Genomic DNA, 288,358 nt, shown 5'->3' on the forward strand with positions numbered 1-288,358 from the left:
CTAAAATCCAATTATTTTTACCATTTATATCTTTTGATAGCCAAATTAATATTTTCTCTCTATATATATTTTTTATTTTTAAGAGATCTTTTGTTGTATTTTCCCAGCACTAACTTGGAGATGAGCTAAAGAGTCATATGGTAATATTAATACAATTGTTGTTTCTACTACAATTTAATATTTTACTTGTAATTTAATAATTAATGCAGTTTTGTATGATATAGCACAATACCTTGATGCTGTCTGTACAATTCATTTGAATGAGCTCTCAAACTAGTCAGTTTATGTATCAGTCACAATTCTTTCCAAAAGATAGCAGATACCTTGACTAACTAAACAACTAAAGAGATTTTCCAAAGATATCAATTAGCTCACAAAAGCAATAGAAAGCTAGAAAATTGTGCTTGAAACTCAGGAAGAAAGAGAGAAAGAGAAAGAAGGAAGGAAGGAACTAAGGGGGAGGGAAGGAAAGCAGGGAGAAAGAAAGAAAGAAAGACAGCTAGACTTGGTCACAGACATAGTCTGAAACAGCCAAACTCGTGAGCTGAGTACAGTCTACTTAAACTATTGTTGACAACAGCAATGGGCTTTCAACACTGAAGATGACACTGTGGATAATTACTTGCTGTGCTAATCTTTGTGTCCCCTCTCAAAATTCAAAGTTCTTGAAAAGACATTCAAGTTTTAAAGACCACATCACGATTGAATGTCTTAGCTACAAGCACACCAAGACGCACACAATCAGGAATTGCCTTGAATCAGGACAGATATTCATATGATTGATAACATTTTGAAAAAAGAAAGGAAACCATAGCTTATATTTAAAAATATTTTCAATGACTCTGTAAATATGTCTTTCCATGTAGATACTGTCCACCATTTTCCAAAAACACCAATTTGTTTCCCAGTGTCACTGCGTTTAATATATACATGATTGCATGGAAAAGAGTTAATCATTAAAAGTTTTAATGTTCAACACATAAAAGCAACTATTATGTGTTGGCTTGGGGCATAAGAGTTTGCTATAGTCATGTAATGTGTAAGTATAAAGCTAGTTTTTTGTTTGTTTGTTTTTTTGAGATGGAGTCCAGCTCTGTTGCCCAGGCTGGAGTGCAGTGGTGCAATCTCGGCTCACTGCTGCCTCCACCTCCCAGGTTCAAGCAATTCTCCTGCGTCAGCCTCCTGAGTAGCTGGGATTACAGGTGCCCACCACCATGACCAGCTAATTTTTGTATTTTTAGTAGAGACGGGGTTTCACTGTGTTGGCCAGGCTGGTCTTGAACTCCTGACCTCATGATCCACCCACCTCGGCCTCCCAAAGTGCTGAGATTACAAGCGTGAGCCACCGTACCCACTAAAGCTAGTTATGTATAGTTAATTGTCACAATGTATGTTAAACTCCAACAAAAGCGGCAAATCTAATAAATATAAAGTGAATTCAGCCCAAAACATCCATTGATCCATTATAATTTGCTACATATCAAATTTTCATTAGACTTGAAGGTTTTTGTTTTAGATTCTCTCTTTTTGCCTGTTATATAACCTTATGTAAACTACCTTATAATTCTTATAGCTGTAGAACAAAGCTCATTATGTGATGAGTATGGATTTTCTTCTTTTTTTTCAGGTATATGATACCTATTCTTGTCTATTGAAAAAATTTTATTGATTGTTGAATTATTTAGTAGTGAGGGCATATCCAGGCCTTTTGTGAGAAAAACTATATGAGAAATGAAAGCCCTGGGTTATGCCGGTTGTGTGGAGTTAGACTGGCATACAATTAAGACACGTTAAAGCATGAGGATGCTGCATAATCTAGAAATAGTAAGAGTGGCTATAAACAGGTAAGCCATGTAATTTTCCTTTGATTCACAACATAGCAGAGGAAAATAAGGAATGAATCTTAAATTCTATATAGGAGAAGTAAAAGAAAGCCCTGCTAACTCAAGATAAAGCACAAACAGCCTTTGTAATTCCAGAAATTTATTCGGTTTGTAAAATTATAATTTTCTGAAGTTAAAATAATTGAATAATTTTCTGAATAACAGTTTTAAACAAGGAAGCTCAAGAGGAGCTACTTCTCATCATAATAATGCATATACTGTTTGCCACAAAACATGATTTTGTGCCGGAGTCCAACAAAATTATAAAATTCTAAGCTATTCCTAATAGCTGAGCTAACACACAGCATTACTCAGAGATGTTTAATGTCATTGCTTTGTTGTCTATTATGTCTAGTTATATGTAGCTTCTACAGAGAAATTTCTGCTATATGTTCCTCCCTTTCATGGTGTAATTAGTTCTGTGTTTTTAACCTTTTTCTTATACTGTGTCGTGCTTACTGAAGAGGTTGCTCTCTAAAAGCCAAGACCGTTTGCTTTTTGAGATTTTGATTTTTGTCCTGGTCCTTATCTCTATCGAGTATTTTCACTGAAAAGTCATGACTGGGATTGAAACTACAGGAAGCTGAAAACCCGAGATTAAAAAGCATGACTCTCAGCTTAAAATTTTTTACATATAAAAGTAGTTCTGGAAAAAAGATGACATGGAAACGTGCAATGGGCTGGGAGGAGAGACTAGATGATTGAAAGGCTTTTTATTTTAAAATTTCCATTTAGGGCACAAATCTCTAACGTGTGTGCCCAAACAGCAAAATTCAGAGCAACATGGTATAGTGAGTATATCAATATATAAAACAAGCAGTGGGTATTCTTTTGAAAAATCATGAGTTTTTAAATTGAAAGCCTATGCATTCATAATGAAAATAAATATACATTGACTCCTCTTGTCTCTTAAAGTCTATACACATATATATGTGTGTGTCCATGTATAAACTCCCCAAAATTATCATAACTCTTGTCTAAAAACACTTGTGATTATTGTAGCTGGTGGTGTTACTTCTGGTACTGCTGTTTTGTTCTTTTAAAAAAAAATCCCTCCTACCATCAATATTCAGGAGCCAATGCAGTCTCTCAATAGTTATTATTATTATTATTTTGGGTGTGCCTGAATTCCCCAGTAATTAAAATGTTGCCTTTTTCCAATATTATCATCTCTTCAAATATTTTCTCTAGAACCTCTCAGATAAAGACTGTGGCAGAGGATGATCCTATTTAGGGTTCTACATTATTTTTTCACTCCTTTATCAGCCCCCATTTATCACAGTTTGATGATTTACAAACATGTTCTACTTTATTCTCCACAAAAATAGTTCGAGGTGGTATTTTCCACTTTCATAATATGTGAAATTTTCACTGGTGAAGGAACTTCGTGAATACAGGTGTGTGAACATGACGGTGCTAGCAATAGATTGGAGATAGAGAATTTGTATATTTTTACCATTCTCTTAAATTGTATTTGAAAGTTCCCTTTACTTTATCGTGTGTACAATGTGTGCCTCTGTCAAAGTTTATCTCTTCTAATTTTACAATAGTGTAACATTCAGTCTGTAATTTTCTGTGATTACCCATTGATTTATATGAAACGATGTGGGTGAACAATATCAATAAAATAACTGAAATTAATAAATGGTTTCAAAGTTTTCTCCCATGGATATAGACAGACATTAAGGTAGGAATCATTTAGGTATTTTATCATTGTTATCATTTTATTTGGGCTTCCAAGTTCCCCTGTCCATTCTTGGAATGAAACATAATGATAATTCTTTCGAAACACAGGTGTGCAAGTATGAACAGAAAGTTCCTCTGAAAATAATGTACCAGAATTAATTTACTGAAAGAATTAGGGAATTTGAATTAAAGTGTAGCTCGCTGCCAGCATGGTATTCTTGGGGCAAATGGGAAATGGGTTAAAAGACCCAGTTACAATCCTTTTGCTACCAGAAACTTACTGGATATTTATGGATACTTGATCTAAACATGCTGAGCTTCGAGTTCTTCATCAGTCAAAACAGATTATAAAATGTTTGCATTTGTAGGTATATTTTAACACTTGTAGGGCTCATTAAAAAATGAAATGCATAATTATATCACCAAAATATTCTCCATTGTATCTAGAAAGCCTAGAAGATTTACAATTTCTTCCAAAGAAAATGTATAGGTGTTATTTTCCTCTGTATTAAATGCTGTGACTTGTGACACCAAAGGAATTTATTGATATAATTAATAATTTTCACCATTATTCTCTAGTCTCTATGGAATAGTATATATTGCATGTACTGATTACTTCTAGTCATTTTAGTGGTCAAATAAAAAAAATATATATATACTTACCATGCTAAGGCAGCACAAAAATTGAATATAAAATGGTCAACTAAAGCTAGAGAAGCCAGAAGAGGGAACGAGAATTAAAAAGTAACAAAGAACAAGCTCAACAAACAGAAAACAGCTGCAAGTATGGTAGATATTAGTCCAATGATATAAATAAGTACTCTAAATCTAAATATTAAGTAAGGGATAGTTATGTTCATATCAATAAACAATGTAAAAACCAATCCAACATACCAGATTTCCAATCACTGTATAAATAATATATGTTTAGCTTTTGAGGCATAGGACTCTGCTTATTAATTATTTAAGTTACATAATCAAACATTTATACTTATGTAACACTTATGTAATAATCCTCATTAGAAAAATTAGAAAAACAAGACTGATAGATGGATTTGCATTTTTGTGGTGGGTATATGGCTGGGTTACATTACTCAGGATCATCTTGAAACAAGTTTTCATTAGATATTAAGATTTCCGGTCGGGCATGGTGGCTCACGCCTGTAATCCCAGCACTTTGGGAGGCCGAAGCGGGCAGATCACTTGAGGTGGGGAGTTTGAGACGAGCCTGGCCAACATGGTGAAACCTCGTCTCTACTAAAAATACAAAAGTTAGCCAAGTGTGGTGGTGCATGTCTGTAATCCTAGCTACTCAGGAGGCCGAGGCACAAGAATTGCTTGAACCCGGAAGGCAGAGGTCACTGTGAGCTGAGATCGTGCCACTGCACTCCCAGCCTGGGTGACAGAGCGAGACTCCATCTCAAAAAACAAACAAACAAACAAAACAAAAAAAATTCCAATTTACTTCACTATTTGCCTTATTATAAAGATAGTATGACATAAAAAATTATCTTCTAACATGATCCTTAATCATTTTCCCTGCATACAATACTTCTTTAGCTGTTTATTTATTTAAATGTTGCATTTACATAATGCCAAATATCAAATGAATTGTTCTTATACACATGTGGCCTTCGTTTCTGTCCACAAGTATAAAGAAGCATGTATCTCCCTCTATTTCTCATCTATCTCATGCTAGTAGAATTTATGTTGGTATAATTTGAGAATATTAAATCATAATACTATCTTTTAAAAATTTTCCGTATGTGGTATATATGATTAAAGAAAATTTAAGTAAGAAAATACAGAACACAGGAGGATGGAAAGTCAATTTATGAGCTTGTGTTGTATTTGTATACATTTATGGGGTATAAGTGTAATTTTGTTACATACAGTGGTGAATTCCAAGCTATTGGGATATCCGTCACCTGAATAAGGTACATTTTAGCCATTAGGTAATTTTCATCTCTCACCCCTGCACCCTCCTCCCACCACCTCACCCTCCTGAGTCTCCACTGTCTATCATCCTACACTCTACATCCATGTATACACATTATGTAGCTCTCATTTTTAAGCAAGAATGTAGGGTATTTGTCTTTCTGTGTCTGACTTGCCTCACTTAAGATAATCGCAAAAACCTTTAGGAGACACCATACTGTAGACAAGTCAGGACTCAGGTATTAATTCTGCATTTTCACCTGTTGTCTATGGGCAGGAAAAAGGACAAAGATTTCTCGGCTGTCTGGTGTGACTGAATCTGCCTGCCCCAAGGTCTCTGGGTGGGAGAAGAGAGTCTCAGGCCCAGAGGCTAAATAAAGTATCTCTCCTGGCCACTTATTTTTGGCATAAGTTCCCTACTGATCTCTTACATTGGTGTCAGACTCTCCTGAGTTGTCCAAGGGAGGAATGTGCTTACCTGGGCCACATGCTGTTGCTGAGTTGTACTTAGACTCTATCAATCTGAGTGTCCTTCTTTTGCTGGGTGGGAGAGGTAAGATACCCTGCCATTGTGTTGTTTCTTCTGTCTTGGGATCCTAACCAATTTGTATTTTTCTCACTGCCTTTCAGAGTTCTTCTTAATGCCTCCTGCATCATTTCCAAGGGTTATACCTGTGCTCAGCAGGATGAGTATGGAGAAACAGATCTCAGGTAGGATTAAAGTCCATCATTTCTTTGTTTCTTTTATTCTTCTTCTAAAAAAAGGAAAAAAATCTCCATTATTTTTTGAATAGTACACAATTTATATGCATTTTTGTGTGTGTGTGTGTGCGCGTGCGCACATGCGTGCACATTTCTAAGAGGGCAGCCTATAAATCACCCATCACTACTGTCTTTATATATTTTACTCATGCTGTTTTCAGTAATTTTAGATCTTCATGTGTTGGTGAAATGCTGTGTGGACCATAAGGCTTATAGCATTTTATCTTTCTGTGAATGAAAACTTTATAACAAAATAAATTATTCCCTTTACCTGCTCAACACTTTAATTTTGAGAATCACTTTTTAAAAAATTACTCTGAGTTCAATTTCCAACAGTTTGTTATCCACGTGATTTGGACACGTTGCTCAATCTTTTGCTGCTTCAGTTTATAACATAATGAGTCCAGGCTTTGGAACCAGTGTCACGCGGGTAACAATGCTGTTGTCTTTTCGTATTGTGTAATTTTGCACAATGTGCTTTATCTCTCTTCGTATCTACCTGTCATATTTAAAGTAAAAATTGTAATAGTATCTATCACATTGTTTGTTTTGATGAGTTAGTATGTGAAATTACCTGTTACATGGTGAGCTTTTTATATATGTTACTGATTGCTAATAAAGCATGGTTACTACTTCTACTTTTCAGGGTCTTTTGCTTTGTTTTGTTTTAGTCAGCATCTATGATCTAATAACTATGCTTTTTGTTTACTATATTTGTTAATTTATTTGTATAAACTTACACAAGAATTCAAATAGATACTACTTAAAGAGAAGGTTACATTTTATTTCTAATCAGCTCTGATTTAATTTATTGCTAGTGTTTAGAATTCATAATCTACTCGTTCTTAATTTCCTTCTTTATTCTTTAATTAATTTTAGCAATAAAACCTTTGGCCTCTAAATTTAATACATCCAAGCTCTGTGAATATTTAAAAAAAAAGATATATCTACTCTGGTGGTTAATTGAAATCTAACATAAACAAGAACATGACCTTCAGTGGGGAGTTGAAGGGAAAAAAATGAACACATTTCACATTGTAATGCAGATAACTGAGTACTAAGTACGTGATAGGCATTGCGCTAACCCAGTCACATACATTATTTTATGTATTCTCCAGAAAACTTTGGTAGTACGTAATGTCACTACTAATAGGTTGAGCACTTACTCTCTTTTACCTTCTGTAAACTCCCAAAGAAGCTTGTGTAAAGCCCATTTTTCACATTAATAGTAATTATTTGCTTTCGTGATTTTCCCCCATTCGTGAGCTTCTCAAGAGCAGCATCCAGCCCATTTTAATTTTTCTGTCCTGGGCACATAGCACACTGCCTAGCACAGGTTTTGTTAAATGAGTAAATTAACCAATTGTCTGCCTTTTAAAAGTTAAGTAGTCTATCAGCAGCCTTCCTAGTGAGAATTCTTCACAGAGACTATATGTTCTATTGTATAGAATCAAAGCATTATTGCTGAGATTTAGCTTAAGAGGTGAGTCAAGTTGTATTTTAAAATCATAAACACTGGGCTGGGCTGCTAATTGTTGAGTGTTAATTCACTTAATTGTGATAGAAGCATAAGTGATTAATATATTTGCTTTTATTGCATTCACTATCAAGGAATAGTTACATGTTGAAAAAAGTGGGGAGAAAGTATGGACTTGGCTACAGAAAGAAATGAATTGTAATAATCACTCTACTATTTTATAACCATGTGACATAAGCTTTGGCAGGCTGCTAAAAGGAATGAACGTTAAATGAATTTGATGTTCTTTTGAATCTTCCATGTGTGTTTGGAAGAAGGGGTTGCTCAGAGCACCATGCTCACTTGGAAAAAGATGGGCTCATTAGGACTTCTTCACATTTTCTTTATTATAACTGTGTGCATTTGGGAGTGAATATATGTGTGTGGGTCTTGCTGTGACTTTCTCTTTTGGGGAAAGAATGAGGGATGATGTAGGATTTGTCTGAGAATGCAAGGAGAATTCACAGCAGTGACACTGTATGTGAGTAAACTTCATGCTTTGTATAGATGCCAAGTCTCCTATTATCTTGCCTCTAGATTAAGTTTTGCCTTTGAGATTCTGTCTTCTGACATCAGAATTGCATGAAAGTTTAACTAGGAAGCTAGTTTGTCATTAGTTCTTATTTTAGTTTTCTATATATATGTAGAAAACTTGAGAAAGTAGTATCAAATTCATCCAGACTGACATTTTTCGCAATTTTTTAGTGACATAAAAGAGCATATATGAACACTACGTTTGGTTATTTTCAATAACATTTCCTTACGTCTTTACCTTCCAAATGTCTTTGGCACATGTTTAAATACAGATACCACAAATTCTCCTAAAAGATGTGTTTCTGAAGCACAGAACTTGATGAACACATATTTTAGAAATCGGTATAAATTTGTGCTTAAATTTGAGGCAAGGAGTCCTCATATTAACAAGCTTTGTTCAAATGTATACAATAGTGCATTCTTTGAGAAATGATACATCTTTACATTTTCAAGTGTTTTTGGTTGTTCTTGAATTATCATTTTGGGAAAATTATTTTTTTTATCCAAAGTTGTATTTGCTGTTTAAAAAGCTCTCTATTTTGCATGAAAATTATAACTTTCGTGATGTATGAAAACTTGTAAAGCTGTCATTCTGAAAAATATAATGATCATGAGAAACTTGATGTTAAATATATACATTTGGGGAACATTGACAATTTGTTATGTTCTGTATATAATAAATCAGTCTATAGGTTTAAATATAAATCATATTTCATTTGCATTCACAAAACTAGAAAGCTATAATTTCTTTTATAAATTTTACAGTGGAATCATTTGCTGATTAATTTAATAAATATTGGTAAGCCCATTTCTAACGTTAGATTTGGCATAGTTTATATAGGAGAAAAATATTTTAAGCCATTTTATTAGCAATACACATTTAAATATCTCACTGGTACTTTTCTTATACTCCCATCTAAGTAATTAAAGTGCTTACAGAACATAGAAGGATAGTCTCCTATAGCTCTGGATTGATATAACTACAGATGCAAACTCAGTCATTTACTTGGGCAAACTATCCTCTGAAAAACTTAGGAAAAATTCATTTTCCATTTGAATATTATATAGCTGTGGAACATGTGTAAACAATACATTTGGTTCCAAATACAAGGTCACAAGGAGTGCGGTGATGTCCTCTTCTGTCCAGGTTTGTTTTTCACAGCAAGATAGAAAGAAGAAATGGCCAGGCTATTGGCAACATGAGAGCCCTTGGCAACAGCTCCATTGGAACGATAAAGTGGCATTTTCTATGATTGGTGACTGGGTCTTCAGCAATCACATGGGCATACCTGACAAAGGAGTCCTTGTGCAATGAATGCAAGATTCTGTCCACGTCTTCATGTTTCTACATCCTGCTCAGTTAGCAGAGATTGGCTGAGGCCACTTGAATGGAGAAAGTAACACAACAGGGACAAAGAAGGACATGTGGAGACAACCACAAGCTCTGGGTGGCGCTATGTCATCTGCTAAAAAACTCTTAGCTTTTCCTTAGGCTGCAGCATATCACAGAAACCTAACTATAGTGGCTTAGCTGAAAGAGAATTGATCTTTCCCACAAAGCAAACTGTCAACCCAGCAGTCTGAGATGTTCTTACCATACCAAGATCCATCGATAGTTTTGCTTTTGATAATTTGCTTGTGACTTTTATCATCTGTCTCAAGATGGTTTCGTATCTTCAGGTGAAAAGGTAAAAATGTATAAATAAAAAAATAAAGGAACAAAAACTTAAGTTTTTTGGAAGCTCTTCTAGGGTCTTGTTACTTTCTAACAGTGGGAACTGCTATCTCCAGGTGCAGGTGATTCTGGAAGTATTTTATATGAGAGATAGTGCCACCTAAAGCAAAACTTGGATTCAATTAAAAAGAAAAGAGAATGCAACCAGCACTGTCTGACTCAATCATATCAGAAGGCTGGAAGCCTTGTGGCTCTCATTAATCAGAAGTCAGGCCAGTCTAATCATATGCAATGAATTTGCATCTGTCTATATCCTAGACCACTGTATACTGAGGAAGTAAAATGTCCTTTATTATCCACATTGGAAATGGAGACTTTTGATGTAATAGAAAAAAGTCTCAACATTAACTGGTATTATATTTTCAGTAAAATAAAATGGTAATAGAAATTACTTTTCTATATTAGGCAATTATATTTAAAAATGTAATAATTGATTAGAATGACTATAAAACAAGGACCCATCATTAAAGACTTCGAAAAATATGATGCATTTAGGGACTTAATAATGTCCTGAGGTTTGAGAGAATTGCAATGTTCTTACTTGTTTTTCTTTCTCCCAATGATATAATATCAGTAGAATATGATTCACCCTACACTCAATGTCTGAATGTATAAAGGTGTCCTTTCACATTTAACACAACTGTGACAGCTGTCTGGCAATTGTGGGAAATAATGATGTAGAAGACTTTGAAAACTGGCTTGGGCATCAACCGAAGTCATTTGTCATCTCGAGATTTCATTCCTGCTAAAATGTCCATGAAAATTACAGGAATCAATTTATCTTGCTTAGAGTAATATATAGAAATAATTTCCTAGTTAGAAAAACTATGAAATTATTGAAAATGTGTCAGAAAAATAGATTTGATTAAGAAAACTGTTTGACAAAATTCACTTGATTGAGAAAACTATCATTTATGGAATATGGTGACCACTATAAAGTATCTTAGTTAATCTCTGAAAAAAATGTGTTAGCATGTAATGTATATGTATCGATATTGTATGCAAACAGTGCTAGGCACACTTTTTGCTATTCTCCTGTGTGAAAACTATGCTATCCTCCTACAGCCCTACTTCCAGGCACCAATAGTCCATAAGCTATCCAAGATTCCCAGTTACAGACAGCTAATTTTGAAAGTCAACAAGGAGAGCATTTGCTCATTAATTCTGCCAACTGCGATGTGGAAATAACCAAGGAAGCAAAAGAATTTGTATACACAGAAATACCCAAAAGGCTCCCCCTTCATGTCCCTTGTGGAGACACTCTTCCAATTTCAGTTAAGGAAGTGAGTACAGTTATAAACATGTTTATATGAATGACTTAACAGACCTTAGCACCTTGTTATTATAAACTAGGCCACATCCACTTCTATAGGCCCTTTCAGACCTTTTACACAGCCCAAATACAATGGGCATTCATTTACTGTACGCAGAGAAAAATAAATAAATACATGGATATACACACACGCCTATTCAGTAGTAATATATATCACTTGTTACTTTGTGCTTTAGTGTATAATACATCCCTTAGAGCTAGTTGTTTCTCTAAATAATTATTGACTCCATTGGAGTTACACGTACTGAAAATAAACTTTTTTTCTGAGATGTTCCTACTTGTGCTTGCCTGAGAAGCTCTGTGAAATCCTGTTCAATTGTCCTCTGTGCTCCAGTTCGTCCTGTGATTTTAAGTACTCATCCCCAGTTTACCACTTTTTTTTTGCCATTTAAATGTATAGTTGACATGACTATGTGGATGAGATTTTTTTTATGCAGCATACATGTACATTTAAAAGAGTACTTTATACAGCTTTCTGGAGAAAAATTAAGTCCTCTCCTTCACTTTCACACTTTTGATATGTAAAAAAGCAAATATATTCAAATGCATTGTTCTATAAAGCATCATTTCTTAAATTAGAAAAAAGTTTTTAGAGAAATGATTTCTTAAATTGCTTAAATCTACTTTTTTATATGAAGTAATAGCTAAAATTTAGTTCAGCAGCTTATGTACAAACAAATGGTAAGAAGATTTTAATCCAAGTTTGACAACACTGAAGAAAAAACAGAGGCTGTGAATTAGTCAGCCCAGTCGGCCATAGCAAAATAGTATAGCCTGAGTAGCTTAAACAACAGACATTTACAATGCACCCTTCTGGAGGCTGGGAAGTTCTGTTCATACTGAGGGCTCTTTCCTGGCTTGCAGACAGCCTCCTTCTTGCTGTGTTCTCACATGACCCACAGCAAGAGCGCTCTGACCTCTTTCTCTTCCTATATAAGGACACTAATCCTATCATGGGAGCCCCATTTTATAGCCTCTTTTAAACCTAACTACCTCCCAAAGGAGGCAACACCATGCAAACATACCTAACACGCTGGTGGTTAGGGCTTCAGCATATGCATTTGAGAGGAACACAACTATTCAGTTTATAACAGGCTGTTCACATATTTCTAAATCGATCCACCACTTTACTTCTTCAGGCACTCTATACATCAGTAACTTTGATTATTTAATGTTTCCCCCTTCAGAGAGATCATTCAAGTCTTCTTTCCCACCTTTGTCCATAGTCTCTTTATAATTTTATACCCCAAAATTGTATATAATCTCTCATGAGATACCCATCACAATCTTAGAAGGAATATAGGTCACTGTGTCGTGCAGACTTTAATATGACCCTCACAACAGCTGCCTCTCCGTGTTCAAACTATTGAATGATTCTCTATTCTCCAGTGTGGGTAGAATCTGTGACTTGCCTCTTGTTACTAGAATAGGGCAAAGGTGATGAGATGCCACTCTCATGATTAGAATACATTATATAGGACTCTATGCTAGCTGACACATTCTCTCTTCCTGGATGGCTTTGAAGGAGGAAGCTGCTATGAACCTGGCAACCACGTGGAAGTAAATTCTTTCAGCAACCTGAAGGTGCTTGGAAGGGAATCCTTCCCCAGTTGAGCTTCTCATCGAATCACAGCCCAGCCGCCCCTTGGATGCAGCCTAGTGAGAGCCCAGCTAAGCCGTGCCTGGATTCCTGACTCATGAAAACTGCTAGATGATAAATGTACATTTCCTTAAGATGCTAAATTTGGTTATTGGTTAACACTGCAATTGAAAACTAATACATGCATAGTTAATTATACCCATTTTCAGTAGAAGAAACTATCACCAAACAGCAGTCAGACCCTAGAAAAGGATGGCTAAGTTGATAGAGAGGGAAAAAAAAAAGATTTAAATCTTCATCTAACTCTAGAGTAAAACATTTTGTATGTCACCATCTCACCATCACATTTTTCCTTTAAATAGAATTTCTTCTAAGTGACAGAGAAGGCTGCTGTTTCTGGACAGTATATTCTTTAATTCTCTGTGGTGGGCATTAACAGTCTTATACTTGTAGCAACATAGATGTGTTTTCTGAGAAGAAGCCATAGAAACACTAATCCTACCTCCAGGACAAGGCATGACAGAGAAAAACTCAGCACACCCCAGGTGGCTCCTCAGTGTTGACATCATGCGGGTGTGGGAGCCCCCATGATGGGAATAGCTGGGAGACAGTAAGCACTACCCTCTTTCCCTCCTTAACCTCACCTCCTCCACCTCTACCCATAGTCACGCCCACTTCTCTAAAGAGAGAGCAGATGTCCAGTAATAATAATATTGCATAAATATTTGACAGTACAAATATATTTAGAAGGCACAGTAACCCAGGATATGTTTATAAACTTAAGATCAGAGTTTCATATTTGACCTCCTACAGAGGAGGGGAGGCCACTCATGGGACACCTTCCTGCTGCAAATGAAATGACAATCATACTGCAGTTTCAAGATGTCTGTGTTATTTGACGTTTCTTAGAAAAAGAGAAAAGAGTCTACGTGCAGGGAGGATAATCTGGCACTTGTTTTCCAACAAAATATTATAATGCAGCAAACGGGTCTCTAATATATATCTAGAAAGTTGTAATATATGATGTGCTTGAGAAGTCAAAAAATATTGTGTGTTTTTTTAATCTTTGTTAAGTTTCTTTACTATCACTTCTGAGTGAGGCTGTAAGACAGGGTATAGTGAGGGAAATTCTTCAGCTCCTGATTCTCTATACGTCAGGCAGGAACTCTAGAGAGAAGGGCATTTCAAAAAGCAATAGCTCTAGTAATTCAAGATATTTTACAACCTATTACATAATTATGTCTTCAAATATTTATAAAGACCAGAATCCTTGCTACGAAATAGATGGCGGAGATGATTTATGACTATCCTTTTACTTCACTGCTGAAGACTAAACAACAATCTTTTGCTGTGGATAGTCACTGTCCATTATCAATTTCACACACACACACTCTCACACACACACTGACACACAAGTTTATCAACTAAGCTGCAAGTAAGTCTAGAAAAGAAAGCAAAGGGAAGAGAAAAGGTTGTTCTACTTGCTTCTTCCCTGCCAGGTCCATATACTCTTTGAAAATCTGTTGTACTACATCAAAGATGGCTGGTGCAGTAGGAAATTAACCTGCATCTCTTTGGTTCATGTTGTGGAAGGCTGTGGTTCATTCCAGCAAAAATGTTACATCTTGCTGTTATTCCTGCTCTCCTAATCATCTGCCCAGGAATCTGTGCTGCATAATAACTTTATGTACAAATCAAGACATATGGTGCAGAAAACGAATTACTGTATCAATATTTCACTTTGTTGTCAGTGATGCAATCTTTGTGGCAGTTCTACAACTGTAGCTTAGTAGCGATGCCAGCATGTGAAATACTGTCAGTGGTGATATGCCCAATTTACAGGGCTTCAACCTATTGCCATGTTTTAGGGAATGGTGTTTCTGTTGTGCTTATGAAGTCCTCTAACCTCTAGATGGGTGCTAACTGACCTCTTAAACAGTCATTCTTCATCATGATCAAGCCTAATTAGGAGCCATATGCTCCCACGGTTTACAAACCATGGATATGCAACTTAATATAAAACCTACTAAAAACACAGGCTCTAAATGAAAATTATTGTTTAACAATGCAAACATATGCCTATAACTCAAAAAAAAGCTGTTGGCATGATTAGAGGGACAGTTGGGATATATATAGGTGGAAAGTGGATGGTGATGATGGTGGTAAGCTGTAAACATTTACTGGGGACTTACTATAATCTGGATAATGTTCTAATATTTTCTACAAAGATTATCTCATTAAATGTCTAAGATGATCTAAAGATAAGCATTATTATGAGCATCTATTTAACAGGTGAAGAGACTAAGGAAAGGGGTTTATATGTCTTGCCCCAAATCTACTGAATTGCAAAGGTGGGATTTAAATACAGTTTTTCTGAAACTAGAATTGATGTCATTAAGCAATGATATATCACTTTCATCTCTACTGAGGTTACATATTGTAGCAGTATGCCACATCTTATCAAATTATCAAATTGAAAAAACTTTTTGCAGTTTATCCAATTGAAAAAATGCATAATTAAAATAATTATAATGCACATAAATTTTGATCAAGAAATTCCTTTTGTGGACATTTAAAAAATATAGATGTGTGTAAATCCTTGCGCATGGTCATAGTAAGAGGCTGGAGACAACATAGAATTCTATCAGTATTTTAGCAGGTAAATAATTATGATAAATTAGTATAATAAAATAAGAGACATTCAGAAGATTAAGGTAAATTTATTCTGACAAGGTGAGGTTGCTATATTAATCAGTCAAAAATCAAGATGTAAAACAATGTTTATTTTATGTGCTTAAAGACAGATGCAAAAAATGCTGAATAAATAAGATCTTTGGATTAGAATTCGGGGTATTAGAGTCAGAATGGGAAGGAGATGGATTTTCATACCTACTCTGTGTGCTTTTGAGTTTCTTTCACAAGCAAAAGCCAACATAATGAAAATAAAGTACATGTGGTAATAGGTAAATGTGCAGAAAGGATAGCATGGCAGATATCATGTCCACTCACAGTGAATTATTTTTGCAGGTGTAGACTATACTTCCTCCTCTTGAAATTGTGACGTAGAGGCAAACATGGCAGGAGAGCGGATGGTATCATGTAAGAAGAGAGGACAGCAGGGAAATAGTTGATGCTAGTGGTTATAGGACAGCAACCTAGCAAGCTAGCTACGTTGAGGCCTACCAATGAACCAGTGTTTCATGAGAGAATTTATTATTCATTAATTTTCTGTAACTCTCAGGGCTCTCACCTCTATTTTATTTCAAGGACCGACATGCTTCATAATCACCTCAAGTGCAGAAAAATGAAGGAAATTGTCTAACGCGTGACGCCACAGGATAGTGGCTGAGACGGAAGTAAACTGCTGGGTTTCAGATTTCACATCTGTTTCTTTCTTGCACTGTATTGGGAGAATGCTTCACTTCCTTGAATAGGAAGAGAGAATGGGGAGGGAGATACCAAAGAACATACCACAAACAGAAATAAAGCTGTGTGCCAGACATGATGCTATGGCCCAAGTTCCCCATGGAATTTTCTAGGCATAAAACTGCTTTCAACAGAAAACACAACCCCGGTTAAAGGTGCCCCAGGCTTTTACTCATGCTTGGTTCACTTTGATGGTGCATGAATAAAATGTGCGAATAAGTTTCTGAGTGCACAGAGGCCATCTGCCACAATGACAGGTTTCAGCCTTTATTGTTTGAAACTTTCTTAGGCCTTAGCTCAGTGTAATATCAGGAAGGGAGCTTTCAGAAAGGGCCACATGCTTTGACTTTTATAATAAGCTTTCCAACCTGGATTGACAAGCTGCCGTTTGTGAATTTTAGGAGATCTGTAACAGGGAAATTATGCGTTAGAAAACAAGATCTGACTAAAATTGCCTCGTAGGGAAAACTGACTCTGCCTTTTCTCCCATTATCTTCAGCCAAACTGGAAAAGGAAGACTTATCACATGCAGATGTGTCTGCACACCCACATGTACATGCCATCATTCTGACTTTTTAAAAGGAGAGAAAGAAATAGAAAACCAAGATTTCAGGGGATGTCTAACCTGGAAATTAAAATGCCAGAAAATGATGACCTATCTACATGCTGACTTTCCCTTGGTCAAAAATATCTCCTCTGACACTGTTCAGCTTATATAACTTTTCTCTTACATTCATATCGCTCCATTGATTGGGGATGTCTTTTATAAAAAACATAATTTTAGATACTGTTTTATTTTAAAATATATAAATGTATACATGCATATAATTTATATAGATGCTGTAAATATATAGGTATATAATTCATACATAATTTAACATAATTCATATATATTATATAATTATGTGTGTGTGTGTATAATTATAGTCCTTCTTGTGGAGAGCTTAACAGCCATATAAGAGGTGATAATTATAATACAATGCAGTGAGTTGCTAGACTCTGCACATAATATGTCATGGAACTGGAGGAATAATTGATACTGCTTGTGATCACTGGATGGAACTCTAAAACTATGTCCACATATAATATTTGTAGTTAGAGAAACATCAAGTCTGGAGTCAGACAATCTTTGTTTTTAGTTTCTGCTATCTTCTTTCATCACAGAGAAGTTATTAAACTTCTAACCCTCAGTTTTAGTAAATCTGGCATAACAGATACAATAGGTATGGTAATTAACTCTGCATGTATGTGCTGTTGAGAGTTATTGCAAACCCGAACATTTTGCTACAACGTGCTGTTGAGGATGGCATTTATATAAATATTTTAAGAAATCTGGTAAATGAGGAATACAGAAAAAAATCACTGTGATTTCTGACACGTTATGAACAGAAAAGAAAGATAAAATTAAATACAAATTTTTAAAAGCTACTCTATTGCTTTTGTTTCTCCCTGTATTCCTGTTTTATACACCTCCTGCTTCCAGGGTCCAAAGTCAGACTAATAAAATTTGCACTTTCACATACATTATAGGTTAAATAGGCTGGCCTGGGAATATAGGTAACATTTGTAAAAATATTTCTTGAAGGAAGCGTGATCTAAATTCTAAGCAACAGAAGAGTTTTTTAAAGCAGAAACTGTTGGTCATTCAGGACTGTCTGCACTTATTTTTTTTTATTATTATTTTAACCATAAAGCCCATTGTGTAGGTTTTTGTTTGTTTTGAGACAGGGTCTTGCTCTGTCGCTCAGGCTGGATTGCAGTGGCCCAATCTCAGCTAACTGCAGCTTCAACCTCCTGGGGCTCAAGGGATCCTCCCACAAGAGCCTCCTGAGTAGCTGGGACTACAGGCATGCATCAACACACCTGGCTAATTTTTTATGTGTTTTTTGTTTGTTTTGTAGAGATGAGGTTTTGCCATGTTGCCCAGGCTGGTCTCAAACTCCTGGGCTCAAGTGGTCTGCCTACCTCCGCCTCCCAAAGTGTTGGGATTACATGCATGAGCGACTGCACCTGGTCCCACTTGGTAGTTTTATTATCTTTGGATACTTTGACATATTGTAGTATGAACAATATAGTATATAGAATCCTTATCCAGTTCAATCATAATATTTCGTTTCCAGGTACCTCCAATTAGTTGTTTCTCCTTTCCATCTCACAATATAGAAATATGAAGCTAATTTTTGGAGATTCTTAGGTTAAAATACTCTGTTATTACTTAATTTTACTTAAAAAATCTCATTTGCAGTAAAATAATTATGAATTTAAAAATATATTTATATAATTTATGATTAATATTTAATGTCTCAATAATATGCTATTATGACTATAAGAACCTTCCTAATATATTACTGGTTTTATTGTATTTGATAGAACTGCCAATTTTCAGCTATGTATACACCCACACATATATATGTATATATGATTAGGGAGATAACATTTTTTATTAAAATTGAGTCTGACAGTGGAAACATTCTGTTTTAATGAAATAATGATCAGAATAGCAGCCACTTCAAGTTAAATCAATATTAAATTCTTCAACAGAATCAGTTCAGTAACAATTTAAAGTTGCAGAATCTTTCTATGCTGGCAGAAACTAGAGCCATCAGTTATGTCTTATCAGGTAACTTTCTAAATCGTCCAGATCATGAGCTTAGGTTGAATGCACTTTTCCCCTTAAGTAGCCAAATCACTTCCTATCTGGTTTAATTACCACTGATAATCAATGCATAGCTGCTGCTTTGCTGAAGAATTTAGAGAAGTTATAAAGAGACAAGGATAGGCAAGCACAGGAGGTTTTTATAGTAGCTATACTAACATGATGGATAAATTTCATGATACATTTGACCAAACACATAGAATGTATACCACCAAGGGTGAATCTGAATGTAAACTATGGTCTTTGGGTGATTATGATGTTTCCATGTAGATTCATTGGTTGTAACAAATGTATCACTTTGGTAGGGGATATTGATAATGGCAGAGGCTGTGCATGAGTGGGAACAGGAAGTATATAGGAAATTTCTCGTACCTTTCTCTCAAATTTGCTGTGAACCTAGAAGTGCTCTACAAATAAAGTCTTCAGAAATACAAAAATAGTAAATTAATTAATAAATAATTTTTAACTGTTTTACTTGGCTATACAAGGGTTAGGTATTTAATAAGATTATCTGCACTTATTAACTGAGATATTTTTAGAACAATTAGTTTCTGAGTAAAGAGTAGTAATACTTTACCTAGGTGAATGTAGAAGTGTTTTGAATTTTACAAAGCACTTACATGAAGTTACAGTCATTTCGAAAACTGTTTCTGGTTGGGTGCCGTGGCTCACACCTGCAATCTCAGCACTTTGGGAGGCCGAGGCAGGAGGTACACATCAGCCCAGGAGTTCAAAATGGCAAGACCCCTATCTATACAAAATTAAAAAAAATAAAATTAGCCAGCTGTGGTGGCATGTGCCTATAGTCCCAGCTACTCGGAAGGCTGAGATGGGAAAATTTTTTGAGCCCAGGAGTTCGAGGCTGCAGTGAGCTATGAAAACGCCACTGTACTCAAGCCTGAGAGACAGAGTGAGAATTTGTCTCTTTAAAAAATAATGATAATAATAGTAAATAAAATGAATAATAAACACTTTTTTAAGTCTGATCTTGAAGACTGATGCTAATATAAGGAAAGTTATATATTGAGTCTGTAATTGTGCCTCAGCAAGTTCAGCTTAATAGGTCCTCAGTAAGGTCAGCTTATTAATATCGCTCAGGTGTAGATTTATGTTATTCACACTTGTAATTACAAGTATAACTAAAAAACGAAATGCAAATATATGTTAAATTGAGAAGTATTAGTGTTGTCAACATTGAATACTCATGTACCTGCCCTGCCTCTCTATCCCTGCAAAAAATCAAATTAAGTAAAAGTAAAATCGGAAATTTATTTGAGAACTTGTGATCACATCACATGTCTTAAATACCTGTTTTCTCACCTGCGAACACAGTCAGATAAACACGTCTCTACACAGACATCGGTTTCCTTGGGCCAGAATAGATTTCCCCTTGGGCTGTGCTTGGAAGTTGAAAACTTGTTCACATGACTTTTTTTCCTAACGTATTTCCTACATTATACACTCTTTGAATTTGTTAAGTTTGCAATGGCACATTTTTAGGTAAGTTGTAGAGATCTGCTAGGCTGTTTTCCACTGTGCTCCCCTACTTTCGTCTTTCAATCTACCATTCTCATTGCTTTTTCACAGTTTTACAGTTAAGCTTCTTGAAAAGTGTCTGAATTACCTCTGTTGACTGCTGGCAAGTTTTTATTGCTGGTAAAGTCATGGGATATTTTTCATGGTTCCATCCATAGGGCAGATTTTTTTTTCTTCTTTTTTTTTGAGACAGAGTCTCGCTCTGTTGCCCAGGCTGGAGTGCAGTGGTGCGATTTCGGCTCACTGCAAGCTCTGCCTCCCGGGTTCACACCATTCTCCTGCCTCAGTGTCCAGAGTAGCTGGGACTACAGGCACCCGCCACTACGCCCGGCGAATTTTTTGTATTTTTTAGTAGAGACGGGGTTTCACCATGTTAGCCAGGATAGTCTTGATCTCCTGACCTTGTGACCCACATAGGGCAGATTTTTGTCCTCGCTGTGCTTGAACTTGTAGATCCTTTGGTTTCTCTGAAGACCCCTGACCACTCTTTACTGCACCAAGGTGTCGGGGGCGTTCACTTTCATGTAGGAAAGAGGCTTCTTATTTACGTTACAGAAAACTAGCATAAGTGAAGAAAGACTTTGGAATGTGGGTATTCATTTTCAGGGGCTCACTAACATTTACAGGATGGTGAAGCAGAAGGAAATATAAGCAGACAGAAACAACAGAGGATAGTAAGGAAAAAAATAAGGAAAAGGAAGAATTAAGTGAGGAAGGGAAGAAGAAGGGAAGGAAGGAAGGAAAGGAAGGAAAGAAGGAAGGAAGGAAGGAAGAGAGAGCAAGAGAGAGACAGATTAATTCATGGAAGTCACATGAGAATATTCTACCTTGGTTTTTCCTGGGAAGTTAAACTAAATAAAAGGATTAGCTTTGGGATGGTGGCTGCAGAACTGATTATAAATGCTTTCTATAGACAGGTGTGGAGGAAAAATGTTGGAGGATTCAATAAGAAGGTTATTTTTAAGTGGAAGTGATAGGAAATCTAATGGGGTGTTTCAGAAACCCTGGAAGGCTAACTATGAAGAGTTATATTATTAAATAGTTGAACAATATTCAAACTTCCAAGCAGTGAGGGAAATCGAAATTAAAATAGTAATGAAATACCATTTCCACATATCTAATTGGCAACAATTTAAAAAGAACAATATTATTGTGGAGGATGGCGGCATTATGGTATTATCGTACTGTTGTCATTGGAAATGTAAACTGTTCCATTTTATAAATAGCTCTTCTGTTATACACATTAAAAATGAATTTATTTCTTTTTTTCTTTTTTAATTTTATTATTATTATACTTTAAGTTTTAGGGTGCATGTGCACAACGTGCAGGTTAGTTACATATGTATACATGTGCCATGTTGGTGTGCTGCACCCAGTAACTCGTCATTTAGCATTAGGTATATCTCCTAATGCAATCCCTCCCCCCTCCCCCCACCCCACAACAGGCCCCAGTGTGTGATGTTCCTCTTCCTGTGTCCATGTGTTCTTGTTGTTCAATTCCCACCTATGAGTGAGAACACGTGGTGTTTGGTTTTTTGTCCTTGTGATAGTTTGCTGAGGATGATGGTTTCCCAGCTTCATCCATGTCCCTACAAAGGACATGAACTCATCATTTTTTATGGCTGCATAGTATTCCATGGTGTATATGTGCCACATTTTCTTAATCCAGTCTATCATTGATGGACATTTGGGTTGGTTCCAAGTCTTTGCTATTGTGAATAGTGCTGCAATAAACATACGTGTGCATGTGTCTTTATAACAGCATGATTTATAATCCTTTGGGTATATACCCGGTAATGGGATGGCTGGGTCAAATGGTATTTCTAGTTCTAGATCCCTGAGGAATCACCACACTGACTTCCACAATGGTTGAACTGGTTTACAGTCCCACCAACAGTGTAAAAGTGTTCCTATTTCTCCACATCCTCTCCAGCATCTGTTGTTTCCTGACGTTTTAATGATTGCCATTCTAACTGGTGTGAGATGGTATCTCATTGTGGTTTTGATTTGCATTTCTCTGATGGCCAGTGATGGTGAGCATTTTTTCATGTGTTTTTCGGCTGCATAAATGTCTTCTTTTGAGAAGTTTCTGTTCATATCCTTCGCCCATTTTTTGATGGGGTTGTTTGTTTTTTTCTTGTAAATTTGTTTGAGTTCATTGTAGATTTTGTATATTAGCCCTTTGTCAGATGAGTAGGTTGCGAAAATGTTCTCCCATTCTGTAGGTTGCCTGTTCACTCTGATGGTAGTTTCTTTTGCTGTGCAGAAGCTCTTTAGTTTAATTAGATCCCATTTGTCAATTTTGGCTTTTGTTGTCATTGCTTTTGGTGTTTTAGACATGAAGTCCTTGCCCATGCCTATGTCCTGAATGGTATTGCCTAGGTTTTCTTCTAGGGTTTTTATTTCATTCCAACAATTCCACTTCTGATAATCTAATCCATATTAATATCAGCACATGTACTTAAGGATCTTTGCATCAACATGTTATTTATAAGCTAGTGCAGTGGCACACACCTGTAGGACAGTCAGTTGAGAGGCTGAGGTAAGAGGATTGTTTGAGCTCAAGAGTTCAAGGCCAGCCTGAGCAACATAGCAAGACCTCCTCTCTAATTAAAGAAACATAATTAGAGTCACAAATATATAACCAAATAATAGTCATCATGATGTTTTAGCTGGATAAATGATGATACATCTAGTGATGATATTCCAAATATAAAAACAAGTAAGGTAATATAAGTTTGTGTCAACATATAAAATTAAATGTCTGCATTTATTTATCAAGTAAGAAAGGCTATACAATGAAACTACTTATCAAGTGACATTAGTGCAAATTGTCTATCAAATCATTATAGTAATCTCTAAATTTGTTTAAAGTAAATTTTAATTGAATATTTATTTGAGGCAAATCTCTCTAATAATATACTGTCCTTTACTGAGCTACAGTTTAATATATGAAATACTACTAATTTTTAAATGCTTTGACAGTAAATTGATTGTCATTGGTCACATCAAATGATCTGTTTTAAGATCAATATATACTCTCTCATCTTCTCGTATTTTAATTGTAGTAAACCAGTTTTACCCCTTTGAAGACTTGACTCACATATTTTATGTCCATTATCAACCTTATTCAAGATTAATGGGAATGTCCTTCTGACTTCATATATCACTTATTAAGTGACCACATGGTGAAATGTAAGAGTGCGAACTCTGTTGTGGAGCCACACCTCTACGTTTAAACTGATAAACCCCTCCCTGCTTCTATTCATGTATTTCATTATACATAAAATGAAAATAATAACAACCTGCTTTTGTAGTTCTCAAATAATGTGATTTAACTTCATTATGAAGACTGCCTCAGAACAATGGCTGTATCTGCTCTAACTCAATATTATTGCTTGTTCCTGGTGACTATCCATAATTTTTAAATAAATGTATGAGACATAATAGATGTACATACTTCTGGGGTACATGTGATATTTTGATACAAGCATACAATGTGCAGTGATGAAATCAGGGCAATTTGGATATCCATCACTTCAAATATTTATCATTTATTCGTGTTGGGAACACTTCAAATCCACCTCTCTAGTTATTTTGAAATATACAAAAAATAATTGTTAACTACAGATTTCCCTATTGTGCTATGGGATACTAGATCTTATTCCTTCTTTCTAAATGTATTTTCATAACTGTGAATAAACCCTTCTTTATACTCCCTTGCCCAATACACTTCTCAGCCTCTAGTAACCATCATTCTACTCTCTACCTCCAAGAAACCAGTTTTTTTAGCTTTCACAAATGAGTGAGAGCATGCAATATTTGTCTTTCTGTGCTTGGCTTATTTCACTTAACATTATCCTTAGATTTTAATCATCTAGACCTCTTAAATGGAGAACAGAACTTAAGGACAAGGATTCTCTGTCTCCCATGGCAACCTCCAAATATAGGCAGAAGTGCCTGCTATGCAGAATAACCTGCAAAACCCCTCACTTGTTCCCCTTTCCTCTTCTGATCATCTCAGAGTTCAGCATGCATTTTCCATTAAGCACCCAAGCAACAGCAACCCTGAGGAGCACTGACCAATGGTGGGTGCCACCATCCAGGGGCTGCTCACTCTGATACCAGCATTACCGTCAGTCTCAATGGTCTCCAGACCTTGTGCCTGGACCTGTTCTTCCCAGGGGGATCTTGAGGACCTACGTGGATGTGTGGGTTATGTGAAAGGTTGATTGTCAGGTGCTAAATCTTGAAAGAGGGGCCAAGTGGCACTGAGTGTGTGAGGGAGAAAGACCAATCAGACCAAAAGTTTAAACATTCTAACTTTTCAGTTGCACTGAAAATCTGTGCTGCATAAATCCATAACATAGCAATAAAAAATTTGGAAATTACATTTCCATCTATGTATGTATGTATGTTATCTGTCTATCTATCTATCTATCTATCTATCTATCTATCTATCTATCTATCTATCTATCTACCTATCCATCCATCCAGTCTTTGTGTGTGTGTGTGTGTAATCTTACATAGTTGCATAAACAATACATATAAAAAGGGGACCATTAATTCAAGGTAGCAAAATTTCAAGTAATTTTTATTTTTGTCTTAATAAAATTGAGAACATTTATTTTTTAATGAATTTGGATCACATATATGATAGTAAAATATAAAGGAGCTGAATGGCTAGTGAGGGGAGTACAGAGATGGAAAGCCCAGTCCCCATTCTGGCCTGAAGAGAATGAAGCTGCCCATCTGCAGATGGACCTTGTGGGTTTATGTTGTGAGTGCCTCAAAGGCATAGTTAGAATTTATGAAGCAATTGCTATGTCCAGGCACTGTTGTAAGGGCCTCATGGGCATATTTGGTCATTTAATTCTTGCAGCATCCCTACTGCTCAGATCAAAGAAGGCTTTATGAGCACCACCTCCTATATCATGAAGAATTGTGCCAAGTTGTGTGCCTAACAGAATTGCAAGTGCTACCAAAATATTTTCATAGGAAGTAACAATTAAAAGAAAAAGCAGAAAAGATACTAAACATATTTTTTCAGAATCAAACACTCTATACAAATTGGACAGAGAATAAATAGACTTAAAATACCTGTAATTAAAAAGGCAAAGACATAATTTATAATCTACAAATAGGACTCAAAAAGAGAAAAAAATCAGTAATCTGATGGAAATAGAAACAAAATTCATAGAAAAAATTGTGTCTCTGGCTTTTGAATTCAGACTGTTCAAATTTTTGTTACACAAAATGCAGATTTTACCTTAGTTATTGTAATAAAAATTTTAAATCAAATAAAGTAACAATTTATTAGAATATTTTGAAAGTTAAAACAATCCTCAGTTTTAATGTGTTTTTTTTTCTTTTCAATTTTGCATTGCCAGAAGCATGGTAACTCATTAATAAAACTTGGAAGTTGATAATTTTGATGATTAGACTAATTTTATATATATATATATATTTATTTATTTATTTAAGATGGAGTCTCGTTCTTTTGCCTAGACTGGAGTGCAGTGGCACATTCTTGCCTCACTGCAACCTCTGCCTCCCAGGTTCAAGAGATTCTCCTGCCTCAGCCTCCTGAGTAGTTGAAAAGACAGGCACCTGCCACTACACCTGGCTAATTTTGGATTTTTTTTTTTTTTTTTTTTAAGCAGAGATGGGGTTTCACCATGTTGGCCAGGCTAGTCTCCAATTCCTGACCTCAGGCGATCTGCCTGCCTCTGCCTCCCAAGATGCCACAATTACAGGTGTGAGCCATCGTGCCTGGCCTAGGTTAAAATTTAAGCCAAAAATAACTAAAACACAGTGATCAAGTATATAAACAAATTAGGCGGATTTAAAATTTTAATTTTAGTATCAAATTGGCAAATAAAAATAATAGTAATGACTAGATTAATAATGTTTTGCTTGGCTAAATTTTAGTACTGAAATAATTTGATTCTTGTATTTTGTAACAAGTATGGATATAATACTATTTTTAATGAGTTATGATATATATATTCCAACTATCCCAGATATTCTATGTTGTTTCCTGTTTGTTCTAAAAGAAGTTGTAGCAGTGAGTTTTAACTTTGGCTTATATTTTTATAATTACTCCCAATTTTATTTAACTCAAGAGTGCATGATATAGTATGTATACTGTGTGAAATTTAAATGATTCATTTTTCTTGTAGAAAATATATGCTTATCTATATTTTTTATCTATGTCTATTCTATATCTATATATCTATATTTATGTGGATCTATCATTTATTGAACAAGAGATCAGAAAAAGGGTAGCACACACATATTCCCATGTGAAAAACTATACATTGGGTACAATGTAAACTACTCATTTGACAGATGCACTAAAATTTCAGAATTCACCGCTATGTAATTCATCCATGTAACAAAAATCCACTTGTACCCCAAAAGCTATTGAAATAAATAAAATTAAAAAGAATGCATAAATGTGCTCCATATCCTTGATAAAACTTTCTGACCGACTTGTGGATTTATTAGTTGCTGTTGTTTGTTTGCTTTAAATGTTTACCATTCTGATGAGTGTGGATAGAGACCACTTCACACCATCGCAGCTCATGAGGCTGAGTTAACAGTTTTCATCTATTCATTATTTTTTTCAAAGTTGTTTTTTCTGAACTGCTTGTCTAAGTTTCTGGTATATTTTTGGTGAGGATCTGTCTTTTCTGAAATTGGTGTTTAGCTCTCTATATAGTCTAGATTCAAGCCTTTTGTTGTTAATATGTATTGCAGATACATACCAACATGTGGCTGGATTTTTCACTCTTGGAATTATGATGAACTAAAATTTTAATATAGTCCAATTTATCTATTATTAATTTATGGTTAAAGCCTTTTATGTGGTGCTTAATTAGTGCTTAAGAAATTCTCTTGATGTTAATTTCATAAATTTTCCTTTGTTAACCACAAGAAGTATGGTTGTAAATTTCACAGTTAAATTGATTATCTACCTAGAAATGACTTTTGTGAATAATGTAACTTTCTGCTTTCTTTTCCTTTTATCTTCTCCTCTGTTTCTTCCATCTCCTCCTGTTTCTTCTTCTTTTTCTAATGAATAGAGTTATGCATTCATCAAGCAGCGTTTAGTGAAAACACCCTTATTTTCACATTGTTCTTCAGTGCCACATTTGTAACATATCATAAGACTATGTAATACGTGCCTGTGTCTGGAATCTCCTGTTCCACTTGACCCTTTGTCTATTCTTGTGCTGTTTCCTTAGAGTTTTAATTACTCTAGATGTATTATAGTCTGTTAACATTTGGTGAAGTGAGATCTGTTTGTTTTCACAATTGGCTTTGTTGTCCTTGGCTAGTATTGGGGGAGATGCCAGTGCTCCCCCAGTTCTCAGTTTTAAAGTTCTGTAGTGCTTAATAAAATATCGTATTCACAATTTTACAGGCTTAAGGGCAAAATTCCCCTGTACGTCCTTTACTAACAACTTGGCCGAAAATCTCTATTCGTAACTAAATGGATTAAGTAGCTGTCCAAGTCAGAACTTTTCTCCATATGTTTCTGTTAACAATTAATCTTTATGTCAAGTTGGCTTTTGCTTTTACTTGATAATTCCATTAATATTTTGGCAAAGTCATTACCTTTCTTTTATGTTATTAAATGTATTAAGGTTAAGACTTTACTGAAACATATATGGTGTTTTTCATTTGTGGTTTTTTATAAATATTGCCTTTTCTAATTTATCGGACAGATTTGTGGGGAGCTATGGTTTGTGAATGGTGTTTTTTTTATCGCTTCTCAGCCTTTTGGCTAAGATCAAGTGTAAATGGTGTTTTATTTCAGAGAACATAAACCATATCATAACTGTACTGTAAAAGAGAGAGGTTATTCTGGTGAAAATGTTTTAAGATGCAAAAATAAGAACATATGTAGACTCATATTACTATTTATCTCAAACTACATTTAATGTGCCAAAATACCCCAGCGTTCATTTAAGCATTCAGCTCTGCGTGTCGTATATGAGTGGCTCTGCCTAAGTGGAGAGTGAAGGGAGGGTTTCTAAATGAACAAGCTGGAAAATTTCTTCTCGTGAGTTTCTTGGTAATTAACACAAGCTATTCATCTCCTGTTTATGCTTACTCTTTACACAATTCCATGTTTCCCTTCAACATTTAATTCAGTAAAATAATAAACTCACTTCATTCTCTTAAAGAAACATAAATATATAAAAATAATATAAATAACAAATAATAAAATATAGTTAAAATAATAAAAATGAATAAATTGTAAACATCATAAAATGGTACAGAACAATGTGTTTTCAATATTGTGATTTCACTGAAATAGAATTGCAGAACTTATGCCTTAAAAACATTAGTTATCTAAACCTGTATGCAAATAAATAAATATTTACGTAATGCCAAATTTTCAGAATTATGTGTATAAAGTAAATAATGAGGATAGCGCTTTCCCTTAGCCCATTACTTAAAATGGAAACCTGTGCCCCTCCACACCTCTGCTTTCAGGTCTCTGAATCTTCCCTCACCTCTTCTATTACATCTCTCTCCATTGCTGTTTCCCACTTTAGTGTTCCACACAATTCCAAATTTACCTCCTGTTTGTGGCCTTCCCAAACCACTCTTCCTCCACCCCGTCGGACTGCCAAGAAAACTGGGATCATAGCAGTTTCACTCATTCAGATGCTGCAAATGCCTGGGAAAGCTTCTACACAGAGGGTCAGGATAGGCCTCATTGAGAAGGTGACATTTGGTCATTTTTTTGAAAGAAGTAAGAAGACGAGTTGGAGAGACAGTTGAATACCTGTAATGAGAACAACAACAACAACTCAGAGGCCTTAGGGGTGGGGAGTTGTCTGTTGAAATAACAGCAAAGATTCCAGTGACCCTGGGAAACACGCAGTGAGGGGTCCAGCAGGTGGAGAGGAGGCAGAGTGGTACCAGGTTCTGCCAGACTCATATAATGGTATAACTCTGCATAAGATGAGAAATACTGAAGATGTCTAACAGAGGAATGACATGAGCCAACTTATGCTTTATGGGAGGCACTCAATAAATATCAAATTAAATTGAACTGAGTTGGTTTTGAGAAAAAAGTAGCTGCAAACTGGACGGTTTAGCAACTTCTCAGACACTATACATACAAAAAATAAAAAAGGGATTATTGAGAAATATATTTAGGATGATGGGAATAAGGTTAATTAACATGAAATAGTGATTGGAGTTTAGGATGTTCACTTTTTTTGAGAATCTAAAAGTAATTTCTAAAGAGAACTTCAACTGAAAGTGCACACACACCCATACACTTGTGCACACATTTTTTAAAATTTTTATTTTATATTTTATTTGAGATGGGGTCTTGTTTTGCCCAGGCTGGAGTGCAGTGGGGCTGTCTGGAATCATCGCAGTCTCGTCCTCCCTGGCTCAAGTGATCCTCCCACCTCACCCGCCCAAGTAGCTGGGATTACCGGCACGAGCCACCATGCCCAGCTAATTATTATTGTATCTTTTGTAGAGATAGGGTTTCACCATATTGCCCAGGCTTGTCTGGAACTCCTGGGCTGAAGTGATCTGCCTGCCTTGGCCTCCCAAAGTGCTAGGATTATAGGTGTGAGCCACCATGCCTAGCCCACACAACTTTAATTTGAAAGTTAAGGTTGTCAATAGTTTACAAAATTTTTTTCAATTAGTAGTTGAACTATCTAAGAACAGACCCATGTTCACAGTGCCAATTGAGGGATTTTTTTTTAAAGAATATATTGCAGTGAATAATAGACACAAGCTGTTGATGACAATACCGCAAAGGTTTGAATATTTCAAGGATGGTTAAAAAAAGGCAAAATGAATAGTATAATATTTTTGCCAAATTCTTACCACAAGACATGATGTATCAGAATTATATGCATATGTTTAAATATTTAACAGATTTTATTTATTCACAGGATTTGTTGCTGATATAAATAAAAGACAATATTTTAATTAATTTGGATAGAAAGTTGAGAGTTTTCTATCATCAAAACTTGTCATTTGGTTTTTAATACCTACTTTTAATTCATTTCTAAGGGACAGATTTAAGATACCACAAGCACTCCTGCTGTCTGCCATAGCAGCTGCTAGTTATTTCCAGGAAATGACATTAGTATAGCATATGAACAAGAAAATAAACAAAAACAGAATCAGGCTTCTATAAGGAACACTAGGGAGAAAAATCAATGTTTCTTTAAAGGAAAAAAAAAAACCGTGAAATTTGAGAAAGAGTATTTTTCTTTTCAAGCTTCTCAGAGAGCATTTAGCCAGAAACGAAAACAAGACACAACAGTACAAAAACTTAAGCATTTTACCTATTATCTGTAAAATACCTGTGGAAGAAAGTAACAAAAAAGACATAGAAGAAATCTGAATTATCAGAGACAAGTGGATATATTGTCTTAAAAGTTATTTGAGGTCACTAGGAAATAATTTAGAAAAATAAAAAATACTGAGTTTCCTAATATGGGGGACTTGTAAAGTAACCTGGGACTAGCCTCTTTATGAGGACAGCTAGAGATGCTGAGATACACACACACACACACACACACACACACACACACACACAGAGCTAAAAGTCATCTTATTCTCTTTTATTGTATATTGTGTAATAGCAACATAAATTTTCTAATGCATCTAGCAACCTATGAGAATAAAGGTAAATTCTCTCTGGAAAAAAGTCTAACATCATAAATGAACTGAAATTATAAGCTGTACAATTTTTATAAGTTTATAATTTCTATTTATGTTTCTATGTATTTATAGATAGCACAATTTCTGATATGTGTGTATATATATATATATATATATTTGTGTTCATGTTATAAATACGTAGTGCCTATATATAGATACAAACAAAATGTAATTGAAAACCATGATAATTAATGAGTACTAAAAGTAGAACCACAGTACTCCCAGACAATATCCAGGTAGTGGCACCGTCTAACACAGACTTTAAATAAGCTATGAATAACAATGTTGATAACCTCAAGGCAAGATTGAGAAAAAAAAAACTATGAGGACACACATATTTAAATTTCTGTTGCCAGAGACAAAACAAATATGCAAAGAAAAATGAGAGAAAAAATAAAGATTACTTTCAAAAGAACATCAGTCAGAGTATCAATTGACAATTCAACAGTGACAATAAGAGACAAGAAAAGAAATAAAGTCAGTTTTTCATATGCTTAAATTGTTAAACCTTAACAATTAAGGTTCTGGAATTTAATATCCACTTAGTCAATAACTAAGGTGAAATGAAGACATTTTTGAACCAAGAAATCTGATATAATTCATCACCAGTGATCCCATATTAAGGGAAATTGTGGAGGTCCTGTTTCAGGTATGAGAAAAGTAATGTCATTTATAAGATTTATACATGCACATATATGCATAGATATAAGTGTGAAATATATGTTGATAATAGCATATGTTTTAGCATGGGGTAAATTTATTTAAAGAATTCTAAGGTGTTTTATTGTGCAGGGGATAGTTAAAAATAAGACTTATATTAGACTTCGACTTGTTAGAAAGGTATGTTGTAAATACTGGGTAACCATTAAAATTATTGTAAATATATGCTTATGATTGAAATAAAATGATAAAAATGCAAAGTCAGGTCAGAAATGAAGGTATGAATGAAGATTTAAAAATTGGAAGAATCACATCTGGAATAAGAATAAAACAAATAGTAAAATGGAAGTTAAATTCAAATTTATAAATAATCATATCAAATATAACTGGAATATATTCTCCAATAAAAACAAGATTATCCAACTTGATCATGTAAAAGAACTATAATATGCTGCTTACAGGCAACACATAAAACATACTGTAACAGTTTGTACATGGATAGAAAAACATACCATACATAGAGCAACCAAAATATACCTGATGTCATTGTATTAATATCAAATAATACTTTATGGGAAATAGGATTACCAATGATAAGAAAGATAATTCATAAAGATAAAATTTTCAATTCACAAGGAAGCTGTAAAATTGCCTATCTATATGCACTAATAAAGTAATAACATCTATCTAGACTAATAAAGAAGAAAAGAGAGAAGAATCCAATAGACACAATAAAAAATTAGAAAGGGGATATCACCACTGACTGCACAGAAATACAAACAACCATCAGAGAATACTTTAAAGAGCTGTATGCATGTAAATTAGAAAATCTAGGAAAATGGGTATATTCCTGGGCACATGCATCCTTCCAGGACTGAACCAGGAAGAAGGTGAATCCCTGAATAGACTAATAACAAGTTCCAAAATTGAGGCAGTAATAAATAACTTATCAACCAAAAAAAGCCAAGGACCAGATGGATTTACAACTGAATACTTCCAGAAATGCAAAGAGGAGCTGCTACCATTCCTTCTAAAACTATTCCAAATAATGGAAAAGGAGGGTCTACTCCCTAACTCATTCTATGAGATCAGCATCATCCTGATACCAAAACCAGGCAGAGATACAACAAAAAAAGAAAACTTCAGGCCAATATTCCTCATGAACATTGATGCAAAAATTCTCTATAAAATACTGGCAAACCGAATCCAGCGGCACATTAAAAAGCTTATCTACCACGATCAAGTTGGTTTCATTTCTTAGATGCAAGACTGGTTCAACATATGTAAATTAATAAACGTAATTCATAATTCATCACATAAACAGAACTAAAGACAAAAAGTATATGGTTATCTCAATAGATGCAGAAAAGGCCTTAAAATATAAATTCAATATGCTTTCATGTTAAAAACTCTCAACAAACTAGGTATTGAAGGAATATACCTCAAAATAATAAGAGTCATTTATGATATACCCACAGCCAATATCATACTGAATGGGCAAAAGCTGGAAGCATTCCGCTTGAAAACCAGCACAAGACAAGGATGCCCTCTCTCACTACTCCTATTCAATATAGTGTTGGAAGTTCTAGCCAGGGAAATCAGGCAAGAGAAAGAAACTAAGGGTATTCAAATAGGAATGGAGGAAGTCAAAATGTCTTTTTTTGCAGATCCTATATCTAGAAAACCCCATTGTCTCAGCCCAGAAGCATCTTAAGCTGATAAACAACTTGGTATATTTCTTTTCAGGTTTTCAGGTTTGTCTAGGATCAGATGGTTGTACATGAGCAATCTTATTTCTGAGTTTTCTATTCTGTTCCAATGCTCTATGTGTCTGTTTTTGTACCAGTACCATACTGTTTTGGTTATTATAGCCTTATAGCATATTTTGAAGTTTGGTAGGGTAATGCCTCCAGCTTTGTTCTTTTTGCTTAGGATTGTCTTGGCTATACAGGCCTTTTTTGGTTCCATATGAATTTAAAAATAGACTGTTCTAAGTCTCTGAAGAACATCAATGGTAGTTTAATGGGAATAGCATTGAATCTATATATTACTTTGGGTAGTATGGCCATTTTCACTATATTGATTCTTCCTATCCATGAGCGTGGAATATTTTTCTATTTGTTTGTGTCCTGTCTTGTTTCCTTGAGCAGAAGTTTGTAGTTCTCCTTGAAGAGGTCCTTCACTTCCCTTGTTAACTGTATTCCTAGGTAGTATTCTCTTTGTAGCAATAGTGAATGGGAGTCCATTCATGATTTGGCTCTCTGCTTGCCTGTTGTTTGTGTAAAGGAATGCTTGTACCTCTGTGTTGCAGGAAGTCAGGGACCCTGAATGGAGAGACCGGCTGAAGCCATGGCAGAAGAACATAAATTATGAAGATTTCATGGACATTTATTAGTTCCCCAAATTAATACTTTTATAATTTCTTAGGCCTGTCTTTACTGCAATCTCTGAACATAAATTGTGAAGATTTCATGGACACTTATCACTTCCCCAATCAATACTCTTGTGATTTCCTATGCCTGTCTTTACTCTAATCTCTTAATCCTGTCATCTTCATAAGCTGAGGAGGATGTATCTCGCCTCAGGACCCTGTGATGATTGCGTTAACTGCACAAATTGTTTGTAGAGCATGTGTGTTTGAACAATATGAAATCTGGGCACCTTGAAAAAAGAACAGGGTAACAGCAATGTTCAGGGAACAAGAGAGATAACCTTAAACTCTGACTGCCGGTGTGCCAGGCAGAACAGAGCCATATTTCTCTTCTTTCAAAAGCAAATGGGAGAAATATCGCTGAATTATTTTTCTCAGCAAGGAACATCCCTGAGAAAGAGAATGCATCCCTGAAGGTAGGCCTCTGAAATGGCCGCTTCAGGGGCAGCTGTCTTTTACAGTCGCAGCTGTAGGGATGAAATAAGCCCCAGTCTCCCGTAGCGCTCCCAGGCTTATTAGGACGAGGAAATTCCCACCTAATAAATTTTGGTCAGACGGGTTGTCTGCTCTCAAACCCTGTCTCCTGATAAGACGTTATCAATGACAATGTGTGCCCGAAACTTCATTAGCAATTTTAATTTCGCCCCAGTCCTGTGGTCCTGTGATCTCGCCCTGCCTCCATTTGCCTTGTGTGATGTCTTATTACCTTGTGAAGCATGTGATCTCTGTGACCCACACCCTATTCGTACACTCCCTCCCCTTTTGAAAATCACTAATAAAAACTTGCTGGTTTTATGGCTCAGGGGGCATCACGGAACCTGCCGACATGTGATGTCTCCCCCGGCCACCCAGCTTTAAAATTTCTCTCTTTTGTATGCTGTCCCTTTATTTCTCAGACCAGCCGACACTTAGGGAAAGTAGAAAAGAACCTACGTGAAATATCGGGGTGAATTTCATCCGATACTTCTGCACATTAATTTTGTATCCTGAGACTTTGCAAGAACAGAAAACCAAACACCACATATTTTCCCATATAAGTGGGAGCTGAACAATTGGATCACACGGACACAGGAAGGGGTACAACACACTCTGGGGCCTGTTAGGGGGTGGGGTTGGGGGAAAGAGAGCATTAGGAAAAATAACTAATGCATGCTGGGCTTAACACCCAGGTAATGTGTTGATAGGTGCAACAAACCACTATGGCATACGTCTACCTATGTAACAGACCTTCACTTCCTGCATATGTACCCCAAAACTAAAAATAAAAGTTTGAGGAGAAAAAGAAAATATGCTTATATCTATAATGTATAAAGAACCTCTAAAATTTGAAAATAAATATACTGAGTAAAACATATAAACATCTAGCTTGTTGTTCCCCTCTATGAGTTCATGAGTCCATGTGTTCTCATCATTTAGCTCCCACTTTTAAGTGAGAACATGCAGTATTTTGTTTTCTGTTCTTGAGTTAGTTTACTAACGATAATGACCTCAGTTCTATCCATGTTCCTGCAAAGGATATGAGCTCATTTTTTTTTTTCCTTTGGTGGATGCATAGTATTTCATGGTGCATATGTACCACATTTTCTTTATCCAATCTGTCACTGAGGGACATTTAGGTTGATTCCATATCTTTGCTATCGTGAATAGTGCTGCAATGAACATATAGGCCCATGTGTCTTTATAATAGAATGATTTATATTCCTTTGGGTATATACCCAGCAATGGGATTGACACATAGAGGGAAACAATAAATACTGGTGCCTTTTGGAGGGTGGAGGGTGGGAGAAGGCAGAGGATCAAGGAAAATAATTAATGGGCACTAGGCTTAATACTTGGGTGAAATAACATATACAACAAACCCCCATGACACAAGTTTACCTATGTAACAAACATGCATTTGTATCCCTGAACTGAAAATATAAGTTTAAAAAATGCAGTTAACAGGAAAGTAAATGCAAGTGACCCTTAAACTTAGAAATATTTGACTTGTTTAGAAAAAGCTGATCTCATAGGAGCAGAGTAGAGTGGTGGTTACCAGTTACTGAGGAAATTGTGGGGAAGAAGGGGTGGGAACATGTTGGTCAAAGGATACATATTTGCAGTTAGATAGGAGGGATAAGTTCAAGAGATTTAATTGTACAGCACCATGACCATAGTTAACAACATATTGTATTCTTGAAATATTCTGAGAGAGTGGATGTAAGTGTTCTTATAATTACATGAGGTGATGCTCATGTTAATTAGCTAGATTTAGTCATTCTGCAATGTACATATGCACTTCAAAAGGTCGTGTACATGGCATAAAATTTATCTGTCAATGTAAAAATTATAAATAAATTGTCCATTTAACTTGTAGAAATTTTTTGAAAACTCAAAAAAAATTCAACTTGCTTATAAGAATATTCAAAATAAAGTTATGCCAATATACAATTTCTTCCTTATAATATTGCATAAAATGCATAAGATTGAAAACATCGTCAATTCTCAAATTCATTTTGGAAGTGCCTATTATCAAGAAATTCCTTGCAGAAATAAAAGTGCTATAAGTCCTATGGAGTAGATTTAGCGATATGTATCCAGATTGAATATACATGTACATTTTTATCTCAGCAATGGAATTTCTAGAAATCAACTCAAAGAAATTGTGAAAATATGGTAATATACACGTTCAAATGTCTTTAATGCAATGTCATTGGTGATGGAAAAATCCTGAGGATAAGGGACTCAAGGATATTGTGGTGTATCCACACAAATGAGTATTCAGGTGTTGAAAGGAATAATGGATCATCAGAATATATGGTTAAGTGAAGATAGCGTGGTGAAGAAAGTCTAGTATATAATGTGCTCATGTATGAAAAAAGCAGTGATATGAATATAATGACTATTTTATATATAAAACACACATGTATAATTAGCTATGTTAATGTTTGAAGGATACAGGAAAAACTAATAAGTGTGTAGAAACTAACTGCATATCAAATTATTGGCTTAATTGCACTTAGTGTAATTTTGTTATTTTAATAAACAATAATTTGACTGCATATAAGGACAAAAACCCTGAATATAAATCTTAAACTGTTTTTAGTAATTATTTTGCTAGTATTTATACTAATAATAATATTTTAAAATAATTACACACATAACAAAATAAGGCAAATGTGTAATTATGTTAATTTTGTTAGAAATTGAAAATTTTAGTGTGAAAAAATACAGTATAAAATCATAAAAGACTGAAAAAGCCCCCTGTAGTCCTAAACTGTAATTGCAAGTGTCATTATAAAACTGTAATATATTTATTTTTAAAGATAAAATGTATTATTTAAATTAACTGCTGAAGTGCCCTATGAATGATGACAAAGCATTGAGCACCTCTAATGCCAGGAATAGACTCATGAAATATTATCCCAATAAATGGAATTGTTTTGAAGCAGTGGATGCTTCCAGGTCTGCACAAAAATGTACACTGTCAGCGTAGAACATCATGTCATATGAGCAAACAATCCATCAAAGATCACCAAAGGTGTGGCAAAATCAACAGACAAAACAGGGGATCCTGGTTTAACAAGACACTACTGAACACATTTGGAGTAGCTAGACCATCAAAAAGTACAATACCTTCAATTTCAATTCAATTTCTTTAAACGCATTAAACATGACATGGTTTATGATGACATAATTCTCCATAAATATTAAGGTTCAACTTACCAAGTCATTATCTGAAAATCATATGAAAGAAATGTTAGCAAATATTTCTCCAGTTTCTTCACAAACTGTACCCAGATCTATAGTCAACGAAGAACGCCAGAATTCTAATGTAACTGTTTAACAATGTTCAATTAAATTATATTTCAGTGTAATGGTCACAGATGGCTGTTAAATACATACATAATACATAATAAAATACAATACATAATACATAATAAAATACATAATAAATACATAATAAAAGGAATAAAATACATAATAAAGGTAAAAAGATACAGTGAACTTTAGAGTGGATGTGCTCATCTCAATGGCTAAACACACTGTATAATGTTCATATAAAAAGTGAAAATAACCAAACATTCTATGTTTATAATGCACTATATTAGAAAGTATAAAATAACAGCCATTAATTATTCTTGCCAGACAGCAAGATCCAAAATATGGAAAATTAACCTAGGTTCTTCATGAAATAAATTTTTAGACAACATTGAGGGTTGGGATCAGGGACTTAAGAAACATAGGTAGTAAACACAGTGTATGGATGTGCGCCATTCATGCAAGAATGGGGGCGGGAGGGTGTCACAGAAGAGAGAAGCTGGAAGGAGATGCAGAAACATAGGTACTTCATCTTCACAATATGGCACCACATAACAGGAAGGAATATTGTTTTTTAAAAATAATATTTTCAATAGGTTTTTGGGGAACAGGTGGTGTTTGTTACATGAATATGTTTTTTAGTGGTGATTTCTGAGATTTTGGTGCACCCACCATCTGAGCAGTGTACACTCTATCCAGTGTGTAGTCTTTTATCCCTCACCACCCCCTACCCTTTCCCCTGAGTCCTCATAGTCTAATGTATCATTCTTAAGCCTTTGCATCCTCATAGCTTAGCTCTCACATGAATGACAACATTCAGTGTTAGGTTTTCCATTCCTGAGTTACTTCACTTAGAATTATAGTTTCCAATTCCATCCAGGTTGCTCTAAATGCCATGGTTTAATTCCCTTTTATGGCTGAGTAGTATTCCATGGTGTGTGTGTGTGTGTGTGTGTGTGTGTGTGTGTATACATATATACATATATGTGTGTGTGTGTGTATATATATACATATATATGTGTGTGTGTGTATATATATATCTCCTAAAAATTAGTATTAAAAACCTCCCAAAACAAAACAAAAAATTAATTAATTCCATCTAGGTTGCTCTAAATGCCATGGTTTAATTCCCTTTTATGGCTGAGTAGTATTCCATGGTGTGTGTGTGTGTGTGTGTATATATACATATATATGTGTGTGTGTGTGTGTATATATATATGTGTGTGTGTGTGTATATATATATATATCCTAAAAATTAGTATTAAAAACCTCCCCAAACAAAAAATTAATTAATTAATTCCATCTAGGTTGCTCTAAATGCCATGGTTTAATTCCCTTTTATGGCTGAGTAGTATTCCATGGTGTGTGTGTGTGTGTGTGTGTATATATATACATATATACATATGTGTGTGTGTATATATATATACACATATATACATATATGTGTGTGTGTGTGTGTGTATATATATATCCTAAAAATTAGTATTAAAAACCTCCCAAAACAAAAAAAAATTAATTAATGGGCTTAAGACTCAAAGAGGTGCTTTAAAAATGTATGCTCAAATGATGATAAACATGTAGAAGAGTGCTTAGCTTCATTAATATTAAGGTAATTAAAATTAAAATTAAATCTGGTACCTTTCAAAGAACTATATAATGAGTAGCCCAGAGCAGGATTGTTATCCCTGTATCGTCCCCTACAGGTTTTGGATTGGCTGAAGCCTTTGTAATTGGGTTAATGATGTCTTCAGATATGGTTTTTGATAGCTCGTTCTGCTCAAGCGTGAGGTCTAAATTTTAAGATGATACCGTTGGATGGAAGCAGGTGACATCTTCTCATTGCCAGGCCGAACCCTCTTTTGAGAGTGAAGGACATCAGTCACATGGACCAAAGACCCACAGGAACAAAAGGAAAATTATAAGACATTGGCAGATGGGTTATTTTTAATCTAATTCAAAACTCAGTGGCTATGAATGAGAACATATATTTGAAGTGAAGGAGGAAGAGCCATGCATATTTTTCTAGGTAAAGAACTGAAGTGTCTCTCTCAGTTTCATTTGCATTCAGCTTTAAGTTTCATGATTGACACTCACTGGCTTACCTGTTTGACTTCTGTTTCTGTAGGATGTGTGGCCTACAAAACATATGTTTTCTTTCTGAGGATTTTCTTCTTTAATTTTTTTATTTTTAATTTTTGTAGGTACATAGTAAATATATATATATGTATGTATATATATATGTATGTATATATATATGTATGTGTGTGTATATATATATATATATGCTTATGGGGTACATGAGATGTTTTGATATACGTATGCAACGTGAAATAATCACATTATGGAGAATGGGGTATCCATCCCCTCAAGTGTTTATCCTTTGTGTTATAAGCACTCCAGTTACACTCTTATTTTTAAATGTACAATTAAGTTATTATTGACTATAGTCACTGTATTATGTTATCAAATAGTAGGTCTTATTCATTCTTTCTATTTTTTGTACCCTTTATCCATCCCCATCTCCTCTTTCTGTGAATATTTTAAGAGCAGATTCTTAACCCATTTATGCCTGAGGTTGAAATTTTTTGAATTTTTGCAATCAGACCATGAGCAGTAAGATATAAATAACTCCCACATGCTTAGCGTTCCAATAATGCAACACTAGGCATAAAAATTAATTCTATGAGATTCTAACTTTCCCTTTCTTCCCTTAAATTATACCTTTTCTACTCATGAAAATGATTTCATTCGTATCCAAACAATTGGTTATTTGGACTTTATTAAAACCAATGAACACGAGTTCTTAGTTTCAGTTTCTATTTATATTTCTATTTATAGAAATTTATATTTCTACTACTATGTAAATGACAAAAATGTCCAACTTTAAGGACGTAACATTTTTGTCATATATTTTCTTGTAAGGATCCTTTACATTTAAATCTACAGTCAACTTGGAATTAATGAGATGCTTTTTAACTAAAATCATTAATTTTATAACTGAGGTTCAAACTAAAATATTATTTATAGTAATAAAATTCCTTTCTGACAATTTCTATTGTAAAATATCAAACATTCTATTTCCTTGTAACATTGTGGCTCCAGGCTCTGTGTTTGTCCAGTTTTCTCACATTCTGAAAGCCCCTGTCCAAAGGTGCTAAAGGAATCAGGCACAGGGCACACGGAGAAACTGCATGCATTCTGGTGTCTTGGAGCTCAGGTGAGTGTCAGGAAATAAGTAAAAGGCTTTCACATTTTTGTGTATTTAGTAGAGACTGGGTTTCACCATGTTGGCCAGGCTGGTCTCTAACTCCTGACTTCAGGTGATCTGCCTGCCTTGGCCTGCCAAAGTGCTGGGATTACAGGCGTGAGCCACTGTGGCCAGCCTAATGGTGGACTCTTTCTTCCTTTATATACCACTAAGTTATCCTGGCTCATAGTCTTTATCGTATACATTTTATGACTTTAATACTATTTTGAGGATCATTTGAATATACTTTTATAAGCTTTTGACAGAGCAGTCAATACCAATATATCATGCAGATATCCATAATTATGGAATTAAAGAAGAAGATTTTTATTTCAGATTTGGGATAAAAATGTTACAAAAATACCTTAGAATAGTGAAGACTAAGTACCATTTTATAGATACTAGCTTTTCTGTTTCTTCAAAATTGAATCATGAATTTTTAACATCATGGACAAAGCCATATCAATTTATGGCCTAAAGCATGCATAAAAGATAAGTAAAAATTATGCCGGCTTTTCATATTAAAAAGTCTGTATTTCGCAGTCTCCACACAGGTATTTTTTTTCTTGTTTTATGTATGATTTAATTTAAATGGCAAAGTGAAACTTTTTAGATGCTTGTTTTTTCCTCACACTTCATGAAAGCAGCATTCTCTTTCATCCGTCATTTCACTGGAGTTGTTTGTTTGCTTTTTAGTATATAGTTGGCATGTGTGCACCCTCCCTTCAGAGGGATGTCGGTAACATTTTTCAAAGGAGACAAAGAATGCTTTTTTTTTTTAAAAAAAAGATATTGCTCATAGAGAAGGTACATCTGAATTATTGATAGGTTCACTCATTCAAGAGTTGGCCAGGGCGACTGTGGTTCCAGCCTCCGCTGGGTCCTGCCTCGTCCTCCACTGCCAGTTGTTCTCCATCCTGCCAGAAATGCCAGCCTTGTTCTTTGCTCCTTTTTCCTGCAGGGCAATTTTTGGAAGCTTGCCTGCTTACTGACACAAAACAATAATCCAAACAGAGGACAAAATCCAGTGGAAATTTTTCACGAAGGGGTCTGGTAAGGGATTAATACTAACTGCAGGGATGACATGGAGAGAGTAAAACAAAGCTTCTCTTAATAAGTAGTCACAAAAATGGCTGCAGAACCTTTCTCAGAATTCTTTTCCTAAGATATACGAATTAATGAAATCATTGAGTCATTGTACTATAAGTTCTGTTTTTGGGATTTGTTGTTGTTGTTGTTTATTTTTTCATTCTCTACCAGGAAGTTAAGTAAAATATTTATAAAGGCAGAGAGAGGAAGAGAGACACAGAGTGGCAGCAGTGATTTTGGTCTTTTGATGAAAAACATCAGCTACAGCATGCAACAGGATTTCCTGTAGTTGATGTTTCACTATGTCAGTAGATAGGTACACAGCCTTATTAAAAAATATTTTTAATGGAAAGTATTTCCTGAGATTTTGGTCTATTTTTGACTCATGGATGAGGCTGAAGGTTGGGAGAGGTTAAAATGCTCTTTGTCAGCTTTTATTTTCCCAAATGCTCATTGTCATCAAGTTTGTATATTTTCCTCTGGAATGCTGGAGAAAGGGGGAGGGCATCATACCTCTGTGTCAAAGAGTGGTGATACAATGACAAAGATTCTTTCTTTTCTCTGATCTTATGAGGCCGAGGGAAAGAAAAATATGCCACAACTAATGATTGTGAGGTACAGTAAAATTTAATTTAATCTCACTGTATTTTCAAAAGTGCATAGAAATGTTTAACCATCTCTATTACCGTGAAACTAATCAAATGATAACCACCATCTTCATTTGTTTTCCTATGATTATCTTCTCCTTACCTATCTGAAATAACGTATCTTCAGTAAATATGAGTATGCTTTTAAAATTTTGTTGCATATGATTTGCTATTATTTTCTTTAGGATCTATGTGTCAAAGTTAATATACAACACTGGTAAGATTCAGCCTTTTCAAGGAACTCCAATTTTGTAAATTGTCAGTTGAGCATAAAAAATATTAAACTGTAGTTTGTAAAATGTGTGATAAAGTGCGTAGAGGTAAAATGTGAATACTTCAAAAATAAGGGATTATTGCATGAATAGAGAATTTGATAGATACATATGCAATAAACAAAGGAGAATAAAGTGCTAATTGTAGAAATTAGTTGTGTAAATCAGTATTCACTATATACTTCCTTAATATTTTGTTACAATGTCTTCATAATGAAATGTAAGAAATACTTATATTGTCTACTGAATAATGACATATTACCTTGTCATAGATATTTAGACATGGGACACTGAATAAATTGTATTAAATTGTCATAAATGAGGCACTTACTATAACCTTCTTTAGTAATATTTCAGCTAACAACTGAGGGCCCAGGAAGATTGTAGATTTTTTTAATGACCACGTCAGAGGTGAAAAAACAGCCCATTTTATGTGGAGAATTTTTAACCCCAAGCAACTTCACTCTGTGAATAGAAAATAGAAATAGAAAAACTTAATCATGTGGCATTCACCATTCTGAGAAAACTTCCTGAGGGGATTTTGAAGTAATATACTTGCCTGGGGACTTGGGTACTCTGATTCATAAAAATCTTCCCTAGATTTCTGGTCCCAGCCTAGTTTGGACAAACTCTCATCCATAAAAGATAAAGCTTTGACTGCATGGAATTTTAAACTATTATAACTTTAATTGCCTGTGATTTCCAAGGAATTTACAAATAAAAATGTGGAAAATGTATATTCTGGTATCCAAAACAAGGTTTAATTAGGAAATCTTAAATTTCTAAAATGTGCTTTGATATTTATATGTTTGAGTATCTCATACACACACAATAATTTACAAAAATATGTAAAATGATTATCCCAAAAGTCAGTGAACACAGTGACCAGCTTTAAGGCAATTATCATGAATTTAAAAAAAGTTTCCAAGCCGTGTTCTGTGAATATATAAACTATCTTTCTGATGGGCAATGTAGTGGCAATGGTATGGCCTCTGTGCAATCTTGCAGAATGCTGAAAAGAAATATGTTGGCTTTAGGAGTTCTTTGTGTTGTGAGATACCCACCAACAAGGTGCATTGCCATTGCTAGGGGCTTTCAAGAGAAATGTCACTCCTCACAGCAAGTGATGAGATTTGACATATGGCATCAAAGCATCATTAAAACTACACCTGCTGCAGAAGAGGCTGTGTCTTTCAAGAGATTCTCAAGCAGAAAAGGTTACGTTGAAAATCCAAAAGGCTAAGACTTATTTCTTTTCTTTGCAGACAATTAAATGCTCTAAAGAAAAAAGTAAATTGCACAAAATTATGTAATGAAAAATGCTACTTTTACAACATATTGTTAATTTTTTTTTACATATTTGTGGTGCTCAGGGTTTTATTTCCATACACGTATACAATGTGTAATGATAAAATCGAGATAATTAGCATATTCATCACCTGAAACATTTATCATTTCTCTGTGTTGGGAGCATTTAGAATACTCTCTTCCAGCTATTTGAAAATGTAAAATACAGTTTAAAAGCTTCTGTACAGCAAAGGAAACAACAAAGTGAAGAGACAATCCACAAAATGGGAAATAATATTTACAAACTACCCATCTGAGAAGGGATTGATAATCAGAATATATAAGGAGCTCAAACGATACTATAGAAAAAAAACTGAACCATGCAATTAAAAATTGGACAAAAGATTTTAATAGACATAGAATCTCAAAAGAAGACATACAAATGGCAAACAGGCAAATGAAAATGTGCTAAACATCCTTGATCATCAGAGAAATGCAAATCAAGATTACAATGACATATCATCTCACCTTGGTTTAAATGGCTTTTATCCAAAAGATAGACAATAACAAATGCTGATGATATGGAACCTACGACAACCACTGTGGAGAACAGTTTGGAAGTTCCTCAAAAAACTAAATATTGAGCTAATATATGATCCAGCAATCTCACAGCTGGGTATACACTCAAAGGAAATCAGTATATTGAAGAGATACATGCACTCACATGTTTGTTGCAGCTCTGTTCACAATAGCCAGAATTTGGAAGCAACCTAAGTTTCCATCAGCAGATGAATGGATTAAAAAAATGTGGTACCTATACACAATGGAGTGCTACTCACCATAAAAAGAATGAGATTCAGTCATTTGCAACAACATGGATGAACTGGAGGTCATTATATTAAGTGAAATAAGCCAGACACAGAAAGACAAATATCACAGGTTCTTACTAATTTGTGGGATCTAAAAACCAAAACAATTGAACTCATGGAGATTGAGAGTAGAAGAATGGTTACCAGAGGCTGGGCATGATAGTGGTGGAGGTGGGTGGAGGGAAGTAGAGGATGGGTGGGGATGGTTATGGGTACAAAAGTAGTTAGAGTGAATGAATAAGGCCTAGTATTTGCTAGCACAACAGGGCTACTATAGTCAATAATAATTTAACCGTACATTTAAAAGTAATTAAGAGAGTATAATTAGATTGTTTGTAACACAAAATATATAAATGCTGGGGAGGGTGAATACCCCATTCTCCATGATGTGATTATTTCTCATTGCATGTCTGTATCAAACCATCTCACATACCGCATAAATATATGCACTTCCTGTGTACCCACAAAAAATAAAATTGAAGAAAGAAAATTTACAATAAATTGTTAACTGTATTCACCATAGTTCTATAGGAGACTGGAATTTATTCTTCATAGCTAGCTGTAACTTTGTATCCATTACCTAACCTCTCCATATTCTTGTGCCCCTCTTTCCAGTTTATAATAACCACAATTCTACTCTCTACTTCCATGAGCTCAACATTTTCTGTTCCACCATATAAGCGGGAACATACAGCATTTATTTTTCTGTGCTTGACTTAATTCACTTAACGTAATGTTTTCTGGCTCATTTATGTTTCCCCAAATGACAGGATTTCATTATTTATGAGAGAATAGTATTTAACACTGTGTACATACCACATTTTCTTTATCCATTCATCTGTTGATGGATAGTTTGATTGATTCTGTATCTTGGCTATTGTGAATACTGCTGCAATAAACATGGGGCTGCAGATATCTCTTCAATATACAGAATTCCTCTCCTTTTTTTTTTTTTTTTTTTTTTTTTTTTTTTTTTTTTTGGTGGAGTCTCGCTCTGTTGCCCAGGCTGGAGTGCAATGGCCCTATCTTGGCTCAATGCAGCCCCCACCTCCCGAGCTCAAAAGATTCTCCCACCTCAACCTCCCAAGTAGCTGGGATTACAGGAGTGCACCACCACACCTGATGAATTTTTGTGTTTTTGGTAGAGGCGGGGTTTTACCATGTTGGCCAAGCTGGTCTCAAACTCCTGACATCAAGTGATCTGCCTGCCTTGGCCTCCCAAAGTGCTCGGATTACAGGTGTGAGCCACTGCGCCTGGCCATGAATTCCTCTCCTCTGGATATATACCCCATAGTGGGAGAAATCCAGCATACTTATTTTTTTTTAGCTTTATGAATGTTATGTTTTCTTTTCATCACTAGAACATGCAGTAAAACCTCATATGACTTATTCCCAACTATTGATTTCTGTGAGAAAGATGTCATTTTGAAATAGCATTCAAGGGCCTGAAAATGTCTGGTTATGCTATTTGGGCAAAATCTACATTTTCTACATTTTAAGAGCTTTTAACCGGTGTTCCTTATCATGCTTCCAATTATGGAAAAGAAGGCAGTATAATATATTGATCATTAATGATATGACAATGGTTTACATGTTTTATCTTCTATTAACCTCCTACCTAGTAATGTATATAGATAAAGAAACTATGTCAGAGTGGTTAAATAATTTATCCAGTCTCACACACCTAAAGGGGTAGAGATGGAACTTATGTCCAGGTTTGCCAGATGCACAGAGCTTATTCTTGCTACTGTATGCTATGTTATCTAGCTTGTTCAAGATTAGACTATGTGTATTAGATAAAGGAAATCGTTTGTCTTTAAGCTTAAATATCTTAAAGTGAAGTTTGCAGGATAAGGCATGTTCAAAAAAAGAAAAAGAAACAATTTAGTATCTGTTATGCATTATATAACTAGCACTGACAGTATGCACTGCCTCCGTCAAATGGAGAGATAGCACAAGAATGGGTTACTCAGGAAAGGCTCTTAGGGGAAGGTACTTGATATAGGTTAGAAGAATTGAAAAGATTTAAGTGAAAAGCTCACAGGACACAGTAGTAATGGAAATACTGTGAGCAACAAACACAGACATTTTCGCCTTCGATAGAAGCAGTTAACTGAGCTCCTGAGATGGCTTCTGTCTATGCTAACTATAGACAAAAATATACTTAATCTTTCTCTATGTTGCCAGCGTGACAGATTATCATTATATCAACCTCTCTGCGTGGAGAAAACACGTAATTTACAGAAACAATAAATAGTTTCATAGTAAAATTGTTATGTCATTACCAAGCTTTCACCATTGTTAGCTGTGCTTTGACTGTGACTGCTCCAAAATTCAGGTGTTGCCAATGTAATTGTATTAAGAGGCGGGGCGTTTAAGAGGTGACTAGGCTAAGAGAGCTCCTTCCCTTGTGAATGGAATGGAGGTCTCTATGAAAGAGGCTTTATACAATGTTAGACTAGTTTGCCTTTCTGCCACCTGTCATGTGAGGACCCAGTGCTCCTTCTGCCAGGGGAGGATGCATTGTTAAACGTGGCACCTTGGAAGCAGAGAAGAGGTCCTTACCCAGCAACTGAACCTGCCATGCTCTTGATTTTGGACTTGACAGTCTCCAGAACTGAGATAAATAGATTTATGTTTTTTTTTATAAATTTACCCAGTCTATGGTATTTCTGCTACAGCAGCATAAATAGACATAGGCAGTTAGAAAATACGTGTATCAGTAAGGGAAAATGCATTTTCTACAAACAAAAAGTAACATAATTGTTCCATGTGAAATCAAGTTTAAATTTTCTACATCTTAGGAAGAATGAAGGATGCCTTTTAAAATATGGCCAAAATTGTAAGTGGCAGACTATGAAGAGAAAAGGTAAATTGAAATATCAACTCAATTGAAAAGCATACCCCAAATTCTATACTTCAGAGCATATATGGAGAAAATACTATCATCGGTTCATTGAAAGTAGGGTTATTTGAGGACACACACAGTTTCAATTTACTCTGTATTCCATCATTTAAACATATGTCTGGAGTGTTTACTACGTGCAGATAATATGCTAAGTACTAGACACAAAATGATGAGTGAAAATAGACACATTCCCTGATCACTACATGCAAATGTAGGTGGATGACAGAAATGAAATGTTAAAATCTTGCAAGCAAATCCAAAATTTAAAACTGTGAAAAGTTTTTGGAAGCATTGCCAAAGAAAGCCAGAGGAACCTGATTTAGTGTGGGTCAGATTGGATTTAAATTAAAATTCAAGAGAGATGATACTGAAGAGACAGAACACATGAAGACACTGATTTATGATAAAGAAATGGACATTTAAAGAAATTGAAGAGAATCTTTGTGGGAGCCGAAGAGGTGATAGGGAGAGGGAAGCATTTTCCAGCTCCAGAGGCCAGTGGGGCCAGGTCATACGCTTCATCAGACAGGTTAAAAATGATGTAATTACATTGACATAATAGACGGCTTTTGAATAGATGGTTAATATCATCAGATTTTGCTTTTGTTTATTTATATTTTTTTAAAGCAATCACTCTGGCTCAAGTATGGAGAATGGACTGGAGGGTGGCAGAAGGCTAATTGTGGCACAGATGGTGAGACCTAAGGGCTGATTGGGGTGAACGGAATGGTGGATAAGCAGAAGGTATGGGTTCAAGAGATAAACCCAAGAGCTTCTCCTTTCTGGGAAAAAGGCAAAGAGCAGACACTTCTACCTCCCTCTCTCAGGGAGAGGGAAGGACAGGACCTGAGAGAGCAAATGTGGAAACCCTGGGGAGGTAAGGGTGAGTAGGCCCTGAGGGAAGAAGGCAGCTTGGGGTAGAGAAGGGTCCTTACTCTGGGTGTGGAGGGCTTTGAGGAGAGTACTTGCTCAGGTAGTGTTTCTATTTCTTCTCCTCCACAGTAACTAGTTGGAACTTTGTTCAATCACCAATGAGAAGAGAAAAGAGCAGAGTGCATACCCGTGAGGGCCCCAGTGCCTGCAACAGACATAGTAGCAATGAAGGGAGGCAGAGGCCCTTCACAGCTTCCTCCTGTCTCCTGACAGGCCAGGAGATTGAGCCAGCAAGGAAATATAGAGCCAGCAAGGAAATGTAGAGCCAGCAAGGAAAGTAAAGGACACGAAAGGTCAGTGCCTAGGACAACGCAAGAAGGAAGGAGAGCTTTTTCTAGTTCCGGTATTCCCTTTGACTGAAATCAAGAACCATCAAATTCAGGCTGTGGCACCATAAGGGCCACTGCCTGAAACACCAGTGCTATGCCTTTAATTCGTAAAGATTGACAAAGTGAGGCATTGAGATTTGTCCTTCCCCATCTCCCCATTCCCTGTCACCACCCTCGTGAATATGTAAATAAGTAACATGGCTGACTCCTGAAAGGAAAAACTACGATCACATATACAAAAAACAAACAAACCCACTAAAATATGAATATCTTAGCAACGCATTCTAGTATTTAAAAAGTAGACAGTAAATCAAATATTCTATAAAAATCAATAACATATACTAGATTAAAATAAAATATGAATTCGTTAATATTTTGAAATAAGCCTTTATTACCTGTGACACAATGTAGGGTATGTTAACAAGAAGTGAATACAAATATTTATATTTTTTTAAAAAGCCAAATACAAATAGTATGTATTTGTTAAATAATTAAATTGATGTCGTAACAGAAAATATAGAGCCGGAGACTGTGTTTGTGAATGTATCTCACATGTCATCAGAGAGAAATAAGTGAAATTATAAAAGAAAAATGTTAAGAGTGATAAAGGCTGGAATTGTGAACATTAGCCATTAGCATCTAAAAACAGGATTTCTTGAATTTAAAGAAAATTGTATGGAGGTAACATTTGAAGAAATAATAATTGCCATAATTAGACAAATAGAGACTTCAGAAGCAAAAAGCACAGGGCTCTGTAAAAAAAAAAAAAAAATAGACAACAACAAATTGAAAAAAAAGAGAAAACTAGCAATAGAAAGATATATTCACAGAGTAGAAAGAATCACATAACCCCAATTTCTTAGTTCTGAGTCTGGCATTAAGAAGACAGTAAAGTAGTATTTCTAGTAAGTAAGAAAGAATTTTGAAGCCAGATATTCATGCCTAGCCAAATTATATCTAGAAATGTCAGAATGAAATAATATATTTTCAAGCAAAATCACAGAAAATTTATCCCACCCAGACATGCCTGAAAAATACTCCTGAACAAAAAACTAATGAGCTCAGTTATCTACTCAAGATCTGAGAAAAAAAGAGATCCAGAACTAGCTAAAAATATAAAGAGATAACTTGAACTATTCTTGAAAATTTTCTGTAAGTTTTAAATTATATAAAATTTTTTTAAAATCATGTAATGTGAAATAACTGCATGCAAACATTTTAAAAATCTCCCTAAACGGTATAAATGAAATTATAAATAAATAAACATGGCTTGGTCATGAATGGGAAAATTTTATGTTTTAAATTTAATTTTTAAATTTAATGCTGTTACTTTCTTTTAAATTAATGTCTGAATGTAAGGCATTTAAAATATTTTTGGCAGAGTATTTTGAAATATTCAATAAAACAATTTAAAAATTGATTTGGAAAGTAAATAATACCAAATGGTCAGTGCTGTTTTGAAAATAAAGATTAAAATTGGAGACATATAATCACTTACTATAGTATAATAACTAAAATATTTTGCACTGATACAGAAGCAGATCTGGAAATTAAATATATGACAGAAATGGCACCACAAGACGATAGAGAACAAGCAGCTTGCTGGTAGTTGGTGTTAAAAATGAGACAAAATTTGGAGATCAAGCTGGAAATGTATACTACGCTGTATAGATTCCAGGTAGACTGAATTCTGAAAGATGAATAAAATTTTAAACTCTGTAGAAGCTTATTTCTGTGGCTTTGTGGTAGAAAATACCTTAAAACCTACTAAGATCGAGCAAATATTTTGTATCTATTTCTTCTTTAATAGTAATATTTTTTGTTAAAATGAAGGTGCATTGGATAAATTTCCAGATGGGAGGTTTTTTATAATGTCTAAAGCTAATAAGAATCTTATTACCTATTACCTAGGAGATTTTAAAAAATGGGGTAAAAGTGCAAATAAAAACTCACAGATGAGGAGCTATACTGTTTGTTGTAATTAGCTTAAAATAAAATATGGTCATTAGAATGACAAAAATTTGAAAGATGGATAAAACTGAATATTGATAAGCATGTGCAAAAATAGGTATCTTATGCACTGCTAGTAAAAGAATAAAGTAGCACTGATATTTTGTAGGACAATTTTGAGGAACATAGTTAAATTAAATCTGCACATACTGTCCCACCTATTAAATCCCATCTGGTGTGTTGATCCATGAAGAACTCTTCCACAGATTCAAAATATGTATTATTAGGATGAGCATAAGAATAGTTTTGGAAGGCAAAGAGTTGCTAGTAACTTACTTGTCCACCACTGGAAAAATGAATAAAACAGTGAGGCAGACACATTCTGAGGAAGCAAGAAACTAGATGTTCACAGAGAAATATTATGACTTTTCAAAAGGAGGTTCAATTAAAAGAAGAAACGAGATAACAATTATACCTCTAAATGTTATATTGAACTTGCACAAAAATTAAGAAATTCCAATATACAAACATTCAAAGGATATGTGCTAAATGCATTAAAATAACTGACAACCATGATGGCAGCCAGCCAATGGAATTAGAGATAAGGAGAAAAATAAATAAAGCACAACATCTGAGGGACTTTGTATGGGCTAATGATCATAGTATAGCAGGAATTCAGAACCGTATGATTATGTGATATTTAAAAAGAACAAAAATGCTTCCACGTATTCACAACAAAGCAAAGATTTGCAAAGTTAGAGAAGCAAGGAAAAGAGACATTTTTATTTGTTTATTTATTTTATTTTTGAGACAAAGTCTCGCTCTGTTGCCCACGCTGGAGTGTAGGGGCGTGATCTTGGCTCACTGCAGCCTCGGCCTCCTTGGTTCAAGCAATTATCCTGTCTCAGCCTCCTGAATAGCTGGGACTACAGGTGCACACCACCATGCCCGGCTAATTTTTGTATTTTTTAGTTGGGGTTCCTCCAGGTTGGCCAGGCTGGTCTCGAACTCCTGACCTCAAGTAATCCACCCATCTCAGCCTCCCAAAGTGCTGGGATTACAGGCATGAGCCACCATGCCTGGCCAAAATACATTTTTAATAGAGAATATCCTGCACTGTCTGAGGCTGCTCAGAAGTTGATTAGGATCAGCGCTGATCAGGAGCCAGAGAATTTATAAACATTAGAACTATCAGTTAAATTAACAAGATCAACCTCCATGAATTTATGGGGTTTGGGTATTTTTGGAATAGTCTGAGTAATAATGGGAAAATGGGCAAGCTTTTGTGCAGTGCTGATAGGAAGGAAAAGACACATATTTTAGTGGTAAATGTTCCTGTTACCTCAAATTTGTTTTTGCTTTTCACAAATGTTCCTGAGAGTGTAAGGTGGTGAAATGGATGAGAATTTCAGAAACAAAGCATCAGCATGTGCAATAGTTCTGTGGAGAAATTTAAGACAAAAACATAGAAAGCCACAGTGGTAGGACAATGAGGATAAAGAAGCATGACAAAACTGGACACAGTTCAGGTCATATGACTATGGTCATGGCTATTTCTACTGAAGTGTTTGGTTATTATAAAACTGGGAAATGTATGTTGTGTTGGTATTCATTTTGATTGTTAAACTTGATTGCTGTCACCCTTCACCATTGTGACTATTGTCAACACAAAAAGGCCACAGTATAACCCATATCAAGTCCCAAAATAATGGAAATAAAATAAAAAGTCAGTTAGAGATTTAGTCTAACAGAAGCATAGAGTAGATCTAAATAAAAGCATTCAAAGTGTCCTCAAAGGGATATAATATGTTGTAAGCCTAGGAAATTTAGCCAAAATTTAATAGAAAACACTAACTTATCTAATAAAAAATGCAAAGAGAAATTTTTCTAAAAAAGAAATCATTACAAAGATAGAATTCACAGAGCCAACATTGGTAGTACTGTGGAAGAAAATAGGGATAAAGACTTGATCTTTCTGGTTGCAGAGATCAATTCATCTTTCTTGGAGTCAGATGCATTTGGATGTTATAACTTAATGCCTGTAAATATTTGGATTGCAGCCTACTCCTCCCACTGGCCCATTTTATGTTTAAAGTCGTTAAAGAGGACTCTGATAATTTGCCTACATATGTAGATGTTAGAGAGAGAATGTGCTGGGCAAATAGGATGACTGCTTTATTGTTAGGTCTATTTATCTTTGTAACAGATTGAAAGGCATTTTTAATTTAGACATCAATCTTGAGTCTTGGCTAATGTGACTCTCTCCTGAAGAAACAGGGCTATAGTGCGGCTGCTGACTCAATCAAGTTTCTCAGCTCTCTGGGATAAGGCCAGACTGTGACTCCCAGCAAATAAATTTGGATAATTGCGTTATGGCAGTTCTCCTGGGAGACAGCCACCACTTTTTTCCTCACCTCTCTCAGTTGACATCTGCTGGCATTGGAATACGCAGCACATTTTCTCATCTTCAAGAACTCTTACAAGAATTAATGACAGAACAATAATTATGGAACAGATATTTATTCTAAATTCAGGCTATTCACCTAAAATTACCTAAAATATTGCAGTCAACATCATTTAGAAGAGTAAAAGAAAATGACGTTAAGTAACTTGATTAAGCTCATAAATTAATTGTTCTACTGGAAAGAAAACAGTTCTGATGTCACTAATATTTTTTATCATGAAAACATATATTGTTCAATTATGCTTCTAGCCAAAGTGGAGTAACAGAAACTAGATTTACCCCTCTGCTTGAAACAATCTAAAACAAAAAAGTATAAAATATATAAAACAATGGTATGCAACACACTGGATGCAGTGACCCCTAGAAGCAGACAATAAAAAAGGCAAGTCCTAGAATTGCCACAGTTACTGCTTTGAGAGTTTCCCAGTTTGAGGGCAAAGAGGGTGTATTAGTTTTCTTTGGCTGCCGCAATCATTCCCACAAAATAAATGGCTTAAAGAACTTAAATTTATTATCTTACATTTCAGTGTTTTAAAAGTTCAGTCTGGCCCTTAGAGCTATAATCAAGGTGTCAGCAAATCTGCATTCCTTTCTGGAGGTCCCTCTAGAAAGTTTGTTTCCCTGCCTTTCCCAGCTTCTGCAGCCTTCTCACATTCCTTGGCTTGTGCTCCTTTTATCTTCAAAAACCACAACTGTGGGTCCAGTCATTCCCACACTGCATCACTCTGACCTTCTTTTCTGCCTTTGTTCTTTTATAAAGACTTTCGAAATTACAAGACTTCCACCCAGAAAATCCAGATGATGTCACCCTCATAAAGTCAGTTTTCAGGAACCTTATTTCCATCTACAAACGTAATTCTCATTTGCTGTGTATTGTAATGTATTCACAGGCTTTATAGATTAGGACATGGGCATCTCTAGAGAGCATCATTATTCTGCCTACAGCAGAGAGAAAACACAAGCAGAGCCTTCAGCTTCTGCAAGTTCAGGAGATGTAAGCTGAGAATCTAAGGAGGACAAAGTATCTTAGAGTTCACAGCATAGGTGATGTATAAGAGAAAACCACAAGGAAAGAATTCTGGATGTCAGCAGAGAGCTTCCCTTAGCTATTACGCTGATTAATACATGTGAGTATACTGCAGGGTGCTGGAGAAAGAGCCACTCTGAAGTGTGAGACCTGACATTCATCACAGAAAACCTGAGGCAGGAAACATTGCCTCATCAGAGTATCTGAAGAGTAAGACTTAAAATACTTGGATAATTTGATAGAATACACAGAAGGGTTTTTCCCTCAGTAATGGAGAATAATTAGCCCTCTATTGACAAGTACTGGGATCCCATTGAACAAATCTCGAAAGCAAGACCTAGAAATATCATACAGTTTTGATATGGTTAGGCTTTCTGTCCCCACTCAAATCTCATTTTGAATTGTAGTTCCCATAATCCCCATGTGTTGTGGGAGGGACCCTGTGGGAGGTAATTGAATCATGGAGGTGGTTTCTGCCATGCTGTTCTCATGATAGTGAGTGAGTTCTCTTCAGATCTGATGGTTTTATAAGGGGCTTTCCCATTTGCCTGGCATTCATTTCTCTCTCCTGCTGCCATGTGAAGAAGGACGTGTTTGCTTCCCCTTCTGCAATGATTTTAAGTTTCCTGAGGCATCCCCAGCCCTGCAGATCTGTGAGTCAATTAAACCTTTCTTTTATAAATTACTCAGTCTCAGGTATGTCTTTGTAGCAGCATGAGAATGAACTAATACAAGTATCTTTTCTTTACCTTTTTTTTTTTTTTTTTTCCTGAGCCAGGGTCTCTCTCATTCTTTCACCCAAGCTGGGGTGCAGTGGTGTGATATCAGCTTACAGCAGCCTCTGCCTCCCAGGGTTGAGAGATACTCCTGCCTCAGCCACCTGAATAGCTGTGACTACTGGGACATGCCACCACACCAGGCTAATTTTTGTATTTGTTGTTTGTCCAGGCTGTTCTTGACCTCCTGAGCTCAAAAGATCCTCCCGCCTCAGCCTCCCAAGGTACTGGGATTACAGGCCTGATCCATCACGCCTGGCCCAATATCATTCAGTTTCTAATTAATTCCACGCTAATTAAGTTCAAGTGTGTTTATAGGAACATAACATGGGTATCACTCAATAAAGTAATATTCAAAATGTATGATATTTAATCATACATTAAACTACAGTGGGTAGTAGAGAAAAAACTACAATGGGTAAAATAAAAAAATATAATGAATATAATTGATGTCATGTTAGATGTACAAAAAGAAAAGATTAATAAGCTTGGAAACATAGCAATAGAAACTTTAAAATTAAACACCGAGTAAAAAGAGTGCGAAAAATGAACAGAGCCTCAGTGAATATCAGGATAACTTCAAGCAGGCTAATACACATTAAATTGCGTTCTCAGAAAAAGGGTGATGTAAAAAAAAATTGGAGAAAGAATGGCTGAAATTTTTCAACTTTGATAAAACTATAAAGTTGCATAACAAACACTCAGTGAGCCCCAAGCACATGAAAAAGGAAGAAAATTATACCAAAGCAAGTCTTAATCAAATTGGTGCCAACTGATAAAGATACGCTTAAAAGCAGACATAGGAAAAGAACAACTAGAGAAACAAAAATATAAAGTTGTCAGTTTTCCTTGTTTGTTTGTTCACTTATATTTTGGTATCAAAATGACAAAGAGGTAGTGAAGTAGTATCTTTAAAGTACTAAGAAAATGCTTAGAATGTTATACTCAATAAAAATGTATTTTGAAAATGATAATGAAATAATAACATATTTATACACACTGAAAGAATTAATCACCAACAAGCCACTCTAAAAGAAGTGCCAGAGAATGCCCTTTAGGCAGAAAGAAAATCATTGCAGATAAAATATGTATCTACCACAGCAGTGAAAAATATAAAAAAAAGATAAAATGTGGGAATAAATATAAATATTTTTCTTGTTCAAATTTCTTTAAAAGGTAATTGACTGCTTAAACAAAAATCATATTTTAATGTATGTGTTTATAATGTATATAAAAGCAAAATGTATGATAACAATAAGTTAAAAGCTGGGGTGGAAAAAATAGTGTGTTGGAAAATTCTCATACAATCCACAAGTAGTATAAGCCTTTGAATACAGACAGTGATTAGTGAAAAATGGCTACTTTAACTGTTTATCTACAACCATCTGATCTTCAACAAAACTCACAAAAACAAGCAATGGGGAAATGATTTCCTATTTAGTAAATGGTGTTTGGAAAATTGCCTAGCCATATGCAGAAAATTGAAACTGGGCCCATTCCTTACACCTTGTACAAAAACGAACTCTAGATGGATTAAAGACTTAAATGTAAAACCCAAAACTATAAGAAGAAAAACCTAGGCAATACCATTCAGGACATAGCCACAGGCAAAGATTTCATGATAAAATCACCAAAAGCAGTTGGGATAAAAGCAAAAATTGACCAATGGGATCTAATTAAACTAAAAAACTTCTACACAGCAAAATAAACTAATCTCAGCACTTTGGGAGGCCGAGGTGGGCAGATCACAAGGTCAGGAGATCGAGACCATCCTGGTTAATATGGTGAAACTCTGTCTCTACTAAACACACAAAAAATTAGCCGGGCATGGTGGCGGGTGCCTGTAGTCCCAGCTACTTGGGAGGCTGAGGCAGGAGAATGGTGTGAATCCGGGAGGCAGAGCTTGCAGTGAGCTGAGATCATGTCACTGCACTCCAGCCTGGGCAACAGAGTGAGACTCTGTCTCAAAAAAAAAAAGAAAAAAAAAAGAGAGAGAGAAACTATCATCAGAGTAAACAGACAACCTACAGAATGGGAGAAATTTTTTGCAATCTATCCATCTGACAAAGGTCTAATACAGGGAACTTAAGCAAATTTACAAAAAACAAAACAAAACAAAACATTAAAATGTGGACAAAGAACATGAACAGACACTTCTCAAAACATTTATGCGGCCAACAAACATATGAAAAAAAGCTCAATATCACTGATCATTAGAGAAATGCAAATCAAAACCACAATAAGATACCATCTCATGCCGGTCAGAATGGCTATTATTAAGAAGTCAAGAAACAACAGATGCTGGCAAGGTTGTGGAGAAATAGGAATGCTTTTACACTGTTGGTGGGAATGTAAATTAATTTAATCATTGTGGAAGATGGTGTGGCAATTCCTCAAAGATCTAGAGCCACAAATACCATTTGACCCAGTAATCCCATTACTGAGTATATACCCAAAGGAATATAAATCATTCTATTACAAAGATATATGCATGCAGATGTTAATTGCAGCACTATTCACCATAGGAAAGACTTGGAATAAACCAAATGCCCATCAGTGATAGACTGGTTAAAGAAAATGTGGTACATATACACCATGGAATACTATGCAACCATAAAAAATGAGATCATGTCCTTTGTAGCATGGATGGAGCTGGAAGCCATTATCCTCAGCAAACTGAAGCAGGAACAGAAAACCAAACACTGCATGTTCTCACTTATAAGTGGGAATTGAACAATGAGAACACATGGACGGAGAGAGGGGAACAACACACACTGGGGCCTGGTGTGGGGTAGGGTCGGGGGAGGGAGAACATTAGGAAAAATAGCTAATGCATGTTGGGCTTAATACCTAGATGATGGGTTTATAGGTGCATCAAATCACCAATGCACACGTTTACCTATGTAACAAACCTGCACATCCTGCATGTGTACTCTGTAACTTAAAAATAAATATTTCTTTAAAAATGCTACTTTAACCTTTGCCTGGAGAGAGAATATATGATAATAGGTTGTCCTTTTATTGTGAATTAATAAATTTAATTTCACTTTTAAAATAATGAATTTGTTTAATTTTTTATCTCTAAGAAGTTCATTTTTATTGGGTGATACTACCATGGAAGCAAATTTGTCAAAGCAACACATGCTCAACTTGTAAGATATCCGTTTGACAGCTTATTGTCGTTTCTCTCAGGTAGCTTTGCAGTTTGCACCATTTTTCTTCCTCTTGCTTTTCTTCCTCCTTATTCATGTTATTCCAATTTGTTATATGTAGCACATCTCCACTGGTATATAATCAACATATGGACAGGACTTTGTCTATTTTATTTACTGCTATATCCCCACCTATAATAAGGCCTGGCTTATATTAGTTATTCAACAGATATTTGCATTACCTTTTATGCCTGCATTTTATTATTACTGAGTAAATTAGTTCATTAAATGCTTTTCTTTTTCAAAAATTGATCTCTAAATAACCTTGGAAAACATAGAAGTCAGACTGATTAACATCAATTACTTTTTTTTTTTCAGTCACGTAGCCTGTTGCTGTCTAGGCCTACATCTCTTCATTGAGGTGTAATTCACAATAACTATTTCTCTCTTATTTATGGTGATGAGATGTGGGAAAAGAGTTTTCCATTTTTTTGCAAAGATGTACATAATCATCCCCCAAGAGATTGTTTCATCAGAACTTGGCTGACAGCTCCAGGTTTGTGAGTGAGATGTAAATCATCATATGTCCAGGTTAGCTGTGTCTCTCCTTTACAGCCTTTCTACCAAAATCTTTCAAATGGTGCTTCTGGAGGCTGCTGCTTTTTTCTGAAGATTTCCTCTCCTCTTCTCTTTCCATGGTTCCTTTTATTTTGCTTTTGTTGAGGCTCCTTTTTTGACTTGAGAACAAGAATCTTCAGTGAATCAATAATTTTTTCTTTTAAATCTCAAGTCCAATCCCTCTACAGAAAGGAGGAGGTATAAGATGTAACTCAAAATAGATGGAAGAGAGGAGCTCAAGAAATCCCCTATTTCTGGGTATTAACTACTTTCTTCTATAATATCATAATACATGCATTTCTAATTTGGTAGAATTATTTTAATGTAAAAGTGGTACATCCATTCTTTCTCTGATGTCATTTTTCTGAAAGCCACTTGTCCTACATTATGCTGTCAATAAAATCACAAAGTCTTCGCCAACCAAAGTTTCATAATCTTGGATTTGTCTTGGTTGTGGGGGTAAGGTTAGAGGTAAGCTGCAGAAACAAAGATAACATTGTGACCCACTTAATCATCTCCAGTCTATGATTTCAAATCTCTTTATTTTTTAATTTATTTTTGTTGTTGTTCTTTTGAGATGAAGTTTCACTCTTGTTGCCCAGGCTGGAGTGCAATGGTGTGATCTCGGCTCACTGCCATCTCTGCCTCCAGTGTTCAAGTGATTCTCCTGCCTCAACCTCCTGAGTAGCTGGGATTACAGGCATGTCTCACCATGCCCAGCTAATTTTGTATTTTTAGTAGATCCGGGGTTTCTCCATGTTGGTCAAGCTGGTCTCAAAATCCTGATGTCAGGTGATCTGCCCGCCTCAGCCTCCCAAAGTCCTGGGATTACAAGTGTGAGCCACTGCACCCAGCCTTCAAATCTCTTTATAAACATCATTGGCAATCATTTTCACTTGGTTTTACAAAAGAGGTTTTCTTCCGTTTCCCACCTATATGTAATTAATTTATACCTTTTCATAATGCTTCTCAAATATATTTTATTAGGAATGATTTTCTTTTCACTTTTGCAATATAATTATATTTTTCAAATCCTAATGCATTTGTCCTTCTGGAAGACTGCCGAATACTCTGTCCTCCTTAGTAGTTTGTCCTTTTTGTAACCAACCCCCCCATTGTAGTCTCTTTATCAGAGTTTCTCTATATTGGTTTGTTTTCTTGGTGTACTTGATTGATCCACTAGCTCAGTTGCTTATTTCAAATGACAAGATTATCAGTTTGGGTAACATGTATTTTTCTTTGCATTTCTTTATTCTAGAATCTTACATTGTTCTCTTAACCATGCCTAGCATTTGTCAAAAGAGGTACTGGAAAAGAGAATGAGGCTCAATTAAGGTATTCACATTATCACAAAGAAAAAAAAACATGTAATTTTAGATTGTGGTTACCATACATAATATATAATGCATTTCAGCTCAATAAACACATATTTCTCTGAATATATCCTGATAAGACATATTATTATGCATTTAAAATTCTTTCAATGTAAAGGTAATGGATTCAAACAGCATGGATATAATGCCTCTATCTCAATCATGATAGATATTTCATTTTAATGTAATTTCTTTCCCTCCAAGATACTACAATTGAAAATAAAATGAGTGGGTGACAGCTGTTTCTCTCTTACTTCTCCAATGCTCCTTTGCCATTCCAGCTGAGCAATCTCATAAAAATGTCAGCTCTCCACTGGCAAAGCATGCTGCACCTGCCTGCCATGTGCTTAGTGACTACTAACATTTATATATCGCTGTATTTCAAGTCAAATAAATTGATAAAATGCAACTCAAAAACGCACCACATTGCATCGCTAATGCTTTTTAAGTAGAAATGTTTTCTTTCCCAGTCCTAATGCAAAGGGGCCATTTCTTATTCTATTCAGTGAAAACAAGACCACTTCAATATTTAATTTGGAAAATGGCACTAAAAATATTAAAATAAGATATATGCACTTAAGCAGACAAGCCAAGACTCTTTAGCTACTTTAGTATTGTGTACTGCTGCCACAGAATATGCTAAACCTGCTAAGATTTTATTCTCTACTAAGGCTCCTACAAGCTAATAATCTGTGAATTCATTCAATTTCCATTAGAGATGTAAGAAGCTGCAGGTGATATTGGGAAAGTAGCATTAGCACACTGATGTATGCAAATGGTGCTTTGGAGGTGCCTTTCATTTTCATGAAAATTTTACTTACCATCTGACTTTTTTTTTAGACTCTGCTTGCTTTCATGTAACAAATGTTTTACAGTCAATTTATCAGAATTATATGAGAAAAAACTTCTAAATTGCCCTTAAGAAAAAATCTTTCCAAAATAATAAGAAAGACATATTCTTAAAAACTAATAAAATAGATAACAATGAAGTTAATTTAATGAAGTCTAATTTTTTAAAAAAGTTAAATAGATAGTTTACACTAAGATTTTAAGTCTGTGCTTTGACTCCCTTATATATTGGGATATTAACTCCTTGTGAGATGTATAGTTTCAAATATTTTCTTCTATTATGTAATTCTGTTTTCACTTTGTTGATTGTTTCTTTTGCTGTGTGGAAGATTTTTAGTTTGCTGTCACCCCATTAGTCTATTTTTGTTTTTGCTGCCTAGGTTTGTGATGACATATTCAAAAAATTCTTGCCCAGACCAACTGCATGAAGCATTGTCCTTGTGTTTCTTCTAGTGCTATCATAGTTTCAGGTCTTACATTTAATTTCTTACTCCACTTCTAGTTGACTTTTATAGGCAAAGAGATAAGGTTTAATTTAATTCTTCTGCATGTAGATATCTAGTTTTCTCAAAAATTTTATTAAAGAAACTCTCCTTTTCCCAGTGTGCATTCTTCGTATTTTTGTCAAAAAACAATTGGCTGTAAATGCAGTTTATTCTGGGCTCTCTGTCTTGTTACATTGGTCTATGTAGCTGTTTTTATGCCAATACCATGCTATTTTTGTTACTATAATTTGTTGTCTATTTTGAAGTCAGATAGTGTGATACCACTAGCTTTTGCAAAAATAATAATAATGATAATAATAACCTAATTAAAAAATAGGCAAAAGACCTGAATAGACATTTCTTAAAAGAAAATGTACAAATGGCCAACAGATAAGTAAAAAATACTCAACTTCACAAATCAAAAACGACAATGAAATACTACCTCATCCCAGTTCAAATAGCTATTATTAAAAGACAAAAGATATATATTGACAACAATATGGAGAAAAGGGAACAGTTATACACAGTTGATGGGAATGAAAATTAGTACAGTCATTATGAACAACTCTCTTTCTAAAAACATGAAAAATAGAAAGTACTCTATGGTTCTGCAATCCCGCTATTGGGTATATTTGCAAAGGACATGAAATCGGATGCCCCAAATAACTGCTTTCTCATGTTTATTGTAATACTATTCACAGTAGCTGAGATATGGAATTAACCTAAAGGTCCATCAGTGGGTGACGGATAAAGAAAATATATAATATATACACAATGGCATATTATTCAGCCTGAAAGAAAATGCAATTCTACCATTTGTAAACACATAGATGAACCTGGAAGACATTATGTTACGGAAAATAAGACAAGCAAAGAAATACAAATACCACATGATCTTTCACTGATACATGAAATTGAAAAAAAGTTCATTTCATTGAAGTAGAGAGGAAAATGATGGTTCCCAGAGGCTGGGGTTTTTAGAGGAAATGAGATAGGGAGATATTGGTCATGGAATACATAGGTACAGTTAGACAGAAGTAATACATTTCAGATCTCTGTACAGCAAGGTGACTATAGATAATGACAATATATAATATTCTTTAAAAATATAAAAAGAATGAGTGTTATATACTCTCAGCACAACAATGATAACTATGAGAGGTAATGCCTTTGTTAATTAGCTAGATTTAGTCGTTGTATATATACTTCAGGATGCCATGTTGTACACAACAAAATCATACAATGTTATTTGTCAATTAAAAAAATACATAAAAATATATTCATGCTTTATGTCTCCTGTGGAAAGCCAGAAACTTTTTTTCCTTAAAGATTGGCATATTATTTCACAGAAAGGCTGCTGAATGCATTTGGGTGTCTCATCATATTATTCGTACACAGTCAGGATGTGTGAATTTTGTTAGTTTTCCTTTGCAGTCTTTTCTTCTTTTTTAATAAATGTCAAGTCAATATCTCCACGTAGACATCCCCACCAAATTCTAAACCAGAGAACACATACGCAGGGGGCTGAAAGAGAAAATAAATGAAGAAGGCTCCGGTGAGAATGGCCATACTCTTCCTGGTGGGACATGTGCTATTTAGTATTTTCATAAAGGGACAAACACCCAGTGTGGAAAATTTCCATTTCATATGTCAACATTGATAGATTAGTAATAACTGCCTGGAGATGCACTTTAAGATGGATTCTGAGTCTGTGTCCACAATCAGAGAGAAATAATGGCCAGATCAATTTACTAGTCTGTCAAACTTTATAAGCTATAGTAAAACAAATTTTATTTTATTCTACATACAGTTGCCAAATGATATATGCATTACTTTTATATGAATGGAAAATTTCCAGTAAATTACATTTCTAGAATTATCAGAAACTGAAGTACCATAGGCCCTGGTTTAGTTTGCAGGTTCTATCATGTATTAATCTTTACACTTAATTTGAAGTCTACCCCTTGTCAAAATAGAGAAAATGACTCAAATTTAAGTAAGTATTTATGGTGTGATCATTTTAATGCACATGTTTTAAATGTTTATTTTATAAATTTTTTATTTTAAAATAGAATCAATAATTAGTTGATGTTACTCCATGTTATTTTTTAAATATTAGCTTTCTTTTACTTAAACATAATAGATATTTTTAGTGTTGAGAAGGAGATTTTCAGTGTGATGTAACCAGTAAATATTTTTTAAACAATTCTTTGTTGAGGACTGATGAAGATAAATTATAATAATAATTTTTCTTACCATAAAGTAAGAAATGTACAGTTAGCCTTCCTTATCTCTTGGCCCTTCATTTGCATCCATATGTTCAACCAACCATGGGTAACAAATATTCAAAAAATAATTAAAAACAATACAACAATTAAAAAAACAAATTAAACCGATATAGTATCACAACTATTTATACATTATTTATATTGTATTAGGTATTATAAGTAATCTAGAGATGATTTAAAGTATATGAGAGGATGTATGTAGGTTATGTTCAAATATTATGCTATTTTACATAACACTTAAGTATATGCAGATTTTTATATCCTTATTTTGGGGTATTCCTGGAAATACTTCTCCCATGATACTACTGAAGGGTTACTGTATAATTTTTATAAGCTGGATGCATTTTACATTGTTTCTGTAAGACTGCATTATTTCAATGTCAGAATCAGTTATATTTCAAATAACTACATCATCCTGGCAATGAAGTTATGATTAATACAAGCTTTGGGAGTAATTATTAATTTTTCATTTAACTAAATCAAGGATATATAGAGGCATAAGAATAATTCTTGGAGACTCTTGTATATTTGTTAAATAGGGAAATTACCTATCCTAAATAGTTTGTAAGGTTAGGCTTGAGTGTGCTTTATAGCTAAACAAAGAGAGATAATAGACTGAATAATATGTTTATTATCAAATTATTTGGCTGTTATTACATTTTCATTACTGTATATATTAAGATAGTAGAAATAAGTTTAGGACATTTTCAAAAAGCTTTATTACATTTACAAATTATCTTCCTGAAGTGAGTCTACTTCTTAATTTATCAAAAGTTTCTATTAGTTATTCATAAAGCCATAAATATTAGCTTAGATACATATATAGTTTAAATTCTATTTGCTCACTGTTCTGGCAATCTGTTATAATTGTATGCTTACTATATGGTGTCCCTTATGTTTATCAAGTGATAATGTATTATCATAAAATATAATAATTTTTTCTTACTCAGCATTTTAAAAACCTTCTTCTCTGATATAGAGTGGATGATGCTGAATACCTAAGTTAGGAGAGGCTACATAAAGACCGCCAAGGATGTGTGTGTGTATGTGCGTATATGTGTGTGCACATATGTGTGCATGTGAATATGTGTGTGTGTGTGTTTCATGGGTGTATGTGCTTTCAGATCAATCAAATATAGGATAACATTCATTCACCACAAAAGTGTTTTCTATTATATGGAAAATCAGAAGGAATAATCAATTTAATAGTGTTTTAATACCAAAGAGGCTCTCTATAAGTTTAATTTAAACGTGTCTTTTATACTGTTACATTTTTATTATCTTTCAGGGCTTATCAAAGTATTATCTATTAATAATTTCCCATAATCCATATAAAATATTACTTTTTATTTTAATTAACTTTTTGTAAACTTTGCATTGTCTTTTAGGTTATTTGTCTTACACATTCATGTCACTGTAAATATCTCAAGGTCAAGACCAAGATTACTTACTTGTATGTCTTCTAGTATTGCTGCAAAGTGTTTTACACAAAGGTGGCATTCATGGATTTTTATCAAAGTAAATAATAACTATTAATGCAAAATAAAATTTTGTTTACAAGACTGTAAATGCCTGTAAGTAACTTTATAAAAAATGACCATTTCTTTGATAGTTCGGAAGGAAAAGGTCTATATGTTGGTGTGTATTTGTGGCTGTGTGTTTGTTACTATTTATTTTTCTACATATAGTACAAGTGACTGACTGGAATGCTGATCTGAATCAACTACCCGTCTGTTAGAAGATTTTAGATAGGTTGTATTGAAGCTTTAATTTTAAAGCTGACAATTTCAGTTTAATATGGAAGTCCATACTTATATTCTGGTGAAATAAATGCACCAAATGGTGTGTAAAACCCAAAATTAATCAGAAGAATACATTTGGCAATGAGAGTAATGACCCCACAGATTGCTACAATTCAAAAACTTTAACAATCTACTTCTTCCCTTGGACATATGTAATGCAAATGTTTGGGAAATTACAATAGTTTGTGAGTGCCAAAGCTTAATAAATGAAGATTGTCAGATTTTAACTGGTCTATAATTTTTCCAAATGACAATCCATGTTTACAGCTCAGTTTTCTCAGAGGAAAGCAGTAATCTCTTTAAAAAAATATTTATCTTGGAAGAGGAGTCCTCTTGGATGATAAATGTTCTTTCTGTAAAAATACCTGTGATTTGACATAGGTCAAATTTTGCACTTCTCAATTTTTTTTTCAGTGAGTGATACCTTGACAAAATATACTCAAAACTGTAATGTAAGGCTCATCATACTAGAAGTGAAGACACTGTGTTTCTGGGGTTGCCTTTATTTACATGTTATCTCTTATACATTCAAAGTTCTAAGTCTATTCTTTTCCTTTCAACTTTTATTTTAGGTTCAGGGCGTACATGTGCAGGTTTGTTGCATGGATAAATTGTGTGTCGCTGGGGTTTGGTGTACAAATGATCCTGTGATCCAGGTAGTGAGCATAGTACCTGACAGTTTTCCAACCCTCGCCCCCCTCCCAACCTCCCCCCTCTATTTGTCTCCAGTGTCTACTGTTCTTATCTTTGTGTCCATGAGTACCCAATATTTAGCCCCCACTTAAAAATGAGAACATGTGGTATTTGGTTTTCTCTTCCTGTGTTAATTCGCTTAGGATGATGACATCCAGCTGCATCTATGTTGCTGCACAGGACATGATCTCATTCTTTTTTATGCTAAGCCATTTTCTTTCATGTCCTAAATAAAATATTTGATTAGAGAAGGCACCATACAGTGGTGATTAGTACTACAGTCTTTGGACTTCAAAGTATTGAACTCAAATCGGCTGTTACTTTACATGAGACAAACTTAGTCTCACAATCCTTATTAATTTTTTAAAAATTTTCTTTCTTTGATAGTCATCACAATAATAACTACAAAATGTTTACTGTGTGCATGCAGTGAGGCAATGTGAGAACTAAATACACCCAAATTAATGCTATTATTATTATTCCATGTAATGAATTCCTCTTCCAACTAGATCATTTCATGAGGATACCTATTTTGGGCAATTATTAACAACCATCTGGGCAAGAAGCTAGGCAATGTTTAGTGTAAGCTTCCTTAAGCCCTAATCAAAACATTGAAAAAAATCTGTGGTATGACTGGAAATTCAAAAATAGAAGTGGATTTTGGTCATCTTCAAAAACATCAAGTCAATTTCAGATTTGCTTCACAGTCATCACGTCTGTCCCTTGTATATAGGGACAGTTTCCCGTAGCATAAAACCACAAAGTTAGTGACTGACAGCCCTTGCATGGCACATGGATAACAGTGTATTTCAGATTTAAAATGATATCATCCTCCTGAACTTTGCATTAAAACTTGTGGTGATCCACATGGAATTGACACCAGCAATCGCTGATCCATTCTTTCACCTTCTAAGCAAAAAGTCTTGACTTCTTTTCTGGGTTGGAAAATGTAGGCTTTGACTATTACTATATTTGCCTGAATATAGAGATCAAGTGGTGTGAAAAAAATTTTCCAAGATAATTTTTGAAGGTGGAAGTGTCATGCACTGTTCTTTTATGGTACTTAGAAAGGAATTTTTGTGACACTGCAGTTGAAATGTTTTCATGAGGGTCTGGGACTTTCTGTATATTTTCTCTTTCTGTTCTTCTCTGGAATTTTGCAAATTCTAAGATTGTTATAGAAATGGATTTAGCCTCCATCTTCGCATTTGTGATAAATGAACCCATATTTTGAGGATGATTTTGCACATGTGTCTCAGACAAAGCTCTTTTATATGGCTGATCTGTAATCAGAAACTTTCCAGCTTGGGCTATGATATTTGAGGGGAGAAGATGATAAAAAGTCAAGATGATTTAAAGAAGACAAATGCTCCATGTTTTCTTTTTTCCCCGTCACACATTGCCTAGTAGACAGAGAGCTCCAGCTATCACCTTTAGAATCCCGACATCATGTCTACATGAGACTACAGGCCGCTTGCTGCCAATGGCTGAGCCTGGGTGAGGGTCTAAGCCGGGCTCTTTCTGGGAAGATATGACCTCACCTTGCTGATCTTTTCTTAGACTGCCTATTAGTCTAGGACACTTCCACCTAAAATGTGTTTCTTTCCCTCAGAGTCAGATTAAATCATGGTCTGATGACTCTTTCCTTTTCTCTGTCCCCACTCCATTTATTCTCACAGGAATTTCTCCTGATGAAACCCTTGCAAATGTAATTCCATTTTTGTGTCTGCACCTTAGAAGACTGGAGAAATAACATAGCTTATCTCTTTATCGTTCAGCTCTGAATAAGGGTTTAGATCATCATACTCTTCAGTTGATGGTCCATTAAAATTTTTGGTCCCTGGCCTGGTGCGGGGGCTCACTCCTAGAATCCCAGCGCTTTGGGTGTCTGAGGTGGGTGGACCCCTTGAGGTCATGAGTTTGAGGCCAGCCTGACCAACAAGGCAAAACCCCATCTCTACTAAAAATCCAAAAATAACATAGCTGGGCGTGGTTCCATGCACCTGTAGTCCCAGCTACTCAGGAGGCTGGGACAGGAGAATCGCTTGAACCCAGGAGGCGGAGGTTGTAGTGAGCTGAGATCATACACTGCACTCCAGCTTGGGTGACAGAGTGAGACTCCATCTCTAAATAAAATAAAATAAAAATAAATAAATAAATAAAATTATTGGTTCCTGCAAGTCTCCATTATAATTGGATTTATGTATTAATTTTTATTTCCCTTAAAACCATTCTGGTTCCCCACCACTATATACTGCTGTCATTTTGTTGTACTTAATCTCTTAGTTTGCTTATGCTCTTTCTAAAAGTGTATTTTAGTCATGTGTTTGTTTTTCTTTCCAACTATTTTTCAATTTTAGTTTTCTAAGAAATCATGTGTTATATAAACTCATTGTATTTCAGTTTCACTTTATATTTTTCAGACATATCCATGCTGTAATATATATTTCTAAGTGCTTGCTTTCTCATATGTCCAGAATGTACACAAACCAACTACTGTCTATCTTTTTTCTTTTTCTCCAGTAGGACAATCAAGTTGCCTTCAAATTCCAAGAACTAAAATTACTGTTGTAATAAAAATGTTTGTACTTGTTCCTTTATAAACAGGAGTCAGAAATTGTTGAGATACATTCTCTGGAGCACAATTTCTAGTTCATAGGCTCTGCATACACACTCTTATTATCCTCCTGAACTGTGCCCCACTTTACACTGCTGCCAGCTTGCCACTAGGATTACAATGTCAGCACATCTCTACCCTAGAACTCTAATTAGGGAAAGCGATTACTCATTGAAATTTTAATTTTTTTTCTAATCACCCCCAATTTTAAGCATTTTTTATATGCTTGTGGCTTTGTGTGTTACTGTTTCTAAAATTACCTGCTCATATTTTGTGTTCATTTTTTTTTCTAACTGGGTTGCGAAGTTATGTATTTATACTAGTAACCCTTTTAATATAGTGCTAATATCATGTCTTCTTTTAATATACACCTATTATCCTTAAGCATTATGAAATAAACCTTACCAAACGTGTTATGCCTTCTAGCCTTCTATAGTTTTTGTGTTTCTTTAACAAATATACCTAAGTCAATATGATTCTCTTCCGTGTGTGTGTTTTTTTTTAATTAATTTATTATTATTATTATTTTTACCAGTCCCCTTTTTCCATTAACATTCATGTATAGCATATTCAGCATTAAATCCACTGGAGTGCACCCTTGCATGTGGTGTTCAAAGAAAACTTTTTTCATTTTTGATACAAAGAGATAATATTTCCCTAACAGACCACTGAACAATGTATAATTTTATCATTATGTTGTCATATCACCTCTACCATATAGAATGTTTCCATGTTAACTGTGTCAGTCTGGCTTTTATCTCTTCATGTTGTTACATCTTCTCATCACTAATACTTCTTTTATTATAATTGCCTTGTAACATATGCTGGTATCTGGTGGGTCAAACACCTTGCCTTCCTTTACTTTTTATTTTATGATTTTTTTTTTTTTTTTTTTTTTAGACAGAATCTCACTCTGTTGCCCAGGCTGGAGTGCAGTGGCACAATCTCGGCTCACTACAACCTCCACTTCCTGGGCTCAAGCGATCTACCAGCCTCAGACTTGAGTAGCTGGGATTACAGGTGCGCATCACCATGCCCAGCTAATTTTTGTATTTTTATTAGAGATGGGGTTTCACCATGTTGGCCAGGCTGGTGTACTTTGAACTCCTGACCTCAGGTAATCCACCCACCTTGGCCTCCCAAAGGGCTTGGATTACAGGAGTGAGCCACTGTGCCTGGCTGCCTTCCTTTATTCTTAATTTTTAATGGTTAGTTTCACAGCAGTGGACTTTTGTTTTCCTCATAACACTTGCTTTGTCTTATCAAATGCCTATTCTATATTGCTTAAGTATTTGTTCTTTCATTTTTTAATATGGTACAAGGCATATCCTTACATTGAACCCTTCTTGGAATCCCTGAAATAAACTTTAGTTTATATTTTGTATATTTTAATACAAAATTGGAATATTCTATGGAGTACTGTTTGGGGAATTTTTGGGTCTATCTTCATACATAGAGTGAGCCTATAATTTATTTCCAAGGTTTTGTAGTTTTCTGATCTTAGAAATATGATTATACCAGTGTCATTAAATGATCTGGCCAATTCTCCTTTGTTTCTATTTTCTGGAAAATCATCAAAAAATAAGAATTAGTCATTCTTTGAGTGTTTGCCTAAAATCACATGGAAGCCTCATTGAGATGGGGATGTTTGAGCAAAGCCTTGAACAATTCTTAGGGAGTTCACTAAGTACATATACAGAGGATGAACTTTTTATGCAGAAGATGGGAAAAGTAGCTAGTGGGAAGGTCACAATTCCAGAGGGACCTTAATGTAATCAGTGAAGACCAAGAAGATTAATGTGGCTGGAGCTTAGTGGGTAGGAACAGCAGTATTTTATGGGGTGTGTGTGTGGAGGTGGGGTGGGGGGTGTTCTAGGACCTGCAAATCCTAGAATGCATATTACATAAGGCATTCTAGGATATTGGGATATGTTAGCTTTTATTTTGCATTACATCGGGGTGTGTGCATAGGGACTTTTTTTGAGGAATTGCTTAGCTATTGCTTTGAATCACCATGGAAAAAGGGACAACTCTTGGCCAGTAATTATAACAGTATAGGAGAGGAGAGATAGTGGATCAGATTAGCCTTGTAGTCACACAAGTGGTGTGAAGGGTTTAAATTCTGGATATATTTTGAAGGCAGTGCTTCCAGGATTTCTGAAGAATCTATATATGATATATGAGAAAAATAGAGGAGAAATGAGGGATACGGGGGAGCGTTCTGGTGGAATGGGTTTGGTGAAATAAAGAAGAGTTCAATGTTTGAAATTTGAAATTTGGAGATAATAATTTTGATATTTGGCCATAGACAAAATTGAAGCAGAAGCTGGTCCACAAAGACATATTTATGGAAGCTATTCCAGACATAATAGAGAGTAAACACAAGGATTCTGATGTGGACTTGTGTGTGGGTGGAGGGAGTAGCCATTTAGGCAAATTTGTCATAATCAAGATAGCTCTGTGTCACCCCTAGCAGGGTGAATTGGGGGCACCATAGCAGGAGATAACATCAGAGGGATGGTATGGTATGGCAGATTATGAAGAAACGTCATGATTATGAACTAAGGTGATGTAGCTGGAGTTGGAATTTTTTAATCATGAAGTATGAAGGACAGAACAGAGATTTGGTCAGCAAACAAACATTAACACAGAGAAAGTAGACAAGATGGAGATCAGAAGGAAATGAAGAAACATCTTACTTAATTGGATGCAATAAAGACTTCCTCTTGACCAAGGTAGAGGTAATTCCTTAAATTTAGAATTGACGCTACCTTAGACTTCTTCCCGTATTAGCTGATAACTGTTCCACAGATCTATAAACATATTAATAAAGTTATCTGTAGGGTCCAACAATATTCTCAGATGAAAGATAATTTGTAGAAGAATTTTATTTTCATTTCCTGATTGTTTGCCATTTACAGTGACAGAGTCAGCTTCTGAATGAATGGAAATGTCTCAAAGATCATGCATATGGATACTGTTTCTTTTCCTTAATGTTGCCCATTATTTTCCCATTAAAGAGCAAACACTTGGCAGACCATTTTTATTAATCATCAAAGTAAATAATATTCTTTTGATTACATGCTGAAAAAATACTGCAGGAATGCAGGTGGCTAATTGGGGTGCTTCGATGATGTATTCAAATTAAAAACTAGTTAGTTCTCTGCTTCCTCTAATCCTGCTGCTTTGAATAACCTGTGTAAGACGATAACAAACCAAATTATTTGGCCTCATATTACAAATGTTATCATCTGGAAACATTCAAAGAATGTGTTATTATTTCATCTTTCTTATCAGATAAGAATATATTCACCCAACATGAAGTCTCTAAACCCAAGATTATATTGATTACTCTGAAAATATCACTCTACTTTAAAGGTACATCTATTTAAAAAATGTACAATGAAAGGGATTTTGTACTTTTGTACTTCTTGAATTCAGTTTAAAATTATATATATATATATATAATTATATATATAATTTTAAACTGAGTTTAAGAAGTACAAAAATCATATATATAGATAATTACATATATATATATATATATATATATATATATATATATATATATATATATACGTAATTCATGGTGCAGATAAGTTGTTTGGCCATTTTTCAACTAGTATAAATCAAGACATCTGAGTTCTTGAGACTTCTTTTCTTCCTTCCTTTCTTTCTTTTCTTCCTTCTCTCCTTCCTTCCTTTCTTCCTTCCTTCATTCTTCTTTTCTTTCAAAAAATTTTTAACGGATACTCTTTCTATGTGTGTTATGTTGTAATGGTTTCAATTGCAAGAGCACCAAAAGCCCTTCCAAGTGCCTTAAACCATTAAGGCAGTTAATTGTATCACATACTTGGAAGTCAATGTCAAAGCAGGATTCAAGTGATTCAATGATAACATCAAGGATCACAGTGTTTTCTGTCTCTGTCCTCATTCATCATTGTTGTCAGGTCTTCTATAGGACTCTCTTGCTTGTTGCTGGGAGATTACTGTTTTATCCAGTCTTGTAATTGCTGACAATTCATGCATTCAGTTTATCTATATTTAACTTAATTAGCAATATAGCTTAGTTTATACCTACTATCTTTCCATTATTGTTTCAACTCATTCCTTCATTCAAAGGCTAACCCTGAAAACACTCAGGTAAATAGTTATCTCTTTTTTGGGTGCCATATAACTTTTTCTAGATATCAATTATAGAATATCTCATTATGCTTCTTAACATATTAGTTAGTCTATTTCACTAGTAGACTATGGGTTCACTTGTGCAGAACCATGTCATGTTCTGATTACAGTTGCAACCCCCACACAGCGCGTTGAACCTTGCAAGGTGGTCATCTTGCAGCTCTCTCCATCAGGTACCTGCAATATATTTTCAAGAACTATCCTCAGCTTCACTGTTGTATCTTAAAGGGTCAAAGCAATTACATTTCATGCATTGCACTCAGCAAAGCAATTTCATTTTCCTTAGCTTGAAGAATCCATGATTTGATTCATGATTTTTTGTTTGAAATGTTTATTGGCTTAGGGTGTGCATGGGACCTAGTTGGATATAAAGAGCAAATTGGCATCTGCCATGTAGATGAATCTCAAAAATATCATGTTGAACATAAGACATTGATATTATAAAGTCATAGTGCATGATTCACTTATAATTAAATTTTTGAATAGCAAAAATGATCTATTGCAATAAAATAAGACATATTACTTAATCTATAGTAATAAAATAAAGTAATAATAAGTTGTTTCCTGTTTAAGGAATTGATTAGAAGGACTAGATGTAAAGTTTCTGGAATGATTGAAATGTTCTATATCTTAATTGGGATGGTAGTAACATGGGTTTATGCATATATTAAGTTTCATCATATTAAACACTTGAAATATCTACATAGTATTCAACTTACCTCTCAACAGCTGTACCAAACATGTCTCATAGTGAATTCTGGAAGTATCACTATTAAATTTAGGAATAAGACAAGGTGGTTATTATACCTACTATTCTATATTGTACTAGCAGTTCTTAACCATGCATATTTTTTACATCCTCATCATTTAATACCTTATAAATCTGTCTGATGTAGTTGTAACCAGTCTTTCAAAGATCTAAATTATTGTTCAAATTAGTATTGCTTTAAAGTGACAAACGGACCTTGAAAACATATCTGCAAAAGTGAATGGATAGAGTAACCATTTTTTCTGTTGCATATTACGTTTTTAAAAATCTTTTTCTATGTCTTAACACACTAGAAATATCTTTGAATGTAATCTATATTTAGTTCTCAATGGATGCAGGGTCAATATTTGCTTCAGAATATCAAGTAGCCAAAGAATTTTTCACTCTCACTATGTGGTTTACACTCTACCTAGCAACATCGTGGGAATAAATGAAAGAATCAATTAAAGTGATACAAAGGTGGGTTTACAAATCTAACAAGAACACTGGATTCATGTCATGATAAAATTATGATCTTATAGAAAAGCTCTTCATTAAATATACCAAGTGCATCTGTAAGAATGGCTTCAAAAATTAATCTAAAAATTGCTGCAAGTTACTAAATGCATGTGGTGATCTGATTGGGGAATGGAACGGGAGATTACTAAGAGTATATAGCTGTAAGTGTTCAGTAGAGCAATAACTTTTTAATTCTCTATCCATTCAACACTCAAGTAGAGGCACTCGATATGTCAGGGCCAGTGAGCTTTTGGGGGCCTGTTGTGAGAATTTTGGCATTAAATTGAGCTTACTCTGAATGAGATTAAAAGTTGTGTCAAGATGAATCATTGATGCCTTCTTCATTAATTTCAGGCCTGGATCCACTTTAGTCAGAACTTAGTTACTTGGATAATTTCTATTCCAGCCAACTATACTCTAAGACTGAATTCTTGGGTTAAATAATCAATGCTTATAAATTATTATTCTCCCATTTACATCAGAATATGGCTTACCTCAGAAGATTGACTGCCTTGCTTGGATATCAGTAATGTTTTACTTTCCTCTCCTCTGAGTTACATGCAGGGCTCTGCTGCTAGTTCACAGTGGGGATGGATTGTGATCCTTTGAAGAAGCTGACCCTGCTTCTTGATAATAGGTCATAAAAAGACCTGTTAACATAAGATCTTGTTATCTTGCTCTAGAGGGAAAACTTAGTAAACTATGTCTTTTATTTTCTTACATTTTGCCTTTACATTATTTTCTTAAATTAGATTTTTCTTAAATTTTATTTTCTTAAGTTCTGTCAGTTTTCACTATATTTAAAACAATCATATGATATATTCTTAGAGCTGTAATATGAAAAAGGGCGTGGGAGAACTCTGACATTTGTAGCTTCCTTTCTCTCAATGGAAATTTACAGATAAAGAATAGCCTGTGCTGTATAACGTCTAAATTATAAGTTCAGACCAAGCGTGGTGGTTCAGGCCAAGCGTGGTGGCTCACGCCTGTAATCCTAGCATTTTGGGAGGCCAAGGCAGGTGGATCCCCTGAGGTCAGGAGTTTGAGATCAGCCTGGCCAACATGGTGAAACCCATCTCTACTAAAAATACAAAAATCTGCTGGGTGTGGTGGTGCGTGCCTGTAATCCTAGCTACTCAGGAGGCTGAGGCAGGAGAATCGCTGGAACCCAGGAGGCAAAGGTCGCAGTGAGCCAAGATTGTATCACTGCACTCCAGCCTGGATGACAGAGCAAGACTCCATCTTAATACGTATATGTTCAGACAAATCATGAGGACAACAAGCATTAAAACAAAGCAAAACAAAACACTTCTAAAGTGCCTCATGCTTTTTTTTTTTTTTTTGCCAGAACCTGAACCTGGAATTCAGGTTTTAGTAAATGATGAAAAACTGATTTTTTTTCACTGGAAATTGATAGAAGCCACAGGTCAGAATTGCCCGTTTGATCTCCATGCCCACGAGTTGAGGCTGCAGGCCTGCACTGAAACTCCTGTGTAATTTAATATTTGCAGAAGCTGTCCTCTTTAGAATATTAATACTGCACATGAGGTCGTGAGGCTTCCAGAGCCACACAGAAGCCCTTGCATGTTTTTAACAAAGCTTTTAAGAGCTTACCAAAAATAAAAAGTGGGTATTTTTGGATGAAGAAACTTGATGTTAAATAGCAGATGAGGCTACTAGGTGTGTTCATAGAAACCCAGTAATATATTATCTATTTCCTGATTACAAAAGTGCACTGATTTGACACTCAGAAAGATAGACTTCGTCTAACTCCATTAACTGTAAAATAAAATATAATGTTTATCTTAAAGATTTCCTGTGTGTAGGATGTCTCTTAGATAATGATATCGTTATGCTTGGTGTTAGGGTCTTGAGTTTTATTTCTGGCTTACTTGTTGACTGTTACTTTATTTTAAATAAGTCTGTATCATTTGTCATTCCATTTTCTCCAGTGAGCGTCACCATAAATTAAATGTCTCATTTTTTTCTTCCTCCCCAACCACAGTCCCTAACCTGGTTTCCATTCAAACATTCTATCTCTGTCATTGACTAATGCGTTCTCACATAATCCATGCCCAGGGCCTCAGTGCCGCTTTTGAAGCAGTTCTAGGTATTTTACATATCTAATCAACAATAAATTATATTGGTTATTTCTTTAAACTTGTTCCTCTTCCTATATTTATCTCTTCTTCCTTCTTATACCCACTCATCTCATCACCTTGGATCTAAATTATTGTAATTGATTAATTTTTTATTATTTTATGCATCGTGTTACTTATACAGCACTGTGGTAAACACTTGGCTCTTCTGCTTTGTACCAACTGACATTGCTCCTAAAGCCTACTATCATGTGATTTTGATATGCTATATAAATATATTTTCCTTGTCTTATTGTTTTCTTACTTCCTCACCTTCTTTGGACACCTCAAAAGCTCCTGTATCTAATATACTCATCACTCTTTTCTTCTTTGCTGTATTTTATAATTTTTGAAAATAATAGGCTAATGTTGAAAAAGGACTTTAATTAGATAATTTAATGCTTATTGTGGCATCTTGGGATCAAATGGGATCAAATTCTCATCACAGATGTACAGGGCTCCAAATTCTTACCAAGTACAACACTTATTAGTGTTAGCAGAGGATTTGAGGAAGGAGCAGGGAGAGATTTTAACAGCGTAAAACTCTCAGAGGCCTTTGATACTTAAGATGCAGCTTCCAGCTTCAGATGCAAAAGTGTGGCCCCTTTTGCACACTGAAATGTGTTCTGGCTATGGGAGGATGAGTGTTCATCAAGAACCAGCCTAGTGCTGAGTCTGGGGCCCATCACTTGGCATATTTTGCTGGTCGTGCAGCCCAAGCTTATCTACATGGCCTGACTCCTAGGAGCATGCTAAAGGGAGAGTGGGTGAGCCTCACAGGGATTCCCATTTTATCAGTGAACTCCTTTAGAATTGCCATCTCATGGTAAACTAAAAAGCAGACTCACTTTTAGAAATTTACGCAATTCTTTTTAAATTTTCTTCATGTGCCGCCTTAAGACCTGCACTGTGTTGGTCTGCTCCCACTGCCATCCATAATGTACAGATTTGTATCCATTAAACGAGCCAGGCAAAGAGGTAGAACCTCCTAATATCATGCCTAGAGTGGGATTTAGTACATAACAACACCAACCCATGGTAACTTCTTCATCTGCTAGTTAGTAAAATCCTATCAGACAATATTACACAATGTATTACTCAAAGGTCAAACTTTCTACAGTTATCCTTGAGGTAGGAGGTAATTTTCAAGGCCAGCTGTTAACTATTTTCTTTCCATAATTTTTAAAATAAATTTTAATTTTGTATGTTTAAGGTATGTAACACGATGTTATGAGATACTGATAGTAGGAAGGTTACCATAATGAAGCAAATTAACATATGTGTCATCTCACATAGTAACCTATTTTGTTTGTCTTTGTGTCAAGAGCAGGTAAAATCTACTCATTTAGTGTGAATTCCACATACAGTACAATTGTATTTCCTGTAGTCCTCCTGCTGTGTGCTAGCCCTTTAGACCTGTCCCTCCTAGGGATCCGCTATTTTTTAACCTAGGACTTATATCTCCCCATTTCCCCACATCCCCGTACCTGTTAAGTACTGTTTTGTTCTCTATCTCTATATACTTGATTTTTAAATTTTAGATTTGACATATAAATGAAGTCATGCAATGTTTTTATTTCTGTGCCTGGCTTATTTCATTTAGCACAATGTCCTCCAGGCTCATCCATGTTGTGCAAATGGCAAGATCTCATTCTTTTTTAGAACTCAATAATATATACCCCAGTTTTGTTAGCCACTTGTCCCAAGAAGAACACTTAGATTGTTTCTATAGCTTGGCTACTGCCAGGGACGTTATCCTCAAACCAGTTAGGATGTTAGGTTGCCTAGGTGTGGTAGCAGTTACACAGATTTCCTGTACTTGAGCCCAAGGTTAGGTGTGGGGAAGACTAGTATAGAGGAGTAACTCTATCACTTATTATCAAAGACACCATAGGCAATTTAACTTACCTGTGTCAGAATTTACTAAATATACAATTTAATATAATTTATAAATTAATAAAATTGAGATAACTGTGTACATTATAGGTGCTTTCAATAATTAAATAATGTGCAAAGTGCAGTAAAGAACAATGACACTTAAGAAATCTTAGCCATTTTAAAAGTATATTCATATGGGTGGACAATAATTTACCTTTTCAGGCTACTAGTGTTTCTCTCTGCTTATTATTTTTCGTTTATTTATTTGTCATTTATCTTAGTCAATGGACCTACTTTTACAAACATAAATGTATTGGAAGACCATTATACAAAAGAGATGAAAATAAATCGGTTCTTGCTTTGCTAGAAGCCCAGGGCCAGGGTTAGTTGTTGCCTGGGTCAGGGAGAAGGGATGGGAGCTGCATGTAGTCAGAGATCCCAATTCTTCCTAAGGGTGGGGGTCTCACAGCGCTCTCCAGAGGTGTCTCTATTGAGGAATCCATGGATGTACAGTTGTCCCTCAGTATCCTCAGGGGACTGGTTCCGGAACTCACAAGACTACCACAATCCACAAATGCTCAAGTCCGTTACATAAAATGGTATACTACTGTATTTGCATATAATCTATGCACACACCCCCATATACTTTAAATCTCTCCAGATTACTTATAATATTAATACCTAAATACAAAGTAAATGTTCTATAAACAGTTGTTATACTGTATTTTTAATATTTTTACTTCTTTATTGTATTTTTTTAATTGTATTTTTAAAAAATATTTTTTCTCCGTGGTTGTTTGAATTCGAAGATGTGGAACCCATAGATACTGAGGACTGGACACGGAAGACCAATATTATTTATAAGCTCTGCTCATAGCAACTGCTCCTGCCTCATCTCTGCTCTCACATTCTCAGCTCACTTTATTCAGACATATTGATGATCTTACTGTTTTGCGAACGCTCAAGGTGCATCTCTGTCCTATGTCATTCACTGACCTCTTGTTCTTTGTTAATCAGTCTTTGTAGGATGGGTCCATACTTGTCATTAGGTTTCAGCAGAGCGGTCATCTGAGAAAGGCCAACTCAAGCCCATTGGCAGAAGCTACCACCACGTTTCAAAACATACTAACCATGTCTTTTCCCATTTTACTTATAGGATGGCTCTTACCCTCTCCTGAAATGATCTAGTTTGTTTACTGCCTACGTCTCCTCAGCTCCATGTATTCCAGCACTAGCACTAAAAACAGTGGCTGAAATGTAGTAGGTATTCAGTAAATATTTTGGTAAGAATGAATGATAATTTATTGGGCAACAACTATATGCTAGGCACTGTTTCTGGTGCCGAGATAGACTGGTAATCAAAACAGTCACTATTGTCCTCATACAGCTCAAAGACTGGTTGAATAAAAATCGTGGTGGAGAAACTGCAATGTGTAGAAAGTATATCACACAAGACAGGCATTTGTTGTTTGTTGTTTTCCAAACTGACAACTGATTCTGCCTAGATAGAAACTGGCCAGCTACCAGAAGAGGGGAGAAATAATGAAATGCCCAATAATCTTTAAACAAGATAAAAATGTATAAGTATCTGAAAGTATTAGCATACGTTGAAACAAATTTCCTGATTAGAACACATAATTCTGTATTAAGGAAAATGTGACATAGTAATTTGTATTATTTATTATGTATCTGTGTCAAAATAGTCTGAAATAAAATATTATATAAATTAAATGAATAATATATTTTTTCTAACTAAAGCTATGTAAATTTATCTGATAATTTATCACTGTTTTTTCCCTTATTCATTGTTTGTGTGCATGTTTGTGTGCATGTGTGTGTGTATGTGTGTGTGTGTGTGTGTGTTCATTAACATGATCTTAATGAGAAAAGAAATGGTTGTCTTCCATAAAACGATGCTCTTGCCTGGAGAAAGACTAAACATTCAGACAACTACTAAAGCATCTATGATGAAACAGAAGTGGAAATTTTCAAACAGAGCCCAAATATTTAGCGATTACTCTTCATTAGTAATTAAATTGAAAAAGTAGATTGTTAACAACAGTGTCTAATGCATATATTAAAATTTTAGCTCCCATAGGATTATCTATCACCACTTTCTGAGAAAAAAAAATCTCCACTGCATGTTCTTTGCCGTTTTCTTTTTTCTTTTTTTGAGACGGAGTCTTGCTCTGTCACCCAGGCTGGAGTGCAGTGATATAATCTAGGCTCACTGCAACCTCTGCTTGCCAGATTCAAGCAATTCTCCTGCCTCAGCCTCCTGAGTAGCTGGGATTACAGGCACATGCCACCATGCGTGGCTAATTTTTGTATTTTTAGTAGAGACGGGGTTTCACCATGTTGGTCAGGCTGTTCTCGAACTGCTGACCTCATGATCTGCCCGCCTCAGTCTCCCAAAGTGCTGGGATTACAGGTGTTAGCCACCATGACCGGCCTATTTGTCATTTTCTTGTAATAACATGCAGCCACTCTTTTCTGCACACTTTCCCTTAGCATTTATTATTTTCTGCTGTAATTTCCTGTTTAATCATCTTGCTCACCTAATGGCTGTGTTCCTAAGTACAGAGAAAAGTGGGGATTATCTCTTTTGAGATTTAGGGAGCTGAATCTTAGGTGAATTACTTCTACCAGGATTAATTTGAGCATTTATCTGGCAACATGGAACTTTTCAAAGTTGAAGTCAGGACAATAGAAATGGACAATAGTGAGTACAGCTTTAATATTTTAAAATTGTTGGCTGTTACCTAGATATGACTGAAAAGATGTATTTCTTCTGTACTGGAGTGAGATTTAAATGTTTTCTGTATTTCTCAGTCCCTTAAATGATAGTTAAAGTAAAGGAATCAATTGCGTTATTAGGGAGATGAATTAAATTTTGTAGATTTTGAAAATAAATATCAAATGGTTATGCTGTTACTTTTCTAACAGGAGTTGTATATAAAGTGGAATTTTAAGTGATATTTATAGTGGACATTTAATTATATAATGGTGTTCAATTATTAAGCTTTGGTAAGATATCATCAAACTAATTAATTTAGCATCATTTGCATACTGCCTTAAATTAAAATTCATATGTTGGTAATTAATTCTTTGACGAGCGGTTTAAAAAGTTAGTCCACGGAAGTTTGGTTCAATTTTAGAGGATCTCTGAACTGTTGAAATTTGATGAAAATTTTCCACTGTGAATATCCGGGGGAGATGGTGATGCTTCAGAATTTCAAAGAGTTTCATAGTCCCCCCAGTTAATACACAACTTTAAACACATATACATAGATAAGCAAAATAAAATTGAGAATTAGAAAAATAACATTTCCAAGCAATTTGATAGTTACAAAAATATTTTGTTAATTATTTTATCTGCATCCATGTATTTTAAACTAAATGTTGTACTTCCTTAACTTTTTGCCTAATGTGTGCTAATAATAGTAATTTACTATTTTAATAATTTATGTATTCATTACTTTATATAAATGGCTCACTCAGTAGTTTCTGTATGTCAAACACTCTTTTCTAGAAGGTACAAGTAAATAGTTTGTGGTCTCAAAGAGCACAAATTCTGAGGGCAGAGACAACTGATAAGCCAATAACCCCTGTTCAGAATGATATGCACACAATCACAGCTATGCTGAGTGCAGGGTAAGCAAGTTTTGTAAAATGAGAAATATTTAAGACTTTTTTTATGTTAGGTAGAAAATGGTGGGTAGAGAGGAGAAATAAAGGAAGAATATTCTAGGAAGAGCATGTGACCTACCCTGGAGCGCTCTTTGGATTGCGTCACTCAGGCTGGCCAGAGTCCCCTGCAGGGATGCTCCACAGGGCAGGCTTAAGCCGCCTAAGAGGCTGCCTTGGCCGACCATCAGTCATCTCGCTTCCCGGTTAGGGAACCAAGAAATGGAGCAGGATGAGCCACAGACAAAACCTCTCAGACAACTCTCAGAGTTGTAGAAGGAAGGGCTTTATTCAGCTGGGAGCATCGACAAGCTACTGCCTTAAAATCCGAGCTCCCCGAATGCACGATTTCTGTCCCTTTTAAGGGCTCACAACACTAAAGATTTCACATGAAAGGGTGGTGATTGATTTGAGCAAGCAGGCAGTACGTGACAGGGGCTGCATGCACGGGTGATCAGAGAGAAACAGAACAGGGCAGGGAGTTTCACAATGTTTTTTATACAACGTCTGGAATCTACGAATAACATCCGTGTCTAAGTTACGAGTTGATTTTTAACTACTAGGTTTAGGCCAGGCAGGCCCAGGCCTAGTTTCGGGCCTGGCGCCGGGCTGCCTGTCTTTGGTTTTACTTCCTTGTTGTTTCTTCTTAAAACAGGTACTGAGTATAGAACAATATAAAACAATATGAGAGGGTCTCTCTCTTCCCTCACAAGCAATAGGGATTTCAAAATAAAAACTGATGGTTTCCAGTAAATGAAAGACTTTGAATACATGTTGGTTTTTTGACAAATCAAAACAGAAAAAAAAAAGTTGAAAAACTGAAGGGTGGAAATTGCAAGTACTAACAAATACCAATTTGTGTCTATGATCATTTCAAGAGGTAAGAACTGTGCTAATGATGACTGTCATACATAGGGGCAAATAGATGCTGAAAACTGATGATTTAGGAAAATGCTTCGGTTCAGTTGTCTGGAATACTCTATCTATGAGAATTGCTTGCTGTGACTGGACTTCATTATACCAACAAACTCCCTGTGTATGGTCATTGCACAAATCTACTTGTAGAATACACAATACTTAATAAAAATATATTATCTACAATATTTGTTTTTTATACGAATTTTTGTCAAAACTTTTACAAAACTCTTTACAAATTATTAAAACACATAATGATCATTATGACCAGCTTTGACTCCATTTTTGGTTGTTGATTATTGCAGGTCCATTGTAATCATGCTATCTCAGTACAAAAATTTTTCTTAATGTCCATATCTCTATTAAATCTTAACAATTTGGAATCAGATAGTTTTGTGACTAAGACATCTATATTACGACAATGATTCTTATGACCAGCTGTGACTCTACTTTTTCAGATATGTGTTTTAATAATTTTGTATGGAGTTGCATGAAACAAAATAAATTATAAATACATTCTTTTTCTACTTTAAAAATGTAATACAATATAATATAAATGTAATAATTTTTGAACTAGATACTGACCAAATATTTTTACTTCATTGCTCTGTAGAAGCAATCAGACAAAAGTTCTGTCTCCCTCGGACTTCAATCATCAAGTAAATTTGTCAGCTAACATCTGAACCAACATTTCAACAGTGAGGAAAGAGAATAAATTGAGGAATCCTGGGTTTATCTTCAACATAAACATGTAACACTCTAGGCTATAATACAGTTTTATGTTTTAAATGCTATCTATGCCTTTCCACAAAGCATAGTACTACATATTCTATATGAAAATCACCAATTTTCAAATGTCATAAAATGTGAACTGCTGTCACAAAAACAAAAACAAACAAACAAAAAACAGAATTTTGCCCTTAAAAATGTTTTGGGATTATTGCAAGTCTGTCATAATTTTGCTCTTTCAGTACTAAAACTAGTCTCAATGTTCTTATATTTCTATTAAATCCTAACATGTCGGAACCAGATAGTTTTGTGGCTAAGACGTCTGTGTTGCAATAATCACCATTAGGACCAGCTGTGACTCCTTATAACTAAATCTACAAAGTTATACATTATCTTCATTGGAAGATTTCAATTTTATTAGTTATGTCTCATCTCATGTTTACAAAAGAAAATTATTAAACTTTCTTTACTTATTTTAGTTACACACTTTATATAATGATCATAAAAACTTAAAGGTGACCATTTCTGCAACTTTTAGCTTGTTTACAGGTCTTTCAATAATATTTCAGCTCTTTGCAGTAAATATAGCCTTGGATAAAACACTTTGCAAAGTGCCAAATTTCTATGATGTTTCTATTCATGTTGTCAGTGAATATATTTACTTATATCTAAGACTTATAATATTGGTTGCTAAAAGCCCAATTCTACAATATATGCATTGAACTCTGTAATCTTTTTTATAAAGTTTTAGCTTTGTTTTCAAGAGTAAATGTTTCTCATGTATTCTATAATGGCAATCCCCTTTGAGAGTAACTGAATGTCAATGTTGGGATCTGTCTCCTTGCTCTGCCATCTTTTTCCTTCACGTTAAAAGTTTTCTGTCATTTCGAATAGCATTCTTCAAGCAATTGATCCAATCTCTTTAGCCGGCCAAACACAAAAACAATACAAAATGAAATAAAATACCACATAATTAAAATTTAAATACTTACTGAAAAGTAGCAAGTGAGACACAGGAAACACATTTCATGCATTCTCTCTATGCAATGCACAGCTGTCTGTCTAATATACACCTCAAGCTCAGATCGATCCTTTTTATTTTAGAACTATATTTTTATTTCCACTTGGATATGTCATAGACACTTTAAACTCAATACATCCAGATATTTTCTCCAAACTTAATCTTAATTTCATGAATGTTTACAAGCAAAAGGAAAACAATCTAGTTAGCTGCAGTATCCAGAATCTTGGAAACATTTTCGACATCTCCCATGGCAAGTTGCTTTGCAGGCAAATGAGTGCCACCAATTATTTCATAGATACAAGCTTCTCTCTGACTCCACTGCTACCATCTTAGAGGAGACACTGTATTTAGTTCTGAATATCCTTTCAATAGATCAATCTGCACACATTCCTTCTTGTTTCTGTTAATTTTCTGACAATTCAGTTATGGTGATTTTTAAATATATTAATGTACCTTTTATTATTTTTTATTATTTTTTGTCATATGAACGTCCACAGGTCCTGGTGTGACTGTATCACATAAGGGACAGGTTAATTCTACTTTTAGCATTTCTACTAATAGATGCATCACCATTATTATGAAGCCAATATTACCATCTAACTTCTCTGCATAAAAATAATTTCAAAGAGTACTCATTGCTTTTATGATAAAATTCAACATCGTGATTGTGGCCTAACAGACTCTGTATATTCTGTTCTTTTAAACATCAGCCTCAGCTTTACGAATTCACCATTTTTAATTCCCTCACCATTATCACTTTTATTAACTCAAATATTTTTTTCACCTACTGGTCTTCAGGCTATCCTCTGCATTTAATGTTTCCATCCCAATAATTGCTTAGTAGTATCTACTTATTCTTCATGTCTCAAATGAAATCTGATGCTTTTCAGAAGGGTTTTCTTGGACACATAACACTATGTGTGTTGTTTTTTTTTTTTTGCCAGTTACATCATTTTCTTTAAATCCATATTTTTTGTTAATAATTCAAACTTTAAAATAACATTTTACATTAGCAGATAGTGTATTTGAAATCAAAAGAAAAGTAAGGCTACTTGCTTAGAAATATGTTGTAGGGAAAATCTATGAAGGAATAAGTGACAGTTATCACTTTCATGACTGTAGCTGAACAACTATGATAAAACCTTTGTAGTATGGGAGAAGGAATAATGCAAGCTCCATTGAAACATAGCTGCCCTGAAGGAGAGTTGGCATATATATTCAGAGATAATGCTCGAAGAGGCAAATGGAGTTTCTTGGCAGTGATTAAAAGATAAACTATAGAAATGAAGGACAGCTCAGTTTTTTTCAGGGGCTAGAAAAAAGTGACTATAAAAGAAATCAAAGGAGCATTTACTGATGGGATGGGATTGTTCTATATCGTGATGGTGGCAGTCGTAATAATCTATACGTGTAAAATTTATAGAACTGAACATTAAAAAACCACATTTGAATGTATAATTTTAAATATGAAATAAAATGGCATATATATATATATACACATATATATGTTATTGCCAATATGTAAATATATGTCATTCACATTGATCTCAACATGTTTATGAATGACCAGATGGATCTGGCGCTTCCTTAACTTACCATTCATTCTTCACTTGAGATACCAATTCTTTGACATAGAAACTCACACAGACGGGGCGGGGCCAAGATGGCCGACTAGAGGCAGCTGGGTTTGGAGTCTCCCATTGAAAAAAAAAACATAATAAGCAGGTGAATCCTTCACTGGCAACCAAGGTATCCAGGTTCTCTAGTCAAAATAGAAGGCTGGCGTGACACACAGGGGAACCCCCCTCAACACACACACACACACACACACACACACACACACACACACACACACCCCCCAACCCAAGGGAGGCGGTGAATGAGCATGCTACCCATTCAGGGAAACTGTGCTTTTTTCATAGAATGGTGCCACCCATAGATCGGAAGGGCCCACTCATGAACCCATGAAACCATCATTCTCAGCAAACTATTGCAAGGACAAAAAAAAAAACAAACCGCATGTTCTCACTCATAGGTGGGAATTGAACAGTTAGAACACTTGGACACAGGAAGGGGAACATCACACACCGTGGCCTGTTGTGGGATAGGGGGGAGGGGGGAGGGATAGCATTAGGAGATATACCTAATGTAAATGACGAGTTAATGGGTGCAGCACACCAACATGGCACATGTATACATATATAAGAAACCTGCATGTTGTGCACATGTACCCTAGAACTTAAAGTATAATAATAATAATAAAATCCTCAATAAAATAGTGGCAACCTGAATCCAGCAGCACATCAGAAAACTTATCCATCACGATCAAGTCGGCTTCATCCCTGGGATGCAAGGCTGGTTCATGGTACTCAAATCAATAAATTATGTAATCCATTACATAGACAGAACCAATGACAAAAACCACATGATTGTCTCAACAGATGCAGAAAAGGCCTTTGATAATATTCAACATCCCTTCATGTTAAAAACTCTCAACAAACTAGGTATTGATGGAACATATCTCAAAATAATGAGTTATTTATGAAAAACCCACAGCTAATATCATATTGAATGGGCAAAAGCTGAAAGCATTCCCTTTGAAAACTGGCACAAGAAAAGGATGCCCTCTCTCACCACTCCTATTCAATATAGTATTGGAAGTTCTGGCCAGGGCAATCAGGCAAGAGAAAGAAATAAAGGATATTCAAGTAGGGAGAGAGAAATCCAAGTTGTCTCTGTTTGCAGATGACATGATTTTATATTTAGAAAACCCCGGCGTGGTGGCTCACGCCTGTAATCCAGGCACTTTGGGAGGCCGAGGTGGGCAGATCATGAGGTCAGGAGATCAAGACCATCCTGGCTAACGTGGTGAAACCTCGTCTCTACTAAAAAATACAAAAAATTAGCCAGGCGTGGTGGCGGGTGCCTGTAGTCCCAGCTACTCGGGAGGCTGAGGCAGGAGAATGGCGTGAACCCGAGAGGCGGAGTTTGCAGTTAGCAGAGATCACGCCACTGCACTCCAGCCTGGGCAACAAGAAAGAAAAGAAAACCCTGTGATCTCAGCCAAAAAACTTCTTGAACTGATATGCAGCTTCAGCAGGATACAAAATCAATGTGCACTAATCACAAGCATTCCTTTACACCAACAATAGACAGACAGCCAAATCATGAATGAATTCCCATTCACAGTTGCCGCAAACAGAATAAAATACCTAAGAATACAGCTAATGATGGATGTGAATGACCTCTTCAAAGAGAATTACAAACCACTGCTCAAGGAAATAAGACAGGACACCAACGAATAGAAAAACATTCCATCCTCATGGATAGGAAGAATCAATATCGTGAAAATGGCCATAGTGCCCAAAGTAATTTATAGATTTAATGCTATTCCCATCAAACTACCCTTGATATTTTTCAAAGAGTTAGGAAAAACTATTTTGAATTTTATATGGAATCAAAGAAGTCCCCGTATAGTCCAGACAATCCTAAGCAAAAAGACCAATGCTGGCGGCATCACGCTACCTGACTTCAAACTATACTACAAGGCTACAGTAACCAGATGCCATGATACTGGTACCAACACATATCTCAGAAATAACACCACGCATCTACAGCCATCTGATATTCGACAAACCTGACAAAAACAAGCAATGGGGAAAGGATCTCCTATTCAGTAAATGGTGCTGGGAAAACTGGCTAGCCATATGCGGAAGACTGAAACTGGACCCCTTCCTTAAACCTTATCCAAAACTTATCTCAAGATGGATTAAAGACTTAAACGTAAAACTCAAAACCATAAGAACCCCCAAAGAAAACCTAGGCAATACCATTCAGGACATAGGCATGGGCAAAGACTTCATGAAAAAAACTCCAAAAGCAATTGCAACAAAAGCCAAAATGGGATCTAATTAAACTAAAGAGCTTCTGCACAGCAAAATATATTACCATTAGAGAGAATAGGCATCCTACAGAATGGGAGAAAATTTTTGGAATCTATCCATCTGACAAAGGTCTGATATCCAGAATTTACAAAGAACTTACAAAGAAAAAAATAACCCCATCAAAAAATGGGCAAGGATATGAACAGACACTTCTCAGAAGACATTTACGTGGCCAAAAAACATGAAAAAGAACTCATTATCACTGATCATCAGAGAAATGCAAATCAAAACCCCAATGAGATACCATCTCACACCAGTCAGAATGGTGATTTTTAAAAGTCAGGAAGCAATAGATGCTGGTGAGGATACAGAGAAATAGAAACGCTTTTACACTGTTGGGTGGGAATGTAAATTATTTCAACCACTGTGGAAGACATTATGGTAATACATCAAGGATCTAGAACCAGAAATACCATTTGACCCAGCAATCTCATTACTGGGTATATACCCAAAGGTATATAAATCATTCTGTTATAAAGACACATGCACATGTGTGTTTGCTGGAGCACTGTTTACAATAGCAAAGACATGGAACCAAACCAAATGTCAATAAATGATAGACTGAATAAAGAAAATGTGGTACATCTACACAATGGAATACTATGTAGCCATAAAAAGGAATGAGATCATGTCCCTTGTAGGTACATGGATGGAACTGGAAGTCATTATCCTCAGCAAACTGAAGCAGGAACAGAAAACCAAACACTGCATGTTCTCACTCATAAATGGGAGTTGAACATTGAGAACACATGGAAACAGAGAGGGGATCAACACACACCAGGGCCTGTTGGGGGTGGAGATTGAGGGGAGGGAACTTAGAGGACAGAGAAATAGGTGCCGCAAACCACCATGGCACACTTACACCTATGTAACAAACCTGCACATTCTGCACATCTATCCCATTTTTTTTAGAATAAATAACAAAAAAAGAAATTTTCACAGACTATTGAATGGTTAATTATCTCTCCTCTCAATTCCATTTGTTGTTGTGCATACCTTTAATAAAATGTTTACATTTTAGTAAAATTATCTACCTGTAATGTGTACTTCTCACTCTGAGTCAGAGATGGTTGATAGGTTTCAAGTTACTTGTAAAGCCGGCTTGGTTGAGATTTTGTGGATTTGGTTTCAAAAGTCATGTTTTAAGATTGATTAAAGATTTATTTCTAGGTAGGTGCAGATCACATAAAAATTAAAAATAAATGCCAGTACTCCAAATGCCTCAGACCAATTATTCTCCTCTCAGTTATTAAAACAGAAAGACACCAAATCTGAAAATTTTTAGATTGCTATGCATTTACACTTCTATAATGTATTATTTTATATATACATATTATTATTATACATATTTTATATATATTTTATAATGTACATCTTATCAATGCTATGAACACATATGCTATTTTACATGTTAATAATGAAATAATAGTAGTAAATGTAACATCTGATGTTTAACAGTAACACCATGGTTTTCACACATTTTTATACTTCTAGTGTTACTTTTGTAATTCATCATTTATTTATATGTCAACGATTCAGAAATAGAGACTTTCTCAAAGTCCTGTGTTTGCTAAAATGTAGTTTTAGATTTTATCTTCCACCTTTTTATCCATTGGGAATAAGGAGGATTACACATTTTTCAACCATTATTTTTCAAGTTCCTACCAAGTGTAGACCCCTCATTAAACAATGGGGATTTGTAATGAACTAAAGTTATATAACAGTTCATCTCATGAGATTATAGTGTATGGAAGGGGTAGTTTTACAATTAAACCGAAAATATATAATGTGTGATTACGGCCAACGTTAGAAAAGATGTTTCTAAGTGATTGGTGAAATGTTACATTTTTCCTCCCAGGGCTTTGCAAATTTTACTCAACAGTAATGGACTGAGCTTTTTTGGCAAAAATGTTACATATTAGCAAGCAGTTGGCATGGGTGTCACTAGAATTTCTCTAGTACCCCTGAATTATACTAAAAATATACTAAAATTATTCTAAACAAATGCAACTTTGTGTAAGTTCACTTAGAAAACACCAAATCCAAGCAAATTCAGCTATTATAATAAGATACAGGATATATATGCAGCTTGAGGGAATTATGTGTGTTTGCAATTTTTCCTATTGTAACTATTCTCTCTAGTTTTTTTTCTCATTTTTTGGCTAAACAAAATTATTCAAAAATCTTCTTTGGGATAATTGAAAGCAGGATGTGCTCTTATAGAATTAGTGTCTGTTAGTGTAGGCAATGAAATTTGGTACAGCATCCTCAAAACTCAAAGGCCTTCAGCTACAGCTGAACTGTTGATGCACCTTTCAGAATACCGCACTTACTTCATTGTGCTTTTACAGATGACGACCAGACTACATTAAATTTTGCACATAATGCAACAGAGGAAATAGCAATGAAAGTAGTTTAAGCACCATTTCGTTAAATAGCATTTTGTTTGTGAGTGGGTCTTACATCAACAAAAATGGGAACTAGACAATTCTAACATTTTTCTGAGCAATGAGTTTGTCATTTAATAGATATTTGAAAACTGTGATGATTTTTATTTGCACTCAATGGATTTATTTCAAATGAATTGGAAACAGAATAGGTACATACCAGTCAGCAAAACTATTTTAAAGCAACTGCTTCCTCAAATGCAAGGTAACTGGATTATTGAAATTTCAAATATACTTAAGTTTTAAGCTTATTCTATATTATAAAATATATATATACACATAAGTTACTTTTCTTCCTTGCTGTCCATACTGCATTGAAATATCATTGCTAGAATTAAGTGTCTCCTCGCAGAAGTATATGAGACAATATGAGGCAAATGTACTGGTGAGTCTGCTGAAAACTCACAACATTAAGTAAGACGTAGCATACGGTGAGCATAATATAAAATTGCAGTTCCAAGTTCAGCTAGTGATAGAGGATTTTTTCAACAATAATGCATTTTCAGCATTTAAAGAAATCATTAAAGTTTACAAAATATACCCAATACAATATTGAAAGCAAATTTTGAGTAAAACGCATCCAGTGTCATAGAAGCAAACATTGTTTCCATTTGCCTACATCTGGAATTGCCTTATGTTTACAAAATCAAGTGAATGTCTTCACACATTTTTTAATCTTACAAGATCTTTTGCACCAACAACAAATTAAACATTCTCAATGTATGCATTTTACAAGCATAACCATTAGCATCTGACTGACAGGCAAGCTGTGTTTATAGCTGCTTTTAAGGAACCATTTACCATTGTCTATTATAATCCTGATTGCTGAACAAATGCCATTTTAAGGTAGGGTGACAAATACAGGCATTTCCATTTTTGCCTCATTATCATTTACTAGAACTGTGGTTTGAAAGAATTTTCTTGTGATAATGTCATTGCAAAATAGGATTCTATTTTGTCCATTTAGCAAATAGTTTTATTTTGATGACCCTGGAACACTCTATTAAATGATAGGTGACTTTCGTCAACTGCTTAACAAATCATACTTATTCCAGCACTTGAATTTATGCCGTTGCAGTATCATCTAAATGAGGATTTCTCTATCATGATTCTGTTGACATTTGGGGCTGAATATTGCATTGCTGTTGGTGCTGTCTCGTGTTGTCAGCATCCCTGGCCTCTATGTAACAGATAGTAGTGGCAGCACCATCATCAACTGTGATAACCGCAAATGTCTCCAGATATTGCCCATAGTTCTCTGGGGATAAAACCTTCTTCAGATGAGAACTACTCATTTGAATAGTCAGTAATAATATAAACAGGAGGTGGGAGGAATTAATGTCCACATTAATGGACATAATGATGGGGAGGTGTCTTCCCATCAGGAGGCACGGGGGTCAGGGACACACTTGAGTTGGCAGTCTGTCCCTTAGCAGAGCTTGAGCACTGTGCTGGGAGATCTACCGCTCTCTTCAGAGCTGGCAGGCAGGAACATTTAAGTCTGCTGAAGCTGCGCCCACAGCCGCCCCTTCCCCCAGGTGCTCTGTCCCAGGGAGATGAGAGTTTTACCTATAAGCCCCTGACTGGGGCTGCTCCCTTTCTTTCAGAGATGCCCTGTCGAGAGAGGAGAAATCTAGAGAGGCAGTCTGGCTACAGCGACTTTGCCGTGCTGCGGTGGGTTCCACACCCAGTTTGAACTTCCTGGTGGTTTTGTTTACACTGTGAGGGGAAAATCGCCTACTCAAGCCTCAGTAAAGGCGGACGCCCTTCCGCCAATGAGCTCCAGCATCCCAGGTCGACTTCAGACTGCTGTGCTGGCAGCAAGAATTTCAAGACAGTGGATCTTAGCTTGCTGGGCTCCGTTGAAGTGGGATCCTCTGAGCAAGACCATTTGGCTCCCTGGCTTCAGCCCGTTTTCCAGGGGAGTGAATGGTTCTGTCTTGCTGGTGTTTCAGGCACCACTGTAGTACAAAGAAAAACTCTGGCAGCCAGCTTAGTGTCTGCCCAAACAGCCACCCAGTTTTGTGCTTGATATCCCGGGCTCTGGTGGCGTAGGCACTTGAGGGAGTCTCCTGTTCTGTGGGTTGTGAAGACCATGGGAAAGCATAGTATCTGGTCAGGATGGCACCGTCCCTCATGGCACAGTCCCTCATGGCTTCCCTTGGCTAGGGGAGGGAGTTCTCCAACCCCTTTGTGCTTGCAGGGTGAGGCGATGCCCCTCCCTGCTTCGGCTCGCCCTCTGTGGCTGCACCCACTGTCTAACCATTCCCAATGAGACGAAAGGGGTACCTCAACTGGAAATGCAGAAATCACCTGCCTTCTGTATTGGTCTCGCTGGGATATGCAGACTAGAGCTGTTCCTATTCAGCCATCTTGCCCTGGATCCCAGTATTCTCTTCTTAAGTTCGTTATAGCCGTACTCTAATTTTCCTGAGGCTATTTGGAAAATAAACTACAGCTCTTGAGGATGAAAGCTTTATTTTGAAATATATTCCTCCTGTGGATACAAAACAGTGATTTTGTAATATAAACATTCTAGAAAACAGAGTAAAACGATAAGAGAGGTTACTTTAGCGATGGCTCATGCCTGTAATCTCAGCAATGTGGGAGGCCAAGGCCAGTGGATTACCTGAGGTCAGGAGTTCAAGACCAGCCTGGGCAACATGGTAAAACCCCGTTTCTACAAAAAATACAAAAAATTAGCTGGGTGTGGTGGGCGCCTGTAAACCCAGCTACTCAAGAGGCTGAGACAGGAAAACTGCTTGAACCCAGGAGGCAGAGGTTGTAGTCAGCCGAGATCGCGTCATTGCACTCCAGCCTGGGAAACAAGAGGAAAACTCTGTTTCAAAAAAATTAAAACAAAAACAAATACTTTAGCAAATCCCAATTGATATTTCTCAACTTCGATGCCAGCAGATTGTTTTCTTTTAGTGGTAAGCATGACTGTTTCACCCTTTATATTGTGACTTAAATAAAACACACTCTGCATGTTAGTTGACATAATATGATAATTCTTTCTTTGGGGGTTTAAACCAAAGATAAGCTGGTGTAAAGGTATAGCAGGAAGAACATTCAACTAACAGCACAAATTACCGTTCTAACCTTTGTACTTTCATGGACAAAACATTTTACTCTGAACAACTATTTAATTTTTTCTAGTTTATTTGTATTATTTCAGAGAAAAAGAATAAAACAAATGAAAAATTTCAAGCAATAAAATCATTTTATTTCTGATAGCTAGCATCTACCCTTGTTAAAACCAAATGAGACTTTACCATTCATCTTCTTTATTAACATGTTTTTCTTTTCAGGCAATATGACCCCCAGCTTTGTTTTAGAAAATATTTTATTCAATTCCCAGACTTTGTTCAAGTTTTTCTAATTGACTACAAAATATGCTTATCAGATAGTTTACCTGGTCCAGACTTACATTTCCTCATTTTTTTTCTCTTGTAAGTTTCTTAATTCATCAGAGTTTCTTTTTTGTTGTTGTTGTTTCGGGGAATAACTTTTGAAGACACAGGACACTTGTCCATCCTGGATGTTCTGCCTTCACATTTCATTGTTTGCTTGCTGTTTTTGATGTTAATTGTGTTCCTTTCCTTTATATCTTTGATTCTAGAAGATATAACTGGTGTAATGGACTGAATGGAATCATTCTGGCTAGAATATGGCATAATGTTTTGTTCTCTTCTTTGTCGGAAGATACACCATGCCTGCTTTACCCACTATTAATGATGAAAGAATTGACTCCTGGGTCAGGCTTTCATTCCCCCTTTCTAAAGTAATAATTTCCATTTTCTTTTTATCGAACAGTAAGCTATGTATTAATTCATATGAAGCATCACACTGTACAAGTTCCCTAGGAAACAGTCACATGACTGTTTTAACACCAATTAGTAACATTCTTGAATCAACCATCTGCATTAGTGTTTATGATTTACCTTTCTAATGCTATTATTTATTTTACAATTTCAGCTGGCATTTTTCAGTCATATGAATCTTTTTCTCATTAGGTGAGTCTATTTGCTTACACAGGATTAATGTGTAAACTCCTCTTTAATTATGCATTTTTAAAGGAAGGACTTGTTTTAATATCTTCCTCAAATATTATAGTGAGGATTTTTTGTATTTGAATATCACTATGAATTTATGAATTTTAATTGACTCAATGCTTACAACACATTAGAATGATTATTCTTGATTTTTCATATAGTTATAACTTTATCCAGTGGCAAATCCTTCAAGTTGGCAGAATCCAGTTAATTATCAAAAGGTGCCTTCTTTTTTGGTACCACCTTGTCCTGGGCTCTTCTGGTTCTTTCCCTGACTCAGATCAGAATTCAAGCATTTCTTCAGGCTCAGGTTCCTATTGCACACAGTTGTTATTAGAAGCTATCATTTGAGCTCTTGAAATTATCATTATTACTAAGGTAATGTTTATTTTTAGGCCATTTCAATGAAATATTCAAAGATCATGAATTTATATTGACAGTAGCCGTTCAGTTTCATTTCACTTAAACTTCACTGTATTTTTCAAAAATGTTTTCCTTTTGTTATACATGTGTTACAGAGCAGTGACTAATAGCAACCCCAGTACCTAAATTGGCTGTCAAAACCAAATCTTTATTTCTGGCTCATGTTATTAGAGGCCACAAGGAAGCTGTAGCTCTGCGTGACTCGTGGCTCTTGGCCCAATTGGCTCAAAATGTTTTCTTATTGCAAACCACCGACTGAAGGAGCTGTCCTGTGGTTGGGATATGACAAAGAATATTGCATCACCTAGCCCCATATGGAAGAGGCATGGTAATGTGCTCCTGCTACAAGGTGATCAGACTAATCACATGACAAGGGGAGCAGAATGATGTATCATACTATTACAGAGAAAAGCCAATAACCAGCAGTAATACTCCAATTGGCTACAGCTTGTCTTCATTGTCACAAATATTTGCATTCATCTACTCACAATATAAATTAAATTCACTCCCCAAGACTCACCTAAAAATTTGTGTAAACCTGACCTAAGGGCTTGAATTCAGAATCTTACAATCCAAATTACGTGATGATGCAGCTTTCATTTTTAAATCTAGAATGGAGAAGACTACTTTCCTTACCAGAGATTACCTTACACATGTTGAAAATGGGTCACTATTCTGGACCCTGCACTTCTGAGGAACGAACTCTGAACTTCCTCTGGCTAGACATTTCTATAAAGGATAAGAAGGCCGTGTGTACAAGGGGACGTTGTGGCCTGAAACCTATGTTCTCCCTTCTACTCCGCACTTCTGTTACTGGGTCATCGCATTCCCTATCCAAATGCCTTGAACATGCGTCCAGGGCCTGCACAACCCTCCCAGTACCATCCTAGTCAGGTTCTACCATCCTGCCTGCCTGTCTCTCCCAAAGCCCAACCAGTGGTCAAGAGGCAACTGTGTGGGGGAAGAAGAAAAGAACAGATTGTTATTTGGCACATCCACATGTGTGTACTCAAGGACCCTCCTGGGGCAGGATAGATCTTGAGTTGGAAAAAACAAAGGGCGGGGGTGACAAACCAAGGGCAAAGGGGAATTCTCATGCATTAGCCCATGGGGTGAAGTGCTTTGTAGGAGATTAATAATGCTGAATTTTATCTTCATTTTCTTTTTGTTTGTCTTCTGCTATCATTGGACTCCTTTTATTTTTTCTTAATTTTACTTTAAGTTTTGGGATACGTGTGCAGAAAGTGCAGGTTTTTACAAAGGTAGACATATGCCATGATGGTTTGCTGCACCTATCAAGCCGTCATCTAGGTTTAAAGCCCCATGTGTCATTTTCTAGGTCACCACAAAAAAATTATAGTTATATATGTATATAAATTTTGGCAAAAAGAATGTATCCTGACAGTTCAATTTATAACATTTAAACTCATATATATGTATACACACACACACATATATACATGTATATATGTATACATGTATACATATATACATGTATACATACATATATACATACAAGTATATATACATATATACATGTATATATAATATATATTATATATGTGTATATATACATATATACATGTATATATAATATATATTATATATGTGTATATATATATACACACACACACACACACAACACAAAGCTCTATTTATTGTCTTTCCTTGCTAGGCTTGATTTAGGAGCAGAACCTCTCCCTTTCATCCAACATGCTATGGTAAAACACGAATGGGATAAGTGAAACAATCCCTGACATGAACAGATGAAAAGCAGGAGGCACTTGGAAGTCACTGATCTAGAGCAACTCTGAAATTCCCCTGGAATAATGGGACAAGACTTAGTTCTTTGCTGTACTCTCAATAATTCCAATATGTTCCATAGCACACCTGAACAGGGCACAGGAGAATGTGCCCTTTGACTTTCTCAGACTGATGCCTGACCATAGAAAGCTGGGGGCCAAGAGACATCTTACTTTTAGAATAGTCAGTCTTTTTTGAGATTGTTTTGTTTCTTTGGGGCCTTGTTCCTGGTTTTATGTCTAAAAAGTACATGTCATCTGAAACTAATAAATTTATTAATAAACGGAATGACTGACATGATCTGGGTTTGGCTTTTGCCCACCAAGTGTGTCTTAATTTGAGAATCACTTTTTACAAGGGATGAGTTACATCGTTCAATGTAGTGTGCCTGGGAATTTCCACAGTCTCCTTTTTCCATTCAGACCTACTTTCAAACAGATTCTTACATTTTTATAAACTCATTTATTTCTCGTAGTAACTGATTACATTGTTTTCATAGGCTCTCCACTCCAATTCCTACATAAAACGTGGAAAAAACCTGGAGGCCATTATTCATAGCAAACTCACACAGGATCAGAAAATCAAATACCGCATATTCTCACCTATAAGTGGGAGCTAAATGATGAGAACACATGGACACATAGAGGGGAACAACACACCCTGGTGCCTTTGGGATGGTGGAGGGTGGGAGGAGGGAGAGGATCAGGAAAAATAACTAATGGGAACTAGACTTAATACCTGGTGATTAAATAACCTGTACAGCAAACCTGCATGACACAAGTTAATCAATGTAACACACGTGCATTTATACCCCTGAACTTAAAAAGAAAGAAAAAAAACTTAGGCTGCCTTTTTTCCCTTTGTCTTGTTTTCTTTATAGTTTTATGTAATGTGTTCAAAACTTGATTCTAGATATACTGACAATATTTTGGATGCCCTTCTGAAGTGAATGTAGCAATTAGTAAACAATTTGCTTCCAGAACTCTGCTAAATTCTGTTTCAACATCCACATACTTCTAGCACTTTTTTTGCTTCATCATTACTTTTGTGCATGTAAAATTTAAAATTTTCTCTCTGATCGTATTTCTCATCATTTTTTTGTAATTCTACATTTAAAACTGTTCGAAGCCCATCAATAATGATTATGATGCCTACAATATCTTCTCCATTTCTCTTTGATTCGAATTCATCCTAAAATGGTTTTATTCAAAAAGGATTCCTGGAGTTATTCGTAGTAGTGGATGTGACAGTTACATGTGTAGTTGAACACTACTTATATGCAATATTCTTGGTTCGCATTTTCTGTCCTTTTTCTGTCCTATTGTTACTTATGTATACTTCATGGATTTATAGGCATTATTGGATTACAAGATCTGCAACATTAAAATATCTGTGGGGGATCCTGAGACCAGAGGGGATCTTTTACCCATTTTAGAGGACTATTTTTTTCTAATTAATTAATCATTTATTTTCTTTCTTTCTTTGATGGTCAGTGTTTTCACCAATATATATCTTATCATTATTTATTTTGTACCAAATATCAGAGATTACTGGGTTGAACTCATCTGAAGATTCAGTTTGGATTTTAACTCAGAACAAAACCTTCTTTTATATCAACGAGAGCTTTATTTCTTGATTTGGTACATAAGGTGTTATGAAATACCTTCATTTATATTATTCTTTCTAGTAGTTTAATCCTTGATAATTTCTCTTTGCATCCGTTGAAGTTGCTTAAGCTTTTCTCCATGTCTACAAATTGATTATTAGCTGTGTCTATTATTTTTTCTCAGTGGCTCCGTCGTGTTTAAAAGTAAGGTGTTGTCTAAACTTCATTTTATATCCTTTTTTTAACTACAGTATTAGAATCCTTGTGAAATAAATCATAGTTTTGTTAAGTACTGGTTGAATGATATTGGGAGAATTTTTCTTACAGACTTCCAAATAACTAATATTCATGAGGTACGCCATTTACCGACCTTAAATTAAGTGAATTGTTTCGTAGTCATTCTGATCATCTTAGTCACAGTCCAAAAGTCTGTGCAGAGCATATCTATTTTTATGTTATGTAAGAGAAAAAATATACCTGAAATTAATTACCTATGTTTTCTAAAAGTAACATTTTATTGCTTTAGTGATTTCTTCCTTAATGGATATTTTGGAGGCCTAGAATGTGACAAGGATTATGCTGAATTTGGAGAAAAACAAACTCATGACTTTAATTGATGATGTTTAATACTAAATAGCATTTGGTAGGATAAAAATGTGTGGATGATACAGAATATTGCATGAGTTACTTAAAACTCATACAATATAATTTAAATTAGGTAATGTTAAGGATATTGTCACCTGTATTAAAAAGACACATGGCTATTATTAATCAAATGAAGGCCAGTTTATATTTTAATATTTGATTTATTATGTATAGTTATACTTGGAAATATGAACAGATTAGACTTTGGATTGAAAGAAAGAGGATGTCAACTATAAGGAAAAAACTAACAATTCGATTTGGCAATATTTTAATGTCTATTTCCAGAAAGTATGAGAAAACTAGGAAGTATGCTGAAGTGAAAGTAATTTTCATTCTTAGATCTAAGCTTCAAGGAACAGTCTGACTACACAAAGAAGAAACATTGAGCAGAAAATTCTTCTTGAGAATTCTGTTGACTACAGTTTTTTTAGTTCACATTTATAAATATTTATTCACATCTTTTAATCCCTGCAGTTTCTGAAATTCTTGACTATTTTCTGTCATGGAAAGTTATAGTTCATCCTTTACCTGTGTGTCTGTATTTCTTTTGTGCTTTAAATAAAACAAGAGAGTTGGCAGTTTTGGGGTATTTAGACATAGTTATGTTGGAAGAATAAATGGGACTTTTTTTCTCTGTGTTATTGTTTATAGATCTCTAATGGAATATTGTTGTTAGGGCAGTAGTAACAATCAGTCACAGTATTTTCTAAATATTATTTAATAATGACTGGGACAAGTGGGCCATGCTATGCTTCCTAGTTGCAAAAGCCAAAGTGATATATGAACGAAAAATGACAATTTACTTTAAAAATGGTTAGCTTTATTAAACTTTATTTTGTTTACTTCTTAACATATTGAATGACATTTGCAAACACATTTACATAATTGTCTCTACTACAGATAGTTTTATATATGTTCCACATTTTTTAGTAATTTTCTAACAATTACATGTCTAAAATATGTGTCGACATATTTAACATATATATACTCAGTGCCTGCCAATGGGCAGGGGCCATGAAAAAGCTTAACTTAAGAAGAGAAAATACAATTACTCAGCTCTTAGAGTTTATAAGCTTTGAATGAATATGGAGAAGTAAATATTAATTGTAATTAAAGTCAAATACTGAATATGCTCCATGTTCTATATGTACACAAATTGCTTTATGTTTATCGGTATAGCAGTGTTTAACTTTGTAAAGAAACCCAGCCACATAGGGAAGAAGAGGTCCTTGTTTTTGTTTGTACACAATTTTGTACAGTTGGAATATTTTCATATGCATATGTGACTAATAAAACCACAATAAACTGGCTAGTCCTCAAAATTAATACCATAAATACAGTTTGGAAGATGCCATGACATCAGAAATACCAATTCCTCTTGAAACACCAGCAATTCAGTCAGAGACTTCTCAGAGGCAAAGCTCTCTGTGTGTCAGATGAAACCGTGAATCAGGAGCAGGAGATGGGAAGAGAACACAAAGTGATGTGTATTTGCATTGGGCTGGGGAGGAGAGCTAGAAAAGGGAGCACTTCATGTAGAAACGAGACCTTCAGGATCCAGGAGAGAGGGAAAACAATAGCAGGCAAGGGAGAGACATGTGCACTGTGCAATTGTGTGTATGCACCATTGTGTGAATGGTGCAAATAAGTAAAACTGCAGGCTACTGACTTTCATGAATATATATGTAAACAGTCTTAATGGAATATTAACAAATAGATTTCAGAAACATTTAAATATGACGATACACAAGGACTATTTCGGAATTTATTGTAAGAATTTAAGGCTGGTTGAATATTTGACAATAAATCAATGTGTTCCATCATCTGAAAAGGCCAAAAAGAAGGAAAATTGCATGATCAGATCAATTGATGCAAAAAAACGCATTTAAAAAATTCAAACTCACGTTTATGAAAAGACTCTCAGAAAAATAGGAATAGGGAGTTGCATTGTGAATTTTAAAACTTCATGTTTCTTGTTGGTTGCTTAATCCTCTCCACAGACTATGACTACTCTGACCAGGCACGCTGATCCCAATAAAGGCACTTGACCTCCAGTCCTCATTCTTTCTCTCTGTTCCTTGTCTTCTCTGTGGCGCTGTTTCCACTTAATGCTCCCTACTATGTAACTGCCTCTGTGTCTCTCTAGGACCTAAAAGTATAACAAGCTTTTTTTGTGGGTGTGTTCCATGCCTCTCTTGTGTCCCTTCCCTGGCCACAACTGACTGACCACACATTAAAGGACAGAAAACAGCCCGGGTGTAGTGGCCCACGCCTGTAATCCCAGCACTTTGTGAGGCCGAGGCAGGTGGATCACCTGAGGTCACAAGTTTGAGACCAGCCTGGCCAACATGGCAAAACCCCGTCTCTACTAAAAATATAAAAATTAGCTGGGCGTGGTGGTGCATGCCTGTAATCCCAGCTACTCAGGAGGCTGAGACAGGAGAATCACTTGAATCCAGGAGTCAGAGGTTGCAGAGAGCCGAGATTGCACCACTGCACTCCAGCCTGGGCGACAGAACAAGACCTGGTCTCAATAAACAAACAAACAAACAAACAAAACAAAACAAACAAAAAACCAAACAAGAAAACGGGAGTATTTCTTAGCTTGATAACTAATGCCTGCCAAAAAAAAGTCTACAGTTAATATTATAATTCATGATGAGCGACTGAGTGCTTTCCCCTAACATCAGGAATGATACAACAATGTATTGTCACATTTATTTCTAAGTGTTCCTTGTTTGCCAATTGTAAATGGTAATGCATTTTAATTCCATTTTCTGCATGTTCATGGCCAGTATATAGAAACATAATTGATTTTCTTATGGTTCTTTTGTATCCTGCAAACCTTTTGAACTCATATGTTGGGTTTATTCTAATAAGCAAATAGGGTCCTGTTTGCTTATTAAAATAAACCTAACACGGATCCTTCTGCTTGTTAAATATTTCCCTTACAGAACATGTGTCACGGACGTATAGTTTTAGTTTGCAAAACTAAAGGTGGTAGTTCAGCTCAGATGGCTGCGGCAAAACCATGATAAATGACCCAAATGATTTTTGCAAAATTCACTTGTGACCCAGTTAGTATTGGTGGGATAGATGGCAACAGGTGAGCATTAGGAAAAAATTTCAAATCCATGTTTTTCAGAAAAACAGATAAAAAAAGAATATATAAAAGGATCACCAAAATAATAATAACACTCAATATTAGAAATCAATTTAAAAACAAATTTAATCACATTTCACATGATAAAGTTATCTATGGAATATAGCAATACAATCAAATTACTTAAAAATTTCATATACATACCCTAGAAGTGTAACTTTGGTTTTATTAATTTTATGGAAATTTGTCATTTTAAAAATATACACTTTTTCATCATATTTGCCAGTTTTGCTGGGGATTAAGTCTGCAGAACTTTTGATGCTGCAGTCCTGGAAGGGAAACCTGACGTGTATTATCTAAAATATTATTTTAATTTATATGTCTCAGCTGTGTGGCATCATCATAATTTTTGAATCATTCATAGTGCTAAATTAAAAGAAAATTCATGTAAATAATTATCTTCATAACAAAACTATCCTTGGAGAAATAGAGTGATTGGTGGGAGTGAATTTATCTCCAGAAAAGTTGCAAATGAAGTCCTGTGCCTTTATCAACACCTGTACAATGCTGGAAGTCATAGTGATAAAATTTAGATAAAAATCATTCTATTTAAAAAGAAAAGTCAAAATACATATTAAGGAATATGGTGGCATTTGACATGTTCTGCAAAGGAATTTCTAATCCCTCATTGATGATATTATTCTGATTGGTTGTCAGTCTTCACTAGTTCTATTGTGAGTATGTGTGTGTCTGTGTGTGTGCACATCATGTATTGTAGACTCTGCTGTTATAAGATTTAGTATTTACAGCGTCCTTTGTTAAGGGGACCTGACTCCACTTTATTCAAGGTGTTCTGGAATTTTGAACTATCCCTTGTCAGAAAATTAGGTGACAGATCCTGACTCTATTGTGTTAATTCAAAGAATATTTCTGTTTTCCAGAATCATCATTTTTGTTCTTTTTTCTTGATTTGTGCTTGACTTTTTTTTCCTTTTCTACTATTCCGATGATCATATAACACTTTAGTATGATGCTCATTAATTTCACTTACAGGAATGGCATGGCCACATAGTCTCAAAAAATCTATGCAGGTCAAACCAACCCATTCTGATAACTGCTCTGGCCCTGCTGGAACTACAGAAACTGCCTCTTTGTCTCTCGAGGATAAGGGCCACCCTTTGCTATCTGTCACTTGGAAGACTCCTCATCCATGTAGAATTCAGTAAAGACCACTTTGATGGTGGCCTCTTCTGCTCTCTTTTCTGGCCACTGCAGAACCAGCAATGTGAGATGCTAGAGCAGCCCCGCCAACATCCTTCTCAAAGCCTTGGTGAAGTGTGGGTGCGCCGGACCCTACAGGAGGAAAGAGTTAGTACACCTGTCCTCTTCTGATTAGTATACCTGTCCTCTACTTAGTATACCTGTCCTTGTCTCATTATTATACCTGGCCTTTTCTCATTAGTATACCTGTCCTCCTCTCCTTAGTATACCTGTTCTTCTCTCCTTAGTATACCTGATCTTCTCTCCTTAGTATACCTGTCCTCCTCTCTTAGTGTACCTGTTCTCTCCTCCTTAGTATATCTGTAACCCTAAGGTTTGAGATACTTTCTTCTACAGAAAATCGAGGAAATTCTGGTGTCTCAATGTCCATACCAATTTTGTCCAAGTTCAAGTCAACTGGCTGAGCAAACTGTTAGGGCCTTTCAGCTGCTCACACTAATACGTTGACTCCAGAATTTCTGGTTAATTCACTCGTATGAAACGTCAGCCTAACTCAACATTATGTCTCTCACCCATTCTTTCCTTGAGCCCCATTCTCTGTATGTTTTAGAATTAAAGTTTGCCAGTGAGAGTTACTCATGTGAGGTTTGGAAGATAGAAATGAACGGAACTGTTATTTTTTCAAACATAGACGTATGATGCGGTTGGATTTCAGGTCTATTTATAAGCTCTGACTTTGCAGTTATGACAATGGCAAACATCTACACAATTAGAGACTTTCTTCCCCAACTTAAGCGCCACAAGATAAAATCAAACTTGTTTTTCAACCCTTCAATTATATTAATTATATTTTCTTTTTTTCCCCCCTTTGATATGGAGTCTCCCTCGGCTGGAGTGCAGAGGTGCAATCTCGTCTCACTGCAGCCTCTGCCTCCTGGGTTCAAGCAATTCTCCCACCTCAGCCTCCAGAGTAGCTGGGACTACAGGCGCTCACCACCACGCCCGGCTAATTTTTGTATTTTAGTAGAGACGGGGTTTCACCATGTTGGCAAAGCTGGTCTCAAATTCCTGACCTCAGGTGATCCTCCCACTTCAACCTCCAAAAGTGCTGGGATTACAGGCGTGAGCCACCATGCCCGGTCTCAATTATATTTTCTAGATCTTCACTCTCCTAGATTCTTTAACTTTCATGAAGACACTACTTTTTATACAAACTACTTTTATTGTAATAATTACAGGAAATGTGTTTTCATATTCAAACCAAGCTGATACAATATATAAATAAACCAAAGAGTGTGTATCAGAAAATACGAAGGTAACTGCTTTGTTTCTTCTTTCATAGAGCCTTGTGCCTCCAAACAAGCAACAAAAAGGCCACAATCAAATTCTTTTTCTAATTAGCTCTAATTTCTTAGAGGGCTATCTGTACCTAGTCATGAAACTAATTGTTTTTTTTAACCTACCTCAAAAAACATTATTATTATTATTATTATTATTTTATTTATTTATTTTTTTTGGAGTCTCTCTCTGTCGCCCAGGCTGCAGTGCAGTGGCACGATCTCGGATCACTGCAAGCTCCACCTCCTGGGTTCACGCCATTCTCCTGCCTCAGCCTCCCAAGTAGCTGGGACTACAGGCGTCCACAACCAGTCCCGGCTAGGTTTTTGTATTTTTAGTAGAGACGGGGTTTCACCGTGTTAGCCAGGATGGTCTCTATCTCCTGACCTCGTGATCCGCCCGCCTCGGCCTCCCAACGTGCTGGGATTATAGGCTTGAGCCACCGCTCCCGGCCAAAACATTGTTATTCTTAATTTTATAAATATTTATCAAATTTTAATTGTCAGGCAATAAAAACGTCAAAGTGATGAAAACAGTGTCTTTAGACATGGAATTTATAGTCTCTGGAATAGGGGGATTTTATTCAACTTTTCAATAAACATAAGTACATACTTCAGCAAATGCTGTGACTTAGAAATAAAGATGTGACAGCCTATGGCAGAGGGATATGACTTGGTCCTTAGGTTCAGGAATATTTCCCCGACAAAATGGTTTTTGAGCTGAGATCTAAAATATGCACAGAAATTAACTGGGCTCATGGGGGATGCTGTTCAAGGCAAAACGAACTGTATTTGGAAAAGTCCTGAAGGTAGAAGAAGCATGTTGTATTCAAGGAATGGGAAGGGGATATTGAGTCATGAAATTAGCAAAACCAAGGTTGCAGTGATATTAACTGAGCTAGAGAGGAATGCAGGGGCCAGATAAGGCAGGGCCTTATAAGAACTTTGAGTTGTATTCTGAAAATAATGCGAAGTAGAGGAGTGATCTGGTCATATTTGTATTTTCCAAAGACTATTCTGGCTGCAATGTAGACACTGGATTTAAAGGAGGGAAGCAAAGCTGACCGAAGTTAGGATGGTGAGGAGGAGATTTTCATAGTTCCAGTGAGATAATGATGTCTTGTCCTACAGTTTTGCTGTCAAGGTGAAACACAAAGATATAAGATTGTTAGGACTTAGTGCTGAATTTTACATGAAAACTGACAGTGCCCTAGTTACCTTTTGCCTCTGGATTTCCCAGCTCCAGGACCAGAGATAATGTTTCACAAAAACAGGAAATATGGAAGGAGGATGTATAACTATGAGTTGCCTTTAGAAAATCTACATATTTGGGTCACTGAGCCTGGATCCCAGAGGAAGACATTTAAAGTTATAAAGTTGTGAGCCATCAAGCAGTACTTGGTAACTGAATTAGGGGTGTAGATGAAATGGCTTGGAAAGATATTGTCTAATGAGAAGAAAGAGAAGCCTGGATCTTAGATTTCAGGGATTCAAGCAACAAAAGATTCTGAGATATTTTAGACAAGAAATGAAGAAGGAATGCGAATAATATAATACAATTGAAGAGTGTAGAAAATCCTTTCAAAATATAATTTAGGTGATTAAATATAGATGAGTTGTTAACCATATATGCGTATATACACACACAAACACACAGGTACACACATGTGTGGTATGTATAAAAATCCACATTTTATGTGCTAATCAATGACTTGAATTTTTTAAAAAGGAAAAATTTTATTTTACCTCTATATACTGCCAAATTATATTGTCAATTACTTTCTGGACCTTATGAGGAATAATATAAAAGTCATAAAAATAGTGACATTCTTTTGAGACTTGATCAATCATTTAGGAAAGCAGGTAATGTTGTCTAAAATCCCTGCCTCCAGCTCTCTTATTGTGTTGCCTCTTGCCGTTTGGCACACTGCCTCCAGATGTCTTATGCTCCTAATGATACTTGTGACAAATAAGAGGAAAAGGGAAAAATTTGTTCTGCTAGAAGGTAAGATACTTTACAAATCCATAGTAATAAAAATGAGTAGTATTGGCATGAGTAAAGACAAATAGATGAAAAGGACTGAGTAAAACTGAGGGAGGAGCATATAAATATTTGGAAATTTAATGTACAATATATTTATTACCCTTAATCAATAGGGAAAATGCAGTGGTCAATGGGGGAAGGATGGAAATGATTCTCTACCTAATACCAGCTAGTGGATGAATTCTAGGTATGTTTAAGACAAAACTGTAAAAGATAAAATTATAACCTTAATAAAAAATAAAAAAAAACTTTATTAGCTACATGGGATAAATAGCATCTTAAGGAAAATTTAAAAATCACAAATATATGGCAAAAATTGATGATTATGATTAAGACAAAGTCAGAACTTAGGTGCAACAAAGGAGATAGAACAATATAAAAATAACCACACAAAAAGTCTATATGCAACATTTTGGCAAGAACAAGTATAAACAAAAATATATGCATTAAATGTTAAACATACTAGATTAATTTTGAGTAAGGTGATCTTTTAGCCTATTTTTGATTTTGCAACTATCCTTCTCAAAACATCATCCTAGTTTGGACAATAAATTATATGTTTGTTTCACTGCCTATAGTTGAAGAAATGAAAATAGATTAGAGTATGAGGATAAAATAATGAAAAAAATACTCAGCCTGATGGGAAATGCTTAATAACCATCTCTCTGAAAAAAATACACTTTTACATATTAAGTTTTTATACATTTTACTGATATAAAGAAAGCGTAGCAAACAATTTACCAAAATGATAAAACATTTTTATTGCAAATGTTTATATATTCAGTGGAGTCTCAGAGAGTACCTTTGTTGATTTTTTTTGTTTTTTGGCAAATCCTTGCATTCTTAGCAAAACAACGCTTGCAGTCCAGCCATGATTTGACAAAAAGTTGCATCCTACTTAATGAACTGTTCTCTCAATAAATTAATTGTTACTAAATCCCATATAGAGTCTGCTTTTGAACTATTCCTTCCTCTAATGCAAACTTTATTCATAAAACTGAAAGAGTTTTCAGCTTTAGCTCTGGATTTGTCGGAGCTTTACTTGTTCACTCATGATGTGCACAAATTCTCGGCTGAAGGCATTAATAATTTCAAATACTGGAAAAGTATTTTCTCATTTTCGTGTGCTCTGCATAATTACCATTACTGACACTACATATTTTTAAGGCTATCCCTCATTGCTAACATTTTATCCATCACTTTAAATTTAAACAATAAATAGAAAAGTAAATCAAATCCTAATTTGTATCACTTACCAATTCCTGTGGTGTAAATATTTTTACCACAGCTAATTTCAAGCAATTAACATGACGGCACTGAGGAAAGAGTTGAGAAACAATACACTTGTATAATATTTTCACTCTACAGATGCTATAGGCATAAACTCAAAAGCACAGAATATGGTAAAATATAATACAATGGGCTGGGCGTGGTGGCTCATGCCTGTAATCCCAGCACTTCGGGAGGCCGAGGTGGGTGGATCACGAGGTCAGGAGATCGAGACCATCCTGGCTAACATGGTGAAACCCCGTCTCTACTAAAAATACAATAAATTAGCTGGGCGTGGTGGCGGGCACCTGTAGTCCCAGCTACTTGGGAGGCTGAGGCAGGAGAATGGCGTGAACCCAGGGGGCAGAGCTTGCAGGGAGCTGAGATCGCCCCACTGCACACCAGCCTGGGCGATGGTGCGAGACTCTGTCTCAAAAAAAAAAAAAAAAAAAGGAAGTAATACAATGGTTGTGTGAAGCAATGTTTTAAGTATATTACATTATTTTAACATAGTGTTTTTATAAATTTTAATTTTTAATAGGAGCTCTGTGTAATAACTAGCTCACAAAATTCCTGAAGATTTAACCGCTAGTCCTTGTCAGACCATTTCAACCACCTCTAGTACGCTGCTGTTTACAAATATACATGTAAAACAAACCTTTCCATTTTCCCTTGAATTTCTTCTTTTTATTGTATATATTTATGGAGTGCAATGTGATGTTTTTATATATGCATACATTGTTTAGTAATTAAACTAATTAACATATTCATCACCTCATATGCTTGTCAATCTTTTTGAGGTGAGAAAATTTAAAATCTGTTTTGTTATCAATTTTCAAGTATGCAACACCATTCTATTTCTAGAGTTACCATGCTGTAGAATAGATCCTATGTTCATTGCTACATTATTCACCACAGCTAATACATGAAATCAACCTAATTGTCCATCAACAGATGAATGAATAAAGAAAATGTCAAATATATAAACAATGGAATACTACTCAGCCTTTAAAAAGAAGGAAATTCTGTCATTTGTGACAACTTGGATAAACCTGAAGAACTTTCATGTTAAATTAAATTAGCCAGGTACATTTTGACAAATACTGCATGATTTCACTTATATGTGGAAACTAAGAATTTCAAGTCAGAGAAATAGAATGGCAATTTCCAGAAGCTGGGGCAGGCGAGGGGAAATGGAGATATTGGTTAAAGGATACAAAGTTTTAGTAGACAGGAGGAGCTAGTTCTGTCCCTGAAATTCGAGTAGGACCTGTAAAGACTTATTCCTTTTATTCCATCAGAGTTTATACCTTTTCAATAACTCAAGTTCTTCACAGAAAAGTAATTATATTATGCCTAGTCACAGGACTAAACTAATTTAGTAAGGTTTGTCTTCTAGCCCTGGATTTGCCCTTGCTGGGTCTCTAACCATGAACAAGTTCTCCAGCTTCTTCCATCCATCCCTGCTTCCTCTCCACAAAGGCCTGACCCTTAGCACTGAGTCACCTTGCACCCTTGTGACGTCTAGCTGGGCTCAGGCCATGGAAAGCACCAGCAAGATATCAAGGAGCAGGAAGAGCCACAGACATGGATTTCTTCTCCAATCCATCTCTGCTTTCAGGTTTCTTTGTTTTGGCAGTGGCTATCTCCCTCTATGACAGTTCTACAGGGTAACACCTCTTCATTTTTAAGGAAACATAATGCTAATGGCAATGCAGGGAATTTGACATTTTAAAGGTAATTTTAAATGTATGATTCTAAGACTTTTAGATAAGTTCGTCGCCATGGTAGGATTCTGGCAAGAAGTACTGAAGAGGTATCAAGGTGTGAAGAGAAGCCACAGTGGGAGGGAGCAGAATGGAAAGGAGCGTGAGGAGCAATGCGTTATCTTCCCATCAGGATTCATGACTGCCCCCTTTTCCTTCTGTGTCGTCCCCTTCAGTACTCCATGATAATGGGTACTAATTTCTGAAAGTAAATATACAAGTAGAAATACTGACAAGGCCAAAAATGAAGAGATGAACACGCTGCCCTGTAGGTACTGTCACCATCCGGAGAAAGAGCAAGTGGCACAACAGCATACGTCACGCTCTCGGGAATGTCACTTTAAAAAGCGAGTGAGAAATAAAATGCAACCAAGGTGCTAAATACTGCTGCATTATCTTGAATGAAAGAGGATCATCTACACGTCATTTTCTGCAGCCCTTTCAGAATTCAATTGCCATTGTTGGGGAAACTTCTATTTCAATCAACACCTTATTTATTTACTCTACAGCTGATTCTAACCATACATGTGTACAGACTTTGCTCTGAAACCTGTCCTATCTTAAAGTAGAGTCCTATCTTAAAGTACACACTTTGCTCTGAAACCTGTCCTATCTTAAAGTAGAATTGGATCATCATCATCACATGGGCACTAACTGTGCATTAAACTAAATATTTCTCAATATTTTTGGTATATTTTATACTATTCGGTTGGTGCAAAAGTAATTACGTTTTTTTTTGCCTTGAAAAGTAATTGCCATTAAAAGTAATGGCAAAGACTGCAATTACTTTTGCATCAATCTGATAAATTATTTCTGTGTCTGTTCTAATGCATTTATAATATATTCAGAAACATTTAATGAACTGAAATTCCCTTCCAATGTCGTTTGTGATGACATTGGAAGACATTGGAATAACTCATTTGGAAAGAGTACTTTTCTTTCCCATCTCCAACTCTTGCCAGTTTCTCACCCAGACAAAGTCATTACTACTTGGAGAATTTCCCTGCCACTTCATGAACACTGTTTTCCAAGGGAGTCTAAACATGATGCAATGCATAGAAACTGTGTGTGTGTATATGTGTGTATATATATATATATATATATATATATATATATATATATATATAGTATTCCTCTTGACTGCATTTTGAGAGAAGTAACATAGAAACTGTATGTGTATATATATATATATATATATATATATATATATAAAGTATTCCTCTTGACTACATTTTGAGAGAAATAAAATGACAAAATAATTTTTTTATTTTGATATAAGTATAAACTTGCCATATAGATTTTTTCTTGCATTATTTTATTTTTTACAAAAAAACTTGTACTTATAAAAATTAGAAAAATAAAAACTAAAATGACAAAACTGAAGTCTCTAGGCATAAACCTTATTAAGACACACAAATGTGCCTTTTCGAACATTTTTAACACACACACAACACACACACACACACACACACATGCATGCCCACATTTTACAGTAATAGACTCATAATACACATACAGTTATGTGAATTGGTTTAAAAAGGCAACAGTATAACAGGTTAATTTTCCATACCAAACATAGAGACTTAGTACATTATTTTTAATAGCTTTATAAGTGTTCCATAATATGGCTTCTTTTCACTTTTAACATATGAGGAATGAAACAAAAAAGATATAAATAATTTTAAATATTCTTTACTATGTCTGCATTTCTTAAACCCTCTTAAGTCAAGGTTGATTGTACACTTTCTTTCAAAAGGTTCTTTTTTGATTGATAGCACCCCAGTGACACTGAAGAAAGATGCTTCAACTGAAGTTGTAACTGTCTTCCTCAACTCACAGTTGATGAATGGATCTGAAACCCTATGAGTCCCCATGAGAATGGTATAACCTCAAAGATGGTAGCCATTATTCTTTGCTTCTGTGACTGTCTTTTCTTCTTATTAAAACTCTTCAAGAGTATCCAGTTACACAAATATTACTTTAGACCGAGTATTTTACTCAAATAATATTTAGATAACTATAGGGTAGGTCTGTTTTAAATTTCTATCAATAAACAATATATATTTTTCATAGAAGTCAAGAATAAGAATTAAAAATATCCAAGCTAATAAACTGTTTCTTTTTTATAGCCAATTAAGTGTCTTGTTTATACTTCTTAATTTATTAATAATACCAGAATTAAGAGAATCTTCAACATAACCAAAGACAATGTGTCTTTAATAATTTCTGCCCCAATATAATAAGAGGAGTATTCATATTCTTGTGACTGCTGGGTGTTTTAATGTTTCCCTGTTTCATGGAGATTTAAACATAGCTGCTGTTTTTTACTGAACTATGTCACCTTTGATTTCATTGCACTCTTTGTAAGTTTAATTCTTTATGATGAAAAACATAATGAAAACATATAGGTGTTACTTGGGTCTACAGGCCTTGCCAGACTACATTTATATGAGTCACAATTTGTGACTATCGCATTTCTAATTGCTCTGACAATTTCTATGACAGCTTATATATAAAACCAAAGCAAAAAACTCACAAAAATTTAAAATATCTGACATCAGTGCATGAGAGCTCTGGAGAACCATGGTTAAGGGGCAGAAGCTGAAACGGTTTCACTGAAGTATTGCAGGAAGGTATGTAAAACCAAAGCCCCAAATTCGGCTTCTGAAGATTTGTTTGTTCAAATTCTAGTCATACCTGTGTCAGCCAAAGCTATTCCCATTTCTACTGCAAGAAAAGAGAAGTTTTCTTCCAGAGAAAGGCCAAGTTGACACCTAAAACCTAGAGGCAGCCTAATATCCAGATGAATATTTCCTTTGAGGCAGAAAAATTGTCTTTGTTGTGAGGTTTCAGTGAGTATTTTGACAATGGACAGAGATTTGAGAAGGTGGCTTACAAGGAAATTCAGAAAGATGGGTGGAAATAGCAAGTGATAACAATGTTGTAGAAGTAGTAATAGTAGTAGTAACATACCAGTAGTAGCAATAGTAGAGATAGCAGTAGTGGTAACTAGAATAAGAAGATGGGGAGTGTCAGGGAGTTGAAATTGTTTGTGAGTAAAGCAGAGTGAGTCAGCTTCAAAATTGCTGACACTCCCCAAAGTAAAGAAACAAAACTCAGAACTAGCCAGTCTTTTTAAATGAATGAGCTCTGTTGTCAAACACAGAATCTCCAGTACAACTTGGGCCTAAATGATGTTCTGTTTGTAGGTCTTTCTCCCCATCTCCCTCCACCTAACACATTCTCCTCTACATGCCTAAGGGATTCTAGTCTTGCTGAGCCAGGTCCTGGATTATTTAGTGACATGGATACCAAGAATGGGACAGGAGGAACAGGTGCCTAGAGGAGACAGAAGGGGAAGTACTTGGTGAAAGAGGCTAAGTCCATTAAAATAACTCAAAATGGAAAACTGGGTAAATAGCAGGCTGAAAAACTAGAATAAGGAAGTAGAGTTTTCTATAATGTTTTGGCAAGTGAGAGACTAAAGATACTGTGGAATAACAAATTTGAGTGGAGAGAACGTGGGATACATTTATTAATGAGACGAATAATTTGTATGCTACTGCATGTCCTTCTATGGACTAGAATCAAGAGCAATAGCAATTCTGAATTAATTTCAGTCTTTTTTGAAATGTGCTTTTGAAAATATGACCTAGCTCCTGTAATAAACCACAGGGACTGAGGCTTCAATGTAGTTATTTTCTTAAACAATGACACTCACGTGCTGGAAATGCTCGTGGCACTGAGATTTCTTCCTGTGCAACCTTGTGTGTTCTACATATGTTTTGGGAGGCTGAGAATTTATGTCAGGTTTAATTATACGAGGGAAAGGGATTTCACCCTCTCTGAAAGTTCAAATTATTTAAATGAATTAAAACACAGGTAAAGGAATTAGTTTTCAAAGGGAATCTGCAGATGAATTTCCTTGACTGCTTAAGAAGGTGAGGAATACAGAGAGCATGCACAGCAGGGCTTCAGCAGGCTGCTGGGGAGAGTCTCCTCAGTGAGGTCCTGACCAGCAACCAGGTAAGAAGAAAATGCCAGAATATCCACGACTGGGAAAGGAAGAACTATGAGCAGTTTCCCAGCTGTTAGAGTAGGAAGGATTCGTTGAAAATGGAGAGAAGGCTGGAGTTAGTTAGTGGAAGGAAGGAAGAGGTAAATTGATGATATTGTCTGGCTCTGTGTCCCCACCCAAACCTCATCTTGAATTGTAATCCCCACGTGTTGGCGGAGGGATCTCATAGGAGGTGATTACATCATGGGGGTGATCCCTCCATGCTGTCCTCGTGATAGCGAGTGATGGTTTTATTAGGCGCTTCTCCCCCTTTTGCTCATTCTTCTCCTTCCTGCTGCCATGTGAAGAAGGACATGTTTGCTTCCCCTTCCACTATGATCATAAGTTTCCTGAGGCCTCCCCAACCATGCTGAACTGTGACTCAATTAAACCTTTTTCCTTTATAAATTACCCAGTCTCAGGAATGTCTTTATTAGCAGTGAGAGAGTGGACTGATACAGTTGAATAGTGAGGTGAGAACAGTAAAGAGAATAATACCTGGCTTCCATGAGAGTGGCCCTTTACACAACATCAATGAAGGCAGTAGGAAGTATGGAAAGAGAGACACTTGTAGATCTGGTTCAACCAAAGTCCACCAAGCAATAATCCAGATGACTGGAGGGAGAGAAATAAAGGAAAATAGAGAAAATAAAAATGAAAAAAATAAAAGTAGTAGCACCCGTTACACACACACACACACACACACACACACACGTAAAATTGGATATTCCATCAATTACTCCTGTGGTCTTGTTGGTGTGGTTTGTATATTTGCTTATTTATTTATTTATTTGGATTGAGAGGAAATGGAGGAGGTAAGATATTCCAGGGAAAGTCCTTGCAGAACTGCAGACCACAGTTGGAGAAAACCCAGGAAATTACAACTCTTGCATCTTCAGCCATTCCAAGTAGTGCAAGTGCAAACAAGTGTCAGCATAAGACCAAGAGAGGAGACTTGAGTCTTATCTTCTTGTCTCTAGGTAATAAATCATCTTTCTCATTGGATTTATTAATGAAATCTCTGTGTGTGAGTTTTCTGTTGCTTTTATAACAAATTCCCGCATATAGTGGCTTAAAAATACAAATTTCTACCTTACTGTTCCATAGGCTAGAAGCCTGACATGTGTCAGAGTGGGGTAAAGTCAAGATGTCCCTAGGGCTATGTATTGCCTTCTGGAATCTCCAGGGAAGAATCTGTTTCGTTTCTTTCTTTGGCCTCTAGAAGCCTCCAACATCCCTTGGCTCATGGCTTCCTTGCTCCATTTGAAAGCAGTAATGTTGAGTTTCTCTGACTCATTATTTTATGGCAACAATTCCTCTTCACCAGACCTGGGATGGGACGGGTTTTTTCAATGACTCATGTGATTATATTCTCCCCATGTGTGTAATTCAGGCTAATCTTCTCATGTCAAAATTCTTACATTTAGTCACATAGTGCAATGTAACTTATTCAGTTTCCTCAGGTTAGGACATGGACATTTTGGGGGCAGACAAAGAGGGGGCATGATTCTGCCTACTACACTTTGTAAAACTTAAAATCCTGTTAGTTAAGTGAGTGAGGAGAAAAGTATTATTACATATTACTCTACCTTGAAAGTTTCTTGATGCATGAAAGACCTTACATGTATTAAAAGATTCAAATTGTATAAATGAACAATCAAGCAAACTGGGAATCACAGAAAACAATGATAGAATCAAAAGTAAATGACCTCAACCGTCACACGTATATATTTCATGCACAATTAGGTGAATCAACCTCTTCTCTGATCTCTTTCTTATGCAGTCCGGATATGAAAGTCAGTCATGAATTTGTTTCCTTAAATTTCATAAAATATTGATCCTTCTAAGATTGAGTAAATTTCTAGGTGGGCAGTCGCCATATTCACTGTTTCTGTTCTTTCCACCCTAGCCAGACAATTCAGCCTCAGAGTAGAATTTAAAACCAAAACTCTCTTTACTCTGTCCTTATCCACCAAACAGGATTTTAGAGATAGAGAGAGAATGAATTATTTCTTTGACAACATAGCATGTGTTTGTGTTTATTTTCAGATGAAATAATGATTTGAGAACTGCTACATTTATAGTTCAGTGGAACATTGAATATGTTTTAAATTGAATGTCTGTGGCTAAGAGGGTACAAACTTCTTGGAGTTGAGACACGTGATAAAATTCGTGTGATAAAATCCCTATTGTAAAAAAAATTGTGATTTTTTTACTGCGTTATCAAAATTCATCATTTTAGGTAGTTTCCAAATTCACCATAAGGCCTAACAAAAATTGAAATTGAGAAATCTGAATAAAATTAAGGCCATAATTCTCTATTTAGATTGATGGGAACATGTGTGTCAGTAGAGGTGTGCATCTGCTTTTGACAAAAGAAATTAGTTTAATTGATTTGACAAAAATAATAAAAGTTTTTTCTTCATTAAGCATTAGAGGATGCATACTCTGGTAGACACTCATCATTGAACCTTTAGTTTCAATAACAGTTTCAGTTTCTTCTTTGTCATAAGAATTCTATAAGATGGGAAGATGATATGTACGTAATTTGAAATGTGTATTGAGGAAATAGGAAAATAAATTTGAGGCTTTTTAATTAAGAAAATAGTTTTAAAAGTTAGAAACAAAGTATCTTTTTTTAAAAGTATCTTTTCCTTTTCTTTATTTGTCTGGGTTTTGTAAAAATAAAAAAGAGCTCAACTTCTTTTTTGTTTTATATGAGTTAGAAAGCGATGACCTCTACTGAGCTGTTCAACAAGGATAGTGTAGGGTAAAAAGTGAACTGTTGCTCATGTGTCTGCAAATGGAGCTCACATATGACCCAAGGTTACAATTGTCTAGAACTGTCTGTTTTTCATCTGTTTTTGGAGTTGATTTTTATAAATCCAGGACTTGGAAGGCTTTTTATTGCTTTCAGAGTATTTTTCTATCATCTTGACCTAGTGCTAACATAGTCTCTGTGGGCAGAAGAACTGGATTTCACTTTATGCAGTTGAGACAAGGAAATTAACTTAAAAATGTAGACTTACTATTATATTTTGAGCACCCTAATATTTTGACATTCCATATTCACTAGATTGTGATCTCCTTGAAAGCAGGAATTATGTCCAACTTATTTAGCTTCATATTCAATAGGGTCTATTAGAATGGGCACAACTAAACAAATATTAATATTTAATAAATATGTTGCATATTCTTTAACTAGAGCAATATTTAAATAAATCAATTTCCAGGTAAAATAAAATGTGATTGGTACTTGACCTTTATAATTTCTAAGTGGACAGTTCCCTGGTTTCTCCCATAGAGCTAATAATTTTGAAATCTGGGACTAATTTTAAATTTCTCTGGAAATTACCTTTGTGATTTCCTGTACTTAGGAAAACATGCCAATATAAATAATAGAAAACAATAACTTTCAATTAAGTTGTGAGTTATTGGAGACTATGAATGTAAAAAAAAATCTGAGATCTAAAAGAAGGCATCAGGGTACAAAGAGATACATTAGAATTTATTCATCATCTATATATTGATATTATATTTTATAATTGATTAATATTTTTAACAGAATTATCTGTAAAGAATAAAGTTTGGAACAATGAGGATTAATAGCTTATCCTTCACGATTGTAGAAATGTCATTATTGAATTTGCATTGGAAAATCCTTTACATATAATCATGTTTATCTATGTTTCTAAGTTAGTGAGTACATTCATTTTGCAATTTCTGGTTTTCAAGCAGAATCCACTGCTTATAATCAGAAAAATCATTGTGAAAATATTAATTCGGACAATGAGCTTTGGAGATATTTAGTCCTAGATCCAACATGGCCTTGTCCCTTGTTAAGGTATGTGGCCGTGGGAAATTTATTATTCTCCTTGAGTCTTAGTATCCTTCTCTTTGGAAATATAGAAAGTGATATCTATATCTCACATGTGTGGTGATTTCTGGTGTACATGAACATGCCCAGAAAAGAGTCAACAAATAATAACTATGATCTCTCTATAATTTTAAAATCAAATAATAGAATATTTTCTGTAAGAGCTTAACCTTGGAGTCAGTTAATAGTTTATGTTAAAGTGCATAATTTGTATTTTTTTTTTTTTTTTTGGAGACGGAGCCTTGCTCTTGTCACCCAGGCTGGAGTACAGTGGCAAGATCTCAGCTCACTGCAAGCTCCGCCTCCTGGATTCACGCCATTCTCTTGCCTCAGCTTCCAGAGTAGCTGGGACTACAGGTGCCCGCCACCACCCCGGCTAATTTTTTTTTTTGTATTTTTAGTAGAGACGTGGTTTCACCATGTTAGCCAGGATGGTCTCGATCTCCTGACCTCATGATGCGCCCGCCTCGGCCTCCCAAAGTGCTGAGATTACAGGCGTGAGCCACCACGCCCGGCTGGTTTATTTTAATGAGTATCTCAAAATATCTTTATAATTTTTCTTGAAACATTTTCTATTAGTAGTAAAATATAATTTATAAACATAATCATTGTGCTAGGCTATATAGATGGGTTTAATATGCATATGTTAAATGTGAAATAATATACATTTTTCAATTATAAATGTAAAAGATATACATGCATTTTTTCATTCTAGTGGTGTTTTGTGACTGGTTGTGTTTTGGCAATGAGTGTTGTGGTTTAAGATAGAAACTGCCACGTTATTTTATTCTATTTTCAGTTCTTTTTTCCTGGACATTTTAACTAAGCTACACTATTCTGCCTTCCAAATTAACATGTCAGAAAGCCATTTCTTTACTTGTGTGGAAATGATAATAATAATAATAAAAGATTACTAAATTATATTATCTATTCATGACTATTTTGTATAGTACCCCATAAGGCAAATATTCATATTCATCTATATATGAATAATTTCTCTATTATGGAATTAGTGACAAATTTTCAAACATCTTTGTTTTTGACACACAATGTATTCAATTTACATATATTTACTTAGCAAGAGAAAGTTTTATTGGTCCTGGGAAAATGAACATGAAACATTTTTTTTCTTCCTTTGTGGAGTTTAAGTGACATTTTGACATTTGATTAACCTGTTAAGTTGTCCCCTTGCTTTTCATTTCCCCTACACCATATTGACAGAATTCACATTCTAAGAATACCATAGAACATATATCCCCCATTACCCAATAATATAAATAGTTGTTATTAAACGTAAATTGAATTTCAAATGTCTTAGTTCAGCATATAAGACCTATGTGACATTTCCTTTTGTATTTCCATTAATCCCTTTGCCTATTCTTCCTGGTGCTTTAATTATTGTGTCAAAGTATGTTGTGAAATATTCCACTTGTGTCTTGGTTGGTCCCATTGATCTTCATTTGTCTTGCCCGTTATCTATGTGATACCCATCACCCAAGGTTGTGCTCAGTCATGATGTTCTTTAAGAAATCCTTCCCTGGCATCTGTAGTTTCAGCAACAATCTCATGGATGTCATCTTTTTAGATGTCATAGCAATTATGATTTGTATCATTGTTGATGCTGTAATTTATTTTTGTATGTATGTATGTGTGTCTCCTCAAACAGATCAATAATTCACTGCTTATTGTGAAGTACAAATTACTAAATAAAACTATCACAAAAATTAGCTTCACTGAAAAATTCTCTGATTTTTCAATTATCTTATTAATACAGATTAGGTGATAGAAGTGAGGTACCAATGAAGAACACAACAAACAGTCATAACAAAAATAAAATGACATTCAAATTCTCATATAATTCTCACAGTGCTTATCAATTGCGTGACTTCTTGAATTGTGCCAGTATATTTATTTTTATGATACTCAGAATAAATACATAGAAATATTTTAATAAAATAATTATTCTGAGAGAATATTATCTTAAGTCAACAGTTCATATAATTTTTTTTTTTTGAGACAGAGTTTTGATCATGTTGCCCAGGCTGGAGTGCAATGGCACAATCTTGGCTCACTGCAACCTACACCTCCTGGGTTCAAGTGGTTTGCCTGCCTCAGCCTCCCAAGTAGCTGGGATTACAGGTGCACGCCACCACTCCCAGCTAATTTTTTTTTTTTTTTGTATTTAGTATAGACAGGGTTTCACCATGTTGGTCAGGCTCATCTCGAACTCCTGACCTCAGGTGATCCACCCACTTCGGCCTCCCAAAGTGCTGGGAGTGCTGGAGTGCTGGGCCACCATGCCCAGCCTATATAATCTTTTAAAAGAAATCAAAACATGAATGTAGTTAATTTGCTAGTAGTTGTTCTTGCTTGGTCCTAGCCAAAATCTATCATTATTCTCAGTATAGCCATCAGTAATCTGTTAAAAATATCTAAATGTAGGATGAGGATGTAACTTTATATACTCAGGAGAAATTCATAAGATGACAGACAAAATAACTCAATTATGAAAAGAAAAATAATTTAGCAGAAATCCAATAAAACCTCAGTCATAATTTTTGAATTAACTTGGGAATGTTATTGGGTAGAGAAGGAAGCATTAGTATTTAGTAGTTATATTAAAAATCACTCAGCAATAAAAAGAACATGTCTTAAATAAATCAAAAAGAAAAAACTAATAACTTTTAGTCAATTAGAGTAATTAGATGGCACTGGGAAAAAAAACAAGAGAAATTTAAATGGTTACCTTTCCTCATTACTGAGCAAATTCTATTTGGTATTTTTTTATATAAAACTGTACTTTTTAAATATTCTTATCATTTCATTTATTTTAATTAAAATTGTAGAGTTATCAATTGCAATTTAATATTTCCCTTCAATTATTTTCTCTGACACATTTTAAAAATTCATTTATCACATATGTCTCAGTACAGTTAAAAGGAGGGAAAATCACCTCATCACACATTTGTTCAGTGCTTCCTGTGGGAATATGTAGTTGTTCATATAGTCATGCATGTTGCTATCTATGAATAAGTAAGCAATCCTAGTAGGTTAGGAATAGAAAAAAATTTAGATGCCATTGAATTCATTCCTTTATATTAAAGAAACTGAATTCCAGATGTTTCCACAATAGGAAATGAATCAATACTATCCAAGTATCCCAACAGAATACAGACCTAATGCATGTAAATTCTTATTTTAATTCACATACTAATAAATAGGCAGCAAGTTTGTGCAAGAGTTTTGCTAAAGATTCAGAGACCAAAAAATAGAACATTGTTCAGAATAAGGGAGCAGTCAATACAAATTTATTTCTGTTGGAAATAATGGAAAATTATTTAAGTACCTATACTAAAGCATTGGCACACACACACACACACACACACAAACAAATGAAAGAAAAAGCAATAAAACAAACAAAACAGTGTAAATGTACTAATTTTTTACATTAGTGAATTAATAATGCAATTAAAAGCTTGTAATACAAGTAGTGAAAGTTAAAGGATATTGTCTAATATTAAAATCTAACCAATAGAAAAGCAAATGTCATCTGCAGAGCTATCAATTTTTGTAATACAAAATACATTGAAAAACTAACAGCAAACATAAAATTGTGCACTAAAATTAATAGCTGAAACATGAAGATGATGTATCAATGCAAATATTTGATAAAATCAACCATAAAAAGGAAAAAAAGTAAATAAATGATTAGGTAATAAGGAAAAATCCAACTTTTATATAAGAGATGGATCTTTCATAAATCTACTACATAGTTTGGAAGTTAAAAAAATTAGGATACATATACCAAGCAAATGGACAAATAGGAAGCAGGATATCAAGTTTCCTTGAGACAAAGATAATTCAACCACTTTATAATGAGTGGTGAAATCTACAACAAAGATCCAGCACTTTTCACTAAGAAATAACATAAAACTATGAATTAAAATACATAGAAACTACAAGAAGAAATATCAGATATACTATATGAACACAAGGGCTTAACAATCTTGTTTCAGGGCACAGATATTAAAATAATAATGTATTCCACCTCCAAAACAGATAATATACTTTCCTTTCAACTGTTGGAGAACATATAAAATTTGAAAATTTTGAAATGACAAGGATAATAGGAAAATAGGAAACAAGCATATTGGAAAAATTTAAAAAGTAAACATTTTGTTCAACTATACATACAAAAACATAAGTAATATGAATAAATGAGGGCCAGGCGCAGTGTCTCACGCCTGGAAACTTATCACATTGGGAAGGTTGAAGAGGGAGAATTGCTTGAGCTCAAGAGTTTGAGGCCAGCCTGGGCACCATAGTGAGACCCCATCTCTACAAAAATCAAAAAATTAGCCAGGTATGGCAGTGCACTCTTGTATTTCTAGCTACTTGGTAGGCTGAGGTGGGAGGATCACCTGAGCCAGGGAAGTGGCGGCTGCAGTGAACCATGATTGCACCACTACCCTCCAGCCTGAGCACCAGAGTGAGACCCTATCTCATTACATTGTCTACTGCAAGAGTTCAGCCAAGAGTGCTCATCCAAGACAACAGAAGACACTGACCTTGCTCAATATAGTTATGTGTACTATGGGAGACATAAGTGTTGCTTCCTTGAAAAACCTTGCAATTCTTACATTTTCATTAAAATAAATGCAAATGCAGATAAAGCTGATGTAATAGGTGGTTTTGATATTGAAATATTAACGGATATTAACTCATTATCTCTTTTGCTTTTACTATGAACAATTCTACAATAAGCATAGTTTTAGGTATGACTACCAATTTAAATGTTAAAAAATGACAATATGTAGAAATACTGGAAGAAAACAGAGGCTTCTATGTTTTCTTTTGTAATCTTGGAAACATAACAGTTACTCTAAGAAAAGTATAGTGACTAGACTATAAAGAATAAATTATTTAATTTCAGCAAAAATAAATAAAATAAGCAAAAACAAATAAGCACTGAAAAAAATTACCAGTTCCAATTTATGCAAGAAAAGAGGAGAATGGATCATTTACTAAGAATGATTATTGAACCTATGAGGAACCATGGAGCCTTTTGTCTTTGATTTACCATGTTTGCAACCTTTGATTACCATGCAAAATTACTATTTTTTATATGAAAAATAGAAAAGGATTAATAATTTATTTATACAGAATAAAAAAGTCATGAACAACAATGAACAATTTCCATTTATATCAAGTACAAGACACATATGAGCATAATCACTCTATCATTTAATGTTATTATCGATTTTTTCACATAGCTAGTTAGAACTAGTTTAGAAATAAAAACAAAAGAAAATATTGGGAAGTATAAAAGAATATTGACATTATTTACAAATGATTAAGTTAAATCTGGAAAATTTATGAGAATGCACAAAGAAGTATTAGAAACATATAATGTAAATGTCTCTTTGTAAATAAATATCAATAGTTTTATAATATGTTAATTAGAAATTCATTATGGAACAGTTCTTATATGCTATGGAAAAAAGTCAGGAAAATGCCTAAGTAAATTTAAAAGACCTAGATATACTTAAAAAGTAACCATTAATTCAAGAAAAAATATAAGGTACTAAAACAAAAAGTTTCTTTTTTTCTTAAGTAGAAAAACTCAGCATAAGGAAAAATAGTTAACCTAGGATTTTGATGAAAATTCAAAATGAATTAAAATTATTTTACTGTCTATATGAGAGGGAGTAAGACTGTGACAGTGGCATACCAATTATTGGGAAGAAAAATAAGAGCGAGTTGTGATTTACATTAAAATGCATTATAAAGAAAACATAGTTATGTCGTTTAATACTGGCCTCATATATTGAGTTATCACTACTTATAACTCTTTCACTCCTTCCCTAAAAACATAAATATTAATACTTTTCTTTCTATGGCTTTTTGGAAGAAAGAAGTGGTCATTACAAGTCAATGCTATCACTAGAACAAGTAGAACATATTTAACGTACATAACTAAATACATTAGCAAAATCATCAAAGAACTTTAAAGCAACAAAATAATGTAAAATTTTAGATGGGCAGAGCTATGTCTTAATGAGCTGATGATTGTATAACCAACAGTTTTTTTAAAATTTTATTTTCCCCTTCAAGAAGAGTAAAATTTGGGCTCAAGCAAAATGTCAGAGCTATCGTAAGCTGCCAAGAAACAGAGAAACCAGCAGTTTTTGGGAGTTTCACTGAGACGTATGACAGATGTGAAAATTGAGGGACTTCTAATAACAACTAAATATTCCTTCATAACCTCTGTGTTTTAGGTCTTTGTGGGAAGTTGAAGAGGTAGGCTATTTTTTCTTTTTTCAAAAGTTAGATGATGATGTCTTGAAGTATTTTAGTATTCACAGAAGAAAATTAAAAGAGGACCTACACTGTAGCATCCTTCAAGTCTTCCCATCACAATTTTGCAGATTTTGAATACTTGCAATAAGAGACTGGGTAGACTGTAGAAAGTTTTCAAGGCAAGAGGCAATTTCTTTGCAGGCTTTTACGACTGAAAACAAAGGAATCTTGTGAGCTTTAAATCAAATGCCCACTAAAACAGTGCTTGAAGAACAGGGGTAAAACAGAGAATCACTAAGGCTTACTTAAGGTTTGAACCTAATGGCAATGGTTGAAATCCAACACTGGATTCAGGTGATTGTTCTCTCAATCTGTTGTCTTAATAGGCAGTTAAAGAAACAATTTCAGGTAGAAGATATTAGCATTTGAGGGGACTCTACTTCTTTTATATTCAATGGTTAGTGCACAATGAAAATTTACTAGACATAGACTATAATCAGAAAGCTTTTAAAAAATTAAAAAGGACTAGGAGAGGACCCAGAGAAGATCAAGATGTTGGAGTTGATGAACAAGTTTTTAAAATAACAAGGGTTAGTATTTTAAAAATATAATACACCATGGACAAAATAGATTAAAGAATCAAAATTGTACCAGAAAATTAAATTTGAATAGAAGTATCAAAAATCACTCTCAATACATAAAGGGAAAAAATTAATTTGAAATCCGGATGAAGTTAACAGCAAATGGCACTCACCAGAACAGAAGAATAGAAAACTCAAAGGACTGTCAGTAGAAAATACCCAAACTGAGTCACACAGATGGACAATGAATGAAAAATAGGTCCTCGCAGTGACTAAAAATATATATAATTGCATTACAATAGTAAGAAAAGAGAAAGTATAGGGCAGAAAATATAATTATAGCAATAATGGCTGAGAACTTTAGAGAACTGTTTTGAAAAATTCAACTGACTGATTCAAAGTCTCAGAAAAACAATTCTGATTAACAAAGATTGTCATAGTTGGATGTATCATAGTATAACTCAGGAAAAGGATACAAAAATATAAAATTATGAAAGAAATTAGGGGAAAATGATACAATACCTTTAAATAGATGACCAACAACTCAAAAGAAATGATAAAATCTAGGGAAAAAATGCATGATTAGAGCACTGAAAAATAACTGCAAACCAATAATTTTGTAACTGGGCAATACACACTTTATATATGCACATACAAAGATGCTTTCAGACAAAGTTTGAAGGAATTTGTCTCCAGCATACCTTCAATAAAATGAAAACTGAAAAAAATTATTCAGGCAGAATAAATGATCCCAGAGTGAAATATTTAAATCAAAGAGGGGAAAAAATTGAAGAGCAAATTGCAATTATCAATTAATATTGACTGCACATACGATAAAGGTAATGTGTTATGCAGTTTAAAATATACATGGAACAAAATTGATTACAATTATAGCATAAAATATAGAAAAGGACAAAATAAGTTAAATTTTCTAAGGCTCTAAATATATCAGGAAAGTGATAAAAATAATCATTTGTATTATTACTGCACAAATTAAGTCAATTGCATAAAAGTCATGTATGAATGCTGTAGTTTCTAGAATAGCCATCAGATGTAGGAAAAGAACAACTAGTGAATTGTTAAAAGATGAAAATAAGGTATATTAAAATTATTTTGTTAATACAGATAGACAGCTTAAGAAACACAGAACATTGCCAGGCGCAGTGGCTCATGCCTGTAATCCCAACACTTCGTGGGGCCGAGGCAGGCGGATCATGAGGTCAGGAGTTCGAGACCAGCCTGGCCAACATAGTGAACCCTCATCTCTACTAAAAATACAAAAATTAACCTAGCATGGTGGCGCGCGCCTCCAGCTACTCAGGAGCTTTGAATTATGCTAATAGATAAAAAAACAAACAAACTGACAAAGCAAACCTGAACAGTGAAAGTTCTGGCTCAGGGAAGGTGAAATACGGAATAAACAGTAAAAGAAGGAAGCCCTTGATATCCATTACAACCTGTGACCAACTTCAGAAATGAGAACTGTCTAGATTTGATTTCCTCTCTGGTTATTATTTATATTTATTACATACTTCAGTTATTTATATTTATATTATCTCTTTTTTTCTATAAATATTTGACATCAAGTTATGAAACATTAATTTTACCATTTAGTCTTTAGGTAGAAGAATACCCTGTGACTGAGCTTGCAGAGTAATTAATATAATTAACAATGGATAATGTCTGATGGCATTCTGCATCTCCTCGGTTAGGGTAAGGGCAAGAACTTCTCTTAAAAGAAAAATACTTGTATCTTTCAGTGGAAGCTTATAGCTGTTTCACTGAAATATAGAAGTTCGAATGTGTGTGGAGGATGCATGGAGAAACTGAGGAGCCAAAGGGCTGTGTTTTGCCACTTATAAATCTCTTAAATCTAAACCTACACACTTTTGCCTCCTCTACAATAAAGGAGTTGAGCTTTGTAAACATTTCTTTTGTTTTGTATGCTGTCTGGCTTTGGAGTATGATGATTGAAAGTTTAAAATCATTATACCATCCTGGTATATAAAATCCTTTTGCATTTTGAAATAGATATATTCCAGGAATATTTTTATCTTTAAACATATTAGTCTGATATATGCATAGCTATACATACTTCAGTGAAAAAGCTGAAGTATTTAGTTATTTATATACTCAAGAGGCTGTGTCTTCAATTATCTTGCTTTTGTTGTGGTCATCTTAGGTGTTGTTATAGTTTTGCCTTAATCTTTACCCTTGGACATGGAACTTAATAAGAGACCACAAATAATTGCCTGGGTTCCAAATACAGTACCTTTTACTACCATTATGTAGCAGCAACTCAATTTCCTCATGGTAATCAAGATAATTTTTTTTCTGGCCAATAGATTAACTCTTTTTTTTTTTCCCCTGCCTGTTCATTCAGTGGCACAAGGAACCCAGAATGTCCAGAACAGAATCTCATTTTACAATTCAATTGAGTCATTATTGTTTTTCCTGTTTGAAGCACCACCCAAATTGTTTTGGACACCAAGACCCCAGATCAGCAGGTTTCTAGCTAAAATAGATCTTTACTTATTAAGTAAATTGAGGCATTAATGAGTAACAAAGAAAGAAAGAAAGAAGAAAAAAAAGAAAGAAATTACCAGGCCTAGGACATTTCACTGGTGAACTCTTACCAAACACTTAAGGAAAATATAATACTTATTCTTCAAGATCATTCTTGCTTTCAAAAAATAGAAATTAAAGAAACACTTCTTACTTCATTCTATGCAGCCAAAATCACCCTAATTCCAGAATCACATAAAGACATTACAGAAAATAAAAATTACAGACCAATATCTCTAAAAAACATAGCAAATGTATTAGCAATCAAATCTTAAAATGCATAAAAATAATTGCACACCACAATTTACTAGGATTTACTCCAGATATTCAAGGCTAAACATTTAGGTATTCAAAAGTCAACTAATGTAATCGACCACATTAACAAACTAAAAAACAGTCATGTGAGTGTGTTAATTGGTACAGAAAAAGATTTATTTGTATTCAATAGCCATTCATGATAAAACCTCTCAACAAATGACATAGAAGGGAATTCCTCAATATTATAAAGAACATATACCGAAAACGTATAGCTGACATTATAGTTAATGGAAGGAAACTGCATATTTTCCCCTTATAACTAGAGCAAGGCAAGAATGGCCTCTCCTGCTATTCCTATTCAATATTACACCGAGAAGACTCCAACCTAGTGCAGTAAGATGAGGAAAAGAAATAAATATGTAAAGACTGGCAAAGATATCATGAAATTGTCTTTACTCACAGGTGACATGATTGCCTAGGCAGAAAATCTCAGCAAATGCAAAAAACATAATTAACAAACAAAAGATCTCAAAAACTCTTGGATTTAATGAGCGTGCGTAACAAGGTCGTAAGATACATGATTAACATACAAAATTTGATTGCTTCCAAAGAGTAAAGTATGAAAAGGGAAAAAACATAGAATAACTTTATACTGGAGAAACCTGACAGATATTAACTCAACCAGGTGATTAAGTTTAGCATCAACAGTGACAAGTCAGGATAAGAGCATAGATGTACTCTTGACCTGATGAAATGAAAATGGCACTTTATTTCTATGGTCTTCTTCCTAAAAACATTATCAGTCTAGTCACGAAATAAACATTAGACCAGTTCCATTTCAGGTACTTTATACAAAATTCCTCATCAATACTAAGCGTCAAGGTCATCAGAGACAACAGGAATCTGAGAAACTGTCATAGCCAAGAGGAAGTTAAGGATATATGACTATTAAATATAACATGGCACCATGGAGAGGATTGTGGACACAAGAAGAGATGATAATTTAAAAATAAGAAAATTTGAATCTAACAGGGACTTTTGTTAATGTTGTATCTTGAAAATTCATGCTTAACAAGAGAGGGTTTCCCACCCCAGTAATAACATTTGGATCAGTAGACACAGCAATTCTTGCCTCTGTTTGAAATCTTAAACAAACTCCTCTGACACTGCTGTCCCCAATTAAGAATGGTAATAGTAAAAACCCATCAATGATAAAATTAATAATGCATCAACATTAGTTCAATATTATGACAAATGTATCATACTAATGTAAGATATTAATAACAGGAAAAACAGGAACTATGTACCACCTTTTCCAGAACACATACACATATTCTAAACTTAAATATTTAATGTAAATACCAGTGAGTAGAACACACAAAAAATAAAAATAACTAGAAGAGGCAAACTTGTGTAAAAATTAAGCACTAGACTTTTAAATAAGCAATGGATCCAAACAAAATATTTTAAAATACAGCACGTATTTTCAACTAAATGAAAATGATGGTCTAGCATATAAAAACTTGTAAAACTTGACTAAGCATTGCTCAGATGTATTTTTAAAGCTTTCAAGTTATCTCAGGGAAAATAATTAGAGAAAAAGCTCAAGAATAATGTCCTTTTTATTATTTTATTATTTTTATCTATTTCCTTTTTTTTTTTTTTTTTCAGGACAGGGTCTGTCTCTGCCACCTAGGTGGTTCTCAAACTCCTAGGCTGAAGCAATTTTCCCACTTCATCCTCTCCTGTCTGGGATTACAGGCATACAGCACTGTTATTATTTGTATTCCAAGAAGCAACAACAACAACAAGAAAACCCACCAAATTAAACTAGGAAAACATAGCAGGAAGAGAATCGTAAGGATAAGAGAAAAAGAAATTAAATAGAAAACACAAAAACAATACAAAAAATTAGGAAAGTCATGTGTTAGATTTCACAAAATTGATAAAATCCAACAAAACTGATCAAGAATAGAAAAATAAATACTTTATTAGCCATGAAGTATGAGACCTCACACAAGTTTCTAGAAACATTAAAAGGTCAGATGATATAGTGAAAACTATACAATAAATTTAACAGTAGGGACACAATTACCAAAGCTTTTAAAAATTATACTTAAATCTGAGAATTTAATTTCAGATTTATACTTAAACCTGAAGTATACTTTTGTGACTTAAATGTTTTTTACCATGTGTATAAGACCAGATTTATAATCATTGCACATTAGATGTGTAAAGCTCACAGAAATTTTATTTATGTTATTTTTATTTTTGATTATACTGATAAATACATTTATGGAAATAATCATAAACTTTGAATTCAGGAAAGCAGATAGGTGGCATTAGTCAGTGGATATGTATCATAATATATTTTTTCAAACCAAAGTTATAATAAATTTGCCAGCATGATAATTAAATATAGGATATTTGGAGAAATCATTTCAGTAATATTGGAGCTAGTTAATAACTGTATGAAGACTTTAAATATAAATATATCTTACAAATAGCACTCACTGCTTTATGTATCAACTAGACAACTATTTCAGAATGCAGCCACACACATATGAAAGTCAGTCCCATTAAAGGATTCTTAACATATACATACATAGGAATTCAGAATTGTAATATTATGAATTTAATTTCAAAAGCTAAAGAAAATCACTAATATAGGATGACAATGATGAGAATAAACTACAGCTTCAATTTAATAATTTTTTAAAGTGCACCAAGAGCTACACTTAAAATGTTTGACTTTGTTTGATTTCCTTTTCTTATACTACTTCTGTCTGAAAATTGTGTATTTGTATTCACAGATACCCACAAATGCACATCTATCCACATGATTTTGTACACATACGCATTTCTTCCTCCCTTCATGTAAGTCTCCCATATGAAGTTTGCCATAAAGTCCTGTAAGTTCACCCCAAAGCTTCATTCAATTGTTTTTAATCCATTATCAAGGGATGAAAATGTCACCACTCTAATTCAGGCCCTTGTAATCTCTGTGATATACCATAGAAGATTCTTTCTATTTTTCAGGGTTTTAATCTTCAAGTTAACTTCCATAGTGTCACCGTATGTATCTTCTGAAAGTAGAAATATAACTATGTCATGTCAGACCTGGATGATTTAAAATTATTTGTTAGTTTTCTAGTATGCTCCACATAAAATTTAAGTGTTTAAAAATCCAGTATGCTTTTCAGCCTGAACGTGCATTAAAATAAAATGTTATTAATATCATCACTGCCTATAACCAGGACCCACTTTTTGTCAAGCAGACCTGATAAAGGATCTAGACATCAGAGATGTTAAAAGTTCCTAGGTGATATTGATGAGCTGAGACCCACTCTCTCAGACTCATATGAAGAGTTTTGTATTATCTGGTCCTTGTTCCATGGGGCTCATGGATCTTCATTTTCTTGTGTAAACGCTAACTTCTCCTGACCTCAATGAGCTCCCTCATGTCCCCCCCACCCTCATCACCACCCGCATATTTCTGCCTGGGAAACTCTTCTTTCTTCCCCATATTTCTTTATGGGAAACTCCTTTCCTGTTTTCACCAACTTGACCATTTTCTCAAGGCTCATCTTCTACTCCCTGTCCTTTCACTAGTCTTACCTTGTGCGTTCCCTTGTAGCTCCTCATGTCACCAGAACACCATGGTAGCTATGATTCCTTGTGCTCAAGGACTACCTAGCACTCCCATATGTCTCTGCACTTCTCACACTACTGTAAGTCTGTCCCTCTATATGCATTGTAAGTCCTTTGGCGATAGAAGACATCTGTCTAAATCAATGTAGTAACTAGTAGAGGACTATCCACATGGGAGACGTCTGTGATATACAAAATAATGGCCCTCGTCCCCAGTATGTTCACATCTTGATCCCTGGGAACTGTCAATGTGACCTTTTATGATAATTGGCATTTTGCAGCCGTGATTAATTTAAGGACCTTGCGATGCATGTTTTTCTTGGGTTATCAAGTGGACTCACAGCAATCAGAAGCGTCCTCATAAACAGGAGATGAAACGTCAGAGTCACATTAGGAATCCTGAGGCTGGAAACAGAGGTTCGAGTGATGGGAGGAAGCCACTAGGAGGCAGGGAATGCAGGCTCCCTAGAAGGAGAAAAGGCAAGGAAGCAAATTTTACCATCAGAGCCCCAGAAGAAACCAGCCCTGTCCACACCCATATCCCCAAGATTTAACTTTATTTCATAAGATCAGTTTTAGGTTACTGACCCTCAGAACTATAAAAAATTAAATTTCTGTTGTTTTAAACTGCAAAGCTTGTATTTATTTGGTAAAGAAGCAATAGAAAAGTAATACGGTACTCAGTTTATTGAATTGATGAATTGATTTTTTTTTAGTAATCACATAAATTTCTGTAAGATTTGTTATACATTGTTTACTGTCACAGAATCATGTTTTATATCTTCAAGCTCAAAGCAAGCTTTCAAACTTGAATTTAGTTCTTGCATAAATATGGATGATTGTTTCTCCATTGCTGAAGCAGTGTATTATTTCCATAATGATCTGTAAAGTAGGTGGGTTTCATGACCTAAGTGTTATTGTTGATCTTTATATATACAAGGAAAACGCAGAGTCATCGTTCATTTGTAGCTGCATTTATCTCTGGTTTTCAAGCATTTCTATAAAATAACAAGCTTAGTGTGATGGTTAATACTGAGTGTCAACTTGATTGGATGGAAGGAAGCAAAATATTAATCCTGAGTGTGTCTGTGAGGGTGTTGCCAAAGGAGATAAACATTTGAGTCAGTGTGCTGGGAAAGGCAGACCCACCCTTAATCTGGGTGGGCACCATCTAATCAGCTGCCATTGCAGCTAGGATATGAAACAGGCAGAAAAACGTGAAAAGTCTTGACTGGCTTAGCCTCCCAGCCTACATCTATCTCCTGTGCTGGATGCTTCCTGCCCTTGAACATTGAACTCCAAGTTTGTCATCTTTGGGATTCAGACTGGCTTCCTTGTTCCTCAGCTTACAGATGGCCCGGCCTGTTGTGGGACCTTGTGATTGTGTGAGTTAATACTCCTTAATAAACTCCCTTTTATTTATATGTATATATATGTGTGTGTGTGTGTGTTTGTGTGTGTATATATATTCTATTAGTTCTGTCCCTTAGAGAATCCTGACTAATACACTTAGCTTCTCCTTGTCTCTTTCTTTTGATCTTCTGTGAAGCCCTGGCTTGACTTTTCCTGGAAACTTTTCCTGTGACAGTGCATGTATCACAAGATGGCCCTGTCAAAGATACATCATATTAATTACAATATGTGATATTCAGTAGGAACCCAAACAGTACAACAGATAATGGCAAAAGATAAACAACATTTCTAAGTAAAATAAAGTTCTGAAATGCTTTGAATTGAGGCATAAATGCCTTACTGACAGTCCAAAAATGACCTATAAAATCCCGAAGCATTCACCTATCTAAAATTCTGAAAGTTATGATTTCTGTGACAACATAATTTTTATTTACTTTGCATTTTCCTGAAAAGAATTATCAAGTTCACTAAGGCAAAAATGTTATGAAAGAAATTAAATGAGCCTCAAAGCTGAGTCTCAGATCAATAGCAGGAAGTGCCCATGAAATTTATTATATATCGCTTACCAGTGTCTTCTAACCCCTGCAGAACTATTCAATCTGCTGTTACACACATACAATTTCCACAGTACTGGAATGGCAATAAATACTGCTGAAAAAATCTGATCTCTCACCAACTCATTGAGCCCCTTTCATGATTTATGTTCAATCTGGAGCCCACCAAGGAATGAAGATAATAAAAATCTAGGCCAGAGTAATAGAGTTGCCCTGACAAATTCCATGCTGCGACAGAAGCTCCTTCACATTCTCCTCTGCACAAAGAGTATGAGACTTGCCAGGCAAAAATCTAGAATGAGACTTTTCTCCAAGTCTCTCCATTGTATCTCCCAAATATTGATAATTAAGGGGGTAATTTTGAGACAGTTCTTCCCAGGAGATTTTTCTTTTTTTGGCTCATGGATCCTTTAATTATTTGATATATAGTTTTTTAAAAATGAAATGACACAAACTAATGCTCCGCAGCTTTTTCTATCCATTACCTGACATTTTAGAGCAACATTTCTGAGAAACGCCTTAGTCCTGAGACATTCACAGATGTTACATATAATTAATATACTTTAATTGCGATGAAGACAAAACATGCTCTTTAAATCCATTCACAGAGACATGTGTTTCTTTTCATTGGCAAGTTCACAATTACAGTGACTTTCTCAATTGTTTAAAATTGCTATTTTATTCTTATTCCTCTTCACTTGGAGCTTATCCAGTCAACTTAATTGTTGCAGACTTTAACACTGTCACCTTTTTATATCCCTGCAATTAACACAATGAATGTGTGAAATGCTCTCTTCTGTAAAATAACCACAGTCACAATGACACACAGACACACTGACACACACACACACACACACACACACACACACACAAAACTTATAAAATCAGCCTCTCTTAACCTAAAAGGAAGAAGATAAAATTGTATCAATATTCCCATAAGCTGTGTTTCACAGTATCTCTGAACACATATCAAACCCTTAATAGCTAAGTGTTCTACTAGTTTAATTAGTTTTCCTCACTCTATATGAGTAGTATTCCCAACAACGCAGCATTACATTTTGTGTCTCAAATTCAGTAAAGGAAAGCTTCATATATAAAACAGAACAGTGCTCTAAGCATTAGAGGAGGAAGATTTAGAACACTCTCTGTTCCCCATCTACTCTGTGACATGTAACATTTTGCTAATCGCAAATAGCCCTTGATAGAGATATTTGGAAATGGAAGCATTGCGCGTGTGTATGTTTCTTCTGCTAGCTGTTATTGGAAGAGATGCGTGTAGTGTTTTGCATTGACAGTAAAACTACTGTACCTTGCAAGAAAGTGTTTAGAATTTAACTAAAACTTCGGGGAGGATTGCAAAATAAAATGTTAGCCATATTTTTGGACATAAAGAAAACGTGTCTAAATTATGTGGAAAAACTCTACAAGGTGATGAAATCAGTACTCAAGTGAAATATGGTTTAAAATATGTACTTTGGAAAAAAATAAACATTATAAAATGAATAAAAGCAGAAATTTTGATTAAATATAGAAATAAAATGTAGTCTTCTTTCCTAAATACACAAGAGTTTAAGCATGGAGTGGTAAAAATCAATACGAAATTCACCAATAATCACACATAAAGAAGGTAAGCCAAATATTCAATTACATATTATTTCATTGGTATTTACCTTTTGCTTGATAGTGTTTCAAACACTGTTATGTATTATTTCATTTAATCCTCAAAATATCCCTATGAGGGAGATTTTTATACCCGTGGAGGCGCAGAGAACCTAAGACACTTACTATCAGAATTATAGTCTTACCCAAATAAATGTATAAATATATTACAATAAGGAAGCTTTTATCTAGTAGATATTAATTATATTTTAAGTCACTGAATTTCGCTGAAAAAACAAGATAAAATACAGAAACTTACCTGATTATTATATAATTTCATATAAGATGTCATTATTTATAAGTGATTAAATAATATTGCATCTAGTAAATATTGCAGATAAATTTGGCTGCCAAGAGTAAATAAATTCTAATTTCAGAGCATTTATCAAAGTTAATTCTAGGTATAACATGATAAAAATAAAACACTTCCAACTGCAGAGAATATTTTTAAGCATGAAAGGAATAATTCATAATTATCCCATAATTTGTAAGAACAATATGAATAAATTTATGGATATAAATGTTAAATATATATTTAGATACATGTTTAAAATTGAATGTTAAATTCAGACTGTGAAAATATTGAAAGAAAAATTGGTAGACAAAGGGTTTACAATTTACAGTATATATGGAAACTTTATCATGCAGATAAGAATAAGGCAGAAAGAAGGAGGAAAAAAAGGAAAGATGGAAAGAAGGAAGAAAGAAAAGAAGGAAGGAAAATTTAATAAAATAAGGAAAAAGGAAGTACAGAATATTAATTGGCAATCAGAAATCAGACAATTCTAATGGTCCATAAACTAAGAAAACGTACTAACCTTATCAGTAACCCATAGCGTGCAGATTCAAATAGAAGTAAATTATCATTTTTAGCTGATATTTGGGTTGTGGATTGGGAGCAGAGGAAATAGAAAAATATCATTAAAAAGAAAAAATGATGTCGCTTGCATATTGTAGTGAAAGTGAGAATAACTATCATGTTTTCTAAAGTACCCTGGCACGCTGTTACCAAATTATAAATTCATATTACCTTTGCTTCATAAATCCCACTTTGGGAGTCTATTTCACAGAAATAAAAGCACCAGAACATGAATATGCACTCCATGGTAGGTCTGCAAACGCTGTTGGAGTCAGGAGGCTTGGCTCCTCTTGTTGGACAGGGTGTGAAAGGTTAATCCACGAAATGCATAACAGTTTTTTGCCCAAAATGTCTACTTAATTGCACATTGAGTAGCTGTAACAAACTGTGAACATACCAGTAGAATTTAATTAAGTATATGCAAACTATCTCTGAGAGTCTTAAAATTTTCTAAAATTTCATGTATTGAAAATAACAGATAATAAATTTTAATGTAAGGCAATATCAAAGCACATTAAATTATTTTGAGAGGATGAGGATTGCAATCACAATCTTACTCTACAGAATCATTCTGAAACTTCAATAAGGATGTTGACTTCAACAATGAATCAAATGATTCTTTGTTGCTCCCCATGACATACAAAAAGCTGTGTTTGTTTATGAGGCAAAATCTGGCTTATAGCACCACACTACATTTCGGACTCTTTCGTTTTGTAATTGTGTTTTTTAGTCACCTTATTTATTTGTCATGACATCTATATTGCCTTTTAACAACAATTCCCAGTTGATAATCTTAAATGTGCCCAAATTAATGTGATGGTTGTCTTTGGTGTTTTAATTAAGACATTTTTAGAAGTAATAGATAAAAATTTTTGGACACTTTTTGTGGCTTGGAATTGTTGTGAACACTTTACATATACTAATTTTAATTCTCTCAACAAACCTTTTAAATATTGCCATAGCATTGTTCTTGTTGTATAGAACAGAATAAACAAGCCACAGACAAATTTGGCCAGGTCATCCAGCTACAAAATGTTACCGTGGGATTTGAGTCTAGGCAATTTGCTCCCAGAACCCAAATACTTGACCGCATTTTCATCTTTAGATACCCATCAACACATAGTTTAAGGCTCATTACAATGTATAATGCTGTACATATCACTTAGAAACTTGATTTAATTATGCAAAGATATTGCCTAATATCAAGTGTCTCAGTGCTAGTGGTATTTCATGGTTTGGGTTGCTGCAGAAAAGAATTTGCCATCATAAATTCAATTCCTATTTCTACCATACAATATTTGAGTGATGTTAAGCAAGATGCAAAAAAATTATAAGTTTAGTTTTCTACCCAAAGGTAAATGAAAAATGTCTACACTATAGAATTCTTGTGCGGAGTAAATGAACTAATAGACAAGAAAAACTTTCTGGAAAAATTCACCACGTAGAGATTTAAAGAAAAGCTATGAACATAGTAAAGATAGTTTTCATATACCATAATTATTGGGCATTTATTATGGATTGGGAAGTTATCCTTGTGGTTAGTATCTTTCATTGTTGTAATACATTTATCATACTTAATGAACCACAATTGAATATCATTATTAACTAACATCCGTACTTGATTCAGGTTTCCTTGGATTTTACCTAATGTCCTTTTTCAGTTTCTGTATCCCATACGGTATACCACATCACATTTAGTTGCCGTGTATCTTGACTGTAATAATTTTTTTAAACCTTCTTTATTTCTGAAGACCTTGACTGTTTCAGGAGTAGTGGTCAGGTGTTTTGTAGAACGTGTCTCAATTAGAATTTGCTGACTTGGTCTCACAGTTAGCCTGGGGTTATGGGATTTGGGGAAGAAGACCAGAAGTAAAGTGCCATTATCTTCACATTATACCAAGAGTGCATATATCCTATCAACATGACTTTGGACTGTGGATATTAAATTTGATCACCTGAGTGAGATAGTATTTGTCGGGTTTCTCCACCATAAAATCACCCCGTTTTCTCTCTTTCCATACTGTACTCTTAGGAAGGATGTCACCAGGCATAGCCCACACTTAAGGAGTGAAAATTTGTTTTCCATATACCTAAGGGTAGTGTATCTAGATAAATTATTTGGAATTATTCTTTACAAAAGATTTGTCTATTTTCTCCAAATTGTTTATTTATTTCATTATTGATTTATGTAGGTATGGACTCATGGCTTTGTCATCAAATTACTTTATTTATTTTTCTCAAAATTTTCCAGCTTTGTCCATTGGGAGAGCCTCCAGGTGGCTCCTTTACTCCTTTGACATTCTTTTATCATTAACCAGCCAAGATGTTAAACAATTTATCCATTTTCATTAAAAAATTAAGTATAAGACTGTCATTCCTTGTTGTAGGGGATAGTGAATTGTTTTGTTTTTCTAACTTTTTTTCATTTTTAAAGGAACTTAACGTTTTGCTCATAGTCCAATGAGTGGATTGTCAAATTATGTGCCCATACATGTATGATCCCTTCTAACCAATTCTTTGAATGTGAAAACTAATTATTATTTAAATCCAATGTATGTAAAAAATTTTCTATGTAAAATTTCTGAATGATTTGAAAACCAGCAAACAAAAGACCTCAATTGGAAATATATAGGTGTGTTATAGATACCAAACTACAATTTGTAATTATATATCTTAATTTTGTGGCACTTACTCTAAAATCAATCACATAATTGGAAGTAAAACTCTGCTCAGCAAATGCAAAAGAATTGAAATAATAACAGTCTTTTGGACCACAGTGCAATCAAAATGGCAATCAATACTAAGAAATTTGTTCAAAACCATACAATTACATGGAACGTGAATAACCTGTTCCTGAATGACTTTTGAGTAAATAATGAAATTAAGGTAGAAATCAAGTTTTTTGAAATGAATGAGAACAAAGATACAATGTACCAGAATCTCTGGGAAGCAGCTAAGGCAGTGTTAACAGGGAAATTTATAACACTATATGCCCGCACCAGAAAGTTAGAAAGATCTCAAGTTAACAACGTAACTCACAACTAAAAGAACTAAAGAACTCATAGCAAACAAACCCTGAAGCTAGCAGCAGACAATAACCAAAATCAGAGCTTAACTGAAGGAGACAGAGACACGAAAAACTATTCAAAAGACCAGTGAATCCAGGAGCTGGTATTTTGAGAAAATTAATAAAATGCATAGATCACTAGCTAGACTAATAAAGAAGAAAAGAGAGAAGATTCAAATAAACACAACCAGTAATGATAAGAGGGATATTACCATTGACACCACAGAAATACAAATAACCATCAAAGAATATTATGAACACCTCTATGCACATAAACTAGAAAATCTAGAAGAAATGCATAAATTCCTGGACATATACACCCTCCCAAGACTGAACCAGGAAGAAATCAAATCCCTGAACAGATCAATAATGAGTTCTGATACCAAGGCATCAATAAATAGCTTACCAACCAAAAAAGCCCATTACCAGTCAGATTTACAGCTGAATTCTACCAGATGTACAAAGAAGAGCTGGTACCATTCCTAATGAAACTATTCCAAAAAATTGAGGAGGAGGAGGGACTCCTCCCTAACTCATTCTATGAGGCCAGCCTCATCCTGATACCAAAACCTGGCAGAGATACAACAACAAAAAAAGGAAATTTCAGGCCAATATCTCCTGTAAACATTGAGGCAAAAATTTTCAAGAAAACACTGGCAAACTGCCATCAGCACATCAAAAAGCTTATCCACCATGATCAAGTAGGCTTCATGCCCAGAATGCAAGTTTGACTCAACATACACAAACCAATAAATGTGATTCATCATATAAACAGAACTAAAGATAAAAACCACAGATGCAGAAAAGTCTGTCAATATAATTCAACAAACCTTCATGTTAAAAACTCTCAAACTAGGCTTTGAAGGAATATACATCAAAATAATAAGAGCAACCTATGACAAACCCACAGCCAACATTATGGGCAAAAGCTGGAAGCATTCCCCTTGAAAACCAGTACAAGACAAGGGTGCCCTCTGTCACGACTCCTGTTCAACATAGTATTAAAATTCTGGCCCGGGTAATCAGGCAAGAGAAAGAAATAAAGTGCATTCAAATCTGAAAAGAGGAAGTCAAACTATCCGTGTTTGCAGATGACATGATCCTATATCTAGAAAACCCCCTAATCTTAGCCCAGAGCTTCTTAGGCTCATAAACAACTTCAGCAAAGTCTCATGATACAAAATCAATGTGCAAAAATCACTAGCATGTCTGTATACCAACAACGGTCAAGCAAAGAACCAAATCAGGAATGAACTCCCATTCACAGCTGCCACAAAAAGAATAAAATATCTAGGAATGCAGCTAACTAGGCAGGTGAAAAATCTCTACAGGCAGAACTACAAGCCACTTCTCAAAGAAATCAGAGACGACACAAACATATGGAGAAACATTACATGTTCATGCATAGGAAGAATCAATATTGTGAAAAAGGCCATAATGCCTAAAGCAATTTATAGATTCAATGCTATTACCATTAAACTACCATTTACATTCTTCACAGAACTAGAAAAAAAAATTAAAATTCATATGGAACCAAAAAAGAGGCCGAATAGCCAAGGCAATCCTACGCAAAAAGAACAAAGCTGAAGGCATCATGCTACCTGACTTCAAACTACACTACAGGGCTACAGTAACCAAAAGCATGGTACTGGAACAATAACAGACACATAGAACAATGGAAAAGAATAGAGAACCCAGAAATAAGACTGAACACCCACAACTCTCTGATCTTTGACAAACTTGACAAAAACAAGCAATAGGGAAAAGATTTCGTATTCAATAAATGGTGCTGGGATAACTGGCTAGTCATATGCAGAAAGTTAAAACTGGACTCCTTCCTTACACCAGATACAAAAATTAACTCAAGGTGGATTTAGTACTTAAATGTAAAACCAAAAAGTATAAAAACCCTGGAAGATAACCTAGGCAATATCATGTGGGACATAGGCATAGGCAAAGATTTCATAGCATATTTTTTCTATGTCATTTTGATTGAAATAAAAATGAAGATTTTAGGGTGAGTGAAAACAAGAAAAAGTATGAGAAAAAAAGTAAATTTATCTATACTAAAATGAAATCCCCAAATGCCTCAATTTTAAGTCACTATTGACTTATTCACAGTGAAAACTACCTTAATTCAACCTATACCTTTAAAATGGTGTGCTACTAGAGATACATTTTTTAATAAGAAGGCAGGCAAGGAACTGCTTTGTGAGAATTATTTAAGTGATGCATATGCTTCTAATGCTTTTAAGAATATTTACCTCCCCAAAAAAGAATATCATACATAAATATCTTCCCATCCATGATATAATTATGTAAACTGTGAATTACAAGTTAAGCAACCTTATTAAATTCATTTTAATTATATTTTATTTTTATATTTAAAATTTAATATTGACCTATTTTATAACGTTACTTACATTTAAAATTTAATTGCCCAGATATATAACGATCTACCACTACAGCGGTAGCTATTAGTGCATTGGGGTAATTCCATGGTTGATTCATTTTACTTTTGCAGCTGAAAAAACCTCATGCTGAGCAGAGAGGCATCTAATTTGCTCATCATCCATGCTGGAAGCTTTTTTTGTCTATTAGCTTTGACCTTTATGACCTAAAAAAGTGTGGTAATATTTTACAGTTAATAACACAAAAGAAGAGAATAACTGAAAATAAAATATATGAGTAAGAAATTCATTTTAAACCCTGATTTTAAAAATTAATTCAACTTTAGAATTGATAGATTTGCTTGATCAATTACTGGCAATCTGTAGTGGGTAGAAAATTCTGAGCCTCTTTTCAGCATACTTATTAGCAGCAAGGTTTAACAAAGATGGAAAATTAAACTTCAATGATGACTTTATGCTTTAGATTTTTATAACACAAAATACACATAGATTTTTATTTCAATCAAATTCAAGACTTACAGCTATATTATTTATCATCAAGTGAAACCTTCAGAAAGATGAATTCCTAAAGCTAGGGACATACCTCTATGAAACGCTTCCCTCACTTGCTATCTAAAATATGTTTCCTATTTCTACATCAATTCCCATATCTATATTATTTCTTCACCTTTCTTTTCAGTTAATTGAGAGAAAAAAGTGAAATAAAGGAATAGAATGATCCAGATAAGTAGAAAAAGATTACAATCTACTGTCAAGGAATCAACCTTATCCATTGATTATAACGTAATTATTCCTTCTTTCCATGCATCTTATCCATGAATGTTATTTAATCTAATCTTTTGAAAGTGATTTCCTCTAAAGAGACTAAATTACTACTGTGTAATTATGTAAAGAGTTCAAAGAGCCATTGAAAGTTGTAATACAAGGGAGTTATTTGGTAGAGGAAAACAACTAAATTAAGTTTAACTTGCATTTTAATTTGTCATTAACGGTGCTGAAAACACCTACAGCAAACCAAATTCATGCTTTTGTGTCTGAATTACGTAATTTTAACTTCTAAATTATGTAGCCTATATGAAAGAGCTCTACTTTAGGTCTTTCATAATTATCATAATAAACTACATATATCCTACCCAATCAAGTGTTTGTTGTGGTTTTATGTGTTATGTAAGTTGGATACTGTGAAAATAATCCAGTGATCAAATTTCATACTTACTGTTATAAATTAAACATTCTATGTACTTTTAATAGTATATTGTATAAATATAAAGTCTCCCATCAATCACTATTTATGTCAATAGCTACATTTATATTTTAAAAACACTTTGCATATATCTTTGTACCATTGCACAAGTATTTTTGAAGTATAAATTTCTAAAAATAAAAATGGTAGTTATAAATAATTCATAATTCTGAATTTTAAATATATTATTAAAATAGTCTAGAAAATGTTCTTACCAATTTGCATAAAATCATCAAGAGTGAAATAAAGCTTTGTTATATGTTTTCACATTACCTATTTACCAACCTAACAGGGGCAAAATTTTAAATCATCTGCTTTTGGCTACGATATATTTGCTTCTAGAAGATTAATATCCCTCTGCAAACATGTTAAAAAGTAGAAAATAAGGATATAAGTGCATTAAAAGTATCAAATAAAATGTTATTTTAGTACATTAAAGAACTATTTAGTTAACCAGGACTTTAGATACCAGAATCCTGAAGAAACCATGAGAGCAGAGAAAGCAGTAGAGCTTTCTGGAGGAAAGTAAGCTCATTTACAACCCTCCACAAAGTTTCAAATACCTGCTATTCATTAAAAATGACAACTATCAAATACTTGGTATCCCTTAAAAAATTACAAGGTAGGGAAATATACACGACCAAATGAGGGAAAACTATGAGAAAAAACAAAAAACAAACTACAAAAACACCTGACATTAGAAAAGGACCCATGGAGATTTTGGTATTGGCTCTGTTATCAGACAGAGGTCTTAAAATACAACGCTATTATCTTCAACAGGAATGAGACTAATAAGGTGGAAGACAAGGTCAAGACAAAATCTCTAAAATAAGTATTCAAAAAAGATGATAAAAAAAGATAAAAAGCAAGAAATTCAAGTAGAAATGGAGAGAATTAATAGAAGAAAATAGTAATATCTGCAGAATCAGTGCCTGAGAATTCATAAAATAGATATAGGCAACAAATCGCATATGCAAAATATCTGCAAATCTAAGCAGTATACATACAAATAAAGCTACATGAAAGCACTTCACACCATGCTGAAAAAAACACAAAAAAAACTACTTAAAAAGCAATCTAATATTAAAAAGCATATTTATGTCTTTTTAAACAATAAAAACAATAACAGTGACACCTGAATTTTTAGAGGAGCAGTAGAAGCCAGAAGACAATAATTGATGTTTTAAAAGGATGAAAGAAAATAACTGTCAAACTATATTCCAGCAAATATATCCATAAAAATAAATACATATAACAGTTCATTGATGATGTGTAAAATAAACACTATAACTTTTGTTTTACTTTTGTGACTTAAATTTTTTTAACCATGTGCCTAAAACCAGTTTAAGAATTAACTTACCCATTGGACATTTATGCCTTTAAATGAATGGTACAAACACTTTCACCTATGTCCTGTATCTTCCAAGCTACAGGCTTCACAATCTGGAAAAAATAAAAATAAACAGTTTCTCTGCTTACTTTTAGAATTTATAAGTAAGTCTTTGAATATGTTAAATGGAATTGCTGTTAAAATTACTGTGAATAATAGCAACTCCTACTCCTAAATAAGATGTATTTTGTGAAATCTGGATGTTTTAATTCTTTTGACATCTAGTGATATTTTATGCAGTAAACTAGAAAAATTTTTAAAAAGAGTATTTTGTGCATTAAATTAGTCCTTTACTTAAAGCCATAAACACGTGGATTTATTGTTAGATAACTCAGTCTGACAAGTACAAAGAGACTGTAAACTGTTGAACCTTGACAAATATCTAGGGAAAAATACTGAATAAAGATGTCAAAAGGTTTCCTGAAAATTATTTTTTGTTTACAGTCAGGGGAAACATACATTTTGTACTTTCCATTTTCTGTTTCTTCCAGGGATAAAATATTTAGTGTTAGCAGTGTAAATTCTATTCTTAGAGAGCTGGAGCTAAAATGGCTCAAATGGTTTAGAGCTCCAAATACTTCAGGGTATGCACAAAGGGAATTGTTTGGAGTAGTTTTCCTCTCTGTTGTAAAATGGTATTATTATGTACTTGAAAAGTTATCCAAAATGACAAATAATTTTGAGAAGAAAAATTTCAAATGGATATGAAAACTAGAAATAGCTAATAACTTCTCTACTGTAAAATTAACATGAATGATTACATTGATTAATGCATTCACTATTTCATGTCTGAAATGAAGTCATGGAGCACTCCAGAGTAAGCACTGAGCTATAAACTGGTGATAGAATATTAATACAAGTGACACATCTCTGCACTCATACAAATTACAGCATGAGATGAGAAGTGGAAAAATTATTAGAATACATGGTTAGGTATAGTGTGCTATGCAAACATGGAGAGAGTTTCTAACACTAAATTAGCCATAAGGAAGGATTAAGAATTTCAGGTAGAAGGGACAAGGTCAATCCTCAAGGCCTTGACATGTTAAGGACTTAGAAGTATAATCGGCATGGTAAATTAACAGCCAGTCAGGACCAGAGCTAGTGGAAAGGTAGTTGTGAAGGCCTTAGTATCTCATGTCACAAAACTTGGGATATTTTTTCAGAATAACAGGAAACCACTGAAGAGTTTAACCATTGCTAGCTTTTGATTATTGTATATTTCAGGCAGGTACCATAGTGGCATGTGAGGGACAGATTAAAAAATTGTCAGGGCTAAGGGACAAAGGAATCTGCTAGGCTAAGACCAGGATTAGGAAAAAATATGATATTAGGTAGTTTTAATGGGGATGGAGAGAGGAGAATGAATATGAGAAACTTAAAAGAATGGTGGTGATTTTATAATTAATGTGATTATTTTATTAATGTGAACGGTCTAACTCTCTGCAGTGAAAACTATTGAAAACAGGGGCTGATCTGTCTTTGCTCCGTATCCATCCCATGACCCTAGAAGGGTGCTGAGTTCATAACTAATCAATGAATGTATTTTTGAACTGGTGACATTCATACTTCTAAAAATAATTCCAATTTATATGAGATTTGAGGAGTATATGTGCAGGTTTGTTCCATTAATGTATTGCATGATGCTGAGGTTTGGAATATCAGTGGCCCTGTCACCCATGTTGTGAGCATAGTACCCAATAATTAGTTTTTCAACCCTTGACCCCTTCCCTTTCTACCCCTCTGGTAGTCCCCAGTGTTTATTGTTTCCATCATTAGGTCCATGGGTTCTCAATGTTCGGCTTCCACTTACAAGTGAGGACGTGCAGTATTTGGTTCATCTGTTCTGTGTTAATTCACAGCACGAGTATATCTTCTTTTGAGAAGTGTCTCCTCGTGTATTTTGCCCATTTTTATTGGGATTATTTGTTTTTGGCTTGCTGAATTCTTTAAGTTCTTTATAGATATTAGACCTTTGTTGGAATGCATAGTTTGCAAATATTTTCTCCCATTCTCTTGGTTGTCTGTTTGTTGACAGTTTCTTTTGCTGTGCAGAAGCACTTAAGTTTAATTAGGTTTCATTTTTCAATTTTTGTTTTTGTTGTAAGTGCTTTTGAGGACTTAATAATACATTATTTTCCATGATTGATGTCTAGAATGGTGTTTGCTATGTATTCTTCGATAATTCTGACATTTTGAGGTCTTACATTTGAATCATTAATCCATCTTGAGTTAATTTTTGTATATGGTAAAAGTTAAGGGTTTAGTTTCATTCTTCTGCATATGGTTAGCTAGATATTCCAGCATCATTTATTGAATAGAGAGTTCATTCCCCATTATTTAATTTTGTCAGCTTTGCCGAAGATAAAGTGGCTGTTCCTGTGTGACTTTATTTGTGAATTCTCTATTCTATTCCACCTGTCTATGTGTCTGTTTTTGTACCAGTACCATGTTGTTTTGTTACTGTAGCCTTATACTATAGTTTGAAGTCAGGTAATGTAATGTCTCTAGCTTTGCCCTTTTGCTTAGTACTGATTTGGCTATTCAGGATCTTTTTTTGGTCCTACCTAATTTTAGAATAATTTATTTTAAGTCTGTGAAAAATGATGTTGGTAGTTTGATAGGAATAGTGTTGAGTCTGTAGATTGCTTTGGACAGTATGGCCATTTTAACAATATTGATTCCTCCAATCCATGAGCATAGAATGTTTTTCCATGTCTTTATATCATCTATGATTTCTTTCAGCAGTGTTTTCTTGCTTGTATTTCTCGTAGAGCTCTTTCACAATCTTGGTTAAATACATTGCTAAGTATTTTTTTGTTGTTACTGTAAATAGAATTACATTCTTGATTTGGCTCTCAGCTTAAATGTTATTGGTCTATAGAAATGCTACTTAATTTTTGCATATTGATTTTATATCCTCAAACTTTACTGAAGTTGTTTATCAGTTCCAGGAGCCTTTTGATAGTCTTTAGTGTTTTCTAGGTATAGAATCATATCATCAATGAAGAGAGATTGCTTGATTTCTTTTCCTATTTGGATGCCTTTTTGTATCTTTCTCTTGCTTGATTGCTCTGGCCAGGACCTTCTGAATGTATTTATTTATTTATTTATTTATTTTTTGAGACAGTTTCACTCTTGTCTCCCTGGCTGGAGTGCAGTGGAGTGACCTCGGCTCACTGCAACCTCCACCTCCTGGGTTCAAGTGATTCTCTTACCTCAGCCTCCAGAGTAGCTGGGATTACAGACGCTCACCACCATGCCTGGCTAATTTTTTCTATTTTTAGTAGAGACAGGGTTTCATCATGTTGGCCAGGCTGGTCTTGAACTCCTGACCTCAGGTGATCCACCTGCCTCGGCCTCCCAGAGTGCTGGGATTACAGGTTTGAGCCACAGCACCTGGCCCCTGCATGTGTTTTTAATGAATGTAGAAGAGAGAGATGAATAGGATAACGGTCAGACCAAGGTTCTTAATGGGATAACTGTTTAGATGGTGTTTGCCATTTACTAACACAGAGGTATCAGGTGGATAAACTAAATGTGGGAGTATATAAAGATCTCGTTTTTGGTGTTTTTAGTTGGAGATATGTTTAAGCTTTTCTAATGGAAGTATTCAGTAACCAGCTGCATAAATAAGTCTTAAACCTTTAGGAAACAAATTGGAGCTGACATGTACGTGACGTAGACGAAGCCGTAGAAAATTAAGTGATCTAACCAAGAGAGTACAGAGAATGAATTAAAAAGGAGAAATTAGAACTCAGCAGAAAATCAACAATTGAGACATACATAAATAAGAAAGTAAGCCAAAAATAAGAGGTTGAGGGGAGGGAATTAATGGCTAGGGAGCTATGAGGAGAATTAAAACATCATAGTATTCATTCAACTTATTTTTATAAAATACTTGGCAATTGCTAAATGCTAGATATTATTCTAGGTCCTGGTAATACGGCAGAGAACAATAGCTTACTTCCTTCATGATATTTACATTCTAGTGGAGGAAAACAGGCAGCAAACAATATAAATGTAAAGACATGCTACACAAGTAATAGATAAGCTGGAGCATGATGAAGGCAGTAAGTAAAGACAATGCTGATGTGTGTAGGCCTTTGTTATTTTATAGAAAATACCCTGAGGAAGTCTATTTAGGCATGTGACTTTTGAACAGGAACATAAATGAAACACGGTAGAAAGCTACGTATCTGTCTGGATGGAAAAACATTCCAGACAGAATAAAAGCTAGTGCAAAGTGAAGTAGGAAAGAAAATATTTACCATATTCTAGGCATATCAAGCAGGCTGGTATAGCTAGAGTGGAGGAGGCAGATGGGAGATAAAATCAAATGGTTACAAAGGTGGGGAAAGAACATCAAGAACGGTTTAAGCCATTGTAAATATCTTTAACTCAGAGAGGCATGAGAATCCTTTGGAATATTTTTAGTAGAAAAATGACAGGATCTTATATTTAGAAAAATCTCTGATTCTTCTGTTGAATATAGAATATAGAATTCTTCTGTTGAATATGGAAGAAAGGCAAAGTTAGAAGCATAAAGACCCATTAAGAAGCTATTGCAACAGGCCAACTAATGCATATTAGTGATGTGAACCAAGGTTATCATGGTATAAGTTTTGAGCAGTTCTGGTGTTCTCAATACCATGTGGCAATTGAGACACCAGGATTTTTTTGCTGGATCTATTACTGGGTGAAATAAAAAGAGAGTATTGGAGTAATTCCAAAACATTTTCCCAGAGTACATGGAAGAACAAATTTGCCGTATATGCAATAAGTAAGATTAATAGCAGAAGAGTGGAAATAATTAATCAAATTTGTATTTTCAGTATGTTAAATTTGAAACATGTATTAAAAATACAAGGACAGAAATCCTGTAGACATCTAGAATTTAGAGGAATGTCAGAGTTAGTGATATAAATTTGAAAAGCATCATACATATCCTGCAGACATCTAGAATTTAGAGGAAAGTCAGAGTTGGGGATATAAATTTGAAAATCATTATACAAAGCAAAGAATATGCCCTGGAAATTATTTTTAAAAACTGTGTTTCACACTGGAATATTCAACTGAGTCAAATATGGCAGATACATAAAATGAGGATGAAATATTAACCAAGGGATTCATATACTGAGGGTTACCGGTGTTGATAGCAGGACATCGCTGCGGCCCTGCCTTTATATCCAGAGATGCATTTAACTTGCTTGTGTGTGCATCCCCACCTTTGTCCATTCTGCTACTGCCCTCTCACACCTGCAATCTTCTGAAGAGTGTTAGCCCCTACCGTGGAGTGATGGGTTTCTTTCCCTTTAAATTAGACAGATGTGTCATCCATTCTGACTCATATCATGGTGCATTGACCAAGGGTGTAAAAGCTCTGGGGAATCATCCAAAATGATAACCAAAAATACTAATCTCTTTAATGCCTCCACTAAATCATAGACAGAATGAGATAGACCTTCAAAGTTCTAATGAAGTTCTAATGTATTTAAAGCTGTGATGTATCTAAAGCTCATGATAAGATATAAACTTTTTACCAACCAATAAAGATAAATTAGCAATATTTCTATTTTCTCAGTAAGTTCTGTGTACATTAAGTTAAATGAGTGCTTCTAAGTAAAAGAATAAAGGTAAAGTTAATGATAATTTTATAGTTCTTTATAAAACCTTTTGCATATACTTCTCAGAAAGTGAAAAAAGATACATTAATAAAAACTAAGAAATTATATTGCAAATAAGATGATTTAAAATACTTTGCTTTCAATAACATTGAAGAACCAACTAACAGATCCATTAGCAATAAGATATCACTAGACAATTTTTGGCATATACTAGAAATAATTTTTATAATAAAGTTATATTGCTTTAGAATAGTCCTTCAATTTTTATATGATTATTTTTTAAATAAGTTTTCTAAACTCTCAAAACAATATAAAATATTAGAAATAGAATTGATGCTAAGAGCTGTCTCATTTACTTAGTAATGAAGAAAATGAGAAAAAATCCATCTGTGTTTTTGAGATGTTTCAAAAAATTTTGTTTATGTTTTATAATTATTTATCAAAATATGTATTATGTATTTGTAGAAGATACTAACTGGAAATACAAATTCAAAGACAAGAGAAAGTGAGTGATGTAACAATCTAATAGTAAAAGATGTTATACAGATTGGGCATCCTTCATCCAAAAATCTGAAATTCTAAATGTTCCAAAATCTGAACCCTTTTGAGCACTGACATGATGCCGTAAGTTGAAAATTTTACAACTGACTTCTTGTGATAGTCTCCATCAAAAGAAAGGTGCACTACAATTTATTCAGCATCCTCACGGGCAAAAAACAAAAACAAAAGAGCCTCCCAAACTTTTTCAGCTGTAATATGTCTTTTCTGTGCATATCCAGATTCCCCTACACAAACACTTCCACAAAGGGTAGTAAAATGGCACGTGTGCAGGCTGGATGGCCAAGGACAGGATCCCTGCAATGCCCCACATGCGACCAAGACCTACCTGCATTACTCAGCATTTTTTTTTTTTTGTACCTTCTCCGTTCTGCAGTTCGAAGATATTTTGGAAAATGTCAAAAAGGCCTGTAGATATCCCTTGGGTAACAGTGATAAGAAAAAAGGAAGCATTTATGTTTTTTTTATAGTACAGAAAGTCAAGATGCTGAAGAAACTGGGAAGCAGTGTAAGTGTGAAATATTTTACCGAAGAATGTGCTGTTAGAAATACCATTATACATGGCCTGAAGAAACAAAATAAACTGTTGAAGTTCTGTGCTGAAACGGATGAATGGAAGTTAATGAAAAATACAAAAACACTGCATAAATCTGGAAATGAAGATCTCGCTCATGTATTGAAAGAATTGATCCATCAGCATCACAGTGACCCTGGCCACTTAATTGCATGCTGCTCATGAGACAGGCAAGGATCTATCACCATCATGATGAACTGAAAATTGAGGAAAACTGGGAATATTTCTGCTGGTTGCAGAAATTTAAGAAAAGACATTGACATTGACATTACATTTTCAAATATTTGTGGAGATAAAGCACCTGCAGATTATGGGGCAGCAGAGAAATTCATTGATGACCTTGCCAAGGTCATCGATGATGGAATATGATGCAAGGACAAATCTATTATGCTGGCAAAATGTCACCGTTTGGGTATTATTATCTCAGAAAGACACTGACTACAGCTGAGGAAACAGCCCCTATAGGAATTAAGGATGCCAAGGAGAGAAATTTGTGTTGGCAATTGCTAATGCAGCAGGCATGCAGAAGTATAAACTTGCTGTGATAGGCAAAAGCTTATGTCCTCACTGTTTGCAAGGAGGGAATTTCCTACTAGGCCACTGTTGTGTTCTCAAAAAATGCATGGATTACTGGGGACAACATTTGGTCTAATTTCACAAACATTTTCTACCAGCAGCTCATGCTTACTGCAGGAAAATTGGACTGAATGATGACTGTGAGATTTTGTTATTCCTTGATAACTTTTCTGCTCATCCTCCAGCTGAAATTCTCATAAAAATACTGTTTATGCTATGTGCTTTCTCCTAAATGTGACTTTATCAATTAATCACGTGACCGGTGCATCCTTAGATCAATGAAGTGTAAATATGAAAATACTTCCTTGAATAGCATGTTAGTAGCATTGAGCAGAGGCATAGGCGTGGAAGGTTTTCAAAGGCAGTTTAGCATGCAGGATGCCTTACATGCTGTTGCCAATGCTGGGAACAGAGTGAGTAAAGACACAGGTGTGCATACCTGATTCAACTACTGGACTGTGATTATGTTAAGTGATGATGATGATGAACAAGGTGGTGTCATTGAGAATAAAAAATGGTCTTACCACCTTACTTATGCAAAAATTATACCTTCATAGTATGTCAGCAATCTGAAAGATGTGGATATTGAAGAAGCTTTTAACATCAATAATGAGGTTCTGGTTGTTCATTTATTGACTGATAGTGAAATAGCCTAAATTTTTCTGAACGAAGGTTGATTCTTATTATAGGTACAGTAAAGATGACGTTGTTAACACTTCAGAAAATGTTCCAATGGATTACATGGTGAAAGTGTGTGATGGGCTAATTGAAGGACTAGTGAAGTGTATATTTATAATCAAACAAGAAATCATGTCCATTAATAAAATCAAAGAGAGATTTCTGAGGAAAAATATATTGTCAATCAGGCAGATGACTCTGAAGGAAATATTCTAAGAAGCCATCCAGCAGAATGCCTCCTCATCCCTACAGGACCCACTTTCTGGTCCCTCAACTGCTGATGATGTTTACACACACACACACACACACACAGACACACACACACACACACACACACACTGTACGGTAAGCCTTTAATCAAAACATAACATCATAGGTGGAGACTGAAAGTTTATCATTGTTCATTGCTGCTGTTGTCTAGCAGCTGATCCAGGTGTTGCGCTGTGTTGCTGAGTTACCCTTAACATATAGTTTTCTCACTGTAGGTCACACTTTTTACCATTAAGTGCTTATGTGTAAACAAATAGAAGAGAATTGCTTATTAGTGATATATGAATTCAGTGTCAACAATGGTGGAAATGCTAGATGGCCACAGATTGTCCACATGGGGGGCTTGCCTTTGCTTTCTGATAATTTAATATGCACATATTTTGTTTCATGCACAAGATTATTTAAAATATTGTATAAAATTACCTTCAGTCTATGTTTGTAAGGTATATATGAAACAAACAAATTTCATGTTTAGACATTGGTCCCATCTCCAAGATATCTTATTACCTGTATGCGAATACTTCAACATTAAAAAAAATCTGAAATACAAAACATTTCTATTCCAAAGCATTTTGGATAAAGGATACTCAACCTGTATAGTTGTGTGTGTGTGTGTATGTGTGTGTGTGTGTGTGTGTGTGTGTCTCTAACGGATGGTGGTGGTGACCAAATTGTTTAAATGAAAAGTTTTGGTTTCTAATAAAAATATTTGAGGCTTTACGTAGCATTGAAAACATTGAGTAAAAGGAGAATAAACTAACTTGAAGTCAACCCCTCTAGATTGTCATCTGAGTTGGCCAGGTTCAACACTTTCTGATTCAATACTACTTGACATTTTTCTTTACATAATGACTATTTAAAACATTGACAAAATGAAATGACTTAAAGACATTATTATGAGCATGTACCAAATTATAGATTTAAAAATCTTTCAAGCCCCTATTGAAAGCTGTCTCTAAAAAACAAACGCATGAGACATTACCCATTTGGGTACCATGAGTTTTAGTTATTTGGCTGAATTGGGTTTTGAATTCTCATAATAGACGTTTATATTTTCCCACTAAGATTAGCAGAAGCAGAAAAATTAAACTGCCTCTACACAATGCAAATAAACTGTTTGAATGATTGATAGTTGTATTGAACTTATAATGTATACTAACAAATAAACTAAATTATTATGACAATCAATCATTTTAATAATCTTCACAATCTCCCATAAAAAAGCTTGATAGTATCGTTTTCGGGTGGATTTGAAATTTCTAGTTAAATTTTTCAGCAATGAATTTTGAGGAAATTCATTAGTCTGTGTTCTCAATAAAAATTGTACTGTATGTTATCTGTTCGAGTCTATGTAAGTTAGAAGAATTCTATAACACAATATGAGTATTTAATCAGGGCCTGAAAAATCAGAAACTTATTTTTCACATTCTTGAAATTCTAATTAGTACTTGTCATTTTATTAAAAATGCTGTAAAATATCTACACTTGGGAAAATTATAATATAATTTATTATTTAAGTTTTCAGTAAGAATTTAGTGGAGAATATTTATTACTTAGTTGGTATTAAACTCTTATCTTACATCTCAGATTTCAGGGCATATTAGCAATGCCACAGCCACAGTAATTGCTGTTAAATGAAATCGATGATATTTAAATATTTTAGTTTAGCAATGGTCACTATTAGCATTGGCAATGAAACTCAAATGTATAATTTATCATCTTCTGTTATAGGCACTGACCTGTATTCATGTCTTACCGTGTCAAATGGAAAAATAATGATAACGTTTCTTAAAGCTGAGCAACAATAACATTTTGTTAGGTAGCTGATGGCCAAGACATCCAAGTCCAAAATCTCAAGTTTTATTAAAAAGCTATGAATAAGATATGCTTTAGAAAATATCTTTTCTTATGCCCCATCTGGTTTTATTTTAAATCTGGTGTATCAGGAAAAAGTTGGATGAATGTTAAATGAAGAAATTATGCCTCTGCTTTCAACAATTCTGGATTTGAATGTTTAACATCAGTTTTTAGTTTTATTAACTGTTAAATTAATATCTATATAATATATAGATATACACACACATACACATAAGTACATACATGCATACCTCAGAGATATTGTGTATTTAGTTCCAGAAATCCACAGTGAAGTATTACAAAAAAGTGAAACTCAATTTTTTAAAATTTCTCATTGCATCTAAAAGTTATATTTGCACTATACTGTACATTATTATATATAAAATGTGCAAGAGAATTATGTTTAAAACCAAAGTTCATACCTTAATTTAAAAATACTTTATTGCTACAAAATGCTAACGATCATTTGAGCCCCCAGCAAGTCATAATCTTTCTGCTGGTGGAAGGTCTCTATTGATGGTTGCTGACTAATCAGGGTCAGATTGATGAAGTTTGGGGTAGGTGTGGCAAATTCTTAAAATAAGACAATGAAGTTTGCCCCTCAGATTGATTCTTTCTTTCAGGAAAGATTTCTATGCTCTTTGATAGCATTTTACCCACCATAGAACTTTTTTCAAAACTGAAGTCAATCCTCTCAAACTTGACTGCTGCTTTATCAACCAAGTTTATGTAATATTTTAAATCCCTTTTTGTCATTTGAACAATGTTCACAGCTTCTTCACCAGGAGTAGAGTCCGCTTCTAGAATCTTCTTTTTTTTTCCTCATCCATAGAAATAACTCATCATTCATCCAAATTTAATTATCAGATTTCAGAAATTTAATCACACTCCTAATTCTAGTTCTTTTGCTATTTCCACCACATCTTCAGTTACTTCCTCCACTGAAGTCTTGAGTCCCTCAAAGTCATCCATGAGAATTGGAATCAATTTCTTCCAAATGCCTATTAAAGTTGACATTTTGACCATCTACCATAAGTCATGAATGTCCTTGATGGCATCAACAGTGGTGAATCCTTTCCAGAAGGCTACTAATTAACCTTGCCCAGATCCATCAGAGGAATCACTAACTATGGTAACTATAGACTTATGAAATGTATTTTTTAAAATAAAAAGACTTAGAAGTCAAAAGTATGCCCCTGATACATTTGTTGCAGAATGGATGTTATATTACCAGGCATGAAAACATTAATCCTCAATGCCCATTTCCATCAGAACTCTTGGGTGACCAGGTGCATTGTAAATGAGCAATAATGTTTTGAAACAAATCTGTTGGGCTTTTTTTATTCTGAACAGTAGGTCTGTACAGTTAGCTTAAAATATTCAGTCTACCATGCTGTAAACTTATGTGCTGTCATCCAGGCTGTGTTCTTCTATTTATAGAGCACAGGATGAGTAGATTTAACATAATTCTTAAGGACCCTAAATTTTTAGAATGGTAAATAAACGTTGGATTCAACATAAAGTCACCAGTTGCATTATCCCCTAACAAGAGAGTCAGGATGTCTTTTGACTTCTCCTCTCTAGCTATGGAAGTCATCTTCAATAGATGGCATCTTCTTCCAATACATGGCTATTTTGTCTACATTGAAAATCTGTTGCTTAGTGTAGACACCTTCATCAGTGCTTTTAGCTAGATCTTCTGGATAACTTGCTGTAGCTTTCACATCAGCACTTGCTGCTTCACCTTGAACTTCTATGTGTGGTGATGGCTTCTATCCTTAAACCTCATGAAGCAACCGCTGCTAGCTTCACACTTTTCTGCAGCTTCCTCACTTCTCTCAGCTTTCACAGAATTGTAGAGGGTTAGGACCTTGCTTTGAATTAGGCATTGGCTTAATGGAATGTTGTGGCTAGTTTGATCTTCTATTCATACCACTAAAACTTTCTCTGTATCACCAATATGGTTGTTTTGCTTTCCTATCCTTGTGTGTTCACTGGAGTAGTATTAGTAATATTATTCAAGAATTTTTCCTTTACATTCACAATTTGGCTATTTGGCCCAAGGGGCCTAGTTTTCAGCCTATCTCAGCTTCTAACATTCCTTACTCACTAAGCCTAATCATTTCTGGCTTTAAGAAATATGTATAAAATAGCAAAGACATAGAATTAACCCAAATGCCCATCAATGATAGACTGGATAAAGAAAATTTGGTACATATACACCATGGAATACTATGCAGCCATAAAAAGGAATGAGATCATGTCCTTCGCAGGGACATGGATGGAACTGGAAGCCATCCTCAGCAAACTGACACAGGAACAGAAAACCAAACACCACATGTTCTCACTCATAAGTGGGAGCTGAACAATGAGAACACGTGGACACAGGGAGAGGAGCAACACATACTGAGGCCTGTCGTTGGGGGTGGAGTAGGGAGAAAAAGAGTATCAGGAAAAATAGGTAATGCATGCTGGACTTAATACTTAGGTGATGGGTTGATAGCTTCAGCAAACTACCATGGCACACGTTTAGCTATGTAACAAACCTGCACGTCCTGCACATGTATCCCAGAAATAAACTAAGCTGAACTAAAATAATAAATGTATATAAATTTATGATGTTCAAGCATAATTTTGTTAGATGCGTAGATTGAGTAGTAGTGAAATCAGGGTTTTTAGGGTATTACCCAAATATCATATATTGTACCCATTAATTAATCCCTCATCATCCATTTCTAGATTTTGATTTACAATGAGATGTTCTCCTCATCTTTTCACTTGACTACTTAGGAGGCCATTGCAAATTATTAATTGGCCTAAATTCAACATTGTTGTTTCTTAGGGAATAGCAATACCTGAGGAGAGGGAGAGATGGGAGAGCAGCCATTCCATGCAGTAGTTAGAACATACATATCTATTAATAGATTTTGCCATCTTACATGGGCGTGGTTTGTGGCAGCTCAAAATAAATGCAATAGTAACATCAAAGATCACTGATCACTGATCATCATAACAAGTATATCAATAATGAAAATGTTTGAAATATGGCGAAACACAGACACACAAACTGAGCACATGCCGTTGGAAAAATGGTGCTGATAGACTTGCTTGCTGTAGGTCTACTGGCAGCCTTCAATTTGTGAAAAACATCATATCCGTAAAGTGCATTAAAGTGAAGCACAATGACAGGATCTGTGCTTGGACACACATTTTATTATATGTTCATCAACACTCCTGATGCTGCTTTAGTATCAATATTTTATTTATGGAAATAGCAGATTGTTTTCTTCTGCTAATAGTTGAACCTGACCTGAGGAATTAAATATGAGGCTAAGAGATCAATCTGACTAATAAATAATTTGTGATTTTTTTTAGAAATTGTGATATTAATATATTTAGGTGAAAAAATGTATGCAGCATTCCAATAGTTCTGTATCCTCTGGTGTTTTTTACTTACTATTTCAGATTTTTTTTTCTTATGGTTTTTTTCTAAGTCAGCTTCTGCTTGCAGTTCTTGTTGATGTGTGGGTAACACAATAAAAGAAAGCAGAGTTTTAAATAATATTTTTTGCATCTCTCATTTGTAGTATTGGTATTGCTGGACCCTTCCGTACACATTGGAATCCTGAGATACTGCAAAAGCATTCAACAACCCATGTGCTGCCAGAAAATGTAAGTCCCTTTTACATTCTTGAAAGTATGGTATTGTAAATAGTTTTACATGAGATATTTTAAGAGGCTTTAATAGTTATGTGGTGCAGATAGGCATTGCTATAAAATTGTAATTTGCATGAATCTAATTGAATCAGAGAACTTTGACTATTAAAACATACATTTTTATCATGAACATACTATGTGTCAAAACCTAGGAATACAAGTGTTAAAGAGGAAAAACTGTTGTTATATAGGCATATGGCCTAGCTAGAAAGGATATTTGTAATAAACCAGTTAAATATGGCAGGCAATTTTAGAATGCTAAGTATTAAGGCAAAAATCACATGGGGTAATGGAATTGAGCTACTATGGTCTGAAAGTTTTGTGTCCTTCTCCAAATTTATAGTGGGGGTTGAAACCCTAACCCCCTAGGTAGTGCCAGGTATTAGGAGGTGGGTGGTGCCTTTGGGAGGTGATTAGATCATGAGAGGGGAGCCCGCATGACTGGAATTAGTGCTATTATTAAAAAGGGGACTCTGAAGAGTTCCTCTGACCTCATACCTTGTGAAGACATAAAGAGAAGGCGCCATCTGCAAATCAGGAACAGCCCTCCCTGGACTCTGAATCTGCTGGCTCCTTGGTCTTGGACTTACCCACATCTAGAAACATGAAATAAACTTCTGTTTATAAGCCATACAATTTAAGGTACTTTCTAATAGACACCCAAACTAAGACAGTGACTTGTGTCGGCATAGGAGTATGGTATCTATCTATCTATCTATCTATCTATCTATCTATCTATCTATCTATCTATCTACCTACCTACCTACCTACCTGCCTGCCTATGGAAATAAGTCTGTTAATATTCCTACCCTAGAGGCTTTCAATATTTTTCAGGCTTGAGTACTTTCCTAAGGGACCATAGTTAAGACCTCATAACATAATGTGTATTGTGATGTTCTTGAAAAAAAAAAAAATCTGTGAGTGGTTTCTCAAAGTTGTAATTGAAGAGAGCTTAAGAAATTGATTATTTATGAATTTAGGATAGGGTGAAGGGGAACAATAAGGGCAAGCTAAGGACTTAAGAGAGCTCTGAACATGCTTTGTTCTGAAAGGAAAATAGCAGACAGCTAATGGCACTCAAGGCAAGCCATGCTAGAGGGCATGGACCATCTGCTGGCTTTCAGTAGAATGACATAGTCATTGCCAAAATGGACCCTTAACAGAGAGTAGCAGTGGTCTTAAATGTCCACACTTGTCACTCTTCCTGATCTCTAATATTATGCAATTTCCTCCCATTGACTGAAAAGCCATATATTAGCAAATATTACCCAGATATATATATAATAACATTGTTATTCAGTTTTTTTAAAGAATGCCTTTGTTTAGCTCACCCATCATCACCAACACTCTGAATGAACATAAAAAAATTTCCATAGACCATTATTATAAAGAATTTTACAAGGACAGTGATGATTATAATATACTAAAATATTATGAGATTGCAATTACTCATTTAAATCCCCAGGAAATGCCAAATAGCCAACTTCCTTAAGATTCAGAATAAGTGACTGAGTCTTTTCTGTGAATGTTCATTTCCTGCTTTTTGAGAGATTAAATGTTCTTCCCAGCATCCCTGAATTCATGAAACTTGCAAAGTTTGAAAACTACGTATATAAGGACTTCAAAGGCTTAAAAAAGCTGGCAAAGAAACATTTCAAACCAGCAGTTTTTCAATATTTTACAGATTATTTTGTGTGAAATAAATGATATTAAAGTAGGAGAATGTGATTCTATAGATAGAGATATATGATCCCCGAGGCATCCCTGCACATTCCAAATACTCAACCAATTTTGCGTTTGGAAAATGGTGCAAGCGTTTTTTCTCAGGTTTAATCTGTTTCACATTGGTGAGCTGAAGAAAGGAACAAAAGGTCCACTTGACAGGTCTATTCTGCACATTCGTCATATGTCCTCATAAACCTGTGTCATTTTAAAGGCGATGCATTTGTGTTTGTTTTTGGCAAAAGAATTTAAAATGCTCTGTGACAGACACTGAATATAAGAATGTCAAACACCACACATCTAAAAAATGTACATTGTAAAAATAAGTAGACACAAAAATTAAAACATATAAAATGCAATGATTTTCTGTCATTTTAAAAAAAATGTTGTGTTTATTCTTTCTCGTTTTCTAAGATCTTAAATTACAAGCTTCTTAAACAGTAAGTTATCTAATATGCTAAACTCTATGCACCTTATTTGAGCATTAATTTTAACATTTAAAGTAACAACAAATAAAGTCACCATTTAAATAATGCCTCATGTAAGTCTATACAAACCTGAGATATTCCTGAGAACCAGCAAACAAGTGTGTGTTTATAAACAATTAACATCTTTCAGTGCCAGATTATTATTTTTTTCTGAGTAATAAAAAGCTTATATTTGAAAATTGAGACAATAAAGATGAAATGATTTATGTATATTAATTTATTCATTTCAGTTAAGACATTCAATTAAGTACATACTTTACCAAAATGTTAAGTTCTTTTTCACCATATTAATTTATCAAAAAAAATTAAAATATCCATTTCCTCCAAAGACTATTCCAATTCCATTGGAAAATATCTGTGCTACAACAACCCTATTCATAGAAAAATATTATTCCTTTATGATTGAGGTTAATGTACAAATGGAGTCATTTATAGACTATGGATCACTTCACAAAGTGTTGGCTGCTATATCCTTCCAACCACATGGCTGTGAAGTTTTGGTTTTTACAACGTTTATTTCCAAAGCTTTGTGAATAATTGGGTATAACTTAACAAGCATAAATTCATATAACAAAAATTCATGATTATTTCATTAGGCTGGAATAATATAAAATATAGTTTCAATATCTTACCTGTATTGTTATGATGAATATAGATTACTTATACATATTGAAATATAGATATAGATAAATACAGATATAGAAGTGTACACATATAAATATAGACATACAGGTACACATGTATACCTGTATGTATTACAAATAGAACGTATACAATAGTCCCCCTATCTGTGGAGGATACCTTCCAAACCCTTGATGTCTGAAACAGCAGATTGTACTTGAAACTGTCAAACTGTGGATTAGGAGGAACTACTGTATGTGTATATATATAACATATATATATAGGTATATACACACACACACATATATACACACAAAACAAGTAGTGTATATTACATGTGTGGGTGTGCATGTGCATATGTGTACATGGGCAAAGGAGGATAGATTGCAGGCACGTGAAGATGCTAACTCGTAGGTATAGAAAGGAGAACACGATTAAGATACCATTACATTGGAAACATTGAGGAGCTTATATAAAGACCTCTCAGATAAACATATATTTTTGCAAATGCCATATAAAATATGTATACACTTATTTGCCCATATTTATGCAGTGTCTACTATTCATGAGGCAAGATAAAAAGATACACATGAGATCTTAATTTTGTGTCCTCCAAAAACTGACACTGAGCTTTTTTTTTTTTTTTTTTTTTGAGATGGAGTCTTGCTCTGTCGCCAATCTGGGGTGCAGTGGCGTGATCTTAGCTCACGGCAAGCTCCGCCTCCCGGGTTCACGCCATTCTCCTGCCCCAGCCTCCCGAGTAGCTGGGACTACAGGCACCTGCCACCATGCCCGGCTAATTTTTTGGTATTTTTTAGTAGAGACGGGGTTTCACCGTGTTAGCCAGGATGGTCTCGATCTCCTGACCTCGTGATCCGCCTGCCTCAGCCTCCCTAAGTGCTGGGATTACAGGCTTGAGCCACCGCACCCGGCCGACACTGAGCTTTTGATTAGGCTGTCTGGGAGAGTGATATAGTTTAGATATTTGTCCCCACCCAAATTTCATGTTGAGTTTTAATCCCCAGTGTTGGAGATGGGGCCTGGTTGGAGGTGTTTTGGTCATGAGGTTGAGTCCCCCATGGCTTGGTGCTGTCCTTGCAATAGTAAAAAAGTTCATGTGAGATCTGGTTGTTTAAGTTTGTGGCATCTCCCTCTTAACTCTCTCTTTCCCCTGTTCCTACAATGTGACATGCCTGCCCCCGCTTCACCTTCCACCATGAGTATAAGCTCCATGAGTCCCTCCCGGAAGCTGAGTAGATGCCGGTGTCATGCTTATTCAGTTTGCAGAACTGTAAGCCAACTAAGCCTTTTTTCTAAATAAAAATTACTCAGTCTCCGATATTTCTTTATAGAAGTGAAAGAATACAGGAAATTGGTACCAAGGAGTGGAGCATTGCTGTAAAGATACCTGACAATGTGGAAGCAGCTTTGGAACTGGGTCATAGGCAGAGGTTGGTAGAGGTTGAGGAACTCAGAAGGAAACAGAAAGATGATGGAATGTTTGCAACTTCTTAGAGACTCGTTAAATGGTGGTGACCTAAATGTTGATAGTGGTAATAACAATAAAATCCAGGCTGATGAATTCTCAGATGGAAATGAGGAACTTATTGGGGACTGGAGCAAAGTCACATGTGTTGTGCCTTAGCAAAGAGCTTGGCTGCATTGTGTCCATGCCCCAGAGATATGTAGAAGTTTGAACTTCAGAATAAATGACTTAACGTATTTGGCAGAAAATATTTATAAGCAGCAAAGCATTCAAGATATGCCCTGGCTGTTTCTAACATCCTAAACTCAGGTGCAGGAACAAAGTAAATGACTTAAAATTTGAACTTATATTTAAAGGGGAGGCAGAGCATAGAAGTTTGAAAATCTGCAAGCTGACCATATGGCAGAGAAAGAAAAAGCATTATCAGAAGAATCCAAGCAGGCTGTGGAGCAACCACTTGGCTTGAAAGATTTACATAATGAAAAGGGACCCAAGTGCTAATAGCCAAGATCATGGGGAAAAGGCCTTCAAGGTATTTAAGAAACCTTCTAGGCATCTTCTCTCATCACAGACCCAGAAGCACAGGGGTACTGAATGGTTTCAGGGGCCCAGGGCACCACTGTCCTGTGTCACCTCACAGTAATGTTATTTTACTGTGAGGCCGCACCTCATCTCCAGGCCATTCCAGCTCCAGACTCAACTCTGAGGACCCCAAATACAGCTTGGGCTGCCACTTCAGAGGGTACAAGCCATAAGCCTTGATGGCTTTGACATGGTGGTTAGCCTGCAGATGAGGAGAGTGTATGAGTGAAGCCTGTGGGTGAGCAGTGTATAGGAGTAAAGGAAGCTTGACAGCCCCCACCTAGATATCAGTGGATGTATGGGAAAGTCTGGGTACCCAAGCAGAAGCCTGCTGCAGGGGTGGAGGCCTCACAGAAAACTTGCATTAGGGCAGCATGGGGAGCAAATGTGGGAATGTGGGATTGGAGCCCTGACACTGAATCCCCACTGGGACACTCCCTAGTGAAGTTTTGGGGACAGGGACACTGTCCTCCGGACCCCAGAATGGTAGATCCACTGGCAGCCTGCACCCTGCACCAGGAAGAGCCTAAGGCATTCAGCTCCAACCTGTGAGAGCAGCTCCAACCTGTGTAGCTGGCAAAGACACAGAGGCAAGGCTTCCCAAGGCTTTGGAAGCCAATCTCTTCAACTAGTGTGTCCTGGATGTGGGACAGGGGGTAATATAAGAATATTTTGGAGCTTTGAGGTTTAATGATGCCCCATTGGGTTTTGAACTTGCATGAGACTGATAGCCCCTTTCTTTTGCTAATTTCTCACTTTTCAAATGGGAATGTTTACCCAAGGTCTACGCTCCCATTGTATATTGGAAATTAATAACTTGGCTTTTTTTTTTCTTTTTTTGTAGGCTCATAGGTGGAAGGGACTTGCCTTGGCTCACATGAGACATTTGAGTTAATGCTGGAATGAGTTGAGACTTTGCGGGACTGTTTGAAAAGGCACGATTGTATTTTGAAATGTGACAAGGATATGAGATGTGGGGGACAAGGGTTTGGATATTTGTCCCCACACAAATCTCATGTTGAAATATAATCCCCAGTGTTGGAAGCGGGGCCTGATGGGGGGTGTTTTGGTCATGAAAACAGATCCCTGATGGCTTGGTGTTGTCCTTGCAATAGAAAGTTCATGCAAGTTCTGTTTGTTTAAGTGTGTGGCACCCCCCTACCCTCTCTCTTGCTCCTGCTCCCGCAATGTGAGATGTCTGCTCCTGCTTCATACTCCACAATAAGTACAAGCTCCCTGAGGCTTCCCCAGAAGCCAAGCGGATGTTGTGCTATACTTGTACAGCCTACCGAACCAGGAACAAATTAAACTCTTTTCTTTCTTTTTTTGGGGGGGGATGGAGGGCACGTGTGGGTTGAGGCAGAATCTCACTCTGTCGCCCAGGCCGGAGCGCAATGGCATGATCTCGGCTCACTTCAACCTTTACCTCCTGGTTCAAGTGATTCTCTTGCCTCAGCCTCCCGAGTAGCTGGGACTACAGACGCACACCACCACACTCGGCTTATTTTTGTATTTTTTTAGTAGAGACATGGTTGTGTCATGTTGGCCAGGCTGATCTTGAACTCTTGACTTCTGCTGTTCCGCCCGTCTCGGCCTCCCAAAGTGCTGCGATTACAGGTGTTACAGGTGTGAGCCACTGCACCCAGCCAACTCTTTTCTTTATAAATTACCCAGTCTGAGGTATTCCTTATGGCAATGCAAGAATGGCCTAATACAGAAGGGCAGGAAGAGTGGTAATGAGGTGGGGAAGTGACACAGGGAAGATGCATTAAATGGAGTGTTATGAAGCCAAGCACCACTGGGGATATCTGGAACTTAATGTTGTGAGGAAATTCTGAGACTCGTCTAAAACAGATGTCTCTGAATGATTTAATTCAAGGAGCAGGAAGCCTAGGGTATTTATACATCAGCTTCCTAGAGTTACCATTTGAGGACAGCTCCCAGGGTATGTTAGCTTCCTGGCATTTCTGCCTGTGGTACTCATGGGGGAAAAAAAAGCAGCTTTCATGACAGTCACAGAAACACAGAGAAAAACAGCTGAAAGTCTAGGAGACACTTTGCTACCTCCAAGGGAAATGCCGAGGCCCTGATCACTTCTGTAATCATTCACAGACACATTTATGTATATGTCAAAAGCCAAGTGTCTGTGTTCGAACATTCATTTATATGTAAATGATAAATATATTTACATCTGTATATTGACAAAGCATGACAACAAATATCTCATGTAAGTGATTTTTTGGGGCAATAGAACAAATTTGTTTCTGATAAAATATGGTATAGAATGTTATGCATTATTAAAATGTTAACATAAAAAAGTACTGGGATTGACTTTGAAAAAAATGACAGCTAAAGTGAACACAGTTTCCTTTTGTCTCAAAGGAAATGATGCTCTGTGGAATTTCAATACACAACTATTCAATTTTAGAAATTTTATCACAAAAGGCAAAATCTTTTTGGAGAATATGTGCACATTTCATCTGTGACTTCTGAATATTACTAATGAGCAACAAATGGTGTTTTTAAAGTTGTTCTTTGAAGGAGAAAGGAGTCAAATGTATGATTTTACAAAATTGCAATTTATTATTCTAAGTTTTATGGAAAACTAGCAGTGGTATAATTCATGAAAGAAAGGAAGAAAAAAATTCCTATATTCTCTACAAGCTGTTTTTCTATTTTTTTAAGAGAAAATAGAGAAATATTAATCTTTTCGTTATAGAGTTGTAAAAGGTATTCCTTAGGAGGAATAATTCATACAAAGAAAATGCATCGTTTACTCTCTGACTCATATACATTTTCCAAAAGTACATTTTTTCCTCAAAATAAGAATCAGTGTCTTGTCAAATCATTTGATTCCCTACCTTCTCAAGATATATACTTATATATGTTTATAAATAAATCTCTTCCAGTATGCACAATTTTAGAAATTATATTTAGAAATTCTAACATTGATAACTTTTGATAGCAATTACTCGATTGAACATTGACCAGTATTGAGAATACTGTTATATTTTAAAGCTCTATAAGGAAGTGAAAATGTGTACATATTCCCCTAAAAATAGAAATTCATATAAGTTGTGACTTTTAAAATAAAATGCAATGTATAAATTGAAACTCTTCTATTTAAATGCAGAAATCAATTTTGAATAAAAATATGAAATGAATAAATGGATATACAAGAAAATTATGTGTTTTTGTTAGGTTAATATGATCACATAGCATTGTTTTGCCTTTATTACCTAATTTCTCTGATATAACATTATAGTACTTTTATAATGTAAACATATTAAAGCGAACATTAAGGATGTGAGATATACAATGCATATCGTTAAAGTAAGTGTTGAACCTAATGACAAAATTTTATGAAACAGGGCACATCATTTCTTGATGTTGTTTCATTTTAATTTGGCTCAAAAGTTTCTGTTTCTGATGTGTAAGTACTTATTTTCCTTAAATTTTCTAAGAAATTACAAAATGATAGGCATTACTGTCAGTCCATCTGGTTTCTACTTCTAAAATGTCACCATGGGAAGAATGGGGAGAAGGAAGGAAGCACGAAGGTGGGGTGGGGTGGGGTGGCGAGGAGGGTGCTGGGGAGCAGGGACAGGCCGTATCGATAGGGAAAGAGACTGAAACACTGGAATACAAGCTGAGGAGGAAGTGGGGCATTGCAGCTGAAGAGAACAAGTTTATCATTTTCATGGGTAGCCATTCTTGGCTATGTGTTGACTATTCTGGTCTTATTTCTCCCAACTCAGCCACCTCCATTCCTTCCTGATCTGCATTCCAAAGCAGGTGAGTAAATCTAGCTCCTAGGGCTACCAAGTGATCATTCACTCATAGTTTCACATAAATGGCTCCAACTCTGAAAAGTCTTTTCATTACTCTCACCATTTTCCTTCCACCAAGTTAGTTAATAGTTACCTTTTTTTTTTTTTTTTTTTTTTGAGACTGAATCACGATCTTTGCTCACTGCAACCTCTACCTCCTGTTTCAAGCGATTATCCTGCTTCAGCCTCCCCAGGAGCCTGGACTACAGGCAGGTGCCACCACGCCTGGCTAGTTTTTGTATTTTTAGAAGAGATGGGGTTTCACCATGTTGGCCAGGCTTTTCTCACACCCCTGACCTCAGGTGATCCACCTGCCTCGGGGTTCCCAAAGTGCTGGGATTACAGGTGTGAGCCACTGCGCCCGTTACCCAGTTACCCAGTTAACTTCTAATTGCCCTAATCATCCCCCAAGTATAAGTATAAAACTCATTTTTCTCAGTGAAGCCTTTTCTTACTCTCAATAATTGCCCTTGGAGCACCTTGACATTTTTCCTCATTTGCCATATATCTCATGTCATCATCATTTCTTGTTTTAATTGTCTGCCATCCCGCATAGTAAGTATGCACTATAGGATTAAGCTCAGTAAATGTGCCTAGTATTCAACACTTAGCTTAGGCTTTGCACATCATAAATGAGCTGAGAGAGAGAGAGAGGGAGAGAGAGGGAGAGGGAGAGAGAGAGAGAGAGAGAGAGAACTAAATCCTTTAGAACAAGGGCTTGAGAAAACACAAAATGGTGTTATAGGTTGCATAATGCATTACAATTTTCAAAGGATTCTCTCATACGTATTGTTTTAGGCAAGACGCTTGGGTAAATTTTTATTTCTCGTCATGTATTTTTGCTTTAGTCACGGTGCTGACTTTATTCTCTCCTATCATTGTATCAATGAACATGTAACCAACGCTTTGAAGTGGCTCCTCTGATCCCTGTCAATGAGTTATAAAGTGGGATCTTAGTCCCACCACAGAAGGCGTGGGTATGCTTCCTGATTGGTTTTCTTAGTGTGAGCATACCTGCTCCTGGATCATCTGGCATAGCTAGAAGGCTAAGTATTATTTTTGGCCTACCTTGGCCACATACTGTCCTGTGGGATTGGTGGAATGTGATTTTATTTTTATTTAAGAGGTAGAGGAGAGGTGATGGGAAAATATAAATGATAGACACCACTTAAATTGCCTCAATTTGTTATATTGTCAGTATTGGAATATTACTTTTATTTAAGTGAGGAAGCTGAAGATCATAGTGATTAACCATAAGCTTTAAGCACGTACTATGGATCTGGGAAACTGGGAGATTATCACACACTGATGTCAAAACTGGAGGTTTTGTGTCTGAACCTCACATTTGTCTTCATATGTGCTGTGCGTCTAAACAGATATATTACCTACTGCTTAACTAGAGCCTGTTGGTAATTCATCTTATCCCCAGGACACCTCTTCCAGCTCTGGAGAGCAGGAATTTTAGAGCACATGCACTGATGTGAGAAACACAGTAGGGGATTAAATCCAAAACAAAGTTTGTTTTGTTTTGCTTTTCTTCGTTTTTTGACAGTTATTCCAAATAATTGTTATATAATGCTAACATTGGAGAGATAATAATAGAAACATTATGCAAAGAAAGCATCAATGGTCATTAAGTTACAAAAAGTGTTAGGAATGAAGTCTATAAAAAATGGTATGAGAGTTTTCTTGCTATTCATTTGCACTGAGTTAGTAGGCCAATAGCTAAATGTTTCACAGTCACCCTTGTATAAATCTAGTGCACTCTATTCAGGAAAAAAAAAAGAAAAAAAAAAGATAAGAGCGCGGTAGCTCGTTCAAGATATTTTCAGATTGCTTTTCCGTATTATAAACGTTTAAGTCGTGAAGTATCGTACAGAACATGTCTAGGTTTGTAATGTTACAGATGAGGAAATGGAGATGCTTAAAACTCAAGTGAATATTCAAAGATTAAGTAGTTATTATCACTCAGAATCAAAATGAATAACGGAGTCTTCTAAATTCTTTAGCCAGTGCTTTTTCATTAGGCCATAATTACCAGATGCTATGTTACCAGAGTAATAATTCACTTGATATAGGAATTGAGTTATATTTCAAAGTATATACTATGACAGAGGACACATTTATCTTGTGACTATAAAACACTATTTCTCTATATTTAAAAATGGGGGCTATCTTAGGGGCATGTATAATGTATCAGAGATCAAGAATATATTAAAATTAAACCAATAAGAAAGTACTAGTGATAATGTTAGTCTCTACATTTTCATATAGAAGCGAGTATCTTATAAGCAGTGGCAAAAAACAATTAACAGAAATGATGAGAAAAAAACTCATTTCATGTTTTCAGGGAATATATGTTTGATGTAAATTAAATTAATAAAGAAGTTGAACCATTCTATTTTATACCAAATTTCATATTTCAGGAGATGGTGTCCTATTGAGAGAAAAAAAAAGGTTTATAACTCTATTAGTTACTTCTGGCTGTTATAATAAATTATCATAAATTTAATGGTTTAAAACAACATAGATTTATTATTTTACAGTTCTAGAGGTTAGAAGTTTGGTGTGGGTAACCCTAAGCTTACCCCAATGTGTCTGCAGTCTGCATTCACTCTGAAGGCTCCAATTCTTTTCCAGGTTCTAGAGACCTCCTGCGTTCCCAGGCTTTTGGTTCCTTGCTCCATCTTCAAGCCAACTACATAAAAAACCTTCAAATCTCTCTTCCTCTCCCTTTCTCTCTCTCTCTCTCTCTCTCTCTCTGACCATGGCTCCTGATTTCATCATCACTGTTCCTTCCTTCTTAAAACACTCTTGTGGATACATTAGGCCCACCATAGATTCAAGATAATCTCCCAATCTGAAATCATTAATTACATACTTAAACCTTATTTTTTCATATAAAGCAACATATTCCAGAGATTTAGGACATGGACACTTTTGGGAGAAGGGTATAATTCAGCCTGCCATAATCTCCTATTGGATGGATATGACGACTTTTTGAAGAGAAAAACCATCTGACTTATAGTGCTTTGGTACGTTTAGAGTTTGATGTTGGGATGCCAATTCAGTTCTTCATTGCCAGTCTTACCAAAATTTCTTACACCAAAGTCCTAGTTTATTCATACATATATAATAAATAAATAAATATTTCCTTAAGTATAGCAGTTGGTTTTTTTAAGAAAAATGTGTAAAATTGACAAATCCTGAAGTAGACTAACAGAAAAAGGAGACTCAAATGACAAAATTTGAGAAATGAAAGAAGAGACGTTATAACTAACGCCTCAGAAATGTAAAGGATCAAGAGGGATTTTTATCAACAATTGTATAGTAAAAAAAAAATGAATAACCTGAGAGAATGTATAAATTTCTAGAGATATAGAACTTATCAAAACCAAATTGACAAGAAATAGCCTGAACAAACAAATAAAAATCAGGAGATTGAGCCAGTAATCCATAACCTCCCAACATAGAAAATCCCAGGACCAGTTGGCTCTACAGGCAAATTCTATCAAAACTCAAAAGCAAATGAATACCAATCTTTCTTTAACCCTTTCAGAAAAATAAAAAAAGGAAATAGTTCTAAACTCAATTTTATGAGGCTAGCACCACCTTAATACCAAAGCTAGGCAAAACACCACAAGAAAAAAGTATAGATATAGATGCAAACATTGTTAATAAAATACTAGCAAATACCACATCAAAAATATTACACACAATGACCCAGTGGAATTTATTCCTAGGATGCAAGGTTGGTTCAACATAAACAATTCAGTCAATGTGATTTACTGCCTCAACAGAAAAAAAATGGGAAATCCACACGATCATCTCAATAGAATCAGAAAATACATTTGACAAAGTTTAACACCCATTCATGATAAAAACTCTTAGCCACTTAGGTACAGAAGGAACTTACCTAAACACAAAAAGACCACATATGAAAAACATGCAGCTACCATCCCAATCAAAGTGGAAAAACTGAAAGCTTTTTCTCTAATATCCAGGAAAGGGCAAGGATGCCCACTCTCGCCACTTTATTCAGCATAGTACTGGCAGTCCTAGCCAGAGCAATCACACAAGAAAAAGAAAAAAAAAGATTCAAACAGGAAAAGAAAGTAAAATTATCTCTGTTTGCAGATTACCTGATCCTTTATGTAGAAAACCATAAAAACTCTCTTAAGAAAGAAACTGTTAGAGCTAATAAATGATCTAAGTAAAGATGTAGGATACAAAGTCAATGTTTGTATGGTTTTTTAATACAAACAAAAAAAAATTCAAAAATGAAACCAAGAAATCAATCTCATTTACAAGAGCATCAAAAAGAATAAATACTTAGATTGAAATTTAATGAAGGAAGTGAAAGATTGTCCACCAGAAACTATAAAACATTGACGGAAAACATTAAAGATGACACAAATAAATTTTTAAAATCCCACATTCATGGATTATAAAAATTAATGTATTAAAACATCCATACTACCCAAAGTTTTTTACAGATCCAATATTATGTCTTTCAAAATTCCAATGGCATTTTTCATAGAAATAGAAAAAAGAATCTTAAAATTTTTATTGAACCCTAAATGACACCGAATAGCCAAAATAATCTTGAGCAAGTAGAACTAAATTGAATATGTAATACTTCCTTATTTCAAATTACATTACAAAGACATAGTAATAAAAACAGTATGACACTGACATAATCACAGGCACATAGACAAATGAAATAGAAAAGAATACTAGAAATAAATTCACACGTATACAGTCAACTAAATTTTGACAAAGGTACCAACAATATCCAATGGAGAAGGGGTAGTTTGTCCAATAAGTGACCATGAGAAACTCAATATTCACATAAAAGAATAAAATTGGACCCTTAAGCAATACACAGAAAAACTCAAAATGTATTAAAGATTGAACATAAGATCTGACACTCCTAGAAGATAGATGAAAATCTCCTTGACATTCAGCTTGGCAATAATCTTTTGGTTATAACACCAAACACACAGGCAAAAAGGCAAAAATAAGTAGGACTACGTCAGACTAAAAAGCTTCTGCACAGCAAAGGGAACAATCAACAAAATAAAAAGGCAATCTAAACATGGAGAAAACATACTTGCAAATCATGCATCTAATAAGAAATTGATCTCCAAATATATAAGACAACTCAATAGTATAAATAAATAATCTAATTAAAAACTGGTCAAAAGGGCCAGGCACCCTGGCTCATGCCTGTAATCCCAGCACTTTGGGAGGCCAAGACGAGCGGATCACGAGGTCAAGAGATCGAGACCATCCTGGCCAACACAGTGAAACCTCATCCCTACTAAAAATACAAAAATTAGCTGGGCGTGGTGGCGTGTGCCTATAGTCCTGGCTACTCAGGAAGCTGAGGCAGGAGAATCGCTTGAACCCAGGAGGCGTAAGTTGCAGTGAGCTGAGATCACGCCACTGTACTCCAACTTGGCGACAGAGTGAGACATTGTCTCAAAAAAAAAAATCGGTTAAGAAACTTGAATAGATATTTCTTAAAGGGAGACTTACAAATAACCGACAGGTATATGAAAGCATCCTGAACATCACTATCTTCAGAGAAATTCAAATCAAAACCACAGTCACATACCATCTCACACCTGTTAGAATGGCTATTATGAAAAAGATAAGAGTTAACAAGTGTTGGCAAGATGTGGAGCAAAGGAGACCCTTGTACATTGTTGATGGAAATGTAAATTGGTACAGCCATTATGGAAAAATGTAATGAGGTTACTGAAAAAATTAAAAATAGAACTACGATATGATCCAACAATTCCACTTCTAGGTGTATATCCCAAGAAATGAAATCAGTGTCTCCAATAGATATATGTACTTCTATGTTCATTAAAGCATTATTTATAGTAGCCTGTGTTATTTAATGTATAAATGGATTAAAAAGTGATAGATAACTTATATGATATTACACATATGTCACTATATGCATATACATGGTGGAATACTACTAAGCCTTAAAATATAAGGAAATCCTGACATTTTTGACAATGTGGATGAACCTTAAGGATGATATGTTAAGTGAAATAAGCCAGACACAAAGGAAAATACTGCATGATCTCACTTACACTTGGAATCTAAAAACTCCAGGCCAGGCATGGTGGCTCATGTCTGTAATCCCAGCTCTTTGGGAGGCCAGGGTAGGCAGATCACTTGAGGTCAGGGGTTCAAGACCAGCTTGGCCAATATGATGAAACTCCACGTCCACAAAAAGTACAAAAATTATCCAGGGGTGGTGGTGCATGTCTGTAATACCAGCTACTCAGGAGGCTGAGGCAGGAGAATCACTTGAACCCAGGAAGAAGAGGTTGCAGTGAGCAGAGATTCTGCCACTGCACTCCAGCCTGGGTGACAGTGTGAGTGCGACTCTGTCTCAAATAGAATAAAATAAAATAAAATACAACTAAATAAAACTAAATCTGCAAATTCATAGAAGCAGAGAATCAAATTATAGTTACCAGGTGCCACGATTTGGGGGAAATAAAAAGATGTTTATAAAAGGAGACAAAACTTTGTCTATGTAAATTCTAGTGATCCAATGTACAGCAGGGTAACTATAGTTAATAATGCTGTTTTGTATGCCTAAAATTAGCTATGTGAGTAGACCTGAAGTATTCTCACTGCACCAAAGAAATAAATGATAACTATATAAGGTAATGGATAGGCTAATTAGTTTTACTATATTAATCATTTAACCATATATGTGTATCAAAACATCACATTGTATACCTCAAATATATATGCTTTTTATTTCATTCTTTTTTAAAAAGAAACCATCAGATTAAGAATATAGTAATCAAATCATCAGAAGACAGTTACTTGGAATCTTATGAAACAGAATTTGGTTTCAAATGGAAATTGTAATTTATTCATTCCTTTCAGGAACTCCATGAATGGGATTTTCCCTTATTTATTCTCTTTTATTAAGCTTTTAATTTTATCAACAGATCCTAAGCAAGATCTCTTTTTCTATGTATATTAGAAATGAATATAGAATATATATATCTCCTTCTTAGGCATACTGAATTATCACTGGCTGTCTTTCTTTAAATGGAATTAATTAAAATACTGTATACTAATATTTATGAAGTTACTGGGCCAAATGTGATAATCCAACATGTAAGATAGGCATTTTGTAATTACAGATATATTATTGTTTTTCCATGGAATGTGGCAACAATTTAATGAAATAGATGTATATTTTGTACTTAATCCTTACTTCAGTGCAGAAATCCTTTAGATAACAAAGACTTTAAGACATTTACATGATTTTATATACACTAGAGAGACATATGATTGCATGAAAAAAACAAGGTAAATTCCTTTATAGTGCATCCATCATTTTCTACATAATCTTACTGCAGACCAAGCAATAACTTTATTGTCTGTGCATAATTTGTGCATGGAAATAGTGCACAATTTTCATGCTTTATGGAGGATCTTACTGAATGACTTGAAGGACAGTAAAAGGAGACACAATTTTCTCCCTCCTAATTAATTTTAAAGTAAAGTATTCATCAAAATATGATACACTGGAAAAGAGAAGTATATGCACTGTCTTTTGAATTCTGATACATTTCAAGTGTAATGACCTTACAATGGAACATTAAAATTTGTCTTATATATCATGAAAATGTTGAAAGGTTGTTTTTTATCACACAATTTTTAGGATGTTATTTTAGCATGCTAAATTTTCTTATATTTAAATTCTTCTCTTTTATACAATGGGCAGATAAATGTCACATCTGTTTATAACATTTTGATAGTGATGTTCAAAGTACATTCATCCTCAGTTATGGTAATTTAAATAACTCTTTTATCTATCAAACCATTACATGAAGTTAGGGTTTATAAAAATGTTGGACTCACTGCAAATTTAACAGAAAATATGCAGGAATGTGTGAATCTAACACTGCGTCCTGAGGCAAGTGGCAATTTAATATACAATATTTGTTGCTTGAGTATGATATTCAGGAAATTCAAAACACAACAACATGTAAAGATTTTTTTCTTTTAGTGACCAATAAATTAATTTAAATAAGACATTGTTTTAAAAAAAGTTACCATTTTATGAGTATAGAAAGCGTCCAATTTCATCCATCAAATGGAAATTTCACATGCACTCATATACACACAAATGCACACCCTAGATACTCAAAAACTCTAGGAGCTCTAGTTAATTAAGGAATATTAGAAATCTGGAGAAGTCCAGTGTCTGTACATTTTGAAGATTAAAAGTAAATGAATTTTTCATTTAGATGAAAGCAAATGGGAACACACTATAATCATAAAACTCAAATCTCATTCTTGTCGATGACAATATTGTGGCAAACTCAACTCACTGGTCTCTGTCTAGTCATCAAATAATGACAGCTACATTCATTAAGAATATATCTATATTGATGAGAAATAAAATAAATGTTCATTCTATGGTAATATCTAATGAGGAAATTGATTTGAGTATATTTAATATTACAGAATTGTATTAGTCCCTTCTTGCATTGATAGAAGGAACTACCTGAGACTGTGTGATTTATTTTTAAAAAAGAGATTTAATTGGCTCATGGTTTGGCAGGCTGTACAGGTAGGTTGGCTGGGGAGGCCTCAGGGAACTTACAATCACGGTGGAAGGTGAAGGGGAAGCAAGCATGTTTTCACATTGTGGAGCAGGAGAGAGAGAGCAAAGGGAGAAGTGCTACAAACTTTGAAACAATGGGGTCTCCTGAGAACTAACTCACTATCAGGAGAACAACAAGGGGGAAGTCAACCCCTATGATCCAGTCACCTCCTGCCAGTCCCCTCCTCAAACACTGAAGGCTACAATTCAACACGAGATTTGGGTGGGGGACATAGAACCAAACCATATCAGGGATTATTGGCAAGGTTAAATGTAATGATACCTCACAGGCACTTGAAAATATGGGACAAGAGTTTAGAAATAAGGTCAAGAGTCTGGATTAAATTTTAGAGATATGCTCATAGAGGCAATTCAACATATTACGTAATTAAATGTTTTTACCAAGGTGGTGAGTGTATATAGCAGTAATTTTCAATCTATGGGGTACATAAGAATCACTGATTGTATGTTAGAATCTGTGCTACAGCTTCAGGCTTTTGGATCAGGTAGATCTGGGTGAAGCCTAGGCAATCTACAAGTGCCGAAATCTCCCTAACTTGTTCTAAAGGAGATAATCTGTAGGATTTACTATAAGGAAATTGCTAGAGAGTGATGAATACCAAATACAGCTGTATCTTTTAGATGTAACTATGTTTAAAGAGAAAGAGTGAAAAGAAGTGTGGGAGAAGGGATTAGAGAAGAAAACATTAAAATTACTTAAGGAAAATCACAGTCGAAGAGCTATAAAAGCTAAGAAAAGAAGAGTTTAATAAATCTGTGTCGAGAAGAAGAGTTGGAAGTCTGTTTGATAGGAAGGACCTAAAGGGTAAAGCATGTTTAGAAGGAGCAAAGGAGTGTGAGCACTGCATACATGGGAAGTAATGAAATCATCTTTTGATACGAGTAGTCTGAACTTAGTTCTGAAACATGAAATGACATTTATCTGACCTTTTACAAGATACAAAAAATGTCAGTTGGAGGGACTATTTTCAGAGTTTAAAAAAGTAGTGATCTTATACAGTATAGTATCTTTGAAATGATCTTAAAATGTTAGTATTTCTTTTCTTTACGTACTGGTTTCTGACTAGCTGGATGTCTCTTTTCATTTATAATTCTTTCAGCTGATGTGTTATGATTGTGCTTAAGTAATATTTCATTTTTCTGTTGGGTATATACTTACATTAAAATTGGAAATATTTTCTTTGTTCCTTTTGCGGTTGAATTTAGATAATTTGGAATTTTTTTACATTTTTCTATATGTCAAATATTTGTTATGTGAATGTAGATGATGAACATCATTTATTCATGGTTAGAATATTCCCATGTTTAATAGAAATATGGAGTTTTTTATTTAAAGTCCTTAACAATAAGTAGATAGCCAGACGTGGTGGCGTGCACCTGTAGTCCCAGCTACTTGCTACTTGGGAGTTTTGAGGCAGGGGAATCCCTTGAACCCAGGAGGCGGAGGTTGCAGTGAGCCGAGATCGTGTCACTGCACTCCAGACTGGCAACAGAGCGAGACCCTGTTGTACTTAAAATAAGTAAGTAGATAAGGTACTGCAAATGTGTGAAACAACTACCCTTGGCATTCGTATGACTGTGTTTTTGTCCTTATACAGCTTTTCTTACCGAACATGACGAAAGAACAACTATAAATTACCTAATAGAGATGTTTGTTTTTTATTGAAACCACTGGGGCTGGCCTGTTTAATAAAAATAATATGAGGACTATATATTCCAAACAGAAGCAAAACAAAAAGCTTGATGAGTACACATGCCCTAAAAGAGCTAATGTGACAAACAATGTATATTTTTCATTTGTCTTTTGCCCAGAGATAGGAGAGCAATAGTTTTTGGTCATGATTCTACCTACTTTGTTTTTTACTTGTTACATATCTAGCACAATTTGTTACATGTAGAACAAGAGTTATATCTAAAACATGTCTTCCATATATTACTATAAAAATGAGGGACTCCACGGAGGTTGCAGTGAGCCGAGATTGCTCCACTGCACTCCAGCCTGGCCACAGAGTGAGACTCCGTCTCAAAAAGAAAAAAAAAAATGAGGGACTCCAACATCTATATATATTTTATGTATTCCTTCCTTCTGTTTAATATTGTATGTTTTAAAGTTAGGATACATGTTAATATTGTATTCATAACAATTTCAGCAATTGAATATGCACACAATAGCAATCCATATCAATAGCTCACATGTATTAGTTAATATTTAAAGACACTGTTATGTATTTCATAGACATCAATTAATTATTATACTAAAACATGTCTGTGAAGTAGGTATTATTCTCACTTCACGAATGAAAAAAATGGGGATTTGATAACTTAAAAAAAAAGTTCAAGGTTTCCACCTCATAAGTGGAATAGCTAAGGTACAAACATAAATCTATTAAATTAGAGAGTTTATTGTCATGAAATTCTGTCTCCAATAATGTTATAGCAATATGTACTGGATTGGTGTTCAGGGAATAATATGAAGAAAACTGCAAATGGTGTACATGATGTGATACAACTATTTAGTGCTAGGCACAGTGTAAGTCACTGAGAGGCAGCTTTGTGAAACTGAATGAATTATTTCTTCACAAGTGATACTGAACCAACTTGGCCTACCTTTCTTCACCAAAAACAAAGAAACAAACAAAAAAAGGAAAACTTCAAAGATTACACAGATGAATCCTATTATAAATAATAAGGTAAAGTGGGGAACCAGTGTTTATGTATGAGCAAAGTATAAGTTATTGAATTAAATAATATATATGTTATAATATATATGAATATATATATATTATATATTCATATAATATATGTTATAACATATATGTATATATAATATACATATATAATATATATGTATAATAATATATATGTTATAACATGTATAATAATATATATGTTATAACATGTATAATATATATGTTATAACATGTATAATAATATATATGTTATAACATGTATAATAATATATATGTTATAACATGTATAATAATATATGTTATAACATGTATAATAATATATATGTTATAACATGCATAATAATATATATGTTATAACATGTATAATATATATGTTATAACATGCATAATAATATATATGTTAATATATATAAATTAAATAATATATGTTATTATATATGTTATATAATTCTATATGAATTAAATAATATATACTATGTATTATTGCATTAAATAATATATATTATATATGTTATATATTATATGTTACATATATAATATATATTATATATGTAACATATAATATATATGTTACATATATATGTTACATATATAATATATATGTTACATATAATATATATTATTACATGTATATATTATATTTGTTATGTATAATAATATATAATACATAGGTATGTTTACATGCATATGAATGCATACATACACACACATACAGAATGCAAAATACATCCAAAAATAGATACAAATATCTCAATTCCAGATGATAGAAAAATATCTAAACCTCAGATGTGTTAAGTTACTTGGAGCCAGCATTTGGGTGAACTGATGGTGAATGGAAGGCAGGTAGGAGTTGTGGGTGCAGCACCTTCAAATCTTGCACGTAAATGCAGTGTTAAAATATTTTATGGAGTAATAGACTTGTATTTCACATTTTCACACTATTTATAATTTGTGTAATGTAAACTTTTCTTTTTTCCATAAGCAAAAATTATTTAAGCTTGCTGTTTACTATATAAAATTATGTGTTGAATGTTTGTTTACTTGTGATTGTGTGTTTTTCAACTGCATATCTAATCTCACAAAAATTAAAACAGCTTTGAGATCAAATAAAAATTCTGGCTTTCAAATGGCACTACCTTTGGGTATTGGTGTATTAAGGGAAAATAACATTGAACTATTTTTTATGAAAAAAAGAAAAATAGCAATTTAATAATGAATGTGGACTTTTTTTGTAGTTTCCTAGTGAGAATTCAGACAGTGGAAATGATAATAGAAAATCACCCTTTGACCTGAATCATGCTAGGAAAAAAAATGATTAGAAAATATTTTCTCATGTTATTTCCACAGTATTAATTTCATTAATCAATACACTATACTAAATTTTTAGTAATGACACTGGATGTTTTAGGAAAATAATAAGAGGGTGATGCTTTTCTAACATTTTTCTGAACATAAAAATAAAAACATGATGTTTATAGAAGTAAGAGAATTAAAATGTTTATAATAGCAAAATAAATTTAAAAATGTGTAATTTCTAAAATCACTTTATTTTTTTACAAATATTTACTTTAAATAATGTATTGTAGTAAAAAAAAATTACCCTTAGAATATATGTGCGTGTGTGTTTGTGTATTTATACACACTTTCGTCAGTAATGAATGGGACAGGCACCACAATATCAAAGGTATGTAGTGATGCTACAGTTTATTCAATTTTGCTAGGGTCCCATAACACTTTTAATAATATTATCATAGACAAAAGTTGACACTGCATTTAAAGTTAAAAGCAAATGCCATCCACATACTTGAACAAATGAAATAATTTAATTCCTATAAAATTACTCCTATTCGAGTACATTCTAAAGTTTGGATCATTAGAGAAACAGGGAAGGAAGGTTATTAAATACACAACTTCATGAACTGACAAAAGAAAATGATACGAAGTTATTTGCAATGTTTTAAATTTTAGAGTCAGATTTTCCAAATCATTCTGATGATTTCATTGATTTAAAAAGTTGGGATTTTTTCTTATTGATAAAATTATGTCAATTTTAACACATCTTGTGTTATTGTGTATGTGACATAAATCAAAGGAAAGGATTCAAGTGCCTAACAGGAAAAAAGAAGAATATTAGAAGTCATAAAACAAGTTCTACTCACAGCTCTGCTATTGTTTAATAGATCATCTGGAATAAATCTTTAATCATTCTTTATTATTTTGCATTGCTGGGTGATTGAATGAAGGTACAGAACTAGAGGTCCTCTCTAGTCTAGTCCTTCCTATGTCTCAGTACTACAAATCTATATCGTCACAGCTGGCTCATGATAACTAGAAGTTAGAACCCAGTTATTTGAAATCTTAATGAAAATTGAAATAGGATTATTGTAAGCACTCTATTTCTCCTTACTAACTGGCATAGAAAAATAATGAATTATTGTCAAAAATAATAAAGTTGCCTACAAATATTACATAGGAATGTAACTGCTGGGGGTTTCTCTTACTGCTATAAATTAACTGAAATAAATGTTACATGCCAAAAGATATTCACTAAAACTTTATTGATAAGAGCCAAACAAGGAACTTGTATGGCTCTAAAAATCCAGTGATATGAATGGGTTTTAATGAATTAGGGTACTTCAGAATGTATTTTGTTACCATTAAAATAGTTAAAACTCTATATTAACAAACACATTGAATGACAATGTACTAAGTGACAAAATCAAAATATAAGATGATAATTGTACAATGATAAACCTTTAAAATATATAAAAGAGGAATCAATATATTCCACATTAAATATTTAAACAGTAAAAATCCAGAACATCTTAGGAAATGGAAAATTTTGATACTGTATATAGTAGATATGAAAATCCTAATATGTATAAATTAAACAATTGCATATTTTAGATCACAAGACTTTGAAATTAAAAAAGGAATTACCAAATTATGACATACTGCACAGATGTATATCACAGTCTACCGCCTAGCGTTCTTTCAACTATTGTATCTTTCGTAGCCTTTCTTTCTAAAGTCACCTCACATATAACCCATACTAATATAAACTGTTTTATTCACTAAAACCAGGATAATGTAGACTTATGGTCATAGTAAGAAAAAATACCAATTTTACTCATCTGTGAAATTATTTAGTCATCACAAAATTCTCTAAATTTTGTTATTATGAGTAACTTGAGATTTGTGTGTGTACATGTATTTATTTTGTATTATATATGCATATGTTTATAAATGCATTTTAAATTTTATGTAGCCTATTTTTCCATGTTCTATATGCTATATGTACATATTTGATAGACAACTAATGTATTAATATTATATAAAATAAAATTCTCTATATTTCTATAACCCCTCTCTGTTTTTCTCTATGCATTATAAATACATTCTATAAAGTGTATTTGTGTTTATGTATATTCCCATTAATAAACATTTACTTAAAATCCTGTTTAATCCATTTAAGCCCTTTTGGTAGTCGTGATAGATACCATTGATGTTCACATTTTAAAGGCATGACAATTATGCCTCAAATATTCTTAGATTTCTTAGGCTCATGCTGTTAATAGGAACCAATACTTGTATCAGTGTGTGTCTAGCTCAGGACAATAACCCATTACACTTTATTCTTCTTTGCAGTGAGGCCCCTTAACAGTGCTGCCTCAAGGAGGTAATTCTTCCAAAGTATCTCTTACATATGAGGTTGTGCCATTGACTATATAAAATAAGGATATGAGATAAAGAAATATTGCCAGTAGCCACATCTGATTTTATCAATCTGTTATTTAAGATTTAAAGTTAACATATTATTTTAGAATGGTGTTTTCACATATTTTATACAAATATGTATTCTTGTTCAAATTGACTCTTACATACATTTTATTCCTTTTGGGGTTTTCATTTTATGATTATTATTTGTTTTTAAAATGTAGTCTCAAAAATAAGATGGCCTTTAGATTTCTAGCATAGGTAAATACATGAATTGAGTACATTTGATAAATTCCAATCAGGTTTCTGACATACTTAAATTAGATAATCACACCTCATGTCTAATATACTAAATTCTAGGAATTAAAAAATATATACACTAGATGTGTGTATATTTGATCTTTTTAAAATTTTTTTATTATCATTAGATAATATTAAAACAGAGATGAGAAATAATGCATGGCCAAGAGGAAAATACTATATTGAGTATGTGGAAAAAATGGACAAATGTTTAAAATTGCAGGATATTAATTGAGTAGTATGAAAACCACAAACATACGTACAGGCTTCTTTTGCATAATAAGTTTAGAACATAATGGAGACATATGTTTCCTATAGGATGTGCTCACCTGCGCTCGAGTGTATACAATGTGCAAATGTTCTCAAAGTATTTGTTTGCTTAATCATTTTCTTCTTAAATTAGCCTATGAGTTTGGGAAAGTGCATTCACTTTGTTAAATTTTATTTTAAATATTTGCATTAGAAGATGACATTTAAAGTCATCCTGCAGAAAACTAATGTATGTTTCAGTTTATGAAAAAATTATATTTTGAAAATTATATCCCTAAACAAAAAAAATAGGAAAATTTTTCAACTATTTCATATCTCTTTGCTCATCTTACTAATTTAAAGTAATAATTGTGGTCTCATTTAAAGATCACGTAGAAAATATAAGCTAGGAAATAAGAAAGATATATTTAAAATTCCATGTTAAAAATCTATACCACTCTAGCAGCATGTAAAATTATGTGTTTTTAAACAGAAAATTTCTTTAAAATGCACAGACATGTACCTACATGCATATATATATTTTGGGAGCAAGCCCCTGAAAATCTGGCCATAAACTGGCCCCAAAACTGGCCATAAACAACATCTCTGCAGCACTGTGACATGTTCATGATGGCCATAACGCCCAAGCTGGAAGTTTGTGGGTTTACTGGAATGAGGGCAAGGAACACCTGGCCCGCCCAGGGTGGAAAACCGCTTAAAGGCAATATTAAGCCACAAACAATAGCTTGAACGATTTATGCCTTAAGGGCGTGTTGCTACTGCAGTTAACTAGCCCAACCTATTCATTTAATTCGGCCCATCCCTTCGTTTCCCATAAGGGATACTTTTAGTTAATTTAATATCTATAGAAACAATGCTAATAACTGGTTTGCTGTTAATAAATATGTGGGTAAATCTCTGTTCTGGCTCTCAGCTCCAAAGGCTGTGAGACCCCTGATTTCCCACTTCACACTTCTATATTTCTGTGTGTGTGTTTTTAATTCCTCTAGCACCCCTGGGTTAGGGTCTCCCCAGCTGAGCTGTTCTCGGCATATGTACACGTGTGATATGATACAAATATCCAATAATGCATTTTAATAAATAATGATATAGGTACAGAGATTCAGATAAGATGGAGAGAACTGGAAACATATAGATAGATACAGGTATAGATGGAAAGAGAAGATAGAGCCACAGAGACAGAGGTGGAAAGAGTGTGTTTATGCACTTTCTAAAAGATGACTTTGCAAGATTGATGTTTTGAAGGGTATCTCGAGGTTTTCTTCTAGAATTTATATAGCTTAAGGTTTCACATTTAATCTTTAATCCATTTTGAGTTAACTTTTGTATATAGTGAAAGATAAGGGTCTAACTTCATTCTTCTGCAAATGGCTAGACAGTTATCCCAGCACCATTTATTGAATAGGGAGTCATTTTCCCATTGCTTGGTTTTGTTGCCCTGGTCAAAGGGCAGATCATTGTAGGTGTGCAGCTTTATTTCTGAGTTTTCTATTCTGTTCCATTGTTTTTGAACTTGTACCATGCTCTTTTTGTTACTGTAGCCTTATGGTGTAGTTTGAATTCCAGTAGTGAGATGCCTCCAGCTTTGTTCTTTTTGCTTATGATTTCATTGGCTACTCAGGCTCCTTTTTTGTTCCACATGAATTTTATATTAGTTTTTTCTAATTCATGGAAGAATGACATTGGTAGTTTTGATAGAAATAATGTTGAATACGTAAATTGCTTTGGGGAGAATGGCCATTTTATTATTAATTCTTCTAATCCATGAGCATGTGATGTTTTTCCATTTATTTCTGTTATCTTTGATTTATTTCAGCAGTGTTTTCCTTGTAGATATTTTTCACCTCCTCTGTTACCAGTATTCCTAGGTATTTCATTTTCTTTGTGGCTATTATAAATAATCCTAAGCAAATTAATGCAAGGAACAGAAAACCAAATACCACGTGTTCTCACTTATAAGTGGGAGGTGAACATTGAGTACATATGGTCATAAATATGGAAACAATAGACACTGCGAACTACTAAAGGATGGAGCTAGGAAGAGGGGTGGGGGTGGAAAAACTACCTGTTGGGTACTGTATTGGTCCATTCTCACATCGCTATAAAGATACTACCTGAGACCGGGTAATTTATAAAGAAAAGAGGTTTAATTGACTCACAGTTCTACATGGCTTGGGAGGCCTCAGGAAACTTACAATCATAGTGGAAGACGAAGGGGAAGCAAGGACCTTCTTCACATGGCAGCAGGAGAGAGAAACAAGGAGCAAAAGAGGAAGACCCCTTATAAAACCATCAGCACTCGTGAGAACTCACTCACTATCATGAGAACAGCATGAGGGAAACTGTTCCCATGATCCAATCACCTCCCACCGGATCCCTCCCTTGACACACTGGGGTTATGAGAATTACAATTCAAGATGAGATTTGGGGTAGGGACACAGCCAAACCATATCACTCTGCCCCAGCCCCTCCCAAATCTCATGTCCTCATGTTTCAAAACACAATTATGCCTTCCCAACAGTTCTCCAAAGTCTTAACTCATTCCAGCCCAAAGGTCTAAGTCACAAGTCTCATCTAAAACAAGGCAAGTCCCTTCTACCTATGAGCCTGTGTATTATTCTGTTTTCACATGCTGAGATAGACATCCCAGAGACTGGTCCATTTACAAAAGAAAGAGGTTTAATTGGACTTACAGTTCCACATGCCTGGGGAAGCCTCACAGTCATGGCAGAAGACAAGGAGGAGCAAGTCATGTCTTACATGGATGGCAGCAGGCAAAGAGAGAGATTGGGCAGGGAAACTCCCCTTTATAATACCAGCAGCTCTCATGAGACTTATTCACTATCACAAGAACAGCATGGGAAAGACCTGCCCCCATGATTCAATTACCTCCCACCAGGTCCCTCCCACAACACATGGGAATTCAAGATGGGATTTTGGTGGGCACACAGCCAAACCACATCGGCCTGCAAAATTAAAAGCAAATTAGTTACTTCCAAGATACAATGGGTATACAGGCACTGGATAAATGCTCCCATTCCAAATAAAAGAAATTGGCCAAACCTAAGGGACTACAGGCCCCCTGAAAGTCCAAAATCCAGCAGGGCAGTCATTAAGTCTTAAAGCTATTAAATAATCTTCTTTGAATCCGTGTCTCATATACAAGCAGTGTTGATGCAAAGTGGTGGGCTCTCATGGTCTTGGATAGTTCCACCCCTGTGGCTTTGCAGGTTACACTCCCCCTCCCAGCTGCCTTCACAGGCTGGCATTGTGTGTCTGTGGCTTTTCCAGGCACACAGTGCAAACTGTCAATGGATCTAGCATTCTGGGGTCTGGAGGGCTGTGGCCTTCATCTCACAGCTCCACTAGGCAGTACCCCAGTGGGGGCTGTGTGAGGGCTCTGACCCCACATTTCCCTTACACACTGTTCTAGCAGAGGTTCTCCAGGAAGAGTACTATGCTCACTACCTGGGTCCAATTTGCCCATGTTACAATTCTATACATGTACCCCCTGTATCTAAATTATAAGCTAAAATTTAAAAATCCTTTATCAAATGCTTTTGGTACATAATCAAGTATAGCATACTATATATCATCTAGGAATATTGCATGTTATATACATTTTGTTAAAGATTATTTATATTCCTATGAATTATATCTTTATTTTGTCATTTATGGCCTGAAAAACACACTGGACCAATTTAACTAAAAATTGTAAATTGTGGCCATTTGTGTTTCTATGAGTATGCAACACATGAACATGTATATCCATGCACACAATACATAATAAAGGTGATTTTTGTTTCATGTAAAATAAAAAGGATGATCTATACCATATTTTAGGGAAGTTGAGTTCAATTAAGAAAAACATGCCTATAACTAAAGAAGCTTTCTATGATGTACAATTGAGATATGTGTATTTTTAGCTAAATTGACAATAAATTAAACATCAAAGGCATGAGAACTCTGATTATCAAATAAGAATTAATCTATACATCTAACAAGTAAACAAACGATACATCTTAATACATTGTGAAAACATTCCTTAAATAGCTAAATTCTGGTATTAGAACAGTAATGTTTACTGTATCTTTTGCTGGAACTGGATTTATGTTTGCTTTCAACACTGCAAAAATGTAGATCAATATTGCTAATAAATCTTTAAATGCTTTTTAACCTTACAAGCTCTTTATAATCTGAAGGATAATCAATAAACACGGCAGTAAAATGGTTTGTGATTCATCTTTTAAGGCAGTGTTACTCTATGACATAATGCCAATAACTCTGCATGTGAATGCCAAGATCAATTTTGCATCTGATACATTATTTGAACAGAGAAGGCAGTACAAAATAATCACTTTTATTTACAAATTTACCAGATTAACCTTAATCAATATAATACTTAGCTAATTATTTTATCTGCATTATACTAAAAGAAAAAATAATTTTATTACACTATGATTTTTTTCTCTTGAGACATTACTAATCACCAGGATGTGCCTAGCTGATACCAAATCAATTATGAATCCTTTATTCACATACAATATGGCAAATCATACACTGTACCTGACTCAATTTTTAGAAGAGAGCTTTTATTTTTCATACCCAAGAGAAAACAAAAAGTAAACCAAGGATTTTTTTTAGCATCTTTCTCATGAGCAAACATTTTATATTACTTTAAAAAACTTCCTTAGGCTGGGCGCAGTGGCTCACACCTGTAATCCCAGCACTTTGGGAGGCCAAGGCGGGCAGATCACGAGGTCAGGAGATCGAGACCATCCTGGTTAACACGGTGAAACCCCGTCCTACTACAAATACAAAAAATTAGCCGGGTGTGGTGGTAGGCGCCTGTAGTCCCAGCTACTGAGCCGAGATCAGGCCACTGCACTCCAGTCTGAGAGACAGAGTGAGACTCCATCTCAAAAAAAAAAAAAAAAAAAAAAAAAAAACTTTTTTAAACTTAATTTTTATAGTATATTCAAGTATACTGATTTATATGAAATATATAACTGTATCTCATAATAGATACATTGAGGCAAATAATAGGTATGATTTTATAGGTTGGTGCAAAAGTAATTGTGATTTTGCCATTAAAAGTAATTAAAAGTAATGGCAAAACCGCAATTTTGCACCAATTTATATTGTATATTTCTAATATAGCAATAATTAGGAGGAGTCAAGAGATTATATTCATTTTTATTATTTCCCAAATGATAAGATTTCATAAATTCTTATAAAGAATGAATCTTAAGGTATGTAAAGAAAAACATTTGTAAAAGCAAGTTCAAAATGAATTTCAGCAGATTATGTGTTACCATCATGAATAAATGTCCTCTACCACCAAACAAACAAACAAACAAAATAAAACAAAACGAAAAAACATTTAAGAGGATGGAGAATCACAGGATGACATGCAAACTGTAAAAACCATCAAACTTTATTACAGTATATGAAATGCCCCCCTTGTAAGAGGTGGGGGGCGAAGTTGTTGACCTAAATAACTTGGAAAACGATGGAGTTCGTAAGACTGAAAGGAAAGGGAATTGTAAATAGAAACGTCTCCAGTAGGTAAAGTTGTTTCCTGAAGGAATATGTGTTAATTCTGATACCATGCACATTCATGCTGAAATTTTAAAAATAAAGTAAATGAATGTCAGAAGGTGGGAGTCAAGATTTATTTTTATAGTGGGAGGTTACAGACAAGCAGAAGAAGAAAGTAAAGGATTATATTTGAAGATATCAGCATGAACTCATATTACTTAATACAGCTAAACACCACTGTTCTGTGCGGGAAACGCATGAGGGGAGAAGAAAAGACACACACACAATACCTTTAAGGGTAAACAAGTTTTATCCCATGTAAATGGCAATGCAGATATAATAAGCAAATGATATAATAATAAGAAAATTGATATAATCAGCAGAGTGATAGAATAAGCAAATTGCAATGAGAAGGGAAGAAGAAAAAGAAATATATATGTAAGAGAAAAGAATATATATATATGAAATATAAATATATATAAGAAATATATATGTAAGAAATATAAATATATATATTATATATAAGAAATATATATAATATAAATAAGAAATATAAATATATATTATATATATTATATATAAGAAATATAAATATATGTAATATATATTATATATATAAGAAATATAAATATATATAATATATATATTATATATAAGAAATATTAATATATATTATATATAAGAAATATAAATATATATAATATATATAAGAAAAAAGAGAAATATATGTGTGTGTGTGTGTATGTGTATATATATATATATATGTGCATCCTCCTTACCAGACAATGGAGGACTCACCACCAGACCGGGAAGCAACAGCCTGGGCTCCAGAGTCGGCTGGACACTCTGTGTCCGGCTCCTCTTTCGTGCACAGACGAGGAGAGGTCTCATGAAGCTTCAGCACAGTCTGGGATCCTGGCTCTTTCTGTAACAAGTTGTTGTGCATGAGGCCCGGTCACGAGGGCCCTTCACTACTGGGCTCAAGGAACACAAATAGGTCAACTTGTTTTTGTGATTGTCTATTGTTTTTCAATAACTAACATATAGGAATAGATTGAAATAGAGATTTCTCTGAAACAGAGCTGGATGAACGCCTCAAGGGGCTCACACAACCTGTTCTGGGACTTGGTGATCATTGTTTGTGTCCATGTTCAATTGAGTTCAGATTTAATATTTAACTTTTCCTCCACAACCACACATGACTGTACTAGGACCATGCAACTAATAATTCCTATTAAAGAAAAACAATACGCAGTAGGGGAAACAAAACAACTGACAAAAATATAAGGAAAGACTGATTTCCTTTGTTATACAAGCTGAAGAGAATTGCAGAATACCAGGCAAATGAGTGGGAAAAGTATACACATGGCTTTTTGAAAACAAAATTATAGTACAAAGATAATAAGAATTTTGTAAAAGTTATCTATGAATTGGAATAAGGGAAAATACTGAAATGTAAATTTCAAAATCTTAAACAAGAAAGTGTACATAGGTTAATTGTTCTAATATTCACTGGGTCCAGATGTACTGTACTGAGATAACAAGAGTAACAAAATATTACTTGAAGATTTTAGCTATCTGAGAGGTTAGTCAAAATAAATAATTCAATAATTGGGAATCATAAATTTTATTTTATTTTATTTGAAATGGAGTCTCACTCTGTCACCCAGGCTGGAGTATAGATGCTGGATCTGGGCTCACTGCAACGTCTGCCTCAGAAGTTCAAGGGATCCTCCCACCTCAGCCTCCTGAGTAGCTAGGATTACAGGTGCCCACCACCACACCTGGCTAATTTTTATACTTCTAGTAGAGACGGGGTTTCACCACGTTGGCCAAGCTGGTCTGGAACTCCTGATCACAAGTGATCCATCTGTCTCTGCCTCCCAAAGTTCTGGGATTACTGGCTGAGCCACCATGCCTGGCGGGGAGTTGTAAATTTTCAAAGGTCATGTACTTGTAATCTTGAAGATTAATTTAATGGATGTTATGGGTTAAGTATAATGCAAATAATAAAATATTTTTGTAACATTTGGTTTCTTCCAAAATAAAAAAAAAACAGATGGAATATTACTCAATACTCTGTTATTTTCCTATCATTTAATTTTTTAATGAATAAATGCTATATTAAGTTGTAATTTCCCTTCTTCCCTAGGAAATAATAGGGAAATACACACACTCGTAATGAGCCTTTTTAGAAACCTGATACTTCCTTTTCCTTATATGGAAAATAGACTTCCTACTCTTATCCAAATTACAGTTTAGTGTGAAAACTGGACAACATATAAATTCCAGTAAAATTACATAGTATACGAATTGCCAAAAATATTGAAAACTACGTAATATGATGGGTTTGAGATAATGGAGATTTTTTCAATGCCACTCTTTTCATAGTTTTCAGAGTCACAATACACCAACAAGGCTTTCAGATACATTGGTGGTATGCCTGCATTGTGTATTAGTCTTTAAAAGGTTGGTTATTTAGCCTGGGAAATGCTATGTGTACATTTACCTGTACACATAGCAAGCATGCTTTTAAGGGCTATTCCCATTAAGTAATCTATTTCTGAAATCACTTCAAGACTCTTCTTGATGCCCAAATTTTGCATTTCTCCTGTGTTACGAGAACAGCATGCTTGATTTTCACGTGAATCTTAGCCTCACTTTAAACTTGACCTTACGTAGTGACAATTTAAGGATCCCTTACTCATTTTGGAATACATTATCAAGTTATATTTTTGAATCGTCTGACATTGACCAAAATTTTGTCTCAATTGTAATAGCTTCCTTATTCCTGAAATCCTGCATGCAGTTTGTGTGTCAGGATAAGGAGGATGCACTTTGTTTGAAAGTCCATCTCTCTGGTCTTTCATGCAGCATACTTATGCATGACTTTGCTATTTCCTTTTCCTTCCATGAAAACTCTTTAACAGAAACATATATGTGTGTGTGTATGTGTAGTATTGACTGCCGTAGACTTACGTATGAATTGTTAATATTAATTAGAATTATTTCTAGTATCATCTTGGTATCTCTTCATCCACATTACCCAAGTGTTAACTCAGGAAGGGATGTAATCCCACATCCCACCCCTTTTAATGCACCTCCTCGTGTTTTAGGTACGGTATTCAGATATTAGAGTCTCTTTACATCTAGTCCAAGAGTTGCTGTTGCTGCATTTTTGCTTTGAGTTAGTGCTTTTGACTGCAAGTATTAGAAAGCCAACAAAATTACTTAAGGAATCAGAGAATGCCTTATTATATCCTGGCAGAATAGTAGAGGTCAGAACTGACTCATTTTCATAGCTCAATGATAACAATACTCAGATTATTTTTAGTCTTTCAGCTATGTTTTTCTCTCCTTTGTTGGCAGTGTTCTCAGTATAAATTTTCTTGAGTTGACAAGATGGCTAAATGGTTACAGTGGTTCAGGCATCCTATTCAAATAGATAAGAGATTACCCACTGCCCTCTTTCTGTCTCCCTTCCTAATCTTAACAGTTGGAAAGTCACTTTCATAAACACCAGCAGACCTGTCTCACTGACCAGGATTGTCCCGTATGCCTTGACCTTAAGAAATCATGACCTGGAACAGTGCAAGTACCTTAAAAGGCTTAGACCAGCCAGTATCTAATTTCCACGGATTGAGTAAAGTTCAGCTTTCCTGTAAGTGTACAGCTTCATAGAGAATGATGGATAGCTGAAGAAATCTCTGCTGGTGTTGAAGATAAGGAATGAAGGAGATGGGGTTTAAACTTGAGTGTCAAATATTAACAGGTTCAATGTGTAGAGTCTACTACAGTACATGCTAAACATCCACTCCTTCCCTTTTTCTCATTAATAAAGCTTATACCTGTAGATAATGCACTCACTCATCTGGAATGTGAGAAAAGCTTCATCTTTCTAGTGTATCTATGTCCAATTTCAGGAACTCTGGTTTATGCTCAAGTCTTTCTCATTACATCTTGATACAGGTATCCACTAGATAACCAACACAGAGAAAAGAGAATACGAAAACTCTGACAAGTTCCAAAATAGTCGACTTAAAAAAAAAAAAACTCTCTCTATAGCTAATTTTTGCAATTACTTTTATCAAAAGTTGGAGTCTATTTCTTCAGCTCTCAAAAATGTACTGCCCATGTAACTTGCTTTGACCAAAAGGAAACTGCAGGCTTTTGGACATTTTGTATGCTAACCCAGAGCCTCAAGAAAGTAGGCACATCTCTGATCTATCTTGTAACCGCGACTTGAAAAGCCCAGATGACCTTATGGAAGAGGAAACATCACAGAGAAGAGAATCCAGTTGACCTAGCTGTCAAGCTGTCAACATGCCAGAACTGTCTACAGTCAGATGATCACCCTGCCCCCCACCAAATATTTGAAAGAGTACATCCTAGGACAGGGGTTGGCAATTTAAGTTTACATTTGTAAAGTGTCGGTAAAAAATAAAGAAGAATGTGCAATAGGAACCCATACATGACATACAAAGTCAAAGATATTTACTGTTTAGTCCTTTGAATAAATATTGCTGATTCTTAATCTTTTAGAGAAAAAGATCCAGCTGTCCAACCCACATTTGACTGTATATGCATGAGTGAATTCTGGTAATAGAAGAAAACAAATGAAATGGAAAATAATGAACAATAATAGTAGATCATTATTAAGCCACTAAATTTGATGTGGATTGTTTTTGCAGCAATTGCTGATATAATGATTCAGAAACTTCCATTCAGAAAATAGAAGAAAAATAATATATAAAATTTATGGATCTATAGCAGAGTTCAGCATGCTTTTTTTTTTTATAAAGGACTCAGTAGTTAATATTTTCAGGCTTGTGGAGAATGCCATGTCTGCCACTACAAAAATAACTCCGCCATTGTAGAGTTAATGGAACACTGCTATATCCATTCACTCACTTATTGCGAGTGAAAGCATGAAAGTAGCCATACACAATAAATGAATGAATGGGTACAATTCTGTTCCAATAAAACTTTATTTACAAACAGAGGAGACAGGCCATGTTTTGCCCACATATTAAATATTTCAACCCCTGTCATACAGCATGTATCATGGGTTTAGAAGCTATCCCTAATGGAAGAAAAGAATGAAGATTCCTATGGAACAGGTATGAGTATTTTTGGTTTCACTTTGCTTTCTTGACCAATACATCTATTTAACTTCTGCTTTCTGGCGAAATCTCCAAATTCCTTTGTTATCCATAATTCTTAATTCTTCATTTAAGGGAATTTTTCTTGTCCATTGTCCTTAAGGTTCAAACCTGGGCTGTATATTGGGAGGACTATGTTTTCTGGGAGTCAACCCAGCTTACTCAGCGTTTTAGTTGTTCTTGACTATGGGAATGCAGCAGCCTGGGAATTCCTTTCCGGTTAAGAGTTGTCGTCATTCAACTTATGGTTTCTTAACATAACACTTAGACTTTTACATTTGTGTTCAGTCAATTCTCAGCTAACAACTCCAACCAAAATGTTTATTCAACCCTAGATTTCTGTACGGAAATCCAGTATCCTAGCCAAGGTACTCTGCATTTGTTTATAACTTGGATGCTCAGTTTAATGATCTTGAAAGACCAAGACATGCAGTCTCTGGGGGAAGTCCTTGTCTCTATTTATCATACATTCATTTCCTCTGGGCTATTTTCATTTATTTGGCAAAGAATGCCAAATAGAAGGTACTCAGAGAAAAATTAGATGTTAATTATGTTCCAATCTTACCTCCTGCTGTTTCCCCTGCTTACCATGTTGGAGAGAAACCAAACTTTCAAGTTAAGGCATACTAAAAACTACAAAAAATAGCCAGCAAAATACCCAGGTAACCCCACATTGTGCTGTTCATTTTCATTGTGTCTGTAAGCTCAGTTGAGGTGTAAGGATTGTAATTTGCTCAATTATTTTGTGACCCCATAAAAACGTTAACCAACTGCCTGTTGGGGAAAATGATGTTTTCACTGCCCTCGTTTCTGTTTACTTTGATCAGCCAATAATGCCACGTAGATGAATTTCCAGCATCCTACTCTTGATACTGTTAGTGTCTTTCACTAATAAGTTAAATACAATTTAATTTTTCTTTCCTGAATGCTATTGATTATTATTCATCAAAAATACTACTTATAGACCCAGCTTATTAAATGAGTAGATAAAATGAAGGTTAATATTCCCAAGGACTATGCTTAATGTGAAGCTAATTGTATTATTAAATACACAGAGACACAGATATATAGATACACAAATCTATAATCTTTTATAAAAAGCACTTATATGGAAATCAGGACTAATTTGCTTAGGCTTACAGTCTTCTCATTGATAACATAGCGAATGAAATATTTTCTCTTGAAATCTTGTTTTTTTTCCCTTTTATTCCTTATTCTTTAAGGAAGGCTACAAAAGATAGAATATTATTGTGTACATCTATACAACTGTGTACATAAATGCATTTTTATCTGGGGACGTCAAGATTTGTGACGCACTCCCAACAATTCTAGCCAGTAATCAAAAATAACCAGTCACAATTAACTTACATTTTTCTTGCTGAATATCAAATCTTTCATAGGTAGAAACTAACTATTTTGAAAGAAAGTTTTCAGACACATAAAACATTTTGAAGTATTCTTAATCTTGTTTGACTTCTGTGCAATGCACTATATCAGAAAAACAAAGAGAATAAAATGTTCTTAGAATATCATTATGTTTTAATGAAAGCAAACAACTTTTTTTTTAAGTTTTAGTCATTGTCCTTTGTCTTACGGAGAAATAAAATAAAGAGAAATTTAAGCTTTCTCGAGATCTTTTGAATCCATGGAGTACGCTTTGGAAGAAAGCAAAACCATTGTTTTGTTTTAATTTTCAGATCTGGAAATGAGCACTGCATACATGAATTGCCAGCAACAGTGTGTGTTACAAAGAAACCACAGTTTATTTTCACCAAGAGAACATTTTCACTAGATTCCTCTCAGGTGTTCATTCATAGGATTAGAAAAAATGCCATTTCACTGAAGTGGATTAACAATACATTTACAAACATAAATAGCTAAAAACATTCATTATCTATTATAGCCAATTTACATTGGAAACTGAGTAATGCAGGTTAAGGGTGAGTTGTTTACACTATTCTATATAACTTTCCAGAGATAATCATCAGAAAATGTCATAGCTAATTGCCTGGGGTCCTTGGTTTTAGGCATGAATTAAAAAGAGAAGAGAAACAATAAGTTTAGTTTGTGTGTCCAAGCATAATTTCTCAGTGATACACGGATATAAGAGATGAAGCCCAGGATGACAATAAAAATAAAATTTAGCACTGAAATCATGTATAATATTGTCACTTGATCCCTAGCTGTCTCCCTCATGATCTTCCAGCAGATATCAAGCCTAACATTAGCTGCTGCTTGGTATGGCAATCTTACGATGCCGTGGATAATTGGGTGATGTTGCATGGTAATCAGTGAGGTTTGAAGGATACCCCCCGGTGTTGTATTTATAGCTGTTCATAAATATGGATCTTTTGGCTCTTTCTTACCCTACAGCGAGTTTTGCGATGTCTGAGAGCGATCCCACGGAGGAGAATATTTTCTTCCTACTAAAGGCCTGATGATCAGCCCCAAAGTCCCCCAGGAAGCTTGTAGATCCTGATGGTAGTGGAATTGCTTTCTATCTTCTCTAATTGTCTTACATTATTGAGTGGACACTGGGATCTGGTCTTTAATATGATTTTAAGTATGCCATGCTAGCATAGTGCTGACAATGAAGTGGAAACTCAGTCAAAATTTGCTGAATTAATATATATGCATATGAGTGTATGCATTTATGTGCATACATATGTGTATATTTATTTACATGCACTGCACTTTTTTTCAGAAATATTAGAAATGTTCTATAATTTGTTTTAGCAATGCAAGGAAATACTGATAAAATAAGAAGACCAATATATTGAGTCAAAACTTTTCAGAACTGACTTTATCTTAAATTCTGCCTTACCTTTTAAAAAATTCATTTGCTAACATTTATTTTTCTTTCAAGTAAAACTTACATATGACATAGTGCACAAATCTTAAGTCTACATCTTCATGATTTTAATGTATGTTTACATCCAGACAAAGACATTATATTTCTAGGACCCCATCAGGCACCCTCATGCCTTCATTCTGGATAACGATTACCCAAAATGACCACTTTTATATTTTCTACCATCATATGTTATTTTTCCTAATTTTGAAATTCATATATATGTAATAATACAGTATATAGTACTTCATATCTCATTTTTTTTCACTCAACATTGTAAATATGGGATTCATCCAAGTTATTGCATGTTTCAGTGGTTTGCTCTTTTCTTGCTTGGCAGATTTTATTATATTAATATATTACAAATTACTTATATATTTTAGGAATGATGTACATTCAGTAGTTGTTAGTTTCTGTACAAATGTTTAGATTTAGTAGACAATGAAAAGGTTTTTCCAACCGGTTTTACCAATTCAATTCCAACCAGGGAATTGTGAAATTTCCAGTTGCTCTACATTTTTGACAACACTAGGTCTTGTCAATTATTTAAATCTTAGCCATTCTGGGGGTGGATCTAATATGTCAAGTATCCTTTTATATACATATTGGTCATTCAGAAAACCTTATTGCTGAAATGTCTGCTCTATTTGTTTGCATATTATATTTGTTTGCCCTTTCTGCATTGTTTTGTAGCCGTGCTTTGTATTAGCTAAGTATGAGTATGTATGGCTTGCAAATATCTTCTCCTGGAAATTTTACTCTTTTAATGATGTATTTATTTCATAGAAATCCCTATTTAAACTAAGTTTAATTTCTCAAAATTTTATGGTTATTCTTTTATGTTTTGTATTTTCTGCAATATGCACTTAAATTTTCTTGTAAAAGCTTTATTATTTTTCCTTTCTTATATAGATCTGTAATCCTTTTCAACTTAGGTCTTTGTGTACATTTGGGAGTTATATAGGTATGTGTCTTTTTCTGTTCTCTAGGTGCTATGTCCTATATCTCTACACTTACATGGACACTATGCTGTCTTATTGCTAGCTTTAAAAAAACTCTTGATATCTAGTGATATACATTCTCCAGCTCTGTTTGTTCTCATAAGGATTGTGTTGAATTTTCTACTTCCTTCAATTTTCATAAAAATTCTTAAATTAGCTTGTTAAACTCCAGGAAAAAAAATAGGAATATTGATTGAAATTATATTTTATTGGGCACAGTGGCTCACACCTGTAATCCCAGCACTTTGGGAGGCTGAGGTGGGCAGATCACTTGAGGCCAGGAGTTCGAGATCAGCCTGGCCAACATGGTGAAACCCCATCTCTACTAAAAACACAAAAATTAGCTGGGCATGGTGGTGGGTGCCTATAGTCCCAGCTACTCGGGAGGCTGAGGCAGGAGAATCACTTGAACCCAGGAGGCTGAGGTTACAGTGAGCTGAGATTGTGCCACTGCACTCCAACCTGGGCAGCAGAGCAAGACTCCATCTTAAAACAAACAAACAAAAAAGATATTATATTTTATCTATAGATCTATTTAGGAAGAATTTATATCTTTACAATATAATGTATTTCATTTATTAGCATCACATCGTATTTCTAAATATATTTATATCTTAATTTATCTAAAATAGATTTGTAGTTATTAGTGTAGAGAGCTAATATACCTCCTGTGAGATTTATTCTGTGGTATTTTTTGTAGTTTTATATAAAATGATTTTTTCTTTCCATTTTTAAATTTTTTGCTACAATATAAAATAAATTGGTTTTTACACATGTAATTTAAAATTATAGACCCCGTTAAAATAATTTATTCCTTCTAGCAATTTATTTAGAAATTATTCCATTGTGTGAATCTGATGCCTAGAATATCCAACCATTATATTTACAAGCCAAGGATTAATACAATGTCATATTTCACAAAGGAGTCATTTAGTTTGTAATTATTTTTGGCATAGCTTTTTGTCACAATAGTAACATTATTTAAAACAATTTATTTGAACAATTCATACTTTCTTAAAAATAATCTTTTACTGTAATAGTCTATTCTTAAATTTTCAATTTTTTAAACTATGTCATTTTGATTGGTAATTTATTTTTATCATCCCCACTATTGTTTGAAACATATGTATTGCTTTTAGATATTTTTCTAAAATGTTCATTGCTCTTAAACATTGACAAAGACTCTATATATTCTATGAGATCAACTTTTTTAGCTTCTACTTACAAATAAAAACATGTAATATTTATCTTGCTGGGCCTGGCTTATATCACTTAACATAATATCCTCTAGGCTCATCCATGTTACAATGAAAAACAGGATTTTGTTAGTTTTCATTGCTGAATAATATTCTATTGTGTATATATACCAAGCCTATTCGTTCATCTATTGATAGATGCTTAGGTTGATTCCATATCTTGGTTATTGTGAATAGTACTGCAATAAACGGGGGAGTGCAGATATCTCTTCAATACATTGATCTCCTTTTCTGGGTCATGAGCAACGTGAGGAATGGGAGAAACAGCTAACTGCAAGATAAATAGTGTAGAAAGAGCAGAGCAGGACAGGCAGCACTACAAGAAACACCTGGAAGAGCAGAAGAGGTTGGAGGAGCAGAGGCTAAAGGAGGAACAGAGGAAGGATGTCCTGGAGGAGAAGTGGAGACAGAGACTTGAGGAGGAGAAAGAATGTCATGGGGCTGTTGTACAGCATCCAACGGGAAGGAGCCAGAAGCCAAAACAAAAGTGTAATCTGTGGTCTTGGGGAAAAACTCTCCACGGTAGCCCTATGATTCACAGTGCAGGTGGTTTTCTTGAATCTTCAGTCTCCTCTTTCAATTTAGCAGGGCTGGACCACCACTTCACAACTTCTGGTGGTACCAGCGAAGCTGTGATACAGACATCCCTGTGACTGCCAATTGCCTGACCTGTAGCTAGCACCTCAGGCCTAGGGCCGGTGCGTCAATCGCTGAACCATCACCACCTTAGTCATCATGCATGCTTAATACCTTCATGCATAGAGGTAGATCTGGGATTGACACATTGTTTCTTAAGTGTGATAATATGACTCAGGTGACTTAAAGGTGTTGAAATAAAGTAATTACATGTAGTAGAAAAAATAAAATAGGATTTATGGATTATAGAGTAGTTCTAGCTTTAGATTTTTTAAGGAACTTCCATTCTATTCTCCATAATGGATATACTGATTTATATTCCCACCAACAGTGTAGAGAGGCTGGTATAGACAGGAGGAGATGTGGATAAAGAGATGTCAGTTAAATAACACAAAATTACAGCTAGATAGGAATAATAATTTCTTGTATTCTATAGCACTGTACGGTGACGACAGCTAATGGTAACTTACTCTATATTTTCAAATATCATTGAGAGGATTTCGAATGTTCCCAACACAAAAAAGTATAAATGTTTCAGATGATGGATATGGTAATTACTTTGATTTGATTATTACACATAATATGCATTCAAATACAACTGCATACACCCTAAATATGTACCATTATTGAGTCAATTAAAAAAAATTTTGCTGGGCATGGTGGCTCATGCCTGTAATCCCAGCAATTTGGGAGGCTGAGGCAGGCAGATCACGAGGTCAGGAGATGGAGACCATCCTGGCTAAAAACCCCGTCTCTACTAAAAATACAAAAAAATTAGCCAGGCGTGGTGGCGGGTGCCTGTAGTCCCAGCTACTCGGGAGCCTGAGTCAGGAGAGTGGCGTGAACCCGGGAGGTGGAGCTTGCAGTGAGCCAAGATCGCACCACTGCACTCCAGCCTGGGCGACAGAGCAAGACTCTGTCTCAAAAAAAAAAAAAAAAAAATTAAAGAACTTGCAAGTTATATATATAATAAAGGACTTGTATCTAGTATATATAAAGCACCCTTACAACTCAAAATGAAAAGACAAATTGTCCAATTAAAAAATGGACAAATGATCTGAATTGACAGTTCTTCCAATGAAAAATACAAATGACCAATAAACACATAAAAAGCTGGTCAAATCATTAGCCATTGACAAATCAAAACTACAGTGAAATACCACTTTACATCTATGAGGTTGACTATAATAGAAAACACAGATTACAGCCAATAATAAATGTTATCAAGGATGTGGAGGAGTAGAACACTCATACACAATAGGTGAGAATGTAGAATGGTGCAACTTCTGTGGACGACAGCTCGGTAGTTTCTCAAAAAGTGAAATGTAAAATTACCATGTGACCGAACAATAGAGTAGAATATCGTTCTACTATAAAAATGAAATACTGGTATAAGCTTCAACATAAATGAACCTTGAAAACATTATGCTAAGTCAGCCAAGACAGACACAAAAGGCCACATATTGTATGACTCCATGTATATGAAATGTCTAGAATAAACAAATCCATAAAAACAGAAGGTAGATTCATGGCTTACCGGGGCTAGGGAGAAAGGGTACATGGGGAGTGACTGCTTGATGGGCATGACTTTCTTTGGGGGGAGATGAAAATTTCCCAAACTAATTGTAAGTGATGGTTGCACAAGACTGTGAATTTACTAAAAAGTACTGAATTGTGTATTTTAAGTGAATGAGATGTATGGTAGGTAAATTTTATGTGAATAAATCTCTTATATAAAAAAAAAGAATGAAAAATACAAGGTAAGACAATTTGGATAAAATAGCTAATTTGTAATTTGATATAAAGAAGAAATATAAAAAGTAAAAAGAAAAGGCAGAACAAAATGATTTAAGGCTACACCAATGTTGTAACAATTTATTGTGTATTCTATTAAAATACAGAAACGTACATGATACAGTTTGGCTGTGTCCCCACCCAAATCTCATCTTGAATTGTGATCCTCATAATCCCCATAATTCCCATGTGTCAAGGGAGAGACCAAGTGGAAGTAATTGAATCATGGGTGTGGTTTCCTCCATGCTGTTCTCGCAATAGTGAGTTAGTTCTCATGAGATCTTATAGTTTCATATTGTTTGGTAACTCCTCCTATATTCATTGTCCCTCCTGCCGCCTTTGGAAGAAGTTGTCTTGTTTCCCCTTCACCTCTGTCATGATTGCAAGTATCCTAAGGCCTACCCAGCCATGCCAAATTGTGAGTCAACTTAACCTCTTTACTTTAGGAATTACCCAGTCTTGGGCAGTTCTTTATAGCCGTGTGAGAATGGACTAATACAGTATACTTGCCAGAGTTAGTTTTAGGGAGATGGAGATTTCTCTTCTTAAACCATTTGAAGATGCTTGAGGTGGAAGGATAGATTATAATAGACCAGAGTGTGATGAGAATTACATTGGAGGATAATACGGATGAGTCCAGGGACAGGAGAAAGCTATGTTTTTCATTACACTTCCTATCCCTGTAATTCAGAGTGGTCAGTAAGTTACTCAAAAGAGTGAAAATATACCTGTGATGAAGCTTTGGGGAACTTAGGAGTGTAGCTCTGCATTGAGAATCTTGAAATATATTTTGAGACTTGGAGAAAATAGGTGATATTCTTTAGGCCTTTGCAGATATGTTGGAAATAACATGGCACAAATTCCAGCCAATAGGAAATCTGGACCACGTTCAATGATTTTCGAGAGGCTGGAGCAACCTAGAAGACACTAAAAAAGCAAGTCAGAAAAAAGGGTACGATTACTACTAACTCATTCCATTTTGTTCTCATCCACGAAAATTCGAATTAAGATTCTGTTCAAAGCTGTAGCTCTGATTAAATCTTCCAATCTTTAGTAGCTTGCCAGTGTTTCAAAAGAAGATCCAGATATATGCAGCATTATGTGAACTGTTTCAAAAGAAGATCCAGATATATGCAGCATTATGTGAATTAACTGGAGTCATTAAATCTTACGATTTTCATATGGATTAGCTAACAATGGAGTGGTCATTGTTTAATCAAGCTCCATTGGAAACTTAAGCCTCTGTGGGCCTTGGTTGCATCTCACTGGGTCATCTTGACTTATCACCAGCTTAGAGGACCCAGGAAACATTATTAAAGGAGATCTCACAAAATAATTTCACCCAAGCACTTTTGAAGGAAGTGGGATTAACAAAGAAAGCATAAAATGTCCTCTGTATTTTACCTAAAACAAAAGTGATTAGTTGTACAAAAAAGTCTGCCTATGGTATAAAAATACATTTGCCAGAATTTTATTTGAGGCAGTACATGGTGCTAGTTTAGAATGCATTCTTGGTAATCTCTGAAACTTGAATGTGAACAAAATGTTCTTGTTAAAGTTAGAGAAAAGCGAGGCTAGTGGAAATAAGAATGCAATTAAGGCCAGGTGCAGTGGCTCAAGCCTGTAATCCCAGCACTTTGGGAGGCCAAAACGGGCGGATCACGAGGTCAGGAGATCAAGACCGTCCTGGTTAACACGGTGAAACCCTGTCTCTACTAAAAATACACAAAAAAATAACCGGGCGTGGTCGTGGGCACCTGTAGTCCCAGCTACTCAAGAGGCTGAGGCAGGAGAATGGTGTGAACCCGGGAGGCAGAGCTTGCAGTGAGCCGAGCTCGCCCCACTGCACTCCAGCCTGGGCAACAGAGCAAGACTCCATCTCAAAAAAAAAAAAAAAAAAAAAAAAGAATGCAATTAAACAGAAAGATGGTAAGGGGGTATGATGAATGATACACTCTTCTGTTTTCCCTTTCACTCATAATATTCAATAATAACTTGCAAATATTCACAAAAATTTTGAAGCTGCAAGAAAAATTTTGAACAAAGATTTTTTTTTAGCAACAAACTATTTGCTGAGAAAAATTTTCAGAAAAAAAGTTTTGTTTTAAATACCGCATTCAAAAATAGAGAAGACCTGTTGAGAAGGAATTTAATTTTGAGGGAATTAGGGTTGTGTTAATTGCTGAAATCAAAGAGGTGATCGGATGGTCTTGATACTTTTTCAAGATTTTAAGTCAGATTCTATCAAATCACAGAATTAGTGATTTCCCATATGACTTGAGGCATCTTGACTGCAAAGAAATAGCACTTTGATTAAAATAGTAGAAACTAGAGGACGTTGTGCTAAGTTAAATAAGTCAGGAACAGAGAGACGAATACTGCATGATATCACTTACCTGTGGAATCTTAGAAAGTTAAACTCATTGCAGTAGTTAGTAAATTGGTGGTTACTAAGGGCTGGTGGGGAGGGTGGGTGCGAAAAGGGATGGCATTGAACAAAGGGTAAAATTTTTAATTAAACAGGAGGAATACATTCTGGCGATCACTTGCACAGCATAGTGACTTCAGTTAATGACAATGTGTTGTATATTCCAACACAACTGAAAGAAAATTTTAAATGTTTTCAACACAAAGAAATGATAAATTTGAGGTGATAAATATGTGATAAATTTTGAGGTGATAAATAAATAATTAGCCTGATTTGGTTATTCCACAATATATAAATGTATCCAAACACCACACTGTACCCCATAAGTATAATTATTTGTCAAGTAAAAACAAAATACATGTTATACATTATGTTAATACACACATATTTGCAGATTTATTTTATGTTTTCAATTTGATGGAAATATAATTTAACAAATCACTTCCAGGGTGGAATGCTAAAGAATAGGCAAAATGATATAATTGTTGATGGAAGGCAAACATAAATATTCTTCCTGGGCTGTGAAACTGTAAGGTGAATGGAAAATTCTCACAGTAACTGCAGATCTATAAGGTGGTATCTCACAATGCATTCACTGTGAATTTATTCTAAGCACAGTTCAATGGGAAATTATGCAAGAGTAAATCTTTGTGATGGAAATATTTTCAATAAAACTACTTCTGTAAGAAACATGTAGGTTAAGGAAAAGAGCAAAATTACATCATTACCAAATTTATCAGCGAGTAGATTATTAGAATTTATTTAAAAATATCTTTTTAGAGAAGTTAGCTAAAGCAAAATGAGTGGAGTTTGTGGATACCTATAGCTATCGCTCTGAGGCTCATTCTAAGTCATTTTATGTCAAATGGTTGACTTTTAGGGAGGATATGGTTAAATTGTTCTGCTCATCTCTTTACCAGAAATAAATGGATCAAGCCCAGAGTACTTTCTGTGAATTGAACAGTTTCACAGGGTTTGAGAAAGGACTTCTCAGTTTAGACCAAATTATACTCCATGTGTATACCTTGGATTTGTTTATTTCATATTGCATCCCTCTTTTTTTGTTAGGTGATGCTGCAATATCAACCAATTCACAAACATCAATGACAAAAAAAAAAAAGACACAGGTTTTTTCTATCTTTCACATTCTATGTTGTCTAAGACTTCACTGAAGATAAGCTGCGTGCCTTCGTTATTCTGGAATTCTGGTTGAAGGAGCAGCCCTTACAAAACGAAACTGTCTCAAGATGCAGGGGAGAGAAAAAATTGTGGGACCAGATATTGACTGAGATTATTTCTGCTCGGACATGGAAAACGTCACTGTAGTTTGCATTTAATTTATCAAAAAGCCAATGACACAAGGAATTATAATTCTATCAGGGAAGAGAGAAAATGGGAGATTGTCAAATCTACCAATGAATTTTAAAAAATTGTTATCATCTGTGTTTAATGTCCTAGAGCTAACCACATACATATTATATGAGAGACTAAAGTGCCTATATTCATTAAAGTGATCAGAGAAATTATATTTTCAAGTACTATTTGTACATATGTATATATTTTAACAGCTATATGATATTTCATTTTAAATATGTACATATTTTCTAGAAATGTAAGCAATTTTGCAGTGAGCATCCTTCTTTGAATCTGCAGTGCATCTAATGTATCAGCACATACCCAGTGGTGGTATTACTGACTCATGGGGCATTTATTTAAAATTGTGATAGATATTACCAAAATGTAATTCAAATATGTCATACCAATTTAAAAACTCACCAACAATAGATGAGAATCATGATTATCCCAGAATGCTGTCAATATTGAGTATTGAAAAATTATATCTTATTCTAGTTTTACTTTGCATTTATTTTGCTATTTGCAAGATTGAGTTTCTTTTACATAGTTACTGTAATATGTATCTTTACAGAATTATTAGTGGATTCAGACATTTAAGTATATTGTGAGAATCATAAATTCTTAGAGAGTTGAACTACAGATTCAATATAAACCAAGTGGCCTATTTATCTTAGGATATTGAAAACATCTTTGACCTTCTATATCTATTATTTATTGAATTAACCAAAATAGCCAAAAATATTTAATGACTTCTTTCCATAAATTCACTAGTTCACACAAACAAAGAACATATAGATTAAATGTGGGTACAGGGCATGAAAAAGTCTTTAGAAGACTAAAGACATTGTGTTCAAATTATTAGCCCAATGTTTGTAGAAAATAAGTGTTCCTAATCAATGCATTAAAGACTTTTTGTGTAATCAGTTGTCTAGGAATGTTTCTGAAGGAGGAGGTTATGGAATCTTCCTTTGTGAGATGGTAGGATTTAGCTATATGAAAGCCGTCAACTTTTATGTATGGTACTATATATTATGGTATGAATAAAACATGTATTTATACCGTAGGAATTACTTAATAATGCTCAAATATTTCAAATAATTGTTTTTTATCCAAACCGTTTATTGATATGTACAATTTACATTTTTAAAGAACTTAAAATTTACTAAGTGACAATGCCAGTAGACATCACTAGAATAACTAAACATGCAGGCAGAATACAAAAAGGAACCATCTAAGTGACAAAAGAGATATAACTACAGGTGAATCTATCTAAGAGGGAGAATAGAAATTAATTATTTGATTGAGGCTTGAACCTGGAATGTCTACAGGTGAAAATTGTTGGAGAAAGTCTCAAATATAGAAAATGCCATGAAAACACAGGTAGAAATAAAAGCAGTTTTTAGAAAATGTCTAAATAATGCACTAAGAGATTAAAAAACAAAGACTTTAAGATACTTTCTTTTGTTATTAATTGACACGTAATAATAGTACTTATCTATGGGGCACAGTGTGATGTTCTGAAATACGTTTACATTGTGTAATGATCAAATTAGGGTAATTAGTATGTCCCTTACCTCAAACATTAACCATTTATTGGTGGTGAGAGCATTCAAATTCGTCCCTTCTGGCTATTTTAAAATATATAATACATTGTTAACAAGTCAACCTACAAGCAATAGGTTACTAGAACAGATTTCTCCTCTTTAATTGTAACTTTGAACCTGTATAACTAGCCACTGTCCACCTACCACAACCACCCTTCCTTGACTCTGGTGACTATTTTTATCCTAGGACCTCCATGAGATCAACATTTAAGCTCTCACATATAACTGAGATCATGCAGTATTTGTCTTTCTGTGCCTGGCTTATTTCACTTAATACATTTCCTAGGCTCATGTCTGTTGTCACAAATTACAGAATTTTATTCTTTTTCATGGCTGAATAGTATTTTATTACATACATATACCATATTTTCTTTCTTTATCCATTTAACCATTGAGGAACACAAGCTGATTTCATACCTTGGCTATTGTGACCAGTACTGCAATAAACATGGGAGTGAAATATTCTTTTACACACAGATTTTCTTTCTTTCTTTTTTTTTTTTTGATATATACCCAGTAGTGGGATTTCTGGATCATGTTATAGTACTATTTTTAATTTTTTGAGGAATTTCCATACTATTGCTCATAATGGCCATACTAATTTACAACATTACAACAGGAAATAAGGTTTCCTGTTTCTCCACATCCTCACCAGTATTTGTTATGTTTTGTCTTTTTGATAATATGTATTCTGAATGAAGGAGATGACATCTCATTGTGGTTTTGATTTGCATTTTCTTGATAATTAGTGATGATGATCATTTTTTCATGTATGTCTTCTTTTGAGAAATGTTTATTCAGGTCTTTTGCTCACTTATGAAAAAACAGTCTTGAAAGATAATCTGGTTAATATTAAGTCTTGGGAGCTGAAGTTTATATATGACTTGGTGACAAAACGATGCCACCATGTATTACATCATATAAGATATGACCATTGTAATACAATTTTATACATTCAGGGAGCAGCATGGCCAAAGAATGTGTGATTGATTGGACATGAAGTGGAGGTAAGAAACATAACACCAAGGTCATAAAAAGGAAGCAATTAGGGAACTGGACAGGAACCATGATTTGGAATGAGACTGGAAGGAAAGAAGCAATTGTGAGTTATTGTAAGGTTACAATCCAGAAAATAGCAATGGACTAGTTATGCATGTAGTGCAAAAGGGCTAAATAAAAGGTTAATATGAAGCTTTTGAAATTAACTGCCTGAGAAGATATTGTCAGCTTTAACAGAATAAAACTCAGAAGGGATTGTTGATTTGGAGTTGGACAGATAAATTATTATATGATGTTGGTTTTTTTTTACATTATGACTCAGCAAAATTGACTAATAAGGTTTTCTCTTAGAAATTCTTGTCACAGTCCCTGAGACGTCAGGATTGCAGAGAAACCTTTCTGCTCCTCAAGTTCAATTATCAGATTTGAAAGCAAATTTGAACAGTGGAAGAAAGCAATCCTAGAATTGAAGTTGCTCTCTAAAATCTATCTCAGGAAGGCATCTTCAATGGCATTTGTTATGTCCATGCTATTCTAAAAAGAAATCAGGTACATTGAACATTTGCAGTGCATTACTAGTCTATTTAAAGAAAAATCAGCAAACAATTGCAAATATGTTTTGACTGATACAGTGACAGCATGCAATATATTCAAGTTAGTGTGAAATACACAAAGGCACTTTCTCTTTGTACACACAAGTGTGGATAATAACATGGACCTCATCCATCACATCATATTATTGTTTTACAGCATCCTTAATGTACTATTAATGCAATATGGGAAGTTTAGTCTCCATTCATCAAGTTGTATTAGTACTGTTCCTTGTTATTATTGTATTAAGTTAATATGATACAGTTCTTAATATAACATCATCAAAGTCCATACTGAACGGTAGCATTAATATTAGGAAATTTTCAAGTGCATTTCCACACTGCTTGTGAATCTTTTATGTGCCAAGATGTAATAAGAGGCTCAGAAATATCTGTTGAGATTGCAAGAATATCCATGAGGGAACGTTATGAATGTATTATTTTTCGTGTCTGCATACATTCCCATGGAGGCATGTCCCACATGAGCCAGTAAACGTATTTGAAGGGTAAACAACATTTTCTACCCCAATTCTCATATTGGAAGAAATAACATTATATTATAAAAAATGTAGGTTGTACATTTATCCTTTTAAAGTCTACTTGGTTTTGGTGCCTATTTACCATGTAGGAAATCATAATTCAGTTCAAAAGATAAGATATGCAAACATAAAGTCGTTAACTAGATACTCAGTTATCAAAATGTGTGTGCTAATTATTGGAAAGACAAACAAACCCAGACACAGTTGGAGCTAGAAAAAATAATTTTGATACAAAGGAGCCTGTAATTTTTTAGATATCTGAATAACTCCCAATATAATGCAGCATGTGACTCATACTTTAGAAATCTGAATAATTTTTTTGCAGATGAAAAATGAGAAGTTACATGAAAGAACAGCATGGGTAGGATGATGCAGGAAGAAAAGTTAAGACTAATTGGGACACTTTCAGTTTATAGTGAAGAGACTAGCTTGTTACTAAATAGAAATTATAGGGAAATAGGAAATACAGAACTAGATTGTAGTTTTTGAAACTAATCCTATAGAAATCTGTGAAGCTATTTGAAGATTATTAGTATAATATAAAGAATATAAATGATTATCTTAGGTTGACAAATATGTCCGTGTTCTTGTAAGTAGGAAAAATATATAAGAAATTAGGAACAGAAGAAGAAGAACAGTTGATAAGACTCTAGACAAGAGGAAGTAACAGAGTGGGGAGAGAAATAAAAGTTATTTCGGAAAAATGATTCATATATTTAAGAGCTAGGAGACCTTTCCAGAATTATGTATGTTGAACTTCTCTGTTTATATACAAGGTAATGTTGTATTGAAAATTACCAGAATTTGGGACTATTTGTATATTGCTAATAAAAAATACAAAACACTTATTAAATATATATGTGGATAGATAGATAGATATATCACAAACTCTGAAAAGAAAGAAATGATGGTTAAAGAAAAGAGCATAAATTCTCCTCTGGAATATTGATGGAGTCATATTATGCTGATAAGATGAAAACAAACTTATGAGGTAAATTATGGTTGTGAACATTGATTTTTGAATCCAGTGACAACTGTAGTCATAAATTAGCACCAACTCAACAGCAAGCGAACATTAAAAATATAAGAGCAGAAGGTCAAGGACGCTTGCCTCCCATTTATGGTTTAGCAATAACATAATTTCTGATGTGAAATGGAAATCAAACAGAAAGACAAGGCTCTGTAAATTACACATTTAGCATGTAGAGTCAATACAGAGATATTGCTAAACCAAGTACATAATGTGTGAGGCTCAGTTCCAATCATAAAACTGGAAAGCTCCTGTAGCAGAGAAAAATCATCATTTTTTTCATCATTTTCAATATTGACGTGAACAGAAAAGAAAGAAAAAAAATCCCTGTTATAGCCCCCATTTCTTTTAGTGGAAAAGTTTTTTTTTTTTTTTTTGCATTTTGACACTTACTTAGATCAAGACTTTATGTGAAATACATATATATATATATAAACATATATGTATGTATATATAAATATATATGTATGTGTATATGTATATATTGCTTACATAGTCCACTGGGTACAATGCCTTTTCTAACATCAGGATACATGATATATCTAATCAGTTCTGCCTTCTGAAAAACATGTTCAGTCAAGTAGTAGGAGAATTCCATCTATTTGAATGCATTTGGGGAGTAAATGGTTTTCTGCACAGCTGATTCAGACAGAACCCTCACAACATGACTGAAGTGGTTACGAGAGAAATTTATCTATATCTCTCTTGTCATTTAAAACTGGAAACATTACCCTGGAAGAAAAGGACTAAGAATCAACCTGTTTTTCTAACATCTCTAGTATGTGCATGCATATATATATATATATATACATATATATATATATATACACACACATACATATGCCCAATATGTGTGCACATACGTATGTATATGTGTACATATCAAAGATCTTAAAATAGAGATTTCCCAGGGAGATTGTAAATTTGAACTTTTGAATTATTGAGGGAACAATCTACTACATCTTTATTGTTCCTATGCAAGAGTTATCTTGGAGGTGTGACTACATCCTAGCCTTGAGTTTTGCCTTAAAATCTCAAATTAAATTTTTATATTCCCTTTACTTCTGAAAATTAGGGGCATGTGAAGACATATTAACCATGCAGCTTCTTGTATAAAACATTTTTCTGAATGTAACTTGATATTGACCATGAGTTAATCATGTGCGTGTGCATGTGTGTGTGCGTGCATGTGTGGGTGTTTACTTTTAGGATACAGTTTATTCCACCAGAAATATTGTGCACACCTTTTCTATCTGACATTGGCCTCTTTTTTACTATCTTTTAACCAATCTTCACGATCCTTTCTCTATTGAATTCCTTTTTCTACTCTATTGTGTACTTTGCAACCAGCACTCCAAAATGTTGAACAGTTGCTTTTTTGGTGCATAATTTCCAAACACATACAGGCATGCAATGAAACACCTATGTTCTAAATGTAAGTTCATCTTAGTAAACATTCACAAAGTATTCCTTACAGTAAATTTTTTTTTCTAAAACAAATATTGCAGTTTATCTTTATCTTTTCTTTCTCTTTTTTGTCTAAGTCTATAATTATACTCAGGCAAGTTCATTGGTTATTTTTTTATCCTTTATGCTGTCATGAAAATGACCAAGTCCTATATTTCTGTCAAATTATCTCATTTCGTTAAAACTAAGATGTAACTCAACTTGATAGGGATAGTGCATTCCCATATGTATTTTGTTGTGGCCAGGGAAACAACCAAGAAAATGAAAGGTAACTATATTTGTGGATTGGAAAAGAATATTTGCAAACCATGTATCAGATAATGGGTTAATAACTACAGTGTATAATAAACTCAGCTAACTTGATACCACACACAAACACTTGAAAAAATGGGCAGAGGACCTAAATAGACATTTTTTCAAAGAAGATATAAAAAATGATCAATAGATATATTAATATAAAAAAGTTTGTCAGTATCACTAATCATTAGGAAAATGGAAATAAAAACCACAATGAGATATCTCTTCACACCTATTGTGATGCTATTATCAGAAAGACAAATGGTAACAAGTGTTAGCAAGGATGTGGAAAATGAGAATGAAAATTGTTACTGCCATTATGTAAATCAATACGGAGATTCCTCAGAAAATTAAAAATATAACTACCACAGACCCAGCAATCCCTTTTCTGGGTATGTGCCCAAAGGAAATGAAGTTAGCACCATGCAGAGCTATCTGCATCCCCATGTGCATTCCCCATGTGTTATTCCGAATAGCCAAGATATGGAATCAATCTAAATGGTCATCAATGAATGAATGCATAAAGAAAATGTGGCATTTGTGTATACAATGGAATATTGTTCTGCCTTGAAAACGAAGGAGATCTGTCACTTATGACAGCATAGATGAACCTAGAGGACATTGTACTAATAAGCCAAGCACAGTGAAATAAAAGTGATCTGACTTATATCTATAATTAAAAACAAACAATAAACAACTCAAATACATAGAAACATAATTGAACAAGAGTCACAAGGGGTAGAAAGTTGGAGGAAATGGGGAGATGTTCATTAAATGGTACAAATCGTACCGTTATGTAGAATGGAGAACTCTAGAGACCTAATGAGCAGCATAGGGACTATGCTTACTATCATACCCTGGAAATTTGCCAACAAAGTAGAGTTTAGGTACTTGCACCACACACACAAAAAGTTAACTCTGTGAGATGATGGTTATGTTTATTTGTTTCACTGTAGTAATTATTGCACTATATATATTTATATAGCAAAACATTATGCTATACATCTTAAATATATGTCCAAAAATTTAAAACTTGAAGTGATTTTATACCAATTTTATGCACTTTAATGGCATTTCAAAAGTTAATGTAACTGCAAAATCAAGATAGTGAAGCTGCTGTAAAAAACAGTTTGGCAATTCCCCAACAAGTTAAACATAGAATTGTTATATGGCCCAGCAATTCCTTTATATTTATGTACCCCAAAATTGTAAACAGGGGCTTAAACAGATATATGTATTCTAATGTTCACATTAACATTATTCTTAATAATCAAAAGATGGAAACAGCCTACATGATCATCAGCTGATGAATGAATAAACAAAATGTAGTAATATACCTACAATGTACTCTTATTTGTCTCTAAAAAGCAATGAAGTTCTTAAACATTGAAAAACCATAGATGAACATTGAAAACATTATACTAAGTGAAATAAACCAGACTCAAAAAGACAAATATTGTCTGATTCCTTTTATGGGAAAATTCAGTGAGACAGGAAGCCGACTAGAGAGCTGCAAATAAAGGGAATGGAGAGAGATTCCGAAAGCGTACCAAGTTTCCGATTGGGGTAATGAAAATGTTTGGAAACAATGATTGGATAGTGATAATGGTTCACAACATTGTGAATATAATCAATGCTATTGAATTACACAATTGTTGAAATTGGAAATGGTATTCTATATATATCTTACCACAATCATACATGCTATGTAAATAATAAAAAAGTTAATAGAATCTTTTAAATCAAATTTTCAATCAATTTTTTATTAAACATTTCAGCTAACTATTGTCAGTCAGGAAAATTAATTTTAAAAATATTAATTTACATTGTTGCTGCTACTATTTCTTATTTAATTAAGAATGGTCACAGAAAATCATCTTGCAGTCACTACAGATAGATGTAAAAGTGCTGTCTCCAACCCCACTTCTCCAGCAGCCTCCAGTTGTGACCACCTCACTTGTATGAGGTTCAACAAACTTTGAATCTCTCAAACAAACTTCACTAAATGGAGTGCTCATAATCACTATGTCTGAAAAAAAATTAGAATATCATTAAACAATAGTAGTCATAGTTAGAAAGGAAAACTATCACTTCTTAGTAGTTAACAAAGAAAAAAATTACAATCACCCCGAAGTATATATCCCCTGAATAAGAAGGAAAATGATAGCTAGGTGCCTGCAGTCCCAGCGACTTGGGAGAATAACTTTAGCTTAGGCATTTGAGGCTGTAGATGGTTACCAGACCTCAGCCTGGGCAATATAGTGAGACCTTGTATTATAAAATATAAACACATAAGAAATAAGAAGGCAGGGAAATGGTGCCTAAAGTCACTTATTCTATTTTTTTGTTGTTAGATGGAGTTTTGCTCTTGCTGCCCAGGCTGGAGTGTAATGGCAGGATCTCGACTCACTGCAACCTCCACCTCCTGGGTTCAAGTGATTCTCCTGCCTCAGTCTCCTGAGTAGCTGGAATTACAGGCATGTGCCACCGTGCCTGGATAATGTTGTATTTTTAGTAGAGATGGGGTTTCTCCATGTTGGTCTCTAACTCCCGACCTCAGGTGATCCGCCCGCCTCAGCCTCCCAAAGTCCTGGGATTACAGGTGTGAGCCACTGCGTCCAGCCACTTATTCTATTCTTATTAAGGTTATCTGTATGCTGAGATATCATTTATTGGAGAACTGCAAGTATTGACCATGAAGAGCTGCAAATTTGGAGCCCCTTATGCTGAAATAGGATCACATTCCCATGAGCAGCCAACGCTGTCTGTGAATACACCTGGATCCGCATCACTTTGAATGGATTATTATCCACACTGCAGAGAAGAAACAACAGTGTGGGACTGATCAAATCTTTGTTTTCTCTCTAATTGGATATAGAAGCTGTACTCGTTCTCACTCCTTTGAAATATAATGGCCTAGATTTCCTGGAAACTTGTGTGAAACAATGGAAATCAAGAAGGTTAAAGGCCTGTGACAAGAAGGACTTGAGTGTGTGAACAATTATTTATGGAAAAACAATGAATGAGACCCATTTGTGTCATATCCTAAAGCTTTTCATAACATGTGCTGAAGTGTGATACTTTAGGAACATTATAAGAAATACCCAATTCTCATTTTTCCTTGGAGCAGGCAGGAGTGTAGGAAGGGATATATTGAAAAACATTCACATTACACATACAAGCTTCTTTATTCAGATCAGTAACTGTAGCTACTGATTTACACTGCATTGTTCCTCTTTTGGTGTTATTCAGATTTCATAATTTTTTTGCAAGTAACTCTAAACCCAATTATGTGCAATATGTGTCATAATCTGTATCTTATGTGTTTGGATATATTTTGAACCTATTAAATTTTGACTTCTCTGAGTATCATGAAGAGTGCAATATTAATCATTTTATCTCCAGTAATGCAAAGCAGAAGCTTTAGATTTGATTAATTTTTATTACAAAATATGTGGCTACTCTTGATTTTTATTTCTGCTTCAATTTTAGCAGAACTTTGGCAGGGTTGAACTCTCTAATTTCATGACAGAGTTGGCTATGCCCATGTGCCAGAATGAAAGTGTTTGCACTTCTTCTAAGAAGGTAGAACCTCCTATCTAATATCAGCATTATTCTGTTATTACGTGTTCATGTTAAAATGGGGAGAGATATGATGCTTTTGTGTGTGCGTGTGTGTTTGTGTCTATGTTTGCATATATATGTCAATATATATACATACACATAAGCATAAATAGAGACAGGCTACAGTAACCAAAACAGCATGATACTGGTACCAAAACAGAGATATAGACCAATTGAACAGAACAGAGCCCTCATAAATAATGCTGCATATCTACAACTATCTGATCTTTGACAAACTTGACAAAAACAAGAAATGGGGAAAGGATTCCCTGTTTAATAAATGGTGCTGGGAAAACTGGCTAGCCATATGTAGAAAGCTGAAACTGGATCTCTTCCTTACACCTTATACAAAAATTAATTCAAGATGGATTAAAGACTTACATGTTAGACCTAAAACCGTAAAAACCCTAGAAGAAAACCTAGGCAATACAATTCAGGACATAGGCATGGGCAAAGACTTCATGTCTAAAACACCAAAAGCAATGGCAACAAAAGCCAAAATTGACAAATGGGATCTAATTAAACTGAAGGGCTTCTGCACAGCTAAAGAAACTACCATCAGAGTGAACAGGCAACCTACAGAATGGGAGAAATTTTTTGCAATCTACTCATCTGACAAAGGGCTAATATCCAGAATCGACAATGAACTCAAACAAATTTACAAGAAAAAAGCAACCCTATCAACAAGTGGGCGAAAGATAGGAACAGATACTTCTCAAAAGAAGACATTTATGCAGCCAAAAGACACATGAAAAAATGCTCACCATCACTGGCCATCAGAGAAATGCAAATCAAAACCACAACGAGATACCATCTCACACCAGTTAGAATGGCAATCATTAAAAAGTCAGAACACAACAGGTGCTGGAGAGGATGTGGAGAAATAGGAACACTTTTACACTGTTGGTGGGACTGTAAACTAGTTCAACCATTGTGGAAGTCAGTGTGGTGATTCCTCAGGGATCTAGAACTAGAAATACCATTTGACCCAGCCATCCCATTACCGGGTATATACCCAAAGGATTATAAATCATGCTGCTATAAAGACACATGCACACGTATGTTTATTGCGGCACTATTCACAATAGCAAAGACTTGGAACCAACCCAAATGTCCAACAATGATAGATTGGATTAAGAAAATGTGGCACATATACACCATAGAATACTATGCAGCCATAAAAAATGATGAGTTCATGTCCTTTGTAGGGACATGGATGAAGCTGGAAACCATCATTCTCAGCAAACTATCACAAGGACAAAAAACCAAACACTGCATGTTCTCACTCATAGGTGGGAACTGAACAATGAGAACACATGGACACAGGAAGGGGAATATCACACACTGGGGCCTGTTGTGGGGTCGGGGGAGGGGGGAGGGACAGCATTAGGAGATATACCTAATGTTAAATGACAAGTTAATCGGTGCAGCACACCAACATGGCACATGTATACATATGTAACTAACCTGCACATTGTGAACATGTACCCTAAAACTTAAAGTATAATAAAAAAAAGAAAAATATAAAAGCTGAAGAAAATGTATACAATATTTTGCCTTTTGCCTTAAATAGTTATAAATAATTAAAAATTATTGTGATTCTCTGGTAATGGTAGTGTCTACATAATGCCAAAATGATATGGAGTATATTTCCTCTCACATTAACAAATGTGCAAAGTGTTAGATTTCTTTCATGACACGTTCTGTTGAAAACTATCTCTTAACAATACATCTCCTTCTGTCACATAGTAAGACCATTTCAACTTTTTACTTCTAATGTTTGACCTTGCTTAATGGTTGTTTTTAATGAAGTAGCAACATTTTTAACCCAGGATGGGTGGTAAATTTTTACAACAGCAAGTAGATAAACCATACCCAGCTGAAGGTGTAATTGTGAAATGGTGACATAATGCGTTCAGGGTAAGTGTTTATGTGATGCAGCTCAAAAAGGAGCAGATTTGAATTTGACTCTTAGTAAAGTTATGAATGATAAATAAATCTTCAGATATTCACTTTGAATATCTAATTGGTCAAGTCAAAGAGTTACTGTATTTTCCAAGTATTAGTTTTCTCCCATGTGTTTATTTGATGTTCTATATACTCTTGCTCTGTACCAAAACCTCCTGACTTTTCTGTAGAAATTGCTGCTATTCTACATTCTTTTTCTGTTGCAGAAGGGTAGAAATAAGGCAGATTAATGTGTTCATTAATTTGTTCAACAGTTAGTAAAATAGTAGAAAACAGTAGTGCTTACATGGAGTTTATAAGTCTACTGGGGTGAGAGAGAAACCATAAACAAAGTAAATAGTTATAAAATATATCAAATGGTGATAAGGCGTACAAAGAAAATAACGCAGGTTAAATATAAGATGTGATACAACTGGAAAGAAGGAAAAAAATCTATGTTTGTATAGCAAAGTCATAAAAATTTTCAAAATTGATTTGAAATGGAGAAGTCAATTGTGAACACATTTGCTTTGCTTGATTTTTTTGATGTGATAATTATTTCCTACAGTTTCTTTATCTAAGAGGAAAAAGCTTGAATTCAGTTACAAGAAAAAAATATAGAAGAAACTGGCTTATGAGATTAGCTGATTTTTTTTTTTTTTTTTTTTTTTTTTTTTTTTTTTTGAGGCGGAGTGTCGCCCAGGCTGGAGTGCAGTGGCGCGATCTCGGCTCACTGCAAGCTCCGCCTCCCGGGTTCACGCCATTCTCCTGCCTCAGCCTCCTGAGTAGCTGGGACTGCAGGCACCTGCCACCACGCCCGGCTAATTTTTTGTATTTTTAGTAGAGACGGGGTTTCACCGTGTTAGCCAGGATGGTCTCGATCTGCTGACCTCGTGATCCACCCGCCTTGGCCTCCCAAAGTGCTGGGATTACAGGCGTGAGTCACCGCGCCCGGCCGAGATTAGCTGATTTTAGTATGAACGCCATCACTCTAAGCAGCTGACATAATAGAATGGTGAGATGGCCTATTGAAAACTCAGTGGCAGCACCTGATGTTGATAGAAACTTGCTCAGAGCTGTCTGCTAAGGTGAAGTATAAGTTTTCACTTTGTGACTCATATATAGTGCCATCTTTTCTATAAGAACACTTGGCTCTGGAAATCAAACAATGGAAGAGAGGGCATAACTCTTTTCATTATAGTAAACCCTCACTTCTCATTTGCAAAATTTTTCTTTTATCTTTGGGATTTGTGGGTCTAGATGTCATAGTAATCACAGGATAGATGCTTCTGTCAGGGGATCCAAAATAGTTGAATGGCACCTGAGGCTAGGACTGCTAAACTGGCCACTTTGGGCTCCACATTACTGTGCTATCAGAAGTAAACATGTGAGAGATGACCGTACAAACTGGGATGACTGATTGTGATTATCTGGAAAAATAATGTTCGTGTTTTGAGAGTATCTGTAAGCCAAGGTATTCACTCGATTCCTATGAGCATTGGTAAATATTACTAAAAGACAATAGCAAACCAATTTAGATAGAACCACGGATGACTTCTTCTATTCAGGAGCAGGAGTTTGGAGTCAATGTGCCAGAAAATGAAGTGCTGTCAGCTGAGGAGCTTGCTGAAACCAAAGGAAACATTGCATAGGGAAGGAAGTAATACAGACCAGCTATTGCCATAAGAACAGTTATAAAGATGAGAACTGCAGAACTATAGAAATACATGTGTATATTCAATTTCTCTCTTTAAACTCACACATATATACATCTACATATACACATATTGATGGATTGATAGATTGATGATAAGGTATTTAAGAAACTTCGTAATCTTTGTATTTTAACCAGCGTTTCTAATAGCCTTCCTCTACTCTTCTATAAAGCACTGCTGGTGATTAAATGTATAGCACCATCTTTAAGTTGCTGGATATCTGAAAGACATCTTGTAAATGAGATGGAAGAAAATGAAGAGTACTCAATGAAGGGTACAGTGACTTATGAGAGTGCAACCTTTGCTTTTTGAGAGGGAGTCTTGCTCTATAGCCCAGGCTGTTGTGCAGTGGCAATATCTGGGCTCACTGCAACCTCCGCCTCCCAGGTTCAAGCAATTCTTGTGCCTCAGCTTCTTGAGTAGCTGGGACTACAGGTGTGCCTCACCACTCCCTGTTAATTTTTGTATTCTTAGTAGAGATGGAGTTTCTCCATGATGACCAGGCTGGTGTTAAACTCCTGACCTGAGGTGATCTGCTTGCCTCGGCCTCCCAAAGTGCTGGGAATATAGGCATGAGCCCCTGCTCCTGGCCAACCTTTGCTTTTTGAAGAAAACTTACATCATATTTGCCAGAAACAAAATGCAGTTTTTAATGGTTCAGTAGCTGAAATTTTGTTAAAAGTTCATATACAGATGCTGAATTGACAAAGGAATGAATTGCGCTGGGCTTTTTGTGGTTACCCAAGCCTGTCTGACACCCCTATTTACAGTCTCCTTGGATGGCCAAGGAGAATCTAGGAAGAATCTTTCTCAGTATCTGATTTATAGCATAGGTCCAGATAAGATTCTGCCAATGAGAGGGTTTCACATGAGATTTAGAAAACGGAAGAAACAGAGAAGTTATCATTATCTGAACTCATTTGGAAGCACCACCAAGCTTGCACATAGCAAGTCACTCACACCGGCTTTGATGCTGCAAGATGTTAAGGGAGGTTCCATCAAACCACCACCACCCCATCCCCAGCACTAACTAAAATTCTACAGTTTCACAAAAGCAACTTAGTAAGTGTCTAAAATAGTGAGCTCCTATTTATAATATTGTCCTTTGTTTTCATTCAAAGGCATTCTAATAGTGTGTAATAAGTCTCCAATTATCTGCCTTCAAACAGTGTCCACTTGGAATACTCACGGTGGTTTTCATTTTCCTTACCAAATCTCAACTGAAGCATCTGCAAAGAGCATTCCAGGCAGAGGAAAATGCTACCCACACCACCCCACTGAGGGAGAATGCATCAGTTAAGGTCCTGTCTCATTTTCCTTTCACTTGGCCTTAAATGAACTTCAAGTATCACAGCTTCTTTGAAGGTATTCAATAACATATTTCCTCAGGCAGAGTACCTAAAGGATATTTGCTGGATTATAACAGTGGAAACTGTAGAATAATTCTATACTTCATATAAAATAGTTCTGTTTTAGCCAACCCAGGTGCCTGCAATATCAGAACCATTTTCTATGACATAAGTAAGCTACTTCTCATGTCTCAGTGTGATGACCAAGCCTCTTGAATCGAGTTAATACATGACTTCTTTTAGACTTAAATGAGCCAACTGGACTGAAATGTTGTAGTTTTGTAAAATGACAACATGAGCATATTTATCAGTGTTCTGAGTAGATAAACTGTGCTTATTGGATTGTTCCAGCAGACTAACCACTACTCTGATTGCATTAAAAAAGGCACTTATTGTCATGATAGCCAATGGGATTGTTTGTCAGTATCTGAATTCCAACCTAAATAATTGTTGTGTTAAAGGAAATTTCTTGATTTAAAATGGAAGATACCCAGAAACACTCCTTAGTCATATTATTGTAAATAATTTCAATAAGTTTGTTACTGGTGTTGTCAATTGTGGATGAATAGATATTGAAGGCATCTACATAGCAAATTACTGAATTAATATGCAGAATGTTACTTCAGAACTCTCTATAGGCTTTAGAAAAATGAACACATCAGCAGAATCCAAGTGGTAGTTAATAGGTTTACCTCAGTGTCAGGGAGTTCAGAATTCATAAGATTATGTGTCCTTGTCTATAATTAGTGTAGATCTTACTTATTGTTCATTCGTTATGATGTGGGAGCCATCTAAAATATGCTGTCTTATTGAATGTAATGTTTGTTTTATAATGATTGTGTGTAAAAATTTCTGCTTTTAGACTCACCAGGGATCCAGTACAAAGTAGTTAAAATGTTACTGAACTTAAGCATTAAAGGCTTTATCTGATAAAGAAAATAAAAGATAATTCCTAACAATCAACATTCTCCCTACGAATTAATGCATCTGACATAGCTCACTCTTGTAAATATATTAATTGAATTTGAAGCCATTGAGTACCAGAAAGATTCTAATTTATATCCTAGAGTTGGTTTGCTCAGACTAGAGCTCCCAAGAGGATGATACTCAGGAGGGAAGAGATGGTTCTAGGCCCAATTACAAGAAATAAACCTAAAACATGTCCATGCTGTTGGAAATTTTGACCTACAATTGTAGTCCAGTTTTCAAATATGTGCTTTTACTAGAATGATTATATCATTTCTTTATTAACTGTTTGACAGTAAATACTGTTTTTGAGATACTTCTAGTGTCTAATGACACAATATTCTCATCTGTCTACAATTGCCCAATCCTATTTTCTACTACTGCTTACAGGCAGTCTATACTCAAAACAATGAATTACTACATGAAAGATTGGATTTCCCATATCCTTAGTTATGCTCATTTCGCTCCCGATACTGACAATAGCTTTTTCTGTTTAATTTCTTCATATTGAACTTCACTCATCTCTTAGTGAAGTAAATATAGCTGTAGAGTTCAAAAATTAGAATTTCTTCAAATATACTCTATCTTAATGGTAATCATTAAATTTCATTAATGTATAGTTTTGAATTATATTGATACATAATGTTTTCATATCACCTGCTACCCTTCCCTCCCTGTCCATTCTTTCTACATAAAGAGCTTTGCTCTTACTAACAGAATGACTAGGTATCAACAACTACAGGATATGTTTGTGGTCAATCATGTCTGCCATTACTTATCTGAATACACACATACAACAGTTATATACATCAAGAAGTATAAATAGGGGTACATAATTTGTATTAAATATAAATACATATTACTTATATAATAAAAATTATATACAAAATATATATAATATTAAATACAGATAAGATTTGCCAAAGAGTTAAATTTGACTCCATATATTATGTATATGTCATTGCCTAATTGGCTAGAAGAGAATTAATACAGCTCATGTAGCCCTTTGCTCTATATTAATTTCAAAGTACTGTGGAACCACTAGTAGCAAAGTTGTGTTATATACTTCTTATGCTCCGATATATTTGTTCCTTTGTGTGAAACTTTATTTTATGGTTGAATGTGCTACAGTTGTATTTTATAATTTATATCTATTAAAGTTCCATGTGTTTATTATTTTGATGTTTCACTCTAATCAAACCTTTATTTTGTAGTAACTTACCTATTTTACAAAAATAATGTTTAAACTATTAAATTTTAAAGCTATTAAGCTTATTATTTTGGATTGTTTTAAAATAAAACATTCCATAGCTATTATGAATATGGAATTTATTAATGACTGGTAAATTCTTTAAAATAGAATTTAAGAAATTCTGAGAAAGAAAACTGTTATGTATAAATTTATACTTTTGTCATCAATGGCTAATTGTTACCTTTTTCTATGAATATGAGTTAAATTAGCTAATCAGAAAAATCAATAATCTGAATATAATAATGTATAAGAATTCAATCCCAATTAATACATCAATTCAATTATTTATTTAAGAAAATATTGAGTGCTATATGCCAAGAATGTGCTAGTAACCAGGAAGACAAAGTCAAAAAAATGTCAATTAATTGATCCTGAATGGTTAAGAAAGGCAGACAAATCAACTAACAATACAGCACAGTGTCTAGTGAGAGCACATTTCATACTTGAGCAGGACCACCTGAGACTGACTTTGAGATCAGGATGGAAAAATACCATGCCAAAAAAGGAGACTGAAATTACGTTAGCTAGCCAAGGAAGGGTTAAGGATATTAAGGTTGATTTTATCAAACTTAAAAGAAGATATATTAAATTTGTTTGTATTCAGCAAAGAGAAAAAAGTAAACACAATAAATTAACATTTAATAAAAAAAAAACTTCTCTTAGTTTGGCATCCCCCTCTATATTGCTGAGTGTGACTGAAATGTTACCTCCAAAAATTATCTCTCTGTTGATGGATAAGGTTGATTTAAGTAACCTGACTAGCTAGACAGCTCTAGAGAGTTGAATCTGTGTGCTATTTATTACATATTTTTAACTATCAGAGTGTAGGGGATTTGTAAAAAGAGTGTCATATTTTTATTTTTAGTAATTCTATATTCTCGAATACATGGTCTTTCTGCAAAGTCTAGATTGTTTTAAGATTAGTTGAACCCTAAGGGCAGTGCATATTTTTATTTGATCGTGGATTAGGAAAAATGTGGATAAAGTTTTGCAGCTTGTTCAAAACTCTATCCAATGTATCGATGAAGAAAATATTCCAAAGGAGAAAAAAGTAATGTCACTAAAGTGTTTGTATTTTTTTAAGCTGCTTTTATTGGTTTGTATCTCTTCATAAAGAAATGGCTCCCAGTTGGATTCCTTTAAGATTGAATGCTAGAAGGTCTTTCTTGGAATTAATGCAAAGTCTCTGTTTAGAAGATAATATGTCTGATAAGTCAAGTTGATTCCAAAAAAAGAATATATTCTCGTTACAGCTCAATGACCCACCCTCAAGCACTGGTTAGCAAATAGTCCATTGAAGCAAACAATGACCCAGTTCCATGCAGAAACAACTTACTGCTGTACTGAGGGAGGAAAGCAGAGAAACCTTATTCCTTCATATTACCCAGAGACTTCTGATAAACTAATAAACTAATTAGAATTTCGTGGAGTTTTTATTTTAAGTGTTTTCCTCGTAGCTAGGCTTACTGTTTTATAAATCCTGCTTGTTCTCTATCCCCAGATTCATTAGACTCTGAGATGCTCAGACTAAAAAATGCAGAAAATCTTGGGAAGAATATAAGTTTTCTGTATTTAGCTATTTTTAAACTTCATGTTTTGCACACTGAACTGATATTAAACTAAGAAGAATGCAGGTGAGAACACTTCTTTTTAATATATGCTAATGAGTGCAGTTTGGCCCAAAATGTGCTGCTGTTTCTATATAACACTTTGTTACTGCTGGGAAGATTTTCTCCTAAGTGGTTCTATAGTTAATTATTATCCCCTTCATACCTTCATTTGGATTCTATACTACCATTAACCACCTTTTCAGGCTTCCAGTACCTAGCAAACTAGTTCGTAGTTTTATTACCTGCAGTGAAAAGATTTAGAAAAGAAATTAAGGACCATTTTTTCCCAGATTTGATTTTCATGCCTTGGAAAACATTTCAGAGAACATTAGAATTTCTAATATCTTGTTATATTACCTTGAAAATTGGAATTTAAAATAAAAGCCAAGAGTTTGAACTAAATAGAAAGAGTGAATATAATCTAAAAATGCAATGATAATTGGTCCAATCTCCATGAATTTGAAATGAATGAACAGAAATTTTCAACATGAAAGTTATTAAAATAACTTTTAGTTATGGAACCTGAGGGTAGTGGTAAGTATTGGCTTTATCTATTGTTGGACTTAAACTAAATCTCTAAAGCCAAAAAAAAAAAAAGTTTATTTTCAGCTGTTTTATACTATACCTTGTTTTTTGCATAGTGTTGCAATAAAACTAGGAATAAATTATGCCAACAGAATCTATGCATGGAATTCCTTATAATTGTCTCTGAAGAAGTTGTGGCATGGTGAATCTGTCAGCCAATAGACCAATTTCTAAACTTCCTTCATAAGATAACTTTACAAGTTTTGTGACCTCGCGAGGAAACTGAAGCTCTTTTGACCCCTAGTTTCTCCTGTAGTAAATGAGGAGAGAAGAAAGACAAGAGGACTGTGGGTGAAGGGAAGACTTTCAAGTATTGATATTTCATGATTAGGTACAAACCGTGAATCTTGTGTTTAATTTTTTTCTATTACATTTTTGTGTGATTGGTGTCTTCTTCAGCTAGCAGGATGCCTGCTATATATTGCCGTCTAGAAGGAAAACTGAATATTGAAGAATTTTGTGTCTCCTGGGGGAACATTGAAATGTTATTTGCCATTAAAACGCAACGTTACGCTACTCATGAGCACAGTGTGTCTGTTCCACGATAGGGAACAGAACTCTGGCAAAGTCTGTAGTAATGAATCTCTACCTACACATTCCTTATTATAATTTGCACAAAGAGCTTGTTTCAAGATTGGACAGGGACAATGTAAGTTCTCACTCAAGATTAATTAAAAAGCTCAACCCAGGATATATGGATCAAATAGTTTATTATTTAAAGGATATCTTCCAGATGTTCATATGTTGCTAGAGATTGGTTATATGCAGGAAATAAGTCATAAGTGTTTGTAAAAGTAGTAATAGTCTAGCTGGCTGGAGAGAAAGACAGAAAACATAAGTGTAAGTTGGTATGATATATGGAATCGTAGAATCATACATAGTGTAAAGCAGCAGTATGGCTAAGCAAAAGTAAAAGCTTCCAAAAAGTCCAAGTAATATTTTTCTCTCAGGTAATCAAATGTTTGGAAGAGCTGTGACGAAAGACAAAAAATAACGAGTACTGTTGAGGATGCAGAGAAAAGGGAACTCATACACTATTGGTGAAAATGTAAAAATTCACAGATGCTGGGAGAAGTAAGGTTTCTGGTTTAGTGAAAAAGGAGTGTATTACTCAAGGCAAAAAAAGTTAGCCTGAGCAGAGTATTTGTGTCAGTTTCTCTTGCACCAAAATCCCACAAGGGCAATGCAGAATGGTTTCAATGAATGCCCTCACACAAAGTACATCCATTATGGAAAGCAGTGAGGTTTCTCAGAAAACTAAAAATAGAACTACATACAATCCAGCAATCCCATTACTGGATATTTATGCAAAGAATGGAAGTCAGTCTGTCAAAAGGATACCTGCACCTCTATGTTAATTGCAGCACTATTCACGATAGGCAAGATATGGAATCAACCTAAGGGTCCATCACAGACAAACGGATAAAGAAAATATGGTAGGTATACACAATGGAATCTTATTCATCCATAAAAAGAATTAAATCCTATCATTTGCAACAAAATAGGTGGTACCGATGGTCATTATGTTAAGTGAAAGAAGCCAGTCACAGAACAACAAATATTACATGTTTTCACTCTATGTCTGGGCTAAAAATGTTGATCTCATAGAGGTGGAGAGTAGGATAATAGTTATCAGAATCTGGGAAGAATAAGGGTGGGGAATGAAGAGAGACTGGTTAATGGGTGCAAATACACAGTTAGAAAGAAGAGATAAATTCCAATGTTCCATAGCACAATTAATGACAATTCATTGTGTATTTCAAAATAGCTAGAAAAGAAATCATAAATGTTTGAGGTGATGGACATCCTAAATGCCTTGCTGTGACCATTACACATTGTGTGTATACATCAAGATACATGTAACCCAGAAATTTGTACAATTAATATGTATCCATTTTTTAAAAAAATTAAAACTGTGAAGGTCTGAGATTTTACCCTACCTACAATCTTAACAAGTTAACATGCCAGCTTCACAGATGCTGGGAGAAGTAAGGTTTCTGGTTTAGGGAAAAATGAATGTATTACTGAAGGCAAAAAAAGTTACCCTGAGCAGAATATTTGTGTCAGTTTCTCTTGCACCAAAATCCCACGAGGGCAATGTGGAATGGTTTCAATGAATGCCCTCACACAAAGCAAGGTGAGCTTTGGAAGAGAAACCTTGAGCATAGGGAACCTGAATCTATAATAATATGCAATAAGCATGTCTGCCCTTAGCTCCAGAGGTAAACACTGTCTCTAACTTCCCGGGCTACAGGCGGCCAGCCTACCCTTTACCCTGATGGGAAACATTACCTCTCTCTTCCATGGCTGCTTCCTACATGATGTTCCTGAAAAGATCGTTTGGAACAAAGGCAGTAGGTGGCTGTTCTAAGACTTGTAGAAATGGTTAGAGACCCACAGAAATTTGTCTTTCAACAAGTTGTAGGGACTTCATGTTCAGCAATTCAGAAGCAGACCTGGACCAGAATGGTGCATTTTAAGTACGTCATGATCTGTATGTTGCAAAATAGAGAATCTTAGATGGCTCTAAGGTGAAAGAAAAAAAGAAATTTTATTTTGGTTCAGGAAAATGGCATGACACAATTCAATAGCTATGTGCATTGAAGGTAGAATTTTCATAATAAATTTCATTCTTTTCTGTTGAAATGAAGGTAAACTACAAGAATACTATTAAATTGTAGGCTTAAAATTTGAAATATAAAAGTAGCAATAAGTAGCTAATATAGATTATTTATATAGGCACCATATTGAGACGTATGATTTTCTTTATTTTTTTTTCTTTGAGACTGGAGTCTTGCTCTGTTGCCCAGGCTGGAGAGCAGTGGCACAATCTCAGCTCACTGCAACCTCCACCTCCTGGATCAAGCGATCCTTCTGTCCCAGCATCCCAAGAAGCTGGGATTACAGGCATGTGCCACGATGCCCAGCTAATTTTTTGTATTTTAGTAGAGACTGGGTTTCACCATGTTGGCCAGGATGGTCTCAATCTCCTGACCTCATGATCCACCTGCTTTGGCCTCCCAAAGTGCTGGGATTACAGGCGTGAGCCACGGCCCCAAGCCTACTGTTTTTTGTTTTTGTTTTTGTTTTTGTTTTTCCTGAGACTGGAGTCTCGCGCTGTTGCCCAGGCTGGAGTGCAGTGGCACAATCTTGGCTCAGTGCACCTCCACCTCCTGGGTTCAAGCAATCCTCTTGCCCCAGCCTCCCCAGAAGCTGGGATTACAGGCATGTGCCACCATGCCCGGCTAACTTTTGCATTTTTTTGTAGAGACAGAGTTTCACCATGTTGCCTGGGCTGGTCTTGAACTCCTGAGCTCAGGCAATCCACCCACCTCAGCCTTTCAAACGGTTGCGATTATAGGCATGAGCCACCATGCTCAGCCTGAGGCATAGGATATTTAATGAAAACAAACAAACAAACAAGCCAGTAGTTACAGGGAAGCTGATTTTGAAAAGCTTTCCACCAGTGCACATGCATTGAGTGCCTGTTATATATTGGGTGTACATTCTAGGCTTTGGGAAATTGGGGGAAATAAGAGAAAATAAACCAGATATATATTTTCTACATTTTGTCCAGTTAGAAGAAGAAAATGGGAGGTAATGTTGTACCAAATGAGAAAAAAAAATGTCAGACATGTTGTAGAATAGTCTATCAGTGTTATGGGCATGAGAAACAAATGAAAACTAAATGATAAATGTAAGTTTCAAAGAACACTTGAGATTTAACTGAGCCATGAAGGAAAAAAAAATGATTTAAAGAGGCAGAAAGAAGCAGCAAAAATGCCATAAAAATTAGAAAGCACAGCATTATAACTATTAAGGGGAGCGACTAAAAAGGGAAAATATTATCACTTGAAAAGGTTTATACGGCATAAGATTTAACTGTGAATGACCTTGATAGAATCTGCCTGTACTTGGAGAGTGCATTTGCCACAAAGTCTCGTGAAGCTTATATGTACGCAGTGGCCTCTTGTACAGTGTAATTCACAATGTGTCCACATGGTACAGTAACTTTGTAAATTTTGCTAAAACAACATTTTTGTAGCCCTACTTTTGGAAATTCCACCTCCAAAATAACAATGAATAAATACATAAAACAAAATAAAAGGCTTCAGTTCCCTCAGAATCCTGGATGTTTTTGGAAAGAAGGTAAAGTATTAAAATCATTGGTCACGATTATAACTGAATTCAGTAAGATACCCTTTGTGTTTCTTTAGGTTTTCAGGGCCTCAGATGTCACTCTTCCTTTTGCTATGCTTATGAAATCTTCTGAATTAGATTACATTCAACTTCTGGAAGTTCAGTCATTTACTTTTTTTTAATCTTCTTAATTTTTGAAAATTTCCAAGAAAAATTCACAAGACTTAACAAAATGTTCTACTTGTTTCTTATTTCCCTGGATGGACATCTCCCATCCAAATGTGAGAGGCTACTCTTGGGCTCACCCCTTGCTGACTGAAGTGGGTGCTGTGGTGATCTGGGGAGACTACTTGTCTGGGACAGAAGCCCTCATTCCCTCTCCTTAAGCAGAGCCCACATTCAATGTGGGGGTACAAAGCCTTTGAAGGGCCAGCTCAGCTCCTGAGATCTCCACTTGGCTTTCATTAGCCAAGAAAACGTGCTCAATGATGGCATAGAAGAAAAGCAGTTGAAGCATGCGGGGCAACTGCAAGCACACCTGGGAGACATTGCCACCCAATGCAACAAAGCCAACTTCACAATAAAGCTAGTCATACATTTCTGGTGTCCCAATGCATACAAAAGTTATGTTTATGCTACACTGCAATCTATTAAGTGTGCAAAATCGGTATGTTCAAAAAAACTGTCTACACATCTCAATTATAAATACTTCATTGCTAAATTATGTGAATAATGAAGGGAGACTTCAGCAAGTCATAATCATTTTCCTGGTGGAGGCTCTCACCTTGGTGTTGATGACTGCTGGTTGATCAGGATGATGGTTTGCTGAAACTGGGGTGACTTTGGCAATTTCTTAAAATAAGACAACAATAAAGTTGATTGTTTCTTCCTTTCACGAAATATTTCTCTGTAGCATGCGTTGCTGTTTGATAACATTTTACCTACCATAGAACTACTTTCAAAATTGGATTTGATCCTCTCAAACCCTGTTTTGCTTTATCGACTAAGTTTATATAATATTCTAAATCCTGTATTGCCATTTTAACAATGTTTACAATGTCTTCACCAAGAGTAGACTCCATCTCATGAAATCACTTTTTTTGCTCATCCTTAAGAAGAGACTTCTCATCCATCAAAGATTTGTCATGAGATTACAGCAGTTCAGTTGCATCCTCAGCCTCCACCTCTAATTCTAGTTCTCTTGCTATTTCCACCATATCTGCAGTGACTTTCTCCATGGAAGTCTTGAAGCCCTCAAAGACATCCATGAGAGATGGAATCAACTTCATGCAGACTCCTGTTAATGTTGACATTTTGACATCCTTTCATGAATTGCGAATGTTCTCGATGGCATCTAGAATGGTGAATCTTTTCCAGAAGGTTTCCAATTTACTTTGCCCAGACCCATCATAAGAATTACTGTGTACAGCAGTTATAGCCTTATGAAATGTATTTCTTAAATAAAAAATTTGGAAGTCAAAAATGCACCCTTGATCAATTTTTTGCAGAATGCACGTTGTGTTACCAGGCACTAAAACAATGTTAATCACCAGTGCACATCTACATCAAATATCTTGGGTATTCTGGTACATTATCAATGAGCAATAATATTTTGAAAGGAATCTTTTCTTTTTCTGAGCAGTAAGTCTCAATAGTGGGCTTGTAATATATAGTCAATCATGCTGTAACAGATGTGCTGTCATCCAGGTTTTTGTTCCATTTATAGAGCATAGGCAGAGTAGAGTTAGCATATTTTTAAAGGCCTTAGGATTTTCAGAATGGTGAATGAGTATTGACTTCAGCTTAAAGTGACCAACTTCATTTGCCCCTAACAAGAGAGTTGGATAGATTTTGAAGCTTTGAAGCCAAGGACTGGCATCTCCTCTCTAGCTATGAATGTCCTAGATGGCATCTTCTCTCAAGAGATATTATTTCATCTACATTGAAAAGCTGTTGTGTAGCGTAGTCACCTTCATCAATTATCTTTGCTAGATCTTCTGAATCACTTTGCTGCAGCTTCTGTATCAGCATTTGCTGCTTCACTTTGCACTTTTATGTTATGGAGATCGCTTATTCTCTTAAACGTCATTAAAAAACCTCTGCTAGCTTCATAACGTTTCTTCTGCAGCTTCCTCACCTCTCTCAGGATTCATAGATATGAAGAGTTTTAGAACCATGCTCTGAATTAGGCTTTGTTTTAAGGGACTGTTGTGTTTGGTTTGATCTTCTATCCAGACCACTAAAACTTTCTGCATAGCAGCAGTAAGGCAGTTTCACTTTCTTAACATTTGTGTGTTCATTTGAGTAGCACTTTTAATTTTCTTCCAGAAATTATTCTTGCCAGGCACAGTGGCTCATGCCTGTAATCCCAGCACTTTGGGAGGCTGAGGCAGGTGGATCACCTGAGGTCAGGAGTTCGAGACCAGACTGGCCAACACAGTGAAACTTCGTCTCTACTAAGAATACAAAAATTAGCCAGGCATGGTGGCGTGTGCCTGTAATCCCAGCTACTCAGGAGGCTGAGGCAGGAGAATCGCTTGAACCTGGGAGGCGGAGGTTGCAGCGAGTGAGATCACGCCATTACACTACAGCCTGGGTGACAAGAGCGAGACTTTGTCTCAAAAAAATAGAAATTATTCTTGCATTCACAACTGGGTTAACTGTTTGTCCAAGAGGCTTAGCTTTTGGCGTGTCCCAACTTTCAACATGCCTTCCTCATTAAGCTTAAACATTTCTAGCTTTTGACTAAAGTGAGAGATGAATGACTCTTCCTTTTGCTTGAACACTTAGAGGTCAATGTAGGGTTATCAAGTGATCTAAATTTCATATTTTTCTGTCTCAGGGAATAAGAAAGCTCGAGGAGAGGCAGAGAGACAGGAGAAGACCCTGTCAGTGGGGTAGTCAGAACACAGAACAGTTATCTATTAAGCTTGCTATGTTACATGGGTGTGGTTTGTGGTGTCCCTAAACAATTAGAATAATAACATCAAAGATTATTGACTACAGATCACCATAACAGATACCATAACAGATATAATAGTAATTTAAAAGTTTGAAATATTGTGAGAATTGCCAACATATGACAGAGACATGAAGTGAACACAGGCTGTTGGAAAAATGGTACCAATGTATTTGCTTGACAACAGGGTTGCCACAAATCTTCAGTTGGTAAAAAAATCCCCACAATACCTGTGAAACACAATACAGCAGAGTATAATAAAGCAAGGTTCTCCTGTAGTGACTAGGGAAAATTTTGTTCCAGATGGAGGATCCATGTGTATCAGGGCACCGCCAGGAAGTGTTGATTATGTAGTGACAGATTTAAGTGAGGTGCCCCGTACTTCCCATGCAGGTAGAAATGAACCTGTCATGAGGAGCCAGGGACACAGACAATCACTAGAAGGCAGAGGCAGTCGTTGTTTAGCAGAGGTACTTGCCTTGGGCAAAACTGTATCGAAAAGCATTGGAAAATAATGTCATATGCCACAACAACATCATGTAATACAAGAAAAGAAATAGTGAAATTTTATACATACACATACATATAATGTCATAAAATTAATATTTTCTTTTGGAATAATGAAGAGTCCATTAATAAGACTTTAGTATTTGACTGTAAAGGTTTAATTTTAATTATTATAGGTTATAATGTCATAAAATTAATAGTTGACGCTATGAGTTACCTTGGTGAGTGTAGATAAGGCGATGGGGTGGAAGATAATGCTACAGTGAGGTAAAGGGTGAATAGAATGAGAAGATTTATGGGCAAAAATAAGATCTCTCCAAGAGGGCAAATTGTTCTCACAAAGGAAGTTCCAGAATCTGTTTTAGAGAATGCAAGAATGTAGTGCACACCAGGGCGTTCTTGAGCTACAAGCTTATCACTTACACATTGATACTTATTGGTTCATTTATTTTTCGTTTCAAATGTTTACGTCTTTTGTTGTGGCTCGAATATGGCCCCCAAAGTTTGCATGTTGGAAACCTTATTGCCATTGCACCAGTAGTGAGGAGGGGCCTTTGGGAGGTGACAGCGTCATGAGGTCTCTGCCCCCATAAATGGATTAGTGCCATTATGGCAGGAGAGGGAGCACTGTGAAAATATAAGATTGGCCTTCATTTGCTTTCTTTGTGTTGTGTGCTCTTTTTTACCTTCCACCCTCTGGCCATGACCGTCCCCAGGTGCCAGCATCATACTCCTGGACTTTCCACCTTCCAGAACTGGGAGAAATAGCAAATCACTTCTGTCTGTAAATTACTTGGTCTGTAGTTTTCTATTATAGCAGCAGAAAACAGGCTAAGACACACTTGTATTAGTTTGCTAGGATTGTCATAATAACATACCATAGATTTGATGGTTTAATAAATAGAAACTTATTTTCTCATGGCTTTAGAGCCTGAAGTCCAAGTTCAAGCTGTCAACAGGTTGGGTTTTATTTGAGGCTTATTTCTTTGGCTTGCAGAGAATACCTTCTCACTGTGTCCTTGCATGGCCTTTTTTCTGTGAGGATGATCCTCTGGTGTGGCTTCCTCTTCTTCTAAAGACACTAGTGCTTTGGACTAGGGCCCCACTCCTATGATCTCATTTTACCTGGATTACCATCTTAATGGCCTAATCTCCAAACACAGCCACTTTGGGGGAAACACAATTCAGTCCATAACAATCCTTATTTTCCTTCAATGTCTACAGAAGACAATTGAGCCACTAGTATTATTTTCTTTTGGAATAATGAACAGAGTCCATTAATAAGACTTTAGTATTTGACTGTAAATTTTATGTATTTTGTAATTTATACCAGGTTATTTAATATTTATCATTTTATATATTTTTATTTATCATTTTATGTATTTTGTAGTTTATAGTGGTTTATCTAATATTTATGTTCTTCTGAATATTGGTCATAATTAAGGGTCTTCAAATTTTTTAAATGAGAAATAAATAGGATAATGTTTATTCTTGGGAGCGTCTCTGAGATACAATCTGCTATAAAACTCTTAGTGATTTCTATTCCCTTTAATTGGAGTTTAAGATATGTAAAGTGGTAAGAGACTGAATTGACTACGTAGGTAAAGCCTGGGTGTCAAGGAACTAGAGAACATTCTAAGGAAGGCACAAGTATGCACTGAGACGCTGAATTTCAATTTAGGAGAGAAGTCAGTAATTAGGTTGTAATTTTCAAAGTGGTCATAACTAAAGGGCATAAGACTTACAGTGAAACATTTCCAGGGAAATGAAAACTAACCAGAAGTAAACATTTTTATTATTCTTATTATAAAATTATTCAAAACAACAATGTTTAGCCAATGAAAAGTGTTTCTAAACTAAACCTTGTCATTAAAAACCATATCGGTACTGGTTAATGAATCATTAGAAAAACAAAACTAACATAGAATCATGGAAAAGTAAGTGAATATAGCCATGCATTAGAAACTCTTGAATCTTTTTTTTTTACAACAATGGCAAAATTTGAATGAGAAATTATTGATGGTATTCATCACCCAGTAGGTAAGATAGCCATATCACTCTGATTCAGCCTCTGTTGATGCCCGTATTTCTTGTAGTAGATATGAAGAGCCAGGAGTGACACTCACACCACCCTCCACCCCCTTGGAAGTGTTACACCCGTTCACTTGTCCACACCTTGTGTTCAGGCAGGAACTCTTGCTGTAATGCTGGAGGTGGTCGGGCACAACTCACAGCCCTGCTTGGGACACAGCAGCTGGGGGTCCATGGAGATGTCTACCTGAGGCCAATTGGAGCGATGGATGCTGCTTCAGGTAAGTTGAAGTTCCTTCTTGTGAGGAATGTAGGCTCAGTTTACTGGTCTGGTTCTTAGCGCAGTGGTGCAAGCTTCTTAGTCTCATGAGGGCTGAGAAGCCAGCCTGTGAGCGCTCAGGCTCTCTAACTTCCTGGGCTCCTAAACAATGCCTGGGCCCACCCACCTAGCTTCCTAGACAGCGTATCTAATCACAAGCCTATAATGCTCTCCAAACTGTTTTCTTGTGTTTTCTAAATATACTATGATTCTGGAGTGGGAATGAGAAGAATAAAAAACAAGTGACACAAATATGCTGAAACAGGTTGGACAGCTACATCCAGCTATGAGAGAAGAACACCAAGTATTTCAGCCACCTTGGCTCTAGTGGAGCTCTTATGTTTTCTGTCTAGTAAGATAATAATAATAATGGTGAAAGGAATGTCTTTTTACATCCATGGTATTTGGGATTCAAATGTAATTACAGATTAGGGTTTTTTTTTCACTGTCTCATGGAAACAGATATTGCGCTAAATCAAGAAAATTACATAAATAGGGAAAATGTCCTATTTTAAAAACCCTAACATTTACAAGAGTTGCCTCCAAAATTTGTTATTATTTTTATCCCAGAGTAAACCAGGTTACTTTGAAAAGCAAGGTCAGGAAGGATCTCCTGAGGGCTACATCATCAATACTTTCTATCTACCATTTTAAGACCCAAAATAGCACTCATGCTATAGTGTAGAAAACACTAGAGATCTTAGGTTATTTGAATTTTACAAATGCCAGGGTGAGTTCTTGGCCAAAATATTTTTAGCTTAATTCATCGGTATCCTTCAACAGAGCCAGGAATCAAAAAAAAAAAGTTAATTCAGAAAACGATTGGTACTTATGTAAAATTAATATTTTATTTCACTACCGTACACGAATGATAGGTAACTTAGATTACCACTCAGTAAGCTAAGGCATTTCCCTAAAGGGGACAGTGATTAAGCCAGTAAGAAGTTTTAAGATGGACTATTCAAAACTGCTTGTTTTACACTGACAGTGGTGAATATTTGTCAAATAGATGCCCTCAAATGAAAGTTTGACCAAATATTAACAAGTTTTCCAAGGTAAGCCTGCATCTGAGTCTTTAATATATTTAAAAAAATAAATAACTGGGCACGATGGCTCACGCCTGTAATCCCAGCATTTTGGGAGGCCAAGGCGGGCAGATCACTTGAGGTCAAGGGTTCAAGACCAGCCTGGCCAACATGATGAAACCCCATCTCTACTAAAAATACAAAAAGTTAGCCGGGCGTGGTGGCACAGGCCTGTAATCTCAGCTACTAGGGAGACTGAGACTGAAGAATCGCTTGAACCCAGGAGGCGGAGGTTGCAGTGAACCAAGATCACACCACTGCACCCCAGCCTGGGTGACAAAAGTGAAAACTCTGTCTCTAAATAAATAAATAAATAAATAAATAAATAAATAAGAAGAAATAACAAAATAATATATTAAATATTATTTTTCGGTAAAGGTTATGACATTTAAAACTTTCCTTTTATATCATAATACATAAGCCCTTAGTGACTTAGGAGATTGTTTGGGTAGGTGCAAAATAAAAGCTGTTATATTTAGCTAACTAATCAAGTAAGTGACTTTCAATTTGATGCAGCTGTACACACAGTGAACATCCCACATCACTGAACAGTTAATGCTACCTTTTATCCTTTATCATTTTCTTTATGAGCTAAGGGATTGCTCATTCAGATTCTCCTAATCCTCATAATACCTGGGCCATTATTACAAATCCTTGCTGTTCAGATAGCATCCAATTTCTTATGAATCTCATGAGTATTAAAGATATCTTGTTAAATGAAAAAGGAGGTATCACATCTTGCCTGGAATTTCATTTGCAATTCAATAGTTTAAGTGCTAACATAAAGAAAGGGCTCACTAGAAATGCACAGTAATGTGTTTCTTTCTCTATCTTAGGTATGACACATTTAGGAGACTGTCTCTCATTCAATATGCAACAACCAGAAAAATATTGCTTTTGAGCCCCTTTTGTTATCATGAGTAAGACTAAAGAAACCAGAGAATAGAGGGTGGGGCGAGGGATTAAAACAGTTAGAAATTCTAAGAGATGTACATATATGCAATCAGTGCAATAAAACGTGGAATGTTTTAGGTGAGACAAATTTACTTAAAATAGCCAAAATATACTTATGCTTACAATCATACTTCATTATAAGCATATATATGCTTATATATATTCTTATATATATGTATGTTTACAATGAAGTATGATCGTAAGCATAAGTAGGTATATATATATTTATACATATATATGCTTGTATATGCTTATATTGAAGTATGATCATAAGCTTAAGTATATTTTGGCTATTTTATATGTATGCATATATATACAGCTGTTATTATACTATAGATATATATATACATATACTATTATTACAATATATATACATATATACACACATACATAAGCATATATATATATACAGCTATTATTACTAGAGAGGGGGAGTAAAGCGTGAAGCCTGCGCAGTTATCAAACCAAATAGACACTGACAGCATCATCAAATTCAATCATCATCTAATTTAGGGTTTGCCATATTTTGGATTTGAAAACTAAATTTTGTCAATCTACTAGAGTTAGATTGATGTATAGCCTCTATCATATTCAGTAGTCTTAAAAACTATAAGAGGAATGTCAAGCTAATCCTAAGTCTCACACTACTTGATCATCACATTATATTCATGTAGGAAAAATGAATGCAGAAACAAAGGATTATTGGAACATTGCACAGTAACATCTAAGCAAAGGGAATGTTACAGTGACTAATGTTTTATGTACCAGTTTCACAGAGACATATGTGACAAGAAGAACACAATGCTTGCATCTCTACTAAGAAAATTCTTGGATGAATAAATGTATACTTTGATTTCTGAGTTCAGTTTAATAGATATAATACAGGTCCTATTACTTTAGATTCTATTCTGTTATTCAGAAAATGATTTAACGTTTCTTAATTATTATGACTTTCTTGTTAAGTTTAATCTAAAGAGGGTCACCTTCATTAAATATTGGGAATTTCAAATGATTGTATGTATTAATTCATTTCCCTAAATTATACATCTAAAATCAAAGGAGCATACTAGGTATTCCCATCGAAATGTTTCACAAGCCTCAAAAATTTGACATACACAGACAGAAACTGTTTCCTGTTAAATCCAGTTCCATGTCATTATAAAATGACAGAAAATTCAATTCAGTAAATAGTGACACCAGAAAGTGAACTGGAATCTAGTTCATTCCAGATTCCACCACCTTATTCCCTATTCTCCTTATCTTGGTAATGACACACTTTCCTTGGTACTTAGGCAAAGAACTTAAAATTTTTCTCCACATCTTCTTTAGATTTAGTGCCTTTGATAACTTTCTCATCCTGATAAAGAATATCTATGAAAAATGCACAACTAACGTAATATTTCTAGGTTAATGTCTGAATCTTTCCTTCTAAGATCTGGAAAAAGATAACAACATCTGTTATCTTTGCTTACCTTCAACATTATATTGGAGGATATAAGTAGAAAAACTAGGCAATAAAAATATTTAAAAGTATCCAGATTGGAAATGGATAAATAAAAATATTTCTATTTGCAAATGACATATTCTTGCATATAGAAAATAGTACAGATTCCACTAAAAATTACTACAACTAATTAAAAAGTTCAGCAAGATTGCAGGATACAAGATCAATATTCAAAAATCCATTTTCTATATAGTAGCAATGATCAGTCCATCAAGGAAATTACAAAATCATTTCAATTTACAATGACATTGCAAAAAATAAATATGTAAGAATAAATTTAACAAAATATTTGCAAATCATGTACATCAAATAACACAAAATATTAGTGAAATGATTATAAAAAGACATGGATAAAGGGAAATATATCTCATGTTCATAAGTAAGAATATTTACAATCTTAAGATGGTAATATTCATCAAATTGATCTATAGATTTAACATAATCTGTATTATGATCACAGCTAGTTTCTTTGTATAAATTGACAAATGATTCTAAAATTTACATGGAAATGAAAGGAATACAAAATATCCAAAACAATCTTGAAAAAGAAAAACAAAGTAAGAGGACTAATAGTCCCATATTCCAAAATTTATTACAGTGCTGCAGTAATCAAGAGAGTGTGTCACTGCCATAAAGAGAGACATGCGTATCAAAGAAATAGAATACACACTCCAGAAATAAAATTGTGCATTCATCTTCAATTGTGTTTTTGAAAAGAGTGCCAAGAAAATTCAATGGGAAAATAACAATCTTTTCAAAAACTAGTGTGGGGATAACCACATGCAAAATAATAAATGTGGATCCCTACCTCACTGTGTCCAAAAACATTAACATAAAATAAATGATGGACTCGTATTTACAAGTAAAAAAAATCATAAAACTCTTAAAGGACAACACAGGATAAAATCGTAATGAACTTAGGTAAAGCTAAGTTTTAATAGACAACACTAAAATTACAAGCAATAAAAAAATACATAAATTGGATTTCATCAAAAATTTTAAAAAATTTATTCTTTGAAGACAGCATCAAGAAAGAGAAAAGGCAAACAATGAATAAAAGACATTATTGGCAAATCTTAGATATAGGCTCCCTGTTGCTGCTGTAGCAAATTAACAGAAACTTAATTGGATAAAAGAACAACAAATGAAATATATTGGATTTCTGGAGGTCAGAAGGTTGCATTCCACCTGAATCTCTGGAATATCCATTTATTTACCTTTTCTGACTTAATAGAGGCTGCTCACATTCCTTGGCTTGTGGCTGTCTTCCAGCCAGCAGTTGCCTCATTTCAACCTTCTGTCCTCACATATTTGTTGTAATCGCCTGCACACGCCTTTCCTTTTTAAGCACCCATATGATTATCCTTTCCATCTCAATATTCTTAAGTTAATCAAATCTTAAGTGAATCAAATCTTCAAAGTTTGTTTTGCCATATAAAGTAACATATTCAAAGGTTCTAAGAATTACCATGTGGGCACCATTAGTGGGGGGAGGGCATTATTCTGCTCACCACATCATCTATCTGATAAGGGACTTTTATCCAGGATATGTAAAAAATACTTGCAACTCAAAAATCAAAAGACTTGTCATCCAATTAAAAGGTGGACAATTAGTTTGTACACACATTTCTTCAGTGTAAAAATAGCAAATAAACACATGAAAAGACGCTTAATGTGATTAACCATAAGGGAAATGCTAATAGCAACCACATTGAGACACTTCTTCATAACCATTTGGATGACTATCGAAAAGAGATCAGACCTCCAAAAAAAAACAGTGTTTTTGTTTGTTTGTTTGTTTTTAGAGGGAGACAGTTACAAATGTTGGCAAAAATGTGGAAAAATTAAAACCTTCATATATTGCTTAAGGTTCCATGAAATTTTACAGCCACTTTCGATAACAATCTAGTCGTTTCTTAAAACATTCACCATAGTGTTACCTCTTGACACAGTAATTGCATTCTGGATATATACTCAGGATAAATGAAAACATGTTCACAAAAACTTGTTCACATATGGTTTTAACATTGTTATTCAGATTAGTCGAAATGTAGGAAAAATGCAAATGTCCATTAACTGATTAATATATTAACAAAATGTGGTAAATTCGTGCAATGGAATGGTATTTCGCGATCTTAAAATTAGAAGCACCAATACACATCTTGACATGGATTCACCTTGAATACATTATCCAAGCAAAAAAAAAAAAAAAAAAAAAAAGCCAGTCTTAAAAAATCACGTGTTATGTGATTCCAGTTATATGAAATGTCCAGAATGGCAAACTTAAAGAGTCAATGACAAGTGTCAGCCTAGAGTTGGAGTGAGAGTGGAGGTAATGGAGAGAGACGGCTAATGGATATGGAATTTCTTTTGCGGTTAATGACAATATTCTGAAACTGATTGTGGTAATGGTAGTATAAATCTGTGAATACACTAAAAGCATTGAATTACACAATTTAAATGGATGAATTATTTGATATGTGAACTCTGTCTCAAAAAAGCTGCTTAAGAAATGGAGAAACATGGAAGGTTTTCACAGTCCAGAGGTTACTGAAGAATTTGATAAAATTATAAAGGATACTTAGTACAAGAGAACTGTGACCATACAGAATTCGCTTCTACATTCATAAATTAATGGGGGTGGTGGTAGGAAAATAAGTAACGTTTATAAATATTACTGTCTTTAAAAACATTGTATGCCCTTAAATGCCAACCATAACATTTTCACAACAACTTTCTTCATCCTTCAGAAAAAGCTTGGAGGTATATCTCCAAGGTGGCGTTAGTCATTTGTGTCACTGAAGCCTTGATTCTTTTCCTTGAACTGATTCCCTCATTACTGCAACATGTATTTATTCAGCACATAAGTCCTAAGTAACAAACTGGAGGTGGAAGATAAAATAGTGAGCGAATGCAGATATGTTCCTTGCCTCTTGGAGTGTCCCATCAAGCACTGATGACAAACATTGTTCATTCAATGATATTGACAAAAGTATCATTGAAAAATGAATTTAGAGTTTATGTGGAAAAACATGCCGTTTAGGGACTGTACTTCATAGGAGCACATTTCTAAAGAAAAATGTGTTCATTGGAGAATTACTGGCTATTTCAGGAGGTGAAAGTGGGTGTCTGCTGAACTGTGAGCGGAGCCGTCCAGGCAGAGGCAAGAGTCAGTGAAAGGATTCTGTGCCTAGCAGGAGCAGGACATGTTCAGGGAACTGCAGTAAGACCACTGAAGCTCAGTATAGCAAGCAGAGAGGCAAGGAACAAGAGGAGTCTAGCAAACTAGGCAAAGATGAGGTCATTCAATGCTTAGTCATATATGCTTAAAAATGTCTTTATTTTGAGAACTGGAAGCTACTAAGGAGTTCTTATCAAGTAAAACAAACTAATGTTTAAAATTCCTGGCATTTCCACATCCCCTGTTACACTTTACCTTATATTTTGGCTCGTTTCTGGTGTGCTCATTTTCTCAGAGAGGGAATATAACACTGGCCAGGCTAATTTTTTCTCCCTAAAGTATAATCACCTATAAACAAAAGAAAGGACACGTGTAAGCATTTGGGATTATACATAATAAAGTAAAAGTCCCCTGCCCCAAGCTGGGGAACCATGCCATGTTGTGGCAGGGTGAATATGTGGGTAAAGAAGGGAATACAGAAGTATTATAACACACAGTTAGTTGACCCCTAAGGAAGAGGTCACAAGCTTTAGATGTCAACCTCTACCCATGAGCATACTATGAGAGCAGAGAGCAGAAGTGGTTTATAGGTCATAGTCTGGGTAGATTCTCAGGAAAACGCCAGATCCCAAAGTTTGATAAACATTTCACAGACCACGTTTATACTCTTATGCTCACCAGCACTATGAGAGTGGGATACATAGTAGTCTACTGGTCCCAACATCTTTGAAAATAATCCCTGATCTAAAATTTCTGAGGTTCATATGCCCTGCATGACAAACCTCAGTGAAAAGTGGCAATTGGTGGTACAGCTTCTTATTAAGGAGCCTACACATTTTACAGTAGATTTCAGGAATGCATTAGGGGCTTTCAGTAATGAATTTCCCAACCTCGTATTCTCATTTTCTTCTGAAGACATGGAAAGAAGCATAACACTCAAGGTTGACTCAGTGCTTACAAGTCTGGATTGGATTCTCATGGGAACTTGTAATTTCATGGCCTGAAATGTGCATTTTCAGGGGAAAAACTAATAACTTCTTTGATCAGCAGTACAATTTTTTTCTGAGAAATTCATAGAGGAGACAGTTTGAGGGTAGAAGAAACAGAGGGCAGCAGAAAGGGCCATTATGCGAAGCTATAGGAAGAGAAAGCAAACTGGAAAACAGGATCCCATTCTCTCCTCCAGTCCTCCAGGATCCTTCCTTTGTCCAGCATTCAGGGAAACTCATAGGAAATCACCTGCAAAAGGAGAATGTAGTCTGCAGAGTAAAAGTCCTGGCATTTCAGAAGGATTCATTTAGAAGTGAAGGAAACTTAAAAGGAGCTCAATTTTAAGATTGAGAAGAAGTTTCATTGTAGGCCTTGGAACAAATAAGAGGAGAGGGTGTGAAAGAGGAATTGCAATGGTGTGAGTGAACCTGGATAAACACACACACACACATGCACACACTATAAAAAGGGATTGGAATGGTATAAATGAACCTGGGTAAACACACACACACACACACACACACACACACACACACAATATAAAGAGGGATTGCAATGGTATGAATGAAACTGGATAAACACACACCCATACACACACACACACACACACACTGTAAAGAGGGATTGGAATGGTATAAATGAACCTGGGTAAACACACACACACACACACACACACACACACACACACACACACACACTGTAAAGAGGGATTACAATGGTATGAATGAACCTGGGTAAACACACACACACAAACACACACAATATAAAGAGGGATTGCAATGGTATGAATGAAACTGGATAAACACACACACACAATATAAAGAGGGATTGCAATGGAACGAATGGACCTGGATACACACACACACACACACACACACACTATATAAACAAGTTACACCAAGTAAATGGACCCCAGTCTTGGTCTGAGCTAGGGTAACACAGTAAGTGCCACCATCATCTTCTCTCTGTGAGTCCTTAAGGAGGAACTTAAGAAAATTGAGAAAGGAAAATAGGTGGCTTCTTCCTTTTGTGTCTTGAGTTTTACTCTCCTTAATATGACTGATCTTTAAATTGAAGTGAAGATAAGAAAGTCTCTAATGTAACACAACATAATGATATTGTTGGAAGTTAAATAATGCTTCAGGCTAGCCCTGTTAATAGGGACATCCCTGCTGGTGGGATGCATATTAATATCTTTGTGCTATGTTAGGGCATCAGCCATTAACACAGCATGGTTGAAAGAACATCAGCTTCCAAGTGAGTGACATAGCCTGAAACTTACTGGTTCTGTGCCCCTTAGGCAGTTACTTCAATCCTCTGAATTTAGCTTTGGCTCTACATTGGGGGAAATTATGTCTACCTCACAGTAGTTTTGGAAGTATTAATTTATATAATTCATATAATATAGAGAGAGCAGTTTGACAGAACTTAACACTACATATTCAATGAATCATAGCTGTTATTATTATAAATGTAACCAGTTTTTCATATTAAATAATTGGCCATTAAAAGATTTGTGAAGGAATTTGCAGTGGGTAAGTGAAGTTTTAAGGTGTGTACAGAGCCAGAGAGAAAAATTGCTGTATAAAATAGGCAGAATAGCTAGCTAGTGTAGGTTCAAGTAGGGACAGAAGCTCAATGGTGCATAGGTAATTGGAGGCTCTCATTGATAACAGAAATTAGATGCCTAATTAAACTAATTATATTAATGAAGAGGAGAGACCAAAGCACATGAAGGGAAACATATTCATTAATTTGGCAGATGGTAGTTTTGCTTATATTTTTAATTAAAAACTACTTTGAATTTTGCGAACAAACTGGGATAGCTAATTATCTATCTATCTATCTATCTATCTATCTATCTATCTATCTATCCATCCAATGTATCATATGTACCAATATAATAGTCCTATAGGTGTATAAAACGTTTTCAAGTAAATGTATATTAGGACTAAATCTAAATAAAATTTTAGATTATTTTAAATTATTCTAGGAGAGACCTATATACACAGAAATTCTGTTTTTTCTTTACTTTGGACTTAAGGTAAATATTGGTTGAAATATATAATAATACAATTATCTTCTTTTTAAAAAAATTTTCATTGGCATTATTTGGCTTTATCTTCCAAAATTTTCTTGTATATTCACAATTTAAAAATAACATAAAATAATAGCCTATTAAAGATATCTTGTCATCAGCATTATCATCATTATTATTATCATTATAAAATAAAATGAGAACACACGAAATATTTGTACCACTAGGTTAAGAAATAAAGCTCTGCCATGTAATATAAAATGTCCTTATGTATTTGAATCCATTTTGTGTAACCTATTCATAATTAATCAGTAACTATTATGCAGACTATCATAGCATTCTTTCCTAACATTTTAAATATATTTTATCACTCAGTTGTGTACCACTTTTATTCCTATTCAATTTAAAATAACTTGTAAGTCTCTTTTAACCAATAAGTTCCCTTTCATTTTTATCTTTTTCTTAAAATTGCTTTTATAAAGAACCTGAGGTATTTGACATGTAGAGTCTTCCACAGCTTGGATTTTGTTGATTGCACAAGAATTTCCTCTGTTTTCTTTATTTTTTTCCAAAGAACTGCTCAATCCAAAGAATCCAGCAGACTCAGGTGCAATTTTTTTCATTAAGGTCAAATGTTGATAAAATGTCATCTTTAAAGTATAAAAGAAAGGAAACAACAACAAAGAAACAATGTTCAATCTAAAATTTATTCCAAGAGAAAACATAATTTAAAGTTAAAAAACTCATCAAATTTTAAAAATTACATAAATCATTGCTAGCATATTCATACTATAAGAAATACTAAGCTATATGTTTTTACATATAAAGGAGAAATAATAACAGTTAGGAATTTGGATTACATAAGGCAATAAAAGTGATTTGAATGATAAATAAATACTTATTCTTAAATTTTAATTACTTAAAAAGAATTTTACCCAATCTAACTATAATAAATAATTTTAACTATTTATATTAAAAAGTATTGTAATGGTTTTGGAAGTTTATCGCATACATAGAAGTAAAATATACTACAATAAAAGCACAAATGAAGAGGTATAACTTGAATGCAGACTGTGTTAGACATGCACATTGTAAAATACATAGTTAAGTGATCAGTGGATATTAAAACAGAATAATAAAAAAATTTCCAAATTCAGACATAAATAAATAGAAGAGAAAAGAAATAGAATCATATGGGACAAATGTCAGACCAAAAAAGACACATCTTTAAGTCAAATGTTTTTATAATTATATTAAATTTAAATTGTTGACACATACCAAATAAAAGGTGGCAATTATCAGATTGTAAAACAATATAACATCCCTCTGCTCTGTAGAAGGAACTATTTTACATATAAAAATGTATCACTTTCAGATAGTTTAAATTTAAAATAGTGGAAAACATATATATCATAAAAACAAATTTTTAAAAACTGTAATGACATATTAAAATTATGTTAAATGGAATTCATATATGAAGCATGTGCAGAGATACAAGATATGTTTCATAATGATAAAAATATAAATTCACCAATAAGTCATACAATCGTATATATGTATGCATCTAATAACAGTCTCAAAATATGTGAGGTTAAAATTATTTTTAAAACTAGACTGTGAGAGACAAATTCAAAATACTTGGAGGTTTCAAGATATTTCTGTGTACAATACATGTATTCAGTATTCAGGTTACAAAAATTATGTTTCTTATGTAAGTCTTACATCATCACTATATAATATGTAATATATTCAGCAAACAATTCCTGTATGCTGAATTATATAATTCTCCTATGCTGAGTACCAAAAACATTATTGAGAGGAATTAAGGAAGATCTAGTAAACATAGAAATGTGCCTGTTTCATGATGTGAAAGATTTAATATAATATTAATTTTCCATTTGTCTGTAAATTTAGTGCAACCATAATAAATATTCCAGCAAATATTTTTACAGAAATTGATAAGTGAATTTAAAAATTCACTTATGAGAATCAAAGGACCAAAAAAGCCAAAATAACTTGGTGAGAGTTTTACATTGGCTGTCTTAACCTAGCTGAATTCAAAATTAACTTTAAACCTGAAGAAATGCAGACTATTTGAAATTGGTATAAGGATAAACTTACAAACAAAATACAAGAATGGAGATTCCAAAGTAGCTCCACACATATCTGTTCAGTGGATTTTCAACAAAGGGACCAAAGCGAATTCAATGGGAAATCAGTTGTTTTCTCAAGACATGTCTTGGAAAAGTTGGATGTTCATTTTCAGAAAAATTGAACCCTGACCATCATCACACACTATCCACAAAAATTAACAAAAAATTGGTCATAGATCTAAAGCTAAAGCAAAAAAATTTCCAGAGGAAACTACGTGAGAACATCTTTGTGATCTTGAATTTGCCAGTTTTCTTGAATAGGTGAAAAAATGAATAAAATTGGAGAATTAAAAAACGGAAAACATTTGTATAGTCGCTCTTCCAAATAAAATCTACAAATAGCAATGATGCACATATTACGATTATCAATCACCATGATTTGTCATTATGGAAATCCGTATTAAAACCACACTGGAATGCCACTACACACCTGGTAGAATGCCTGCAGTCAAAAGGACCAGCAGTACTACCAGGTGCTGGTGAGGATGCGATTCAGTTGGAACATTCGTACATTGTAGATGAAAATGCAAAACCCTAACACACTTTGGGAAATATCCGACTACTTTCGATAAAGCTAAATATGCATGTGTCATATGAACCAGAAATTCCACTTTTAGGTATTTACCCAAAAGTGGTAAACACATATATACAACACACAGACTTATTCTCAAATGTTCATGATCTGTGTCAAAAGGCAAAAGGGGATGCTCATAAGCGCTGTGCTCTAGTGAGTAAAGTGGATTCCTACAGATGTACAGGAAACTAAACCCCCAACCACTTTGTGCATCTTGGAATTGAATAATTAAGTAAATAGATGACAGATGGTGGAAGCCTAGATTCCTCCTCTTCAAGTGGGACGTTAAAGACCAGGAAGGGAAGAAGCTAGAATGATTGGTACAGTAATGAATTAAAATTGAAGGCCGGGCGCGGTGGCTCACGCCTGTAATCCCAGCACTTTGGGAGGCCGAGGTGGGCGGATCATGAGGTCAGGAGATCGAGACCATCCTGGCTAACACGGTGAAACCCCGTGTCTACTAAAAATACAAAAAATTAGCCGGGCGAGGTGGCGGGCGCCTGTAATCCCAGCTACACGGGAGGCTGAGGCAGGAGAATGGCGTGAAACCAGGGGGGGCGGAGCCTGCAGTGAGCCGAGATCGCGCCACTGCACCCCAGCCTGGGCGACAGCGACACTCCGTCTCAAAAAAAAAAAAAAAAAAAAAAAAAAAAAAAAATTGAAGACATTAGTACGAGCTTGTATTGTGCATAGTACAGATACATGTGGTTACACGGAGAATGTTTGTCGATGCATGTGTATACCAGTTGGTACACAAACATATATTTCCTTGCTCTGTCAACTGAGAGGGTCCACAAACAATGGCACCCAGTACCAATAAGCATAGCTAGAGCCTCAATCTTGGTTTTTAATACTATTAATATCTTCAATAAAAGGAACTAGGGCTCCTTGGAGAAATGGCTGATTCTATGACTGGAGAAGACAATATACACAACAAGCTGAGATCTGTGTCATCTCAGAAAGCAAAAAAGTGGCATTTTTTTTTTACCAAAAAAAAAAAAAAAAAAAACTATGGAGCCCGCCAGAGACCACAGGAGCCTACTCCCACCAATAGACTAAGCTGGAAAAATTTAAGCAACAAAATACCGTATTGTAACTCAAAGTACTAATATAAACATCAGTGACTTATTGCTGATATATAAATGACTGAAAAATAAATAAATATGGAACAAGAGACAAATACCTCATGCAGAATTCCAGATAATATGTGTAGCTATGTCACTCACAAGAAGCTGGAGTGTAACTCCCCTCTTTCCAAGTGTGAGTGGTGTCTATTTACTCTTTCCAAAGAGCGCAGTTGTGGAAAGAGGGCTATGAATAATGTTAGAGTGGAGAAATGTGACAAGTATTCGCTCAGGGGGATGATCAAGGTGAACAGCAATCATCCACAGCCATGTTCATAGCACGTATTCTTGATATAATTAGACTAAAATGTCACTATTCCTTATTGGTCTTTTTTTCACGAACCCATAATCCTAGTCTAATCATGACAAACACATAAGACAAATCTCACTGTAGTGGTATTCCGCAAAATACCTCATCTGTAACTCCTGAGAACTGTCATGGTCATCAAAGGCAAGGGCAGTGTGAAAATTGTCAAGAATGAAATAAGCTTAAGACAAAATGACCAAAAGCAATGTGGTATACTAGATAGAATACAACAACAACAAAAACAAAAGATATCTAGTAAAAACTAAAAAATAATCTGAATAAAGTATGGGCTTTTTTCTATAATAGCATATCAATATTGGTTGGTTCCTTAATTCTGACAAATGTACGATACTAATATAGAGCAATAATAATAGGGGCGACTGGCTTTCAGGTATATGGAAACTCTCTGTACTATCATCTCAGTTTTTTGTAAATACAAACATCAATTTTTGTTCCCTCAAATATTTCTTTTTTCCTAATATATATATTTATTATATATAATATTTATATATATATATAAAATATATATTTATTTATTTATTTTTGAGATGAGGTTTCACTGTGTTGCCCAGGCTGGTCTCAAACTCCCAACCTCAAGGAATCCTCCTGCCTTGGCCTCCCAAAGTGCTAGGAATACAGGCCCCCACTATCTATTACCTCCGTATTTTCCATGGCATGCTCTTTAATCTTTCTAACTAGAAATTCAACTGCTCTAACTACCAAGTTTTCACTTTCACTTTTGAAATGGTTTCTACAATTAATATTTTGTATGGTTTTCCCTAATTCCTCACTTCTCATAAATGACTTGTCTCCTGCTATGTAGTTACTACTTTCACCACCACATTAAAATAGCTAGGGTGATGGTCACACCTGACATCCTTTCAATATCTTGCCCAACCTGCCTGTGGCACTTGGAATGAATTGGCTCACCTCTACTAATTTCCAAAATACTACTCTTTGGTTTTGCACTTGGCTCTTTGACTTCCTACTGCAGTTTTCTATTTTTTCCCAAGATTCTCTTATTCCATTTTTCTCCAACATGTCTGTGTTCTCTAAAGTTGCGTGAACTCTGGACACCCTAGTCTATTTCCCAGTAATTGATAACCACTTTTATGAATAATCTGAAATCTGGGATTCTGGTCTCATATTTCTCTTTTGATTGCTAAACTTTAATAATTAATTGTCTGATTTTTTCAGTCCCTTCATTCATAAACTGATTATTAGGGGCCTATTAAAAATGCAAATATTTTATTCAGAGTTCATTTTGCATAACTGGAATACTTTCATCAGTGCATCAGAAAACGCTGATAAACAACACAGCAGTGTTGACAACTAAACAAATAGGTGATTGCCATGCAACAGCTTTGCATGACTTTCACAAAACAAAAGTTAGTTATTCCTCGCAACACACTGTAAATGCTGCTTCATTGTCTTGAAGATTGTGTTCTTGCTAAATTTGAGAATAGCATGCTATGCAGCCATCAGTACTCAAGCCCTAATCTTGTCAGGGTACCAGTTTTTAAACTTGATTATCTCAAATCCTTCTATTCATCATTTCAAATAAGTTAACCAGAACTTGTATAAATGATTTTCCCTTTCTATTTTATTATGTATTTTTCACTGATCTTGCAATATATACAAATGTTTTATTGTGTTTCTAGAAAACATGTTACTATTATGTTCATACAGAAGTATTCCATTGCATTAAGTAGGCTTTCTACTTCAGCGTTCCCAATTATTATTATTATTATTTTGTGAGACAGAGTCTCGCTCTGTCACCCAGGCTGGAGTGCAGTGGCGTGATCTCGGCTCACTGCAACCTCTGCCTCCCAGGTTCACGCCATTCTCCTGCCTCAGCCTCCCGAGTAGCTGGGACTACAGGGGCCTGCTACCAGGCCCTGCTAATTTTTTGTATTTTTTAGTAGAGACGGGATTTCACTGTGTTAGCCAGCATGGCCTTGATCTCCTGACCTTGTGATCTGCCCACCTCGGCCTCCCAAAGAGCTGGGATTACAGGTGTGAGCCACCGTGCCTGGCCCCAATTATTTTTATGTTAGTTGATGTTTGCCTATGCTGTTATTTTAGGATTTTGTCTCTAGTTGGTCCAAGAGCTTTGTTATTTTCATGTGGATTCATCTGTGGTTCTATTAAGTCATTCTTTTATGTCATGAATGAGGTTTTCAGCTGTGGTTATTCTATTTCATATAGTCCTCTTTGTTTCCCATTATTTTTGTAATACTATTTTCCTGACTGTGTTCCCCCAGCTCTGCAATCTCTGTATCATTAAATGCTACCATTTATTTCATTTTTAAATTTAGATTTTATTAAATTATTCAGAATTTTTAAGGTTCCTTTTTGTATAAGACACAATTGTATACACTCTTCACTTTTTGTACAACATGTCTTTTTCAAAATTAGTTTTATATGGGCTGCTCATGCCAGCCTTTCCTTCTCTCCTGCCTTCCTTGTGATGCAGAATTTTTTCTTGACCCCTTTGTGGAACTAGCAACTGGGGTACTGTGTTTACTCAGCCCGCCACATTCAACCCCTTTTGGGAGGAAGTACAGAGCAAATGAGTGCAGGAACTGGATGGCCGCTTTGGGGCTGGCAGGAGCAAACACTGTGTAGGCCCCATGACAGCATACAGGTGGGGGTGCTTGTGACCTCAAGGCCCCCGAGGGACTGTTAACAATATTCTCTTAGCTCCAATGTCTGTGGACTGCAATGTGTTATCAGCTCAGTGGGCCCTTTTCCTTATCACACGCGTGGCTGCCCTCCACCAGCAAGAGCAAAGGGCCAGTGTGACAGCCCTTTAGGGTATCTGCACTTGGTAGGGCCAAACTCTTGCCTGGTGCCTAAGAAGAATGAGGTCATGCAGATGAATTGAAGGATGGTGAAAGCAGACAATGTTATTGAGCAATGAAAGCAGCTCTCAGTGGAGACGGGGATGAAAAGAGTACTGGAAGGGCAGGTCACTTTCCCCTGAGGTCAAGTTGCCTCTCTGCCTCTCTCCTCCAGTCAGGTTGCCTCTCCCTGATTATCCAGTCACTTCTTCTGTCTACCAGCTGAGTCTGGGGTCTTTATAGGCACAGGATGGGGGCAGGTGGGCCATAGGTAGTTTTAGAAAAGGTGACATTCGATTGGTAAAAAGGCATTATTCAGAAAGAACCAACCGGGAAAGAGCAGGCAAACAGGGATACACATTCTCACTTTGGGCTGCGGGTTTCAGGCTTTTTGCCTTGAAGGTAGGGTTTTGCCTGAGTTCCATTCCTATCTGCCTAGAGTTTCTCTGTCTCCTGCCTCTATCACTTGCTTCCTCCCTTTTTTCCATCTTTTCTTTTGTCCTTCTTTTCCCTTGTGATGTGTTTGCATAAGTGTCACACCAGCCATTTTATTATCTTCCTAATATGTAAAATGGCATCTCTTTACATGCCATTAATTTGTGCTTATGGATTAAGGGTGGATCTCTCTGCATTCTTCCAATTAATCTTAAATCTTTTTTTCTATTTTTGTGAGAGTTGTAACCAGGCCTATATTATAATATAAAAATCATAACCTATTTGTTTTACTTATTTTCCTTTTTTTCCCTTTCCTTCCTCCATGCAGGATTGCTTGTACTTAGTCATTCAGTAGATGGTGGTCACTATTTGACTAATAATTATTGCCTTCATATCCTGACCCCCAGGGGCTGCCCACAATGGGGAATGAACTTGTTTTTCTTCCAAATAACAATGATCCTGAGGTCTTGCAAACTTCATTAATTACATCCAGAAGTTTGATCAGTTGAGGGGCATAGGCAGCCTAGATCATTGGGATCCCCCATTCCTACCTTACTCATGAATCCCCAGTTATTTTCGAAGGAAGGAAGGATTTGAGAGTTTGCCTCCCTTGTCCTCTTGCTTTGGCCAAATTGAGTAAACTTTTTTCTCTGCTCCTAGGTGCTGCTGTGCCCATGTTTGACTAATTGAGCTTCAGGTATTTGAGCTTAGCCTTTGGGATTCTACAACAGCTTTGTAGTTTATGAACCAATGCTTTTGATTTCCTAGAGGAAGTGTAGAAATTGGGCAGACTTAGCCAGTGTTTGTATGCCACAACCTGGAAAAACTGAGCTCCAGAATGTTTCCTTTCTACTGATCTGAGAAAATCTGATTTCAAAGGGAGTTACCTTATATTTACATATTTTTACCCAAAATGAACATGAGACTGGAGAATCTTTTGCATCCATTAGACAAAATCTAAGACATTTTTAGTCTGTGTTCCCAGATATAAAGCAGGATGAATACATGTGAACGTTTCCTTTTGGATCTTGCTTCAATAGTTTATAAAAGTGGGGAAGGGATTATAATTAGAGGCTCTTTATTCCCCCCACCATTCCTAAAAGAGATCTTATTTTTAATTTTCTTTTGTTAGCTGTTTTGCTACATTTCTGTTTGCTGATGAGAATCTTGCCTCTAAACAAGTTTTATTTATCTCTTTCATTTTCCTTCAAGTAAAAAGTCATTAAAATAGCCCTTGTCTGTTGTGAATCAAAATGGCCAAGCCGCCTCTTTTTTTCTTTATGGAAAATTTTAGATTATGAGTTGTCTACAAATTTTCCCTTCTGTTTATCTTCTAAAGCCCATTTATTTGCCTTCACTTATATGGAAGCTAAAACAGTTGAACTTATGAAAGTAGAGAGTAGAATGGCAGTTACCAGGGGCTAGCAAGGGGATTGGGGTTGGGAGGCTGTTGGTCAAAGAGTCAAATTTGCAGTTCCACAGGAGGAATAAGTACAAGAGGTCCATTATACAACATGGTGGCTACACTTAATAACAGTGTATAGTCATCTGGAAAATCACCAGGAGAGTAGATTTTAGGTACGTTTACACCCCCCCCACTCCCCACCAAAAATAAGTATGTAAGGTAATGCTTCTGTTACTGAATTCAATTTAGCTATTCCACAATGTATACATATTTCAAAACATCATGTCACACATGATACATATATACAATTTTATTTACCAATTTTAAAAGTACAATTTACAAATAAATATTTTGTGAGTACTTTGTTTACTCACCTGTTTCTTATATGCTTTTGTCAAGAAAAATTAAATTCCAAAGAGTTATACCAAGTTGTATTGTGCATAATTTAATTTTTTTATTTAAGTGTATATGCCACTTATATTTAATGTAATTACAAAATGTTTTTTACATTTAAATATGTGATCATAATTCATTATATCGTCTGTATAATTTGTCTTCATTTTTGCATTCTTTTGATTTGATTGAGAAGTGTTTCATTTTGTTTCACCCCTAAATAAATGTGTTAGTTATACTCTCTTTTGTTTTATTTGTTTGTTCACTGTGCTTTTAGCATATTGGATTCTTCTTTGTGCTGCTTCCATTAGGGAGTTTGTAACTGCTATTTATTTTCCTTTCAATTACCACCTTTACCCCTAACCCATCCCTCATAATCCCTCTGGACCCTGCCTGCTCTTGCAGAGATATTATATCTCTGATACAAACATGTTGCTACTTTCACTAAGACCTTTGAGTACATTGCATATTTTGAATATGGCAATTTCTGACATTTTCCCAGGTAAAATCTTCATTTCTTTTTCTCAGAACCTAGTTATAATTTGATAGATTCAAGCTGGATTTTTCTTTGTTTAAAAAAACATGAAGCCTATATTCAAGACAATATAGGAATAATTATGTCCTCATCTAACAGAAATGCTTCCTGGGTCCCAGTGAATCATTTAATGGTACCTTATGGAGCATATGTTTTTGTGTCTTTGTGTATGTATGTATGTATGTATGTATGTATGTATGTGTTATTATACCTGTATCTACCTCAGCGAAGGCAAATCTGCTACAAAGATTCTCAGAATTCAAACACTAGGACACTTATTTTCAGAAAGCTTCTTTTCTGTATAAAGAATATGCATTTTCTCAATCCGTTCTACATTACCAAGTAGTATCAAAATTAACTTCAAAAAACATATTCTCTGCAACCCATTTTTCCGGAGTTTGTTGGTTTTGCTCAAGGTACGGTACACCACGCAGTTTTATTTATTTATTTATTTATTTATTTATTTATTTATTTATTTATTTTTGAGACAGAGTCTTGCCCTATCGCCAGGCTGGAGTGCAGTGGCGCAATCTTGGCTCACGGCAACCTCTGCCACCCGGGTTCAAGCAATTCTCCTGCCTAAGCCTGCCGAGTAGCTGGGACTACAGGCACGCGCCACACGCAGTTTTTAAATAAATGCATTTTGCCACTTTATTTGAGAGATGCAGCTACCGTCTTCTGTTAGTGATACTCTAATGCCTCTAACTGAGCCTCCCTGGCACTGTAGTGTTTTTCCTATGGAATAATTTAAGGTTACTAATATCAAAAAAATTTTATTGAAAGTGGAATTTCTCATCTTTCTTATTTGGGGTTAATTTCCTAGAGATAAGTACTCTTTATTCTAGTAACTTATAATTAGAATGTTCATTTTTTTCTTAAAATATATTTCTATCTGAATTACCACTAAATAATTTAGATGTAGTACATTGTAGATTACAAAATGGAAAGTGTACTTTAAAGTAACTAAAATATCTAGTTAAATTTTGTTACATAATTTATTGATAATTATATGTACTTAAATAATAACTTTAAAACTTGTAGAATAAACAGATTTTATCTATCATCCACCATCTCAACAAATAGGTAAATGGTACCAACACATGTACACTTAAAAAGACAAAATGCATCCGACTTGCCTTTTTGCAAAGGGATTTCTTTTTTAGGAACTCAGAAGAAAATATTTTGGAACCAAAGAATTGAATAGACACACACACTTATTTATTTTGATTTGATTTTTGTTTAAATCAAAATATCTTAGGAACAAAATATATTCAAGACCGTTTTTGGTAAACTGGACTAAGTCTCATTAAAAAAAAAAGAGAGAGTGAAGAATGTACCAAAAAAACAACAAAAATGAACTTGAAACATTTCTGATATAAGCTAACAAATTTACTGTTTTCTTTTCAATTATAAGTTATTGTTACAACTCTATTTTTCTGTGGTCCAACTTTCTCTGTGAAGTAAAATTTGATGGTTCTATACTTCTTGACATTTTAATTCATTAGAATTACCTAAATTAATAATCACATATATCCTTCTTAGTACCTGGAGGAATTGGCAGGCGTCATTCTTTTCCCTGAGGCTGGGCTGTAGATATTAGATGTAATAATTTGAATGTGCCCTTTGGGCCACAAATACCAAAAGTAGGCAGGGGCAGAGACAGAAAAGATATATGCTTTGCACATAGTGGCTCTCCAGTATTTATGTGTTTAATCAAATATAACTACAACTGTATGACCTATCTCCTATCTTGATGGGATATTAGAAAGTGATAATATTATGGGGTGGGTGAAATTAGTTTTGCCTCCTTTGAAAGCTGTACAATCTCACTGTAGGGCACTGATGGCATGCTGTCACTCGCGGAACTTGAGCTGCACTGGTATGCAGGCCCAGCCACTGTGCCAATTGGATGGGGATCACTTTGCCTGAAGCATACAAATGAGGTATGCTAGTGATTAGATGAAAATGAGAAAAATGGACACTTTATTGCAACGTGGTTAACAGTTAATCTATGAGGTACAGGTATTAGTTCTGATTTACAAGAAAATGTAAAAAAAAGGTAGATTTTTAACAGAAAGAAGTAGGCTAGTCAAAGCTGCAGGAAAAAAACAAATAACTTTGGAACTTCAGTTGAGATTCCAGTAAAGGAAAAATAACCTTTCGGACTTGTATACTCTTTTTGTAACACATAAAATATAGGTCATGAAGTCATTAAATATTTATGCTCCTTAGCTGATGTTTCTGGGAGAATATTTAATTATAAAAGAAGTGTTATTGTCCAGCACAGTTGGGGATAGATTCGGTGAGACAAAAATATTTGGCAGAAATTAGAATATAGATCATTTCTACATGGTAATGAGTGGCCCTTAACTGAACAAGCAAAATACTTTATGAAAAATTTTAAGGGCATTATTTTGACTAACACAAGAATAATCTTTAAAATAACACATTAATTTCTATTATGTAATGTCAACAGTGGAGCTAGTTCACCTATAACTTCAGCTATAACTATTTAAGTTATAAGTTCAGCTATAACTATAGGGATAAGCATACAAGTTGAATTGAAGAACAAAATACAAGATATTTGACACAGAGCACATTTGGTTAGTTGCTCAATGGTTTACTCTTTGTTGTTACTGAAGACCCTCCAAAGGAGAGGCAAATCATAGTCTTGTGGACACCAAAAAGGAGACTTCTCTCTCTGCTGAAGGAATGGCATTCAGGCACCATTATGGATTTCGTGATGGAGGCCGCGTCATCAGGTCTACAGTGGTCTGACTGCTAGGACACCTGGTGACAAGAGAGCTTGCACCCAGTCCCTGTGCACCTGGCCTCACATCTCACATACACCTCATGTTCTCCTTTCTCCTCATGCTGCTTCCAGGAACACTCCAGACACCCGCCCTCTTGCTCTTTTGTGAGGATATGCAAAAGCTGACTGCAGGTGGATTCATGATTTCAAGAATACATAGGAGTTAAATCAGGCTCACAAAATACAAAAGAGGAAATAATAAAAGATTGAAAACATCAACTACTTAAGGGTAAGACTTCTGTTCTCCTAAGTGAACTCCCTATTTATAACCCAATTTATGAAGAAGGAGGAAAGAGAGAACTTCCAGCTGGTGATACACTCTTTCTTTCATGGGACTTTGGGAGAATGATGCGTCTGGAAAAGACATTATTGCAGACATGCAAAAGTGACACTTATTAATAGAATGATGTCACATGAGAAAAAGTTTTTAAAAATCCATTTTGTAAAAAGAAACCTGCATGTTCTGATCAGATTACCTATTGCTTTAAAAAACTAGAATTTATAGCTTTATAGACAATAGACATTAGTCACGAAGATATTTTCTATCTGTTGACTAATGTAGTCTAGAACTAGGAAGCCCCCCAAACTGAACAATATTCCTCTGAACACAGCATTTCACAACCAGTATCGGACCTTCACTTGTCACTAGAAAATAAAAAGACATCATTGCATGAGAAAAATGAACATGATTTGGAAGCTGTATCATATCTGTCTCCCTTGCTGACCCTGGTCCTTCTTGAACCCCATGAATTATTGGTAATGTTTATGTTGAATGAGATCCATGTTTCAATTGAGCCTGCTTTCATACTTTATCCTATTCAGGCATTGAAATAATCATCTCCTATAAATCAACAGGAATTAAAACAAAAGGCCTCACAAAAAAAACAAAAAAAAGGAAAATAAATATTTCAAAAACAAAAAAATACAGCTTTGAAAAGATGTTCAATTCTTTATGAATCAATATAGTACCAATTCTACTAAATATTGAAAAAAATAATCAGTACAGGTTAATTTTTCAAATATACTGATAAGGAATTCATGATAAAGACAAATTATAGAAGAAAACATATAACGCTTGCATAAAGTTAAAACTTAGAAAACCAGGAAAGACCAGTCGATATATTGCAAAAAGAAACACATGTAGAATCAAACTATTAGGAAAAACAAGAGAATAACACACATGAATTCAGAATTATGATTATTTCGGGGTGAAGGACTCTGTGGCTACAGGATGCTGTATAGTTAGCTAACATATGGCAATGTCCTGGTCTTTACCTTGGTAAAGGGCTCAAAATTCCTCGTCATGTTACTTTCCATAACTTATATTTAAATGTTACGCACATATTATTTTGGTATTTTCTATAATCATGTTTCGAATAAGTCTAAAAGTATCTTCTTTCAGGTAAGGTTACCAACAGAAATGATATTTGTCAAACTTGGCATTTATTTAAAGACAAAAAAAAAAGACTCGTTTTCCTACTCCTAATTGTTTTTCTTTTTTGGATATATACTTCCAGGACAAAAGGAAATTTTTATTTTCAAGAAATGTCTTGTGTCCCTTGCCAACATTTCTGGGAAATATGTGAAACTTTTCACTTTTTGTAAATCTCCCAAAAAATGTTTCTGACAGGTTTGAGAAAGTGTTTTTTTTTCTTTCCTTGCAGCTGTAACTAGACATATTTTCAAATCACCAAACATGCTATTCCAATATGTCAGCTCAGCATAATCATGTGTGAATAAAAGTATAATTTTAAAATGTTCACAGTGGTATCTAATATGGGTAAAATATACATTATTAAATAGTTAATTTTAAAATATATATCTACATGTTATTTGGTAGAAGTTTGAATACTAAATAACATTTAAAGCTGATGTCCCAAATAGCAAAAATTAGATGCTGGCATTAAAAAAAGAATATTTGTACCATGTTTTTAAATTACTTTTATTTATTTACTTTTATGATTAAGTATAACTAAATTTGGTTTTCATGCAAATTCAAAAACATTTATTTACTTTCTTAAATAGAAGTAATTTTGTGCATGTATATCTGTGCATATATATAATTTGCTAATAAAATATAGAATAAAATTGTAACCCTCACAAACCATTCCATAATTACATAGATATTTTTATAAGATTTTTAGTAGACAGCCAAGAAGCTAAGGGATTTTTCCTCAGTATTTGCTAATTGAGATAATTTTTATAGTCATAATGCTGATTTAAGAATTTTGTTTTGTGATTGACCTAATTCTGTGGGTTTTCTCATCATTGAACATTGTTTTTGACAAGTAAAATATTAACTAACTTTTGGCAAAATTCTTTCTAAATACTTTTAATTTATCTTTGTTATTTGGCTTTCTACTTTTTACAAATTATTTCCGCATCAGATGGTTATTTGTTGAACAATTTGATTGACTTGTTATATTAATTAAAAACACAAAATAAGGCCTGGCATGGTGGCTCATGCCTGTAATCCCAACAGGGATGCTGAGGCGGGTGGTTCACTTAAGGTCAGGAGTTCCAGACCAGACTGGACCACATGGTCAAACCTCGTTTCTACTAAAACTACAAAAATTAGCCAGGTGTGGTGGCGGGCGCCTGTAATCCCAGCTACTCGGGAGGCAGAGGTTGCAGTGAGCCTAGATCGTGCCACTGCATTCCAGCATGGGTAACAGAGCAAGACTCCATCTCAAAAAGAACAAACAAACAAAACACACAGAATAAAACAATTATGTGCTATATTCAAGAACTTGTGACTATATTCATTGGCAAGTAAATCACTCTCATAGTCACAATTCCACGGTGGTCCATTTAAAAGGCTGATCTCGCAATGTCTACATCTATCGTGGTGGTTGTGAGTGATGAGGACAATTCAGATGTTCATTATTGTTAGGGTTACTGAGTCCAATCAGACATATATCCTGAATGGAATGTAATATAGTGGTTAGAAGCATCAGATTTACCCTAAGAAACATATATTTAAACACACACACACACATTTTGTTGAGAAAAATCACACTACTTACCAACAGCGCTATTTCAGTGAGACACGCCAAATGCATGAAAACAAACACCTATGGGGAGTAGGTATCAGGCAGAAGGGAAGGATGTTAAAAAGGAAGGAGCGATTTCCAATTAATGAATCAATTAAGCAGAAAGACCTCGCACAGATGTAATTCAATGTGTTGGGAGCACAATTAGTGCAATGCCTTAAATCTGATTTTTAAAAATAACAATAAAAAAGAGGATAAAACTATTGATGATAGAAAAACTTTGAGTAGAAGCAGAACTGTAGCAAAACCTATATGCCCCTGTTTGAAACTATATGGGACAGAAGATCATAGCAGCCTACAACTGAGAAAGTTTCTTGGGACATATTATTGTCAGGTCGACTTTTCATTTGATATTCAAATTCTTAGATATGCGTGATTGGTTTGGATCTGTGTCCCCACCCAAATCTCGTCAAATTGTAATCCCTAATGCTGGAGATAGGTCCTTCTGGGACGTGATTGGATCATGGAGGTGAATCTCTCATGAATGATTTAGTACCATCCCCTTGGTACTGTCCTCACAATAGTGAGTGATTTCTTGAGAAATCTGGTTGTTTAAAAGTGTGGGCCTGGTGCGGTGGCTCACGCCTGTAATCCGAGCACTTTGGGAGGCCGAGGTGAGCAGATCACAAGGTCAGGGGTTCAAGATCAGCCTAAACAGCCTGAAACCCCGTCTCTACTAAAAATACAAAAATTAGCCAGGTGTGGTGGTGCACGCCTGTAGTCCCAGCTGCTCAGGAGTCTGCGGCAGGAGAATCGCTTCGACCCGGGAGGCAGAGGTTGCAATGAGCCAAGATAGCACCACTGCATTCCAGCCTGGGTGAAAGAGTGAGACTCTAAGAAAAAAAAAAAAGTGTATAGCACCCCCCCACCCCACACCTTGCTCCTGCTCCCACCAAGCGTGGCACCTCGTTCAACCTTTACCTTCTGCCATGATCGGAAGCTTCGTGAGGGCTTCCCAGAAAGAGAAGCTACTATGCTTCCTGTACAGCCTGCAGGGTCATGCCAATTAGGTCTCTTTTCTTTGTAGATTACCCAGTCTCAGATAGTTTTTATCTCAGATCAATGCAATAATGGATTGATACAATCTTAGAGAAATGTTGAAGACCAGCGGTGAGTCTCTTCTCCATACAACAGGAATTCAAAGAGCTAACTAGAGGGTCATAACACAATACAGTCAGCATTGAATGGACTGGAGTTCAACAACAACAACAACAACAACAACAACAACAAGACCAAGAGGAGAGTGAAGAGTATACCAGGGAGTCTTTCTTTCCAGGAATGTGTGATGGTTAATTTTATGTGTCATCTTGACTGGGCTAAGGGATACCCAGAACGCTAGTAAAACATTATTTCTGGGTGTGACCATGAGAGTGTTTAGGGAGGGTATTTCCTGAGCATGCGAGTCAGTAGACTGAGTAAAGAAGACCCATCCTCACCGCTGGGAAGGCACCCAAATCCCTTTAGGGCCTGAACAGAATATAAAGGTGGAGGAAGGATAAATTTTCTCTTTGTCTTCTAAGCTGGGGCACACATCTTCTCCCGCCTTTGTAGCATCTGATTCTTAAGTCTTCAGAATCAAATTGAGAGTTACACTGTTCACTCTCCTGGTTCTTGGGCCTTCCAACTAGGACTAAATCATGTCATTGGTTTTGCTGGTTCCCTAGTTTGCAGATAGCAGAGGGTGAGACTTTTAGGCCTTCATAATTGCTTGAGAAAATTGCCATGACACACATGCGCACACACACACACACACACACACACACACACAAACACACACGCACACACACACACAATCTTTGTATACATACAAATAATACCACATATATGCGTGTATGTATACACACACATCTTATTGGTTCTGTGTCTCTGAACAATCCTTACAAATAGAGAACGTGATAAATAGCATATGTTCACTTTGTCATAAATATAATTGAGAAATAACTATAGTCAGTTAAAATAATGCATGTCCACATTTAAAATTAAAATAGAAAAGCAGAGCTGGAAAAATTCAGATAAAATTTATTTTGAACTATAACATTAAACATAATTTAATTGTATATACAACATGCAAAATTAAATACTTTTATAAATCAAATGTATACTATTCAAAAACGGTCAATTTTTGTCAGTGGAGACATTCTGCTGAGTGTGGAATATCATGTTCTTTGACCTATTTGATAAATATTATGTCATATCATTCAACAGCTTTGAAACTTTGGATCTCTTCTTTTTCCTGAGCTGATCTATTGGGTAGCAAATTTGATGATTTGAAAAGATATATCACTACAAATGAAATATTGGCTCATATATTTTGGCATAATTATGATTCTCCTATTGACAGCACATGTACAAGTCATTTAACAATATTTTTTAACATTTTATGTGCAAAAATTTTAAACATAACAGTTTAAAATATGTGTTACAAATATAAAAACAGTACAGAAAACTGCCATATATACTTCACCCGGATAGACTGATTATTATTTTACTATTATGTTTTATAGTTTGAATTCTATTTCACACATGTGTATGTGCATATATGTTTAAGTTTATATACAAATACATAAACATAAATTTTTTCTGAACCATTTGTAAGTTGCACCCCGGACATTTTCCCCTAAATACTTCAGTATGTATTTCCTAAGAATAGAGAAATTTTTTTATATAATTAAAATATTTCGGTATATATAATATTGACATAATATTTAATCTACCGTCAATAGCATTATTATTAATTATTATTATTACTATTATATTGAGATGGGGTCTCGCTCTGTCATCCAGGCTGGAGTGATCTTGGCTCACTGCAACCTCTGCCTCCCGGATTCAAGCAATTCTCCCACCTCAGCCTCCCGACTAGCTGTGATTACAGGGGCGCACCAGCACGCCCGGCTAATTTTTGCATTTTTAGTAGACACAGGGTTTCACCATGTTGGCCAATTTCATATTATTTTTAATTGGACATATTATATGCTTTGTAGCATTTTACTTTTCTCTAAGTCTGAATCTGATCTAGGATTAAATATTACATTTCACTGCCACATAGCTTCAGTGTTCTTAATCCTGGAACATTACCACAATGTTTCTTTATCTTTTACAATATAGTACTTTAAAATAGAATCATTCTCCCTTTTTTACTTTTAATATAAAATGTTTTTATCAAGGATTTGTATGACATTCATTCATGGTTAAATTTACGTTCTGCGTTCCACACTTTTATGCTGCATAAGCTATGTTGTGTCCTCAGACAATCACGTCTGGAGGCATAGAATGGCCATCTGTCTATCACTGATGATGCTAATTCTGATTCTCTGGTCCACTGTAGACTTTTTTCTCATGTAATTAATAAGCAATCCATGGAAAGACATTTTAAGATTGTGTGCATATCCTCATCAATATTTTCCCTGAAATTTAGCATCCATTAATGGGTTTGCATGAGCCAATCTTCATAGCGATGTCACAAAATAATATTTTTCTATTTCAAGCCTTCCCTCTGAATTTACTTGTTGGCACTCAAGTTTATGTTCTGTAAATAACAGTACTCGTAAGTCAGATTTAATTTAATATTATTTATTTACTTATTATAACTTAAGACTCACAGATTTCAAATATTTAATACTTTATAATTTATTATTGTGTCAACTCATGATGTTGCTCAAATTGACCCAGATATGGCTAGCTCCTGTGTCCTTCTGGCATGTCCTCTTCATTTTTAGGAGGTCATCGAATTACTTTTTGTTGTAACCAAATAATCCAGTATTATCTTGTATTTATTTTGCTTTGGTCCATTATTCTGCCATTTCTCCAAGGAGTCCTACTCAAAGCATTTCTTTTAACCTTAGAAAATCAGAAAATTGCTTAGAAATAGTTGTAGATCATTATTTATATTTTCATAAAAGACCCACTACTACATCTGACAAGGAGGATAATCAAATGCCCTGCTTATATTTTTATCTTTGGATATTCATAAAGAGAACTTTCATTATTTAATATGCCATCCAAAGTTCATAGAAGATAATATCCATGATCTTATTGTAGACTTGTAACCATTTTGACAATTTAATTTTTTAAGAAAAATGGCAAGTCACAAAAATTATCAAAAGGCCAAAACCATCTAAATCTGTAAAATTATTTCAAATGCCAGTTGCTGTCAGGTTTAGTTTCATGGCTTTTTGCATTAAAACCTGTTATCAAACTGTAGAAATAAATATTCCTTTTCATTATCACATTTTATGTAGTGATTCAGAAGGCAGTTGAGTTTTATCGTTTGAACGTATTAGCAATTGTGTAAAATTCAGGGAGACTCTAGACTTTAATTCAGACCCTGGGGCAGTCAATACTTGCCAGAACCAACTCTCAGGTAAGGAAAATCAACTTATTTCAGTAGGAGAACTCCTCTTTTTGTTTTTGTTTTTTAAATAAGTAGACATTGACTTGCCCTATTTCAGGGTCACAGTTTTAGCAAGAGGCAGAAGCAGCAAAAACATCTAAACCTAAAAAATCCTTCAGGAATCTTCTCCAATAAGCCACTAGGTTGTATGTTGTGAGTAGCACAGAGGTAGCAATAGCTTCTCACCACCCCACATACCACCAGCAGGTTGTGGGCACAATCACAGCTGTGTGCTATGGATGAAAACGACTCTGTTTGAGGTCTGCCTAAAGGATGGGTATCCCCTGGTCAGATCAGGAAGATCATGGACTGATCTTTGCTGGTATATTTTTATTGAATGTGAAATGTCTGTGCCCTAAAAAGAAATAGTGATTTAGGATATTTGCAGGTTAATTAACTTACATTTTTAAAGGAAATAAAACCAGGTATACCTGCTTAAACAGGTATCTGTTCCCCTGTGTTCATTGCAGCACTATTCACAATTGCCAATATATAGAATAGATCTGAGTGTCCATCAGTGGATGAATACATAAAGAACATGCAGTATATATACACAATGGAATACTATCCAGCTTTAATAAAGAGGAAAATCTTGTCATTTTGGATGGCATAGATGAATCAAGAAGACATTATGTTAAGTGAAACAATTCAAGCCCAGAAAGAAGCAGGGACTAGAATGATGGTTACCAGGGACTGAGGGTGAAGAGAGTTGGGGACATGCTGGCTAAAGAAGGGGTCCCCAAGCTCTGGACCACAGACCAGTATCAGTCCATGGCCTGTTAGGAACCGAGCCACACAGCAGGAGGTGAGTGGCAGGTAAGCAAGCGAGCATTACTGCCTGAGCTCTGCCTCCTGCCAAACCAGTGCGACATTAGATTCTCAAAGGAGCACGAACCCTATTGGGAACTGTGCATGTGAGGGATCTAGGTTGTGTGCTTCTCATGAGAGATTAATTAAAGCCTGATAATCTAAGGTGGAACAGTTTCATCCTGAAACCATCCTCCCAACTCTAGCTCTGTTTGTGGAAAAATTGTCTTGCACAAAACCAGTTCCTGGTTGGGGACCAAACCAAAAAATTTGGGGACCCCTGGGACCCCTGGGCCAAAGGATACAAAATTTCATTTATATAAGAGGAATAAGTTTTAAAAATCTATTGTACAGCATGATGACTATAGTTAACAATGTGTATTGTGTTTGTAAGACTTGCCAAAAGAGTAGATATTCAGTGCTCTCATCACAAAAAAATGATAAGTATGTGAGTAAGGCATATGTTAATTAGCTCAATTTAACCACTCCACGATGTACCCATAGTATAAACAACATGCATATGATACATCTATACAATATTTTTGTCAATTAAAAATTAATTAATTAGAAAACGAATTTCACCCTTTCTTCCCACTGTATCCTAAATTCCCAAACTTATAATCCATGGGGTGTCATGATACTCACTCCTATCCATGATACTTTTCCCCCTTGCATACAACTTAGTTTTGCTTCTTTATTCCTTTACTGTGCTCTCTTGGATAAGCCACACCATTTTTAAATGTAACTCTCTGCCTATCGTTATCAATGGTCTCGAAGCTGAACTTGGGAAAAAATACAAAACCACGGGGGCTGCTCTCCATGTCAATTCATGATCAACAACTCCAAGGAGGCACTCGAAGTTTCTGGCAGTCAGACGATCCTTCTGTAGTGCTTCCTCTCTCTCACTCTACTAGATGACTGTTAAATGATTCTAGCATTTCTACAAACCTCCCCTTCCCTTGGTTTCAGTTGCTTATCAAGTTTGCTAGTTAAGAATTTGTTTTTTTTTTTTTTTTTTTTTTTTTATTATACTCTAAGTTTTAGGGTACATGTGCACATTGTGCAGGTTAGTTACATATGTATACATGTGCCATGCTGGTGCGCTGCACCCACTAATGTGTCATCTAGCATTAGGTATATCTCCCAATGCTATCCCTCCCCCCTCCCCCGACCCCACCACAGTCCCCAGAGTGTGATATTCCCCTTCCTGTGTCCATGTGATCTCATTGTTCAATTCCCACCCATGAGTGAGAATATGCGGTGTTTGGTTTTTTGTTCTTGCGATAGTTTACTGAGAATGATGGTTTCCAATTTCATCCATGTCCCTACAAAGGATATGAACTCATCATTTTTTATGGCTACATAGTATTCCATGGTGTATATGTGCCACATTTTCTTAATCCAGTCTATCATTGTTGGACATTTGGGTTGGTTCCAAGTCTTTGCTATTGTGAATAGTGCCGCAATAAACATACGTGTGCATGTGTCTTTATAGCAGCATGATTTATAGTCCTTTGGGTATATACCCAGTAATGGGATGGCTGGGTCAAATGGTATTTTTAGTTCTAGATCCCTGAGGAATCGCCACACTGACTTCCACAATGGTTGAACTCGTTTACAGTCCCACCAACAGTGTAAAAGTGTTCCTATTTCTCCACATCCTCTCCAGCACCTGTTGTTTCCTGACTTTTTAATGATTGCCATTCTAACTGGTGTGAGATGATATCTCATCGTGGTTTTGATTTGCATTTCTCTGATGGCCAGTGATGATGAGCATTTCTTCATGTGTTTTTTGGCTGCATAAATGTCTTCTTTTGAGAAGTGTCTGTTCATGTCCTTCGCCCACTTTTTGATGGGGTTGTTTGTTTTTTTCTTGTAAATTTGTTTGAGTTCATTGTAGATTCTGGATATTAGCCCTTTGTCAGATGAGTAGGTTGCGAAAATTTTCTCCCATGTTGTAGGTTGCCTGTTCACTCTGATGGTAGTTTCTTTTGCTGTGCAGAAGCTCTTTAGTTTAAATTAGGTATTGATGGGACGTATTTCAAAATAATAAGAGCTATCTATGACAAACCCACAGCCAATATCATACTGAATGGGCAAAAACTGGAAGCATTCCCTTTGAAAACTGGCACAAGACAGGGATGCCCTCTCTCACCGCTCCTATTCAACATAGTGTTGGAAGTTCTGGCCAGGGCAATCAGGCAGGAGAAGGAAATAAAGGGTATTCAATTAGGAAAAGAGGAAGTCAAATTGTCCCTGTTTGCAGACGACATGATTGTTTATCTAGAAAACCCCATCGTCTCAGCCCAAAATCTCCTTAAGCTGATAAGCAACTTCAGCAAAGTCTCAGGATACAAAATCAATGTACAAAAATCACAAGCATTCTTATACACCAACAACAGACAAACAGAGAACCAAATCATGGGTGAACTCCCATTCACAATTGCTTCAAAGAGAATAAAATACCTAGGAATCCAACTTACAAGGGATGTGAAGGACCTCTTCAAGGAGAACTACAAACCACTGCTCAAGGAAATAAAAGAGGACACAAACAAATGGAACAACATTCCATGCTCATGGGTAGGAAGAATCAATATCGTGAAAATGGCCATACTGCCCAAGGTAATTTACAGATTCAATGCCATCCCCATCAAGCTACCAATGACTTTCTTCACAGAATTGGAAAAAACTACTTTAAAGTTCATATGGAACCAAAAAAGAGCCCGCATTGCCAAGTCAATCCTAAGCCAAAAGAACAAAGCTGGAGGCATCACACTACCTGACTTCAAACTATACTACAAGGCTACAGTAACCAAAGCAGCATGGTACTGGTACCAAAACAGAGATATAGATCAATGGAACAGAACAGAGCCCTCAGAAATAATGCCGCATATCTACAACTATCTGATCTTTGACAAACCTGAGAAAAACGAGCAATGGGGAAAGGATTCCCTATTTAATAAATGGTGCTGGGAAAACTGGCTAGCCATATGTAGAAAGCTGAAACTGGATCCCTTCCTTACACCTTATACAAAAATCAATTCAAGATGGATTAAAGATTTAAACGTTAGACCTAAAACCATAAAAACCCTAGAAGAAAACCTAGGCATTACCATTCAGGACATAGGCGTGGGCAAGGACTTCATGTCCAAAACACCAAAAGCAATGGCAACAAAAGCTAGTTAAGAATTTGAAGCAGTTTAAAGGGAACTTTGAAAAACAACTAACCACCTGCTGCTGAGCCCACATATTCCTTCTTCACTCTTGGATAAATTTTTGCCATGTCCAGGTAAGATCCACATCTCTATGCATAGATTCATCCTCTCTTCTTCGAGAAAAACCTCTGATCTTCTGCTTTAACGATTTTTATCTCTTACTGAATTATTCACATTAGCATACAAAATGCTGCTATGACTTTTATTTTAAAATGAGCGGCTTCTGCAACACTTCCCTTTGAGCCACAACTCCATTTCTCTAGTCGTTGTTACACAAAAACTCTCTCTAAGAGTAATGTGTATGTTTTTCTCTGCCTATTTTTTTTCTTGAACACATTCCATTCATGATTTTTTTCCTTCCACTATAGCAAAAATGCTATTGTCATGATTAACATTGACCAATCCTTTCACAAATCCAACATTAATTTTTTATTCATCATCATAGTTTACTTATAAGCAATAGTTGTTAATTATTCCCTTCTCATTGAGTCACTTTTTTAAAATTTTGCTTCTGAAATGCCATATTTGCCTTCCTACCACTTTTGTTTTTTAAAAATATTTATTTTTCCTTTAAATGATTCTTTCTTATCAATTGGACCTATCTATTTTGGAGCACTTCAGGATTCTGTTCACAGACAGTTAATTTCTATTTTCTGTCTATATTCAGTCCCCAGGTGATATTATTCAAGTTCACATTTCATGTTTTGGATTATTCGTATGTGTGTGTGTGTGTTTGTGTGTGTGTGTTTGTGTTTAAATATATATCTCCAGTCTAAATATTTTCTCTGAACTCCACAATAACCACTTCTTCCTTCTTTTTCTCAGTCATAAGCCATGGTATCATCCTCAACTCTTCTGCTTTCTTCCTATCCCACATGTAGTTTATAATATTATACCCTCTCAATATGTCAAGGATATGAACACATCTCTATCATCACTGCCTAAACCCAGATTCAAGTCACCATGAGATCTTCTTGCCTGAAATATTGCAAAGCCTTTCCAAAGAGTATTCCTGCTTTTAATACCTGTTTCGCTTCAGGATATCCTCAAAATAGAAGCCACAGTAATCATTTCAAAACATATGCCAAGTCATTTTTATTACTTGATTCAAAATACTCCCAAATGTACTCAGAAAATAACAAAAGCCAAAGTTATTAACATGACCACATTACCTCCCATGTCTATGTTTACTATGACCCTTTTCCTTTTTCAATTTGTTCTGACAAAGTAATTTTATCCTTACTTACTCTTTTGAGGTATATTAAACGCCCAAGAACTTTCTTTCTTTTTTTTTTTCTTTTTTTGAGATGGAATCTCGCTCTGTCACCCAGGCTGGAGTGCAGTGGTGCAGTCTCGGCTCACTGCAAGCTCTGCCTCCCGGGTTCACGCCACTCTCCTGCCTCAGCCTCCCGAGTAGTGGGGACTACAGGCACCCGCCACCATGCCCGGCTAATTTGTTTTCTATTTTTAGTAGAGAGGAGGTTTCACCCTGTTAGCCAGGATGGTCTCAGTCACCTGACCTCGTGATCTGCCTGCCTCAGCCTCCCAATGTGCTGGGATTACAGGTATGAGCCATCGTGCCCAGCCTAAACACCCAAGAACTTTCTAGAACTCAGTGTCTGGTATATGTTTCTTCTGCCTGGAATGCTCCCTGACATCACTCAACTCTTTTTTCTAGTCACTTTCTCTGCAAAGATTGTGCTATAAGCCCATTTCAAAATTTCAATACTGCCCAACTTGCTAATTCCGTTTCCTGGTTTACTTTTTTGTGTAGCTTTTCCCACTAACATATTATAAATATTCACTCATTCACTGCATATTATATGCATTTCACAGTAGAATATAGGCTCAATGAGGCCAGAAAATGTTGTCTATTTTTTTCTCTTCTTGTGTTAGTCTATCACCCTTCTAATAAAGACATACATGAGACTAGGTAATTTATAAAGGAAAAAGGTTTAATGTACTCACAGTTCCACATGGCTGAGGAGGCCTCACAATCATGGCAGAAGGTGAATGAGGAACAAAATCACATCTTACATGGCAACAGGAAAGAGAGTGTGTGCAGGGTAACTCCCTTTTATAAAACCATCAGATCTCATGAGACTTATTCACTATCATGAGAACAGCACAAGAAAGACCCGCCCCATGATTCAGGTGCCTCACTCTGGGTCCCTCCCACTACATGTGAGGATTATGGGAGCTACAAGTCAAGATGAGATTTGGGTGGGGACACACCCAAACTATATCACTTCTATAACCCTGCCCTCATAAAAGTACCTTGCTGAGATGTATTTGTTTAATTAATTAAAATTAAATAGACAACAAATACTTTATTGTTATCTTCTAATAACACTTTAAGCAAAGTGTCCTTTGATACAATATTTTATACCATTGATCCCTTATCCAAAAAATGAACACCTCCACTCCAAATTATATATCTCTCTCAGATTTGGGGAGCTCTACCAACATTCTCTTGCAAGTATTTAACTGAAAATAATGCTGCTAGGTTTTCTCAGTCCATGTTACATATGAGGAACTCTTGAGCTATAGACAATTTTTAAGCCACATTCCATTGTATTACTGTTTGATAGCTTATGGAGAAGACTACCATGAAGAACATTAGATTATCTGTTATCTTTCTTGATCTTTACATGGCCTTTGTTTCTAAGAAAAAATAATTGCTTACAGCCTAAGTTTGACTAGCTAAATATAGAGTCCCACCAGCTTTGTCGTGGACACTGATGTATTACTGCAAAATTATGACCCGGTAGGAAAGAGTCGGGTGTATCTTTCAGAATTGGTGGGGAAGGAAGGGTCCTGTCTTGCCCTGCTGTTCTTTCCACTTCCTCTCTCCCATTGTTTATTCTTTTTGGGTAGGGTAGCTGGACTGGACTTTCTAACACCACCATCAAGATAAATTTATAAACATTATTATTTTTGTTATTCCCAAAAGTTACAGAAACATAAATGTTCTACTAGATGTGGAGCGAAGAGACAACTGAGACCCTTGCCTATCCATGAGCATTTGGAAGGAATAATTAAAGATCAGCCATTTCCAAGATTAAATTACTATTTTGAGATCCTGGTAGTGTTTAGCTGACTTACAAACTGTAAGATCTTAAACTATGACACTGTTCACTTGATGCATATTTTGCAAAAAGGTTTTCCTGCCCAGTCAAGCAGGAAGTTGCACTTTCCTAAGCTGAGCAATCTCTGGTTGATTTATTTGGGATGAGATCCTAACTTTTTTATTTTGGATGAGACTAATGTCTAGTTCTACCTTGTCAGGATTAGACTGACATAAATTTGATGAATAGATGAAAATAATGTAAAATGAGGAATGTAGTGTTGCTTAATTCCAGTTTCCTCACATGGCTACTTAATTCACTGATGAAGCTTGAAATATTTTCAGTCCTCAAGTCTCACGCATGCCTATATTTCAAATATACCTTTGCAAATGAAATAGATTAAGAAACACTGGGCTGCTGGATGATGCTACACTGCTTGCCACCAACATTTACATAAAATAATTATCACGCACATATGCAAACACTCCTATGCTTACACATTTTCTTATGTTTTAATGTATTCATCTAACTGAAACTTTATACCTGTTGAACAATAGCCCTCCATTTCTCTCTCCACCAGCACCTAGAAACCATCATTCTCCTCTCTGTTACTATGAGTTTTACTTTTAAAAAATTTTTTATTTGTTTTTTTATTTTTTGAGATGGAGTCTTGCTCTGTCGCCAAGCTGGAGTGCAGTAGCGCTATCTCGGCTTGCTGCAACCTCCACCTCCAGGGTTCAAGCGATTTTCCTGCCTCAGCCTCCTGAGTAGCTGAGACTATAGGTGCCCGCCACCACAGCCAGCTAATTTTTGTATTTTTAGTAGAGACAGGCTTTCACCATGTTTGCCAGGATGGTCTCCATCTCCTGACCTCGTGATCCACCCGCCTTGGTTCCCCAAAGTGCTGAGATTAAAGGAGCCACTGCGCCTGGGCAAGTTTTACTATTTTAAATACATCTGATGTGGTTTGGCTTTGTGTCCCCACCAAAATCTCATCTTGAGTTGTAATCCCCGGGTGTTGAGGGAGGAAACTGGTGGGAAGTGATTGGATCTTGGGAGTGGTTTCCCCCATGCTGTTCTCATGATAGTGTGTGAGTTTTCGTGAGATCTGATGGTTTATAACTGACAAGTTCCCCCTTCACTCTCTCTCTTCTTTCCTGCCACCATGTGAAGAAGATGTCTGCTTCCCCTTCCGCCATGATTGTAAATTTCCTGAGGCCTCCTCAGCCATGCAGAACCATGAGTCAATTAAATGTATTTCCTTTATAAATTACCCAGTCTTGGGTATTTTTTATAGCAGTGTGAAAACAGATTAATACAACATCATATACACAGAATCACGCAGTATTTGTTCTTCTGTGACTGGCTTATCTTACTCAGCAAAATGCCCTCCAGGTTAATCCATGTTGTCACTTACAACAGGATTTGCTTCTTTTGTAAGGTGGAATGACATTCTGCTCTATGTATATACCACATGTCCTTTATTTAGTCATCCATCAGTGGACATTTTTAATTCGGCCAATGCCATCTTGTTTTTAATCTTTGGTGCCTAATTGTCTTACACTTAGAATTTCCCCACTTTGAAATTACTTAAGAATATTTAAAATATTTTATAAGGTTTTAATATTTTAAATCAATGTGATTTAGTCAAAATTCAAGTCTTAACTTAGGTAAAATCTATATGCAATGAAAAGAGTATTGTAAGTGTACAGAATAACGAGTTTGCAGAAATGTATGCAACACGTAACTATACCCTGATCGAAATATGGAAGATTCCTGTCACCCCAGAAATGTTATTGACTTTTTAGATGAAGGCCAACACAATTCTAGTGTTTCATTTAAGGGAATCATGCTGTCTTTACTCTTCTGCGTCTGGCTTCATTCATTCTGCATTAAGCTTTTGAAATTTACCCATGTAGATGTGTGTGTCACAAGTTCAATACTAAGTTGCATTCTGTTTTAGGGATAGACCACAATTTATGTATTCACTGGCTGGTTGACATATGGGCTATTTTCATTTTGAGGCTTTTAAAAATAAAGTTTAATGAGCATTCAAGGACAGACCAGTATAGTATTTCAAGTATGGTATTTCAGTACTCACTGAAAAATAACCTCATAATGTATCTAGGACCTAATTGTCTTTCATGACAAAAAATAAATATTATCTGCAAATGTCATTAAATGGACGATCTTGAGATGAAGTAATTATCCTGGATTATCTGGATGGACCCTAAATTGCCAAAACAAGTGTCCTTATAAGAAAAAGACAGTGGGGGCTGGGCATGGTGGCTCATGCCTGTAATCCCAGCACTTTGGGAGGCCGAGGTCCAGGGATTACCTGAGGTCAGGAGTTCAAGACCAGCCTGGCCAACATGGTGAAACCCTGTCTCTACTAAAAATACAAAATTAGCAGGGCATGGTGAATGCGTCTGTAATCCCAGCTACTTGGAAGGCTGAGACGGGATAATCACTTGAACTCAGGAGGCAGAGGTTGCAGTGAGTCAAGATCATGCCATTGCACTCCAGCCTGGGTGACAGAGCGAGACTGTCTCAAAATAAATAAATAAATAAATAAGAAAAAGAAAGAGTCAGTGTGAGACAGCATACACAGGCTGAAGAAGATGCAGTGTGGCCATGGAGGTGATGGAGGTGGAGGTTAGAGCACTGACAGCCATCAGTAGTGGAAGAAGCAAGAATCTGGCATTCTTTACTAGAGCCTCTGGAAGGAGTGCAGCCCTGCTGACACCTTGATTTTGGCCCACTGAGACTGATTTTGGGCTTCTGGCCTCAAGAACTATGAAGGAAAAATAAATCGTGTTAAGCCACCAAGTTTGTGGTAATTTGTAACAATACTATGGAAAAGCAATGCATGCATGCATATTTTTATCTGTCTGGGGTTCATACCTAGAAGTAGAACTTCTGGGTCATGAAGTAAGTATGTGTTTACTTTGACAAGAACTATAAAGCTGATTTCCAAAAAAAAAAAATATATATGAATGTACAAGAAGTAAAGTGTGAGCTCTGGTTACTCCACATCCCTGAAAACTACACATAAGCTAAGAATACAAGTTGACCAAGATAAGCCACCATGCAAGCCATTAATCCTACTTCTAACTGTTTACCTAAGGAAAATAAGAACATATATGTTCACAGAGACCTACATGTGAACGCTCATAGAAGACTTAATAGCCCATAATTGGAAAAAAAAAGGTCATTGACTACAGAATGGATAAACAATGTTTAAACACATATAATATCAACATAACGTTTTGATGTTGACCTTGATCTCATGGCTGAATAATTTTATAATTGAAGTGCTTAGATTATTTGCACATGATGGAATTAATACTGAACATGAAAACATCACCATACTAGTAATTATTTTTAATTGGCTCATCTTTTCAGTTTCCCCCTCATTTTTATTTTCTTTAAAATAATTTTTTATGGATGATTTTCTTACTTTTGATGATTTACTAGCAATTCCTCCTTTTTTGTTGTTTTGTACTTTAAATTTTATAGCATTAAATATAATTTTTAGGTTATGAAGTCATTTGTTTATTGTACTACATTTACAAAGAAAGGAGATAATGCACTCAGTAGAAAGAATAAAAATGGGCTGGGCGCGGTGGCTCACACCTATAATCCCAGCGCTTTGGGAGGCTGACATGGGCGGATCACGAGGTCAGGAGATCAGGACCATTCTGGCCAAATGGTGAAACCCCGTCTCTACTAAAAATACAAAAATTAGCCGGGTGTGGCTTTGCACATCTGTAGTCCCAGCTACTTGGGAGGCTGAGGCAGGAGAATTGCTTGAACCCAGGAGGTGGAGTCGGCAGTGAGCCAAGATCACACCACTGCACTCCAGCCTGGGCGACAGAGTGAGACGCCATCTCAAAAAAAAAACAAAAAAAAAAAACAAAAAAAAACAATTAAAATGTGTTCAGGGGTCTATCTTTAAAGGACAGCAAATAGAAATCCTTTAGTGAGATCATGGCAATTTGACAATATTATTATTAAGTTCAGTAACGGCACGTGGTGTACGTGGAAGATCAGGTTCCACAGGTGCAGCTTTCTACATCTTCTAATTCATCTGGTTCCTTAAATGATAGTGGAGAAAGCCCTTATTTGCTGGAGAAGCATTTCCAAATGAAGTTACAGGTTCTCTCTCCTTATTAAAATGTCCTGTCAATTATGAAAACTGGGCCTTTTGTTTCTATGTTTTCTGGTCTGGCTATAACACCCTGCTGACATTTGGAGTTCAGCATGTATGGCCTTTGAGCTGGCTACAGGTGACTCCTTGCTTGAACCCCTTTCAGGGAAAGAGCACACTCAAGATGAAGATCACATTGCATTGATCACAGAACTTCTGGGGAAGGTGACTCACAAGCTCACTGTGCCAGGGAAGCATTCCAAGGAATTTTTCACCAAAAATGTGACCTGAAACACATCACAAAGCTGAAAACCTTGGGTTTTTTTGAGGTTCTACTGGAGAAGTATGAGTGTTTCTCAGGAAGAGGCAGCTGGCTTCACAGATTTCTTACTGCCCATGGTGAAGCTGATCCCTGAGAAGAGAGCCATTTCTGCCAAGTGTCTCTGGTGCCTTTGGCTCAACTCCTAAGCCCCTGCCCAGCACCAGAGCAGAGATCAAACACTGACCCTCCACCCCTCCCCTCCAAGCATTTTCCTCTTCCCTTTTCAGGGTGAAGCTCTTCCTTCAAGGGTATATATAAATATCACATATATATGTGTGTGTATATATATATCACATATATGTGTGTATATCACATATATGTGTGTATATATATCACATATATGTGTGTGTGTATATATATCACATATATATGTGTGTGTGTATATATATCACATATATATGTGTGTGTGTATATATATATATATCACATATATATGATACATATGTACTTGAAGAAAGGTATATGTAGGAAGGTACAGGACATCTTAGGTGAATTTGGCCTTGATTGGACTCTGCCAAAGACTAGTGGACTCAAATGTGAAACTGCCTCTTGCCCTGTACCCTTGCCTTCCCATTAGGACTTCCTTGAAATTGCAAGCGTCCTTTTTAAGAAAAGCTATGAAGGTAAGTGAGCCCATCCTTTTACTCATTGACTGTAAGAGTAAAGTTTTCTAGTGCAGATCATATTGCCAGCAGAAGGATGAGGAGGGGAAAGGGTGTTAATTCTTTGTACAGCATTAACAGACAGGGACACTAAACTTGCAGTTTCTAGGCTGTAGTATAATTTTTAATTTATTTCAGTCTTCAAAGAACATTGTGTCAGTTACAGTGTAAAGAGCTTACAGCTGCGGATGCCATTTTCTCTCTCAGCTCTGTGCTATTGTGCTCCTACATGCTACTTCATTGTAGGTGCCAAACACAACAAAAAATATTTATAGTTAATTTTTTGGCTCTCATTGTTTAATTATCTTTTAAAGACTTTAAATAACTAATGTTAATTTATTTTCCATGTACCCGTATTAAGACTGTGAGGTAGTTTTCATTCTTTGTGCATGTTCGTGTTTCCATCTGGTGTCATTTTCACTCTATCTAAAAGACTCCTCTTAATTTTTTTTAAGTACAAGTGTACTGGTGATGAGTTTTTTCAGCTCCAATATTTCTAAAAAAGATTTCATTTGGCTTTCTGTCTTGAAATCTGTTTTTTCCTGGTTCTGTTTGGTTGTCCCTCTCAGAAACTCTCAAGTACTACTATGCTAGGGCAATTATAGGGCTGATTTTTTAGTTTCTCTTTACTCAGTAAACTCTGCCTTGCTCTGACTGATGTCCAAGGTCTGAAAATTATTATGTAATGTGTTTTTCCAAATTGGTTTGTTGTTCAACAAGGGAGAGTACATCCACCTCCTATTACTCCATCTTAGATACACCTGGATTCTCTCCCGCCCAGAAAGTTCTTATTTAAAAACTGGACATCCCAGGTAATACGCTGTAAAGAGACTTGGGCTCTTATTTTTTGGAGGCTTTTATTATTGTTGCCATTGTATTGCTTGTTAGTTGTTTTGGTAACTTGCTTGGAGCCCAGCTGTAAGATCTGTTTCTCTCATGATACGCAGCTGTTAATGACTTCTTCATCACAGTCAAGCTTCCCCTAGAAGGGAGAGGCAGAAATGCTGTAAAAGCCCCATCCTAGAAGCTTGGGCACACCAGGCCTTCCTAAAATTCAGGCTACATCATGAGACCTGATAGTAGCTCCCCTGCCCCGCTGTGAGGTTTGCACCTAATACTGTGGCAGCAGTCTACTGAGTATGGAGGGGCAAGGTGTGAAAAGAGGTCCCCTCGGAGCTGTATACAGGGCCTGCTGAAAGCTGGGGCAGGAACAGAAGAAAAAGCCTCCGGCTTTGGGGGCGTCACACAAAGCAAAAGGTAGCAGAAATTATGGCAATAAAGGAACACAAATCCAGCTCAACCACTGGCTAGGTTGCCTCAGGCTCCCACATTGAAAGCCCCTTAGACTCAGGACCTTCAGATTATGAGACTGACATGTTGCATATTGCATTAAGGAGGCAATTAATACTTCATGATCTCACTTATACATGGAATCTAAAAGCATGCTAATCTCATAAAGGTTAACAATAGAATGAAACCAAAATAATATGCTGTGGAATGTATATTATATTGTTTGTGTACCTGTGTATTACTATGCATATTTGTTTTTTACTTGATGCATTGTATTATACACTGTAATTAAATATACATTCAGGCATTATGTGTGCAGTTTAGTGTGTTGTAATGACATTGTGTATATTTAGTTTTAGCAGACTATTTTTCTTTTTCGTCTTCATTTTAAAGTGTGCAATTAGATTTAGTTCAGTTACTGCAAAATGTTAGCAGAAGATGTTGGGCCCTGGTGAAATGGGAAATGAAGATTATGGTCCCCAGAGGTGGCAAATTAGAAATTTAAAGCACATGAGAATATATATTTTTAGTGTTACGTATTTTAAAATTTATAATTTAAAAATATTTTTAATATTGTCCATAATACACAGCCCTGTAGTACAATGGAAGGATATGTGACATGGCTTTACACAAAGATCTGAGGTTGTAACTCTCACAATAAACTTATTTGCCAATTCTTCTATGTACATAAACAAAATAATAATTAATTAATTAACAAATACAACATCAACTGTTTTCAAGTTTGCAATATGCTTTAAAATGCATTCAATAGGCCGGGCGCTGTGGCTCATGCCTGTAATCCCAGCACTTTGGGAGGCCGAGGTGGGCGGATCACGAGGTCAGGAGATCGAGCCCATCCTGGCTAACACGGTGAAACCCCGTCTCTACTAAAAAAATCCAAAAATTTAGCCGGGCTTGGTGGCGGGCGCCTCTAGTCCCAGCTACTCGGGAGGCTGAGGCAGGAGAATGGCGTGAACCCGGGAGGCGGAGCTTGCAGTGAGCCGAGATCGCACCACTACACTCCAGCCTGAGCGACAGAGCAAGACTGTGTCTCAAAAAAAAAAAAAAAAAAAAAATGAATTCAATAGGTTTTTTTCTCATAGAGAACACACCATTAGTAGGGTTGTGGTTACTGCTGTTCTTCAATTTAGAGATGAGAAAAATAACAGGTAAAAATTTTGGCAATCTAACATACATAATCTATGTATTAGTCATGGTTCTCTAGAGGGACAGGACTAATATGGTAGATGTATGTATAAAGGTGAGTTTATTAAGGAGTATTGACTCACACGATCTCAAGGTTAGGTCCCACAATAGGCTGTCTACAAGCTGAGGAGCAAGGAAGCTAGCCCGAGTCCCAAAACCTCAAAAGTGGGGAAGCTGTTAGTGTAGCCTTCAGCCTGTGGCCGAAGGCCTGAGAGCCCCTGGCAAACCACTGGTGTAGGTCCAAGAGTCCAAAAGCTGAAGAAGCTGGAGTCTGATGTTCAAGGGCAGGAAGCATGTCGTTCAGGAGAAAGATGGAGGCCATAGGACTCAGCAAGTCTAGTCTTTCCACGTTCTTCTGGCTGCTTTTATTCTGGCCGCGCTGGCAGCTGATTAGATGGTGCTCACCCAGATGGAGGGTGGGTCTGCCTCTCCAACTCCACTAACTCAAATGTTAATCTCCTTTATCAACGTCCTCGCAGACACACCCAGGAACAATACTTTGCATCCTTGAATCCAAACAAGTTGGCATTCAGTGTTAACCATCACAATCTATGACAGTCTTTGTTCAGTTAAAATTTACTTTGGTAAATTAATTGTAAATTAGCTCTAGCAGACATAAGGAACATATTTTCTTCATATTGTTAAACAAATAACATATAAGTCGTATCAAAATATTTCTAAAGTAACCTGGCAGAAAAGCTTTCTCATAGACATTCTTCTCCTTACCCATTTCCTTTATAGAATTCTGTTTCACTTTCTCCTTTCCACAGAAATTATTTCAGAATAAAACTGAAAAAAACTCTGTCTTTTTTTAGTTGAGTGTAAACTAATTCATTTTAAAGAGATTTTAGAAGGACTGTTTTTGAACTAACATGCTGAGTAGCTTTGCATCTTTTATTGACACATTGCAGCAGAAAAGTCATTGTCCATTTTAATCTGTGTTGATTTATTCATTATTGTGGATTTATTCTATAGTGATTCAGTAACACTTAGCAAACTTTAATTCTCAACTCATTATATCTTGGGAGGAGTTATATATGCTTCATCACTCTCATCTTCCTAGTCTAGAACATCTTTGAATTACACTCTCACTTCTGTATAATGTATAATCAGATGAACTTCTGAGCATTCTTCAAAATACTACAAAGTATGTAAGATGAAGCATTTTCATTTTGGTGAGGAAAACTATCAAATTCATTTTTTCTTTTTCTTTGCACCTTTTAAAAATTAATGACTGATGTACTTAAATGTATGTTCTTTAAGGTTGAAATAAGGGAAAATGTTCTCAAAGGTAAAATGTATAGCTTTCATTGAGGCAAACATTTTTAGCAAGTTTAACAGCAAACAAATATTAAATGGGGCATAAAACAAAGTACATCACTGATATATGCAACTGAGAATGACGTTGAAAATGTTGAATATTTCTTCTTTTTTACTCCCCCCCACCCCACACTGAGTCTCGCTCTGTCCCCAGGCTGGAGTGCAATGGCAGGATCTCAATCTCAGCTCACTGCAACCTCCATCTCCCAGCTTCAAGCAATTCTCCTGACTCAGCCTCCTGAGTAGCTGTGACTATAGGGACACACCACCAAGCTCAGCAATTTTTTTTTTTTTTTTTTTTTTTTGCATTTTCAGTAGAGACAGGGTTTCAGCATGTTGGTCAGGCTGGTCTCAAACTCCTGATCACAAGTGATCTGACCACCTCCACCTTCCAAAGTGCTGGGATTACAAACGTAAGCCACCATGCCTGGCCGAAAATGCTGGATGTTTCTAAGCCATATTCTGCATGAAAACATATGATAAACTTCTAGTGCCTAATTTATTTTCCCAAGATGCAACATCTATACTATGAAAAATACTCATTATGGCATGGGAAATTTAAGTGGCAGCCGTGGTCTAATCTGAATACTGTTTTAAACTTTTCTCATGGGGATTTCAAGATTACCAATTACCTATAGTTTTATTTACTCAAAGTTTTATTTTAAAATTTATTTTAAAACAAATTTAAATTTTATTTTAAAAGTTTTTTTAACTTTTCAATTTATTTTTAATTGACAATATTTGTCAATTAAAATATAGTATTATTTTGCAGTAAGATTTGATTGAATTTGATATTTTGTTACATTTTGATTTTTTGTTTACCATAAATAATTGACTTTAAAAAATTCAATTAACTTTATTTTTACACTGTATTTTTCAGCCCATAAAATACAAATCAAATTTTGAAATGAAAAGAATATTAGAATTTTATAAATGTTTATAGGCTAATAACTTGACACACTTTAGATCTCAGGCTACTAATGGCCTATAAACTTGAAATGTGATTTACATCATTATATGGCAAACTAAGTGATATACATAGGCATGTAGTTTTAAATAATACTTTGTTAAATTAAAGAAGTGTCTTAAAATGACTTCTTTTCATTTGGAAAATATAGCCTTTGTCTTATTCAACAAGGGAATACTAAACTGTTAAACTTTATATCTAGAAGTGACATAACCCTTTATTTTGTTAATGGAGGAACTGAAATCAAGGAGTTCATCATTTATCTAATATTCTTCCTAGATCATGTGGCACTGTGAGATCTTAACATAGAGATCTAATTGCCATTTGATTATGATGTTTCTTTTAGTATAAGTTGAGATAAAGCAGATCATATTCATCTGCATAAATATCTAATTTCGTACCAGCTTCCTTAAACCTAGTAAATTGTAATAAATGATCTAATCAATTACTCCATAAAGGGTAGGTAATGTTTTTCTCCTTTTATTATAGAAAATATAATATTCGATAATTTATATATTTCATATAAAGCATTGACTTACGGGCTAATTCATTAAATTAACATAGTTGATTATAAACCCTAACGTATAACATTTCAAACTATTGTGTCATGTTAATCACTAACATAAAATCCCCTACTAACAGTATATATTTCTTTATCAACTAATTATCCTCTATAAAGCACATTTTGTATTTTTTAAATAACAGCACAAGTCAGCGTCTGACCTTTTCTAGAAACGATTGAAACTGCCTAACAATGCTCTGGATACTGCTTCTTTGATGGTCCTTGAAAAAGTCTTTCTTTTCATTTAAAATTTATTTGTCTCCTGAGTCACATCCTGTAAACTTTCTTACAATGAAAACCACCAAATGTCATCTGTAATTGATTATTAACCATTCTTGAATTCATTTATTAGTTCCAAATATGAATCTCTCCTATATTCTGTGCTGTCTTATATAATTGGTTTGATTATTGTGAATAAACAATAGTGATAGTACCCTCAATTATTGTTGATGCTTCAAAAGTCAACACCCGGGTGAGTCATCACTCCTAGTTAAAAATATTGGATGATCTACAAACCTGTGAAAATCATAAGTGAATAAATTTATCAATAAACAATCCAAATGCCACATGCTGATAAAACTTCTCACCAGGAATGATTTAGCAAAAAGTATGTTTGGATATACATAAGAAAATAATCAAAATATTTTAATTATTTAATTTAATTATTAATATAAGTAATTAGCCATTTTGGAACAACCCTTTAATTTTTATCATATAATTTTTAGAAGTATGAACAATTCATTTTATAAAAAAAGCAAAAATTGAGCAAAAAAAACTTAAAAAATAGTATATATCAATGGCAATGGATGATTATAAAATCAAATTTTCTTAGATTATACATGCATTTCTGTTCTATGAATTAAAATTTATTTGGGGTTTGATAATACAGTATAACATTCTGTAATTGAAATTATAATGTACATGCAGAAATAAATTTCAGAATAATTAGAAAATATACAATAGACTAATATAGCATACTTTAATATAAACTGTAATGAAGTAGTTGTTTCTTTTGATCACATGTAATTTTTTATTTTTCCTCTGAAATGTTTATAAGCAAGTGTCTCATCAATCTTTGTACCATACTATATTGTTAAAAAGTCTTTCTTAAATCATCTGGATAAAGCTAACATTCAGGAATTATGCCAAGCAAGTTTTTTATTAAATATTAAAGGTAAATGATTTTGTTCATGGTAAGAACAGTGTCAGTAAGTGTTTTGCAGACTCATTCATTCTATGCCACTAAAAACAATAGTAAAATAGTGTTTAATGAAAAACTGTCTCTCTGTTTTATATAATCAACTCATAGTACTTGAAAAATACTGTCTCCTTATCCGCGTGACCCTATGTACACAGGAGCAGGTCTTCAATGGCACCAGAGGGGCATACTCCCATTACTTAAGCCTTTTAAACCACAACCACCTCATCATTTCTCCAGATTCAAGGAGGTGTGTGTCTTTAAGGGTGTCTCTGGCTGAGAATTCTGCCTTCACCATTATACTTAATATTACTTGTATCTCATTTATTATGAACATCTCTTCCCATCTCTTTGACTTATACCTACTTGAATGTAGAACTTAAACTCCTTTTTATATTCTCCCACGCAGGCTAACAACAGCAATGAGTAGACAACAGCATTAACTGATACCAAGGATTAAATATCCCCACTCTTAAAACACTCAAGTCAATCAAATGTGTGATTTTTTTTCTATTGACTGCCTCAGAGCCACAGTAAAAGTATTCCTGCCACATTATTTTGCACAGCAATTGAGCTAATTCTATTAACTACCTCTACATTCAAGTTACAGAATTACCTGATTCTGTACCCTAAGTCAGAAATAGCTCTGTTAAAAGGAGAGGCACCCCTAGGTGCCAGGTGCTCTCCTGCAAAATCACTAATAATTCTTTTTTCTTCTTAACATGTTCTCCTGTTTCTCATGGGGAATCAACAGTTTCTAAGTGTGTGATTTTGTATTAAGATTTGACTTAAAGTAGGGAAAATAGGGTCCTTGCTCAGCGTGTCAATTGTCTTTCATTTCTTCCTGGATCCACTGTACAACTTTGCTTTCTCCTAAGTGAGAGCCTTACTGTCCCATTGGAGAATTGTTTCTGTCTACAGAGTGATGTGTGGATAAAGAGAGAGTTGTTTGACTTTTCTCTTCATCATCATCACCTCACTCAGATTATACATATGTATAACATTGTCACAGGATCCTCAGGGTGTCGCTTTGCCAGCCAGAAACCTCTGTGGCCAGCATCACCCCTGCTGGGGTATTACTCACACCTGCTGGGGTCATTCTGCCCACTCAGCCTGACAGACTGAACTCAGCTTGAGCTACTGGCGTGGATCCCACACCTGTCAAGGGCAAGCCAGGCATGGAGTAATGAGGGATGTGTGGATGAGTGAACATGGGGTCTGGCCACTGCGCACAGCCAGGCGCACCAGCTGCAGTGGGATGGGCAGCTCCAAGAGCTAGCACAGGCACCAGCTCCGTGAGAGGCTGTGGCTGGAGCAAGGGTGCTCCACACCCTTGGTGTGGGCACCAGGGAACACTGTGGTGCCCAAAAGCTCAGAGATGCTAGGAACTACAGAGCCCCAAAGAAGGTGTTACAGCATATCACAGCCCAGGCTTGGGGAGCCAAGGTCTGGATCACGAGAAGGGCAACAGCTCTTCTCTGCTTCTCATCGTCAGCAGTGTGGCGAGCAGTGGGGCATGTTTTGGCCTGTTTTTGTTACAGCTCTTTCAATCCTGCTTCCCCACTCCAGCCTGTGGTTCCTGGGCTGGCCTGGCCCTACCGCTGCTTCCCGTTGTGTGACACGGTCACTTGGTGTCGGTGGAGGGCGCAAGAGCTATAGTGTTACAGCAGCTCTGGCTTGGGGGATCTCGAGGTCTGGGTCCCCGAAGGCTCCCCACCCTTCACTTTCACAGTCTGGCAGCATGTCACCATCTGCAGCTCAGCAAGCCAGGAATGTGTTACAGCTCCTTTCACTCCTGTCGTTCTGTGGGTCTCAAGTTCTTGTCCTGCATCCAGGAAGAATGAGGTTGTGTGGATAACTAGAGGGTAACGAGATGGAGAGGAGTTTTATTGACTGACATAAGAGCTCTCAGGAGACCTGAAGTAGATAGTTTTTTTGCACAGGCAGGTTGTCCCCAAGAGTGTATGAGTCTGGCTAAGCCTGAGGTTTTTATGGGCTCAGAGGGTGGAAGTGCGTGCTGATTGATTGGTCCATGGGACGCCATGGGCAGGCCTAGAAAAGACACCATAAGTTCTTGCTCTGGGTCATGGATTCTAACAGGAACTGGCAGCCCAGCTGCCAAACTTCAAGTGGTCCCTGGCTTGAATGTGATGCTTCAGGGGGACCTGCCCTTTCCCGCCTAGGAACCTCTCTGCCTCCTGACACCATCAACATGCTGTCCACGGTGCCCAGGTTGTTTGGACCAAAGGGGCACCTGCAGGTCCATGACAAGCTACCCTCAGAACCGCCCAGATTCTCTCCTATGCTTATTGGCACCCAAAGTCCAGAGGAGACTGAGGCACAAGGGGGCTAGCATGTCAGTACCACCCCAAGCACCCACAGACCCAGCTGGGTCACAAAAGTGCCCAGGTTTGGCCATGACTTTGCTCTGCAATGGAGAGGGCGCTGGGAGGGGAGAGAGGTCAGGGAGTGGGAGCAGGCACTTCTGAGCCGGAGGGGCAGAAGGCTTTCCAGAGCCTTGAGAATGCAGGGATTCCCAGGTCCAGCACAATGGCTAAGTGGCTGCAGCTGCACCTGGGAGTGTGGGGCTCCTGCCCTGCCAACTCGGTAGGCCATGGGACTCCCACCTTTTTCCAGCCCCTGCTGGCTCTGTGGAGTGTGCAGCCCCAGCCGTGCCTCCTTGATTGCAGCTTGTTTCCCTGCATTGGCTGCTCCAGACGGGCCACCGCTGCCATCAATATCTATAGCAGTTGTGCATTTATTATGTCATTATATGTGCATTATATTGTGTTGGGGGGTTTGAGAAGTATAATTGAGAGAAGACTTGGGAGCCAGTTGTAATTTCAGTGTTCATAAAATTTTTCTAAAGCTACACCCAATGTATCCAGTCTGGGCTGATAATTTGATCTATGGTGTAATCGTTTGGCAAATGACTTTTAAACAATTCTCTTCTTCTGTCACCTAAATGATTAATGGAGGTTAGTCTAGGGAATTAAGAGGAATAGTTTTTTGGATTGGGATTCATTACTAACCATAATTTTTAAGTGATGGAAAGAGGCAATTGGGTATGAGTGAAGTATTAAAGTGCTTTTGTATGAACCTATTGATTACACATAATAAATGTGTAGATGGGCTATTTACTAATGTTAGCTGCTCCACTATATTGATTCTAGCATGTATGATTTGACCCTATGATTATTTGTAAATACCATGCATCAGACAAAAGTTAATTTTAAAGGTATCATTCACTGAGTTTTGTCAATCATTATATAGAATATTTCCATAGCCTATATTCCCCCTTGTATACTTTTCCAGCCAGTCACCTCTCCCACCAGCACCATTGTTTTTGCTTTCTGTCAATAAAGTTTTGCAATCTCAACATTTTTACTTTTAATAGAATTTATTATAGTTTGTGAATTTTTTTGTTTTTTTCATTTGCCATTCCCTGGTGATTAATTCATGTTATTGCTTATATACAAGTATTTGGTTCATTTTATTGTTGAACAATATTCTATTTTATGGCCTTTATTTGTATATCTGATAGTAGACAGATGAAAATTTATTGTTTCATTTTATTTTTTCATTTTTTTAGCTACCATGAATAAAGCCAAAAAAACCATTCAAGCAAATATCTTCGTGTGAACATATGTTTTTTTTTATTATTCTTGAATAATTACTCAGCAGTAAAACTGTAGATCTTATGGAAAGTATATGATTAACACTGTAAGAAATTGACAAAATGTTTTCTACAGAAGCTCACCAATTTGCATTCTCATAAGTAACATTCAAGAATTCCAGTTGCTCTGTATTTTCACATACACTTTATTTTGCAAAACTTAAATTTTAACTATTATAGTATGGTAATTGTATTAGTCTGTTTTCACACTGCTGATAAAGACACAAGGCTAAGAAGAAAAAGAGGTTTAAATGGACTTACAGTTGCACATGTCTGAGGAGGCCTCAGAATCATGATGGAAGGAAAAAGGTACTTCTTACATGGTGGCGGCAAGAGAGAATGAGGAAGAAGCAAAAGCAGAAACCCCTGATAAATGCATCAGATCTTATGAGATTCATTCATTATCATGAAAATAGCATGGGAAAGACCAGCCTCTGTGATCCAATTACATCTCCCTGGGTTCCTCACACAACATGTGGGAATTCTGGAAGATACAATTCAAGTTGAGATTTGGGTGGGGACACAGCAAACCATATCATTCCACCCCTCATCCTTCCAAATCTCATGTCCTCACATTTCAAAACAAATCATGCCTTCCAAACAGTCCCCCAAAGTCTTAACTCATTGCCGCATTAACCCAAAAGTCCACAGTCCAAAGTCTTATCCAAGAAAAGGCAAGTACCTTCTACCTATGAGCCTGTAAAATCAAAAGCAATCTAGTTACTTCCTAGATACAATGGGGGTACAGGTATAGAGTAAATACAGCCATTCAAAATGGGAGAAAGTGGCCAAAACAAAGGGGTTTCAGGGCCCATGCAAGTCCAAAATCAAGCAGGATGAAAAGACAAACTACTGCATGCACATTCATGCATCACATCACAATGTTTCAGTGAATGATGGGCCACTTATAGAATGGTGGTTTCATAAGATTATGATGGAGCTATCACCTACTGATGTCACAGCCTTCATATCGTCATATTACAACACAATACTCACGTGTTTCTGGTGATGCTAGTGTAAGAAAACCTACTGTGATTCCAGTCATATGAAAATACAGCAATACAATTAAGTACAGTACA

At 35.2% G+C, this 288,358-nt stretch overlaps 3 long non-coding RNA genes across 4 annotated transcripts; 2 read left to right on the plus strand and 1 right to left on the minus strand.

Annotated features, from left to right (window-relative positions):
• Window positions 1-43,103: 43,103 nt before the first annotated feature.
• Window positions 43,104-235,018, plus strand: LOC107985179 (uncharacterized). The gene is made up of 3 exons (XR_001753502.1): window positions 43,104-43,167; window positions 158,990-159,074; window positions 234,897-235,018. It is a non-coding gene; the product is annotated as an uncharacterized LOC107985179 (long non-coding RNA).
• LINC01541 (long intergenic non-protein coding RNA 1541) lies at window positions 130,983-189,975 on the minus strand. Of its 2 annotated transcripts, NR_038325.1 has the most exons (7): window positions 189,826-189,975; window positions 159,618-159,715; window positions 145,233-145,315; window positions 142,642-142,835; window positions 138,796-138,986; window positions 133,008-134,275; window positions 130,983-132,101 (listed from the first exon to the last, which is right to left on the minus strand). It is a non-coding gene; the product is annotated as a long intergenic non-protein coding RNA 1541 (long non-coding RNA). The 2 variants fall into 2 exon arrangements; NR_038326.1 differs by lacking the exons at window positions 138,796-138,986; window positions 142,642-142,835.
• An 18,675-nt stretch (window positions 235,019-253,693) lies between the features above and the next one.
• On the plus strand, window positions 253,694-257,616 carry LOC105372186 (uncharacterized). Its single transcript, XR_935611.2, has 3 exons — window positions 253,694-253,826; window positions 256,417-256,524; window positions 257,466-257,616. It is a non-coding gene; the product is annotated as an uncharacterized LOC105372186 (long non-coding RNA).
• The last annotated feature ends 30,742 nt before the right edge of the window (window positions 257,617-288,358 follow it).

Source organism: Homo sapiens, chromosome 18, assembly GCF_000001405.40.
Source record: "Homo sapiens chromosome 18, GRCh38.p14 Primary Assembly".
NCBI classification, from domain to species: Eukaryota; Metazoa; Chordata; class Mammalia; order Primates; family Hominidae; genus Homo; species Homo sapiens.